General features: G+C 47.5%; 1 protein-coding gene across 1 annotated transcript; it reads right to left on the bottom strand.

The window, feature by feature from the left end:
* Positions 1 to 253,569: 253,569 nt before the first annotated feature.
* On the bottom strand, positions 253,570 to 256,253 carry LOC147985108 (uncharacterized). The gene is made up of 2 exons (XM_087541412.1): positions 256,024 to 256,253; positions 253,570 to 254,221 (listed from the first exon to the last, which is right to left on the bottom strand). The coding sequence occupies exons 1-2, from the start codon at positions 256,251 to 256,253 to the stop codon at positions 253,570 to 253,572; spliced, it is 882 nt and encodes a 293-aa protein (XP_087397538.1).
* Positions 256,254 to 288,358: the final 32,105 nt, after the last annotated feature.

The raw sequence follows: 288,358 nt of genomic DNA, 5'->3' as shown, positions 1-288,358 counted from the left end.
TACCTTGTTGAAGACAACACAATGGATGATTTTTGCTTATCATAGGAAATGGTTGGACCCATGGTAGGACCACTTTTGGAGATGATCTTGGACAGCAACTGCTGAGAAGGGCAGCCCATGGGAAATTGGCACAAGGTGGTGCAAGCTGGGAACAAAATGCAAATGCTGGGAATGATTCTGGTAACTGGGGGAAAACTCAATAGTCGAGAGTGCTTCCAACGTTCCAATGGTTGTAGAATCATCGAAGAAACTGAGAGCACAAGGATCCCCAAGGAACAACTTCAAGAATAAGTCATGCGAAATCCTCATTGAGGTGACCAAACGGCTTAATCAAGATACTACAACAATAGTGCTTCCAGCTAGGTGTGTCCACTTCACTGGAACCTATATCATAGTTCTCGGGAGAAGTTCCAACCATCATATCTGCCTAAGATTCAAATCTGGTTGGTAACAGGATAATTCAGACAACATGTCTGGAAAATAAAATTTCCAACACAAACCGATGAGATGACGTTGCGAGATTCTCGGGATATGAACTACGATAGCATGCTCCAAAACATGAGCTGGTTCGGCTAAACACATGTGAACAAGCATGACCACATAGTAGTCTTACAATGAAAAACTACCGAGTCCTAGTTGGGAACCATCATCAAGGATATCGAAGCCCTTACATAAGTCTTGCTCTTAAAAGGGAACTTCTTCTCCTTGAACAATTCAATCAGTGGCTTGGTGTGCTAGGAACACAAATGGAATGGAGGTAATTAATCTACCAAACCACAGAATACTTCGCACATGCATGACTAACTTGGGATGATTCAAGAGGAAGCAAAAACAAGCTTTCTCGAATTCACGGCGGCAACTTTCATCAAATGCACATGAATTAGAGGAAGTCACTTCTTTCATCCAAACGTAAGCTTCATGAACGAAACACGAAGGCATTTCTTACAAAGTTTTCAACACTAGGTTGATGTTCAACATGAATCATGGGGGAGACAAAATGCTGCTGATGGGATTAATAGCAATTCATTGGAATTTTCCATGTCACTGGAATTCTACCATTATGTGACCAATGTGATAGTATTGGTCAGACCAAAGGATGTAATGGTGTATGCTCGAGGAACAACCAGGAGTAAGACAACATTATGAATATCGTTGGTTCTGAGTTGATTTGACAATAGCCCACACTCAAATCAGAGGATTGTAAGACAATAGCGTCAACAATTGATCACGTGGATCAATCAATGAAGATATCATATTTCTTCAACACACACACACACAAAGATATCCTTTTAGAATGAACTAAGTAAGGCAAAGCTTTATCTTGCAACTCTCCAAGTTGTTGTTTAGCTTAACCAACTAGTGTCGGCATTCTGGGAACGGGGGTCCCCAGACTTGCCTGCCCGCGGCCTGCGGCGTGGCTCAAAAGGGGGCCCAGCACGGCCCATCTTCACCAACACAAACTCAAGACCCTCGCGAGGGGCCAAGCCTCGCGGGGCGGATGACACGGAGCTTCCTCAAGCATGGCCTCGTCAGGCTGGCTGACGAGGAGGCGGAGAGACCAAGGCGGGGTACCTCACGAGGTGCCCGTGACGCAAGCCATGACGACCGAGGGCGCCAGGCGGGTGCCAGCCCGCGCAGTGTCCTCCTTTCCTCTTTGGTGCAAGGGGGGCAAGCGCAGCCGCGGAGTACCGAGGCATCAGGCAAAGGTTGCCATTTCGGTGCAACGAGACCAAGACCAAGAGGAATACGAGACGGAGGTCACCGTGGAGCCCAAGACGGCGTCATCACCAGAGCTTTGCGCAGGCGAAGACTACTTTTGTCAGGATAGCTAGTACTAGTTGTCCCCTTTCAAATTAGCCCGCCATTGTTGGCTCCCTTCCTGCTCGATATTTGGGAAGATGACCAGGGCCTCTAAAAATAGGACCAGCCACCCACATCAAAAGGGAGAAGACCACACGAACACAAGGAGAGAGAGAGAGAGAAGGGTGACTGAGCTCCTCCTAGCAGTCCATCACCCCAGCCAAGAACAGACCCTCGCGAGGCTGTTCTCCCTTGTATTGTTCATCATCATTGGCCCAAGGGGCAATCCACCACACCACACACTGGAGTAGGGTATTACACCACAACGGTGGCCCGAACCAGTATAAACCCTGTGTCTCTTGTGTTGTTCTTTCCTTAGTTTAGATCCTAGCAAGGCGGAGGGGTGCAGGTAGGTAGGAGACGAAAGCTCCGCGCGCACCCCAGTGTTCGAACCTCAAGGGTCTGCCGGAACCCGAAATCTGACATTTGGCGCGCCAGGTAGGGGTGCGCCGGGATTCGTCTTCCACCGCCCCGTTCTCGTCCGACCATCACGCCCATGACTGACGCTCGTCGGGCCCGCGCCGAGCGCCGGGCCGTGCTCGTTTCCCGCGTCGCCCAAACGGCCCCTGTCGGCGGGCGTCCTCACCGTTCCCCGTCGCCTGCCGTCAACGCCGCCACCGGCCCGGCGAGGGACGAGCGGCAAGCATCGTCCCAGCGTCTGTCCATGCGGCAAGGCGGCCGCACCGCAACTCGCTCGCTCACCCCAGCTGGTTCTTTGCCCCGCGCGCTCCGCGCGCCCATGGAGCCTCGCAACCTCTCCCCCGCCCATCGCGCTGCACCAACACCCCCGGTCGTCGTGACCCTCTTGGGCGGCTCGCAGGCGCCGCCTACACGTCACCACGTCAAGCCGTTCATCCGCCGGGTCAGCGCCACTTCCACGCGGCAGGGGGCTCCCCAGGACCGGGCGGCGCCCGAGACCGGCCTGACCTTTAGCTCGGAGGACCACCCCTCCAACTCGGCCTGGTCGGGTGCGCTCCCCATGCTGTGCACCCCCACCATTTGCCAGGTGGCCGTCACCAGGACCCTCATTGACGGCGGCACGGGCCTCAACATGCTCTCAATCGAGGCCTTCAACCTCCTCTGCATACCCCTGGAACGGCTGCAACCCAGCCGTCCCTTCTCAAGCGTTGGGGCGAGTCGTCCAGCTCCTTGGGACAGATCCGGCTCCCAGTAACCTTTGGCACCTACGACAACTTTCGCACGGAGCTGGTCGACTTCGACATCGCCCCCATCGGCCTCCCCTACAACGCCATCCTCGGCTACCCAGCGTTGGCCCAATTCATGGCCGCGACGCACCCGGCGTACAACCTCATGAAGATGCCCGGGAGCAGCGGTGTCCTCACTGTGCACGGGGACACCGGAGACGCGCTGCGGGCGCTCAAGCTTGCCTTTAAGATGGCGGCGTCGGCACAGCCCGTCGACTTGGAGACCCCCGGGCCCAAGGGGGCTGCACCCGCCAAGAAGAAACAGTTGTTAACCCAAGACAAGGCAGAAACCAAGCAGATACCCGTCGATGAGGACGGGTCCACCAACGCCACCTTCACCATAGGCGCCCACCTCGAACCTGAGTAGGAGAAGGCCCTGGTCGGGTTCCTGCACGCAAACAAGAAGGTATTTGCTTGGGAGCCTGACCAGTTGGCAGGGATCCCTAGGGGTGTAATCGAACATCACCTCAACGTATGCCCCAATGTGCGCCCTGTGAAGCAGAAGGCCAGGCGGCAGTCCACAGAAAAGCAGGCCTTCATCGTCCAAGAGACCCGCAAATTAGAAGCCGCTGGGGTCATTCGCGAGGTCCGATACCCGGATTGGTTGGCCAACCCTGTCGTTGTGCCAAAGAAGGGAGGGAAAGAGCGCATGTGTGTGGACTTCACCAACCTCAACAAAGCATGCCCGCAAGATCCGTTCCCGCTCCCCCGCATCGACCAGATCGTCGAGTCCACTGCGGAATGCGACCTGTTATGCTTCTTGGATGCATTCTCTGGGTATCACCAGATCAAGATGGCGGTAGAATACGTCGAGAAGACAGCCTTCCTAACCCCGTGTGGAGTGTACTGCTACATATGCATGCCATTTGGGCTGCGTAACGCAGGGGCGACCTTCCAGCGGCTGATGCACATCACCTTGGGCCCGCAGCTCGGGAAGAATGTTGAGGCTTACGTCGACGACATTGTGGTAACGTCTCGAGAGGCCAGGACCTTGATACAAGACTTGGAGGAAACCTTCGCGAGGCTCAACGCAGTGAACCTACGGCTCAACCCAGAGAAGTGTGTGTTCGGAGTCCCCTCGGGCAAGCTCTTGGGTTTCCTCGTGTCCCACCGAGGCATCGAGGCTATCCCGGAGAAGGTCAAGGCGGTGGAAGACATGAGCCCGCCTAAGACCCTCAGAGAAATGTAGAAGCTCACGGGGCGCGTGACCGCGCTAGGGTGCTTCATCTCCAAGTTGGGGGAACGAGCACTGCCTTTCTTCCAGCTAATGAAGAAAAAGGGGCCCTTCGAGTGGACTGAAGAGGCCGACAAGGCGTTCCAGGATCTCAAGAGATACCTGACCAGCCCACCGGTCATGGTGGCTCCGCGCCCTCAAGAGCCCCTGGTGCTTTACCTTGCCGCCACTCCCTACTCCGCTAGCGCAGCCTTGGTGGCAGTCAGAGAGGAGCGCCGAATCAAAACCGCGGTAGCAGCCCGGGACAAGGCAGAACTGGGACAAGGAAGGCCTTCAGAAACTGCCACTGTGGCTGAGGAGGATCAGCCGCCGCAGAGGGGCGCACCGGAGGCGGAAGGGGCCCTTCTCCCAGATGGCCAGTCTCAGGAGGCCTCATTGCCTCAAGAGGCGCCATGGTCTCCGAAGGGAGCCACCAGCATTGACGCACCCCGCCTCGTTGAGCACCCAGTGTACTTCGTCAGCACGGTGTTGCGGGATGCAAGGGCGCGGTACCCCATGCCTCAGAAACTCCTCCTCGCGCTACTGGTGGCCTCGCGCAAGCTGCGGCACTATTTTCAGGGTCACCCCATCAAGGTCGTCTCATCATACCCCATGGAGAGAGTGCTGAGGAGCCCTAATTCAGCTGGAAGGGTCGCTGAGTGGAACATAGAACTGCAAGCGTTTCAGCTCGAATTCAACACGACCAGAGTCATCAAAGGGGCAGCTTTGGCGGATTTTGTGGCAGAATGGACGGAGGCGCTAGGCCTCAAGGCCGGCGAGGATCGGTCCCTGTCCCCGGGGAGTGAAGCGCCAGAAGGCTGGGTCATGTACTTCGATGGGGCGTTCTCCAGGCATGGCGCTGGGGCTGGGGCGGTGCTTATATCGCCCACTCAGGACAAGCTCTACTACGCCGTGCAGCTCTGCTTCCAGCAAGGTGAAAAGGTCTGCAACAACATAGCGGAGTATGAAAGTTTAATAGCGGGCTTGAAGGCCGCGGCTGCCCTGGGGGTGAAATGCCTCACCATCAAGGGCGACTTGAAGCTCCTTGTCAATTTCTCCAACAAGGTGTACGAGCCGAAGGATGAGCACATGGAAGCCTACCTAGCGGAGGTCCGCAGGATGGAGAAGCAGTTCTGGGGGTCGGAGTTGCAGCATGTGCCCCGTGGCACCAACCAGGAGGCCGACGACATCACCAAACGGGCGTCCAGGCGGTTATCTCGGGAGCCTGGCGTTTTCGAGGAGCGGCTCTTCAAGCCCTCAGCCCTGCCATCATTATCAAACACAGCTTAGCCCCGGGAGGAGCTCCCCCATCCACCTGCCTTAGGGGCTTCGGCCTGTGGCCCGGCCTCAGGAGCACGCCTGCTCCTGACAATGGAACCTCAGGAGGGATGTTGGATCACGGAGCTCCGGAGTTACCTAACGCAAGGGGCCCTGCCGGAGAAGGAGGAGGAGGCGGAGCGAGTGGCACGCCAGGCCACGGCATACTGCATCAAGGATGGAGAGCTCTACCGGAAGAGGCCAAACGATGTGTCCCTGCGCTGCATCTCCAGGGAGCAAGGGAAGGAACTGCTGAAAGATATACACGGCGGAGACTGCGGACATCATTCATCATCACGGACCCTCGTCGGCAAGGCGTTCCGCAGTGGGTTTTATTGGCCCACCGCGCTCAATGACGCCGTCGAACTAGTGAAAGCTTGTGAGGCCTGCCAGTTCCACGCCAAGCAGATCCATCAGCCAGCAGGAGGCCTACAGACTATACCCCTCTCATGGCCATTCGCAGTCTGGGGGCTGGACATTTTGGGCCCGTTTCCTCGGGCGCCCGGGGGCTACCGCTACCTCTACGTCGCCGTGGACAAGTTCACCAAGTGGGCTGAAGTAGAGGCTGTCCGCACCATTCCCGCGGGTTCCGCGGTCAAGTTCATCAAGGGCATCGTGAGTCGGTTCGGGGTGCCGAATCGCATCATCACGGACAACGGTTCGCAGTTCACCAGTAACCTCTTCAAAACATACTGTGCTAACCTTGGAACGCAGATATGCTACGCTTCGGTGGCGCACCCCAGAAGCAACGGCCAGGCCGAGCGAGCCAACGCGGAGGTCCTGAGGGGCCTCAAGACCAGGATGTTCAAGAAGAAGCTGGAGGCCTGCGGCAGAGGTTGGTACGGCGAGGTTCAGTCCGTGTTGTGGTCCATCCGCACAACCGCGACCAAGCCGACTGGAGAGACCCCGTTCTTCCTGGTCTACGAAGCCGAAGCGGTCCTCCCTCACGAGGTTAGATGTCGCTCCGCGCGGGTCCTGGCGTTCGCCGAGGCACAGCAGGACGCCATGCGAGGGATGGACCTCGTGCTGGGGGAGGAACGTCGCCGAGAAGCCGCGCTACGAGCGGCAAGGTACCAACAAGAACTTCGGTGATATCACTGCCGCAACATCCACCCCAGAACTCTCGAGGTAGGAGACCTCGTGCTCAGGCGGGTTCTCTCCAGGGAGGGGCTGCACAAGCTCTCTCCCATTTGGGAGGGCCCGTTCAAAGTTGTTCATGTTTCCAGGCCCGGCTCCGCACGCTTGGAGACTCAGGAGGGGGTGCCAGTCCAGAACGCATGGAGCATCCAGCACCTCCGGAGGTTCTACCCCTAAAAAGGCTCGGAGCCTGTGAAGAAGGCGAATGCCTGTGAAGTCATCGCGTTTTGGAAAAGGCCCGGAGCCTGTGAAGAAGGCGAATGCCTGTGAATTCATCGCGTTTTGGAAAAGGCCCAGAGCCTGTGAAGAAGGCGAATGCCTGTGAAGCTATCGCGTTTTGGAAAAGGCCCGGAGCCTGTGAAGAAGGCGAATGCCTGTGAAGCTATCGCGTTTTGGAAAAGGCCCGGAGCCTGTGAAGCTATCGTGTTTGGAAAAGGCCCGAAGCCTGTGAAGAAGGCGAATGCCTGTGAAGCTCGCCGCCCGTGACACTCTCACGTAATAATGAGTTGGGGCTGTACACGCCCCGGAGTCTCAGGAGCGCCGGCCTCAGGCCCTGGGGCTCCCTCCCACGCCCAGTGGCAGCACTTAGCTCCACGCTGGTGAGAAGACGTCGAAGACTAGATTAGGTGCCGGACGCGGCTTTTCATTTGCTTTCCGCAGTTGGCTCGTTCCTTCTCATTCGAAGTTTTATTGAAGTTGCTGCCATCTTTGGCTTGTGGTTCTCCGACTTTTCGCTCTCCTACCTCGATTTCTCTTATGCAAGGCCTCGCGAGGGGGGCAGCCGAGCGCCCTCGCGAGTGTTCTTACCCTGGTCATTCAAAGGGTTCGTGACCTGGGCCCATCACAGGAGCACCCTTCCAGTCCGTGCCCCACGGGCACCACAACACAAACAAAGGGCCTGGGTCGGTCGCCCCCCACGGCCGGGGCCAGGAATTATCCACGTGCGGGCACGTAGCCGGAAGGTACAATAACGAAAGCAAAGCGATGATTAACAGCAATAACCCAAACACGCCCCCTCGGGGCACCACGCTACTGTCTTTGTTATGCAGGAAAAAGGAAAAGAAAGGACAAATCTGGTGCGGCTCGCCTCACACCGGCGCACAGGGAAGGTCCGAGCTGCCTCCGGAGCTCAGGCGGACTCCCTCTCGCGCTTCACTAGGGCGCGAAGGCGGGCGGGCACGTTGCTGCCTCCCAAGCAGATACGACGGCGTGGAGGCTGACCGCGGCCACCACTAGAAGAGTCGTCGCCTGAAGAAGAACCGGAGAAGCTTGAGGAACCCCAAGCACCGCCAGCCGTGCAAGCGCTGCCCTCTCCATCATCGCCGGAGCTGGGTTCCCGGCCGCGGTCGTCACCCTCGGGGCAACACCCTGCGCGGCGACCATCTTCCCCAAACACCCTCACGTAGAGGGTGGCATCGCCGTCGAACTTGAAGTGTAGGGTGCACCGACGGCTCAGGCCACGCGCGCGAGCAAACGTCTGCCAACCGCGGGCCAGGGACAGGCTCCCGGCCACGGAGACCTCCAGTGAGACCCATGAGGCCCGGCTGCAGCAGCCGTCGGCCTGGAGGCAGAGGCCGCACGGGGAGCCGGCCGGGAGCTCGCCAAGGAGGAAGCGAGGAAGTGGAAGCCGGGTGCTAGTCGGCTGTGCCGACCACACGACGAACTCCGGCAGCACTTCAGCAGCGCGAGAGCGCGGCCTAGGGGGACGCGCAGCCAGAGCGCGCCCCCCGGCCGCAGCAACCCGCCCGTCGCTGTACTGAAGATCGCCTTCGCGGCCGCGGGGAGCCACCGCGGTGGCCACGGGATGTTTGCGAGGGCGCCCTCGGCCGCGCTTGGGCGGGGAAGAGGCGGGCTCAACCTGGTGAGCCTTCCCCTTCTCTGCGGCCGAGAACCTCCTTGAGGGCGCCATGAAGAAAAAGGAGAAGCAAGGAGGGATGGACTGGAAGGGCGCGCGCTGTTCTGTACTTATGGCCGGCGATGGCCAACCAACGGCCCCCACGATCGCAGGTAATCATGACCCGCTTTGCATGCAGGGACTTGTCCAATCCGTGCAGTTACCGAGGCGCCATGGGGAAGTGGAGGCGCCCATGTCCGATCAACCGCCACGTGGTGCCCAAGGCCGCAGGTTGTTAGGGCCCGCGGCGCTTCGCTCTTGCCCTTCTGCCTCCCTGCACGGCCAAGTCCGGGCGCGCCTTGGGCCCGGGGGCTACTGTCGGCGTTCTGGGAATGGGGGTCCCCAGACTTGCCTGCCTGCGGCCTGCGGCGTGGCTCAAAAGGGGGCCCAGCACGGCCCATCTTCACCAACACAAACCCAAGACCCTCGCGAGGGTCCAAGCCTCGCGGGGCGGACGACACGGAGCTTCCTCAGGGACGGCCTCGTCAGGCTGGCTCACGAGGAGGCGGAGATACCAAGGCGGGGTACCTCACGAGGTGCCCGTGACGCAAGCCATGACGACCGAGGGCGCCAGGCGGGTGCCAGCCCGCGCAGTGTCCTCCTTTCCTCTTTGGTGCAAGGGGGGAAAGCGCAGCCACGGAGTACCGAGGCATCAGGCAAAGATTGCCATTTCGGTGCAACGAGACCAAGACCAGGAGGACTACGAGACGGAGGTCACCGTGGAGCCCAAGACGGCGTCATCACCAGAGCTTTGCGCAGGCGAAGACTACTTTTGTCAGGATAGCTAGTACTAGTTGTCCCCTTTCAAATTAGCCCGCCATTGTTGGCTCCCTTCCCGCTCGATATTTGGGAAGAGGACCAGGGCCTCTATAAATAGGACCAGCCACCCACATCAAAAGGGAGAAGACCACACGAACACAAGGAGAGAGAGAGAGAGAGAAGGGCGACTGAGCTCCTCCCAGCAGTCCATCGTCCCAGCCAAGAACAGAACCTCGCGAGGCTGTTCTCCCTTGTATTGTTCATCATCATCGGCCCAAGGGGCAATCCACCACACCACACACTGGAGTAGGGTATTACACCACAACGGTGGCCCGAACCAGTATAAACCCTGTGTCTCTTGTGTTTTTCTTTCCTTAGTTTAGATCCTAGCAAGGCGGAGGGGTGCAGGTAGGTAGGAGACGAAAGCTCCGCGCTCACCCCAGTGTTCGAACCTCAAGGGTCTGCCGGAACCCGAAATCCGACAACTAGCTCAGGGATATCCAACATAGATTCTTGGAGGATGGATGGTTTAGCGAAAAACCAACATGATCACGAACTCAACATAGCGGTCAAGGAACAACCTGGTAATACTTTCGAGAAGATATTCAAAAAATCACGAACCACCGATATGTTATTAAGCTCGGGAGCAATCTTGCTTTTGAAACAAGATGATATGATCAAAAGAGCGAGAGATTGACACAATCCTAACTCATTGATCGAAGGGTGCACCAGGAAATATGGATTAGGTAGCACGATCATCCTTAGGATGATGGCTCAATAACCAACATGCTCGGAATGATAATATTTTCCATTAACTACCAAGCAAGACAGTTGCTAGGAGTACTGATTTCACACACCATGATTCCCTTGTCGGCATTCCGGTTGCGACAACACGACACCGAGGAAATGAATATTGATGGCAAGAAGTATCACTACGTCAAGAATTCATAAAAGAAGGTGCAATTCTCATGACATTCCTGACATAAAGTGGGTAATACTTCAGGGTAGAACAGACCAAAAGCTTGATTGCATTTGATCCGCGGAATACAACTGCTTTGACCCAACCCTAGAAATGGATGAGGTGCTGGAGTTTGTTTCTCCTAGTCATTCCGGAATAGAATGGCTTCACGGACCACAAGAATAGTAGGCATCGATGAGCACAAATGCACGACATACTCTTGACTATCAACTGATACACGAGAGTCAGAATACAGCCGAAGAGGGACAACTCAAAGGAACATAGCACTTTCTGAGTTGAGGATGCATAGATTAGTATGTTGAACAAAGCTCAACATATTTTTTCCAGATAATCCTTGCTGAAAGGTAGGACTGGTAGATTCACAATGCAGAATGGAGAACTCCTCAAGAGCACTCTTGTTATGATCTTTTGGTTCAAAGAACTTCTGCCATAAGCAGTTCATGGTATTTGGAAGAAGGAAATACCACAGACCTCGAGGACTATCACAAGGTTACTAATAACCTAAAGGAACGAGCAAACACTACCAACATGAAATAAGTAGGGTGAATCTCGGGTTCAAAACCAAGGAATAGAATGCCTATTAACTAAATGGCATCACGGGATGCTTTCGAGAATGACGGCCAGAATCATCACACCGGGAACACAAAACATGGCTAGTTTACTAGGTGACTCCCTAAAACACCTAGGGTCATAAAAATAGCCCCAACATATATACCGAGGCAATAGAGTACCTCAACGTACCGGATAGTGTGCTTATTCTGACCAAAAAGGACATCGGGAACGGAAAGAACGGATTTGCAAATGTATCAGACTATTTAGTAACCTGGGATGACTCGGACAGCATAATGGCTGTAAATGCTCAAAAAGAATTGAGACATCCTGCAAAATGGTGGCATAACCACTCAACAACATCATATCAAGGTTTTGAGGCCAGCTATAAACACATGGAAGTAGTAGAGACTGAACTGAGGCTTGAATCCATCAATCCTATAAGTCTCTATCATAGTAACTCGTTATCCTGATAGATAGATGAGAAGGCCTAGTTCTTAATCCCCGTAGAAGAGAAGAGGATGACTCAGATCAGAAGGGCATAAGGTAAAGGAGTAAAAAGAGCATTACGTTCCCTTCCACAATCAACTCCCTTACATAACTAAAGCATTTCTAGACACAACTTCGACCGGTTTGGCTTGGTAATCCTACAGGCAGTTAGGCTCTGATACCAACGCTGTCAGGACCCCGATTCTAAGTCACACCGATCTAGCCTGTAGCACCTCATATCACTTTGTGGCCTCACGCACGGTATCCCCACGGGTGTCGCCTTTCCATGGCCCGGGACCGTTTGCGCCTTTTGGCTCACGTATATGAAAGTGTCGCTAGCATCCATATGACAGAGAACCCGGGCCGACATGACTAGTCGTGAACCCAAAGTGGCACTAACTTATAGGGACAAGCATACATGAATCAACATCAAGCATGTCGGTCAGCAGCGTGCAAATCCGGGCTGTAGCACTGGGCTAACAGGACTCCGGTGAACCGGGCTGTAGCAGGCTAGGCAGGACTCTGGATGTCACCATGTGGCATTTGCTCGAAGGGACAGACATAGGAACGAGGTGAATCACATGCCGGCCAGTCAGGTGTTCCGGAGCAGTAGTGCTGGGCTAGCAGGACTTCGGTGAACCGGGCTGTAGCGGACAACTATGGCTCATGGAATCACAAGACTACATTTCCCCAAAAGAGAGGCTACCAAGGGTAAACAACTAGGTTGTCGGATCCCACACATACCAAGCATTTCAGTAACATACACACAATATGCTCGATATGTGCAAATACAACATGACATCACAACAAAACTCTACGACTCAAAGTATTTATTCATTAGGCTCCGAGGAGCGAGATTTTACAAACATGGGTCTCATGACCCAACATTCAGAGCATAAAAGTCAAAGAACATGCGGAAGCTTAACATGTCTGAGTACAGACATCTACAAATGAAAAAGGCTGAGAAGCCTGACTATCTACAAGACCCTGCCGAGGGCATAAGATCATAGCTGAGGTATCAAGCTAAACGTCGACGTCCACACGGAACTACTAGCGAGACTGACGTCTCTCTGCAAAACATAAAATAGGCAAACGTGAGTACAAATGTACCCAGCAAGACTTACATCAGAACTAACTACATATGCATCGGTATCAACAAAGGGGGGTGGTGGAGTTTAACTGCAGCAAGCCAGCCTTGACTCGGTGGCTATCTTAAACTATGACTGTAAGTAACTCTTTTGAGGTGGCGCACACGAGTCCAAAAATTCACCATATCAATACACCACTATGGATTCGCTCCCGTCTACCTACGAGAATGCCATCCATAGCACTCATGCTTATCTTGCGCATTTTAGAGTATCCACTTTCACTTGTCTATGAACTGTATAGGCAACCAAGTAGTCCTTTACCGCGGGCACGGCTATTCGAATAGACGATGTTAATGCTGCAGGGGAGTACTTCTTCATACACGCTCTCACCACTTACCGTTGTTTACACGACATGTACTCGGTAACCTTCAAGCGGAAGCCCAACGAGGGTGTCGGCCATGGCCTACCTAAACACTCAAGTCTCTAGTCCAGGTTTATCGCCTATCCAGGTTCCATCCGCAAGGAGTCCGGCCGAGGTTTCCACATACGGCCCCGAACGATGTGTACAGGGTTCCCGAGACACCAAACGGGCGACTCGGTACACCGTGCCACAGTGTATCTACCGCATCATAGCCCACCCCTAGGGTCAGCGCTACGCACGGCCGCCAACACATATCCTATAAACACCAGAAACTAATTGCAACTGCTGGACAGAGGACTAGGGTGGTTAAGAAGCCGAGAGGGTCCATTGGTTTTGGGCCCAATGCATGGTAGTAGCTGGTTCTTAAGTCACACATACAGATCTCGGTGCTTAAGGACGGTTCCAATGAAACAACCCACCATGTACTCCTACATGGCCTCTCATCGATACCTTTACCAAATCATGTTCAACACACTTAGCTCACACATAGTAGGACATGTTCACAACTTTCCAATTCATCCCTGATGAATCAGACCTGACACAACTCTAAGCAATAGCAGGCATGACAAACAAGCATGAATGAGTACGCACATCAGGGCTCAAACAACTCCTACTCATGCTAGTGGGTTTCATCTGTTTACTGTGGCAATGACAGGTCATGTAGAGGAAAGGGGTTCAACTACCGCAGCATGTAACAGTTGAATCGTTGTTGTCCTAATGCAGTAAGAGAGAGCAGGAGCGAGAGAGTGGGATTGTATCGGAATGAACAAGGGGGTTTTGCTTGCCTGGCACTTCTGAAGATAGTATAGCTCTTCATCGGTGTCATCGATCACATCGTCGAAACCACGTCTACTAAGAGGGGTCAAACACCGGCAAACGAGAGGGAAAACAATCAATGCAATGCAACAATATGATGCATGATCATGACATGGCAATATGTTGTGGTTTGAGCTAATGCAACTAGAAACCAGATTAAATGAAGTTGGTTTGAACCAAGGGTTCAAATTCAAACTCCATATGTGCTTATTTAATTGCCAAATATGCAAATTGCCATATACAACAACCTTAGGTTTTTCAAACATGCAAGCAAATGGTACAGATGGATGGATTGGATTTTTATGATCATTTTTCATATATATAAATTATTTCATTTGGAGTTACGGTTTATTTTCTAAGATTTTTAGAAGTTTTAAACATTTTCTGAATATAAATAAATCATTTAGATTTATTCAAAATCCAGAAAAACATTACTGCGTCAGCATGACGTTCGTGTGACGTTATCAGGTCAATAGGGGCTGACCAGGGTGAAACCTGACCCGTGGGTCCCGCTGTCAGTCTCACAGTGCTGGCTCGAGTCACAGACAGGTAGGACCGATCAAAAACAACGTCAGCAAAGTCAATGCTGACAAGTGGGTCCCACTGGGTTATGAACTAATCTAAATAGAAAATTAAACTAAACTAAACAGGCACGGGGCCCACATGGCAGTGGCACTAAGGGTGTTTAGCCGGGTCATTAGTGCTAACTAATCTGGTACCACATCAGCAGTTGACGCCGGCGACCAAAGGCACGGCGGTGGCACGCCGGAGTTGCTCGGGACAACGCTACAGGCGGTGATTTGTGGCGCGGTTTGGAGCTACGGTGAGCTAGCGTTCGCGCGCATCTAGTGGAGCAATAAATTTCACTGGGGGCGACCAAAATCGATGGCGGCGAGCTCAAAGGCGGCGGCCGAAGTTCGGACATCGGTGGAAACGGGGCTACGGAGCCGGTGAGTGCATCGTGCTCCTAGGGGTGCGCTGAGCGCGCTGATGAGCTCGGACGTGGGTGGCAGTAGCTATGGCCACGGTGATGCCATGGACAGCGGCAGCGAGCTTCGGCCGAGGTGGAAAACATGGCTAGAGGACGAACGCGTCGACGGGGAGAGGGGCGTAGGAGCTCATAGCGGTTCCGCAGGGTTGGTCAGTGGCTCGGGGAGGGGCCGGAGCAAGTGGGGCGGTGATGGAGATCTCCGGCGTTGGGAGGTTGAAGAAAACGGCGTGGAGGCGCTCGGGGGCGTCCGACGTTGCACAGCTCGACAAGGAGGAAGAGGGGTACTAGGAGGAGCTCTTGGGCATCTCAGGGCATTGGCGGGATGGCGGTGTCCGTGGTGGTGGCGAGCGGTGACGACGGAGGCGTTCGGGCGGGAAGAACAAAGGAGGGGGAGAGCGTTCGGGGGAGAGAGAGGGAGAGCCAGATGGCTCTGGAGATCTCGTGGCGTCGTCCGGACGCGTCGAGGAGGAGCCAGGCAGGCAGGGAGAGAGGAGGTGGCTGGGCGCATGCTGGTGCGCGGTGGTCACACACCTCGCATCCTTCTGGCGTGAGGTGGGAGACGGTGGCGGCTCTGGTGGGATGGGCCAGGTAAGTGGGCCACCAGGTGGGCTGTGCAGGTAACCTCAGGTGGGTTCTCTCTCTCTCTCTCTCTCTTTCTAATTCTTTTCTGTTTTTCTATTTCTTCTGTAGTGTCAGGGCTTTATTAAAAATACTTAGGCACACTCAAAAATCATGAAACTTGCTCAAGCCCACTATTTGGAATATATCCAACAGTAAAAATTTAAGTTTATGATTATTTGGACATTTAAAATATTTTATAGCATTTAAATGTCCAAATGCAAATAGAGCATGATTTAATTCAGTTCCCAAAGTTGTCCTAGAAAAATGTGAACCATTTTGACAGAGGTTCTAGACCAAGGCAAAGATGATGAACATTTTAGAAGGGCATTTCAGGTTCATTGAAAAAGTATTTAGTAAACCTAGTTGGTTTAAATGGTGCTGGGAGTTTCTGTCATCCCCATTTCAACTTTTTGAGAAAATTTAACATGATGACATGATGATCATGCAAGGACAAGCAAAGGCTAAGCTAGGGCTGTGACAATGAGTGACTCATAAAGAGTACTTATTACAATAATATGGCTGAAGGCCATCTACCAAAAGATAATTGCAGAAGCTTCGAAGATAAGTGAGTCCATCCAACTCCACGGCAAAACTGAGTGCATGACAATGACCTATCGCACCTTACTCTTCGTCTGAAAATTCTGCAACGTGATATGTTGCAGCCGTGTAGGTCAGCACATGGAATATGCTGGCAAGATAACACCATAGAGCAATGAACAAATAACAGCTCTCACTACATGCATATTTGGCTGGTGGAGGCTCTACGGTTATCATTTGCATAAAGCTAGTTTTTCCCTACAACAAAAGAATGAATTTTATTTTAACTACAAATTTGTTTACATTATTGAGAGGGTTCCTCCAACTCAATCCCAAAGCAATAATTATAACCCAATAGTTTCATTAAGTAAAGTGATGAGATCCAATCAATAATTCAAGTACCGGATACTCAAGATGTCTATAACCAAGGACAGGGCTAACCATGATTAGTTTATGCACTCTACAGAGGTTTGCACACTTTTCCCCAGAAGACTCGGCCACATCCATGATCGGAAGATCGGGACATAGTCTTTCTGAAGCATTAACTCTTTACTCTGGGTAGACAGTACCACCTACTTCCCCTACATCTGCTAGCTTACCACTAAAAGAGGTCACACAACATACTCAACTATGCCAGAGCCCATAATGGCTTGTGTCTGCACACGGAAGTTTCTAGCATGAATAATCTTATGATCCCTTTGAGCCTGGGAGGCAAACCATAGGATGATCACACGGGTACTCTGAGATATCCTAGGACAGCACTGGATTGCTCCAGGTGCCCACAACCAATCCAGCCATATGTGTATTAAAGTAGCCACCTTAAGTTTAGCTTTGTTAATTAATAACTCTCACATCTTTCATGAATCTCACAAACCAATCCACCTCTACGGGCATAGAAAAGTAATGCAAACATAACGTAGTAATTCCCAAGGTTTAAACGTAAGACAATAGGTTCCAATCTCATCAACTACTTGCCAATACCCACATGTTATCACATCCTACTCATGCAATGTTTGAGGGTTGAAACTAATGCATAATAAAGGGATATGATCAAAGTGTTACTTGCCTTGCCGACGATCGGAAAACCCTAGAGATTCGTAGTAGCAAGCCTCGCACTCCGGAAACTCTATCGGGAACAAACATTAGCATACATAAGCACTCAAGCATCAGATGCAAAGGTAAAACCCAAAAGAAAAGATCCAAACTGAAATTTCAAGAGAAGAGCTTCAATTTGCAAAAAGAATCAGTCGAATCGGAGTTACGAAACTCAAACTACAATCAAAAGAAGTTCAAATTCAAATCTTCTTGAAACCAAATTTTAAATTTTCAAAATCATGTTCAAGTTGATTATCTGGACAGAGCGGAACAATACCAAGATTTTGGCATTGGTTTCACTAGATTTGGATAAACGAGCAAAAAGAAGTGAGGGTTTGAAGTTCAGGGACTAATTTGCGAAGAAAGAAATTATGGATAGGTCCCTGGTCGAAAATAAAACTAAAAAGAAAAATCTATAGGACGAACGTCCTCTAACAGAAACTAACGAACGAATTCGTTCGTTAACAGATCAAAACCGGTGAACGTTCGCTAATTAACAAAACCTAAAAACGATCTAAAAAGAAAAACCGAACTTAAATGAAAAAACCAGGCGGTTTATTTTCGGTTTATACCGAGTCGGGTGGGGGAAAACCGACGGCGGCGGTGGTGTTCTCAGGGAGCGGGCAAGGTGACGCGGCAGCGGGCGGCATCGGCGGGAGGCGGTGGGGAGCGGCGTGGAGCAGTGGCGGCGACCACTGCAGGCGACAGCGTCGGCGACGGCGGAGCTGGGCGGCTGTGGGCGGCAGGGTGGCTGCGGTGGGGAGGAGAGGCCGGGCCTCGACCCTATTTAAAGGGGGCTGGGGTTGTGCTTGAGGGAGGGGCAAGCGGCGGGGGAGGAGGAGTCCGATCGGGACTCGGCGGCGGCGGCGTCGGGCGCGAGCCGGACTCGGGGAGGATAACGGTGAGCTGGGCGACAGCCTAGCGCTAGCTGGGCCGGCCAAATTAGGATTTTTTTAAAATAATTTCACCCGAAAAAATCCAAAAAATAAAATAAATAAAAATCCAAAAAATAATTTTCACGGTCCTCACCTAATATTTAGGACAACATGAACATTTTTTCTGGGCTAAAATGCAAATTTTAAAAATTTAATTATTCCCTAACTTAACTGAATAAAATCTCAAATAAAAATCGAATAAAACACATATTTTTATCTAAAATTAAATTCCCATTATTTCCTTTATTTTGAAGAAGTCATATTATCTTCTTTCATTATTTTATTTATTTTGAAATAATTGGAAAAATAATTCCAAATAAAATAATCACTTTGATCCAAATTACCAATTTTGAAAAATTCAAAAATGGATTTTTATGAAAACCTCCAACTCTCTCACATGGTCCTTGAGTTGGTTAAGGTCTCTTGGATCAAAATGTCCAACTAAAACAAATTAAGAATGCAAAGAGCATGGATGCATATGATGACCTAATGATTAACATCCAAATTGAAAATTGGGATGTTACAATATCGTTTCGTCCCCAAAGGTGAAATGTTCCCTACTGAAACCATTAGGCTTGTTGTGAGAAGCTCTGGTTTGTGAGAAGCATATCCCCAAACCTCCCCTAATGGGACAAAAAAATTACCACGACATGTTGATGCCGCTCCATGATAGCATGCCAAGTTTCATGAATTTCAGACGAGCTTTGGATTTACTAGAATTTAAAAACCAGGTATCTCAATGTTTGCGGCCGAGTGACGGTGGCAGGGTGTTTTACATTTATTCTCATTTCTTGCATGGGACCTAAGCATGCAACCAAGGACACAAATTTGAATTTTCAACTAATTTATAGGCATTAGAGCATGTGCCGATGTGACCCCATTATGTAATTCAAAACAAGACGAAAAATCAAGTAGATCCCACACAGTTTATTATCACCAACCATGTGAGATGCAGCATAAAATATCCTGGAGCACCGTCGAAGTATAGTACGCATACGGGTTACGCGAGAAGGTGAGACGGCTACAGTCTACAGTCCACTCTGAATAAGGGACCGTGTTTGATGACACTTTGCGCGCCGGTTTTTTCGCTAAAGAGCTTCCAAATTTTCGGCTTTAGTGGAAATATCTACCTCCCCCCTTACCAAAAGCCACATTTTCCCTATTTCCTCCATCCTTTCCAAGTTGAAACCTTCACTCCTTTATTGCAGCCCTGCCTCCTCGCCGGCAACCCTCCTTCAGCAATGTTGCCTGCCGGGGTTTGTCTCTCGTCACACTATCTCACACAAGGTGGCGGTGGCCTCTCTCTCTCTCAGCATTAGTCATTGATCCGGCCGCATCCCGTCCGCCGGCGGAAAGGGAGGATGTGCATCATTTCTCCATTCAATGGCGTTGAGGTAGCACATCCCGATTTGTGTTACCCGCCATTCTCTCTGACCAAGCTCCAGCGATGTTGGGCCTTCGCCACTTGCTCGTTGCCGCAGTATGGGCAAATCCCGCCCGCCGGCGCCCTCCTAGATACATCCCAACGTCCCTCAGGTACAGCTTCCTCCGGCCTAGCTTCACTGCCCATCTTCCCATGTTGTTGCATGTGGATCTTCTTTAGTTGTTTGCTTAAAACGTATCTCGGTCGGCATACTTTCTATCTTGCAATCTTATCCTCAAACTGTATTTGATAAATATAACATGGATAGATAGCAGCATGGTGGTTTACCCAGCAGGGCCCCCAGCAAGGCCCTTGCCGAAGATGCCAGCAGGGCCACTGCCAGGCCTACACCAGCCAAGACTCCGCCGCCGTTCGCATGCAGCTTCCAGCCCAACCAGCTAGGCAGGCACCTATGTGGCAACATGCAGCTTCTAGGCCAGATCAGCAAGCACCTGCCTGGCGGCATGCAGATCTTCGTGAAGGGCCTACCACTGCGCCACCTCAGCTGCTTGCCTGCCTACATGGCGCTGCATGCATCGCTAGCCTGGGCACGTGTCGAAGCGAGGCGGAGCGGCGACGGATGGGACGGGCCTTGTTCCCGTCCTCGATAAAGCTAATGGACACATATGTAGCGCATTTAATGCACTTTGTCCCGTAATGCCATGCGATAAGCTCGCGCCCTATAGGCCTTTCCACCTCCTGTGTGCCACTGTGGCAACCCCTTTTTCCTATAAAAGGAGGCGCGAGGCGACCAGGAGAGGGGTCGGCTTTTTGGAACGGCACAACCACCGTAGCTAGTTCAAAAAGCTCAAAAACACTCAACACATCCACCAAAGCAGGACTAGGGTTTTACGCATCCTCGCGGCCCGAACCTGGGTAAACGATCCGTGTGCTAGCTCCTAAACCTGCTCTTCTCACGACCCCGCGCCCGCCGACCGAAGAAGGGATCCTAGTGATCCCATAGGTGTCGTTTCCATCGACATCTTTGGCGCGCCAGGTAGGGGGTGCAATTGTGAGAATCTGGTTTAGCGGCCGGCTTAGCAGTTTCTCGTGGCCACGGCTTCTAGAGAAGTAGACGGCCAAGAGAACGACGCTGCCTGCAAGCGCAAAGGACGCCGGTGTGGCGACAGGAAAGCTAAGTCATACGAAACCTTAAGAAATTTCCTTTTTATATATGAGGTTATTGTCCTCGAAGGTCCGGCCCTATGTATGAAAGCCTGCACGCAAAGGGGCCCTTCCGCAATTGGCAACGCCCTTGTTCTGTTTCGACCCCACTCAACAGCTGAAGTGGCGGCGTCGATAGTGGCAGGGTAGCCTTCCGCAATTGGCAACGCTCTCGATTCTGACTCGAGTCAAGCTCGACAGTTCGAGCGGCCGCGTTGAGAGCGGTAAGGTGATTCACTCGGCAACAAGAACACCCGGCAGGCCATTGGGGAACCGTCCTCAAGGTGCCACCCTGGGTTTACGCATAGGCAAGCCTACCCGTTGAACGTAGGGTGAACATACAAAGGGAAGATCGAATAGGAAGATTACATGCAGCATAGCAAAAGTGTTGTAGAGTTATATTACATCAATTCTTGTTGTGGTTCTAACTAAAGATAAAAATTGTCTTGGTCATGAACCTGCAGCAGCAGTGGGAGACGGGGTGCCTAATCTCGACGCTGGCCCTCTATCCTCTCGATTGCACCGATGCGGCTGATGATGGGCTTGATACACTCCTTGAGCACCGCGAGGTCCACACCCGCCGGCAAGCTATCCAGCGCGGCGTCGAAGTCGAGGTTGGGGTTCCAGTACGCCATCTTGGTGAGAACCTTGGTCATGCACCCTGGCAAAGCCTCCGGGACTCATTGGCCAGGGAGGCCGCCCGGTTGGAGTGGAGCTGCTCTAGGGCCTTGAGGACACCCTCGAAGAAGATGGTCAGCTTGGAGTTGGGACTCGCGTTGCGCTCTGGGTTATACCTCACATTTGGCATCCCCATGGTATCCAGCTGCGTGGGGATCCTGCCAACGACGCCTTCGAGGCGCCCGATCCAGCGGTTCTCGCCTTCCACAAAATCCTTGTGGTTGGCAGCTTCATTCTTCCGCACCTGCTTCTCGGTCTCCAGGTCCTTGGCCAGGGCCTCCTCCCGGGCCTTGCCCTCCGACAACATCCCCTCGAGTCTCTCCAGCTTCAGCTTGAGGTATTTGATGGAGTTGTTGGCTTCGGAGAGCTGCCGGTGTAGGATCGAAAGTATGTCTAGAGGGGGGGTGATTAGACTACTTGACCAAATAAAAACTTAATCTTTTCCCAATTTTAGTTCTTGGCAGATTTTAGCTATTGTAGGACAAGTCAAGCAATCATCACACAATTCAAGCAAGCATGCAAAGAGTATATTGGCAGCGGAAAGTAAAGCATGCAACTTGCAAGAATGTAAAGGGAAGGGTTTGGAGAAATCAAACGCAATTGGAGACACGGATGTTTTTCCCGTGGTTCGGATAGGTGGTGCTATCCTACATCCACGTTGATGGAGACTTCAACCCACAAAGGGTAACGGTTGCGCGAGTCCACAAAGGGCTCCACCCACAAAGGATGACGGTTGCGCGAGTCCACAAAGGGCTCCACCCACAAAGGGTCCACTAAGAAGCAACCACCCACAAAGGGTCCACGAAGAAGCAACCTTGTCTATCCCACCATGGCCATCGCCCACACAGGACTTGCCTCACTAGCGGTAGATCTTCATGAAGTAGGCGATCTCCTTGCCCTTACAAACTCCTTGGTTCAACTCCACAATCTTGTCGGAGGCTCCCAAGTGACACCTAGCCAATCTAGGAGACACCACTCTCCAAGAAGTAACAAATGGTGTGTAGGTAATGAACTCCTTGCTCTTGTGCTTCAAATGATAGTCTCCCCAACACTCAACTCTCTCTCATAGTATTTGGATTTTTTGGAAAGAAGATTTGAGTGGAAAGCAACTTGGGAAGGCTAGAGATCAAGATTTGTATGGTAGGAATGGAATATCTTGGTCTCAACACATGAGTAGGTGGTTCTCTCTCAGAACATATGAGTAGGAATTGTGTATGTGTTCTGATAGCTCTCTCCACGAATGAAGAGGAGGTGGAGGGGTATATATAGCCTCCACACAAAATCCAACCGTTACACACAGTTTTCCAATCTCGGTGGGACCGAATCAACAAACTTGGTCAGACCGAAAATGTAAACCTAGTGACCGTTAGAGATTTTCGATGGGACTGACATGCAACTCGGTGGGACCGATATGGTTAGGGTTTGGGCATAACGTAATCTCGGTGAGACCGATTTCACAAACTCGGTGAGACCGAATTTGGTAATTAGCTAACCAGAGAGTTGGTCAGGCAAACTCGGTGGGACCGATTTGCTCTTTCGGTGAGACCGAAAAGTTACAAAAAGGAAACACTGAATTTACATTGCAATCTCGGTGGGACCGATTCGCTCTTTCGGTGAGACCGAAAAGTTACGAAAGGGAAATAGAGAGTTTGCAATCCCATCTCGGTGAGACCGAGATCCCTATCGGTAGAACCGAATTGCTAGGGTTTGGCAGTGGCTTAAGACAAGTGAAACTCGGTGGCGCCGGATAGGAAGAATCGGTAGGACCGAGTTTGGCTTAGGGTTTAGGTCATATGTGGATATGGAAAAGTAGTTGAGGGTTTTGGAGCATATCACTAAGCACATGAAGCAAGAGGCTCATTAAGCAACACCTCATCCCTCCTTGATAGTATTGGCTTTTCCTAAAGACTCAATGTGATCTTGGATCACTAAAATATGAAAAGAAGAGTCTTGAGCTTTTGAGCTTGAGCCAATCATTTGTCCTTAGCATTTTGAGGGTTCCTCTTTCACATCCATGCCATGCCAATCATTGAGCTTTCCTGAAATAGTCATCTTGGAATAGCATTAGCTCAGTGATCTATATGTTGTTATGAATTACCAAAACCTCCTAGGGATAGTTGCACTTTCAATCTCCCCCTTTTTGGTAATTGATGACAACATATAGATCAAAGCTTCGACAAATGATAATAAACATGAAATATATCGTCGCTTTGAGAAGTATGTGATAAGAGCTCCCCCTAAATTTGTGCATATTTAAAATTTGCTTTGGACTGCAAATGCACAAAGAGTTAGAGTCATGGGTTACTCTTCCTTGTCACATACAACTTGGTGGAGCGCTTAAAATGATAAGAATGAAATACATGCACTCATCACCAAGAATAGTGAATGATCACATAAGATAGATAAGATAATAGCATTAAGCAAACATTAAGTGTAGCTTATGATCAAACACATGATCATCAATGTCTCACAGATAATGACGTAGTATCTCAAGCACTCAAAAGCAAACAAAGTTCGAAAAACCACCAAATAAAGCAAGAGAGAAAAAAGCAACACTCTCTCTCTCGAAGCCTATCATCTATACATTTTTCTCCCCCTTTGGCAACAAGTTACCAAAAAGTTCCTAGAAAATGCATAGTGCTAGATCGACACTCAGGCTTGATCTTCTGGTGGTGGTGGAGTCCGGATCACTCCAAGGACGAAGGCTTCTGTAGACGCTGAAGTAGACGCTAGAGTTGGAGCTGAAGTAGATGCTGGAGCTGGTGGAACTGAGGCTGTAGCTGGTGCTGAAGTGGTGGCTCTGGTGTCAGCAACTGGCACGACAGACGACCTCGGACCTCGTGGCACTCTGGCAAAGGCATGAGTGGTAGTCCTGCCTATCCTCTCCTGCATGTCATCCTGGAGCTGCTCCACTGCAGTCTGAATCTCTGTCACCTTGACATCCAAGTCATAGAACTTTTGTTCCATGATTCTCTCTAGTCTTGCCTGGTTTTGAGTTAGGGTGGCTAGTCCTTTCTCAATCCGCAGGGTGGATGCAATCAGGTAACCAAGCTGCTCTTGTTTGGTCTTCAAGAAATACTCACATGCCTCCTCTTGAGTTGGCATCTTGGCAGCTTTCTCCTTCCTTGCCTTCTCCTTCTTTGCTTGTGCTTGGGCAGATGATGGTTCATTTTCAGTCATCACAACTTGATTGTCCTCAAAATCTGGACGGATGGGCAAGTGTTCCTTCTCCAACAAGTATATGCCCATGCCCATCTTGGAGTTAATGAGCTCCTGAATTTGTGGGGCATACCCACAGCTCCTCTTCTGGTCTGCTGCAGTCCTCTTGATAGTCTCTACTATGAGGCTCATGACTTTGAATTTCTGAGGTACATCAAATACATGAAGCAAATTGATTGCATGGCCTCTGATCATCTTGTGATCTCCAGACTTGGGCAAGAGAGTGTGCCTCAATATCCAATTTATAGTAGGCAGCCCTGACAGAAGATAATGCACAGACCCAAACTTGTAAGTATCAAGAGCTTCATTGGGAATTTCCTTGTACATATTGGACATTGAGTTATGATCCATCTTCTTCTTGGCATAGATATCCAAGTCATCCTCATGCTCCTCTGGGGCATTGATGAGCTGTGCCCACTCAGCAATAGTAGATTGGTACCTCGTACCCTCTGACATCCATGTGATCTTTCCATCTGGGTAAAAGTGTGCTGTGGAGTAGAACTGCATGATTAGCTCCTCGTTCCACTTTGTGAGCTTCTGCCCAACAAAGTCTGCAACTCCACACGCACTAAAGCTGTCATACACTCCAGGGTAGTGTTCCTCATTTTCCTTCATGTAGGTCCAGTCGACCCATCTCATGTCACAAACTATTGGCTTCTTGTCAAGCAAAACTGTCTCATAGAAGTCCTGCTGTTCCTTGGTGTGAAATCTGTAATCCACAGCAGTCCTTCTCCTTGAAGCATACGGATCTGCTTCTCTCCATTTCCTCAGCCCTGAGTCTCTCCTGAGCTTCATGTCTTCAGCCACAGGATGAGCATCGTTGTGGTCTGGGATCTTGGGCTTGAGCTTTCTCAGAACATTCTCTTCCTCTTCTTCTGCAGCTTCAGGCACTGGGGCCTTGTTCTTTTCAGCAGCTGGGATGCTTCTTGTATTTCTCTTTGGTTTTGGCTTTGAAGCTGGCCTGGCCTTGGAAGCATCTGCCCCTGATCTTATGGCATCACCCATCAGGTTGGGTGCCTTAGGTGCTGGTGCAACTACCTCTTCTTCTTCCTCTTCTTCCATGATGGAAGCCTTTCCAAGCACTCTGGCTACGGTCTTCTTGACCCTTTCCTTCCTCTTCTTGCCTTTAGCAGCAACTAGCTCTATGGGTGCAGGCTTTTCAGTTGAAGCTCTAGCCTTTGACATAGGCTGCCTGCCTGCTGGCCTTTTGATCTTCAGTCCTGGCTTTGTGCCTTGAGCTGGCTCAACTCTCTTTGATGTGGCCTCTTCCTCTGCCACATAATCTTCATCTTCAGAATCTGAAGTTCTCTTTTTCCTCTGTCTAGTGGCAGCTTTTGGCAGATTGCTTGGGGTACTTCTGCTGCCATCATCTGAAGAGCTGGAGGGACTAGTGCCCTCACTCATCACCACTTGCTGTTCTGACACATTCTGGCTGTCACTCTGATCTGACATGTTGAACAAGCTGACTGCTGACCCTGTGAATAGTTTATAGATGAGGTAGAGTGGATGAGCATCACAAAATGCAGAGATCTTTGCAAAAAGAATGATCCAAAAGCTTAGTTTTAGTTTCCCACTGAAATCATCTCGGATCTACCGATTTTCAAACTCGGTGATACCGAAGCAGTTTTGGAACCTAAACTAGTGAACTCGGTTGGACCGAGTCACAGTTCGGTGGCACCGAGACTGCTAGGGTTTCACAGAGTTCCAAAATCGGTCACACTAATAAGTAATTCTCGGTCAGACCAAGTCTCACTTGTGCAATGGCATAAGCCAAATCGGTGGGACCGAGTTTTTCAACTCGGTGGGTCCGAGATGGTTTCAGCGGAAACCTAACCCTAAAATTTTTGAATCAAACCTAATCTACGAACGCATTGACTGGACAGGAGTGTTTCAATCGTGGCAAGAATCATGATGATCACAATGTGCTAAGAATCGGATTGGAGAATAGCACAAAGATCGAGTCCATACCCTAGTTCGGCGGAGACTCGCTACGGCGGCAACGGTGGGGTAGAATTCCCGTTGACGGCGACGGAGACCAGCGACTGGAGGCGGCTGGCGGAGAGGAGACGATCCGGAGACCACGTTGGCAGAGCAGGCTATCGCGCGGGCGAAGGGGTTCGGAGAAATTTCCAAAATTTTGCCCGTGACTATATATAGCCCGACCCTGTCGGTGTGACCGAGTGGAACAACTCGGTGGCACCAAGATTCATAACTGCAAGCAGTTACTGAAACTCGGTGTGACCGAAATGTTCAAATCGGTTGCACCGAGATCGAAAACCTAGATCAACTTAATGATCTCGGTAGGACCGAAAGTGGGGTATCGGTCAGACCGAGAATCATAAAGAGGTTTTGGAAGTTTAAGTCTATGACGAATCGGGGACTCCGAGCGCTCCTCACACAGAGTGGTTCGAATCTGACTTGATCAAATTTTGTGATGCAGCATGAATAGAGTTTGAGACGAGAAAAGCATAGATAGCTAGAGGAGGTTCTTAGGCATTCTTGTCCATCCACTTGGCAAAAGGAAATAAAACCAAACAATCAAAACAACAAGTGGATGTCCTCGAATGAGTAAAATATGCAACCAACATGCTCACATAATAAGATGGCAAATGAAGTATGTGACAAGGCATGCACAACCAATTCTAGCATCTACCAAGCAATTTGCGATGACTAGGTCATCTATATATGAGTATATTGACTTAGGAGTCAAGTGAGAACACTTGATCATAGGTCATACTCATCGTTTAAGCTCAAGTGGGGTTACCACTTTTACATAAAGCATTGTTGTGTTCACATCTTTAGAGTTGCTTTAGCTCAAGTCTTAGAGTAAAGCTCCCCTAGATGTGATATCCCCCCTTAGAGGGATGAACTAACCTCGGGTTTTGTCGATGATGACTTCATGTAGATGTTGAATATGTGGATGCTCAATGTTGATGTAGATCACTTGGAGCTATCCATTTGAGTGAATTGCACATTCAATACCTACATGGGTTAGTCCCACAACGAACAAACAAGGATATCCATAGACAAAGAGTGATGCACACACAAGATGATGTCCATGAAAACTTTTAGGTTACCTTGTCCCTTGTCTTACCAACAAGAGGGTTTGTGACTCCTTGAACTAGTGCAAGATGTGGAAGTTGATTGCACTTGTTCTTGCCAAAATGATAAGAGTGAAGTATGTTGGCGGAGTCACCCTCAAGAACTCTCTAGTTCTTCTTCTTTTGGATCCACACCATCTTGATGGGAATCCTTGGAGTTGTAGTCGTACTTGATGAAGTGGAACTTGAAGTAGTCTTGGGAATCCACTTGACTAAAGTCTTAGGAGCTTCTTCAAATGCATCAATTTCCTCTTGAAGCTTGTCCTTGCCTTTTTGCTTGTAGTCTTGTGGTGGAAGATCATCTTGAGCTTGTGTCCCCTTGAAGGAAGTATCATACTTCTCTTGTTGAGGAACAAACTTTGTCTTGGGGTATTGATCTTCTTCCCACTCAACTCCATTGGCATTGAACTTTCGTTCAAAACCAACACCTTGATTCTTCCGGTGCATTCCTTGCTTGCGCACAATTTCCTCGAATTGCTTACTCCCGACAAGGCTTTTGTACACTCCTTTCTCTATAATTCCCTCCAATAAGCTATTTTCCTGCTCAAGTGTAACTTGGCTAAGAGAATCATTAGTGGAATCAAGAGAACTACTAGAAGCAACAATATTGGATTTAGCATGATCATTGTTACTACTAGAGGAAGAATCTTTCTTGTTCTTGTTATTAGACTTGACTTGAGGCATGTAAGTGGATAAGAGTAAACGCTTGGCAATGTGAGAAGAACTTTTCTTGCGGAGATCATCATTGATTGCTTTTAAGAACTCATGCTCTTGCTCAAGATTGAGCTTTTCAAAGCGTAATTTCTCATGAGCTCTTAAAAGTTCTCGATGATCTACGAAGATAGTTTCATGAGCTAACTTAAGAGTGTTTAGTTCTTTAGTTAGAGCCTCAATCTTCTCCTTATCATTGTCATTCGTTTTATCTTGATTAGCATGATTAATTGACGTTTCATCATAGTACTCATCACTAGAGTTGTCAACAAGCAAATCATCACCTAACAAGTCATCTTCATCACTATTGAAATCAACATACTCGGGGTGTGTTACCTTAGGACCTTTGGCCATGAAGCATCTTCCAATTCCTTCATTTGGTGAGTCAAATATGTCGTAGGAGTTGGTTGACACAAGTGCTAGACTGGCAACACCTTCATCTTGAGTATCTTCGGAGTCGGAGTGATAACTTCTCTCGGAGTGGCTGTCGGAGTCGGAGCCGGATACCCATTCACCAACATGAGCTTGATGTCTTCGTCTTGTGTAGCTCCTTGATGATTTTTCCTTCCTTTCCGAATCCTTGCTTCTCCGTGAGTATCTTCGTTCATAGCGATCATCTCTACTCCTTCTCTCTCTTGGTGGTGATTCTTTGCTTCTTCTTTTTGGAGAATCTTCTCTTCTCTTGTAGGGAGCCGTACACTCATTGGAATAGTGTCCGGGTCTTCCACAACTATAGCAGTTTCGCTCTCGACTAGAAGATCTTTTGTCATTGTAGGACCTTGACTTGAAGCTTCTATCTTTGCTTCTACTCTTGTAGAACTTGTTGAAGTTCTTCACCATTAAGCTCAATTCTTCATTGAAGTCTTGTTTCTCACTTGATGATGTAGGGGCTTCACACGAGGCTTTGTAGGCACCACTTGATTTGTTGTGAAGTTCCTCTTTATCCTTAAGTGACATCTCATGAGCAACAATTCTTCCAATCACCTCTGTTGGCTTGAGATCTTTGTAATTGGGAATCATTTGGATCAATGTGCACACGGTATCATATATTCCATCCAAGGCTCTTAGAATCTTCTTGATGATGAATCTATCGGTCATCTCTTCACTTCCTAAGCCGGCAATCTCATTCGTGATGAGAGCAAGCCTAGAGTACATTTCAGCGACACCTTCACCATCCTTCATTTTGAACTTGTCAAGTTGACTTTGAAGCACATCCAACTTGGATTCCTTGACAGAGTCGGTACCTTCGTGCATATCAATCAAAGTGTCCCAAATTTCCTTTGCATTCTCAAGACGGCTGATTTTGTTGAATTCTTCGGGGCACAATCCGTTGAAGAGAATATCACAAGCTTGAGCATTGTATTGCAACATCTTCAACTCATCTGCGGTAGCTTCACGGTTTGGTTCTTTCCCATCAAAGAAGTCACCTTGCAAACCAACACACACAATAGCCCAAACGGCGGGGTTATGTCCAAGAATATGCATTTTCATTTTATGCTTCCAACTAGCAAAATTAGTACCATCAAAGTAAGGACCTCTATGGTGATAATTTCCCTCGCTAGATGCCATACTCTCCTAGGTTGTGAAACCAAGGCTATGACCACCAAAAGCTATGGAGATCAAAGCAAATGGAGACCAAAGCTCTGATACCACTTGTAGGATCGAAAGTATGTCTAGAGGGGGGGGGGTGATTAGACTACTTGACCAAATAAAAACTTAATCTTTTCCCAATTTTAGTTCTTGGCAGATTTTAGCTATTGTAGGACAAGTCAAGCAATCATCACACAATTCAAGCAAGCATGCAAAGAGTATATTGGCAGCGGAAAGTAAAGCATGCAACTTGCAAGAATGTAAAGGCAAGGGTTTGGAGAAATCAAACGCAATTGGAGACACGGATGTTTTTCCTGTGGTTCGGATAGGTGGTGCTATCCTACATCAACGTTGATGGAGACTTCAACCCACAAAGGGTAATGGTTGCGCGAGTCCACAAAGGGCTCCACCCACAAAGGATGACGGTTGCGCGAGTCCACAAAGGGCTCCACCCACAAAGGGTCCACGAAGAAGCAACCACCCACAAAGGGTCCACGAAGAAGCAACCTTGTCTATCCCACCATGGCCATCGCCCACACAGGACTTGCCTCACTAGCGGTAGATCTTCATGAAGTAGGCGATCTCCTTGCCCTTACAAACTCCTTGGTTCAACTCCACAATCTTGTCGGAGGCTCCCAAGTGACACCTAGCCAATCTAGGAGACACCACTCTCCAAGAAGTAACAAATGGTGTGTAGGTAATGAACTCCTTGCTCTTGTGCTTCAAATGATAGTCTCCCCAACACTCAACTCTCTCTCTCATAGGATTTGGATTTTGTGGAAAGAAGATTTGAGTGGAAAGCAACTTGGGAAGGCTAGAGATCAAGATTCGTATGGTAGGAATGGAATATCTTGGTCTCAACACATGAGTAGGTGGTTCTCTCTCAGAACATGTGAGTAGGAATTGTGTATGTGTTCTGATAGCTCTCTCCACGAAAGAAGAGGAGGTGGAGGGGTATATATAGCCTTCACACAAAATCCAACCGTTACACATAGTTTTCCAATCTCGGTGGGACCGAATCAACAAACTCGGTCAGACCGAAAATGTAAACCTAGTGACCGTTAGAGATTTTCGGTGGAACTGACATGCAACTCGGTGGGACCGATATGGTTAGGGTTTGGGCATAACGTAATCTCGGTGAGACCGATTTCACAAACTCGGTGAGACCGAATTTGGTAATGAGCTAACCAGAGAGTTGGTTAGGCAAACTCGGTGGGACCGATTTGCTCTTTCGGTGAGACCGAAAAGTTACAAAAAGGAAACACTGAATTTACATTGCAATCTCGGTGGGACCGATTCGCTCTTTTGGTGAGACCAAAAAGTTATGAAAGGGAAACACAGAGTTTGCAATCCCATCTCGGTGAGACCGAGATCCCTATCGGTAGAACCGAATTGCTAGGGTTTGGCAGTGGCTTAAGACAAGTGAAACTCGATGGCGCCAGATAGGAAGAATCGGTAGGACCGAGTTTGGCTTAGGGTTTAGGTCATATGTGGATATGGAAAGTAGTTGAGGGTTTTGGAGCATATCACTAAGCACATGAAGCAAGAGGCTCATTAAGCAACACCTCATCCCTCCTTGATAGTATTGGCTTTTCCTAAAGACTCAATGTGATCTTGGATCACTAAAATATGAAAAGAAGAGTCTTGAGCTTTTGAGCTTGAGCCAATCGTTTGTCCTTAGCATTTTGAGGGTTCCTCTTTCACATCCATGCCATGCCAATCATTGAGCTTTCCTGAAATAGTCATCTTGGAATAGCATTAGCTCAATGAGCTATATGTTGTTATGAATTTCCAAAACCACCTAGGGATAGTTGCACTTTCACCCGGCCTTGTTGAGGACTGCGCCCTGCGCCTCAACCAGGGCACCGTTAAGCGTGTCCTTCTTCTTGGGGAGCTTCAGAACCTGATCCTTGAGCCCGTTCCTCTCCACCTCTAGCTCCTTCACCTTGTCGGCGTGAACCAGAGCCTGGGCATCGAGTGCCTCCTTGTGCCTCTGCTCCAGCTCTTGGGTCCGCTGCATGACAAGCTTTTCCACCTCCTCGTCCTTGCCGCCGAGTGTTGCGGCTAGCTTCTCCTCATGCGCGGCAAGGTCCTCCTCCTGGGACTTCAGCGCGGCCTGATGTTGGGCTCGATCGGCCTCGGCTGCGGCGGCCAGGTTCTTCGCGGTCTCCTAGGCCTTCTCGATGTCGGTCCACCCCTGGGCGTCTTTCAACTCCTCACAGGCTTGGTGGTACAAAGTCTATGCGTCGGCGACGCGTCCCTCGAGGTCTGCCTCCTCCTTGTTCACCGCTGCCATCCTGGACTTGGCCTTGTCCAGGCGGGCACGGTGGAGCGCCTGGAGCTTCTGAAAGCTGGCGCCCATGGCCTGGAGAAGCCGCTCCTCCTGAGAACCGTCACCACCGGTGCTTGGATCATCAACGACCTCGAGCCCGGCGGCGGCAAGAACCTCCTCGTCGAACACCTCTCCCTCGATGGGCGCCCTGGAGCTCGACGCCCCTGGAAGGTGGACGAAAAGGTCGTTGCTCACCCTCATGTACCTGCTGGAGCCAAATGCATCGGAGGAGGAGGGCTGGTCATCAGCCACCTCCTCCTCGGTAGCGGGCTTGCCGGCCTCCCCGGCAGGCCCCTTACCGGCCTCCTCGGCAGTAGCCTTTCCGGGCTCCCTGGCAGGCCCCTTGGTGGCGTCCTCAGCCGCGCCCTTGGTGGCCTCCTTGGCAGCGATCTTCTCAGCCTCCGCCTCGGCGGCCTTGGCGACGTCCTCGATGACGGTGTCTATGCCCTCCTAGTCCGCCGATGGAGGATCTGGACATCAAGAAGGGGATGAAGCAAAGCCAAGATAAAGATTTAGAAAGAATAACAAAAGGGCAGGGATGAGAGGCAAATAATGTACCCGTGCCAGGCTGGGTAGAAGTAGCCCCTTCCTCGCCAACATTTGGCGCCATGGTGGAGCCGTCGGCACCCAAGTTCTCATCCTCCTCCTCCATGTGCGTGGGCTCGGTGCTTGGCGCCCTTGCCTGGGACGCCCCTTAGGGCAGCGTGGTTGACGGAGGCGGCGTGTTGGGGGTGGCCCTCAGTGGCTCCCCCTGCTACTGCCCTCCTCCTGCGATCACGGCAAGGTCAGCACCAAGGATCGTACTCCCGACACATGTTGATGAGGGGCGGGTGATGAGCTTACGCTGGGGGTTGTGCCGGGGGCTGATGTCCAGGCTGCTCACCACCACCAGTGGCGCCTTTGAGGTGCCCGTCGGGGCCTAGCCGCCCGCCAAAGACCTGGCCCTCTTCACCCTCTGGGCCAGTGTCTCCGTATCCCTGCCAAGATGAAGCCAAGTCAGGAAAAGAGATACGGCCCGGAGGGACAGAGATGACAAGAGTTGAAGCACTTACTCATCCTCCGTTTCTTATTCCGCCGCCTTCCTCTTCCTCCTCGGGCTAAGACACCCAAGGTCGAAGAGGACCTCCGTGTCGTCACCTGCCGAGGAGGGGAAGCAAGTGGAGTTGGGGAACGTTTAGACAAAGAAGAAGCAGATGCTTTCTTCTTCGCCACCGTGGCCTTCACCAACTTCTTCGCCGCTGCGGCCCTCGTTTGGCGCGCGGACGTCTCCTGGGCTTGTCGGGGTGGCATGTCCCTACCGGGCCAAACCAGGTCACTGGAGCTGGCCCGTCGCAGGACTCGCCCTTTCCCCGTGGCTGGGGGCTCGACAGCTTCAGCCTCCTCCTCGGACGGCTCGTCGTCGTCATCTCCAATAAGAGGAGCCCCGATGCTGGCGCTGCTGGCCTCCCTAGCAGACTCCGCCCACTGCGCGAGCTCCTTCTCTTCTGCAGTCACCGCGGCTTTGTCCTCCATGCCGCCGGCGCTGCCGGCCTCCCTGGCGAGCTCCATCTCCACTGCCCTGGCGGAGATGTAGTCTAGCTCCGCCTGGGTGGTGTCCTGGACGAGCCGCGGCTCCTCGCGGATGTACTTCTCCTCCAAGGTGTCAAAAAACTCTTGTACTTGATACTCCGGTGGCCCGGCCCAATTTGGGACGAGGCCGTGCGCGTTGAACTCTGGCATCATGGCGATGATATCGCTTCAGCGCGAGTTATTGCTCAGCGGGACCACCCCCGTCGGCAACCCAAACAAGGGCCCCTTGACGACTGATGACCCACAAGTATAGGGGATCTATCGTAGTCCTTTCGATAAGTAAGAGTGTCGAACCCAACAAGGAGCAGAAAGAAATGATAAGCGGTTTTCAGCAAGGTATTCTCTGCAAGTACTGAAATAAGTGGTAACAGATAGTTTTGTAATAAGGTAAATTGTAACGAGCAACAAGTGAAAAAAGTAAATAAAGTGCAGCAAGGTGGCCCATTCCTTTTTGTAGCAAAGGACAAGCCGGAACAAACTCTTATAATAGGAAAACCGCTCCCGAGGACACATGGAAATATCGTCAAGCTAGTTTTCATCACGTTCATATGATTCACGTTCGATACTTTGATAATTTGATATGTGGGTGGACCGGTGCTTGGGTGCTGTTCTTACTTGAACAAGCATCCCACTTATGATTAACCTCTATTGCAAGCATCCGCAACTACAACAAAAGTATTAAGGTAAACCTAACCATAACATGAAACATATGGATCCAAATCAGCCCCTTACGAAGCAACGCATTAACTAGGGTTTAAGCTTCTGTCACTCTAGCAACCCATCATCAACTTATTACTTCCCAATGCCTTCCTCTAGGCCCAAATAATGGTGAAGTGTTATCTAGTCGACGTTCACATAACACCACTAGAGGCTAGACAACATACATCTTATCAAAATATCAAACGAATACCAAATTCACATGACTACTCATAGCAAGACTTCTCCCTTGTCCTCAGGAACAAACGTAGTTACTCACAAAGCATATTCATGTTCATAATCAGAGGGGTAATAATATGCATAAAGGATCTGAACATATGATCTTCCACCAAATAAACCAACTAGCATCAACTACAAGGGGTAATCAACACTACTAGCAACCTACTAGCACCAATCCCGGACTTTGAGACAAGAATTGGATACAAGAGATGAACTAGGGTTTGGAGATGAGATGGTGCTGGTGAAGATGTTGATGGATATTGCCCTCTCCCGATGAGAGGAGCGTTGGTGATGACGACGGTGATGATTTCCCCCTCCCGGAAGTTTCCCCCGCAGAATAGCTCTGCCGGAGCTCTAGATTGGTTCCGCCTCGTGGCGGCGGAGTCTCGTCCCGAAAGGTTGCTTCCTATTTTTTTCTCATCGAAAGGATTCATATAGGAGAAGATGGACGTCGGAGACCCACCAGGGGGGCCACGAGGTAGGGGGTGCGCCCTAGTAGGGGGGCACGCCCCCCACCCTCATGAGCAGGGTGTGGGTCCCCTGGACTTCATCTTTGGAGAGGATTTTTCTTTATTTATTTTAAGATGTTCTGTGGACTTTCAGGACTTTTGGAGTTGCACGGAATAGGTCTCTAATATTTGCTCCTTTTCCAGCCCAGAATTCCAGCTGTCGGCATTCTCCCTCCTTATGTAAACCTTGTAGAATAAGAGAGAATAGCCATAAGTATTGTTACATAAAGTGAAATAACAGCCCATAATGCAATAAATATCGATATAAAAGCATGATGCAAAATGGACGTATCAACTCCCCCAAGCTTAGACCTCACTTGTCCTCAAGCGAAAAGCCAATAACAATAAATATGTCCTCATGTTTAGAGGTAGAGGCGTCGATAAAAATAAAATACGAACATGAAGGCATCATGATTGTTCTCAGAACAGCAACATATATAGATTTTGTCATATGATTACTTATGTTCAAGTGATGATCTATTCACAATGCAAGAGTATAAATCATAAACCTTATTGGGCTCCAACAAACTATAATCTCAGTCATTGAAGCAATTGCAATTTATCATAACATCGGAAAGAGTCTATGTCAGAGCTTAAAAGCAAGTCCAGATACTCAACTATCATTTAGTCCTTCATAATTGCTAACACTCACGCAATACTTGTGGTTACGGAGTTTTAATCGGACACAGAGAAAGATAGGGGCTTATAGTTTTGCCCCACAACCTTTTACCTCAAGGGTAATGTCAACAATAATGGTTCATGCTCCCCTACATCCAATTAGATATATATATATATATATATATATATATATCATGTTCTTTCCAACATGCTGAGCTTGCCAAAGGATAAAATGAAAAAGAAAAGGTGAAGATCACCATGACTCGTGCATAAGGTAGAAGATAATAATAAAAGATAGGCCCTTCACAGAGGGAAGCAGAGGTTGCCATGCGCTTTTATGGTTGGATGCACAAAATCTCAATGCGAAAGAACGTCACTTTATATTTCCCCTTGTGATATGAACCTTTATTATGCAGTCCGTCGCTTTTATTACTTCCACATCACAAGATCGTATAAAGCTTATTTCTCCCACACCAATCAATCATACACATTTAGAGCAATTTTTATTGTTTTGCACCGATGACAACTTACTTGAAGGATCTTACTCAATCCATAGGTAGATATGGTGGACTCTCATGGCAGAACTGGTTTAAGGATATTTGGAAGCACAAGTAGTATCTCTACTTAGTGCTGAGAATTTGGCTAGCATGAGGGGGAAAGGCAAGCTCAACAAGTTAGAGGATCCATGAAAACATACTTTATCTCAGATATAAGAAATACATAACTCATTATGTTGTCTTCCTTGTCCAACGTCAACTCTTTAGCATGTCATATTTTAATGAGTGCTCCCAATCATAAAAGATGTCAATGATAATATATCTATATGTGAAACCTCTCTTTCCTTATTACTTCCTATTAATTACAAAAATGACCAAAGCTATGTCTGCCAACTCCCAACAACTTTTAATCATCATACTCTTTCTATGTGAAGTCGTTACTCTCAATAAGATCAATATGAACTTTTTGTTTCTTTTTATTCTTTTTCTCTTTTCTTTTATTCACCCAAGATCATGGCAAAATAACCAGGCCCTTAACTCAACACTAATCTTTATTATATATAGCTCACGGACTCGATTACAAAGAGAAATCATAAAGCAAAACTCAAAACTAGATCATGCCATAAACTTTATTCTACTAGATCAAGATACTACTAATAGGATCGAACTAAGAAAAACGGTAAAGATAGGAGATGTGATTGTGATACGATACCGGGGCACCTCCCCCAAGCTTGGAAGTTGCCAACGGGAGTGCCCATACCCAGATACTCAATTCTTCTTTGTTGGACGAGACGGTGGAGGTGTTGTTGATGATGCGGGCTTGTCATCCATCTTCCAAGGCATAGGTTCACCATCATAGAAAGATGATCGAGTCGCCGGAATCCTCATATCTGCAGCCAAACTCATTCTTTTGAATCTATATTCATACTCACAGTTTTGGTTTTGAAGGTCATAGACTTGGGCTTGGAGGTGCTCGATCTTCTCATGTAGCTTGAAGATGGCCTCCTCGCTATTCTTGGCATCCGGCTTGTAGTTGTTGGTGAACTCCGCGAGCATCATGTGGCTAGCGTTGATTCCATGCTCCACCATCCTTTGGCACTTGAAAAATTTTCGCTCCACTGCTTCGAGCCTCGTCTCCATGCTTCCGGTCCCCTTTGGTCCCTCTTCATCGCGGATGTGCAGCAAGCCATCACGCATCTCAATGGTTTGAGGGTGTCACAACACCTCCGCGAGGTAAGGGTTGATGACCTTCTCGAATAACTTGTCCTTGGAGGTGCTTGGGGCCGTCATGATAACCTAGATCTATCAGAAAAACAGCTTGAAACAAGAACAGGAGATTTTTGCGTGATACGGGAGTCAAAACCTTTGGGAGAATATATAATGAATTTTTACCGACAAAAATACGTAACATACAAGAAAATGAAGTCCGGAAGGCACATGAGGTGCTCACAAGGTAGGGGGGGCGCGCCCAGAGGGGTAGGGCGCGCCCACCACCCTCATGGGGCCCTCGTGTCCTTCCCGGACTGCTACTTATTTTTCTATTTTTCTAAATATTCCAAAACGGAGAAATATTGCCTTTCGGAGTCTGAAACGTTCCGGAAAGTGTCCCTTATGTATTCCTGCGGGGTTACGGTTTCAATAATATTGGTTTCAACATTTATGGGATTACCTGAGATGTAATGTTTGATTCTTTGACCATTTACCACCTTCGGATTTGTGCCTTCGAAGTTGTTGATCTTTATGGCACCGGAACGATAGACCTCTTCGATAACATAGGGGCCTTCCCATTTAGAGAGAAATTTTCCTGCAAAAAATCTTAAACAAGAATTGTATAGCAATACATAATCACCTACATTAAACTCACGCTTTTGTATCCTTTTGTCATGCCATCTTTTAACTTTTTCTTTAAACAACTTGGCATTTTCATAAGCTTGGGTTCTCCATTCATCAAGTGAGCTAATATCAAATAACCTCTTCTCACCGGCAAGTTTGAAATCATAGTTGAGCTCCTTAATAGCCCAATATGCCTTATGTTCTAGTTCAAGATGTAAGTGACATGCCTTTCCATATACCATTTTATATGGAGACATACCCATAGGATTTTTGTATGCAGTTCTATATGCCCATAATGCATCATCAAGTTTCTTGGACCAATTCTTTCTAGACCTATTAACAGTCTTTTGCAAAATTAATTTGAGCTCTCTATTGCTCAACTCTACTTGACCACTAGACTGTGGGTGATAAGGAGATGCAATTCTATGATTAACATCATATTTAGCAAGCATTTTACAGAAAGCACCATGAATAAAGTGTGAACCACCATCAGTCATTAAATATCTAGGGACACCAAACCTCGGAAAAATAACTTCCTTAAGCATTTTGATAGAAGTGTTATGATCAGCACTACTAGTTGGAATAGCTTCTACCCACTTAGTAACGTAATCAACAACAACTAAAATATGTGTATATCCATTAGAGGCAGGAAAAGGTCCCATATAATCAAAGCCCCAGACATCAAACGGTTCAATAACAAGAGAATAATTCATAGGCATTTCTTGACGTCTACTAATATTACCAATTCTTTGACATTCATCACAAGACAAGACAAACTTACGGGCATCCTTGAAGAGAGTAGGCCAATAAAAACAAGATTGCAATACCTTATGTGCAGTTCTATCTCCAGCGTGGTGTCCTCCATAAGACTCGGAGTGACACTTGCATAGGATCTGTTCTTGTTCATGCTCAGGTACACAATGTCTAATAATACCATCTACTCCTTCTTTATAAAGATGTGGGTCATCCCAAAAGTAATGTCTCAAATCATAGAAGAACTTTTTCTTTTGTTGGTATGTGAAGCTAGGTGGTATAAATTTAGCAACAATATAATTATCATAATCAGCATACCATGGAGTACTACGAGAAGTACTTATAGCATTTAAATTTTCATCAGGAAAGTTATCATTAATAGGTAGTGGGTCATCAAGAATATTTTCTAACCTAGACAGGTTGTCTACAACGGGGTTCTCAGCTCCCTTTCTATCAACAATATGCAAATCAAATTCTTGTAGCAAGAGAACCCATCTAATAAGTCTAGGTTTAGCATCTTTATTTTCCATAAGATATTTAATAGCAGCATGATCAGTTTGAATAGTTACTTTAGAATCAACAATATAAGATCTGAACTTATCACAAGCAAATACAACTGCTAAAAGCTCTTTTTAAGTAGTAGCATAATTTCTTTGAGCATTGTCTAGAGTCTTACTAGCATAATGAATAACATTTAATTTCTTATCAACTCTTTGCCCTAGAACAGCACCTACACCATAATCACTAGCATCACACATAATTTCAAATGGTAAATTCCAATCAGGTGGCTAAACAACAGGTGCAGAGACTAATGCTTTCTTAAGTATTTCAAATGCTTCTACACAATCATCATCAAAGACAAATGGTATATCTTTTTGCAATAAATTAGTCAGAGGCCGAGAAATTTTTGACAAGTCGTTAATGAACCTCCTATAAAATCCGGCGTGACCAAGGAAACTTCTTATACCTTTGATGTCCTTGGGACATGGCATCTTTTCAATAGCATCAACCTTGGCTTTATCAACTTCAATACCTCTTTCAGAAACTTTGTGCCCCAAGACAATACCTTCATTAACCATAAAGTGGCACTTTTCCCAATTCAAGACAAGATTAGTTTCTTCACATCTCTACAAAAATCGATCAAGATTGCTCAAGCAATCATCAAAAGAGGAACCATAGATGGAAAAGTCATCCATGAAAACCTCACAAATCTTTTCACAAAAGTCAGAGAATATAGCCATCATGCATCTTTGAAAGGTAGCAGGTGCATTACATAAACCAAAAGGCATACGTCTATAAGCAAAAGTACCAAAAGGGCATGTAAAAGTAGTCTTTGATTGATCTCTAGCCGACACAGGTATTTGAGAGAAACCAGAATAACCATCTAGAAAGCAATAGTGTGTATGTATGCATAATCTTTCTAGCATTTGATCAATAAAAGGTAAGCGGTAATGATCTTTCTTAGTAGCTTTATTTAATTTGCGGAAATCAATTACCATCCTATAACCTGTGATAATTCTTTGTGGAATCAATTCATCTTTATCATTAGGAACAACATTAATACCTCCCTTCTTAGGGACACAATGGACAGGACTTACCCACTCACTATGAGCAACGGGATAAATTATACCTGCTTCCAGAAGCTTGAGTATTTCTTTTCTTACCACTTCTTTCATTTTAGGATTCAGACGTCGTTGAGGATCACGAACTGGTTTGGCATCTGCTTCCAAATTTATTTTATGTTGACATAGAGTGGGACTAATGCCCTTAAGATCATCAAGAGTATATCCAATAGCAGCACGATGCTTCTTCAGAGTTTTCAATAATCTTTCTTCTTCATGCTCTGAAAGGTTAGCACTAATAATAACAGGATATATCTTCTTTTCATCAAGATAAGCATATTTAAGATTATCAGGCAACGGTTTAAGCTCAAACACGGGATCACCCTTGGGTGGAGGAGGATCTCCTAAAATTTCAACAGGCAAGTTGTGTTGCAGAATAGGTTCCTGTTTAAAGAATACTTCATCTATTTCCCTTCTTTCATTCATGAACATATCATTTTCATGGTCTAGCAAATAGTGTTCTAAAGGATCACTAGGAGGTACAACAATAGAAGCAAGACCAATAATTTCATCCTTACTAGGTAATTCTTCCTCACGATGTTGTTTACTAAATTTAGAGAAATTAAACTCATGAACCATATCATCCAAACCAACAGTAACAATATTCTTAGTGCAGTCTATGGTAGCATTAACAGTATTTAAGAAGGGTCTACCAAATATAATGGGACAAAAGCTATCTTGTGGAGAAGTAAGAACAAGAAAATCAGCAGGATATTTAGTTTTCCCACACAAGACTTCAACATCTCTAACAATTCCTATTGGTGCAATAGTATCTCTATTAGCAAGTTTAATAGTAACATCAATATCTTCTAACTCAACAGGTGCAATTTCATTCGTATAAGTCATGAGGTATAACACTAGCACTAGCACCCATATCACATAAGCCATGATAACAATGATCTCCTATTTTAACAGAAATAATAGGCACGCCTACCACAGGTCTATGTTTATCTTTATCACATGGTTTAGTAATTCTATCAGTTTCACCTTCGAACTGAATAACATGCCCATCAATATTATCAGAGAAGAGATCTTTAACAATAGCAATATTAGGTTCTACTTTAACTTGCTCAGGAGGTGTATAAGTTCTAATATTGCTTTTACGAACAACAGTTGAAGCTTTAGCATGATCCTTTACTCTAACAGGGAAAGGTGGTTTCTCAACATAAGCAGTAGGAACAATAGGATCATTATAAGTGACAGTTTTTTCTTCAACTTTAATAGGTGCAGCTACTTTTACTTCTATGGGAGGATGATATTTAAACCACTTCTCCTTAGGGAGATCAACATAAGTAGCAAAAGATTCACAGAAAGAAGCTACTATCTCAGAGTCAAGTCCATATTTAGTGCTAAACTTACGGAAAATATCGGTATCCATAAAAGATTTAACACAATCAAACTTAGGTGTCATACCTGACTCCTTACCTTCGTCGAGGTCCCAATCTTCAGAGTTGCATTTAATTCTATCCAATAAATTCCATCTGAATTCAATAGTCTTCATCATAAAAGAGCCAGCACAAGAAGTATCGAGCATGTTGCGATTGTTTTCAGAAAGCCGAGCATAAAAACTTTGCATAATTATTTCTCTCTGGAGCTCATTATTGGGGCATGAATATAGCATTGACTTAAGCCTCCCCCAAGCTTGAGCGATGCTTTCTCCTTCGCGAGGCTAGAAATTATATATATAATTTCGATCACAATGAATAAGATGCATAGGGTAATACTTTTGATGAAATTCCAGCTTCAATCTTTTATAGTCCCACGATCTCATATCATCACATAGCCTATACCATATCAATGCGTCTCCCTTCAAAGATAAAGGGAAGACCTTCTTCTTAGCAACATCATCGGATATACCTGCAAGCTTAAATAATCCACAAACTTCACCCACATATATTGAGTGCTCATCAGGATGTTTTGTTCCATCTCCTGTAAAAGGATTAGCTAGCAGTTCTTCCATCATAGCCACAGGAAATTCAAAAGGAGTTTCATTAATAGGTTCAGTAGGTTGAGGAGAAACTCTTTGCTCTACTGGACAGGGTGAAGATACCCCGAACAAGCCCCTCATAGAATTACTTTCCATAGTAACAAGTGACAGTAAATTTCAGCACACTATATAAACTTTTCCTTACCAAATTCCACTTACCAAAGGCGCTACACTCCCTGGCAACGGCGCCAGAAAAGAGTCTTGATGACCCACAAGTATAGGGGATCTATTGTAGTCCTTTAAATAAGTAAGAGTGTTGAACCCAACGAGGAGAAGAAAGAAATGATAAGCGGTTTTCAGCAAGGTATTCTCTGCAAATACTGAAATAACACTACTAGGAAAAGGGCTATAGATGAAATGGATACTAATGGCGCACCATGTATGTGGTGCGCCACTGCTATATAGCAATGGCGCACCAGATATGGGTGCACCATTAGTGGCCATATTACTAATGGTGCACCTGGTGTGTGGTGCGCCATTACTAGTTTTGTCCTGGCCCCACACCCCTCCCCAGACTTAGCAGTGGCGCACCAGGGGAAAGTGCGCCATTACTAGTTTTAACTAGTAATGGCGCACCAGTAAGAGATGCGCCATTGCTATCTATATGTATGGCGCACCCCCTACCAGTGCGCCATTGCAATCACCCCTTATCCCCTCCCTCTAGTCACATTCTCTCCCCTCCCCTTCCTCCTGACACACCCACCCACCTCCCTCGACATCAATCTAGATCGGGAAGCCCCGGCCGCCCGCCTCTTCCTCCCCCTCCCTCACACCAGATCCAGGGCAAAGGCAAAGCGAAGAGGGTGACTCCTTCAGTCGCGGCCTCTCCTTCCTCGAAGCCCACGGCCGAGAGCAGATGGATGAGAGGAGAGAAAAGAAAGCTCTCATGCTCACGCGACGATGACGACGACGACCTCCGCCGCGGAGACGATGAGCCCCTCCTCATCCTCACCGTCGTCCTCGCAGCGTGCCTCGGCCCCGCGGCGGCGGACCAGCCTGGGTAAGTGCCCCTCGTTCCCGCTCGTTTTCCCTCCCCGATCCGACCGATCGGTGTATCTGACCCCCTCTCTCGCCTCGCCTTGTGGGTACAGATCCGCTGAGGGATACACCATCGCCGGCCGCATCAAGATCGACGGTCAGTGCCCTCTCCCCCGTGGTTCGAACTAGATGCATCTGGTAACTTTTGTGTGCGTGGGTAGGCGGGCGGGATCCAGCTTCGTGCTCTACTCGAACCTGACCAATTTGGTGGAATTATCTCCGGGGCGCGTGATCCAAGTAGGGCCAAGTGTGTCGATGCTACTGATCTCCCTGCTGTACCACTATGCATCACCGTTGCTTAGGCAGCATGCTTACAGGCACATCATAGCAACTAATTTTATCCAGCTTCATCTTTGAAATCTGAGCCGTGTTGGAGCTGTGTTGTGGCTACTGTTTGTACATATGCTGCATCCTTTTGTTCTGAGTATCTGAATCAATCAACAGATGTAGGAACATGTTTATTTGTTCATATGCCATGCTTTTGGGTTAATTTGTCTGTCAAATTGATCCATTGGCCCGCTTGGTTCAGTTTCTCTGATGCCACAAGTGGCGTCATTTTTATTCTGTATGGACTGCCATTATAATGTACATACATGCCACTGAACATTCAGTCTTTACTTGTGTGTAAGACCGGACTTTCTTCCATTGTCAACGCAACTCGACGCAAGACCAGTGCCTTGGTCGCTTGCTCCGGTGTGGTGCAGCCGAGCTGGGCCAACGACTATGCCGTGTACGAGGGCAAACTCCCCTCCGACAAGATGGCTCCTAGCTCGGGTAAGCAGCATCACCCCCATGGTCGTTTTAGTTTTCAGAGAGCCCTTTTTTGTGTGTCAGCTGATGATGCCTTCATTCTCTTGTCCATTGAGGATCCTCAACAGGCAAGAACAAGTTCCACCGCCGGTTTGAAACTCGTCCCAACTGGGCAAAGGGATTCTCTCACTACCTTCTAATTAAGTGAGTAGTCAACATCTTCAGGGCCCTTTACTCTGCTTTCTTTCTACTTCAAGCAAGGAGATGATTTATATGCATCTAAACAAGTAGTTGTCGCTGCACTGCTATAACAATCAATGTACATGCATAGCTCTAAGCTCTATCCTAGTGCGCTACACTGCCTCTGTTTGTCAACATGCTGAATATATCAACCCAGAAAATTTTAGAACTTCTCTGTAAAAAATGATTGCTAGCTCTGTATCTCAGCCCCTTCTCATTTGTTTGTTTGATTTGGATGGAGTAGGAGTCATCCATGGACGACATCGACGATGAGGTCTTGGTCTTGTATGATGCATGTGTGGACAGTGTTGGTCTATTCATATGCTAGGGTGTGGCCTGATGAGGTCTTGGTCTCGGTCTTGTATGATGCGTGTGTGGACAGTGTTGGTCACTTACTAGCTATGGTTCTTTTGTTGCTGGACAGTGTTATTTCAATTTGTACCCCATCTAAGCCGCTCACTATTTTCGTTACCTAATTGCTACTGGATGCAGAAAAATGTGTAAGCTTTATATGCCAAAAGGTTATGCATTTACTCATGAAGCATTTCTTGCAAATGGAAGATTTTGGTGTCCATGATTAGTGATGATCCTCAAGTAGGATCAATCTTTAGTTTTGATGGGTCACAGATTTACTTTTGTTAAGTTGTGATGATATAGTGCTTAATCTGAGCATGTTCCACGTAATGCAATGGACTGTTCCAAGGGCTGGGCGCTGCTGCAAGGCCCATCTTTATCTTTGCTCTTGCGCATGATGGATGGTCAAGGACTAGTTAAGTAGGTCATTTTGCGACCAAATGAATGGTCTTCCAGTTTGGTATCTCTAAATGATGATTACATATTAGCGTGTTCTTAAGTTTGGGATATACATTTATGTGTAATAGTGAATTATGTCTTGGAAGGCATGTTACTTATTTCCTGTTGATTCATTGGACATCGCATGACAATCTCTAAGAAGGTTGTCCATTTACTGATCAATCATTTCTTGCACGATTTTGTTGTCAATGATTAGTGTTGAACCTCATATGTCCTCTGCAATTCATTTCCATTATAATCTTACTCATACAATATTCACACCATGTAATTCTGGAAATATATGCTCATATCTAGTTCTGCATAAAAAAGACAGTATTGACATGTTATAAATAGTTTGTTTGTGTTTGTGTTTATTTTATTACATTTTGCAGGGATAAAGTGAAGAAAAAGAAGAAAAGATTACTAGAAGATTAGTTTTAGGATTTTCTTTTGTTTCCTTGCAATTTTCCTTTTATTGGAAACTTATAAAGACATTGTAATATTCTTACTATAATAAAAATTATGATTCTATTTCATTTTTTGTTTTTAAATTATTTTTCCTTATAGGTTGTTTTCTGTAAATTTAGATTTTTTTTGTTTTCCAAATACATTACTAGTGGCGCATTTAAGCCCATATTAGTGGCGCACCTTCCTTTATTACTAGTGGCGCACCTATAAGGTTATTAGTGGCGCACCTGGAGGGAATACCAGTGGAGCACCGAATGGTATACTAATGGCACACCACATGGTGCGCCATTAGTACACCAGATACTAATGGCGCACCAGTGGTGCGCCATTAATAAAAATTACTAGTGGCGTGATACTAATGGCGCACCGGTGATGCGCCATTAGTAGGCAAAACCGGTGCGCCATTAGTAGGCCTTTTCCTAGTAGTGTAAGTGGCAACAGATAGTTTTGTAATAAGGTAAATTGTAATGAGCAACAAGTGACAAAAGTAAATAAAGTGCAGCAAGGTGGCCCAATCCTTTTTGTAGCAAAGGACAAGCCGGAGCAAACTCTTATAATAGGAAAAGCGCTCCCGAGGACACATGGGAATATCGTCAAGCTAGTTTTCATCACGTTCATATGATTCGCCTTCGATACTTTGATAATTTGATATGTGGGTGGACCGGTGCTTGTGTGCTGTTCTCACTTGAACAAGCATCCCACTTATGATTAAACTCTATTGCAAGCATCCGCAACTACAACAAAAGTATTAAGGTAAACCTAACCATATCATGAAACATATGGATCCAAATCAGCCCCTTACGAAGCAACGCATAAACTAGGGTTTAAGCTTCTGTCACTCTAGCAACCCATAATCTACTTATTACTTCCCAATGCCTTCCTCTAGGCCCAAATAATGGTGAAGTGTTATGTAGTCGACGTTCACATAACACCACTAGAGGCTAGACAACATACATCTTATCAAAATATCAAACGAATACCAAATTCACATGACTACTCATAGCAAGACTTCTCCCTTGTCCTCAGGAACAAACGTAATTACTCACAAAGCATATTCATGTTCATAATCAGAGGGGTAATAATATGCATAAAGGATCTGAACATATGATCTACCACCAAATAAACCAACTAGCATCAACTACAAGGGGTAATCAACACTACTAGCAACCTACTAGCACCAATCCCGGACTTTGAGACAAGAATTGGATACAAGAGATGAACTAGGGTTTGGAGATGAGATGGTGCTGGTGAAGATGTTGATGGAGATTGCCCTATACCGATGAGAGGAGCGTTGATGATGACGATGGTGATGATTTCCCCCTCATGGAGGGAAGTTTCCCCGGCAGAACAGCTCTGCCGGAGCTCTAGATTGGTTCCGCCTTGGTTCCGCCTCGTGGCGGCGGAGTCTCGTCCCGAAAGGTTGCTTCCTATTTTTTTCTCATCGAAAGCCTTCATATAGGAGAAGATGGATGTCGGAGACCCACTAGGGGACCCACGAGGTAGGGGGGCGCGCCCTGGTAGGGGGGGCGCGCCCCCCACCCTCGTGAGCAGGGTGTGGGCCCCCTGGACTTCATCTTTGGCGAGGATTTATTTATTTTAAGATGTTCTTTGGACATTCAGGACTTTTGGAGTTGCAAAGAATAGGTCTCTAATATTTGCTCCTTTTCCAGCCCAGAATTCCAGCTGCCGGCATTCTCCCTCTTTATGGAAACCTTGTAAAATAAGAGAGAATAGCCATAAGTATTGTTACATAAAGTGAAATAACAGCCCATAATGCAATAAATATCGATATAAAAGCATGATGCAAAATGGACGTATCAACGACCTTGCCGGCCTTCGCAGCCTTGCTGGACCTCTCGGCCTAGCCGTCGTGGTCCACATCGAGCTGGAAGAGCCGCTGGCAAAAGTGAGCATGCGCCAAAACGGTGAAGTTGTGGTCGAGGCCGGGGCGGAGTCGCATGATGTCCGCCACGTTCGTGAAGAGCTAGGCCGGCATCCCCTTGTTATGCAGCGGAGCGATTCGGTGGCAGATGAATTCTTCCCCGATCATCTCAAGGGTGAGCCCGGCCTCGGTGAGGCGAAGAATCCTGGTGGTGGCGACCATGAGCTTCGCATCGTCGGCATCGACACTGCTCCAATCGTTTCCGCAAACCGGTGGCGCCTGGCGAACCCGACAGAACTCTTGTTGATCCTCCTCTTCAATCCAGCACCACCGGCCCCGCCACTCCTCCCACCTCTCCTTCTGAGCGCCCTCTAGGTATGTCCCCTTGGACCTCGGTATCCAGGTGACACAATCGGAGATGGCGCCTCCCTGCTGGATCCGAGGGAAGAAGTAGTGGCAGAAGAGCGCCGTGCTAGGATGCACTCCGGCGAAGCCCTCGCAGAGATGGGCGAAGAGAGCCATGCACGCCACGACATTTGGGGTAAAATCCAGGAGGTGGAAGCCGAAGGTATGCATGATGTCATTGAAGAAATCGGAGAAGGGGGGCAGAGGCCGCAGGAGAAGTTATCGACGAGGAACAGATACCGATTCGGGGCAGCTTTGCCGCAGTTGGCGGGGATGACGCATGTGGAAGGATGCCCTGTCGTCTCTCCCCCCATATTAACCCCCCACAGTGGCCTGAAGTTGTCCCGAAGGTGTGCCACGCCGACCATCGAGGGAAAGTAGGTGAGCTCCGTCCGCCGCGCTGCCAACTCATTCTCCGGCGGCTCCGCCCCTCCGGCGTTCTTGGCTGCTCCCTTGCCCTTGCCTGTCTTGGGTGCCATGGCGGCTGCGAGCGGTGGAAGGGAAAGGGCAGCGAAAGTGCAGCGGCGGCGAGCAGGGGCTTGAGGAAGAAGGATGGAATGGCAGCTCTGAGATTGGAGAAGACACAGGGGGTAAATGAGCAGCGTGCCCGTGGCCGTTTCCTTTTTACGGGGAAGGCACGGGCCGCCTCTTTCCAGATGTGACGCATGCGTGCGAGAATCACCCCACTTATGACCCCCACGTCACGCACGACCCTCCACGTCGCGCGTTCAACGCGGGTCGTGAGGAAGCGCAGCAGACGAGAAGTTACTACGGTAAAATCCGCCCCACCTGCCTGAGCACCGCTCTGGGCCTAGCCCAACAACGCGTCGCGCTTATGTGTGGCCCAGGCCCAGGGGCTCCTGTCGGTGTACAAAAGTAGAGGCTCTCCTTTTGACCCCTTTACTTGTGCACGGGCAGTCAGAGCCACGCGTTGCAGCCACACTTAGTAGGGCAGAGGAGGGAAGCCGGAGAGAAGCCGAAGCACTAGACAACCAAGGCAACCCCAAGACCAGAAGCGTAGGAGAGCAAGAGGGCGAGGTGGACTCCCTCGGCAAGATCCTTGCCGAGGCAGCCTCCGCAGCCCCGGTAAGGGCCTTGCCGAGGCAAGTTTCCCAACACCAGCAGAGCAAGCCACCCTTGAGCCCACAGGCTCCAACCCAAACAACTACATTGGAGCCAAGGCTCGGGAGGCGCCTCTGTGGTGACATGCAAATCTTCGTCAAGATCATAAACATATGAGTTCAGATGAGGACCAGAAGACGGCGACCCTCGGCAGGATCCTAGCTGAGGAAATCCACAAGACCCCCGGCAAGCGTCTTGCCAGGGGCGACTACGACACCACGGCAAGACTCTTGTTGGGCCCCCGGCAAGGCCCTTGCCGAAGACGCTAGCAGGGCCACTGCCAGGCCCGCACCAGCCAAGACTCTGCCGCCCTTCGCATGCAGCTGCCAGCCCAACCAGCTGGGCAGGCACCTGCGTGGCAACATGCAGCTTCCAGGCCAAATCAGCAAGCACCTGCGTGGTGGCATGCAGATCTTCGTGAAGGCCCTACCACCGTGCCACCTCAGCTACTTGCCTGCCTACATGGCGCTGCATGCATCGCTAGCCTGGGCGCGTGTCGAAGCAAGGCGGAGCAGTGACGGACAGGACGGGCCTCGTTCCCATCCCCGATAAAGCTAATGGACACCTACGTAGTGCATTTAATGCACTTTGTCCCGTAATGCCGTGCGATAAGCTCGCGCACTATAGGACTTTCCACCTCCTTTGTGCCACTGTGGCAACCCCTTTTTTCCTATAAAAGGGGGCCCGAGGCGACCAGGAGGGGGGTCGGCTTTTTGGAACGGCACAGCCACCGTAGCTAGTTCAAAAAGCTCAAGAACACTCAATACATCCACCAAAGCAGGACTAGGGTTTTACGCATCCTCGCGGCCCGAACCTGGGTAAACGATCTGTGTGCTAGCTCCTAAACCTGCTCTTCTCACGACCCTGCGCCTGCCGACCGTAGAAGGGATCCCAGTGATCCCATATGTGTCGTTCCCACCGACATTTCTTTGGCATAAAAGCTGCCTGGGTGGCCCGTCGAGCCCGGCAGTTACGAGCGAGGCAGCTCGCTGCTCCACCTACCTCACCTAGCCTGTCGGAGGCAGTTGTCGCACTAAGCCAGCATGTGGTTTCGCAGCTGGCCGCTCCAATACAGCTTGAGGAAGAGTGCCGACTTGCTCCACGCCGGCTTGTCGGGGAGCACGGTGGCACGGGCATCATCGCTGCCCTCAACGCCGCCGCGTCGTACAACGCCTCCAGTGTTTGTGACTGCGCCATCCGCCGTCAACGCGCGCGTAGCCGTGACATGCAGGCAGAGAAAGAAGCCGCCGTGGATGTCGATGAGGCGATGCGGCTACGCGGATGTCGGCGAGGTAACAGCCATCACGTCCCCGCCCGCCGCCATCATCGAGCAGAAGTAGAACACGGAAGGCCGCCGCCGATTGTATCCCATGAAGGACACCGCCGAGGCGACACCGGCGAATACAACCGGTGTCTTGCACGATTCTTCTTCTATCGGATGCTGGAGAAGGACAAAGAGATCGGACGATGACCATTTAGATTAGGTATACTAATTCTTCCAGGCTGGTTGTAATGGGAGTATCATAAGTAGTATCATGCATGCGAACTAGTATGCAAATTTGATGAGGTGGCATAGAATTAAATGATGAAAGAGAGGGTTGAGTATCATATTATGATACCGTATGGAATTAAGTTACTCCCACTATGGTTAGTCTTAGGCCTTGTTCGATTCAACCTCCACCCAAGGGGTTTGGAGAGGAATGGAGGGGAATTTGGCTTGTACATGATTTAATCCCGCACAATCCCTGTTAATCTATGTATATTGTGTGCATGTTATTTGACCCCTCATTTTGCTGCGCTACGACTAGTGTGAGTGTCTACATGCAGTACACCATCCTCTAATTTGGTGGATGCCAAGATGGCCCGAGAAGGAGCTATAAGTGTTTTTCAAGTTGAAAAATGTTACCGATGAGGAGCCATAATTAAGCTTGAGGTGTCTCTTATTATCTTCCAAATGGGAAATAAGCTTTTTTTAGTGTGAATGGGCAATAAGCTGGAGAGTGTCACTAATGGGCTGTCTCTAGTGTTAAGGCCCTTCAGTACAAAACACGCGCAACCGACTGGGCCGATACAAAATCCTATCCATCTTAAAGCCCATTTGTTTTTGTATTTTTGTGAGGAGAAGCCCATATTTCTTGAAGAGGAGGCGATCCCAGAAAAACCCTCCTTCCTCCTCGCTTCCACTTGTACTGCAGCTCGCTGGACTCTCCCACTTCCATCTCCCCCCAATTCCCCCTGCTCCCCATCTTCCTCACTCGTCAAGAAAACCCCTGCTCACCTTCTTCCTCACTCGTATAGAAAATGCCTGCTCCTCTTCTTCCACTCCTATAGAAAACCCCAGCCCTCCTTCTTCCCCACTCGCACTACCACTAGGCTCATCTCTGGCTACTCTTCTCAAACTCGTGAGTTCGGTGCGACGCCCGCAAGGAAAATGGAGTCGGCTGGCCCTGACGCCAAGAAGATGAGGCTCCCGCCAGCGGCAACGCCGATTGTGGATCCCACCAACAGCGACGCCGACTGTGGATCCCGCACCCGGCGACGCGGGGAAAAGCAGCAAGCCGCCCTCCCCCCCACCCGGATCTGAGGAACTAGTAGAATCTCTGATGGACCGCATCAGCGATCTCCCGGACGACATCCTTGAGGAGATCATCATGCTTCTCCCCACCAAGGATTGTTGCCGCACACAAGTGCTCTCAACTCAGTGGCGCCCTCTATGGTGCACCGCACCCCTCAATCTTGACTATCGTCAGATATTTGTCCTTCCTGAATTTGATCTCCTCAGAGCCATCATCTCCTCTCACCAGCAGGGCCCTGTTCAATGCCTCTGCATCCCGACACGCTACCTGCTGGCCATATCCGGCATGGTGGGCGCTTGGCTGACATCCCGTGAATTCAAAAAACTCCAGCAGTTTGAGTTATACCATTACCACGAAACCGAACACCAAGAATTTGTGCCCACACCACCATTGTCCATCTCATGCTTTTCCTCCTCTCTCCATACCGCCACCTTTGTCCAGTGCCATCTAGCAGACGATCTGGTACAAATGCTTTGACTCCCACTTCTAAAAAAACTTTTGCTTGTGTTGGTTTATCTGTCGGAGGCTCACTCCACAGCATCATCCACTGCAGTTGCCCTGCCCTGGAGCGCTTTCTGATTGTTTTGGGAGTAGAAATCCCTATCAGTTGTCTCCAAATAAAGTCGCCTCACCTTAAAAGCATTGGAATTTGTTTCGAAGGGCAACGACTCATCATCGAAGACGCCCCTTCACTTCAAAGGTTACTCCTTCATTATTGTTATAAACCTTGGCAAATAACTGTTGACTCTATGCAGAAACTGGAGACCTTGGGTGTAATTCATGATACTGTCGGATGTGGGGTTCCGGCAAACCCTTAAGGTTCGAACACTGGGGTGCGCGTGAAGTCTTTCCTTCCTACCAATCTATGCCCTAGCTCACTAAGATCTCGTGGACGAACTCGACGAACTCGCAACACATAAAGACACGAGGTTTATACTGGTTCGGGCCACCGTTGTGGTGTAATACCCTACTCCAGTGTGGTGGTGGTGGGTTGCCTCTAGGGCTGATGATGAACAATACAAGGGAAGAACAGCCTCCTGAGGTTGAGGTGTTCTTGTGTGTAGGCTCTCGATCGGGTTAGATCAAGCTAAGGTGAGATGGGATCTCTCCCTACTATGGTGGCTAGCTCTACTTATATAGGCCCTGGTCCTCTTCCCAAATATCGAGCAGGAAGGGAGCCAACAATGGCAGGCCAATTTGAAGGGGGACAACTAGTACGAGCTATCCTGACAAAAGTAGTCTTCGCCTGCCAAAAGCTCTGGTGGTGACACCGTCTTGGGCTCCACGATGACGTCCGTCTTGCTGTCCTCCTGGTCTTGGTCTCGTTGCACCAATATAGCAACCTTTGCCTGATGCCTCGGTACTCTTCGCCTGTGCTGGCCTCCTTAGCACCAAAGAGGAAACAAGGACGTTGCGCGCGCTGGCGCCCGCTTGGCGCCCGCCTGGTGTCGTGCGTCATGGCTCACATCACGAGGGTCTCGTGAGGTTTTCCCTGCCTTGATATCTTTGCTCCTTGTGAGCCTGCCTGGCTAGGCCACTCCCGAGGAGGCCTTGCGTCGTTCGCCTCGCGAGGCTTGGACCCTCGCGAGGGTCTTGGGTGCTTTGTTGGTGATGATGGGCCGTACGGCCCGCTGGCTCAGCCACGCCGCGGGCCGCAGGCAGGCAAGTCTGGGGACCCCCGTTCTTAGAACGCCGATAGTAGCCCCCGGGCCCAAGGTGCGCTCGGGCTTGGCTTCGCAACAAAGCCAAGGGCCAAGTACGGAGCGCCGCGGGCCCCAAAAGCCTGCAGCCTCGATTGACGTGTGGCGGTTGATTGGACGTGGGCGTCTCCACTTCCCCATGATGTCTCGGCAACTGCTTCACCTGACAAAAGGCTGGCGGAGGTAGCACTTTCCTTCGTTGCTTCTTCCTTGCCTCACTCCAGATCCCCTTTCTCGCTCTTTGCCGCCGCTACCTCTAGATCTGCCCCAGCCTTGCTCTGCATCTGCCGCTTATGGCGCCGCGCAAGGTCAAGACTTCCTCGGCACCGGCTTGGTACGAGCCCGCTCTTGAGGCACCCACCATCACGGAGAAGAGCCTCGCCTCCATGCCTGCTGACGGCGGGAGAGAGCAACGAGTGGGGGAATACGGAGCTCCGGCTTGCGTCCGACGAGCGGGAGCCTGAGGGGAGCACCTTATTCCCCTTTTTCTCGAGCAGCGTCGCCATTGGGTTGGTTCCTCCCTTCTCTGATTTCTTTTATGAAGTCCTCGACCACTACGGGCTGCAGGCGTTGCACCTCCATCCCAACTCTGTCCTCCTCCAGTCCATCTTTGCCTACTACTGTGAGGCGTACCTGGGCGTGATGCCGTCAACGGCGCTCCTGCACCATTTCTTCTTCCTCCGCGTGAGTGGTGAGCATGCCTCCGGATGTGCTAATTTCATTTCCTGCGGCAAGGACAACTCGATCTCGAGCACCGGGAAGAGAGCCGGCAACATTCGATCCAAGTGAGTCATGATGGACAACAGGCACGCCCATCCGTGCCTGGTGTTGCCGATGGAGGCGCCCTGGCTGGGCAAGGGGTGGCCCAAGGCGGAGCTTGTCGACGAGCGGGCATCCTTAGTGTTGGGGCAGATGATGACCGACCTGAAGCCAGGCAACGCAATGGTGGCCAAGCTAACGGGGGCGATGCTTCTGAGGGAGTTCTTGACGCTGCGGGTTGCTCCACTCTAGGCTCGCGCGCGCCCCCTCTGGGAGCTCAAAGAAGAGGAAAACAAGACCCGCCTGAGGCCAAGGGACCTGCCTGGCGATGAACTGGATGCTGTCCTGCTCCTCATAGTCGGGGACAACCAGGAGTACCTGCCTAGCGCCTTGGTTCCCCTGTTCCAACGCAGGGACCAGGAGGAATTCGTCGCCTCCGGGCCGACTTTTAATGCGCACGGGCTGGTGCCACCGGCGCCTCTGGAAGCTCCTATGGCGCAGCAACCGTTGGAGGTGTCTTCTGGTGAGTCCCGCGGAGAGGGGGAAGAGTAGGTGGACTCGGAGAAGACCCCGGAAGAGGTGGGGGAGACTTCCCCTCTGAGCAAGGCCGAGATTCTCCGTGCCCTTCCTGATGATGCCGAAGCCGACGCCTACCAAGGGGAGAGGGAGCAACCCCTCATTCTGACGAAGGGTAGGTCGTCGCTGGTGGTTCATGGTGCCGCCTCCACCCCAACACCTCCTGAGGTTGGATCCGGTTCTACCTCTGCACCGCCTGTCGCCGCCGGAGCCCAAACGCCTGCCCCTCAGGTCCCGATGCTGTCAGGCCTCAAGCTTCACAAAGCGAAAGGTGGAGTACTTCGCGGTGGACCGGTAGGTGTTTCGAGCTTCGCTTTATCCCTGCCGGTACTTGTTATCTCCTGACGCTCGCCCTTGGTTGATCAGGCCGGCATCTTTGGCGAAGAAGAGGAAGCAGGATACGGCGGCCGTGCCTCCCTCCGCAGAGAAAGGAGGCAGCAGCGCCCGCATCTCCCCAGCCCGGTCGTCCTCGCGGGGCCAAGAGGAACAACGCCGCGTGGAATCAGCCCCCATGGCCCCGCTGGCTCCGGAGGTGCCGGTACTTGGCGCGGCTGACGAGGTCCCAGCTGCTCCGGAACCCGCGGTCTCCCAAGCCCTGGTGACGGTTTCGCTTCCTCCCACCGCAGCACCTCCACTCCCTGGTTCTTCTGCTCATGCTGCTGTCTTGGAGCGTGCCCTTTCGGAGATGACCCTACTGCAGGCGGATCTCCGAAGCGCGGACCCGTGCCTGGTGGCCGGGCATCTAGAGTTGGCCTCTGGTTGGCTTCACTCCGACCTGGCGGTTCGCACGGCGCTGGGTCAGGCTGCTGCGGCTTCCGCGGAGGAGAAGCGAGGAGCTGCCAGTGCTGCAGCCGATCGTGAGGTGGCGCTGAAAGATGCCAAGGCCGCCCGTGATCGCTGCCAAGTGTTGGTGGGCGAATTGCAGAGCCCGCGCGACAACTACGCCGAAGAGGTAGGCTGCCGCCAAGCAAAGGAAGCCGTCAAGAACCGTGATGCTGAGCTGGCCGAGCTGGGAAGAAGCAGGCCGCCGAGCGCACCCGGTTGGAAGAGTTGGAGCGGAAGATGGGGACGAGGGAGGCCGATCTTGATGCTAACGCGCGAGTCCTGGCCAAAGACCACGTGGCCTTCGCTGATCTCGAGAAGAGGTCTCGCAGGGCACTGAAGGTACTCTACGAGCACGGCCTGGAGAAGCCGTAGGACACCGACGAGGACGGCCCCGCCCAGCTGCTTCCTCTCGTGGTGAAGGCGCTTGAGGAGGTCGTTGATGGCCTTGGTCCCATGGCGAAGGCAGAAGCTCGCGTCCTGTCTTCAGCCGCACTGACTCGCGTCTTCAGCCATCTGCACCTCTGTGACCTCAGCGCTCGCCTTGACGAGCCGCTGGAGCCTGTGGCTGAACATCAATGCGAAGCCGCCGCCGCGACTGTACAAGGTCAAGTGGAGGCCTTGCTGGGGAGGTTCCGTGGCTTTGTCTCCGATCCTCTGTCTGGCGACGCCGCGGGTCCTGCGACTGGTGGTGAAGGTGAGAACATCGTTTCCCACGAGGGAGATCCTTCCGCGGGCGATGGCGATATCCAGGGGTGACCTGCGGCTACTCTTCCCGTTTCATTCCTGCGACATGTATCAGGCCTCGTGGAGGCGTTTAGACTTTTCATTTGGTATTGTGAGAACAACATGCTTGTAATATTTGCTTCGAGATTTGGTGATTTCCTTCCTATTTGCTTTGCGTTCTGCATCGGCAGAGCCCGGCCCCGCGCATACCTCAACCGCCATTGGGCCGACTGGAGACCAGGACGAACCAAGGAGTGAGGGGCTACGTGACCAGTTAGGCTCTTGAGTCACGATGCTCAAGAGTCCCCCTTGACGCGCAAACAGCATATAGGGAGAGTTCGTGAGGATAGTTCAATGTTCTACGTCGGCAGAGCCTGGCCACGCGCATACCACAACCGCCATTGGGCCGATCGGAGACTAGGACGGACCAAGGAGTGAGGGGCTACGTGACTAGTTAGGCTCTTGAGTTGCGATGCTCAGGAGTCCCCCTTGACGTGCAAACAATTTCCATACCTGCCCTCGCTGAGGCCTCGGGAGAGGCGCGTGACGCCCAGGTCCGGGGGACCTGGTTGGGTGGCTTGCGCTTGGGCATGACCCGAGCGCAGCCCCCTTGCCCAGCCCCCTCGTGCGGCTCTCCCGAGGGGAGGCGTTGTGGCGAGGCTGGGCGCTGAGCTCTGGGCTCCCTGAGGTTGGTATGACCGTGGGGCCGCCGTCAGTTGTTTATCACCAGCGCGCAGCATAGTGCTTCCGCTTGTGCACGGGCATAGCCGCTCCTCGACAGTGTCATCAGCCAGCACGGAGCATGGTGCTTCCACTTGGGCGTGGGATGGGGGCCCCCCTCCGGGAGGAGCCCCCGGGGCGTGTACAACCCCGCCCTGACAGGAGGCTTGCACGACAGGGTTGCGAGGTGTATTTGGGCACTCATGAGCCAGCGTGGGACTCACAAGGCCCTACCTCAAGGCGGGTTGCGCCTGGTCTTCAGTCTTGGTGAATGTATGTCCCTACAAGGCGGTTAGATGCAAGCACTCAACGTCCTCAGGTCCCGGCCCTCGAGCGAGCTCAGCAGCCGCTGGTATGCCAGGTCGCGATGCCGTGGTCAAGGCTAGGGGGTGAGGGCTGGAGAGCCAGTAAGATCTCCTGAGTCGCGATGCTCAGGAGCCCCCCTTTTAACGTGCAAGCGAAGTGCATAGGATGAACAGACCCGTGGTGGGCAGCAATCGAGCACGCGATAGCAGTTGGCAGGTTGAGCATCGAGAGCAGGTCAACTTGGATAAATGCAGGAAGATACATGCCATCGGGTCTGGCCCGAGCGGCTTGGGGATGATGCAGCCCGAGGGGCGCCCCCAACAAGGTAAGCTGAAGACATAAACAAAAGGGATACATGCCGCAGGGACGGACCCACGTGGCCTCGGAATAATGCAGCCCGAGGGGCGCTCCCAGCTAAATGAGCTTGGAAGATGTCACCTGGTTCTGTAGATGAAGTAGAGTTGGTGCAGCTGAAGGCGTGCGTTGAAGAAACGACTCCTCATGAGCCGCCAGAACCCTGAGCATCTGGAGTCTCTGGGGGCTCGGGAGGTTCCCTGAAGACCGTCTCCATCTCCTCCAGAACGGCGTGGTACTTGGCTTCCTGAGCTGCCAAGACACGTCACATGTTGTGCTGATAGGCCGACGCCACGCTCGGCAAGCCAAAAGGCATACAAACGTAGCTGTGCGGCGGCCCCTCGTAGCTGCCCACACGCGAAGGCTAGAAATGCTCCTGAGATGCGGCCCTGCTGAGACCTGGGACGTCGATGCAGACACATAGCCCAGCATCCTCGCCAGGATGTGGAGCTGCGCCCCGTGGACGGCTGTCGTCGCACATGGCTCTTGCTTCTTGCAATTCCTGGGTGGTCTTGGTGATGAAATCCTGAGTGGTGGGCACTCCTTGCCCTGTGCTCTCCTGATGGTCACGTGCCGTGAAGAACGCTTCCAAGTGGTGCCCAAGCGCCTCCCTCCTGAGGTTGGCAAGGTCCGAGGCCCTCCAGAAGAGAGCCCCCGAGCCCTGCCTAAGGAGGGCGCCGGGCGCGCCTTCCTATGCGACGGAGGGAGGTGCCCCTGGAGCGGGCGCTGGGCCTGACATGGCTCCTACCGCGACGCCATCCTCCTGAGGTCCTGCACGATGCACCTGCTTCTTCTTGGGGATGGCCTCCAGAGGGCCTTCATTTCTGCTGTCGGGGTCGTCGATTGCTGCGGCTTGAAAGGCGCGCTCGGGGGAGCACACCGCATCCCTCTCTTCACATGGGACCGTGATGATTCCTCCTCTTCCTGGCATCTTGAGAACGTTGTAGCCGTGATGAGTGACTGCCATGATCTTGGCCAGGGCTGGATACCCAATGATGGCATTGTACGGCAGGCGGATGTGCGCGACGTCGAAGTCGATGAGCTTGGTGCGGTAGTTCTTGCACTCCCCGAAGGTGACAGGCACGCGGACCTGCCCTATCGGCGTGGTGGAGCCGTCGGTCACTCCTGAGAAAGGCTTGGTGGGCTGGAGCTACTCATATGGCACCTGGAGGTTGTCGAACGTGTCGACGGACAGGACGTTGAGCCCTGCGCCGCCGTGGATGAGGGTCTTGGTGACCTGCACATTGCTGATGACTGGGGAACACAGCATAGGGAGGGTGCCAGCGGTGGCTGCGCACTTGAACGTATCCGCCGAGTTAAAAGCGATGGCGCATTGGGACCACCTGAGCGAGCGTGTGGCCTCGAGTTTGGGGAGTGCCGCGTTCACCTCGCGAGCGAACTGGTTGAAGATGCGCTGAGAGGCTAGGGCCTGGGCGCCGCCCAAGATGCAGGAGATCGCACGCGGCTCCTAGAAGCCCCCAGCCCCCTCATCCTGGTGGTGGTCGTCGTTCCTTCTTGGTGGCGGCAGCGGGGGAAGACCGGCATTACCCTGGGTGCGATCCTCACGCGGCAGGTCCCTCCAGGCGCCCTCGCGAGGTTGGTCCTACCAGCGGTCCTCGCGAGGTCGGTCGCGCCACTCCTGGTGCAGGCCACGGTCGTGCCAGCGTCCGCCTCCACGTCCTCCTCCGCGGCCGTAGCCCCGGTCGTTGCGCTTGGGGCGTCGACCGTAGCGTCCTTCTCGTATAGCTCTGAGCTCTTGACAGCACTGATGTTGTGGGTGTTCAAGTTGTGGATGGAGCAGAACGGTCGACCGTTCTTGGATGACTCGGGCTGATCTCTGCCCCGCTTGATGTCGGGCTCCACTGCGAGCACAGCTACCTCCTTGCGCTTCATGTCCTTGGCCTTGGCCTTCTTCTCCTCCGCGCCCATGGCTGGCAACTCAAGGAGAGAGAGGCGCCCCTCCTCAGCTCTTGCGCACTTGGTCGCCAGGTTGAACAGCTCTTGAGATGTGCAGAGCTCCTTGTGGATGGCGAGCTCTTCCTTCATCTTGACGTCGCGGACGCCTTCGGAAAACTCGGAGATGATGGCCTCGTCCGTCACCTTGGGGATCTTGAGGCGGGTGTTGTTGAAGCGCTGGATGTACTTCTGGAGGGTCTCTCCTGGTTGCTGCCTGATGCGGCATAGATCACCCGCGGCCAGAGGGTGGTTGCGAGTGCCCTGGAAGTTGGTGACGAAGTGGTCGCGCATCTCGTCCTAGGAGGAGATCGAGCCATGCTGCAGATTCAGGAGCCAATAGCAAGCTCCATCCTTGAGAGCCATGGGAAACCACTTGGCCATGACCTTTTCGTCGCCATTGGACGCTTCGATGCTCAGCTCATAGAGCTGCAGGAACTCCGCGGGGTCGGCGGTACCGTCATAGCGAGGAGGCAGATCCGGCTTGAACTTGCCTGGCCAGGCGATGCTACGCAACTCGGGGTGAAGGTGTGGCAGCCAGCCATGGTAGCCAGGCCCCGCTTCGGAGGTGGAGCTTGGTCTTGACGAGGTCCGCGCTGCGCCGCTGCGGGTGGTGCGCGGTCTTGACGAGGTGGCGCGGGGAGCGCAGGGGCAGCTTCTCGCGGCCGCGGAATTTCTTGGGAGCTTCTCTCTTCACGCGCGGGCGCCGGGCGCGGCGGATCACGTCGCGGAGCCGCGCGCCTTGGTGGCAAGGCGACGTCTTGGGGCTGAGGTGGTGGAGGCGCGCCATGAGCCCCGTTGCCCCGACTGGTTGAGGGAGAGGCAGAGAGTGGGACGGCGCCGGAGAGCCCCCCGCGGCGCGGACAAGCTCGGCGACGCGTTCGAGCCACTCCTCGTAGAGGTCGTCGATGGGGCGGTAGCGTAGGAGCTCGTTCGCTGCATGGAGCGCGGCCCGTGCCTCCATGGGAGCGCGGTGCGCATGAGACGAAGAACCGGCAGCGGTCAGCAATGGAGTGGCGATGCGGCCGTCCTGCCGCACCGAAGGATGCAGCGAGGACGCCTGCTGCTCGTTCCCCGCCAGGCCGGTGGCAGCGTTGGCGCCGGGGGACGGAGAACGGCGATGTGGCCCGCCGACAGGAGCCGTCTGAGCAACGCGGACGATGAGGAGACGATGGAGCGATGGAGCGATGAACTGATGGAAGGGAAGCTACGGCGCACCCCTACCTGGTCGTCGATGTGGGGTTCCGGCAAACCCTTAAGGTTCGAACACTGGGGTGCGCGCGAAGCATTTCCTTCCTACCAATCTATGCCCTAGCTCACTAAGATCTCGCGGACGAACTTGACGAACTCGCAACACAAAAAGACACGAGGTTTATACTGGTTCAGGTCACCGTTGTGGTGTAATACCCTACTCCAGTGTGGTGGTGGTGGATTGCCTCTAGGGCTGATGATGAACAATACAAGGGAAGAACAGCCTCTTGAGGTTGAGGTGTTCTTGTGTGTAGGCTCTCGATCGGGTTGGATCAAGCTAAGGTGAGATGGGATCTCTCCCTACTATGGTGGCTAGCTCTACTTATATAGGCCCTGGTCCTCTTCCCAAATATCGAGCGGGAAGGGAGCCAACAATGGCGGGCCAATTTGAAGGGGGACAGCTAGTACGAGCTATCCTGACAAAAGTGGTCTTCGCCTCCGAAAAGCTCTGGTGGTGACGCCGTCTTGGGCTCCACTATGACCTCCGTCTTGCCGTCCTCCTGGTCTTGGTCTCATTGCACAAATATAGCAACCTTTGCCTGATGCCTCGGTACTCTTCGCCTGCGCTTGCCTCCTTAGCACCAAAGAGGAAACAAGGATGCTGCGCGCGCTAGCGCCCGCCTGGTGTCGTGCGTCATGGCTCGCGTGACGAGGGTCTCGTGAGGTTTGCCTTGCCTTGATATCTCCGCTCCTCGTGAGCCTTCCTGGCTAGGCCACACCCGAGGAGGCCTTGCGTCATCCGCCTCGCGAGGCTGGGACCCTTGCGAGGATCTTGGGTGCTTTGTTAGTGATGATGGGCCGTACGGCCTGCTGGCTCAGCCATGCCGCGGGCCGCAGGCAGGCAAGTGTGGGGACCCCCGTTCCCAGAACGCCGACAGATACGTTTAATGATCACAAGAAGTTGGTGTTTCGCTCCTCACTTTTTCTAGTACTGTATAATTTCATCTACACATTTGTAATCATAATCTGCATTTTTCATTTTAGCACATAAGTTTCATATCATCTTGGAGTACACTTTGGGTACTAATATTATTTTCTATGCTCAATGAAGAGTTCGTCCATGGATAGCCTATCAATGCTGCTAGATTCTGTCAAGATCTTATATATCGGCATGTTTAGTTATGATCTGAACATAATTATTGGCTTGATGCGATGCTTTCGATCTCTGGAGAATATATATATATATATATATATATATATAAAGGTGATGATTTCATGCACATTGAAAGACCGTATATATTGTACTAGAATTAACCGTTCAACTGTTTCTCTTTTGACATACTCTTTTTTCATACCTTAACTGTTTTCAAATCTTCATGTCTACTTAGGCACTTCAAACACATGGAGAAAAATGTATAACCAATCGGTGGCGTAATAAGCACCAGGATTTTCTCAGTTCTCATGACATTCGTTTGAGGACGATAACGATGGAAGGATATGCATCCAACTAGGCAAACAAAAGCTTTGTCACATTCTTCATGTTGAATGCAAGGTTACTATTGTCCATGAGGCTTAAGTTCTACAGCAAGAGATTTCTCACGGACGGACATGTCGAACAGCAAAAAAAGAAGTTTCAGGTGGACAAATGGGCTTGTAAACGTGCTTGGCTTCTATTTACAACAAATTGTAGTCATCCTGAAATAATGTTTTTTTGCATAGGATGTTGATTTTATGGATCAGACCGATCCATTTGTTTGTGACTGCGAAAAAGTGTGGTTGGGTTAGATGTTAATGCCATGTTCCATCTGGGTTTTGTCTAAATTTTCATGAACAATTAATCCTTGGGCCTTTTGTACCATTTGTAAGCTTGAGTTGCATGTTGTTGCCATCGTACTCCCCTCCATCTGCCACTACACTGCCGCATCTTCCACGGCTCCTGTTCATACCCGTACGAGGCCTCTCCATAATTCTCCACCTTGGTTCGCTCGTTGTGCCCATCGCCGTCTAGTGTTGTCAACATGGTCAACAACCGAGAGGAATCAGGAGATGACTGTACATGGAGAGGCTGACAGTAGGGACCCACCAGGGTCATTGCATTACGCATGCATGTGCCTTGTTATTACAAGCTAAAAAATACTTCCTCCTAATTGTTTGACAACTAGGTCCCACGCCATTGTCAATGTAGTCAATAAACTAGAAAATTACACAATGAGCAGATAACACCAGGGACCCAGCAGCTCGCCCAGTTGTTTTTTAGTTTCCAAGAAGGAGCTCAACTGTGTGTTGTGTGGGGGCTGTGGCCCATCTAGCACACACTTATGCTTTTATTTAAGCACATGATGAGCCCAGTTGATATATTTTTTCTTTCTGAAAATGGCTAGCCCAGTTCCTTTTTTGGAGAATACCAAAACCGAGGCCTACTTGCGTTTCTCAGCCCTACTGGGCTACAAATCTTCCAACACGAGGAGGGATATAAGTAGTAAGAAATGGGCTTCCCCATAAAATGGGCTATAAGTTGTAAGAAATGGGTTGTAAATTTTTAAACCAAAGCCAGCCGGCAATTACATTAAAATATCATTTTTTATGGATTTCTCTTCTCTTATAAAAAGTTGAGTTGGTGTCGATGGTGTTCTTGCCCTCCTGTAATATAGGTCGTCCGATCTATATCTAGTGGATAGGAAGGAAACTATGAAAATTTACCCGCACACCTCTCCACATTTGCAGATACGGCCTTCCCTCATTCATCCTTTTCTCCCACAAGATAAACTACTCATACAAATGCATCTTCATGTTCCATGGAACGCACGGGCATCTTGCTAGTTAAGATTTTAAATTTCATTCCTTTTTTTGTGGAGATTTTTTTAATTTTATTTTGATATAATTTTAAAAAAATTATTTTTAACGTGACTTGAAATTTCGTGATTAAAAGAGTTTGGACCCACTGAAATATGCAAAATTTCGTTGAAGTTTTTAGCAGTGCCCAGAATATATGGTATGTAATGCTAATAAAAAGAATATGTGCTTCAAAATATCCTTAAGAATTAGTCAAATGGGTTGTAAATTATTGAAAATGGCTAATAGGCTATATGTTGTTTTCCACATATTTGGAGGCTGACTTCTCGGCCTACTAGGTTGACGATGATGCTGTCCTAAAAAAATTGACGCGTACGCAAGGCTTTGTCAACTTAGTCAACACAAAGCAGTGACTGTTGGATGTCCATCCAACGGCCACCGTGCTTCTTCAATCTCTGATCATCCCGCTCCAGCCGCCCAAACCAGCGCTAGTGGGACTGCCTGCTCCCTCCTCCTGTGGCCAGCTATGCTGCCGCCAGGCCATCCCTCTACCCCCCACACATCCTGTTATTTTCCGGCGACATCAGCCTCACCCCGCAGCTGACCAGTCAGCGGTCGTACTCCCATCAGTTTGGGCATCCACTGTTGTGGTTTCGCCGGCTTCAGGTCGTTCCCTTCCTAGGCCTCGCCCTCGTCCACCGCGTTTGTGCTCTCGGCGCGGCGAGGTCAACATGGTCAACAAACAAGAGCCATCAGAAGAGGCTCACAGTAGGGACCCACACAAGCAAGTGCCTCTTTATTATGTGCAAAATAATGATTCCTCCACCTGATAGTTGAGCCCACCGAAAGGGCCTCTGTATTTCGCGAAACAAACGTTCCGCCTGCTGACAGCTCGGACCCACTAGCTATATCTTCGCATGCAAGGAAGTGCCACCTTATTACACACACAAAAATCAATACTCCCCCTGCTAGCTAGGACCCACCATAGTGGGAGGCTGACTTGTGGGCCTGCTAAGTTGACACGGATGGAGGACTTTGTCAACTTAGTCAATATGAATGATTCTAGCTCCAGTGACCGTACGATGTCCATCCAACGGCCATAGTGCTTCTTCAACCTCTAGTCTTCTTGCTCTAGCCGCCAAACCAGCGCCGGTCGTGCCGCCTGCTCCTGCCTCCCGTGGCCGGCTGTGTTGCCGCAGAGGCCTCACCGCCCCCTACTACTCCCACCACTGCCCAGGCCATCCGTCTACTCACCCACACCCCCTGTTATTCTGCGGCGACGACACCCTCACACCGCTGCCGAACTGGTCAACCCCCATACTCCTCTCCGTGTGGGCATCCATTGCCGCGTCTTCCCCGGCTCCGTGTTATCCCCTTCCTAGGCCTTGTCGTTGTCCACCGCCGCGGTGCTCTCGGCACGGTGTGGTAAATGTGGTCAAGGAACAGACTTCCATCGGAAGAGTACTGTACGTGGAGAGGCCAACAGATGGGTCAACGGCTGCAGCAAGGAAGTGCAACCTTATTACACGTAAAATAATGATTCCTCCACCTGACAGCAGGGACCCACCGGACTGGCCACCGTATTTCGCAAAAATATGATTCTCCCCCTGACAGCTGGGACCCACTAGTTATATCTTCGCACGCAAGGAAGTGCCTCCTTATCCTCCCTGACAGTTGGAACCCACCTAGTCGAAGCGTACGTAGCGTTGTGGTGACAAGGCATGCAGCGCCATGCTGGCTAGCTGGCTGCTGTGCTGGTGTGGTGACAGGGTCTTCACGAAGATCTGCATGCCACCACGCAGGTGCTCGACTAGTTGGCCCAGAAGCTGCATGCTGCCACACAGGCGCTCGCCTAGTTTGCGGGCCAATTGCCGTGTCGGAACGGCCGTGGGGTAGCGAAACGTTGGTGGGTGCGGGCCTAGCTGTGGACACGCAGATGCCCCCGGTAAGGGTCTTGCCAGGGTCTCGCAGGCTTCCCCGGCAAGGATCCTGCCGAGGGTCTTCGGCCATCCCCGGCAAGGATCTTTGCCGGGGGTCTTCGTCTTCTGGTTTTTATCTAGGCTCGCGGCCCTTTGGTCTCCACAAAGAACAGCATGCCACCACATGGGTGCCCCGAGTCTTGGTCTCGATGTTTTCAATGGTGTCAGAGCCCTCAGGCTCAAGGGTGGTGGCCTCGCTTGTGTGGGGCGAATTGCCCCTGCAAGGCTCTTGCCGAGGCTATGTAGGCTGCCCCAGCAAGGGTGTTTCCGGGGGATGCCCATCTTGCCCCTTCACTCTTCATGCCTCTGGCTAGAGTGCTGCCTTGGCAGTCTCGTACCGCTGCTTCCTTTGCCCTGCCGAGCATGGCTGCTGGTGTGGCTACGACTACCCGTGCACAAGTAAAGGGGTACAGAAAGGCCCCTACTTTTGTACACCGATAGCCATTCAAACTGGTATTGATGTAGTCGAGCGGCATAGTTCCGACTTGCACATAATGAACAACACATTGTGAATGACTGAAATAAACAAGGCATAAATGACCAGTATAACAAGCAAATATAGCCATTGAAAACTGGACAGAGTCTCACTGCAACCAACCCAACAAGCAAATACAGATAAACAGGGCATATGCTTGAAAACTAGACAAATACTCACTGCAACCAACCTAACAAGCAGATAAAGATAAACAAGGGATCTGCTTGATAACTCGACAACTGCTAAAAAAGCAACCTAACAACCAAATATAGATAAAAAGGCATCTTCTTGATAACTGGACAAATGCTAAAAAAGCAACCTAACAACCAAGTATAGATAAACAAGGCATCTGTTTGATAACTGGATAAATGCTAAAAAAAAGCAACCTAACAACCAAGTACAGATAAACAAGGCATCTGCTTGATAACTGGACAAATGCTCACTGCAACCAAACTAAGAACCAAATACATATAAACAAGGCATCTGCTCGATAACTGTAAAATGCTCACTCCAACCAACCTAACAACCAAATACAGATAAACAAGGCATCCACTCACTATAAACAACCAAATATAGCCATTCGTGAAACTAAAGTGGACAATTCATACTTAAACATCACATAGCCATATTTAACAATACATTTTTGCATAACTGAAATAATTAAACACGTCACAGTTAAAGCACCGCATGGCAAATGCTACTACAACAAAGGGTATGGGTTGGCAAGCTAGAAAAGGTAAGATTTGTTGATAGAATGTTGCCTCACATTTCTTGGATGGGATCCTTCCAGTTGGAAGAGCATAGACCCATGGTGCACTCTCTGATGTCACAGATGGGTTGTTTCACCTTGGAAGAACCTTCATGGGTGCCCTCCTCATGGTCATGGTCGTGGTCGATGAGATCTGACTTGGCAATTCAGGATCCCAAGCCGCCGCGCGCCGTAGAATGTGTCCTTCTGAAATGACAAAATGGGCTCGATGGCGTATAAAGCTCGCAAATCCTTGACCGCTTGGTGGAGGAGATCAGCGGCAGGGCCGTCGAAGAGATCGACGGTGGTTGAACCAGAGGGGTTGGGGGTGGACTACTTAACCTCTGACATGGCCCGCATGAAGCCATCGTTGTGGACAAGCTTGATGTCGTATCCAGCTTTCCCAAGATACAGTAATACACTAGCCCGCTGACATGAAGCCCTCGGCATCGCAACATAGTCAATGTCTTTGCCGGCTTCCACAGCGACGTGTTGCTCCGGGATCGACAGGTCGGGGCGAACGGCGACCACATCACCAACGTCCGTCGGAGAGGCCATGATAAACCTCTTCTTGGTTGAGCGCTCGTCGGGCTCCCCGGGATACATGGTCGAGCTTAGGCTGCGACATTCTGGAGCAGGGGATGTGGATCTGGCGAGGAGGGACACCGCAGGCCTCACCTAAAACTCAAGCGACATTCTGGTGCCACGTGTTATTTATCACACAAGTGTTAACATAAGGAAATGAATGTGTAAGTTACTTATCATCGCACACGAGTACTCGCAGATGCATCATGTGCGATACTCCTAGCCGCCGCAAGCAACTAGTTTGCATTTTTCAAAGTTTTTTCTACACACAGAATGGCACACGAACTAACTGTATTAACTCATCGCAAACAGTTCATCCGAGTCGGCTGTTTGCCACGTATCACACACATCTTGTTAAGTTGAGCCTTTTCTGTTGTGTTCGTTAATCAAAAATTGTTCGTCCGAGTGAACCATATGCCCTATACACACCTTGATCTGGCTAACCGTTTCTGTTGCACTCCCTAATAGAAAACAATTTATCAGAGCAAACTGTATGCCATATATCGCACACAAATTGATCTGGCTGCCCGTTTATGTTGTTCTGCCTCATCGCAAATAGTTCAAACGGGTTAATCGTGTGCCCTGAATTGCACACGCAACTAAAATCTGAACCGTGTTTGATGGCTCCGCCATCGCATATGTTTTTCACCTTTTTGACGGGTTTTTTACATCCTCGTTTGTGATTAATGCATCGCACAAAGTTTCGTCAAAGGGTCTCTGATCGTAGTGTTGCGTTAGCAGCATACTGTAGTAGTGACATGTTAGTGGATATACCAAGTGGATGCGTGTCCCTTCGGTGAGACGCGGGTGGGGCCGACTGTCTGTTGGTGCAACGCGAACACGACGGGCTACAAGTTTACGAATTTGAATTGGCATTTTAAAAACTTATTACGCGATAGAGACTTGTGGCTATTGGGTTATTGTCATGATAGTGCATTCAGAAGCTCGTGATAAATCAATTACCATCTTTTTCCAAACGACCAAGCATTTCACAAAAATACAATACACATAAATGGAGTGATTGTCAAGGTTGCAAACCGCCATGGCGCCACAAGTTCACTACAGCAACCGAGTAGGTCACTGCATCGCTGGTGGAGAAGGAGGGCAGCTCACCTCGTCTATGATGCTTGCCCAGCGCCGCCGCTGCAGCTGGTTTCGCGATTTGGCTTGTCCTACCGCCCATTTGAACATTTGCACCGACTGCTCATCCCATTCCGTAGGCATGCGTGTTCTCTCCTCCGCAGTCGACTCCATGAATATGATCTCTGCCATTAGCCCCATCTCGAAATCAACATGACGCTACCAGATGCTGACATCCCTTAACATCTTTCCCCTGAGATCGACTTGCGCCTCCGCCTTGTGCTTCGGCAGACGCAGCTCCTTCGAACTTGTCTCCTATCAATGCAACACTTCCTCGATCTGATTTGCCCTTGCTACCCACCACCTACAATGCAGCCTTGGCATGTTCTCCGGCGCCACCGATGTGTGATTCCAGAGCAATGGATCCCCTCTGAAACACATGTGGGTTTCACTCGAAAGTGGCAGTGCTGCGAGCTGATATGTCGCCAACGTATCTAAAATTTATGAAGTATTCATGCTGTTATTTTGTCATTCTTGGGTGTTTTACAATCATTTATAGCAACTTTATATCTTTTTTGGGACTACCCTATTGACCCTGTGCCCAGTGCCAGTTGCTGTTTTTGCTTGTTTTTTACATCATAGGAAATCAATATCACACGGAGTCCAAACACCGTGAAACTTTACGGATATATTTTTTGGACCAGAAGGAACCCATTGGACCAGAGCTGCACCTAGGGGTGCCCCAAGGGGGGCACAACCCACCAGGGCGTGCCAGGCCCCCCTGGCGCGCCTAGGTGGGTTGAGCCCACTTCGGTGGCCTCCCGCACCCCCTCTTTGCACTATAAATTCCCAAATATTACGAAACCCTTCAGGGTTAACCTAGATTAGAAGTTCCACCGCTGCAGGGCTCCATAGCCACCGAAAACCAATCTAGACCCATTCCGGCACCCTGTCGGAGGGGGAAATCATCTCCGGTGGCCATCTTGATCATCCCGGCGACCACCACGATGAGGAGGGAGTAGTCCACCCTCGGGGCTGAGGGTTTGTACCAGTAGCTATGTGTTTAATCTCTCTCTCTCTCATGATCTATATCATGGGCTTTGTTACTATAGTCGAATCATATGATGTTTCTCCCCTCTATACTCTCGTTGTGATGAATTGAATCTTTACCCTTTGATTTTTTGTCTTGTCGGATTGAATATTCAGAGATGAGAACATATGATATATGTCTTGCGGTATGAATACTTGAGGTGACAATTGGGGTATCTTATTGGTTCACTTGATATATGTTATGGCATTCAACTCGCGGATTCTGCGGTGATATTGGGGTAATCTATGCATAGGGGTTGATGCATGTTTTTCTCCGAAGGAAACTTCGGGGTCTCTTTATAGTTCTTTGTGTGGATTGAGTATTATGAATATGAATATGCTTTGGTGTTATTCTAGTACGAACTCTAGGATAGATCGAATGGAAACAATAGCTTTGTGTTATTTTAGTACGAACTCTTGAATAGATCGATCGGAAAGAATAGCTTTGAGGTGGCTTCACACCCTACAAACAATTTCTACCTTTTGTTCTCCGCTAATAGGAACTTGGGAGTGATTCTTTGCTGTGCATTGAGGGATAATCATATGATCCAACTATGTTAGCATTGTTGAGACATTGCACTAGCGAAAGTACGGACCCTAGGTCTTGTTTTTAAGCATTGAAATACCGTTTTTGTGCCCGTTTACTATTTGCTACCTTGCCGTTTTTAATTATTCAGATTATAAAAATATATTTCTACTATCCATATTACACTTTATCACCATCTCTTCGCCGAACTAGTGAACTAATACAATTTGCCATTTTATTGGGTGTGTTGGGGAAACAAGAGATTGCTTGTATTTGGTTGCAAGGTCATTTGAGAGAGACCATCTTCATCCTACACCTCTCACGGATTGATAAACCTTAGGTTATCCACTTGAGGGAAAATTGATATTGTCCTACAAAACTCTATGCTTGGAGGCCCAACAGGTGTCTACAAGAATAAAGTTGCGTAGTAGACATCAAGCTCTTTTCTGGTGCCTTTGCCAGGGAGGTGAGTGCTTGAAGGTATATCTTTAGATCTTGTACTTAAATCTTTTAGTTTCTTGTTTTATCGCTAGTTTGGTTTATAAAAGAAAACTACAAAAAAATGGAATTCAGGTTGCATCATATTATTCATCTTTATAATGTCTTTCGTGAAAATGACGGACAGGAAAATTGTGCTCAATTGATAGAAGAAGAATTCAATAGAATATTTGGTATAAATGATGAGTATGATTGCAATGTTGTTAGTATGAATTCATTGAATATCCATTATGCTAATGATATGCAAAACCGTAAGCTTGGGGATGCTATGTTTGATGAACATGATATTTTTAGTCCCCCAAGATTTGATGTGCCAATTTGTTATAATGATTGCATGCCTCCTATTTATGATGATTCTAATGATGAAAGTGGATTTGGAGATGTTGTGACTTTTTTTAGTTTTGAATCCACCATTTCGGATGAGGCTTTAATTGACTATGACAACAAAGTTGCTATCTATGATGATTATGGTGATGACATGTATGCTATAAATAATAATGATAACCATGGAACTTGTCATCATGATTTTAATATTCACTCCCATGATAGTTATTTTGTTGAGTTTGCTCCCACTACTATTGATGAGAATAAATTTGCTTATGTGGAGAGTAACAAAATTTCTATGCTTATACATCATGAAAAGAATGTTTTATGTGATAGCCATATTGTTTAATTCATGCATGATGCTACATAAAATTATTATGAGAGAGGAACATTTGCTTGTAGGTATTGCAATAATATCGAGTTTCCTCTCTATGTGTTGAAAATATTGAAGTTATGCTTGTTTTGCCTTCCTATGCTAGTTGATTCTTGTTCCCATAAGTTGTTTGATCACAAAATCCATATGCATAGGAAGTGGGTTAGACTTAAATGTGCTAGTAATATGCTTCATGATGCTCTCGTTATGTTCCAATTCTTATCTTTTATGCGCGCATCATCGAAATCATCATGCCTAGCTCAAAAGGGATAAAAGAAAAGCGATTGTTGGGAGACAACCCAACACTTTTACCTACTGTTTTTGTGTGATAACATAATTATGCTACTGTAGTAATCATCTTTTATTGATTTTGTTTCAATAAAGTGCCAAGTAAAGCCTTTCAAATCTTGTTGGGTGATAGTTACTTTGATCTTGCTGAAAAACATAAACTTTTGCGCTCACGAAAATAATTATAGTTTTTAATAGAGTAAATTTCATTTGATTCTTTTTGCAGAAGATTAATATACAAATTACTCACGTGGTCCTAAATGTTAAGAATTTTTGGAGTAGCATAAGTATGGTTTGAGTGCAGATTACTACAGACTGTTCTGTTTTAGACAGATTCTGTTTTCAATGCATAGTTTGCTTGTTTTCTAGTTTCTGTGGCTTATATTGCAAAATATAAATTATAGAAATGTTATTCTACAGTAGGCATTGCGTAGAACAATTATGAATCTTGTCATTCACAGTACCAAAAGTGAAATGGTTTGCTCTTTATCATACTAACCTATCTCACAAAGTTCCATTAAGTTTTGTGTGATTGAAGTTTTCAAGTTTTGGGTGACATATCAATATGAGGAGAATAAGGAGTGACAAGACCCTAAGCTTGGGGATGCCCAAGGAACCCCAAGGTAATATTCCAGGAAGATCCAAGCAACTAAGCTTGGGGATGCCCCGGAAGGCATCCCCTCTTTTGTCTCCAACATGATCAGTAACCTCACTTGGAGTTATGTTTTCATTCGTCACATGATATGAGTTTTACTTGGCGCATCAATTTATCTTGTTAGGATTTTCTTGATGTTATTTAGAATAATGTTCTTCATCTTTTATTTCAATAAAAGTGGCAATGATAGCCTTTGCCATGCTTATTCGCAAGTATACTTGTTGCTGTTTGAAAACAGAAAGTTTACCATTGTTGCAAAAATTCCCTAGAAAAGTCAGAATGTGATAAATTTTGAAACTTTTTTGAAAAATGAGCTCTGATAAATTTTATACAATGTGGTAAATTTTCATAATGTTTGGAGTTGAATAAGTATTGATACTTTTGCATTCTTTACAGACTGTATTGTTTTGGCAGATTGCTGTTATGTTTGCATTGTTTGCATATGTTTGCTTGTTTAATGACTCTATTTGTGGATAGGAGTATTAAATATGCAGAGGCATTTAGTATGCAATGTTGAATAATAATTTTAGTGGTTTGCTATAGTAGAGAATGATGAGGGTTTTGCATTTGTTTATACTAACTTATCTCACGAGTTCTTGTTGAGTTTTGTGTGGATGAAGTTTTTGAGATTTAGGAAAACCACTGTCGGTGTACAAAAGTAGGGGCCTTCTGTACCCCTTTACTTTTGCACACGCAGTTATAGCCACACCTGCAACCACGCTTGGCAGGGCAGAGGAAGCGAAGATACCAGACTACCCGAGCGGCACTGACACCATCGAGACTGCCACCTTTGAGCCTAAGAATTATGACGCCATCAACAACGTCAAGACCAAGGCTCGGGAGCGCCTGCATGGTGGCATGCAGATCTTTGTGATAAAGAGAGGCCTGCAAGACTGGGTAAGAACCAGAAGACGAAGTCCCCCGACAAGAACCCTGCCGGGGACGACCATAGAAACCCGACAAGACCCTTGTCGGGGATATCAGCAGGGCCACGACCAGGCCCACACTTACAAGGTTTCACTGCCCCATGGTCGTTCCGACACAGCAGCGAGCGTGCCAACTAGGCACACACCTACGTGGCAGCATGCAGCTTCTAGGCCAACCAAGCAAGCACCTGCGTGGTGGCATGTAGATCTTCGAGAAGACCTTGCCACCGCAGCAGCCAGCCAGCGTGGCGCTGCATGCCTCGTCAGCTTGGGTGCATGTCGAAGCGAGACGAGGTGACGACAGACGAGACGAGCTTCCTTGTCGTCCCCGATAAAGCAAGGGGGCACGTCAGCAGTGCATTAAATGTGTTTTGCCCCATGATGTCAGGGATAGACTTGTACACTGTAGATACTTTCCACCTCATGTGTGCCACTGTGGTAGCCCCTTTGATATATAAAAGGAGGCCTGAGGCATACTGAGGAAAGGATTCAGACTTTTTGGGCTAGGATGCACCACAACTAGTTCAAGAGCTCATGAACACCAAATATACACCAAAGCAGGATTAGGGTATTATGCATCGCTTGCAGCTCGAACCTGGATAAAAATTCCCCCGTGTTGATCTTCTAAACCCGCTCTTTTCACAGCCCCGCGCCCCATCAACTGTAGTAGGGATTCCCTGTGATCCCATAGGTGTCGTTCCAGAACCCGACATCTTTGGCGCACCAGGTAGGGGGGCGCAAGCGGTGAAAATCTGGTTTTGAAGTCAACTCATCGAGTCCTTCATCGTGATGGATTGAGAGACGAAGGTTACTCAATCAGCCACGCTCTGGCGCCGTCAGCCAGGCGAGGCGATATTGTCCGCATCCGCAACCGCTATCCGCATGGCAACGGAAAAGCTAAGTTACGCAGAACCTTGAGCAATTCCTTCTTAATATAAAGTTATTCTCCTTGTTCTGTTTCGAGTTCGCTCAACAGTTCAAGCGGGTGCACTGAGAACGGCAGGGTGGCTTGCCCGACAGCAAGCGCCCTCGGCTGGCTACTAAGGATCCATCCTTCAAAGCACCATAGCATGGGTTTACGTGCCGTCAACCCTATCCAACTAGGCGTAGGGTGTGTACATACAAGAAAAGATCAAACAGAAGATAGCATGCTTCATTTCAAAGTACTGCAGGGTTATGGTACATCAATAGTTGCTGCGGTTCTAACTTAAGATAAAATTATCTTGGTCATGAACTCGCAGCGGTGATGAGAAACGGGGTGCCTAGTCCCGGCGCCGGCCTTCCACCCTCCTGACTCTGTCAATGCAGTTGATGATGGGCTCGATACGCTCTTCGAGCGCCATGAGGTTCGTGCCCTCCGGCAAGCTCTCCAGTGCGTCGGCGAAGTCGATGATGGGGTTCCAGAACTCCACCTTGGTGAGCACCTTGGTCAGGGTGCCCCGGTAGAGCCTCCGGGACTCATTCGCCAGATAAACTGCTCGATTGGTGCGGAGCTGCTCCAGGGCACCAGGGCGCCCTTGAAGAACAGGGTCAGCCTGGCATTGGGGCTCATGTTTGGCTCCTGCGAGTACCTGAGACCCGACATGCCCATGACGGCCAGCTTCGCGAAGATCCTCCCGGCGACGTCGACGTGGCGGCTGATCCATAGGTTTATGCCCTTTGCGTAATCCTTGTGCTCGGCGGCGTCATCGCTCTACAGCCACTTCTCGTCCTCCAAGGCCTTGTTCAGGGTCCGCTCACGAGCCCCGGCCTCTGAAAGCTTCCCCTCCAAACCAGAGAGCGGTTGGCCGTGTCCCTCTCCTCCGTCAGCCCCAAGATCTTCTTCTTCAGCTCCTCCCACTCCAGCTCCTTCGCCTTGCCGGCGTGGTCCAGAGCGAGAGCACAGAGTGTGTTCTTGTGCTTCTGCTCGAGCTCCTGGGTCCACTGCGCAATAATCTTCCCAACCTCCTCATCCTTGCCGCGGAGCGTGGCGGCAAGCGCCTGCTCACGCGCAACGAGGTCTTCCTCCTGGTTGTTCAACAGAGCTTGTTGATGTTGCCGGGCGGCTTCATCCTTGGCGGCCTGCTCCCTCGCCACCTCTTGGACCTTCTCGATGTTGGCCTCCTTCAGTATGAGCTCTCGCTTGTGCTCGTCTATCTCATCATGGGCAGTACTCAGCTCTTCCCGGGGCTCGGCGAACCAGACCTGCGTCTGGGCGACGCGCTCCCCAAAATCTGCATCCGCCTTGTCCACCGCCGCTGTCCTGGACTTCACCTTGTCCTGGCAGGCACGATGGAGCACTTGGAGCTTCTGGAAGTTGGTGCTCATGGCCCGAAGAAGCTGCTCCTCCTGGGAATCGCCATCGTCGGCGCTCGCTTCGTCGACAACCTGGAGCCCGGCGGTGGCGAGCACCTCATCGTCGAACACCTCCCCTTCGGCTAGTGCCCTGGTGCTTGCCATCCCTGGGAGGTGGACAAACAGGTGATCGCCCACCCTTAGGTACTTGCCTGGGGTAGGGGCTGTAGGGGAGGAAGATTGTTCGTTGGCCACCTCCTCCTCGGCGGGCCCCTCAGTGGTCTCCTGATACGTCCCTTATGCATCATGCTTTTATATCAATATTTATTGCATTATGGGCTGTTGTTACACATTATGTCACAATACTTATGCCTATTCTATCTTATTTACGAGGTTTACATGAAGAGGGAGAATGCCGACAGCTGGAATTCTGGGCTAGAAAAGGAGCAAATATTAGAGACCTATTCTGCACAACTCCAAAATTCCTGAAACTTCATGGGAGCAAGTTTCAGAATATATAAAAAATATTGGGTGAAAGAAATACAAGAGGGGGCCCACCCACCGTCCACGGGGGTGGGGGGCGTGCCCTACCCCCTTGGGCATGCCCCCCTGCCTCGTGGGTCCCCTGGCAGCCCTCTGATGGCCATCTTCTACTTATGAGGTCTTTCGTCCAAGAAAAAATCATAAGCAAGCTCACGGGATGAAACTCTGCTGCCACGAGGCCGAACCTTGGCGGAACCAATCTAGGGCTCCGGCGCAGCTGTTCTGCTAGGGAAACTTCCCTTCGGGAGGGGAAAATCATCACCATCATCATCACCAACGATCCTCTCATCGGGAGGGGGTCAATCTCCATCAAGATCTTCACCAGCACCATCTCATCTCAAACCATTGTTCATCTCTTGTATCCAATATTTGTCCCAAAGCCTCAGATTGGTACCTATGGGTTGCTAGTAGTGTTGATTACTCCTTGTAGTTGATGCTAGTTGGTTTACTTGGTGGAAGATCATATTTTAAGATCCATTATGCATATTAATACTCCTCTGATTATGAACATGAATATGATTTGTGAGTAGTTACTTTTTTTCCCAAGGACATGGGAGAAGTCTTGCTATAAGTAGTCATGTGAATTTGGTATTCGTTCGATATTTTGATGAGATGTATGTTGTCTTTCCTCTAGTGGTTTCATGTGAACGTCGACTACATGACACTTCACCATTGTTTGGGCCTAGAGGGAGGCATTGGGAAGTAATAAGTAGATGATGGGTTGCTAGAGGGACAGAAGCTTAAACCCTAGTTTATGCGTTGCTTCGTAAGGGGCTGATTTGGATCCATATGTTTCATGTTATGGTTAGGTTTACCTTAATACTTCTGTTGTAGTTGCGGATGCTTGCAATAAGGGTTAATCATAAGTGGGATGCTTGTCCAAAGAAGGACAATCCCAAAGCACCGGTCCACCCACATATCAAATTATCAAAGTACCGAACACGAATCATATGAACGTGATGAAAACTAGCTTGACGATAATTCCCATGTGTCCTCGGGAGCGCTTTCCTTTATATAAGAGTTTGTCCGAGCTTGTCCATTGCTACAAAAAGGATTGGGCCATCTTGCTGCACCTTATTTACTTTTATTACTTGTTATCCGTTAAAAATTACCTTATCACAAAACTATCTGTTACCGATAATTTCAGTGCTTGCAGAGAATACCTTACTGAAAACTGCTTATCATTTCCTTCTGCTCCTCGTTGGGTTCGACACTCTTACTAATAGAAAGGACTACGATAGATCCCCTATACTTGTGGGTCATCACCTCCCGGCAGGCCCCTTGCCGGCCTCCTTGGCAGTGGCCTTGCCAGCCTCCCCGGCAGGCCCCTTGCCGGCCTCCTCGGTGGCAGACTTGGCGGCTTCCTCAGCCGCGATCTTGGCGGACTCAGCTTCGGCATCCTTAGCGACCTCCCCAATGACAGTGTCAATGTACTCATGGTCCATTGAGGGAGGGTCTGGAAACCAGAATGGAAGGACGAAACGAGGCCAAGGTCAAGGTTCAGAACAAAGAAAAAAAACATAGGGATGGGAGGCAGGCCACTTACCCGTGCCAAGCTGCGGAGATGTGTTTCCCTCCCCGCCCGCAACCATTGGCAGGATGGAACCACTGGTGCCCGTGCCTGTATCCTCCTCCTCCACGCATGTGGGGTCAGCGGTGTTCGCCCTTGCCGGGGACGTCCGTCCGGGCGGCGTGGTCGATTGGGGCGGCATGTCGGGGCGGTCCTCAGCAGTTCCCCCTACTGCTGCTCTCCTCCTGCAAAACCCGGCAAGGTCAGGACCAAAAATCGCAGCCCCGGCACCCGCCGACGAGGAGTGAGTAATGAACTTATACTGGGGGTTGAAGTGGGGGCTGCATTGAGGGCTGGGGTCCGGGCTGATCTCCACCACCATCGGCATGTGCGGAGTGCTCACCGAAGGCTTGTCGCCCGTCGAAGCCTTGGCCCTCTTTGCCACCCTCTGGGCCAGCGTCTCCATGTCCCTGCAAAGATGAGATCATGTCAGGAAACATAGCACGAGTTCAAGGTCAATGATAATGAAGGGCGAGGTGCTTACTCCTCCTCTTCCTCTAGCCTCCGCTTCCTCTTCGGGCTGAAGGACCCGAGGTCAAAATCAGCCTCTAGGTCATTGTCTGAAGGGGAAGGAGAAGGGGATGGGGTCCTGCACCGCTTGGACGAGGAAGAGGCGGCGTCCGCTGCCTTCTTCCCTACCACGGCCCTCGTTTGGCGCCCGGGCTACTCCTAGGCCTGTTGTCGCTGTGTTGTCCAGCCAGGCCGGACCGGCACGCCGGAGCTAGCCCACCACAGGACACATTTTCTCCCTGAGGCCGGGGGCTCATCCACCTCGGTCTCCTCTTTGGCCGACTCCTCGGTCGCATCTTCAACAAGGGCCCCAGCGCCGGCGCTGCTGGCCTGCCCGGCAGGCTCCGCCCATTTGGCGAGCTCTTTCTCCTCTGCGGCCGTGTCGGCCTCGTCCTCCATGGTGCCAACGCTGCTGGCCTCCTTGGCGAGTGCCGCCTCCTCTGCCCTGGCAGCGATATACACCAGCTCCGCCTTGGTGGTGTCGCGGATGAGTAGCGGCTCGTCACGGACATACCTCTCCGACAGGTTGTCGAAGAAGGCATGCACCCGCTCCGCTTCTGGCTCAGCCCAACTTGGGTCCAGGCCGTGTGCGTTGAAGTCTGGCATCATAGCGACGATGGCGGTCTGGCAAGAGTTGTTTCTCAATGGGACCACTCCCACTGGAAACTCAAACAAAGACCCACCGGCCTTCACGGCCTTGCCGGCCTTCTCGGCCTTGCCGGTCCTCTCGTCTCCGCCGGCCTCGTCGACCTTGAGATGAAAAAGCCTCTGGCAGAGGTGGGCGTGATGCAGCACCATGAAATTGTGCTTCAGGCCAGGGTGGTGCCTCATGACATCGGCCGCATTCCTGAAGTCCCAGGCCGGCCTCCCCTTGTTGTGCAGTGGGGAAATCCGGTGGTAGATGAAGTCAGCCCCAACCATCTCGAGGGTGAGCCTGGCCGAGGTGAGGCGATGAATCCTGGTGGTGGCCACCGTGAGCTTTTCTTCGTTGGCCTCGACATCGCCCCAGTCTTTTCTGCGAACCGGTGGCATCTGACTGACCAGGCAGAACTCCTGCGGATCTGCCTCCTCAATCCAGCACCAGCGGCCCACCACTCTTCCCACTGCTCCTTCTAGGCACCCTCCGGTTACGTGCCCCTGCCTTGGGTCCTCGGGATCCAGGTGATGCAGCCAGAGATGGCACCCCTGGCTAGATGTGAGGGTAGAAGTAGTGGCGGAAGAGCGTCGTGTCGGGGAGCACTCCGGCGAAGCCCTCGTAGATATGGGCGAAGAAGGCCATGCACGCCACGGCATTCGGCGTGAAGTCCAGAAGGTGAAAGCCGTAGGTATGCATGATGTCGTTGAAGGAATCAGACAAATGGGGGCAGACCCCGCAGGAGAAGTAATCGATGAAGAAGGGGTACCAATTCGGGCCTTCCTTGGCGAAGGCGGCAGGGATGAGCGCGTCTCCCTTCCCCATAGGGGCCTGAACATGTCCCTGAGGATGAGCACGTCGACCGTCGAGGTGAGGAAGGCTTGCTGCATCCAAAACTCCTGTTCTGGGCCTGCAGTTAAAACCCTGCCACGCGTGCCCATGCACTGTTCTGGGCCTGGCCCAACAACGCTCTGCGGTTATGTTTGGCCCAGGCCCAGGGGCTCCTGTCGGTGTACAAAGTAGCGGCCTTCTGTACCCCTTTACTTGTGCACGGGCAGTAGTATAGCCGCACCTGCGACCAACGCTGAAGCCAGAGACGCGAAGAGCAAATGGACAAGATGGGTTTCCCTTGGCAAGAGCCTTGCCGTGGACGACCTACGCTGCCCCCGCAAGAGCCTTGCCGGGGCAACTCGCCCAACAACATCGAGACCGCCACCTTTGAGACCGAGAATTATGACGCCATCAACAACATCAAGACCAAGGCTTGGGAGCGCCTGCGTGGTGGCATGCAGATCTTTGTGATAAATAGAGGCCTGCAAGACTGGGTTAGAACCAGTAGGCAAAATCCCCCGGCAAGATCCTTCCAGAGGACGACCACAGAAACCTGGCAAGACCCTTGCCGGGGATACCTGCAGGGCCACGATCATGCCTACACTTACAAGGTTTCACTTCCCCATGGTCGTTCCAACGCAGCAGCCAGCCTGCCAACTAGGCACACACCTATGTGCAACATGCATCTTCTAGGCCAACCAGGCAAGCACCTGCGTGGTGGCATGTAGATCTTCGAGAAGACCCTGCCACCGTACCAGTGCAACAGCCAGCCAGCCAACGTGGCGCTGCATGCCTCTTGAGCTTGGGCGCGCGTCGAAGCGAGACGAGGCGGCGCCAAACGAGACAAGCTTCCTTGCCGTCCCCGATAAAGAAAGGGGGCATGTCGGCAGCACATTAAATGTGTTTTGTCCCATGATGTCAGGGATATACTTGTATACTATAGATACTTTCCACCTCCTGTGTGCCGCTGTGGCACCCCCTTTGACATATATAAGGAGGCCCGAGGCATAGTGAGGAAAGGATTCAGACTTTTTGGGCTAGGATGCACCACAGCTAGTTCAAGAACTCAAGAAAACCAAATATACACCAAAGCAGGATTAGGGTGTTACGCATTGCTTGCAGCCCGAACCTGGATAAAAATTCCCCCGCGTTGATCTTCTAAACCCGCCCTTTGGACAGCCCTGCGCCCCATCAACCATGGTAGGGATTCCCTGTGATCCCATAGGTGTCGTTCCAGAACCCCGACAACCGTGATATGAGAGGAATTAAGGAGACACAAAAGCTCAAGCTTGGGGATGCCCAAGGCATCCCAAGATAATATTTTAAGAAGTCTCAAGCATCTAAGCTTGGGGATGCCCTGGTAGGCATCCTACCTTTTTTCTTCAACAATTATCGGTTAGTATCGGTTGAGCCTTAGTTTTTGCTTCTTCACATGATGTGTGCTATCCTTGGATTGTCATTTTATTTTGTTTTGCTTGCTGTTTTAATAAACTACTTAGATCTGAAAGTTTTTAAATAAAATAGAGTCTTCAAATAGTTTCCAAGGAGGCTAAGTGAGCAGCATTCAGATTACGTCAATGAAGCCCCTTTCTATGTCATTAGTCTTGTGCTTCACTTATATCCTATGAGTAAATTTTTGAATGAATTGAATATCCTGAAGTTGAAATCGTATCATGGCTAGTGGTAGCTTCACATTGGGTTTAGAAAGTGAAACTTTTGCGGCTTGACAATCACAATATTGGTCATACAAGCAATTCACGAATAATTAGTATAAGGAAGAGAACTTTCACAGCAAATACCCTGTCATGGAAATCTTTTGTGATTGTGAGACCCCATCAAAATATTATATGCAAAGATTCTTGACGTTGGACAAGGAAGACAATGTAATGGTTTATGTCTGTTCATATTCACATAGAAGTTATACTGTCATAGATCCTTCAACATGTGTTGCTTGCCCCCCATCTTTGCTAGCCAAAAATTCCGCACCAAGTAGAGATACTACTTGTGCATCCAAAACCCCTTAAATCCTAATCTTATTTTCAAGAGTCCACCATACCTACCTAAGGATTGAACAAGATCCTTCAAGTACGTTGTCATTGGTGCAATAAGGCAATAAAAATTGCTTCTAAAAGTGTAAGATCATTTAGTGTAAGAGAAAATTGAGCATTGTACGAACTTGTGATGGTAAACCAATAAAATGGACAAACTGCATAATAAAGGTTTCTATCACAAGGGGCAATATAACGTGAAGTTCTTTTGCACAAAAGGATTGAGCATACAAACAAATAAGCGCATGGCAACCTCTGCTTCCCTCTACGAAGGGCCTATCTTTTACTTTTCAGTATTCACTTTTATGCAAAGAGTCATAGTATTCCTCTCTATTCCTTTTTATTTTCTCTTTTGGTAAGCATCATGTGGTGAGGAAAGATCTAGGCACATATGTCTAGTTGAATAAGGGTAGCATGATATATTATTGTTGACATCACCCTTGAGGTGAGTACATTGGGAGGCAAAACAATAAGCCCTATCTTTCTATGTGTCCGGTTGAAACGTTTTGCTCATGTGTATGCAGTGAGTGTTAGCAATCATAGAAGACTATATGATGGTTGAGTATGTGGAGGTCTTACTTAAACTCTGTTGAATAAGTTGAATTGCAATTGCTTGGTGACTAAGAACATAGGTTGTTGGGTTTCAAGAGAATTCATTGTTTGAACCTTAACATGTGAATAGGTTGCCACGATAACATGAGAAGTTTCATAAGAAAAAGAATTGTTGTTATGATGCTAGGAAAAATGATTGAAATTATCATTTATTAAACTTGTGCACTTTGCTAGCATTCACACTTCACAAATTATTTCTTTTATCATTTACCTACTCGAGGACGAGTAGGAATTAAGCTTGGGGATGCTGATACGTCTCCAATGTATCTATAATTTATGAAGTATTCATGCTGTTATTTTATCATTCTTGGTTGTTTTACAACCATTTTATAGAAACTTTATATCATTTTTTGGGACTAACCTATTGACCCAGTTGTCGGTGTCAAAACCGGCAGAACTCGGGTAGGGGGTCCTGAATTGTGCGTCTAGGATCGATGGTAACAGGAGACGGGGTAAAACATGTTTACCCAAGTTCGGTCCCTCTCTATGGAGGTAATACCCTACTTCCGGCTTGATAGATCTTGATGAATATGAGTATTACAAGAGTTGATCTACCATGAGATCGTATTGGCTAAACCCTAGAAGTCTAGCCTGGCTATGATTATTCAGGGAGTATCTACAGACCTAGCCCTCCGGTTTATATAGGCACAGGAGGGATCTAGGGTTACACAAGGTCGGTTACACAGAAAGGAATCTTCATAGTCGGTCGCCAAGCTTGCCCTCCACGCCAAGGAGAGTCCCGTCCAGACACGGGTAGAGTCTTCGGTCTTTGTATCTTCACGGCCCAACAGTCTAGCCCATATCCAATAGCTCGGATGCCCGAGGACCACTTATTCCAGGACTCCCTCAGTAGCCCCTAGATCAGTCTTCAATGATGCTGTGTCCGGCGTGTAGATTGTCTTCGGCATTGCAAGACGAGTTCCACTTTCCGAATACTCCAAGATAGTCTCCGGATAAGAAGGTATCCGAATCTGCAACATAAGTACCATGCACGACTATAGAGAATATTGTATTTCACGAGTCCCATCCGCTGAAAACTTTGTAACAAGATGACATCACGTCTGTCCGGTTGTTATTTCGAACCATTTTCTGTTCCACGTTTCGAGGCGTGGCCCTTATTGGCACGTTCTGTCGGAGCAGAGATCGTGTCCCCTTATTGCGGGATCGTCATTAATACAAGTGTGGGTAACAAAACCGTTCCACTGGAAAGATTCCTTGGGAATAGGCAGGTTTTTAGGCTTAGGAGGAGGCGTTCAATACCCGCGGCCTTTATAAAGGAACCAAGGGCCGTCTTTTTACACCAAGCCTGTCCTTAACCTCCCCTACTTCGAGTTTCTAGCACCCAAAGTCCGACTTTGTTGCTTCAGGTTTCCCATCATGTCCGGACCTAGCCCGCAAGGTCGTGGGTGGCTTCCTCTGTCACAGAGGAGGATATTGCAAAGCTTTGGGCGGCCCGATACCTGACCACAGAGATCCACCATAGGCTCCCTGCTCAAGGACAGGTTATTCTGACCCCCAGATCTGGCGAGAGGGTTGTATTTATCTCTGACTTCCTCCGAGGGCTAGGGTTCGCTCTCCACCCTTTTGTCCGGGGGCTAATGTTTTATTACGGACTAGATTTTCATGATCTAGCTACGGATTCCTTCCTTCATGTCTCGGTGTTTACTGTCACGTGCTAGGCCTTCTTCCGAATCCCCCCACACTTCGGCTTATGGCTCCAGACCTTTGGTGTGAAGCCAAAGGTAGTCGAAGGGGAACAAGTGGAGTGAGGCGGTGCAGTAGTAAGCCAACTTACCAACACTCCCTGGCCAAAAGGCTCCTTCGGTGAAGCTTCCAATCAATGGCAGCGAGAGTGGCTTTACGTTACGAAACCCCATAGCACCAAGTGGGCGGCTACACCTGTGTTCCGTTCCGGCCCTCCGTTACAGCTTGCATCATGGGTCAATAAGGGGCTAGACTGGGGATCAGTTGACGAAGTGCGGAATCTACATAGCCGCGTCCGAACCCTCCTCGAGAGGGGCATCGATCTTGTCAACGTGATTCAAGTAATGCTGATCTGCCGAATCCTGCCATGCCAGCGTAGGCCTCTCCGCATGTGGGAGTTTAATCCCGAAGGGCCACGAACCCTCCAACACTTCTTTGGTGCTACACATAAAGGGATGTGGAAGATGTTTTTAGGGAAATGGAAACATTGGTCGGACACCTCAGAAGACGTCGGCCTTGACTGCAACCGTCCGGACACGCCGGTAAGCACTTGTCTTTCGAATACTTTGTAGTTAAGTATATCGTGATATGTTATCGAGCACATTATATTCTTTCAGGGCTAGATAAAGAAAGAGGAACTAATAAGGTGTTCGGCCCCCCTTCCCGAAGCCTCAGCGGATCCCGTATTAACAAGGATGCTGGCCCTGGCACCCTACCAGATGTCTGGGAAGGAGGACAAGCCGGGGAGCCGGAGGACCAAAGAGGGCCTCCATCCCGAAGTTATTTTAGACACTGTGTCCAGGGAGATGAAAATCTCATTGCCTGAAGAAAAAAGTAAAGGGGAAGCCAACATTCATTCCCCCTATGGTAAGAAAAGGGCTGTCTCCAAAGATTGGGAAGAAAAGGCTCCCAAGCAAGGCAAGATGCCCCTGTCGGGCGGCTCGGGTTTGAAGGATGACATTATCGCGCGATCCTCCATTGAGGCCAAGCCTGAATCATAAGCATACAAGGGAGTTTTAAACATACCCCGTTCCTCAACCATCATCTTCCTCGGGAGACCTTCTCCCAGAGGTGATGAAAAGCGAGACGCCTCCACTAGTCTCCTCACCCAATAAGGTGGATGACCTCGAGGTGTCGTCCCAGAGGATCTCTCCTGATCTGCAAGTGATGCGAGCGGTGATGAAAACACGAACCGAAGATGACACTTCGGTAGCCCAGGGTCCGGGGGCCAACAATCAAGGGCCAGGACTGTCCGGCTTTCAGCCGGAGACAACTCTAGGGGCGAATGAACAAATCCCTTTGAAGGGAGGCCATGCTGCTACGGCTGCTTCCGGAGACCCAGAAACACCGGATATATTGACGGACATGCTGCGACAGGCGTCCGTCTCCGAAGACCATCGTACCTTGATGGGCGCAGTGGTTAAAAAGGTCCTATTCGTGAAAAGACGATTGAATGAAGCCTTCACGAGCCTGCTAAGATGTTTCGAGGTTTGTGCTGTAATGCTTTCAATTGTGTTTTATTCACAAAATATTCCTATGTATAGATAGTAGCCCCTGAGACTCTGATAGGCTCCCCAAGGGAGGCAATCAGAGGATCAAAAATATTTATCTAGGAAATAATATGGCTACATTGAACATGGGCCATTACTTCCCTGCACGATCCGCAGAGGTTGCGAATCTGCAGCGGAAGATTGAAGAGGCGGATGATGACATCACGCTGATCAACAAGCGTCTTGACGAGGCGCGAGGTATGTTTTTGGCTCAGCCAGTATATTTACGCATGATAACATGAGCATGAAGCTGGAATTGTACACTGAGACATGCTTAACTACAGATGGTGTTGCTGCGGTGGAACCCCTTCGGGCTGAGCTTGTCCTTGCCAAGGAACAAACCTGGACGAGTAATCTGGATGCCCATAAGGTGGCTGAAGAATTAAAAACCGAACAGGTTGTTCGGCGCCAATGTGAAGAAAGAAGTACTACCATGGCGCGCAAACTGGAGGAGACCACCCTCCAGTGCGAATTCCTTGAGAAGGATTACAAGACCAGAATGGCCGATCATGACAAGGCCTTACAAGAAGCGAAAGAAGCACGGTCTAAGTCTAGAGCGGCTCGGGATGAGATCCGGCAAGCTAGGGAGATAGCGGTTGGTAAGCCTTTATTATTACAAACGAAGTTCGGCGATCTGAAGTATTCCCCGCTTAACAAAACATGGAGTTCTCCGGACCCTTTTTTAGACCTGCCGAAGAGCGCCTCCAATGCGTCGCAATTTTATCAAGTGCGGGAAGTGTGTGCCACGGAGAAGCTTTTTTGGTCACAGTTCAGCGCGCCAAAGCGTCAGTTGTTATTAAATGAACAGATGGCCCAGTGGGCCGAGCTCCACAGGATATCTGGTTCTGCCATGAGGGACGTCATAGTTCAGCTGTAGCCTACGGAGCCCATTCCGAATAATTACTTCGGTTTGGTTTAGAGGCTTGTGGATGCGGTCCCGTGTATCGACACCGTTAAGCATTCAACGTGCATCGAGGGTCCACGGATGGCCTTTGCCCGTGTCAAAACATACTGGGCCAAGATGAAGGCCACTGACGTTGCCGGGAGGAGTCCCCCCAAGGGTATGGATCATCACGCACCCGAACATTATTTCGAGGACGTCTTAGAGGGTGCCCGCTTGATAGAGGGTCAATGCTCCAAAGATACGATGTTTGAATGAAATGTAATGAATTGTAAAACACAGTATGATGATAATATTATGATTTTTTCTTAAGAGTTTTTGATTCCTCCCGTGCGGCCGTTGTTTGCATAATCTGAAAGTTTTCCAGTCGTCGGCTTCAGCCCCCACAGAGAAAATACGGGGGTGTTCGGAAAGCATATGATCACTCTGAACCCAACGTCTTGGTCCATGAATGGAGGTGTCAATGCGGTGAACGAGGCAACCGGACTATAGGGCATTAACAGTTTCACTTAGCCATTGGAGTTTTATGGTGGGTTTACGATATAAACCCTGGTATGTAAGCTTTTATCCCAATGTGGTGCGTTCACATGTATGACCTAAAGAAAGGTCCTTCGTATAATACGGAGGGAATCACGAAAGATTCCAATAAGTCATCGAGTGGTTGACCAGCTCTCGCCACATCACGACAGTCATTTTTCGGCTTTCTCTACTGAAGTGCTCGCCTGGGCAAACCAAAGCACAATCGCATTAGTTCTCCCTTTACTACCTTAGCCCATAGTGCGGAACATAAGGTAGCAAGCACAGGAGCCGGGCAACCCAACTATTGACCCAAGACATGATTCAGAGTTGATGCATATAAGGCCAAACTTGCGACGCTGAAGTAGGCTATAAAGCTGTTCGGACTTATTGGCAATTTTAGTTTGTTCCCATATCGAGCCCCTGGCGGGGTGTGTGAAAATCACCAGGAGCAAAATATAGTTTTTTTAGAGAAAAGTGAATACGGGATATAAATTATATTCATTGGAACTTGAGTGACATGCCAATCATTGTTTTGTATATAATAACGCCGTGACCCTGGTTATTTGACATGCCAAGGGTCGATGGCTGAGGTAGAAGGCACTTTACAGGCTCGTAAAATAGAGAGTACGGTCTAAGAAAGTTGTTTTGGACCTCCTGTTGCCTATGAATGGACAAACCGGAACTCCGATGGAGTCGGCGAGATGACCAGCCAACGAGTCACCTATGATAAAAGGACAATGAAAAAAGAAAATGTCGTCAGAAAAGAATTTAAAAGAAGGGAGTGATAGAAGTACTTGTAGGCTCGCCCGTATTATGTGTCCGCTGGTCCCAATGGTATTTTAAGTGCATAGTTATGTATGCGCAGTATAGATTTCGCAGGTGTGTGAGGTGGACGGCGGAGGCCGAACTACTAGTCCAGATCCATAATTAGCCGGTCGTGCTGAATGGAGACCGACGGCTTAATGGTCGTCAAGGTATGCGGTTTAATAAGGCCAACTTGTACTCCGGCTGGAGGGAACGTAGTATGATCCTTAGTCCGGAGGGAGTATGTCTCGTGCTCCTCTGTAGGGACGTGTTTTATGTATACCACGTTCACCGTTTTTACCTTGGGGGGAAATTGCTTCCGACCACCAGTATTTGTTTGGTGAATCTCTTCGTCATCGCTATCATTGGGTGGTCTTTTCCCCTTATGTTCGGTGTTTAGCCTACCGACCTGTTTGAAGACCCAACAACTTCTGTTGGTGTGAGTGGTTGGCTTATCGGGATTGCCATGAATCTGGCAGGGTCGGTCCAATATCTTGTCTAAGGTGGACGGCTCATATCTATTAGCCTTGAATGGATTTTTCCGTTGACCGGGTTTGGGGCCGCTGAATCCGGCGTTGACCGCTGTGTCACGCGTTCTCTCATTATCATTGTGACGTTTGTGTTTGCTGCGTCGTGGTTTGCCATTGCCGTGTCGGACTTCGGAAGTACCCGGGTCGCTGGCACTGTTGCTTCTACGAGCAAGCCAGCTGTCTTCTCCCGCGCAAAAGCGGGTCAACAGAGTGGTAAGGGCTGACATGGATTTTGGTGTTTCTTGACCGATGTGGTGGGCGAGCCACTCGTCCGGGACGCTATGTTTGAAGGCCGCTAGGGCTTCCGTGTTTGGACAGTCAACGATTTGGTTCTTTATAACTAAGAACCTAGTCCAGAGCTTCCTGGCTGACTCTCCGGGCTGTTGAACTATATGGCTTTAGTCATCGGCGTCTAGTGGCCAGACATATGTGCCTTAGAAGTTGTCGCGGAAGGCGTCCTCCAAATCCTCCCAGCTGCCAATAGAGTCTTCGGGCAGACTGTTCAACCAGTGCCAAGTTGGACCTTTGAGTTTTAACGGGAGGTATTTGATGGCATGAAGGTCATCTCCGCGGCCATGTGCATATGGAGAAGGAAATCCTCGATCCACGCCACGGGATCAGTTGTTCCATCATATGATTCAATATTCACGGGTTTAAACCCTTCTGGGAATTCGTGCTCAATTACTTTGTCTATGAAGCAAAGAGGGTGTGCGGCGCCTCTATGTTGGGCCACATTGCGACGTAGCTCTGATGGAGTCTGTCTGCAGTTTTCGGCCCGGGTGTGACTAGGCTTGTCACGTCAGAGTAGATAGCCATTGTCATGTGTCGGGGCATGTCCTCGTGATCCGTAGATCGATCTGGTATGTCCTGCTCTATTGTCCAGGTCATGCCGAAGGTCATATGTGTGACTACGAGCTGTGTTGTCTCTGCCTTGACGGTGAGGAGGGGTGGGCTGGTGTTCGACTTGAGTTGCCTCTTTGTTCCGACCACGTAGTGGTCGGTTAGCCGCGTTGTGCGGCGATGGTATGGGCTTTGGTGCCTCGTCATCGAACTGAGGTAGCAGTTTGCGCTTCAGGTAACTTTTGACTGGGCGCTTGAGGTCGTTTTCTTCGGCTGCTAGGATGTCAGTCCATCTATCGTTGAGCAGATCTTGGTCATCTTGAAGCTGATGCTGCTTCTTTTTCAGGCTCCTTTGAGTGGCTATTAGCCGACGCTTAAAGCGCTCCTACTCCTGAGGTTCCCTAGGCACGATAAAATCATCGCTGCTGAGACTCACCTCATCCTCGGAGAGTGGAATGTAATTACTATCCTCCGAGTTGTCGTTTATGGCCTGTTCGTCAGGGCTAACTTGCTTGTTTTCCCGATCGTCCTGTTTGGCAGTTCGTTCATCGAGATCTTCTCTATTTTTGGCACTGTCAGGAGTGGTGTCCTCTCCTATGTCTGTATCGCCTTTTATTCCATGACGCGACTTAGAGCAGCACCACTGACGCCGGTGTTTTGGTTGTATCACAGGAGGTTTGTCCTCAACTGGATCTTCTTTCTCGTTGTCGTTAGTTCTCTTAGGTGTATCCACCATGTATACGTCGTAGGAAGAGGTGGTTGTCCCGCGTTCGGTAAACGGCAAGCCTTGGCCCGGTTTCTTATTGGCATCATCGTCCGTACCGTTGATGTCTTCGGAGCCGTAGTCGAGCGAGTCGGTTAAGTCTTTGACAGTGTGTATGAAGTGGGCGGTGGGTGGGAAGCAAAATTCTTCGTTATCAATCTCCTGCTCGAACTAGATAGATTTCGTCTATGAGCCCCCCGCTAATGATAGTGCTCTTAACGAGTTTAGCATGTCACCCAAAGGCGAACGCTGTAAGATGTCCACGGCGCTGAATTCGGTGATCGATGATCGATCGTGCTCGATATGCGCGGACGCGCATAGTTCGGAACATGTAGCCGGAGACAGGTCCGTAGTTTCGGTGACGTTGATGTCTCTTGAAGTTAAGTCTGTGTATGGCTCCAACGCCGCTGAGGCTGCGGATTATGCGGCGGGGTTGAGCTTCCCGTCTTCAGATGGAGTGATCTGCTTCGGATCTATGGCTGGAGCAGCTACAGGTACTAACTCCTGCGTGTGGACCGATGACAGATTTAGGTCATGTTCATCGTGGTGGCAGAGAGCGGCTACCGTGGTCTCGAATCCGTCGAAGATCAAGTCTCCACGGATATCTGCGAGGTAGTTCAAGTTTCCAAATCTGACCTGGTGGCCAGGGGCGTAGCTTTCGATCTGCTCCTCTCGGCGTTCTGGGAATGTGGGTCCCCAGATTTGTCTGCCTGCGGCCCACGGCATGGCTTTGCTAGCATGCCTGTACGGCCCATCTTTATCAAGAAGGCATTCAAGACCCTTGCGAGGGGCGAAGCCTCATGAGGCGGACGACGGAAGACCTCCTCAGGAGCGGCCTCGCCAGGCTGGCTCACGAGGGGCGGAGAGTTCAAGGCCAGGCAAACCTCGCGAGGTTCTCGTGACGTGAGCCATGACGATCGAGACCAGGCGGGCGCCAGCGCGCGCAGCTTCCTTGTTTCCTCTTTATTGCTAAGGGGGAAAGCGCAGGCGCGGAGTACCAAGGCATCAAGCAAAGGTTTCCATATTGGTGCAACGAGACCAAGACCAGCAGGATGGCAAGACGGAGGTCACCATGGAGCCCAAGGTGGCGTCACCACCACAGCCTTTTGCTGGCGAAGACCACTTTTGTCAGGATAAGCTATACTAGTTGTCCCCTTTCAAATTGGTCGTTGTTGGATCCCTTCCCGCTCAATATTTGGGGAGAGGACCATGGCCTCTATAAATAGTACTAGCCACCACGATAGCTAGGGGGCCGGGGGGGAAACGAAGCCTCAAAGTGAGATAGAGAGAGACCACGACACAAGCAAGTTCGCCAAGCACAAGAACACCTCAACCTCAGGAGGCAATTCTTCCCCCTGTACTGTTCATCCTCGGCCCGAGAGGCAATCCACCACCACCACACTGGAGTAGGGTATTACACCACAACGGTGGCCCGAACCAGTATAAATCTTGTGTCCTTTGTGTTGCAAGTTCGTCGAGTTAGTTCGTAAGATCTTAGCTGAGCTAGGACGTGCATCGGTAGGGGGGAAATCTTCGTGCGCACCCCAGTGTTTGAACCTTAAGGGTTTTACCGGAACCCGTGATCCGACATTTGGCACGCCAGGTAGGGGGTGCACCAGAGTCTTTCTTCTGCTGATTCGTGCTCCACCATCTCCACGCCCGCTCCCCCATGGCCGGCGCCCCTCCAGCTAGATCTACCGGTGCCCGCAGCGGCACTCGGGGGCTCTAAGCCCTTGGCCCCGCCTTGCGGCGGGTGCAGTGGCCACCCAAGTTCAAGCCGGAGATGCCGCTGTGCTACGACGGCGCGGCGGACCCATCGGCTTTCCTGCTGTAGTACGAGGAGGCCATCCTGGAAGCCGGCCGCGACGAGAAGGTAATGGCGAACTGGTTTCCCATGGCCCTTAAGGATGGCGCCCGCTCATGGCTCCTGAACCTGCCTCCTGGCTCAATTTCCTCCTGGGACGGGATGCGCAACCGCTTCATCGCCAAGTTCAAGGGCACTTGCGACCGCCCCCCTGTCGCGGGTGACCTGCGCCACATCAAGAAACAACCAGGAGAGACCCTGCAGAAGTACATCCAGCGCTTCAATAGCGTGTGAATCAAGATCCCCAAGGTGACCGACGAGGCCATCATCTCAGCGTTCTCCGACGGTGTCCGCGATGTCAAGATGAAGGAGGAGCTCGCCATCCATGAGGAGTTGTGCACAACCTTGGAACTGTTCAACATCGCAACCAAGTGTGCAAGAGCTAAGGAGGGGCGCCTCTCCCTCCTCGAGCTCCCGACTGCAGACCCGGAGGGGAATAAAGCAAAGGCCAAGGACGTGAAGCGCAAGGGAGCGGCCGTGCTCGCGGCAGAACCAAACACCAAGCGCGGCAGAGACCAGCCCGACTCATCCAAGAGCAGCCGACCGTTCTGCGCCTTCCATAACCTGCATACCCACAGCACCCGTGACTGTCTAGAGCTCAAAGCCATTCGAGAAGGATGCTTCGGTCGACGCCCCGAGCACAGCGACCGGGGCTACGGCCGAGGAGGAGGACGTGGTGGCGGATGCTGGGTCGACAGTGGCCCGCGCCAGGAGTGGCACGACCGGCCTCGTGAGGACCACTGGCAGGATCAGCCTCGCGAGGGTGCCTGGAGGGACCAGCCTCATGAGGATCATCCTCAAGGCAACGGTGGCCTTCTTCCACTACCGCCACCACCCAGAAGGAATGACGACCACCATCAAGATGAGGGGATGGGGGCTTCCAGGAGCCATGCACTATCGCCTACATCTTGGGCAGAGCTCAAGCCCCAGCCTCGCAGAGTATCTTCAAACAGTTTGCTCGTGAAGTGAATGCAGTCCTCCCGAAGCTCGAGGCCACACGCCAGCTCAGGTGGTCCAGGTGCCCAATCACGTTGAGCTCGGCAGATCAGCTCAAGTGCGCAGCTACCGCAGGCGTCCTCCCAATGCTTTGTTCACCAGTCATCAGCAACGTGCAAGTTACCAAGACCCTCATCAACGGCGGCGCAGGGCTCAATGTCCTGTCCGTCGACACGTTCTATAACCTCCAATTGCCATATGACCAGCTTCAGCATGCCAACCCTTTCTCAGGAGTGATCGACGACTCTACTACCTCGATCGGGCAGGTCCGCCTCCCCGTTACCTTCGGAGAACGCAACAACTACCGCACCGAACTCATCGACTTCAACGTCGCCTACATCCGCCTGCCATACAACGCCATCCTCGGGTATCCAGCCCTAGCCAAGTTCATGGCGGTGACCCATCACAGCTAAAGTGTCCTCAAGATGCCGGGAAGCGGCGGAATCATCATAGTCTCGTGCGAGGAAAGAGACGTGGTGTGCTCCCTCGAGCGTGCCTTCCAAGTTGCAGCAATCGACGACCCCGACAGCCAGGGCGAGCACCCTCATGAGGCCACACCCAAGAAGAAGAAGCAGTTGCGCCACGCAGGGCCTCAAGCAAGCGGGGCCTCGTCAGGATCGGCGCCTGCGCCTAGGGCACCTCCCTCCATCGGATAGGAAAGCGCGCCCAACGCCCCTCTCGGGCAGGGCTCGGAGGCTCTCTTCTGAAGGGCCTCAGTCTTTGCCAACATCAAGAGGGAGTCGCTAGGGCACCACTTGGAGGTGTGCTTCGCGTCACGTTTCCCTCAGGAGAATGCAGGGCAAGGAGTGCCCACCGATCAGGAGTTCATCAACAAGACCACTCAGGAACTGCAAGACGCAAGGGCCATGTGCGGCGGCCGCCGCTCACCAGGCGCAGCTCCCCATCCAGGCGAGGATGTCGGGCTACGTGTCTGCATCGACGTCCCAGGCTTCAACCGGGACGCCTCTCAGGAGCTTTTCAGGCCTTCGCGCGTGGGACGTTGTGAGGGCCCACCTCATAGCTATGTTCGCATGCCTTTTGGCCTGCCGAGCATGGCGACCGCCTATTAGCGCAACCCGCGGAGCATCCTGGCGGCTCAGGAGGCCAGGCACCATGCTGTGCTGACGGAGATGAAGACGGTCCTCAATGAACCCCCTGGACCCCTAGAGCCTCCCGACGCTCATGGCCCCGGTGGCTCATGCGGAGTAGCCCCTTCGCCTCATACCTTCAGCTGCCCCAACTCTCCTTCATCAATAGAACTAGGTGACATTTTCCAAGTTCATTTAGCTGGGAGCGCCCCCAGGGCTGCATCATTCCCAGGTCACGTGGGTCCATCCCTGTGGCATGTGTCCCTTTTTATGTCTTTAGCTTACCTCGTTGGGGGCGCCCCTAGGGCTGCAACATCCCCAAGCCGCTCGGGCCTGACCCAGTGGCATGCATCTTCCCTGCATTTACCTGAGCTAGGTTGCCTTTCATGCTTAATCTACCTATGACTATCACATGCTTGATTGTCGCCCACCATGGGAGCCGCGAGCCGGCCGTCTTTCTTCAGGACCCTTTGCGTGAGTAATTTAAGCACGATCTCTGTGCTCGGGCCCGTCCCTGCAGCATCGACAAATCCAGCGGCTGAGCTCTGTCTGGCGGGCCGTCCCTGTTCATGTCACCTCCTGGGGCTGTTGGTGCTTATCTTTCTCTCGTGGTAACCTCAGGAGATATATTCGGCGCAGGTTGTCTAACCACCTCACAGGACAAACACAACGAACAAGAACCAAGACCAGGCGCAACCCGCTTTGAGGTAGGGCCTCATGAGTCCCGCGCTAGCTCACGAGTGCCGAGATACACCTCGTCTAGCTCTGCCGACGTAGAACATTAACCTATCCTCGCGTATCCTTCCTATAAGTTGTTTGCGTGTCAAGGGGGACTCCTGAGCATCGCGACTCAGGAGCCTAACTGGTCACGTAGCCCCTCACTCCTTGGTCCGTCCTGGTTTCCGGTCAGCCCAACGGTGGTTGAGGTATGCGCGGGGCCGAGCTCTGCCGACACAAAACACAAAGCAGATAGGAAGAAAATTGCAACATCTCAAAGCAAATATTACAAGACATATTGTTCTCACAATATCAAACGCGAGTTTAACGCCTCCACGAGGCATGGTGGATGTTGCAGGAATAAAATGGAGAAGTAGCCGCAGGTCACCCCTGGAGACCTTCGGCACCTGCAAGAGGTGCCCCCTCCTGGGTAGCATCACCTTCACCTGCATCACCAGTCGAGGGCGCGGGGGCAAAGGCGTCGAACTTCTTCAGCAGGGTCTCCACCTGACCCTTCACGGCTGCGGCAGCAGCCGCGCAGTGTTCATCAGCTACAGGCTCCAGCAGCTCGTCAAGACAAGCACTGGGGTCACGAAGGTGCAGGTGGCTGAAGACCCGATCAGCGCGGCTGAGGAAAGGATGCGAGCCTCTGCCTCCACCATGGGACAGATGCCCTCCACGACTTCCTCGAGCGCCTTCACCAAGAAGGGAAGTAGCTGAGCAGGGCCATCCTCGTCGGTGGTCAGCGGCCTCTCCAAGCCCTTCTCGTACAGTGACTTCAATGCCACGCGGGACCTCTCCTCAAGGAGTGACAAGGCCGCACGGTCTTCAGCCAGGACCTTTGCCTTGGCGTCAAGATCGGCCTCCTTCACCCTCGCCTTCCCCTCCAACTCCTCCAGCCGGCTGCGCTCCGCGGCCTGCACCTTCAGCAGCTCTCCCAGCTGGGCGTCACGGCCCTTGACGGTGTCCTCCTGAGCCCTCATCTTCTCCTCCTTCGCCTGGCGGCCACATGCTTCTTCCGCATGCTGGTCACGCAGACTCTTCTGCTCGTTTTCCAGCGCCCGGTAGCGGTCGTGGGTGGCTTCGGCGTCCTTCATCGCCGCCTCGCAATTGGCCACAACCTGGGTGACGGCCCGCTTCTCCTTCTCGGAGGTCGTCGCGGCCTGGCTTAGCGCCGCTCAGACTGCTGCATCAGACTGAAGCCAGCCAGAGGCCAGCTCCAGGCGCCCGGCCACCAGGCGCAGGTCCGTGTCCTGCAGATCTTCCCGCAGCTGAGCCATCTCTGAAAGGGCGCGCTCCAAGACAGCAGAGGAGGCAGAAGAACCTGGGAATAATGGCGCAGAAGGAGGAAGAGGCATTGTTACCATGGCCTGAGAGGCAGGAGGCTCCTGAGCCATTAGGACCTCATCAGTCGGGCCGGACACCGGCACTTCCTGAGCTAGCGGCGTTCCGGGGGCTGACTCCTCCCGAGGATGCTCCACCGAGCCTCGTGAGGCTGACCGGGCTGGAGAAGCACGAGCACCATCCCCACCTTTGCTCATGGAGAGGGGCGCGGTCGTAGGAGGCGACACGGACTCAAGCGACAGCACCTCGCTCTCCCTTCTCCTCTTCGCGGCAGATGATAGCCTGGTTACACAACAAGGAAAGAGAGTTGGAAACGAGCATCAACAGTAGGAACAAGGCGACGCGGGAAACTTACTAGTCCACAGCAACGTAGTCCACCTTCCGCTTGGTGAGCTTGAAGCCTGAGAGTGTCGCGACTCGAGGCGCGGGTGCACCAGCCCCAGAAGCTGAATCAGTAGCAGCGGTTGAGCCGGAAGCAGCTCCAGCCGGCACTGGAGCAGCAGCAGAATCTCGGGAGATCAGCGCCGACCTACTCCTCGTCGGGATCACGGCCTGTTCCTCCTTCTCCTGGGAAGCGTCGGCCTCATCATCATCAGGAAAGGCATGGAGGATGTCAGCCTTACTCAGGGGGGAGGTCTCCCCCGTCCCTTCAGGGGTCACCTCCGAGTCTTCCTCCTCCTCTTCTTCCTCCCTGCGGGACTCACTAGAAGACAACTCCACCAGCATCGGCGCCGTAGGGGCCCCGGTGAGCACCGGCGGCACCAGTCCACGCCCGTCAAAGGTCGGCTTGGAGGCCATGATCAGCGCCCCGTCCTTGTGGCGGAACAAGGGAGTAAAGACATTTGGCGGATACTCCTGATCGTCCCCAACCAGGAGGCGGAGAGCTGCGGTCAGCTCCTCGTCGGACAAGGCCTCCAAGCTCAAGCGAACCTTGTCCTCTTCATCCCAAAGTTCCCACAAGGGGTGCGTGCGGGCCTGAAGCGGGGGCACGCGCAGCGCCAGGAATTCCCTCAGGAGCATGGCCCCCGTAATCTTCGCCGCCTTCACGTTGCCAGGCTTCAGGTCGGACTTCATCTGCTCCAGCACCAATGTCGCTCGCTCGTCGGTGAGCTTCACGCAGGACCACCCCTTGTCGGACTGGGGCCTTTCCATCGGCAACGCCAAGCGTGGGTGGACACACTTGGCGCCCATCATGACCCATTTGGCCCTGAGGTTGTCGGCTTCCTTCCCGGTGTTTGAGATCGAGTTGGCCTTGTCGGCCGCGATGAAATTGGCGCACCCGAAGATATGGCCCTCGCTGGCGCGGAGGAAGAAGATGTGGCGCGACAGAGCCACGGACGGCATCACGCCCAGATATGCCTCACAATAGTAAGCGAAGATGGACAAGAGAAGGATGGAGTTGTGATGGAGATGCAGCGCTTGCAGCCCGTAGTGGCCGAGGACCTCATAGAAGAAATTAGAGAAGAGGAACCAACCCGGCGGCGATACTGCTCGTGAAGAAGGGGAAGAACGTGCTCCTCTCGGGCTCCGGCATGTCGAAGGCAACCCGGAGCTCAGTCTTCCCCCTTTCATTGCTCTCCCCCGCCGTCAGCAAGCGCATGGTGGCGAGGCTCTTCTCCGAGACATTGGGCGAGTCAAGAGCAGGTTCATACCAAGCTGGCGACGAGGCGGGCTTAACCCTACGGGGCGCCATTGGTCGCTGATGCAGGGAAGGATGGGAGAAGATATGGAGATTTCGGAAGCGGGGATCAAGAAAGGGGATCTGAGCAAAGCGAAAGGAAACAGTGAAGGCGAGCGCTGTCTACACCAGCCTTTTGATAGTCGGGCAATTGCCAAGGCAGCATGGGGAAGCGGAGACACCCACGTCCAATCAACCTCCATGCGTCGACCAAGGCCGCAGGCTATTGGGGCCCGCGGAGCTCCACACTTGACCTTTGGCTTCGCCTCGAAGCCAAGCCCGAGCGCGCCTTGGGCCCGGGGGCTACTGTCGGCGTTCTGGGAATGAGGGTCCCCAAACTTGCCTGCCTGCGGCCCACGGCTTGGCTTTGCTAGCAGGCCTTTACGGCCCATCTTCATCAACAAGGCATTCAAGACCCTCGCGAGGGGCCAAGCCTCGCGAGGCGGACGACGCAAGACCTCCTTAGGAGCGGCCTCGCCAGGCTGGCTCACGAAGGGCAGAGAGTTCAAGGCCAGGCAAACCTTGTGAGGTTCTCGTGACGTGAGCCATGATGATCGAGACCAGGCGTGCGCCAGCGCGCGCAGCGTCCTTGTTTCCTCTTTGGTGCTAAGGGGGCAAGCGCAGCCGCGGAGTACCGATGCATCAAGCAAAGGTTTCCATATTGGTGCAACAAGACAAAGACCAGCAGGACGGCAAGACGGAGGTCACCATGGAGCCCAAGGCAGCGTCACCACCAGAGCCTTTTACAGGCGAAGACCACTTTTGTCAGGATAAGCTATACTAGCTGTCCCCTTTCAAATTGGTCGTTGTTGTCTCCCTTCCCGCTCAATATTTGGGGAGAGGACCAGGGCCTCTATGAATAGGACTAGCCACCACCATAGCTAGGGGACCAGGGGGAAACGAAGCCTCAAAGTGAGATAGAGAGAGACCAGGACACACACAAGTTTACCAAGCACAAGAACACCTCAACCTCAGGAGGCTTTTCTTCCCCCTGTACTGTTCATCCTCAGCCCGAGAGGCAATCCACCACCACCACACTGGAGTAGGGTATTACACCACAACGGTGGCCCGAACTAGTATAAATCTTGTGTACTTTGTGTTGCGAGTTCATCGAGTTAGTTCGTAAGATCTTAGCTGAGCTAGGACGTGGATCGGTAGGGGGCAAATCTTCGCGTGCACCCAAGTGTTCGAACCTTAAGGGTTTTGCCAGAACCCGTGATCCAATAGCTCCTGATGGCCAAGCAAGTTGGCCCGTGGTGGAAAGCCGCCGAACACGAAGATCTATCCGGGGAGGAAGACTTCTCCTTGGATAACATCATTGTAGATAATTGAAGGAGCCATCAAACCTTTTGAGGACGCCACAGTGGAACTCTCAATGAAAGCACCAATATCATTGTCAAAACCGATGGATCTCGGGTAGGGGGTCTCGAACTATGCGTGTTGGATCAATGGTAACAGGAGACGGGGGACACAATGTTTACCCAGGTTCGGGCCCTCTCTATGGAGGTAATACCCTACTTCCTGCTTGATTGATCTTGATGAATATGAGTATTACAAGAGTTGATCTACCACGAGATCGTATTGGCAAGACCCTAAAAGTATAGCCTGGCTATGATTATTCAGGGAGTATCTATAGACCTAGCCCTCCGGTTTATATAGACACGGGAGGGATCTAGGGTAACACAAGGTCGGTTACAAAGAAAGGAATCTTCATATTCGGTCACCAAGCTTTCCCTCCATGCCAAGGAGAGTCCCATCCGGACATGGGTAGAGTCTTCGGTCTTTGTATCTTCACGGCCTAACAGTCTGGCCCATATCAAATAGGTTGGATGCCCGAGGACCCCTTAGTGCAGGACTCCCTCACCAGTGCCTAGTGCCAGTTGTTGTTTTTTCCTTGTTTTTTACATCACAGGAAATCAATATCAAATGGAGTCCAAACACCGCCAAACTTTACGGAGATTTTTTTTGGACTAGAAGGAACTAAGGATGGCAATGGGTTGGGTTTGCATCGGGCTGAATAATATAAAATCCATATCCATATCCTTGAAGACGGTCTTTGCCCGCCCATGAAAAAATCTACGGGTGAAAAATTGTGTCCATGTCCAAACCCGATGGATATCCATACCACTGGATATCCATTGGGTCCTCGCAAGATATACAAATAAGACATAAGACAATGTTAACATATGATCTTCCATTCTTCACCTCTTGGAAAGCTAGACTTCACTTATTTAAACATCAACTTATGGTAAATCAATGTCCAGTAACAACCTAATATCATTTAGTATTTTTTTTCAAAAAGATGAGAATGACGAGTCATTTAATGAGGACATAAAAATAAGGGAAGGGGCGATGGAGTACGTTAGTGGGGATTGAATGTCAACTATGAAAGTTACGGTGGGGATTGTACAATTTCCTTTTGCATGATTTACATAACAAAGTTTAAATTTGTAGTGGGACATGTGATTATGGGGTAGGGATAGAAGCTTTTTCCCACTGATGCATACTATCAGGTCGGGTTTGGGTATATCCATGGGTAGAAGATTATATCCATGCCCTACCCACGAGCAATCGGGTCGGGTTTGGGCGCCGCCCATGGGCACAAAAGCATATCCAAACCCTATCCATTCGGGTCGCATATCCATGGGTATCCATGTCGATGGGTAAAATTGACATCCTTAGAAGGAACCCATTGGGCCAGAGATGCACCTAGGGGGTGCCCTAAGGGGGGCACAACCCACCAGGACGTGCCAGGCCCCCCTAGCATGCCCTGGTGGGTTGTTCCCACCTCGGCGACCTCCCGCACCTCCTCTTTACACTATAAATTCCCAAATATTCTGAAACCCTTCGGGGTTAACCTAGATCAAAAGTTTCGCCACCGTAGGGCTCCGTTGCCACCGAAAACCAATCTAGATCCGTTTCGGCACCCTGTCGGAGGGGGGAATCATCTCCGGTGGCCATCTTCATCATCCCAACGACCACCACGATGAGGAGGGAGTAGTCCACCCTCAGGGCTGAGGGTTTGTACCAATAGCTATGTGTTTAATCTCTCTCTCTCTCGTGATCTATATCATGGGCTTTGTTAATATAGTCGGGTCATATGATGTTTCTCCCCTCTATACTCTCGTTGTGATGAATTGAATCTTTACCCTTTGAACTTTTTTCTTGTCGGATTGAATATTCAGAGATGAGAACACATGATATATGTCTTGTGGTATGAATACTTGAGGTGACAATTGGGGTATCTTATTGATTCACTTGATATATGTTATGGCATTCAACTTGCGGATTCCCACGGTAATATTGGGGTAATCTATGCATAGGGGTTGATGCGCGTTTTTCTCCAACAGAAACTTTGCGGTATCTTCATAGTTCTTTGTGTGGATTGAGTATTATGAATATGAATATGCTTTGGTGTTATTCTAGTACGAACTCTATGATAGATCGAACGGAAACAATAGCTTTGTGTTATTTTAGTATGAACTCTTGAATAGATCGACCAGAAAGAATAGCTTTGAGGTGGCTTCGCACCCTACAAACAATTCCTACCTTTTGTTCTCCTCTAATAGGAACTCGGGAGTGATTCTTTCATGTACTTTGAGGGATAATCATATGGTCCAACTATGTTAGCATTGTTGAGAGATTGCACTAGCGAAAGTACGGACCCTAGGCCTTGTTTTGAAGCATTGAAATACCATTTTTGTGCCTGTTTACTATTTGCTACCTTGCTGTTTTGAATAATTAAGATTATAAAAATATATTCCTACCATCCATATTACACTTATATCACCATCTCTTCGCTGAACTAGTGCACCTATACAATTTGCCATTGTATTGGGTGTGTTGGAGACACAAGAGATTGCTTGTATTTGGTTGCAGAGTCATTTGAGAGAGACCATCTTCATTCTACACCTCTCACGGATTGATAAACCTTAGGTCATCCACTTGAGGGAAAATGGCTACTGTCCTACAAAACTCTGCGCTTGGAGGCCCAACACGTTTCTACAAGAATAAAGTTGTGTAGTAGAGATCACGAGCCGTGGTGAGAGGGAAGCCCGCGGGATGTTGGAATCTAAGGTATTATCCATGGCGGTATCCGATGGTCGAGGCGGGGAGGTGAGTGTAGGCGCTGGGAGAGCCCTACGAGGCTAAGATAAAGACACTACTCCACTCTGTCCATTTTAAATACAAAGGCCACCAACAGTAACTGAGGCAAAATTGATCATGTTGCCTCGTAGTACTCTAGTACGTCCATCCTGGTTTATTGGTCCTCTTTGTATTTTGTGTCAATTTTGGACCGAAGATTTAACTAACAAAACATCAATGGATGTCACCAACAATTATATTGTTGGATTCATCTTTGAACATCGTTCCAACGATATTATTTTTTATGGCATGCATTAACATTTGGTTAGTTAAATCTCCCTTAAATCTATGGTCAAAAATTGGTAGAAAATATGATGGGGGCCAATAAATCAGGACGGAGGTAGTAGTAGCAACCCATGATTTAACTAGTCACATGCATGGAGTGGAGTAGTAATGTCATTCTCAACTACTTCCTCCCTCACGTCCACTCAATTTTCATGCATTGTATTAATTGACCATCCATTATGTGAACGACTCTACGCGTGTCAAATTATCATGTGGGGTGTCTCTTGGTACAAAAATGCATTCCACTCAGTACCCATTTGTGTTTGTGTGTGTGTGTGCGTGCGAGGGAATGAGTGCATGCATGAACATCTTCTCTTCGTGCGCGCACTCTACCAATGTGTTGGGGGTAGAGAGAGAGTGTGTGTGGTATACATAGACCTAGAGAGAGATGGTGTGTGTCTGAAAGAGTACCCGCGCATGTGTGTGAGAGAGGACAAGTGCATGTTGTGTCTACATTCGTCTGGAACTAGCAGCACATCGTTGTGATCAATCCACACAAGAAGATCGCAACAACACCTCCACATGTGCCACGTGGCCTCATGGATGCCCCCACATCATTTTAATCATAATATATTAACTAGAAAAAGAGATACACTATGTAGTGTGCCATTGGATTTCTAATTTACGTGGTTGGAACATATTCGAAGTACCAGTGCCACATCATCTAAAGCCTTGGTACACGCACATTTCTTATACAAATGTGCTCCACCATGCACCCGCGTGTTTGCATGCGGGAACGAGTGCGTGTGTGCACCTCTTCTTTTTCGTACACCTAGTCCGTGTGTCTGAGAGAGAAAGATGGTGTATGCAAAGAAATCACAGGAGATTCGTGAATTTATGTGGGGGGATATATAGGCAATATGTGTCAATGCACAACCTCAAGGTTAAAATCGGAGTTCATTCTCCCCTCATGCACACGCATGGGTACGCTCATGATGGAGCGCATTTCCACACTAAGAGGCATGCAACATGATAATTTGACACATCTAGTTGTCCACTTGATGTAGGGTGTGCTACCACATGTGAGCCATACAAAGTGCAACCTGAACGCAGTGGCACAGTTATTGATCGAGTTTCATTTTAGTGGTACGCTAGATGAGAATTTGGCTCCGCGCGAATTCAATTTTGAAACGATCGCTACAGAGAGAAAAACATTTACTCCACTTCAGGACTTGCATGCTTGGGTTGCTCTCTTCTTCTCACTTTCTCACCCTCTCCGGCGTTGTCCACTCTCTCTATCTCTCTCCCCCCTCTCTCTTCTCACCAGTTGTCACAGACCCAGCCAGATCCCTTCCGTTGGGTAGGAGAGGAGGTGCAACATTGATGCGGTCACCGTTGGCAAGGGACGAGGCCGACGCACGCCGTCTTCTCCCACCTAGCGCCGACATGGGGAGGTCCTTCCGCACCCTTGCTCACCGTCGTCGTGCTAGCAGATCACACCGCCTGCCTCGCCACATCCCGCCAACTGGAGGTATAACTTCTTTTAGACCTTGCCTTTTTCTAATGGCCCAACTCCCCACGTCGTTGTGTCCTTTTTTATCAAGTTAGGATTGCTCCCCACATCGCTGCATCCTGCATGTGGATATTCTTCTACTCCATGTAGCTATCTCCGTCGGCTTGTCGAATACTCGAACAACACCTAAATTTTTACTATTAGAGGAATAAAGCAACTGCAGAGAGTGGCTAACGAACCCATCTCTTTGTTGAAAAGGTAAATAAAGTGGGGTTGGGGCAAAGTACTAGTAAGATGTTGGCCTGATTGGTCCATTGGTCGAAAAAGGAAAGAAAGTGAGGGGGTGTTGGATCGACAATGCAACTGAGAATGAGCACGTCTAGATTTCCTGTCGTCACATAGGAAAAGGTCACTAACGAGAACAAAAGTTGCACAAATACAGACATTCTTGCATGTTTTGCCGCTCTTAGCAACCACCTCTGCCTCACCACTTTATGCCTCGGTGGAGGTTAAACGTGCTTGTGCCTCCCCTGTCCCTATGCCCTTACGACTGATGTTAATCTAATATCATTGGTAAAATGAAACAATGCCACTATTAATGTGATTTCACTATTAAGTAATGCTATTTTCAATCTATTTCCATTGATAAACTGAAGTAATGTCACCACAGTTTTATGAAATGCTTTTTCTTGCTTTATTTCCCATGAAGAGTGTTTTGGGCCATTACACTTAAATCTGACACCGGTAACATAGCTGCATCTCAGTGGAACTGCGCAAAATTTAATTGCACACAATGGTTGACACGACTATGTGGTTCTCCTTTCCGTATCACCCTTTGTTAGAACGATCGTTCCTATTAACCGTGCACGTAGCTACTGATGATGTGCTACTATCATCACAGAGTAATAATGCAAGTGTTACGCATATTTATGTAAGCCCTCGTTAATCTAGTGCCAGTGTTGATTTGATGCGATATCACTTCTTTGTTAATGGCACTTTTTCATACTGTCAATGTAAAGCCATTGATAACATATGAGATGTTGCTATTAATCATATGCCACTGCAAAAAAATGAGGCTCCTTAAATAACCCTATTACATATTTGTGCAAACAGGGTTGTCTATCTCCTTGTGCAAACAGAAGCAAAAACCTCAATTTTAGTGGAACTTGTTGTCAACTGACCTCACGGTGGTCCAGGTATTCATACATTTGTAATTAGGAAAAATGACCAACGCAAGATGAAATAAGCTTATTCATACATTGACTTGTTGATTGTAGTGTGGAACAAGCATGTCATGTGTGGAGGAGCAAACAAGCACTGCAACCGCGCCATCAACGCAAGATAAAAGAGACCGAGTCATCGATGGCCTGGCTAACGAGTAGGGGTCATGCAAACATAGGTACATTATTTTAGTAGAACTGCACAAAAAAGATGTTGTGGTGAGTCAGACAAATTTTCTACAGCCACACGGAAGGAATCACACTCATTGATTGGATAGAATTTTCTCCATGGCATCATAGGAGATCCCAAGGTGGAAATCAACTAACACTTATAAAATTATGCATAATCTTCCTCACGCATGTCAGTATCCCCTTTGTCCAAATGATCGTGCCTTGTCATGCTGAGCTATTGATATGTGCTACTATTTTGCAACACTGTTTAGTACAGATATTGCTTTCCAATGTTATGACATTTAGGACAATGAAGATGATTTCAGTGGAACTTCACAAAATGGTCTGATGTTGAGTGATCTCTATTGCCTCCTCTTTTCGCTGTAATGTGTCAGCCTCAATTACAAGATGAGCTAGCAAGCTAGCTGTGGAGGTGCCAACATGCTCAAAGTGCACGCAACGTTGAGCAGAAAGGAGCATGCCTAGAAAATTAATGCGTGCGTTGGGAGGCCTTTTCCTCAGAGAAGCGCCAATCATTTTTTCTTTATTTCTACCCCCTTCTCACAAACTTGTGTTGGTTATAGTCTGGTGAATCATTGAGATGCATAAATATGCTAAACTTATGTGCTTGTGAATGTTAGCTAGTATGAATATCATATCTTGTGAAGCTTAGTTTAATGTGAATGTTGACTAGCGTGTGAACCTTTACAATCTATATTGTGGGCCTATTATTTGACACCTCATTCTGTCGTGATACGACCAGTGTGAGTGTCTGCATGCAGTACCACGCACACACATTTTTCTCTCGCTATGTCTCCTTGCCTAGCAAACACACTCCCCATAGTCCTATCTTTGTATCCCGCACACGATGTCTCTATATTGCTTAAACATTGACGCACATGATTTATCTGTCTCGCACCATTAGCCTCTCTCGCACGCTCACTATGCACACACATTCTCTCCATAGGTTTGATTTCTCTCAATATTTGACACACACACAACCCCCCACCCCCACCATCACCACCACACTATCCATCCCCATCCAAGGTTATATAGTGACCACTGTCGCTTGTGCTTATTTTCACACCCACATGCACTGTGACGCCCCGAGATCGATGTGCCAGGTTTCTTCCAGTTATTCGCTGTCGTTACCATGTCATTTGCTTGCATGTTGCATCTTATCATGTCATCGTGTTTTAAAACTTGCATTAGTCCGGGTTCCCCCAGTTCCGCCCGTTGTCCGTTCTGAGCCCAGACACACTTGCACGAGCCCGCGGCATGTCCAAAATAGTATTTTATAAGTGGCTGGAAAATGTTCTCGGAATGGGATGAGAGTTGGTGTGCTGTCTTATTTTTGAGTAGGTAGGCCGCCTGCCAAGTTTCATCGCGTTCGGAGTCCGTTTGACGCCCCAACGGATAACTATAGCGGCAATATAGCCGGTCTAACGTCAGACGTTTTCGGTCTCCGGAAACGGTCGCCGGGCCTCCCTCTCTTCTCTTCTCTCAGCTCGAGACCGTCTACACATCCCACTAACTACCGCCGGGTCCAACCTAACCTCTCTCGTCATCCCGCGGTCCTCCTCGCACGCGCGCCCGAAAAGTTGTCCTGGATCCGACCCGAGCAGTCGTCACCATTGGGTCCGGATCATCCCCAAACGTCTACAAAACATCTCCGTTTTGTTAATTGGACTTCCTAACATATTTTTTCGTGACCGTCCGATTCCGATCGAAGGAACCAAATGCCCCTATCCAAAATCCACTTACTATATATAGACCCCTAACCTAATCTGGACAAAACCCTAAAATCTAGGGACTAGTCCCTTCACCCGCCACCGCAATCCCCATCGAATCCACATCGGGATCCATCCCTCATCCTTCCCTGTCCAATGAAGCCGCTGCTAGCCTCATCCTCCATGGGGATCCACCCCGAATCTCGTCCAACAAACCACCGCAGGAGCTCCCTCCTCCCGATCTGCCTCAAAGCCTTCTCCCGCCGTCGACCGCGAGCCAGGAGCCCGAGCTCCTCTTCCCGAGCCGCAGCCACCCCGCAGCGTCCAACCTCGCCGGCCTCCAGGACCTCTGCTCCTCCTCTGTTTTCTTCTTCCCCTCTCCCGATTTCTTCCTCTCTCACGCACCTCCCTCTCTCTCAGGTACGCCATGAGCAGCGCCATGGATGGGCTCCTCCAGCCGACGCCAAGTCCCCGCCGTGGCCGCCGTTTGTTCTCGTCGCTGCCTTGTGGATCCCCGCCGGATCAGTCTCCTCCGCGAGCCCTTCTTACCGGAGCCCCTCGACCTCGACCACCTGCCGCCATGGACTAGCGCCATCGCCGGAGATGCCCCGTCCGCCGCCCGAACCTGCCAAAAACGAGCTCCAGCAGGGCCGCCCTTTCCTTCCCTGCGCTCTCCTCGCGTCCTTCTTCTCCTTTCTCTCCTCCCCACTCACCCGAGCCTCTCTCTCTCTCTCTTCCCGCAGGAGCATGCCGCTGTCGCCGGGATCTTCTCGTCATCGCTGTTGGTCGGATCCAGCCGCCCTGCTTCCCGTCGAGCCTCACCGCTTCGCTGGTCCCGTCGAACACCATCGCCCGAGCCTCCTGGCGCCCGCCTGCCATGGCCGCCTCGTCCCTGCTCAAGAGGAGGACGAGCAGCGCCTGTGTCGTTGCCTGCGTCGCCCAGATCCTCTGCCCTCCGTCCTTCGCCGCCGCGCCGGAGTTTGCGCCGCCGCTGCTCTGCTCGAACCAGGAAGAGGGCGAACGCCTTGCCTAAGCGCCCGCATTGACTCTCGCGGACCCACTGCGTCGACCTGCCTCCTTCCACCGTCCCAGCTCCGCGAGGCCCGCTCCTGCGTCCTGCACCCGAGGCCCAGCCACTGTTTTGGCCCAGCCATATAAGGCACCATGTGAGCACACCCCTGGCGCCGCACCCTTTTTTTTCCTGTTGTTGGGCCAGCAGATCCAGCCCAGTATTTTTTTAGGCTCTTCGAATTTAGCTAATTTCCAGAAAACTGTTGTTTTACAGAAAACCCCTTGTAGATCATGCATATAATAACTTAATAACCGTGCATCAGTTTAAAACAAACTTAATATGAAAGTTGCTTAGAATTTTGTCTAGTTTAATAATATGCAACTTTCATCTATGTTTAAAATGTTTAAAATGCTTTTTGTTTAAATTTGCTCCTATGCCATGCTAAAATGCTTTAATTCATAACTAAATAACCGTAGCTCTAAAATATGGGGTAGAAAAATGCGTAGTTTTACATGATGGCTTTACTTTGCATGTTTAATAACTCTAAAATATGGTTTAGAGCAGAATAGTCCCAAACCGTAAAATATGCACATGAGGTTTTTCCGGAATTGTTGTTTGTTATTTCCGGCCTCATTTAAACTTGCCTTGATAGATAGTTTCTTTATGCTTCATCTCTTGCCATGATAACAACATTTAATCTTGTTGGGTACATAAATGAGAGAGAACTAAATAAGTCATGTGGTGTTTTCTTCAATATGCGAGCACTCCGTTGCATATTGAGCTCCACTTAATTTGTAGGATTGTTTGTGCATTTTGCCATGCCATGCCTCTTTAAACGGACATGCATCATACTTGGTTGTGCATCATGCCATGTTCATGTGTTGGTTGTTTACTATGTTGTGTGCTTCTTTCTGGTGTTGCTTCTTTGGGTTGGTTCTGATAACGTCGCGTTTGTGAGGACCCGTTCGACTACATCCGTTTGTCTTCTTCATGGACTTGTTCTTCTTCCTTGCGGGATCTCAGGCAAGATGACCATACCCTCGAAATCACTTCTATCTTTGCTTGCTAGTTGCTCGCTCTTTTGCTATGCCTATGCTGCGATACCTACCACTTGCTTATCATGCCTCCCATATTGTTGAGCCAAGCCTCTAAACCACCTTGTCCTAGAAAACCGTTGTGTGGCTATGTTACCACTTTGCTCAGCCCCTCTTATAGCGCTGTTAGTTGCAGGTGAAGATTGGAGTTGTTCCTTGTTGGAACATGGATATTTTGTTGGGATATCACAATATCTCTTATTTAATTAATGCATATATATACTTGGTAAAGGGTGGAAGGCTCAGCCTTATGCCTGGTGTTTTGTTCCACTCTTGCTGCCCTAGTTTCTGTCATATCAGTGTTATGTTCCCGGATTTTGCATTCCTTACGCGGTTGGGTTATAATGGGAACCCCTTGACAGTTCGCCTTGAATAAAACTCCTCCAGCAAGGCCCAACATTGGTTTTACCATTCGCCACCTAGCCTTTTCTTTCCCTTGGGTTCTGCAGACTCAAGGGGCATCTTTATTTAAACCCTCGGGCCAGTGTTCCTCTAAGTGTTGGTCCAACTGAGCGATGTCCGGAGCTACCAGGGGCAACTCTGGGCTAGCCCACCCGACGTCTGGCTCATCCGGTGTGCCCTGAGAACGAGATATGTGCAGCTCCTATCGGGATTTGTCGGCACATCTGGGTGGCTTTGCTGGTCTTGTTTTACCATTGTCGAAATGTCTTGTAACCGTGATTCCGAGTCTGATCGGGTCTTCCCGCTAGAAGGAATATCCTTCGTTGACCGTGAGAGCTTGTGATGGGCTAAGTTGGGACACCCCTGTAGGGATTTGAACTTTCGAAAGCCGTGCCCGCGGTTATGGGCAGATGGGAATTTGTTAATGTCCGGTTGTAGAAAACTTGAACTTGACCCTAATTAAAATACATCAACCACGTGTGTTACCGTGATGGTCTCTTCTCGGCAGGGTCCGGGAAGTGAACACGGTGTTGGAGTAATGCTTGACGTAGGTTGTTCTAGGATCACTTCTTGATCATAGTTTTATCGACCGTGCCTTGCCTTCTCTTCTCGCTCTCATTTGCGTTTGTTAGCCACCAAACATGCTAGTCGCTTGCTGCAGCTCCACCTCATACCTTTTACCTTACCCATAAGCTTAAATAGTCTTGATCGCGAGGGTGTGAGATTGCTGAGTCCCCGTGACTCACGGATACTTCCAAAACCAGCTTGCAGGTGCCGTTGAAACATGCAGATGACGCAACCAAGCTCAAGGAGGAGCTTGATGAAGACCTTGTCCTTTGTGTTGTTTCATTCCAGTTGAGCAGTAGTGGAGCCCTGTTGGGCTCGATTGGGGATCTGTGTAGCATTTGGGGTAGTCTTCTTTTATTTTGGTTCCGTAGTCGGACCTTGTTTGTACCTGGATGATGTAATGCTTTATTCATGTATTGTGTGAAGTGGCGATTGTAAGCCAACTATACATCTTTTCCCTTATGTATTACATGGGTTGTGTGAAGATTACCTCACTTGCGATATTGATTTCAATGCGGTTATGCCTCTAAGTCGTGCTTCGACATGTGGGAGATATAGCCGCATCGAGGGCGTTACAAGTTGGTAATCAGAGCCTTCCCCGACCTTAGGAGCCCCCTACTTGATCGAATAGCTGGCGTTGTTGAGTCTAGAAAAATGTTTTGAGTCTTTTAGGAATTATATATATCGGAGAGTTAGGACTTCTTTTTACTCCTCAGTCCCTTCGTCGCTCTAGTGAGGCATCCTGACGTAGAGTTTTAACTCTTCTCTTCTCAAATTTCACTAAAAAAATTTAGGATCACGCGGGTATCTTGGAATCGTTCCGATCAATTTGTGATGAGAACATTGTTCTTGGTGCCTCCTGAAATTTAGGGGTTGTGGCAGTGTCCCGGGGAGTTGAGCTCCGAGGTGTTGTCGTCACAATTTTATCGTTGCAGTTTTGGAATACCTGAGTTTAGTTTCGCCGACATCGAAAATCTCTTTTATACAATTGTTGGTGAGATAACCTCGACGCCACCTAGTACTGGGGCGGGAGTTCGGGAGTATCGCCATAACTCGTATAACAGATGCTTTTCGAAGGTTGAGGTAAACGATTTTCGAAGGTTTCTTGGTTATGTGTTGAAGGATGGATACAACTGGATGTAGGATTTGCTAGTTTTGGGTGAGATATTATGCTTCCCCTGTATCCCCAACACCTGATTGCATAACCGGAAAATTTTGGGAGTTTATAAGTAGGAATTCAAGTAGCTCTTAGGATATCTTTTCGACAGATGTATGATATGAAATTGGGGTTCGACATCTAGTGGTCCGCCTATTCACTGTTGGTTTTACAGTGGTCTCGTTGTGTCTTAAAGAGTCCTTGGCTATGCCGACTCGGGGACGCTTCGTATGTCATGTGCACTGCCTTGTACATGATGGTGTTGTACGATCAAGCCCGTGTAGGCCCCACCACAAAAACTTCGGACGAAATCTCTATCATATGTTTGTTCCGGCTTATTATGCAAGCCAATCCTTTGTTTTGTTTTGAGTTGTGGTATTCGAGTTGCTTCGAAGTAAAATGTTGATTCCATCCCTTGTCTAAGTGGTGTTCTCATATTCCTATGTGAATACTAATCCTTCTTGATCATCGAGATTGTCTTACCAATCCTTTTCAACCGGTGTGCTTCTCTTCAAGCGGATCCGTCCATTTTCAACATCCGCAAGATTCAATCTAAGCTCTCAACGTTGTTTGTTTCATCCATCCCAAGTTGCCTTTGTTTTCCCACCCTCCCACCCTTGTTTCTTCAAGGAATCGGATTTCTTAATCAAGTATCCATTTTATTCTTGTGAAGTCTCTTCATTCTTTTCTTTCAATGTTCGTATCAGGTGATTCTCATGAAGATTCTAATGAAGCTTCAAGTTCGTCACTCTTCACTCATTTTTCTTCTTCGGTGGATTCAATTCAAGCTTTCGGTGTTTAATCACATTCTTTTCCTTGTTTCAAATTTTTTCTCGTGCCGGTGCACCTCTTAATCATCCACTTCTCGCTATTCAATTGTTCCGGAGTGCTCAAGATATCTTGAAGATTCGTGTTTCCACTCTGCATTCGTTCAAGCTCTTTCGAGGTGGTTACCAAATTCAAACCATTTAATTCAACCGGTGCTTTCTCTCTTAAATTGTTCTACGGTGTTTCTTTTGAGTGGGCCCTAACCCACAGGTATTTTCCCAGGATCTTACCTAACTCTTCTTATTTTACGGGAGCTATTTTCAAATTCATCTCAAAGTTTGACGTAAGAATGATTTATCATCAGTCAAATTTATTTCTCCAAGATCTGTCAAATTCTTTTCATCGTTGGCTCAACCTTTCCAATTTTTTCATTCCGGAGTGCCTCAACAATTCATGGTGGTGTTTCTCATCATCATTCTCTGCGTTTGAAGACCGAAGAAGAGTTTTACCTCCATATCTTATCCGCTCTGTCACAGATTCGTGATTCTAGCTTGTTGCCATCCTCTCATAATTATTTTTGATTGTGGGAATTCTTTTCACCTATCCGGAGCAATTTAGGAGTCTTTTCAGTTTGATTATCCGGAGCCCATCATCTCAGAGTTATTCATTCTCAGCTTTCAGCTCTCATCCTCCTAATTTTACCGGTGCATCGATCAAATATCCTCTAATCAGTGCATGATCTCTTCGTTCTCTCATATATAAATTCTCTCAAGCATCTTCATTCATTTGCTAATTCTTCCCGGTGTTCCTTTATCTTCCCTTCGGTCATTTTAATTCTTATGGTGGTTCGTTCAAGATTTCTCTTACCTTGTTATCATATCAATTCATTCGTTGTTCCAAATCCCACCGGCGGTTCCATCAAGACCTTATCAAGTTATCGATATCTCTCTTAATCTTTTCTACGAGAATAAGTAGTATGCCAAATCCGCTGCTTGTCATCAATTTAAATTGGTGAAGGATACGCATAACGTAATTCTTATTATTGTTTCATCCAAGTGGTTAAATCTCTATTCCGGAGGCTCATCAAATTCCTGATTTTCAATTGTTCATCTTCTCTTTTTCCCGGAGTTCCAACCTTTTTCAACTATTTCATCACAGAGATCCATCTAAGTCATTACAAGGATTCACCTTGTGCTTTCAACTTCTCTTTCTTTCGTTTGATCATTCTTTCATTACCGGAGTTCTTCATGGAGGTTCTACATGATGGTTCATCAAGGGTTTAATTCCTTCTCAAAGTGTTCATCAAGATTCTTTTCAAAGGAGCTCAAGTATTCTTCATCTTGCAATCCGGAGTGCAATTTTTTTCTACCGTATCATTTTAGGTGGTGCTATGTCATTCTTCATAATTTGAGTTCATGTTTCATGATTCACATGTTGTCAAGAATGAGATATCTTAAATCCATCAATCTCGTCATTGGAGTTATCTTGGGTTATATTTCACCTAAAGCCTTCCCTAAGGATTGTTGCTATTTATGGTTCTTATAAATGATCCAAGTTCTTCATCTACTCTCCCGGTGAAATAAGTTTCTTGTCTCCTTGTGGATATCAGTCCAATCTATCGTTTCCGCCAGTGGCAGAATTTCAACTCAGCTTTGAGATGCTCTCCATAAGCCCACTACAAGCTTACTCTTTTCGTTGTTGGTTTTCCAACAATTCCGTTCGACACTTCTCCTAAATATGCTTTTCAAGCTCAATTGTGGCACAACTTGGTATTTTCTTCTCCATTCTTTTATCTCAATTATCTAACTTCTATTCTTTCGTTCCGGAGGCATTGTGTTGTTGTTCTTTTCAACCCATCATCTTGTTTTGTCAAGATCATGTTCTTTCCTTTGCTTATCCATTTAACCAGAGTGTTGTGCCCTCTGCTCTAGTTCTTTTCATTTTATTAAGTTTCATATCACTTTTCAAACGGAGTGCTGTCTGAATCTGTTCTCCATTGTTCCTCTTTTCTAGCGGTGTGTTTTCAATTTCGTTCATCTCCGTTGCATTCTTTTCTTCAATTTGTTTAACCTCTCAAGGTTCTTTGGTCTCACTCGTTTGTCAAAGAAGCAACTTAGTTTTACCTCTTCTCTTTCTTTTTCGTTGTCCCTTCGGTGCCATTCTAGATCTCGGGACGAGATCCTCTCGTAGTGGTGGAGTGTTGTGACGCCCCGAGACCGATATGCCAGGTTTCTTACAGTTATTCGCTGTCGTTGCCATGTCATTTGCTTGCGTGTTGCATCTTATCATGTCATCGTGTTTTAAAACTTCCATTGGTCCGGGTTCCCCCAGTTCCGCCCGTTGTCCGTTCTGAGCCCAGACACACTTGCACGCGCCCTTGGCATGTCCGAATTAGTATTCTATAAGTGTCCGGAAAATGTTCTTGGAATGGGATGAGAGTTGGCGTGCGGTCTTATTTTTGAGTAGGTAGGCCGCCTGCCAAGTTTCATCGCGTTCGGAGTCCGTTTGACGCCCCAACGGATAACTATAGCGGCAATATAGCCGGTCTAACGTCGGACGTTTTCGGTCTCCGGAAACAGTCGCCGGGTCCAACCTAACCTCTCACGTCAGCCCGCAGTCCTCCTCGCGCGCGCGCCCGAAAAGTTGTCCCAGATCCGACCCGAGCAGTCGTCACCATTGCGCCCGGATCATCCCCAAACGTCTACAAAACGTCTCCGTTTTGTTAATTGGACTTCCTAACATATTTTTTCGCGACCGTCCGATTCCGATCGAAGGAACCAAATGCCCCTATCCAAAATCCACTTACTATATATAGACCCCTAACCTAATCTGGACAAAAACCTAAAATCTAGGGACTTGTCCCTTCACCCGCCGCCGCAATCCCCATCGAATCCACATCGGGATCCATCCCTCATCCTTCCCTGTCCAATGAAGCCGCTGCTAGCCTCATCCTCCATGGGGATCCACCCCGAATCTCTTCCAACAAACCACCGCAGGAGCTCCCTCCTCCTGATCTGCCTCCATGCCTTCTCCCGCCGTCGACCGCGAGCCAGGAGCCCGAGCTCCTCTTCCCGAGCCGCAGCCACCCCGCAGCGTCCAACCTCGCCGGCCTCCAGGACCTCTGCTCCTCCTCTGTTTTCTTCTTCCCCCTCTCCCGATTTCTTCCTCTCTCACGCACCTCCCTCTCTCTCAGGTACGCCATGAGCGGCCCCATGGATGGGCTCCTCCAGCCGACGCCAAGTCCCCGCCGTGGCCGCCGTTTGTTCTCGTCGATGCCTTGCGGATCCCCGCCGAATCAGCCTCCTCTGCGAGCCCTTCTTGCCGGAGCTCCTCGACCTCGACCACCTGCCGCCATGGACTAGCGCCACCGCCAGAGATGCCCCGTCCGCCGCCCGAACCTGCCAAAAATGAGCTCCAGCAGGGCCGCCCTTTCCTCCCCGTGCTCTCCTCGCGTCCTTCTTCTCCTTTCTCTCCTCCCCACTCACCCGAGCCTCTCTCTCTCTCTGCCCGCAGGAGCATGCCGCTGCCGCCGGGATCTTTTCGTCGTCGCTGTTGGTCGGATCCAGCCGCCCCTGCTTCCCGTTGAGCCTCACCGCTTCGCCGGTCCCATCGAACGCCATCGCCTGAGCCTCCTGGCGCCCGCCTGCCATGGCCGCCTCGTCCCTGCTCCAGAGGAGGACGAGCAGCGCCTGTGCCGTTGCCTGCGTCGCCCAGATCCTCCGTCCTCCGTCCTTCACCGCCACGCCGGAGTTTGCGCCGCCGCTGCTCTGCTTCTTTCGAACCAGGAAGAGGACGAACGCCTTGCCTGAGCGCCCGCGTTGACTCTCGCGGACCCGCTGCGTCGTCATGCCTCCTTCCACCGTCCCAGCTCCCCCAGGCCCGCTCCTGTGTCCAGCGCCCGAGGCCCAGCCACTGTTTTGGCCCGGCCATATAAGGCCCAATGTGAGCACACCCCTGGCGCCCCACCCTTTTTTTCCTGTTGTTGGACCAGCAGATCCGGCCCAGTATTTTTTTAGGCTCTGCGAATTTAGCTAATTTCCAGAAAACTGTTGTTTTACAGAAATCCCCTTGTAGATCATGCATATAATAACTTAATAACCGTGCATCGGTTTAAAACAAACTTAATATCAAAGTTGCTTAGAATTTTGTCTAGTTTAATAATATGCAACTTTCATCTATGTTTAAAATGTCTAAAATGCTGTTTGTTTGAATTTGCTCCTATGCCATGCTAAAATGCTTTAATTCATAACTAAATAACCGTAGCTCCAAACTTAACAAACTTTATATGTAAATAGGGTAGAAAAATGCCTAGTTTAACATGATGGCTTTACTTCGCATGTTTAATAACTCTAAAATATGGTTTAGAGCAGAACAGTACCAAACCGTAAAATATGCACATGAGGTTTTTCCGGAATTGTTGTTTGTTATTTCCGGCCTCATTTAAACTTGCCTAGATAGATAGTTTCTTTATGCTTCATCTCTTGCCATGCTAAAAACATTTAATCTTGTTGGGTACATAAACGAGAGAGAACTAAATAAGTCATGTAGTGTTTTCTTCAATATGCAACTCCATTGCATATTGAGCTCCACTTAATTTGTAGGATTGTTTGTGCATTTTGACATGCCATGCCTCTTTAAACCGGACATGCATCATACTTGGTTGTGCATCATGCCATGTTCATGTGTTGGTTGTTTACTATGTTGTGTGCTTCTTTTCGGTGTTGCTTCTTTGGGTTGGTTCCGATAATGTCGCGTTTGTGAGGACCCGTTCGACTACGTCCGTTTGTCTTCTTCATGGACTTGTTCTTCTTCCTTGCGGGATCTCAGGCAAGATGACCATACCCTCGAAATCACTTCTATCTTTGCTTGCTAGTTGCTCGCTCTTTTGCTATGCCTATGCTGCGATACCTACCACTTGCTTATCATGCCTCCCATATTGTTGAGCCAAGCCTCTAACCCACCTTGTCCTAGCAAACCGTTGTTTGGCTATGTTACCGCTTTGCTCAGCCCCTCTTATAGCGTTGTTAGTTGTAGGTGAAGATTAGAGTTGTTCCTTGTTGGAACATGGATATTTTGTTGGGATATCACAATATCTCTTATTTAATTAATGCATCTATATACTTGGTAAAGGGTGGAAGGCTCGGCCTTATGCCTGGTGTTTTGTTCCACTCTTGCCACCCTAGTTTCTGTCATATCGGTGTTATGTTCCCGGATTTTGCGTTCCTTACGCGGTTGGGTTATAATGGGAACCCCTTGAGAGTTCGCCTTGAATAAAACTCCTCCAACAAGGCCCAACATTGGTTTTACCATTCGCCACCTAGCCTTTTCTTTCCCTTGGGTTCTGCAGACTCAAGGGTCATCTTTATTTAAACCCCCGGGCCAGTGCTCCTCTGAGTGTTGGTCCAACTGAGCGATGTCGGGAGCTACCAGGGGCAACTCTGGGCTAGCCCACCCGACGTCTGGCTCATCTGGTGTGCCCTGAGGACGAGATATGTGCAGCTCCTATCGGGATTTGTCGGCACATCTGGGTGGCTTTGTTGGTCTTGTTTTACCATTGTCGAACTGTCTTGTAACCGTGATTCCGAGTCTGATCGGGTCTTCCCGCTAGAAGGAATATCCTTCGTTGACCATGAGAGCTTGTGATGGGCTAAGTTGGGACACCCCTGCAGGAATTTGAACTTTCGAAAGCCGTGCCCGCGGTTATGGGCAGATGGGAATTTGTTAATGTCCGATTGTAGAAAACCTGAACTTGACCCTAATTAAAATACATGAACCGCGTGTGTTACCGTGATGGTCTCTTTTCGGCAGGGTCCGGGAAGTGAACACGGTGTTGGAGTAATGCTTGACGTAGGTTGTTCTAGGATCACTTCTTGATCATAGTTTTATCGACCGTGCCTTGCCTTCTCTTCTCGCTCTCATTTGCGTATGTTAGCCACCAAACATGCTAGTCGCTTGCCGCAGCTCTGCCTCATACCTTTTACCTTACCCATAAGCTTAAATAGTCTTGATCGCGAGGGTGTGAGATTGCTGAGTCCCCGTGACTCACAGATACTTCCAAAACCAGCTTGCAGGTGCCGTTGAACCGTGCAGATGACGCAACCAAGCTCAAGGAGGAGCTCAATGAAGACCTTGTCCTTTGTGTTGTTTCGTTCCAGTTGATCAGTAGTGGAGCCCAGTTGGGGTCGATCGGCGATCTGTGTAGCATTTGGGGTAGTCTTCTTTTATTTTGGTTCTGTAGTCGGACCTTGTTTGTACCTGGATGATGTAATGCTTTATTCATGTATTGTGTGAAGTGGCGATTGTAAGGCAACTATGTATCTTTTCCCTTATGTATTACATGGGTTGTGTGAAGATTACCTCACTTGCGACATTGCTTTCAATGCGGTTATGCCTCTAAGTCGTGCTTCAACACGTGGGAGATATAGCCGCATCGAGGGTGTTACATGCACAGCACCTTGATCTTCAAGGAGGGCGTCGGGAAGAATAAATACAGCGACCAGACCGCACTAGACACCGCGGGGCCATTTGGAAGCATGATAACGTGGTGACGGCTGAGTAACTCCTTCCCCACCCCCCCTCTCTCCCTCTCCCTCCCGCCCGCACAAAATTATCAATCCCTCAGCCCACAAGATGCCCCTCTATTCCATGTTCTTTTGAGCTCTCTCGTCAAACCTTTTGTCTCTTCTCCTTCCACATGTACAAAATCTTGATGCACACACATCTCACTCCTTATATATTGTCTCTATCTTGCTCACACACCTAACTTCTTCCTATGTATACATCCCTCTCCCCCCTCTCTCTCCCTCTCTCTCTCTCGGTTTCTCTCCTACTCTCTTGCCCACATATATACAATCTTTCCCGTCCTCTGACTCTTTCTTCCACTTGGTATATATCTTGTCTATTGAGGACATGCATCTCTCTCCTGCCATTGCTCCATCTCCACAAACTCTCTATGTTTCATTCACACATTGGGATGTGTTCTAAAAATTGCTAAGACCGATCATTTAGAGTTATTGTTGGTTTTGTTGCATCCATCAAATTAATAACAATGAAATGCATTTAGATCTTCATTTGAGTTGGATTATGTGAGTTTAAGCATATTGTGAAGTACTATAGACCTGGTATTCATCTTGGAATTCAACAACGATTCTAAATAATGAATTGTACAAACCATTATAGTTGAAGTCAATAGTTTAATGTATTTATTTCACAATTACAACAAATAATTAATGCCACGGCAAACTAAGAAAACAGATGTGTACTCCCTCCGTTTTTATTTAAGTCTGCATACTAGCATTGATCAAAGTCAAGTTTTGTGAACTCTGACAAAGGTTATAAACAAAAATATTAACATACACAATAACAAATCAATACCATTAGATTCATTATTAAATGCACGTTCACATCATATAGATTTGTTATGGTAAATGCTTATATTTTTTCTATAAACTTGGTCAAACTTTGTGAAGTATGACTTCAATCAAACCTAATGTGCAGAGTAAATAAAATCGGGGTGAGTACTAGTAGTACTCCTAGCTGCTCAGCCCAATCACCCAACACGCCAGACGGGGAGTAGGGATTAGTACGGTGTTACAAATTTTCTGGTCGGTGGAAAAATCTCCCGCTTCCATCGAGATCTCCAGCGACTCAGATTCGACCAATGCAAAATTACCATCATACCCTTGGTCGAACAGACCGACGGATGTTGGTTGGTCGGGGGCTGTTTTGGTAAATTCACGTTCACCCCACCTATCCAACCCCACCCGTCACCGAGAGTACTCCTCATTGCTCCGCATTGTATATCCCCAGAGCAAAATAGACTTCTCCACGGCACTGCAGCACCTTCGTGCCCCTCCCCTTCTTCATCGGCGCACTCGTCCACCGTAGCGCATCTGTCTCATCGACGATGTCGTACGCCGCCGTTGTCGTACACGGAGCCGCTTCCCTAGCGCCATCTTCCATGGTCTCGGATCTGCTTTCCGGAAGCCAACGCCAAGCGCACCAACACCACCGTCATCGACAATGAACTGACTCCCGTTGCCCACCATAATGCATAGACGCCGCCGCGACCTTTGTACTCCTCCTCGATTGGTAATGTGTATATTGATTCTCTAAGCAGTACATGTACAGTTCCGATTATGTTCATACCTACTCTTCAAATTTCCTGGCTGCTATTGTTCCGGTAAAAGTAATTGGTTATAGCTTGCATTTTCCAACAGAATATCATCTTGTAATTGTATGTTGCTCCTATATTGCGCTGTTTTTGGGTAGGTTCTTCATCTTTAACCAGTAGTGTCGCAACTGATGGAATGTTTTTTTAGAATAGCAGGGAGGTGACCCCCTGTTCTATTCACTCAAAATGAAACCACAATGTAGTTCTAGCATAGTTGAAGAGCCACATAGTAGGATATTAAAAATAACTCGTGCTATCATGGCAGATGAGTGCTTTAATGTTGCCCACATGATGTGAGTATTACTATATTTTTCTTGCCATGTTGAGATTTTAAAACTATGAATGCGATCATGCAGAGGAGCAATGAAGACCAAATACGGGATGTTGGGGACATCTTCAAGGAACGTCACAAGTTAAAGAGGAGCTGCACCAAACCTGTAAAACGAGCTTTGGTAAGTGACAACCTTTCAATTACATTGACATTGAGAACCTAACTAGAGTGGTGGATGTTTTGTGTGTCCTTGATGGTTTCGTTAATGAAATCGGAGGGAGCCCCCTCTTTTGAATTTTTCTTACTTTGCCATGGTATGTGTCTAGCAGTAGTAGAGAACACGGGACCAGACCAGGCCCTGGGCAAGCCCCGAGCCGAAAACAACGTCAAACCATGTTGTCTTCTTGGTTAGGGTTCTTGCCATGCAATCCAGCAGTGTGACAGATAATTAAACAATAATAGGTGAGACAAACAATTTCATGTACACTTGATTAGGCTCTGAATCATTTGTAGGATCTCAATTTAGTCAGTGGAGCCACCATGTCGTAGGATGAATGTTTTGTAATTTAGTGTTGAAGCTAGTCAGTCAAACACGCCTACAGACGGCCTAGAGATCATCTGGTTGTTGGTTGTTTTACTGCAACGACCCTTGACTTAGTGCACACCTCTGCTGGTTTTTCTATTTCTCTTAGCCTTGTATTATTTGATGTATATGTCGTAGTTTCTGTAAGTTGGCTTTGTTTGATATGTAATAAGCACAGTCTTACTGGTCCTAATGCTTTCCTTTTTAGCTTGATGTAGGAAGTGGGTGTTCTCAGCTTGCAGTCTATTTTTATATTTCTTCTTTTTGAATTCACTTCTCCTAGTCATGTTTATTGGGCTTCTACTTAATGGATCTGGGGAGCTCTGACTATTGATCAAAGAAGTAACTTCTACATGTCAGGAAGCAGTTCCTGCGAGGAGGGAAGTATGGTCAACCTCGAGATGATGTTTCCAAAATGAGGCTGGATTACACACAAGGTGACATTTCCCTAATGATGTCGGATTAGACACAAGGTGCAAATTCCCAGATGATGTTGGATTACTCACAAGCTAGGTGGAGTCGTCAAGTGTTCGTGTCCTCGTTGCTCTAGTAAATGCTGAAAGAAAGCGTGCATGTCACATCCCTAGTTCTGGTATGCTCTGAGCTAGCTAGTCACGTGTTGCATCATGTTTAAATTCTTTTAAACTTGAAATGGGGATTGTTCAAACCCTTGCACTAAATCAATCCATCTAGGCTTGATTAAAATCTTTTTCAATAAACCCAAAATGTCCCAAAGAAAGGTTCATGATTTCTGGTTAAGGTGAAAACCTCTCCCAAAAATGATGAATATATTTCTAGGTCATCTTTGGATTTTTGAATTAACACAAAAGTATTTGAATTGGAGCCGTTTAAATGCTATATATATTTTCAATGGTCCAAATATTCTGAAGTAATTTGTGGAGCCCTGAAATAATTCAGTTAACCTCCAAAATAATTTTCAGAATTATCTAAAATGGTTTAGTTCCTAAACTAAATCAGAACAAAGAAAACAAAATTGAAAAAGAAAAAAAGGAAAAGGGAAAAGGCTTACCCGGCCTTACCTGCAGCTCAACTAGGCAAAGCTGGCCCGGCCCACTGTCCGTGCCAGTCACCACCAACCTATCGCCAGAAGGACGAGAGGCGCGTGGCCGCCGCGCGCCGGCACGCGCCCGAGCCACCTCATGCTTCCCGCCGCCTCCCCGACGTCGCTCTGGACGCCTGGACGTCGACATGCACCCCCCGACCCCACTCACTCTTCCCCGAGGCCCTCCTCCCCTCTGCTCTCTCTCTCGCCCGAACCCGAGTGCCACCGTCACCGCCACTCGTTGCTGCCGCGCCCACCGCCGATGCCTTGCCTCACCGATCAGTCCAGCACCTCTGCCACGACGCCCTCTTCCTCCTCTTTGAGCTACGCCTCACCAGGACCTCTGCATCGCCGTCCCGCCATCGTCTTCCTCCTCGAATTGCCAGAGGTTGTCTCCACCGTTCCGCCTGCACCGGACCTCCCCGAGCTCGCCGAGGCCACCGTAGCAACCGGCGTGAGCTCCTCTCTCTTCCCCCTAACCCCGTTGCTCCCCTCGCCCTCTAGCTGCGATTCCTACCATGGCCAAATCTTGCCACTGCTCGGGCTCGTTGCCGGAGTTGTTCCGGCGACCATTTGGTCATGCCAGCGTGTCCAAAGGGCTTGTGGGCATGCGTAAGTATAGTAGACATCGAGAACCGGTCATTTTGCACACCGTAGCGACGAATCTGTCGTCACCCGAACTCCAGCCGTCGCCTGCCGTTGTTGCAGTCGCCGTTTCCGGCCCCCTCTCGCCCAGCCACCTGCTCCGTTGGACGCGGCGCACTTCCAGCTGTGTGTAGAGCCAAACCGCGAGTCAAACTATCGCCAGACGGCGAAACCCGAGCCTCTCCGCCGCGTCTGTCATCGCCGGTGTCAAGCCGCCGGCGTGTTGACCCTCTTGACCAGAGGTTTGACTCCTTGGGTCAATCACAGGTGGGCCCATGGCCCTGCTAATTAGGTTTAATTCCTAATTGAAGATTAGTTAAGCCACTGACTCACTGACATGCGGGCCTCGGCCTCACTGATAGTATAATTAGGTTTAACCTAATGCTAATTAACCCTATTAATTTGCTGAGTCACCGACCATTGGGACCCACATGTCAGGTTTGACTGGTGCGGTCAGTTGACCTGCTGACGTCACTCAGACATCACGCTGACGCAGTCATACATTTTCTGGATTAAAATAAACCAGAAAATTCTAGAAAATAGTATAAACTTCTAAAAATCATAGAAAATAAACCGTAACTCCAAATGAAAAGGTTTATATATGAAAAATGATCAAAAAAATCCAATCTATCCATCTGTACCATTTTCATGTATGTTAGAAAAACTTATAGCTACTGTTTAGGACAAATCAAATGTATGGCATTTAAATAACCATATGTGGAGTTTGAATTTGAACCTAGTGTTCAAACCAACTCCATTTAACTTGTTGCTAGTTGCATTAGCTCAATCAACGACATATTGCCATGTCATGATCATGCATCATATTGTTGCATCGCATTGATTGTGTTCTTCCTTGTTTGCCGGTAATTGTCCCCTCTCGGTAGACGCTGCTCTGATGATGTGATCGTTGACACTGATGAAGACTCAATGTTATCTTCAGAAGTGCCAGGCAAGCAAAACCCCCTTGTTCATTCCGATACAATCCCACTCTCTCGCTCTTGCTCTCTTTTACTGCATTAGGACAACAACGTTTCAACTTTACATGCTGCGGTAGCTGAACCCCTTTCCTCTGCATGACCTGTCATTGCCACAGTAAATAGATGAAACCCACTAGCATGAGTAGGAGTTGTTTGAGCCCTGATGTGCCTACTCATTCATGCTTGTTTGTCATGCCTGCTACTGCTTAGAGTTGAGTCAGGTCTGATTCATCGGGAATGAACTGGAACGTGGTGAACATGTCCTACCGTTGAGAGCTAAGTGTGTGAACACGATTTGGTAAAGGTAGCGGTGAGAGGCCATGTAGGAGTACATGGTGGGTTGTCTCATTGCAGCCATCCTCAGGAACTGAGTTCTGTGTTTGTGATCCATGAATAGTTACTACCACACATTGGGCTCCGGGTGCTCCAAGCTCTCTCGACTTATTAACCAACCCGATCTCTGTCCAAGAGTTGCAACTAGTTTCTGGTGTTTGTAGGTAGTGTTAGTAGTCTACCAAGTGGCACCCGGTACAGGTGGGCTTGGGACAGACTAGGCACAGTGGCCCGGTGTACCAAGTGGCACCCGGATGGTGGGCTTGGGAACCCTGTACACATCGTTTGGGGTCGTGAGCGACACCCCGGCCGGATCTCCTTGCGGATGGAACCCGAATAGGCGATAAACCTGGACTAGAGACTTGTTGGTTAGTCTGGTCGTGGCCGACTCCCTCACCAGGCTTCCACTTGAAGGTTGCCGAGATACACGACGTGTACATGGTGGTAAGTGGCGAGAGCGTGTGTGAAGAAGTACACCCCTGCAGGGTTATCATTATCTATTCGAACAGCCGGATTCCTCGGATATGGAAGCTTGGACCCCTTGCATAGTTCATAGACAAGTGAAAGCGGATACTCTAAAATGCGCAAGATAAGTGTGAGTGCTATGGATGGCATTCTCGCAGGGAGACGGGAGCGGATCCATAGTGGAGTATTGATATGGTGAATATGTGGACTCGTGTGCGCCACCTCAAAAGAGTTACTTGCAGTCGTAGTTCAAGTTAGCCACTGAGTCAAAGTTGGCTTGCTGCAGTTAAACTCCACCACCCCCTTTGTTGATACTGATGCATATGTAGTTAGTTCTGATGTAAGTCTTGCTGGGTACATTTGTACTCACGTTTTCTTAATTTATGTTTTGCAGAGAGACTTCAGTCTCGCTAGTAGTTCCACGTGGACTTCGACGTTTAGCTTGTTACCTCAGCTACGATCATGTACCCTTGGGAGGGTCTTGTAGATAGTCAGGCTCCTCAGCCTTCTTGATTTTTAGTTGTCTGTACTCAGACAAGTTAAGCTTCCGCATGTGCTTTGACTTGTATGCTCTGTATGTTGGGTCATGAGACCCATGTTTGTAATATCTCGCTCCTCGGAGCCTAATGAATAAATACTTGAGTCGTAGAGTTATGTTGTGATGCCATGTTGTATTTACACATATCAAGCATATTGTGTGTATGATTGAAATGCTTGGTATGTGTGGGATCCGACAACCTAGTTGTTTATCCTTGGTAGCCTCTCTTATGGGGAAATGTAGTCTTGTGCTTCCATGAGCCATAGTAGTCCGCTACAGCCCGGTTCACCGGAGTCCTGCTAGCCCAGCACTACTACTTCGGAGCACTTGACTGGTCGGCGTGTGATTCACTTCGTTCCTGTGTCTGTCCCTTCGGGAAATGTCATGCGGTGACATCCGGAGTCCTGCCTAGCCTGCTACAGCCCGGGTTCCTGGAGTCCTGTTAGCCCAGTGCTACAGCCCGGATTCGCACGCTGCTGACTAACATGCTCGATGTTGATTCATGTATGCATGTCCCCGTAAGTTAGTGCCACTTTGGGTTCACGACAAGTCATGTCAGCCCGGGTTCTCTGTCATATGGATGCTAGCGACACTATCATATACGTGAGCCAAAAGGCGCAAACGGTCCCGGGCCATGGTAAGGCGACACCCGTGGGAATACCGTGCATGAGGCCGCAAAGTGATATGAGGTGTTACCGGCTAAATCGATGTGACTTGGAATCGGGGTCCTGACAGTGCAGCAGCCCTTGAGAATGTAGTTGAGTTCCTAAAGAAGTGAAAAGAGCAATCAGATGCTTTCTTCACCCAAGCCAAAGAAGAGATAGAAGAAGCCAGAAAGAAGATAGCAGAGGCAGAGCAGGCTAGGCATCTCCTGCTATCTAAAACTGTTGTCAATACAAATTTTCATTCATAATAGCTAGGTTCAAATGTTTATCCAGTCAACATTCCTGTTGTGATGTCCGTGCATCTACTGAGATGTATGTAATCCTGTGATGCCTAGACGTGGCACAAAATAATTTTTTTTTGGGTCATGTAATAACAGCCATTACTTTTCGAACAATAACAGACGAACCATTGGACATGGTATAGTTCACACGCAAGCCCAACATTCCAAGTTCAACTTCCACATCAAACTCATGTTCACAGATATCTACACCTTCATAGATAATGTCCACAACCATGTTTCACTTGAAAGCCAAAAAAATGCGAGGAGAGTTATAAATAAAGGAAAATGTCTAGTTCCTACTACCAGCCCGAGCACAACAAGTCAAGACCATACGTAATTAATTATATTTTGGAAATTTTTTGACTGAACATGAATAACATCTAGAAGCAGGTGTAATTTCTAATGTCGGCCGCAGCTAGGGTCCATGATGTTTTGAGCAAAACTAGGCAACACACCGGGTATCTATGCCGGTGACGCGGTGGCTGTACCATTCGTGGGTTCTGAGCGGCGGCGGCTCCCATGGTCTACTATTCCTCGGTGTCGGTGGTGGCCGCGGACGTGTTGGCCACCTCCGCTAGCATAATGATGTTCCGCCAATGTTTGCGTCAGATGGCGCGACCAACCATGGTGCACTGGATGTCGTGGTCCCTCGTGTGCCGGCGTGCAGCAACTGGCCACTCCTCTGTGAGCAGGCTTGGAGCATCTAGTTGATGCACCAGGGGCCAGCTTGGAGCGGCGGCTTGCTCCTCTGCTTGCCTGCCTACAACCTCGCCCATGGTACTGATGGCCTGGGGCGGGGAGGGAGTGTTAGGGAACGTAGTAATTTCAAAAAAATTCCTACGCACACGCAAGATCATGGTGATGCACATCAACGAGAGGGGAGAGTGTTGTCCACGTACCCTCATATACCAAAAACAGAAGCGTTAGAAGAACGCGGTTGATGTAGTCGTAGGTCTTCACTATCCAACCGATCAAGTACCGAACGTACGGCACCTCCGAGTTTAGCACATGTTCAGCCCGATGACGTCCCTCGAACTCCGAGCCAGCCGAGTGTTGAGGGAGAGTTTCATCAGCATGACGGCGTGGTGACGATGTTGATGTTCTACCGACGCAGGGCTTCGCCTAAGCACCGCTACAGTATTATCGAGGTGGACTATAGTGGAGGGGGGCACCACACACGGCTAAGAGATCAATGATCTAATGTTGTGTCTCTAGGGTGCCCCCCTGCCCCTGTATATAAAGGAGCAAGGGGGATGTGGCTGGCCAGGGCATAGGCGCGCTACGAGGAGTCCTACTCCCACCGGGAGTAGGACTCCCCCCTTTCCTAGTTGGATTAAGACTTGGGAGGGGGGAAGAAGGAAATAGGGGGGCCGACCCCCTTGCCCTAAACCAATTCGGTTTGGGCCTTGGGGGAGGGCGCGCCCCACACTTCCTTAGCTTCCCTCCTTTTCCACTAAGGCCCATGTAGGCCCATTAAGCCCCTGGGGGGTTCCGGTAACCTCCCGGTACTCCGGTAAAATCTCGATTTCACCCGGAACACTTCCGATATCCAAACATAGGCTTCCGATATATCAATCTTCATGTCTCGACCATTTCGAGATTCCTCGTCATGTCCATGATCACATCCGGGAATCCGAACAACCTTCGGTACATCAAAACATAAAACTCATAATATAACTGTCATTGTAGCGTTAAGCATGCGGACCCTACGGGTTGGAGAACTATGTAGACATGACCGAGACACATCTCCGGTCAATAACCAATAGCGGAACCTGGATGCTCATATTGGTTCCTACATATTCTACGAAGATCTTTATAGGTCAGACCGCATAACAACATACGTTGTTCCCTTTGTCATCGGTATATTACTTGCCCGAGATTCGATCGTCGGTATCTCAATACCTAGTTCAATCTCGTTACCGGAAAGTCTCTTTACTCGTTCTGTAATACATCATCCCACTACTAACTCATTAGTGGCAATGCTTGCAAGGCTTAAGTGATGTGCATTACCGAGAGGGCCCAGAGATACCTCTCCGACAATCGTAGTGACAAATCCTAATCTCGAAATACGCCAACCCAACAAGTACCTTCGGAGACACCTATAGAGCACCTTTATAATCACCTAGTTACGTTGTGACGTTTGGTAGCACACAAAGTGTTCCTTCGATAAACGGGAGTTGCATAATCTCATAGTCATAGGAACATGTATAAGTCATGAAGAAAGCTATAGCAACAAACTAAATGATCAGGTGCTATGCTAACGGAATGGGTCAAGTCAATCACATCATTCTCCCAATGATGTGATCCCGTTAATCAAATGACAACTCATGTCTATGGTTAGGAAACTTAACCATCTTTGATTAATGAGCTAGTCAAGTAGAGGCATACTAGTGACATTCTGTTTGTCTATGTATTCACACATGTATTATGTTTCCGGTTAATACAATTCTAGCATGAATAACAAACATTTATCATGATATACAGAAATAAATAATAACTTTATTATTGCCTCTAGGGCATATTTCCTTCAGTCTCCCACTTGCACTAGAGTCAATAATCTAGATTACACAGTAATGATTCTAACACCCATGGAGCCTTGGTGCTGATCATGTTTTGCTCGTGGAAGAGGCTTAGTCAGCGGGTCTGCAACATTCAGATCCGTATGTATCTTGCAAATTTCTATGTCTCCCACCTGGGCTAGATCCCGGATGGAATTGAAGCGTCTCTTGATGTGCTTGGTTCTCTTGTGAAATCTGGATTCCTTTGCCAAGGCAATTGCACCAGTATTGTCACAAAAGATTTTCATTGGACCCGATGCACTAGGTATGACACCTAGATCGGATATGAACTCCTTCATCTAGACTCCTTCATTTGCTGCTTCCGAAGCAGCTATGTACTCCGCTTCACATGTAGATCCCGCGACGATGTTTTGTTTAGAACTGCACCAACTGACAGCTCCACCGTTCAATGTAAACACGTATCCGGTTTGCGATTTAGAATCGTCCGGATCAGTGTCAAAGCTTGCATCAACGTAACCGTTTACGATGAGCTCTTTGTCACTTCCATAAACGAGAAACATATCCTTAGTCCTTTTCAGGTATTTCAGGATGTTCTTGACCACTGTCCAGTGATCCACTCCTGGATTACTTTGGTACCTCCCTGCTAGACTTATAGCAAGGCACACATCAGGTCTGGTACACAGCATTGCATACATGATAGATCCTATGGCTGAAGCATAGGGAACATCTTTAATTTTCTCTCTATCTTCTGCAGTGGTCGGGCATTGAGTCTTACTCAACTTCACACCTTGTAACATAGGCAAGAATCCTTTCTTTGCTTGATCCATTTTGAACCTCTTCAAAACTTTGTCAAGGTATGTGCTTTGTGAAAGTCCAATTAAGCGTCTTTGATCCATCTCTATAGATCTTGATGCCCAATATATAAGCAGCTTCACCGAGGTCTTTCATTGAAAAACTCTTATTCAAGTATCCCTTTATGCTATTCAGAAATTCTATATCATTTCCAATCAACAATATGTCATCCACATATAATATTAGAAATGCTACAGAGCTCCCACTCACTTTCTTGTAAATACAGGCTTCTCCAAAAGTCTGTATAAAACCAAATGCTTTGATCACACTATCAAAGCGTTTATTCCAACTCCGAGAGGCTTGCACCAGTCCATAAATGGATCGCTGGAGCTTGCACACTTTGTTAGCTCCCTTTGGATCGACAAAACCTTCCGGTTGCATCATATACAACTCTTCTTCCAGAAATCCATTCAAGAATGCAGTTTTGACATCCATCTGCCATATTTCATAATCATAAAATGCGGCAATTGCTAACATGATTCGGACATACTTAAGCATCGCTATGGGTGAGAAGGTCTCATCGTAGTCAATCCCTTGAACTTGTCGAAAACCTTTCGCAACAAGTCGAGCTTTGTAGACAGTAACATTACCGTCAGCGTCAGTCTTCTTCTTGAAGATCCATTTATTCTCAATTGCTTGCCGATCAACAGGCAAGTCAACCAAAGTCCACACTTTGTTCTCATACATGGATCCCATCTCAGATTTCATGGCCTCAAGCCATTTAGCTGAATCTGGGCTCACCATCGCTTCTTCATAGTTCGTAGGTTCATCATGATCTAGTAGCATGACTTCCAGAATAGGATTACCGTACCACTCTGGCTGACCTACGAGGTTCAGTAGCAACTTGATCTAAAGTTTCATGATCATTATCATTAACTTCCTCACTAATTGGTGTAGGTGTCACACAAACCATTTTCTGTGATGAACTACTTTCCAACAAGGGAGCAGGTATAGTTATCTCATCAAGTTCTATTTTCCTCCCACTCACTTCTTTCGAGAGAAACTCCTTCTCTAGAAAAACTCCAAATTTAGCAACAAAAGTCTTGCCGTCGGATCTGTGATAGAAGGTGTACCCAACAGTTTCCTTTGTGTATCCTATGAAGACACATTTCTCCGATTTGGGTTCGAGCTTATCAGGTTGAAGCTTTTTCACCTAAGCATCGCAGCCCAAACTTTTAGAAACGAAAACTTTGGTTTCTTGCCAAACCATAGTTCATAAGGCGTCGTCTCAACGGATTTCGATGGTGCCCTATTTAACGTGAATGCGACCGTCTCTAAAGCATAACCCCAAAACGATAGCGGTAAATCTGTAAGAGACATCATAGATCGCACCATATCTAGTAAAATACGATTACGACATTTGGACACACCATTACGTTGTGGTGTTCTGGGTGGCGTGAGTTGCGAAACTATTCCGCATTGTTTCAAATGTAGACCAAACTCGTAACTCAAATATTCTCCTCCACGATCAGATCATAGAAACTTTATTTTCTTGTTATGATGATTTTCAACTTCACTCTGAAATTCATTGAACTTTTGAAATGTTTTAGACTTATGCTTCATTAAGTAGATATACCCATATCTGCTTAAATCATCTGTGAAGGTGAGAAAATAACGATATCCGCCACGAGCCTCAACATTCATCGGACCACATACATCTGTATGTATGATTTCCAACAAATCTGTTGCTCTCTGCATAGTTCCGGAGAACGGTGTTTTAGTCATCTTGCCCATGAGGCACAGTTTGCAAGTACCAAGTGATTCATAATCAAGTGGTTCCAAAAGTCCACCAGTATGGAGTTTCTTCATGCTCTTTACACCGATATGACCTAAACGGCAGTACCACAAATAAGTTGCACTATCATTATCAACTCTGCATCTTTTGGCTTCAACATTATGAATATGTGTGTCACTACTATCGAGATTCAATAAGAATAGACCACTCTTCACGGGTGCATGACCATAAAAGATATTACTCATATAAATAGAACAACCATTATTCTCTGATTTAAATGAATAACCGTTTCGCATCAAACAAGATCCAGATATAATGTTCATGCTCAACACTGGCACCAAATAACAATTATTTAGGTCTAATACTAATCCCGAAGGTAGATGTAGAGGTAGCGTGCCGACCGCGATCACATCGACTTTGGAACCATTTCCCAGGCACATCGTCACCTCGTCCTTAGCGAATCTCCGCTTAATCCGTAGCCCCTGTTTCGAGTTGCAAATATTAGCAACAGAACCAGTATCAAATACCCAGGTGCTACTGCGAGCATTAGTAAGGTACACATCAATAACATGTATATCACATATACCTTTGTTCACCTTGTCATCCTTCTTATCCGCCAAATACTTGGGGCAGTTCCGCTTCCAGTGACCAGTCTGCTTGCAGTAGAAGCACTCAGTTTCAGGCTTAGGTCCAGACTTTGGTTTCTTCTCTTCAGAAGCAACTTGCTTGTTGTTCTTCTCAAAGTTCCCCTTCTTCTTCCCTTTGCCCTTTTTTCTTGAAACTAGTGGTCTTGTTGACCATCAACACTTCATGCTCCTTCTTGATTTCTACCTCCGCAGCCTTTAGCATTGCGAAGAGCTCGGGAATTGTTTTATTCATCCCTTGCATATTATAGTTCATCACGAAGCTCTTGTAGCTTGGTGGCAGTGATTGAAGAACTCTGTCAATGACACTATCAACCGGAAGATTAACTCCCAATTGAGTCAAGTGATTATGGTACCGAGACATTCTGAGTATATGTTCACTGACAGAACTATTCTCCTCCATCTTGCAGCTATAGAACTTATTGGAGACTTCATATCTCTCAATCCGGGAATTTTCTTGAAATATTAACTTCAACTCCTGGAACATCTCATATGCTCCATGACGTTCAAAACGTCGTTGAAGTCCCGGTTCTAAGCCATAAAGCATGGCACACTGAACTATCGAGTAGTCATCAGCTTTGCTCTGCCAGACATTCTTAGCATCGTCAGCTGCATCAGCAGTAGGCCTGGCACTCAGCGGTGCTTCCAGGACGTAATTCTTCAGTGCAGCAATGAGGATAATCCTCAAGTTACGGACCGAGTCCGTGTAATTGCTACCATCATCTTTCAACTTTGCTTTCTCAAGGAACGCATTAAAATTCAACGGAACAACAACAGGGGCCATCTATCTACAATCAACATAGACAAGAAAGATACTATCAGGTACTAAGTTCATGATAAATTTAAGTTCAATTAATCATATTACTTAAGAACTCCCACTTAGATAGACATCCCTCTAATCCTCTAAGTGATCACCTGATCCAAATCAACTAAACCATGTCCGATCATCATGTGAGATGGAGTAGTTTCAATGGTGAACATCACTATGTTGATCATATCTACTATATGATTCACGCTTGACCTTTCAGTCTCCGTGTTCCGAGGCCATATCTATTATATGCTAGTCTCGTCAAGTTTAACCTGAGTATTCCGCGTGTGCAACTGTTTTGCACCCGTTGTATTTGAACGTAGAGCCTATCACACCCGATCATCACGTGGTGTCTCAGCACGAAGAACTTTCGCAACGGTGCATACTCAGGGAGAACACTTATACTTTGATAATTTAGTGAGGGATCATCTTATAATGCTACCGTCAATCAAAGCAAGATAAGATGCATAAAAGATAAACATCACATGCAATCAATATAAGTGATATGATATGGCCATCATCATCTTGTGCTTGTGATCTCCATCTCCGAAGCACTATCATGATCACCATCGTCACTGGCATGACAACTTGATCTCCATCGTAGCATCGTTGTCGTCTCACCAATCTTATGCTTCCACGACTATCGCTACCGCTTAGTGATAAAGTAAAGCATTACCGGGCGATTGCGTTGCATACAATAAAGCAACAACCATATGGCTCCTGCCAGTTGCCGATAACTTCGGTTACAAAACATGATCATCCCATACAATAAAATTTAGCATCATGTCTTGACCATATCATATCACAACATGCCCTGCAAAAACAAGTTAGACGTCCTCTACTTTGTTGTTGCAAGTTTTACGTGGCTGCTACGGGCTTAGCAAGAACCGTTCTTACCTATGCATCAAAACCACAATGATAGTTTGTCAAGTTGATGCTGGTTTAACCTTCGCAAGGACCGGTCGTAGCCACACTCGGTTCAACTAAAGTTGGAGAAACTGACACCCGCCAGCCACCTGTGTGCAAAGCACGTCGGTAGAACCAGTCTCGCGTAAGCGTACGCGTAATGTCGGTCCGGGCCGCTTCATCCAACAATACCGCCGAACCAAAGTATGACATGCTGGTAAGCAGTATGACTTATATTGCCCACAACTCACTTGTGTTCTACTCGTGCATATGATATCTACACATAAAACCAGGCTTGGATGCCACTGTTAGGGAACGTAGTAATTTCAAAAAAATTCCTACGCACACGCAAGATCATGGTGATGCATAGCAACGAGAGGGGAGAGTGTAGTCCACGTACCCTCATAGACCAAAAACGGAAGCGTTAGCACAACGCGGTTGATGTAGTCGTACGTCTTCACGATCGGACCGATCAAGTACCGAACGTACGGCACCTCTGAGTTCAGCACACGTTCAGCCCGATGACGTCCCTCGAATTCTGATTCAGCCGAGTGTTGAGGGAGAGTTTCGTCAGCACGACGGCGCGGTGACGATGTTGATGTTCTACTGATGCAGGGCTTCGCCTAAGAACCGCTACAGTATTATCGAGGTGGACTATAGTGGAGGGGGGCACCGCACACGGCTAAGAGATCAATGATCTAATGTTGTGTCTCTAGGGTACCCTTTCCCCTGTATATAAAGGAGCAAGGGGGGGTGCGGCCGGCCAGGGCAAAGGCGCGCCAGGAGGAGTCCTACTCCCATCGGGAGTAGGACTCCCCCCCTTTCCTAGTTGGATTAGGACTTGAGAGGTGGGGAGAAGGAAAGAGGGGGGCCGGCCCCCTTGCCCTAAACCAATTCGGTTTGGGCCTTGGGCGGGGAGGGCGCCCCACACTTCCTTAGCTTCCCTCCTTTTCCACTAAGGCCCATGTAGGCCCATTAAGCCCCCGGGGGGTTCCGGTAACCTCCCGGTACTCCGGTAAAATCCCGATTTCACCCGGAACACTTCCGATATCCAAACATAGGCTTCCAATATATCAATCTTCATGTATCGACCATTTCAAGACTCCTCGTCATGTCAGTGATCACATCCGGGAATTCGAACAACCTTCGGTACATCAAAACATAAAACTCATAATATAACTGTCATCGTAGCGTTAAGCGTGCGGACCCTACGGGTTCGAGAACTATGTAGACATGACCGAGACACGTCTCCGGTCAATAACCAATAGCGGAACTTGGATGCTCATATTGGTTCCTACATATTCTACAAAGAACTTTATCGGTCAGACCGCATAACAACAACGTTGTTCCCTTTGTCATCGGTATGTTACTTGCCTGAGATTCGATCGTCGGTATCTCAATACCTAGTTCAATCTCGTTACCGGCAAGTCTCTTTACTCGTTCTGTAATACATCATCCCGCAACTAACTCATTAGTTGCAATGCTTGCAAGGCTTAAGTGATGTGCATTACCGAGAGGGCCCAGAGATACCTCTCCGACAATCGGAGTGACAAATCCTAATCTCGAAATATGCCAACCCAACAAGTACCTTCGGAGACACCTATAGAGCACCTTTATAATCACCCAGTTACGTTGTGACGTTTGGTAGCACACAAAGTGTTCCTTCGGTAAACGGGAGTTGCATAATCTCATAGTCATAGGAACATGTATAAGTCATGAAGAAAGCAATAGCAACAAACTAAACGATCAAGTGCTATGCTAACGGAATGGGTCAAGTCAATCACATCATTCTCCCAATGATGTGATCTCGTTAATCAAATGACAACTCATGTCTATGGTTAGGAAACTTAACCATCTTTGATTAATGAGCTAGTCAAGTAGAGGCATACTAGTGACATTCTGTTTGTCTATGTATTCACACATGTATTATGTTTCCGGTTTATACAATTCTAGCATGAATAATAAACATTTATCATGATATAAGGAAATAAATAATAACTTTATTATTGCCTCTAGGGCATATTTCCTTCAGGGAGGTGGGGCAACAAGTTACCTAGCTCATCGGGGTACTCAGCCGGATTTTATGCCGGAGAACTCGTATTCCTGCTCACCGGATGCTATGGACAGTGTGGAGAAAATGGTCCAGGGAGCATATGGGGAGCGGCGGTGTGGTGCAGTTCTTGCCAGGCGTCTAGCCTCGTTTAAATAGCGGGCGGATGAGTGGAGCCAACCGATGTTGTGTTCTGAGATGCTAGCCGGCTCGCTGAACGTGGATTCAATGGAGGTAGGTGGGCCAGTCTGAAGCCGGTTGAATGCGGCGAGGAGGCGTGTTCATCCTGCCGTGCAGCGAGTGGGGCCCTCTTTGCTGGTGCGCCAGTTAAATGCTTGCCCTAGTGAGATGCCGTGTCCGTGTGAGAGTAATCACCCCCTCTGGTCCTTTTTTGTTTGGGTATAAGAAAATCTCATTTTCCATTCACATTTTACAAGTAAAATTCATGGACAAACATTGACCAAAATATGAAGGGGACTAGTAAACCAGGACAGAGGTAGTAGTGGTGAATTCCATTTTCGCTCCATACCAATCGTTCTAAAAACTAGTATAATGCACCATTAAAAATTGGATCTCTTACCCCGCTAAAAAATGATATTTTAAACATGGCACCTCGATCAGTGGCAACTGGTGAGACACTGCCTCCATGTCGTTCACCTATGGTCCCTGGCCATCAACTCCTACGAATCAAATTATCACGCGAGCTGGCTATTCCTACAAAGATGTGGTCCACCACATACCCGGTACCCACGCATGGAGCAATCATGAACCTCTGGGTTTATTTGTTTACCGTGCCTTACGTAACTCTCATGTGTGCGAGACATCGAGAGACCGACTGTGTGCGTGTGCATCTTGTCTTCGTATATGTACTCAAGCGTTTGTATGGTGTCAAAAAATTAATATAATAATAACTAGCAATGTGCCAATGCGTTGCAACGCATCCAGAGTAGAGTAATACATATTCACCAATTTGATGGAAAACAGTGTAGATTTGATATACATATATCAGTAAAATATCTTATGTTTCACTCAAAATACATTCCTCTAGTTGTTTTGATGAGATAAGGGAGTAATGTGGTTGGTTTCAAGATTCGAGAACTGGGATATTGTTGCAAAAAGCATGTGTGTGTTTGTGTGCACGGGAGAGCGAGAGAGGAGTTGGGCGGAGTGCCTGTGTGAAAAATGCATGAAGAGTGTGTGTGTGCGAGAGGTATTACCATAAAATGAGGTGATATTGTGCGTGTGCACGGTCGAGAGGGCATGTCTCAAGAAGGTGCGAAAAATCTACATAGATACAAGGAGCGAAAGTGTGCGGTGGATGGATAAACCTATCTAGAGGTTGGTCGATCAATGTTTGTGAGAGAGATACGAGTCAGGGTGCGAAAGCGAGAGTTTTGTGTGTGTGGGAGAGAGGATAGTCGGTAGGGGTTCCAGAGCGGGAGTTGTGTGTGTGTGTGAGTGAGTCAGAGAGGGGGGGAGAGTTTGTCTGATCGGTAATAAACAAATGAATAATCTCAGTTTTGGAACGGAGATGCACAAGTATAGCGGGTTGCTATACAAACAGTTTTTAACCCCTTTCGGCGACGGAATTTGGAACCCTCGCCTAGTGAGTGACTGCGATAGGGGGGTCCTTCTCACACGACCCAGAAACCTTCGGGGATATGCCCTCCTGGCACACACACTCGGCAAAATGAGGTCGTGTGCGACCAGAGAGCGATCAAATACAGTTATACATACAATAGTGCTAAAAAATTCAATTATATAGGCAAAATCGTTTCCGGTCATAAGTTCACCCCACAGAGTCAGTCCCCGCTAAATGTTTCCGTCCGTATATACATCCCACACAATCGCTCTAAGAAAAACTTATATGTTCACAGGTACATCACACAGAATTTTCCCCATTAAATTGTTTGTGATAGCATTTCCATTGCTCATGGTATTAACAATTTTATCGTTTGCGTTATTGAATGCATCACACACGGTGCGTAGAAGAAACTGTGTGGCAAAGGTTATCCATCACACACAATTTTTATGTGGTAAACGTTTGCGCCAGGTGGCCTAACACAAACAGTTTTCAAGAGGATGTTGTGTGTGATTGTTCATTAATCCAACACAGTTTATTCCTAGAAACTGTGTGCGTTGCCTGAGGTCATCGCCCACGGTGTTTTCTCAATAATATATTTCATTGACATTTCATATTAAGCACATAATATATTTCATTTTCATATTAAGGAAGCATGATTTCATAATTGAAGTACATCAGAGTACAACATCATATAGCTTCAACACTCAGCTACTCCATTACACAACTACACCAGCACCAAGTTTCATATGCAACATCTATAACCTTTCGAAATTAGCATCATAGACAGTACATAGAAAGATGCATCTCATCTGGAAAACTGCTAAAGCGTAAGGCGAATATTGAACCTTCATTGATGTTGAAGGTCTTTGCAAATTTAGGCCGGTGCCTGTGGATGATTGACCATCCATCCTTCATCCTCTTCAGGAACACTTCAATATTGAACCATGGGTGTTGTATGAATACCTTCCTCATCTCTTGACCATACAGGTGGTTTGAGAGGTAATTATCAGTGAACTGCTTTGAAAAGGCCTGAAAACAAGGATGTGCATAAATATCTTCTCTATATTGGAAATGGGGCAAAGGAACAAAAAAGGCAAGGTATAATAGTTAGTACCATCCTATGGTGATCTAATTTCTTCTTCATTGTGCAGACAAAGATCTTATTGTTTTTTGTTGCTACTTTCTTTATCCTAACAATCTTTCTAGGTTTCTTGACTTGACTGATATTCATGGACAACTCATTTCCCCATATGCAAAAAGGGTCGAACAGTGGTTCGAAACCTCTGACAGCAAGACCTACATGTGCAAGACCAAATTGTTAAAAACCTAAATATTAGAATGGTTCCTGCAGTTGCACAATAATGTCCTATTAGAAAAAGGACCATGCATGTGCAAACCTCGATTGTAAACCTCAGTGCTTCCCATTGTTTCCCTACAACACATATAAGGTAGTTAGTGATCAGGTTAAGTGAGGGTTCACATGCTATTAGTAAAATATGTTGATGAAAAATAAGCACATTATAGATTCATGAGATTAATTCAAGCCACATGGAAAACTCAATTATCCAAACCAAACATGATTAAGAACAAGGAAATATAGCAATTGTATGTGTTTATCATGTATTAAGTGCAGGCAAATTCGATTTATTCCTCACATGCACAACAATATAAAATTCTACCCATGACAATTGGACATATCATTGCAGAATTTTGAACCAAGCAGTTAACTAAACACCACAACAAATGAACCAAACATTAACTGAGCACCACATTGCATAGTATAACATACTCCGAATAGAAGATCAGACAGTTAACCAAACCAAGCATGCTTAATAACTTTGAAATATAGCAATTGTATTTGTTTCTCATGTATTTAGTACAGCCAAATTCGATTTGTTTCTCACATCTATTTATATATAAAAAGTGCTTGACGGGGTCACCAGAATAAAGATAATTAACTTAGTAAATCTTACAATAATTAGAAATATCTGACCTTTAATTCCATGTGAGGACAAAGTACAACCGTTAGATCTTCGTAAAACGGGCGAGACCATACCATGCCATGACGGCTTCATGTTGAATTTCACGATACCATGATCCCACCTAGAAACCCAATAGGTTGGATCAGAAAAACGCATACAACATTCAGTGAAAAAAAACATATACAGGTTTGGCCATCACAGGCGTACATGTTGGACCATGCCATGAGCGATTCGGCCACCCTATAGAAAATAAAAGGTCCAGGTTGGAACATGCCATGAGCGATCAGTCCATCCTAGGGGAAACGAATGTCCAATATCTCCTAACAAATCAAAACTATCATATCTCTCCAAACGAAATATCTATCCAGAACCCTAAAAAAATAAAATTTGTCCAAACAGCATCCAAAAAGCCTCTTTTTCCATCGTGCAAACGTGATAAACTTAGCCATCCGTATAATACCTTCCCCATGACCTTGAAGGTTCGTTGTCCTCTAGATTTTAGGGTACAACTTCTACATCATCTTCCTTCGGCGACCAACACTTCGAGGTCAACTTCCTCCACGTAGTGGCACTTTGGAATTGTCTTTCTTCAGCGGGCACATGCCATCTCCTTCGAGCAATCAGACCACATCAAGCCAGCTCCGTCTAGCAATCAGATGTAACGCCCCAGACACACCCGCTGGTGGTCGTTACTCCTGGCGGGATCTAGACTGGCCCCATAGATCAATACTAGTCTTTTCTACACACATTGTCCTCACTTGTGCGCACCCAGGAGCAACTTCTCGGTCGGTCACCCGTCCTAAAACTACTCCAAGCTGAGCATGCTTAACTTTGGAGTGTTGTCCGAACGGGCTCCCGGAAAATAAGGAATTCCTTATTGATATGAGTAGTCTATCATCCCTATTAAGTCAAGCTATCACATCAGACCAAATCAAGTATGTACCATCTGCATGAAATTATAGACCAGGCCTATTAATGGATCAGTAATGGATCAATTATACTCTAGGCAGTGCTAATCTAAAAAGATTTGACATGTTCCCTCAGAAGGTTGATTATGTAGAATTCTATAGGTGTGGGTTCCTATCTTGATGGTTCCAGATTCATACCTTTTGCTCGTCTACGGAAGGCTAATGCCATGGATGTTGCTTCCAGTGTTTTCACATTAAGATAATATACTTTAGAGTCTAGAATCATACTACAACTATAATAGGAACAAATGGGATAGCTTGCTGCGATATAGAGAAGCATATTATAGATTAGACCTATTAGTTGATCAATAATACTTAGATTATACTATAGGCAGTGCTAATATAAAAGATTTGACATGTTAGCTCACAAGTTTCATTATCTAGAAACAGAAAAAACAATGAAGTGTATTATACATACATTAAGAAATGCAATTATATAAGTGTGGGTTCCTATCTTAATGGTCCATGTTCATACTTTTACTCATCAGAGAAGGCTAATACCATGGATGTTGCTTCCGGTGTATTCACATTAAGATACTATACTCTAGAATACTAGAATCATACTACAGCTATAACAGAAACAAATGGGATCGCTTGATGCGATATAGAGAAACATACATATTTGATCAACCTCAAATGCTATAGTGGGTTCCTATTGTAATGCCAACAGCTCCATTTGAAACAAAAATTAAGACCAATTGTCAATCAAATTGTATTGATTTATGTACTATGATTTCCTATATCTATTCCAGTTAAAGAAGTCCTCAATTTTCTTGGTTGTGACATAATCACTAGAGGCAATTGTACCAAAAATATTTTGTATCTATAAAGCTTGCATCTCTCTATATTACTTACTTTACTAATCAACATTTTGTTCTTATATTTTTAGGGCCTCAAAGATAATGGCACCTACACCATTGAATGCATTGACTACCCAAAACGAGAATACTTAGAAGTTAGAAGAAAGAGCAATATTATGTCCAAGAAATGAAACAGTTCGCTGTATAAATGAGTATATAATGGATCAGCTAAAGGTGAAGAGAAAACTTACGTAAGCTGCGACACAATATGCAAAGCAACTACCTTTAATGTAGAAACGGAATTGTTACATCCAAGGGAATTCCTGAACAGCTTACCATTTCCTAGAATCCCAAATCCCGAGCTGAAATTGAAAGTTGGCATACCTGTGATGCTACTACGTAATGTCAACCAAAGTGATGGGTTATGCAATGGTACAAGGATGACGGTTATTCAACTATGAAGAAGATTCATCGAAAGACATATAATAACTGGAAAACATGTGGGAGAAAAGGTATATATTCCAAGAATAGTCATGTCACCAACAGAACCAGCATGGCCATTAGTTCTAAAAAGGAGACAATATCCCATGTCAGTTTGCTTTGCTATGACTATCAACAAAAGCCATGGCCAATCTCTAAATAAAGTAGGACTAGATCTACCAAAACAAGTTTTCACGCATGGACATTTATATGTAGCCTTCTCAAGAGTAACAAAAAGGGTGGGACTGCGGGTAATGGTAAATGATGAAAATAGCAATGAGGATGATGTGGTCAAGAACATATAGTCTATATAGAAATATTCTAAAGGTGTGAACAAGTAACAAAATTTCAACATGATGTTTCTTTCACTAGATGAGGCCACTGGACTATTACGTAAGAATTACATAAACTTACTACACAGCAAAATCTCTTAGACATAAAGTCTTACTTAACGATGCTAACATGATATGGCAGGTCGAATATGGTGTACTACCCTGCCAGAGTAATGCAAACATGCATCAACAGGTGGAAATAGTTCATTACCAAACGTCAAAAATCTATATTATGTGATACTTGATTGAGACATGGGGAGGTTGAGAAACCAATAGTGAGAGCATCTGGTCATTGTTATATTTCATATTCAGCTATTATCTATTAATTTTTGTTGGTGAAATATTGCAAAAATGCATCAACAATTGAAAATATTTAATTACTACCAAACATCAACAAACTATATCATGTGATGTTTTATTCTTCAAGCTTACTATTGCATGCAAACCAATGGTGAGAGCATCGGGAAATAATTATAATTCACATGTACAATGCTATCAGACCTATTTTCTTATTCAATTACTATATATTCATTATTCTCTAGGAAATATTTAAACATCAATTATTTCGCCAACTGTACTAATTATTTCTGAAGTTGTTGAATATTAATAGGGGTTGGGGGCTAACACTGCCAATGTCGGTCCCAAGCCTGAAAAAAAAGGTGGAGGGGACATAAACATATTAACACTGAACCTTAAGGTGTACTCCATCCGTCCCATAATATACTATTATCAAGCAAATCAAAAACAAGAGCAGACAATATATATATATACATAAACACTATTCTAATCACGGGATCAAAATAATATTCTGATCACAACATGAACTTCCCGAGTAACGCGTCTGACCTTCCCCGAGTACTAGGTTGAACTTCAGCTAAAAGGTGTCCAAATGGGGCTTGCGATATAACGTTGGATAGCTATGGACATCAGTATCATGACCCAAGTTAATTTTTTGGCAAAATGTAAGCGGGTTAAGAGCAGTTTTGAAAACCGTTTTTTCTTCATACAAAAAACGTGAATCGTATTTTCTATCGCGTTTTTAAACCGTTTATCGGAATGAGACAAATAATATGGCGTTGGAAAGCTGCTGCAAAACCGCTCCTTCCATATGTTGAAAGTTTTCTCTAATTCCCTACGGTTAAAGAGTAATTTGGAAAATTATAAAATTTCGCAAACCGAACACCCGAGTTCGTATTTTTGACGTCATTTCTAAACAGCTAATCCAATTAAGGAAAATAATATGGCGTTGGAAAGCATATGAAAATGCGCTACTTTTTTATGTTAAAAGTGTTTTCTAATTTTGAATGGTTTAAAAGTAATTTAGAAAACGGTACAAGTTCAACCGAGTTCGTATTTTCGAGCTTATGTTTTAACTGTACGTCAAAATGCAGCAAATGATATGGAGTTGGAAAGCTTGAAGAAATGCGAAACTTTTTTGTATATATTGTTTCTCCTAATTCATTACGGTTTTATGTCAGTTTTGAAAATGGTTAAAAGCATATTTTTGCCGTAATTTCTACACACTTCATCGGAATGGGGCAAATAATATACCGCTGAAAAGCTACGGAAAATGCGAAACTTTTTCATGTTGATGGTTTTCTCTGAATCCTGGCCGTTTTCAAGTAATTTCGAAAATGGCGAGATCATTCGTTCTGCCTTTATCGCGAAACAGATTCTTCGAAAATGCACCACGTGAAGAACCTGAACTTCTCGGCATGTCTACTTGAACTTCACTCTGTTTTTCACGTGTTTTTTTTCTCGTAGCTCTCCATCCACTGCTCGTAACTCTCCATCCAGTCATCGGAATTGAGCAAGTGATATACCAGCGGAAAGTTGCTGTAAACACGCAACTTTCCCGTGTTGATCATTTTTTCATACTCGCGACGATTTTAAAAGTTTTTCATCTAATATTCATTCAGTGTAGTAGGTGGACTTCCTGCTGTTTTTACGTTGAACTTCTGTGACGTATTTTTCATTTGTAATTTTCTCATCCATTTGTCAAGTGTTACACAAATGGTATTTCTTTTGTATAAACCTCTCTCACAATATTTTTTAAAATTTCTCTGACGGAGGACTTGAACTTATATCAACAAACTTTTAGTTTTATTCTTTTTCTATAATCATCGAACTTCTCCATCTTTTTAACATGGACTTCCTGGTTTTATTTCTTAATCTTTTTTATGAAATTTTGAAGCACTCTATTTTTAAAAGTTGAACTTCTTATTTTTTATTTTTGAACTTCTTGTTTCCATTCTTTAATAACGAGGAAAATTTGAGTTTTCTATAATCATAGAACTTCTTCATCTTTTTATTATGGACTTCCTGGTATTATTTCTTAATATTTTTTATGGAATTTTGAAGAACTGTATTTTTAAAAGTTGAACTTCTTTATTTTTTATTTTTTAACTTCTCGTTTCCATTCTTTAATAACGAGGGAAATCTGAGTTTTCTATAATCATCGAACTTCTCCATCTTTGTAATATGGACATCGTGGTTGACCTGCTTTGACCTGCTTTGGTTTTTAATTTTGAACTTCTTATAGAATTTTGTCGCAACATTTTATGCATTTTGTTGAAATGTCCTAGGCATTCTCTTTTTTTCATTTGATGATTTTTCTTCTGTACGTGGTACACGTGAACTTCGGAATATCCGAAACAAGAACTTCACGTGCTAATAATTTCAAGAGTTTTCTGTTTTCATTTTTTCACGTACTTTTTTCACATGTGTTTTGGAAGAACTACCCTGCTTGTAAGAATTTTTTCGCTTTTGCTTTTGATTTGAACTTCTACGCTTTATGTGTATTGTGTTTATTTAGCCAAAAGCTACCTTTTTGTGTGCAATTATTTAACAAAACGTGAGCTTCTACCCAAATTATAAGTACATTTTTCTCCCAAGCGGATTAGAAGCGCTCAGCGTAGAGGGGTTCACATATGGAAGAGTTGCGGAAACAAACAGAACACATTGGACTTGAACACAGAATGAAGAAGATCAACACCACCGTACTAATTCCTGTAGAAAATTGTAGTCTACATTTTTTTGATGTATTGGATACTTCCAATACATGACCTTTCCACACAATAATATATGAACTTCTCGGAACATAAATTTCATTGAGCACTTTTCTACACACACAGAACATACATGAAGGAGGTCGAAGATGTGCACGTGGGATGCATCAACATGTGGGAAAGTTTAGTAGTACTAACTAGCACACGGAAATAACACCCATTGGAAAGAGTTTTCGTAATAAATATTGAACTACTCTATATTTTGAAATTGAACTTCTTGGTTTATTATTTAGTACGAGGAAAATCAAAGTTTTTTTATTTATATCAAACTTCTCTTTTTTTGTAATTTGTACTTCTTGATTGTTTCTTTTCGTAACGGAAATATCCTAGGTTTGTAATAAATATTGGACCGCTTGTTATTTTAGCTTGAACTTCTATAGTTTTTTTAATTCTAGAAATGATGAAAGCTCGTTTTTTATGATTTTTGAACTTCTCTATTTTTAAAATTCAAACTTCTTGTTTATTTTTTTTAGAAACTATGGAATATCCACAAATTCAAATTTCTTGTTTTTTTATTTTTGAACTTCTAGTTTTTTATTTTTATAAATTGTTGAACTTACAAAACAAAATTATGGTTTTCCACTTTCTACGAACTTCCAACTTATTAAAAAAATACAATTAGGTGTAGGGGTATGTGGACTCAGTGGTTTACATGAACTTTTCTTCCATGAAATGAATGAAAATTTTAATTTGTGTTCGTATCCGAATTGTTGATGCTTTAAAAACTTAGAAAAGCATCAATTTTTTTAATGTTTTTAGTCGCTTTTGAACTTAGGGTTCTTTTTTTGTTGGACTTCCAGACTGCAAATAGAATGTACACTAAGTCTACATATATATACACGTACAAATTAACTTCATTTCTTTTACTGAAGAAGAATATAAGTAGACGGGCGGGATATGGTTCATTATTAAAAAGTGGCTTACGTCGCTCCACAAACTCTCGCACATAAGATTGACCATACAACACTGCTAGTCTGCTACTATGTTCAGGTATGTGAGATAGAAACTACAAATAGATGAGATAGAACTACAAGCAGATTAGCCCTAGAATTTCAGGAGAGACATAGAGAGTACATCCACGTGTAGATTTCTGCTTGCCACACGGCCCCAATGGCACAAACTACTGTTGTTGCGTTCACCAACAAACCTCTGAAAATCTACTGCCTACTATATGCAGCAGCACTCGTTTCAGATTTCAGTTTTGACCATGCATTATAGCCACCGACGGTTGTGCTGTAGCTGCTTTTTTATTTGAACTTCCATGAGAATTTTACTCGACCTGAATGGACTATTGGAACATGCATTTATCTTCCTCGATGAGTATGGCAGAATCCAACCTCCGTTCGTCCTTTAAACTGGGGATCCATGGCTGCCAACCGACGGAGCAAGAACAGAGACCACCCTCTCCTCCAATTTGGAGCTCCATGGCCGCCATTCGACAAGCGCACTACCGTCGTTGCCTCCTCACAGCCTCACCTGGGAGAGCGCAGGCGCCAACATCGCCCACAACCTGCCTCGTGTTCGGTCAACAAGTTGTAGTTCAGTTAGGTCCGTTGCTCCTCTTACATGCAGAACCTGGGAAGATCATGGTCTTCTCTCATTCTTTTCTAAACAATATATACACTGTAGGTATGCGAGAAAAAATATATATTGTATTGCTTGGAAAAAAATATGCGAAATTGGCAGGCATCAATTTGACCAGGATTACAAGCTATTACATGTGCATTTTTAAGATGCGATAGTCATACTTTCTACTGGAATTTGACTTATAATTCTAAAGATTTCCTGAGCAACAGAAAGCAGCTGCAACTTAAAATTTTTATGTCAATTGGAACGAACACATCTGTTTCTAGAATGTTGACCTGTTTCTGTATGCAAAATGAACTATGGTGCTTTATAAAGCTGACAAGGAATGTTTGCTTAATGGCTTCTATTTTCTTTCATTTGAACCATAATGAAGATGATACGATCAAATTATTTGAGGTGACTCATCCTGGTTTATTTTCTCATTGTCATATGAAGTGCCAAATATCAATTTTCTACATTTGCTGCCAAAATTTTACAAAATAGCTTCAGTTATTTATTGGTGTGCATCTTCTTATATATAGGATGACTGTCTCTTCCCTGGTTATTCTTTTATGTTTTCAAATGAGAAACATATCTAATTAATAACCTTTCAGGGGGAGAGCTGTTATAATCCTCACATTCCACGAGTTCCAAACCTATTGAATAAGCATGGTTTGGTCTAAGAAAGTGAGGTTGCTCGTGTAATTTTCATAGGTCATCAAATCCCTTTGATAGGGGTTAAAGGAGATGCTGGCTTCAACTATGCTTCAAGAGATTTAGCAGCCCTTTGGTTGGTTACTGAAAAATAATAATTGAAATTTTTTCTATACCTCACTCTTTCTTGGTGTTCCTTTTTCTGTAGAATCAAAGTGGTATATTTCATAGTTGATGCATTTCTGCCGTTGTAGGTGTGCTTTTCTCGTACAGCGAGGAGAGTTCTATTTTTCAAAAAACATACAGTAAGGATCGTTCAGCAGAAACTTTCACGAAGTAATAGTGATGTATTACCTATGCCCGTGACATTGTTCTAGCTTTTAGGAAGTGGTATCGAGGAACGTGTTGCTTGATGAAGGATCAGGGTAGATAGTTTAAGTGGAACATGCAAAAGTATGGAAATTCATGGGCAGTCTGTTGCTTCTTTTAGGGGAGGTGATGGTGGTTTCCTTTATTGGTATCGAATAATAGTTACAATGTTTATGAGGTTACATTGAGAAAAGCTCAGGGTTTATTGGCCCAATTACAATGGTTTTTACTCTAAAAACAAAAGCTAGCTAGCTCTTGTGTCGTCTCATTTGCTTCCTTCCATGGTGCTTGCATTTGATCTTCCAATTTGATTTACAACTTAAGCATTAGTTTGTGAAGCGGACGGATTGATGAAGCGCATAGTGGTCGAGGGGGAGACATGATGCAAGAGAGTAACTTTAGCGCTTGTTGCGACGCCCAGTCATTACTTGCCCTTTCTCTTCGGCGAAGCACATACCTGTACGTACAAAGGAGAGATGGGGTGAGTTTGAAGTTCATAATCCAATCTAAGCATCACATAAGTGAGTTATAACTTTGAAATTGTTAATTCTTTTTCTATAGGAATAACCCATTAGTATTTGATTGAATACTTTGAACCAGTTACTATTTTTAAAATAGGGTGTCGTGAGTCTTCTTCATTCATGTTTTCTCCTGTTGCATCGCACGGGCATTTGTTTATTATTGTTTTGCTATGGTTCAATCCAAATATGCTTTCACTATGTTGATCATGTCGTTTAGAAACTGTACCATAGAGGCATTGTGTGGGTTTTGATTTGGTTCTTATGAAGCAACCCGTTTTTTGGCATCAAACCTTTTATGTATGTAAAAACGTTTTGCACGGAGTCCCCCGCATGGGCCGGCCCAAGCATGGGGACCTACTATACTGTGTTGTGCGCGCTCTAGAAGACACAGTGCGTCTGTTTAGGCTGGCCCATGTGCGAGTGCCTGTTTTTTTAGTTCAGTTTTTTATTTTTATGTTCCATTTTTTTCTACTCTAAATAACTTGGAACTTTAAACAACTTTAGAAAATTTTAAAAATATGAATTTTGAAATACAATGTTCGAGAAAAGAAAAAATGCTCAGGATATTTCTAAAAATGTTCGCAATTGGAAAAAAATGTTCGTAAAATGAAAATATCTACGATTTTGAAGAAAAAAGTATGTGTATTATAAATTATAAATGAAATTGAAAAAAAATGTTTGCCAATTCAAAAAAAATCATGCATATTAAAAAATGTCCTTAAATTTTATAAATTGTTTGTGAATTACAAAAGAGTTTATTGATTCATAAAACGTTTGCTGATTCAGGAAATTTTCATGCATTTCAAAATTTTTTCTGAATTTAAAAATTCCACCAATTTTGAAAAGAATGTTTGTCTTTTCTAGATTTTTTCGCCGATTCAAAAGAAAATGCTTAAAAACCATTTGCAATATAACAAATGTTCACAATTTTGTAAAAATGTTTGTAAATAGTAAAAAATGTTCACGATTGATCAAAGGTATGTAGTTAAATAGTAATGCTTCTGTGTCTTTGTGACTATCTCGTGTGAATTTTGAAGAATTAACTCCCGGGGTGGATTGAAATATTATAGTATGTTTTTTATAAACACTCTTGCAATTCAGAATAATTCTATGAATTATCAATGTTTTTTGCAACCACGATATTTTTTTTGAAAATGTGAACATTGCCTCAATTTGTGAATAAATTTTTTAAAAAGAAACATTTTTTGCATTTGTGAACAAATTTTCAAAATCACGCGATGAGGTGTGAACAAAATGTGGTCATCACCATTGAAGATTATCATTTTTTTCCGTTGCAACGCACGGGCCCTTTTGCTAGTATATTACTATGCTCTCTTCTGTTGCTGCAAGACGCTACAAGATGCTAGTCTTCGATAGGCTGGGCCTTCCCTTCTATTCTGGCAATTCTAGAGTATAGTCCATAGATATAGCCCCTTCCCATTGATACCAATGCATACTTAGCATAATCTACTATAAGTCTTGCGAGTACTTTGGATGAGTACTCATGACTACTTTGCTACCTTTTTCTTCTCTACCCGATTACCGCGATCAGATGATGGAGCCCAGGAGTGAGCTGATCCCGCCGCTGACTACTATTACCACGACGGAGCCTACTACTACATGGAGACCGACGACCAGGAGTAGATAGGAGGCTCCTAGGCAGGAGGCATGTGCCTTTTCGATCTAGATGTCGTTGTTCTGTTCAACGTTCTTAAGGCAAACTTGTTTACTTATGTCTGTACTGAGATGTTGTTGCTTCTCCTGACTTATGTATTCGAGCCTTCATGGCCTTGGCTTGTAATATAAAGCTTTATGTTTGAATTTGTGCCTAGAGTTGTGTTGTGATATCTTCCCGTGAGTCTTTGATCTTGATCATGCGCATTTGCGTGCATGATTAAGTCGGGGGCGTCACGCCTCTCCTCTTCAAGGAAATCCCAATGCAGCTCACAAGTAGCAGGAAGAATTTCTGGCGCCATTGCCGGGAGATATCACCAAAAACTATCAAGTACCATCGTATAAAATTTCATCTCCTTGTATTTACTTTCATTTGCCATTTGCCTCTCGTTTTCATCTCCCCCACTTCTCAAACATTTTCACCAAAACACAAAAATATTTTTGTTTGCCTTTTTTGTTTGCTTGCTTGAAGTTGCTATCATGTTTGAATTTGTTATCAAAAAAGGTGATGAGGGTAAAACCCCTAAGGTTGAAATTCCCTCAAATTTGGATGCTAAACTTTCCTAATGGGGAGTAGGAACATCATAGGAAAAAGCATTATTCAGGAATTCTTTAATTGTACGAGAACTTTGGTTTGTGATGACATTCCTATTCTTAAAAGAACCAAAAGTTATGTCGGAGGTATTTCCGCACTTGTTCCTAAGCTTGAGAGAAGATTTATTCGCACTCATACCACTTTGCAAAGATTATTCTATGAGTTGCTTGTTATAAACAACTCTAAGGCTAAAATGGTAGCTACTCTTGTCCTCATGAATGAATTTGATTACATAGTACAAGAGGCTAAAGAGATCTTTGAATTTTACAATATGAGCCATGAACATCCTATGATAGATGAGATTTTATACAATGAAGATTATTTATTGAGGTATTTGTTTCATGATAATCACACTTTTGATGAAAATCCCAAAAAGGAAGTACGGCCTTTAAACATAATCCAACAAGTTTTTAATGGTATTAATAAACAATATTCTTCGATTGTAAAAGGGAACCCAGAAGGATTTCAGGATAACCAACTTAATAATTCTAAGATTTTGGTTGATGATGTGTTCCATATTGTTTCCAAAAAACCTCCTGATAAACACACATCAAACGATGAGAAAACTAAGGATGACAACACTTGAAACTATGCATTATGCCTGGCTAGGGGCTTAAAACAGCGCTTGTTGGGAGGCAACTCAATAGTTATCTTTATTCTTCTTATTTCTTTTTCAGTTTTTTGGTGTGCACACAATTATGCTACTATTATGGTTGTTTTGCTACTTGTGAGCTGCATTGCGATTTCCTCGAAGAGGAGAGGATGATGCAGTACAATGGAGATAAGTATTTCCCTCCGTTAAGAACCAAGGTTATCAATCCAGTAGGAGAACCACGCAACACCTTGTTAGGAGTACCTACACATAAGATAACAAATCCTTGCACCGAACACGAACAAGGGGTTGTCAATCCCTCGGTGGTTACTTGCAAGATTAAATTGTATGGTGACAGATAGATAGATCAAACAAAAATACAAAATAAAATAAATAAGAAAAATTGGAAGCCGTTATTTTGGTTTTAATATATGATAAAAAGTAGACCCGGGGGCCATAGTTTTCACTAGAGGCTTTTCTCTTTAAAATAGCATACGGTGGGTAAACAAATTACTGTTGGGGAATTGATAGAAAAGCAAATAATTATGAAGATATCCAAGGCAATGATAATGTACATAGTTATCACGTCCAATACAAGTAGACCAACGTGATTCTGCATCTACTACTATTACTCCACACATCGAACGCTATCCAGCATGCATCTAGAGTATTAAGTTCATAAAGAATGAAGTAACGCCTTAAGCAAAATGACATGATGTAGACAAAGTAAACTCATGAATGAATAAACACCATCTTATTATCCTTTATAGCAACGATACAATATGTGTCATGTCCCTTTCTGTCACTGGTATTGAGCACCGCAAGATTGAACCCATTACAAAGCACCTCTTCCATTGCAAGATAAATCAATCTAGTTGGCCAAAACAAATCAATAGATCAGAGAGAAATACGAAGCTATCACAATCATGCATAAGAGACTCCAGAGAAACCTCAAATAATATTCATGGATAGATCTGATCATAAACTGGCAATTCATCAGATCCCAACAAACACACCGCAAAAGGTCATTACATCAAATAGATCTCCAAGAACATCAAGGAGAGCATTGTATTGAAGATCAAAGGGAGAGAAGAAGCCATCTAGATACTAGCTACAGACCCGTAGGTCTGTGGTAAACTACTCACGCATCATCAGAATGACAACAAGGTTGATGTAGAGCCCCTCGTGATTGATTCCCCCTCTGGTAATGTACCAGAGAAGGCCACCAGATGGGATCTCATGGGAACAGAAACTTGCAGCGACATAAAAAGTATTTTCGGTGGCTCTTTGATGTCGGGGGAATATTTTATAGAGATGGAATTAGGTTTGTAGGTGCCACGAGGGGCCGACAAGCCTGGGGAGCTCCTCCTGAGCTTGTCGCTCCCTCATGGGTCGTATGGCCTTCTCTGAGGCCTTCTAGGCTCTCTCCTGGTCTAGAAAAATCAATCCAAAGTTTTTTCTCCGTTTGGACTCTGTTTGATATTGATGTCCTAAAAAGCCAAAAATAGGCAAAAAAATCAACTTGCACTGGGCACTGAGTTAATAGGCTAGTCCCAAAAATGATGTACAATTGTATATAATTACATATAAAACATCAAAGATTGATCTATAATGGCATGTAATAATCAAAAATTATAGATACATTGGAAATTTATCATATTTTTGTGTTTAAATTAGTGTTTGTGCCAAGTAAAGCCTTTTGGGTGATTTAGTTGATAGTTGATTTTATTCTGTGATAAAATAGAAACTTTTGCACCCCGTAGCTGAATTGTTTAAATCACAAGAACGTGATAAAATTATGAATTTGTTAAATATGATTGATATACAAAATTCCCATGTTTTCCTAATTTTTTAGAATTTTTTGAGTTATAGAAGTATTGCTCTTAGCCAGATCATTACAGACTGTTCTGTTTTTGATAGATTCTCCGTGGCATTTTTGCTTGTTTTAATGAATCTATGGATTGTATTGGGGTGTATAAGTTGTGGTGAAGTTAGAATACTATAGGTATTATGCAATAATAAAATATGAATGGGCTTACAGCAGTGCCTAAAGTTTATGACTTTCTTGTTATACTAATGGATCTCACGAGTTTTCTCTTGAGTTTTGTGTGCTTAAGTTTTCAAATTTTGAGTGAGATCACGATGGATGAAGGAATAAGGAGTGGGAAGACCCTAAGGTTGGGGATTACCAAGGCACCCCCAGGTAATGATCAAGGATACCCAAGACTCTAAGCTTGGGAATGCCCCGGATGGCATCCACTCTTTCTTCTACCAACCATCGATAAATTACTTGGAGCTATATTTTTATTCATCACATGATATGAGTTTTGCTTGGAACATCATGTATTATATGAGTCTTTTCTTTGGTTGCTTTTTATTTTGCCACAATCATCTTTGCTAGATAGACCTTTTTGAGAGGGACCCACATTATTCGTGATTTGATAGAAAACTCTATGTACTTCACTTATATCTTTTAGAGCACGAACATTGCTTATATTTTAAAAAATAATTGCACTCTCATGATTCACTTATATCATTTTGAGAGTTTGATAAATAGTAATTGCAATACACACGGGTTATGAAATTTGTCCTAATATGATAGGTATTCAAGGGGGATATAATAAAACTTTCATGTAGATCACTGAATAAGATAAGTTTGATTCCTTGCAATAGTTTCGTGATATAAAATGGTAATATTTGGGGATTACTAGTGAATGATTGTGGTTTAGTAAGAATATTGGTGTTAAGGTTTGTGATTTCAGAACCATGCACTTATAGTCTCTCTTTATGCTAAGAAGTTGGAGCATGATTTATTATAGAGTGTCTTCCTTTGCATGGAGGTCAGGGCCAAGTGATGGTTAACTCCTACTGACCTCCCCTCTAGGGGCATGCATAGTAGTACTTTGCTTCAAGGGCTAATAAACTTTCGCAATAAGTATGTGAGTTCTTTATGACTAATGTGAGTCCATGGATTATACGCACTCTCACCTTTCCGCTATTTGTTAGCCTCTCTGGTACCGTGCATTGCCCTTTCTCACCTCGAGATGTAGTGCAAACTTCGCTGGTGCATCCAAAGCCCGTGATATGATATGCTCTATCACACATAAGCCTCCTTATATCTTCCTCAAAACCGCCACTACACCTACCTATTATGGCATTTTCATAGCAATTCCGAGATATATTGCCATGCAACTTCCACCATTCTGCTATTATGACACATATCATCATTGTCATAATGCTTTGCATGATCATATAGCTGACATAGTATTTGTGGCTCATCCATCGTTCATAATTTTTTATACATGTTACGCTAGATCATTGACATCATGGTACACCGCCAGAGGCATTCATATAGAGTCATAGTTGTTATAGTATCGAGTTGTAATTTTGAGTTGGAAGTAAATAGAAGACATACATCAAGTGTTCTCAAATCCTTAAAGACTCAATCCGTTAAGATAACTTCAAAGGCGAAACTCAATCCATTACAAGAGAGTAGAGGGGGAGAAACATCATGAGATCCAACTATAATAGCAAAGCTCGTGATACATCAAGACCGCGTAGAATCAAGAAAATGAGAGAGAGAGATCAAACATATAGCTACTGGTACATACCCTCAGCTCCGAGGGTGAACAACTCCCTCCTTGTCATGGAGAGCGCCGGGATGATGAAGATGGCCGCCGGTGAGGGATTCCCCCCCTTCGGTAGGGTGCCGGAACAGGTCTAGATTGGTTTTCGGTGGCTACGGAGGCTTGAGGCGGCGAAACTCCCGATCTAGGTTATTTTCTGGAAGTTTGGGGATATATAAGAGGCGTTGGCGTCGGGAACAAGTCAGGGGGTCCACGAGGCGGCCACGAGGCAGGGGGCGCGCCCAGGGGGGTAGGGCGCGCCCCAACCCTCGTGGTGGCCTCGGGACTCTTCTGGTCCATCTCCGATGCTCCGTGAGCTTCTTATGGTCCATCTCCGATGCTCCGTGAGCTTCTTATGGTCCATCTCCGATGCTCCGTGAGCTTCTTCTGGTCCAAAAATGATCTCCGTAAATTTTCATGTCAATTGGACTCCGTTTGATATTCCTTTTCTGCGATACTCAAAAACAAGGAAAAAACAGAAACTGGCACTGGGCTCTAGGTTAATAGGTTAGTCCCAAAAATAATATAAAATAGCATATAAATGCATATAAAACATCCTAGATGGATAATATAATAGCATGGAACGATAAAAAATTATAGATACATTGGATACGTATCAAGCATCCCCAAGCTTAATTCCTGCTCGTCCTCGAGTAGGTAAATGATAAAAACAGAATTTTTGATGTGGAATGCTACCTAACATATTCATCAATGTAATCTTCTCTATTATGGCAAGAATATTCAGATCCACAAGATTCAAGACAAAAGTTTAATATTGTCATAAAAACAATAATACTTCAAGCATACTAACCAAGCAATTATGTCCTCTCAAAATAACATAGCCAAAGAAAGCTCATCCCTACAAAATCATATAGTTTGGCCATGCTTCATTTTCGTCACACAAAATGCTCCCATCATGCACAACCCCGATGACAAGCCAAGCAATTGTTTCATACTTTAGTATTCTCAAACTTTTTCAACTTTCACGCAATACATGACGTGAGCCATGTACATAGCACTATAGATGAAATAGAATATGATGATGGAGGTTGTGTTGAGAAGACAAAAAAGGAGAAAGTCTCACATCGACGCGGCTAATCAATGGGCTATGGAGATGCCCATGAATTGATTTCAATGCGAGGAGTAGGGATTGCCATGCAACGGATGCACCAGAGCTATAAATGTATGAAAGCTCAACAAAAGAAACTAAGTGGGTGTGCATCCAACTTGCTTGCTCACAAAGACATAGGAAATTTTGAGGAAGCCCATTGTTGGAATATACAAGCCAAGTTCTATAATTAAAATTCCCACTAGTATATGAAAGTGACAAAATAAGATACTCTCTATCATGGAGATCATGGTGCTACTTTGAAGCACAAGTGTGGAACAAGGATAGTAACATTGTCCCTTCTCTATTTTTCTCTCATTTTTTGGGCCTTCTCTTTTTTTGGCCTTTTTTCTTTTCTTCCTCACACGGGACAATGATCTAATAATGATGATCATCACACCTCTATTTATTTACAACTCAAAAATTACAACTCGATACTAGAACAAAATAGGACTCTATATGAATGCCTCCGGCGGTGAACCGGGATGTGCAATGATTCAAGAGTGACATGTATAAAAATTATGAGCGGTGGATTTGCCACAAATATGATGTCAACTACATGATCATGCAAGGCAATATGGAAATGATAAAGCGTGTCATAATAAACGGAACGGTGGAATGTTGCATGGCAATATATCTCGGAATGGCTATGGAAATGCCATAATAGGTAGGTATGGTGGCTGTTTTGAGGAAGATATAAGGAGGCTTATGTAGCGTATCATATCACGGGGTTTGGATGTACCGGTGAAGTTTGCACCAACTCTCGAGGTGAGAAAGGGCAATGCATGGTACCGAAGAGGCTAGCAATGATGGAAGGGTGAGAGTGTGTATAATCCATGGACCCAACATTAGTCATAAATAACTCACATACTTATTGCAAAAATCTACAAGTCATAAAAACCAAGCACTACGCGCATGCTCCTAGGGGGATAGATTGGTATGAAAAGACCATCGCTCGTCCCCGACCGCCACTCATAAGGAGGACAATCAAAGAAACGCCTCATGCTTCAAATTTGTGACACAACGGTTACCATACGTGCATGCTACGGGACTTGCAAACATCAACACAAGCATTTCTCAAATTCACAAGTACTCAACTAGCATGACTCTAATATCACCATCTTCATATCTCAAAACAATCATCAAGTATCAAACTTCTCATAGTATTCAATGCACTCTATATGAAAGTTTTTATTATACCCATCTTGGATGCCTATCATATTAGGACTAATTTCATAACCAAAGCAAATTACCATGCTGTTCTAAAATACTATCGAAATAATATAAGTGAATCATGAGAGATCAATAATTTCTATAAAATAAAACTATTGTCGTGCTCTAAAAGATATAAGTGAAGCACTAGAGCAAACGACAAACTACTTCAAAAGATATAACTGAAGATCAATGAGTAGTTGAATAATTATGTAACTATGTGAAGACTCTCTAACATTTAATAATTTCAGTTCTTGGGATATTATTCAAACAAAAAGGAAAACAAAATAAAATAAAATGACTCTCCAAGCAAAACACATATCATGTGGTGAATAAAAATATAGCTCCAAGTAAAGTCACCGATGAACGAAGACGAAAGAGGGGATGCCTTCCGGGGCATCCCCAAGTTTAGGCTCTTGGTAGTCCTTGAATATTACCTTGGTGTGCCTTGGGCATCCCCAAGCTTAGGCTCTTGCCACTCCTTATTCCGTAGTCCATCAAATCTTTACCCAAAACTTGAAAACTTCACAACACAAAACTTAACAGAAAACTCGTAAGCTCCGTTAGTATAAGAAAATAAATCACCACTTAGGTACTATTGTGAACTCATTCTAAATTCATATTTGTCTAATATCTATGGTATTCCAACTTCTATATGGTTCATACCCTCCGATACTACTCACAGATTCATCAAAATAAGTAAACAACACAATGAAAACAGAATCTGTCAAAAACAGAACAGTTTGTAGTAATCTGGAGATTTCGAATACTTCTGTAACTCCAAAAATTCTGAAATATTAGGACGACCATGATAAAAAAGTATATTGCTCTACTGCAGTTGGAATTGGTATTTTATCTCTCTCTAGTAAAAAATGATAATTATTTTCCTGAGCGCATACTTTCTGTTTTTATCAGCAAGATCAAACCACAATCACCCAAGAAGATCCTAAAGGCTTTACTTGGCACTTTCTTGAAACAAAAGCTATAAAACATGATTAATACAGTAGGTTAATCATGTGAACACACAAAAACAGTAGGGGTAAATATTGGGTTGTCTCCCAACAAGCGCTTTTCTTTATTGCCTTTTTAGCCAGGCATGATAATTTCAATGATGCTCACATAAAAGATAAGAATTGAAACATAAAGAGAGCATCATGAAGAATATGACTAGCACATTTAAGTCTAACCCACTTCCTATGCATAGGGATTTTGTGAGCAAACAATTTATGGGAACAAGAATCAACCAGCATAGGAAAGCAAAACAAGCATAACTTCAAAACTTGAAGCACATAGAGAGGAAACTTGGTATTATTGCAATTCCTACAAGCATATATTCCCCCCTCATAATAATTTTCAGTAGCATCATGAATGAATTCAACAATATAACCATCACATAGAGCATTCCTTTCATGATCTACAAGCATATAATTTTGATTACTCTCCACATAAGCAAATTTCTTCTCATGAATAGTAGTGGGAGCAAACTCAACAAAATAACTATCATGTGAGGCATAATCCAATTGAAACTTCAAGATGACAAGTTTCATGGTTATCATTGTTCTTTGTAGCATGCATGTCATCACAATAATCATCATAGATAACAACTTTGTTCTCATAATCAATTGGAACCTCTTCCGAAATAGTGGATTCATCACTAAATAAAGTCATGACCTCTCCAAATCCACTTTCATAATTATCACAATAAGATTCAACACCCTCCAAAATAGTGGGATCATTACTTCCTAAAGTTGACAGTCTTCCAAACCCACTTTCATCAATATAATCATCATAAATAGGAGGCATGCTCTCATCATAATAAATTTGTTCATCAAAACATGGGGGACAAAAAATATCATCTTCATCAACCATAGGATCCCCAAGCTTGTGGCTTTGCATATCATTAGCATCATGGACATTCAAAGAATTCATACTAAAAACATTGCAATCATGCTCATCACCCAAAGATTTAGTGCCAAACATTTTAATGCATTCTTCTTCTAACACTTTGGCACAATTATCGGAATCCTTATTTTCACGAAAGATATTAAAAAGATGAAGCATATGAGGGAACCTCAATTCCATTTTTTTGTAGTTTTGTTTTATAGACTAAACTAGTGATAAAACAAGAAACTAAAAGATTAGATTGCAAGATCTAAAGATATACCTTCAAGCGCTAACCTCCTCGGCAACGGCGCCAGAAAAGAGCTTGATGTCTACAACACAACCTTCTTCTTGTAGACGTTGTTGGGCCTCCAATTGCAAAGGTTTGTAGGACAGTAGCAAATTTCCATCAAGTGGATGACCTAAGGTTTATCAATCTGTGGGAGGCATAGGATGAAGATGGTCTCTCTCAAACAACCCTGCAACCAAATAGCAAAGAGTCTCTTGTGTCCCCAACACACCCAATACAATGGTAAATTGTATAGGTGCACTAGTTCGACGAAGAGATGGTGATACACGTGCAATCTGGATGGTAGATATAGGTTTTTGTGATCCGAAACTATAAAACAGCAAGGTAACTGATGATAAAAGTGAGCGAAAACGGTATTGCAATGCGTTGAAACAAGGCCTAGGGTTCATACTTTCACTAGTGCAAGTTCTCTCAACAAAGATAACATAATTGTGTCATATAACTATCCCTCAACATGCAACAAAGAGTCACTACAAAGTCAATAATAGCAGAGAACAAACGAAGAGATTGTTGTAGGGTACGAAACCACATCAAAGTTATCCTTTCTGATCGATCTATTCAAGAGTCCGTAGTAAAATAACACGAAGCTATTCTTTCCGTTCGATCTATCCTAGAGTTCGTACTAGAATAACACCTTAAGACACAAATCAACCAAAACCCTAATGTCACGTAGATACTCCAATGTCACCTCAAGTATCCATGGGTATGATTATATGATATGCATCACACAATCTCAGATTCATCTATTCAACCAACACAGAGAACTTCAAAGAGTGCCCCAAAGTTTCCACCAAAGAGTCAAGACGAAAACATGTGCCAACCCTTATGCATAAGTTCACAAGGTCATGGAACTCGCAAGTTGATCACCAAAACATACATCAAGTGGGTCATGTGAATATCCCATTGTCACCACAGATAAGCACATGCAAGACATACATCAAGTGTTCTCAAATCCGTAAAGACTCAATCCGATAAGATAACTTTAAAGGGAAAACTCAATCCATTACAAGATAGTAGAGGGGGAGAAACACCATAAGATCCAACTATACTAGCAAAGTTCGTGATACATCAAGATCGTGCCGAATCAAGAACACGAGAGAGAGAGAGAGAGATCAAACACATAGCTACCGGTACATACCCTCAGCCTCGAGGGTGAACTACTCCCTCCTCATCATGGAGAGTGCCGGGATGATTAAGATGGACTTCAGCAAGGGATTCCCCCCTCCGACAGGGTGCCGGAACGGGTCTAGATTGGTTTTTGGTGGCTACGGAGGCTTGCGGCGGCACTCCTGATCTAGGTTATTTTCTGGAAGTTTGGGGATATATAAGAGGCGGTGGCGTCGGGAACAAGTCAGGGGGTGCACGAGCAGGGGGGCGTGCCTAGGGGGTAGGGCGCGCCCCCACCCTCGTGGTGGCCTCGGGACTCTTCTGGTCCATCTCCGATGCTCAGTGGGCTTCTTTTGGTCCAAAATGATCTTCATAAATTTTCATGTCAATTGGACTCCGTTTGATATTCCTTTTCTGCAATACTCAAAAACAAGGAAAAAACAGAAACTGGCACTGGGCTCTAGGTTAATAGGTCAGTCCCAAAAATAATATAAAATAGCATATAAATGCATATAAAACATCCTAGATGGATAATATAATAGCATGGAACAATAAAAAATTATAGATACGTTGGAGACGTATCAGTGGGTCCCGACTGTCAGGGACGATAAGGAGGCACTTCCTTGCGTTCGAAGATATTGCTAGTGGGTCCCAGCTGTCAGGGGGAGAATCAATTTTTTTCCCGTAATATGGATGCACTTCCTTGCGTGCAAAGATGTAGCTGGTGGGTCCCAGCAGTCAGGGGGGAAACATTTTTTTCGGGAAATATGGTGGCCCGTCCGGTGGGTCCCTGCTGTCAGGTGGAGGAATCATTATTTTGCGTGTAATAAGGAGACACTTCCTTGCTACGGCCGTGGACCCAACTGTCAGCCTCTCCACGTAGAGTACTCTTCCGATGGAAGTCGTTCCTTGACCACATTGACCACGCCGCGCCGAGAGCACCAATACGGTGGACGACGGCGAGGCCCAGGAAGGGGACGACGCGGAGCCGGGGAAGACGCGACAATGGATGCTCGCGCAGAGAGGAGTACGAGGGTTGACTGGTTCAGCTGCGATGTGAGGCTGTCGTCGCTGCAGAATAACATGCATTGTGGTGAGTAGAGGGATGGCATGGCCAGAGGTTGGAGTAGGGTGGGGCGGTCAAGCCTGCACGGCAGCAGAGCCGGCCACGGGAGGCAGGTGCAGGCAGCACGACTGACACTGGTTTGAGCTGCTGGATCAAGAAGACCAGAGGTTGAAGAAGCACTACGGCCGTTGGATGGACATCGTATGGTCACTGGAGCTAGAATCGTTCATATTGACTAAGTTGTCAAAGCCCCCCGTCCGCTTCAACTTAGTAGGCCCACAAGTCAGCCTCCCACTATGGTGGGTCTAGTTACTAGTTAGAGTATTCATTTTTTGTGCGTAATAAGGAGGCACTTCCTTGCGTGCGAAGATATAGCTGGTGGGTCCGAGCTGTAAGTGGGGGAACATTTTTTCTGCGAAATACAGAGGCCCTTCCGGTGGGTTCCAGCTGTCAGGTGGAGGAATCATTATTTTGCGCATAATAAGTAGGCATTTCCTTTTGTGCGGCCATGGACCCATCTATCGACGTCTCCACGTACAGTCCACTTCCAATGGATGTCGTTCGTTGGCCACGTTGACCACGCTGCGCCGAGAGCACCAGGGCAGTGGACCACAACGAGGCCGAGGAAGGGGAGGACACGGAGCCGGGAAAGACTCGGCAGTGGTTGCCCATGCGGTGAGGAGTATGAGGGTTTACTTGTTCGGCTGCCATCGCCGGAAAATAACAGGCGGTGCGGGTGAGTAGAGGAATGGCCTGGCCAGCGATGGAGTAGGGTGGGGGCGGTGCGGCCTATGCGGCAGCACAGCCGGCCACGGGAGGCGGGAGCAGGCAGTCCCATCGGTGCTGGTTTGGGCGTTTGTAGCAAGAAGATCAGATATTGAAGAAGCAACACGACCGTTGGATTAACATCCCACGGTCACTGCTGCTAGAATCGCTTGTGGACTAAGTTGACAAAGCCTTTCGTACATGTCAACCTAGTAGACCCACAAGTCAGCCTCCAAATCTGTCCCAAACAGCATACAACCCGAAATTCCTAGCAAGATTCAAATTAATTTAAAAACTGAACATACCTTAATTTGAATCCAATGAAATTTTACCCGCACAAAAACAATGAAATTTAAAATATCAAAATCCAAAAGAACAAAGTATTTTGGAACTAATTGCCTCTTTGCTGTATTTTTTATTTTACAGCTCATTTATTATTACTTATAGCCCATTTCTTATTACTTATAGCCCATTTTCTGGGCAAGCCCGAATGCATCCCTCCTTGCCTTGAAAGATTTCCGGCCGAACAGGGCATAAAAAAGCAAGTAGGCCTACCTTGGTTATTCTGCAAAAAACAAAATAGCCGGGCTAGCCATTTTTAGATAGGAAAAAAAACCGGGCTGGTCATGTGGTAAACATATGAAATAAAAGCCTAGGCTAGACGGGTCACAGCTCCCGCACAACCCACTTGATACCCTTCTCCGCCTCGAAGAAAAACTGCGCGCTACTGGGTCCCTACTGTCATCCTCACCATGTACAGTCATCTCCGTATTCCTCTCGGTTGTTGACCATGTTGACAACACCGGAGGGCGGCGCTGCGGCGAGCGAACCAAGGCGGAGGATGATGGTGAGGCCTCGGATGGGAACGAATAGGAGCCGGGCAAGATGCGGAGAGTTTTAGGGTGCGATGTGGCCACGATGCGTGCGCGGCAGCACAACCAGCTATGGGAGGTGGGAGCATGCGGTCCCGCTGGCGCTGGTTTGGCTTTGGCGGCTGGAGAAAGAAGAGACTGAAGAAACACGACATATGTTGAATGTTAATCCAACGGTCAAGGTTGGCACAATCGTTTGTTGACTAAGCCGACACCAAGTAGCGTACTTTTTTATATATAGGAAGAAAAGAAAAATTGGGCTCGTTCGCCTAAGAACATTCCTGAAACTACGACCATTCAATCTTGCGTTGCAACTAAAACTGCAAGGAAAATCTTTGTCTACCATCCTCCTCCCAGGGAACGTTCGCCACATAAGTGACTAGCACCCTTGGTTTTCAACTGAGAGGTCTTGGGTTCGAGTCCTAGGAACTCTCAAATTTGTCCTCCTTCCTTTCTCCAAAAAAGAAAGAAAATCAAAGACTTGAGAAGGCGTACATGACAAGCTAGTGTACCAGTAAAGAGACGTTGCTAAGTCTTAGAAAAAAGAGAGATGTGCTCCCGTAGCTGGTTCGAATCCAAACCTAGACTATGATTATACATGGTGCTATGCTACTCTACAAATAATGTAACTAACATATCCAACGTTCGCTTCTCCTCTTCTCTACTTACTCTTCCTAGCATCAGAAGCTCTGGCCGCAACAACCATATCCGCTGGCTGCTCGTCCACCTGCTCTTCAGCAGGCAACAATTAGATATGCGCCAAGTCGCCACCCGTACCATCGCCTGTGGGTCTCATCACACCCCCGCCGGCACACGCACCGCAGCCGTTTGCTCATCGCAACTTGCTGCCGTTGGTGTGGTGCCACTGCTGCAAATCACGCAGAGTCATCTGTCGCGTCTCAACCACAATCCTCAACCCTGGCCGAGTCTTCTACAAATGCCTGAATCATGGGGTAATAATATGTTTAAGTGTTGTTCTGTTGCTTTCAGTTGCTGATTTTTTAATAGTTTGGTTGATGATCTTCCAATTTGATTCATGCAGAAAAGGGAAGATTCATGTGATTTGTATTTCTAGGAAGTTGCTGATGTGGGGGAATGCAACTACGCTGATTATTTGGTTAGCTGAGGAATCCCAATACCAATAGTTTGGGGGTGTTGGACAAGTAACTGAAGGAACGAGAGAAGAGGAAGATGAAGAACAGAAGGTTAAAGATGCAGTTCCTCTGATCATGGCCAAGCAATAGCTGCTGAACGGCCTTGACAACAATGAGGAGATGAAAGAGCCTGTGAAGATAATGGGCAAACTTGATGTGCTCTGTAGGATGACTGTCTCTTTATTTGCAGTGTATGTAGCACTCGTGATGTATTTAGTGGCTATGACATGAGTTCTTTGCGGAAACTAGTAATGAATGAAACCTGTTTAGCAGGCTGGGCATAGTGTTGTGAACATCTAATAATTTCTATTAATGGAAATCGGGGGGGTGTATCCCCTTTTGCTCATAAATAAATAAATAGCAGAGGCCCTTTTGATAATAAATAAATAAATAAATAAATTAGCAGAGGCCCTATCGGGTCAGCTTTGTTCCCATTCGAAGACGTCGAGCATATTGCAGTCCAACAGCAAACTATGTCATCAAATACAAGTTTCACAACCAAATATGAGTACAACTAAACAACAATGTCATCATGTTTTAGTCGTCATACAATCACCAAACACAAATCAACATACATAATAAGTGATGTTCTCACAACAAAATACTAAACAACAAGTTCATCAGGTTTCAGTTGTCATAGCAAACACAATTTCACATAGTAGATAAAAAACCGTCTTCTGACAGGCAAATACGACAAATGCAATCTAATCATCATACGCAGCAACAGCGTCAACATATTCGCCATGTGTATCATTCTGAATCGTAATTCCCCCAGTGTCATCTTCTTCTTCATCCTCAATGTCCCCGAACATTGGCCTCTTATTGATCAACTCTCGTATGTCCACAACCCGACAGGCAATCTTTTCGCCAGCGTCATTGACGTGATGGTTCTCAAAGATATTAGGAACATCTATGGAATCTTCTACATCTGGAGCAATGTAAACATAATCTTGTTGTGCAACTTCATTAAATGAATTCCTCTTCTCAAACCTTTGCAATACTCTCCAATCATCACTACGTGTAAATATGTCTTCCAAGAAAAATATCTGTGTTGCTTGATTTGCCAAAATAAAAGGTGCATAGGTCTGGTATGTCGCCTTGACATTGATGGATTTGAAATAACCATCAGTTCTAGGTTTGGGGATCCTGGAAAACAGGTTATACCAACGACAACACAATAGAACCACACACCGATGAACCTCGAAACTGGAGATATACTGCAACTGAACAATGTCTGCTATGTTAGCATACATTTTTAGGTGTCACTTCGCCGTACTTATCTGTGCTCATGATGGCACTGTTTCGTGTCTTCCCGCCTTCGTCACATGCAAGGGTGTTGTAGCGCACATCTCCAACAATGCAAGATTCATAATGTCTTACCCGAGTATGAGGACCCATTGCTAGTGCGTAAAGGGCATCATCAACTGCCTGCCCATCCTTCCACATCTTATTAACCTATGGTTAGAAAATAGACAAGATGATCATCTTATGTACTCGATATATTAAAAAAACTGACAGTGCAATTCAAAAGCTTACATGGCTCTTGAACCATTTCGCAAATCCTGCCATAACCAGTTTGTTAATGTTTCTTGGATTTTGTGGCAGTAACTCCTTTTTGTAGATGCTGCACAACATAGTGATCGCGTCAAACATCTAAATATATAAGAATGTGCTGCAAGTTTAGTAGGTTACGATGTATAAGCTGCAGTACTTAGCACTTACTCGATATAAGGTAGAATCTCAGGACAGTTATTCAACACATACCAAACCATTTTGTCCAAATCTTTAGGTGTTTCATCTTGTCAAGTCTTCCCTGTAACTCGAGCAGAACAATCGAAAACAATGAGCCCGGGATTGTCTTCAACCACCTCTTTGCTAAGCTAATTAGCTGTTTCAATGTATTTTGAGCAGAATGTCAATGCTTCTGTAGCAATGTAGGCCTCTACAATGGAACCCTTGGGTCTAGCTCTGTTCCTAACATAGCCCTTGAAAGTGCCTAGCCACCTTTCAATAGGGTACATCCAACCATACTATATTGGACCTCTAAGTAGTGCCTCATCAGGTAGACGAATAGCCAAATGCACCATCACATCAAAGAAGGCTGGAGGACATATCTTCTCAAGGTCGCATAGGATAGTTGGTATCTTGTCTCTAAGACGCTCCAAAGCATCTATCCTGATATTTCTACTGCAGAGTTCCCTAAAGAATTGTCCCAACTCTGCAATTGCTCTGTATAAGTCAGGGCGGCGCAATCCTCTAAGGATAACAGGTAAAACCCTTTCAAGTAGGACTTGGCAATCATGAGTTTTCAACCCTTGTACCCTGTTTGCATCTACAATGACTCTCCTGAATCAACCAGCATAGGAAAGCAAAACAAGCATAACTTCAAAACTTGAAGCACATAGAGAGGAAACTTGGTATTATTGCAATTCCTACAAGCATATATTCCCCCCTCATAATAATTTTCAGTAGCATCATGAATGAATTCAACAATATAACCATCACATAGAGCATTATTTTCATGATCTACAAGCATATAATTTTGATTACTCTCCACATAAGCAAATTTCTTCTCATGAATAGTAGTGGGAGCAAACTCAACAAAATAACTATCATGTGAGGCATAATCCAATTGAAACTTCAAGATGACAAGTTTCATGGTTATCATTGTTCTTTGTAGCATGCATGTCATCACAATAATCATCATAGATAACAAATTGTTCTCATAATCAATTGGAACCTCTTTCGAAATAGTGGATTCATCACTAATAAAGTCATGACCTCTCCAAATCCACTTTCATAATTATCACAATAAGATTCAACACCCTCCAAAATAGTGGGATCATTACTTCCTAAAGTTGACACTCTTCCAAACCCACTTTCATCAATATAATCATCATAAATAGGAGGCATGCTCTCATCATAATAAATTTGTTCATCAAAACTTGGGGGACAAAAAATATCATCTTCATCAAACATAGGGTCCCCAAGCTTGTGGCTTTGCATATCATTAGCATCATGGACATTCAAAGAATTCATACTAAAAACATTGTAGTCATGCTCATTACCCAAAGATTTAGTGCCAAACATTTTAATGCATTCTTCTTCTAACACTTTGGCACAATTATCGGAATCCTTATTTTCACGAAAGATATTAAAAAGATGAAGCATATGAGGGAACCTCAATTCCATTTTTTTGTAGTTTTGTTTTATAGACTAAACTAGTGATAAAACAAGAAACTAAAAGATTAGATTGCAAGATCTAAAGATATACCTTCAAGCGCTAACCTCCTCGGCAACGGCGCCAGAAAAGAGCTTGATGTCTACAACACAACCTTCTTCTTGTAGACGTTGTTGGGCCTCCAATTGCAAAGGTTTGTAGGACAGTAGCAAATTTCCATCAAGTGGATGACCTAAGGTTTATCAATCTGTGGGAGGCATAGGATGAAAATGGTCTCTCTCAAACAACCCTGCAACCAAATAGCAAAGAGTCTCTTGTGTCCCCAACACACCCAATACAATGGTAAATTGTATAGGTGCACTAGTTCGACGAAGAGATGGTGATACACGTGCAATCTGGATGGTAGATATAGGTTTTTGTGATCCGAAACTATAAAACAGCAAGGTAATTGATGATAAAAGTGAGCGAAAACGGTATTGCAATGCGTTGAAACAAGGCCTAGGGTTCATACTTTCACTAGTGCAAGTTCTCTCAACAAAGATAACATAATTGTGTCATATAACTATCCCTCAACATGCAACAAAGAGTCACTCCAAAGTCAATAATAGCAGAGAACAAACGAAGAGATTGTTGTAGGGTACGAAACCACATCAAAGTTATCTTTTCTGATCGATCTATTCAAGAGTCCGTAGTAAAATAACACGAAGCTATTCTTTCCGTTCGATCTATCCTAGAGTTCGTACTAGAATAACACCTTAAGACACAAATCAACCAAAACCCTAATGTCACGTAGATACTCCAATGTCACCTCAAGTATCCATGGGTATGATTATATGATATGCATCACACAATCTCAGATTCATCTATTCAACCAACACAGAGAACTTCAAAGAGTGCCCCAAAGTTTCCACCAAAGAGTCAAGATGAAAACGTGTGCCAACCCCTATGCATAAGTTCACAAGGTCATGGAACTCGTAAGTTGATCACCAAAACATGCATCAAGTGGATCACGTGAATATCTTATTGTCACCACGGATAACACATGCAAGACATACATCAAGTGTTCTCAAATCCTTAAAGACTCAATGCGATAAGATAACTTTAAAGGGAAAACTCAATCCATTACAAGATAGTAGAGGGGGAGAAACATCATAAGATCCAACTATAATAGCAAAGTTTGCGATACATCAAGATCGTGCCGAATCAAGAACACGAGAGAGAGAGAGAGAGAGATCAAACACATAGCTACTGGTACATACCCTCAGCCTCGAGGGTCAACTACTCCCTCCTCATCATGGAGATTGCCGGGATGATGAAGATGGACATCAGCGAGGGATTCCCCCCTCCGACAGGGTGCCGAAACGGGTCTAGATTGGTTTTTGGTGGCTACGGAGGCTTGCGGCGGCAGAACTCCCGATCTAGGTTATTTTCTGGAAGTTTGGGGATATATAAGTCGCGGTGGCGTCGGGAACAAGTCAGGGGGTCCATGAGGCAGGGGGGCGTGCCTAGGGGGTAGGGCGCGCCCCCACCCTCGTGGTGGCCTCGGGACTCTTCTGGTCCATCTCCGATGCTCAGTGGGCTTCTTTTGGTCCAAAATGATCTTCATAAATTTTCATGTCAATTGGACTCCGTTTGATATTCCTTTTCTGCAATACTCAAAAACAAGGAAAAAACAGAAACTGGCACTGGGCTCTAGGTTAATAGGTCAGTCCCAAAAATAATATAAAATAGCATATAAATGCATAAAAAACATCCTAGATGGATAATATAATAGCATGGAACAATAAAAAATTATAGATACGTTGGAGACGTATCAGTGGGTACCGACTGTCAGGGAGGATAAGGAGGCACTTCCTTGCGTTCGAAGATATTGCTAGTGGGTCCCAGCTGTCAGGGGGAGAATCAATTTTTTTCCCGTAATATGGATGCACTTCCTTGCGTGCGAAGATGTAGCTGGTGGGTCCCAGCAGTCAGGGGGGAAACATTTTTTTCACGAAATATGGTGGCCCGTCCGGTGGGTCCCTGCTGTCAGGTGGAGGAATCATTATTTTGCGCGTCATAAGGAGACACTTCCTTGCTACGGCCGTGGACCCAACTATCAGCCTCTCCACGTAGAGTACTCTTCCAATGGAAGTCATTCCTTGACCACATTGACCACGCCGTGCCGAGAGCACCAATACGGTGGACGACGGCGAGGCCCATGAAGAGGACGACGCGAAGCCGGGGAAGACGCGACAATGGATGCCCGCGCAGAGAGGAGTACGAGGGTTGACTGGTTCGGCTGTGATGTGAGGCTGTCGTCGCTGCAGAATAACATGCATTGTGGTGAGTAGAGGGATGGCATGGCCAGAGGTTGGAGTAGGGTGGGGCGGTCAGGCCTGCGCGGCAGCAGAGCCGGCCACGGGAGGCAGGTGCAGGCAGCACGACTGACACTAGTTTGAGCTGCTGGATCAAGAAGACCAGAGGTTGAAGAAGCACTACGGCCGTTGGATGGACATCGTTTGGTCACTGGAGCTAGAATCGTTCATATTGACTAAGTTGACAAAGCCCCCCATCCGCTTCAACTTAGTAGGCCCACAAGTCATCCTCCCACTATGGTGGGTCCAGTTACTAGTTAGAGTATTCATTTTTGTGCGTAATAAGGAGGCACTTCCTTGCGTGCGAAGATATAGCTGGTGGGTCCGAGCTGTCAGTGGGGGAACATTTTTTTGCGAAATACAGAGGCCCTTCCGGTGGGTTCCAGCTGTCAGGTGGAGGAATCATTATTTTGCGCATAATAAGTAGGCATTTCCTTTTGTGCGGCCATGGACCCATCTATCGACGTCTCCACGTACAGTCCACTTCCGAAGGATGTCGTTCATTGGCCACGTTGACCACGCTGCGCCGAGAGCACCAGGGCAGTGGACCACAACGAGGCCCAGGAAGGGAAGGACACGGAGCCGGGAAAGACTCGGCAGTGGTTGCCCACGCGGTGAGGAGTATGAGGGTTTACTTGTTCGGCTGCCGTCGCCGGAAAATAACAGGCGGTGCGGGTGAGTAGAGGAATGGCCTGGCCAGCGATGGAGTAGGGTGGGGGCGGTGTGGCCTGTGCGGCAGCACAGCCGGCCACGGGAGGCGGGAGCAGGCAGTCCCACTGGTGCTAGTTTGGGCGTTTGTAGCAAGAAGATCAGATATTGAAGAAGCAACACGACCGTTGGATTATTATCCCACGGTCACTGTTGCTAGAATCGCTTGTGAACTAAGTTGACAAAGCCTTTCGTACATGTCAACCTAGTAGACCCACAAGTCAGCCTCCAAATCTATCCCAAACAGCATACAACCCGAAATTCTTAGCAAGATTCAAATTAATTTAAAAACTAAACATACCTTAATTTGAATCCAATGAAATTTTACCCGCACAAAAACAATGAAATTTAAAATATCAAAATCCAAAAGAACAAAGTATTTAGGAACTAATTGCCTCTTTGCTGTATTTTTTATTTTACAGCTCATTTATTATTACTTATAGCCCATTTCTTATTACTTATAGCCCATTTTCTGGGCAAGCCCGAATGCATCCCTCCTTGTCTTGAAAGATTTCCGGCCCAACAGGGCATAAAAAAGCAAGTAGGCCTACGTTGGTTATTCTGCAAAAAACAAAATAGCCGGGCTAGCCATTTTCAGAAAGGAAAAAAAACCGGGCTGGTCATGTGGTAAACATATGAAATAATAGCCTAGGATAGACGGGTCACAGCTCCCGCACGACCCGGTTGATACCCTTCTCCGCCTCGAAGAAAAATTGCGCGCTACTGGGTCCCTACTGTCATCCTCACCATGTATAGTCATCTCCGTATTCCTCTTGGTTGTTGACCATGTTGACAACACCGGAGGGCGGCGCTGCGGCGAGCGAACCAAGGCGGAGGATGATGGTGAGGCCTCGGATGGGAACGAACAGGAGCCGGGCAAGATGCGGAGAGTTTTAGGGTGCGATGTGGCCACGATGCGTGCGCGGCAGCACAACCAGCTATGGGAGGTGGGAGCATGCGGTCCCGTTGGCACTGGTTTGGCTTTGCCGGCTGGAGAAAGAAGAGACTGAAGAAACACGACATATGTTGAATGTTAATCCAATGGTCAAGGTTGGCACAATCGTTTGTTGACTAAGCCGACACCAAGTAGCGTACTTTTTTATATATAGGAAGAAAAGAAAAATTGGGCTCGTTCGCCTAAGAACATTCCTGAAACTGCGACCATTCAATCTTGCGTTGCAACTAAAACTGCGAGGAAAATCTTTGTCTGCCATCCTCCTCCCAGGGAACGTTCGCCACATAAGTGACTAGCACCCTTGGTTTTCAACTGAGAGGTCTTGGGTTCGAGTCCCAAGAACTCTCAATTTTGTCCTCCTTCCTTCCTCTAAAAATGAAAGAAAATCAAAGTCTTGAGAAGGCGTACATAACAAGCTAGTGTACCAGTAAAGAGACATTGCTAAGTTTTAGAAAAAAGAGAGATGTGCTCCCGTAGCTGGTTCGAATTCAAACCTAGACTATGATTATACATGGTGCTATGCTACTCTGCAAGTAATGTAACTAACATATCCAACGTTCGCTTCTCCTCTTCTCTACTTACTCTTCCTAGCATCATAAGCTCTGGCCGCAACAACCATATCCGCTGGCTGCTCGTCCACCTGCTCTTCAGCAGGCAACAATTATATATGCGCCAAGTCGCCACCCGTACCATCGCCTGTGGGTCACATCACACCCCCGCCGGCACATGCACCGTAGCCGTTTGCTCATTGCAACTTGCTGCCGTTGGTGTGGTTCCACTGCTGCAAATCACGCAGAGTCATCTGTCGCGTCTCAACCACAATCCTCAACCCTGGCCGAGTCTTCTACAAATGCCCGAATCATGGGGTAATAATATGTTTAAGTGTTGTTCTGTTGCTTTCAGTTGCTGATTTTTTAATAGTTTGGTTGATGATCTTCCAATTTGATTCATGCAGAAAAGGGAAGATTCATGTGATTTCTATTTCTAGGAAGTTGCTGATGTGGGGGAATGCAACTACGCTGATTATTTGGTTAGCTGAGGAATCCCAATACCAGTAGGTTGGGGGTGTTGGACAAGTAACTGAAGGAATGAGAGAAGAGGAAGATGAAGAACAGAAGGTTAAAGATGCAGTTCCTCTGATCATGGCCAAGCAATAGCTGCTGAACGGCCTTGACAACAATGAGGAGATGAAAGAGCATGTGAAGATAATGGGCAAAATTGATGTGCTCTGTAGGATGACTGTCTCTTTATTTGCAGTGTATGTAGCACTCGTAATGTATTCAGTGGCTATGACATGAGCTCTTTGCGGAAACTAGTAATGAATGAAACCTGTTTAGCAGGCTGGGCATAGTGTTGTGAACATCTAATAATTTCTATTAATGGAAATCGGGGGGGGGGGGGTATCCCCTTTTGCTCATAAATAAATAAATAGCAGAGGCCCTTTTGATAATAAATAAATAAATAAATTAGCAGAGGCCCTATCGGGTCAGCTTTGTTCCCATTTGAAGACGTCGAGCAAATTGCAGTCCAACAGCAAACTATGTCATCAAATACAAGTTTCACAACCAAATATGAGTACAACTAAACAACAATGTCATCATGTTTTAGTCGTCATACAATTACCAAACACAAATCAACATACATAATAAGTGATGTTCTCACAACAAAATACTAAACAACAAGTTCATCAGGTTTCAGTTGTCATAGCAAACACAATTTCACATAGTAGATAAAAAACCGTCTTCTGACAGGCAAATACGACAAATGCAATCTAATCATCATCCGCAGCAACAGCGTCAACATATTCGCCATGTGTATCATTCTGAATTGTAATTCCCCCATTGTCATCTTCTTCTTCATCCTCAATGTCCCCGAACATTGGCCTCTTATTGATCAACTCTCGTATGTCCACAACCCGCAGGCAATCTTTTCGCCAGCGTCATTGACGTGATGGTTCTCAAAGATATTAGGAACATCTATGGAATCTTCTACATCTGGAGCAATGTAAACATAATCTTGTTGTGCAACTTCATTAAATGAATTCCTCTTCTCAAACCTTTGCAATACTCTCCAATCATCGCTACGTGTAAATATGTCTTCCAAGAAAAATATCTGTGTTGCTTGATTTGCCAAAATAAAAGGCACATAGGTCTGGTATGTCGCCTTGACATTGATGGATTTGAAATAACCATCAGTTCTGGGTTTTGCGATCCTGGAAAACAGGTTATACCAACGACAACACAATAGAACCACACACCGATGAACCTCAAAACTGGAGATATACTGCAACTGAACAATGTCTGCTATGTTAGCATACATTTTAGGTGTCACTTCGCCGTACTTATCTGTGCTCATGATGGCACTGTTTCGTGTCTTCCTGCCTTCGTCACATGCAAGGGTGTTGTAGCGCACATCTCCAACAACGCAAGATTCATAATGTCTTACCCGAGTATGAGGACCCATTGCTAGTGCGTAAAGGGCATCATCAAATGCCTGCCCATCCTTCCACATCTTATTAACCTATGGTTAGAAAATAGACAAGATGATCATCTTATGTACTCGATATATTAAAAAACTGAAAGTGCAATTCAAAAGCTTACATGGCTCTTGAACCATTTCGCAAATCCTGCCATAACCAGTTTGTTAATGTTTCTTGGATATTGTGGCAGTAACTCCTTTTTGTAGATGTTGCACAACATAGTGATCGCGTCAAACATCTAAATATATAAGAATGTGCTGCAAGTTTAGTAGGTTACGATGTATAAGCTGCAGTACTTAGCACTTACTCGATATAAGGTAGAATCTCAGGACAGTTATTCAACACATACCAAACCATTTTGTCCAAATCTTTAGGTGTTTCATCTTGTCAACTCTTCCCTGTAACTCGAGCAGAACAATCGAAAACAATGAGCCCGGGATTGTCTTCAACCACCTCTTTGCTAAGCTAATTAACTGTTTCAATGTATTTTGAGCAGAATGTCAATGCTTCTGTAGCAATGTAGGCCTCTGCAATGGAACCCTTAGGTCTAGCTCTGTTCCTAACATAGCCCTTGAAAGTGCCTAGCCACCTTTCAATAGGGTACATCCAACCATACTATATTGGACCTCTAAGTAGTGCCTCATCAGGTAGATGAACAGCCAAATGCACCATCACATCAAAGAAGGCTGGAGGACATATCATCTCAAGGTCGCATAGGATAGTTGGTATCTTGTCTCTAAGACGCTCCAAAGCATCTATCCTGATATTTCTACTGCAGAGTTCCCTAAAGAATTGTCCCAACTCTGCAATTGCTCTGTATAAGTCAGGGCGGCCCAATCCTCTAAGGATAACAGGTAAAACCCTTTGAAGTAGGACTTGGCAGTCATGAGTTTTCAACCCTTGTACCTTGTTTGCATCTACAATGACTCTCCTGAATCAACCAACATAGGAAAGCAAAACAAGCATAAATTCAAAACTTGAAGCACATAGAGAGGAAACTTGGTATTATTGCAATTGCTACAAGCATATATTCCCCCCCTCATAATAATTTTCAGTAGCATCATGAATGAATTCAACAATATAACCATCACATAGAGCATTCTTTTCATGATCTACAAGCATATAATTTTGATTACTCTCCACATAAGCAAATTTCTTCTCATGAATAGTAGTGGGAGCAAACTCAACAAAATAACTATCATGTGAGGCATAATCCAATTGAAACTTCAAGATGACAAGTTTCATGGTTATCATTGTTCTTTGTAGCATGCATGTCATCACAATAATCATCATAGATAACAACTTTGTTCTCATAATCAATTGGAACCTCTTCCGAAATAGTGGATTCATCACTAAATAAAGTCATGACCTCTCCAAATCCACTTTCCTAATTATCACAATAAGATTCAACACCCTCCAAAATAGTGGGATCATTACTTCCTAAAGTTGACACTCTTCCAAACCCACTTTCATCAATATAATCATCATAAATAGGAGGCATGCTCTCATCATAATAAATTTGTTCATCAAAACTTGGGGGACAAAAAATATCATCTTCATCAAACATAGGATCCCCAAGCTTGTGGTTTTGCATATCATTAGCATCATGGACATTCAAAGAATTCATACTAAAAACATTGCAATCATGCTCATCACCCAAAGATTTAGTGCCAAACATTTTAATGCATTCTTCTTCTAACACTTTGGCACAATTATCGGAATCCATATTTTCACGAAAGATATTGAAAAGATGAAGCATATGAGGGAACCTCAATTCCATTTTTTTGTAGTTTTGTTTTATAGACTAAACTAATGATAAAACAAGAAACTAAAAGATTAGATTGCAAGATCTAAAGATATACCTTCAAGCACTAACCTCCTCGGTAACGGCGCCAGAAAAGAGCTTGATGTCTACAACACAACCTTCTTCTTGTAGACGTTGTTGGGCCTCCAATTGCAACGGTTTGTAGGACAGTAGCAAATTTCCATCAAGTGGATGACCTAAGGTTTATCAATCCATGGGAGGCATAGGATGAAGATGGTCTCTCTCAAACAACCCTGCAACCAAATAGCAAAGAGTCTCTTGTGTTCCCAACACACCCAATACAATGGTAAATTGTATAGGTGCACTAGTTCGGCGAAGAGATGGTGATACACGTGCAATCTGGATGGTAGATATAGGTTTTTGTGATCCGAAACTATAAAACAGCAAGGTAACTGATGATAAAAGTGAGCGAAAACGGTATTGCAATGCGTTGAAACAAGGCCTAGGGTTCATACTTTCACTAGTGCAAGTTCTCTCAACAATAATAACATAATTGGGTCATATAACTATCCCGCAACATGCAACAAAGAGTCACTCCAAAGTCAATAATAGCGGAGAACAAACGAAGAGATTGTTGTAGGTACGAAACCACGTCAAAGTTATCCTTTCTGATCGATATATTCAAGAGTCCGTAGTAAAATAACACGAAGCTATTCTTTCCGTTCGATCTATCCTAGAGTTCGTACTAGAATAACACCTTAAGACACAAATCAACCAAAACCCTAATCTCACGTAGATACTCCAATGTCACCTCAAGTATCCATGGGTATGATTATATGATATGCACCACACAATCTCAGATTCATCTATTCAACCAACACAGAGAACTTCAAAGAGTGCCCCAAAGTTTCCACCAAAGAGTCAAGACGAAACCGAACGTGTTCTTCGTTTAGATCCAGATAAAGAATGTTCGTTCGTTAATCTGTTCGTTGTTTTCTTTTTCTCGGATTAAATCCGCGAATTTTCTGATCGCGATTCCTGATCCATTTTCGTTCTAGTCTAACTTTTCGCTCGTTTATCAGAATCAGGCCATTCAAGCGCCTGGAGTTTCTTCTCGAAACCATTTTTCCGTTTAACCAATTCAAACAAGTTTTTGCCACTGTAAAAATTGCCCTAGATCCAGAATAGTAAACGAAGCTTGTTTCTTTTGCCGTTTGTCTTTCATTGCTTCGTTCGATTTGATTCTTTTTGTCAACCGGAGTTTTTAAGTTGAACTTTCTGGTTAGATCTCTTATTCGAGTTTTACCTGTGCATTAGTTGAGTACTTATTGTATGCTTGTTTGTGATAGAGTACCCGGAGTGCGCCGCTTGCTACTTCGAATCGCTAGGTTTTGCGGATCATCAGCAAGGCAAGTAACACTTTGATCATACCTCCTACTACCTAGTTTTTATTGCATTAGATCAACCCTCACACATTGCATGATTAGGATCTAATTAAATTGTGGGTTTGGGAAGTAGATGAGGTAGTACCTATTACCTGTTATTATCAAACCTTTGGGAGTTACTTCTACGTTGCTTATTATGCTATGCTATGCTAGTAGACGTGGATTGGGTGAGTGTATCCATGACAGATGTGAGATTGTTAATTTAATGGTTTATCTAAGGTGGCAACTTAAATACACATCTAGGTGGATTGAGTCACCTGGGTATTCCAGTGATTGCCTGTTTTTCTTTTGGACCGCCACCCAGGCTCAAAGGGATCATGAGATTATTCATGCTAGAAACTTCCATGTGCAGCCACAAGCTACTATGGGCTCTAGCATAGTTGAGTAAGTCGTGCAAACTCTTACAATGGTAGACTAGCAGATGTGGGGGAAAGTAGGTGTAATGGTCTACCCGATCGTAAGGTGCTAGCGCTTCTGAAAGACTATGTCTCGGTCATCCGTTTCTCAAACACCCTGTAGTGCGAGAATTCCAACGGAGGAGATCGAGTCTTGTGGGGAAAAGTGCACAAACCTCTGCAGAGTGTATAAACTAATCATGGTTAGCCGTGTCCCCGGTTATGGACAGCTTGAGTATCTAGTATCTGGATTATCATGTGACTCTCATCATGTTACTTTTAAAATTAATTTGTTGGGTTTTGTTTAATGATGATGCTTAATCGGGATTGAGAATGCTGTCAACCATTCTCAATGGTTAACAACAACCATGATAGTTAAATAAAATTTATTCCTTTGAAGTAGGGAAAAATTGGGTTTACGCAAAAACTGTAACCATAGAGCTTTCCACCAGCCAAATATGCATGTAGTATAGACTTATTCTTCCATTACTCTCTATGTGTTACATTGCCAACATATTCCATGTGCTGACCCGTTTCGGGCTGCAACGTTAATGTTGTAGACTTTTCAGACGACGATTAAGGTGCTTTTAGGTCGTGGTTCTATACTTAGTGATGCCATTAGAGTTGATGGACTCACTTATCTTCGAAGCCTTCTGCTGTTATCGTTATTACATGGCCTTAAGCCATATTTATTGTAATAAGTTCTGTTTTGAGACTCTCGATGTAATAAGTGTGTGATTGCTACTCTGTTATAAATCCTTCAAGTACTGTTTGGTGTCAGCATTACTGATCCATGGATGACACCTGAGCATAGAGATTGGACCATTTGATGTCTGGTCGCTACAAGATGGTATGAGAGCACACGCTGACTGTAGGACATGACCACTAAGCAAAAGACCTAGATCACTACTCACTCTTCCCATTCTGATTTCTCATCTTTTCTACTCTTTTAGGATGGCGGATGCAAGGAACAAGTTCACGCAACCGGATGGAGATACACCCTTTGGACGTCACTTGAAGGAAGTCACTAGATATCTGAACATAGGAGTACCAAGCTTCACCGGAACCTACAACGCCACTCTACCTGAAGAAGAGCGCTGGATGTTTCAAGTTCAAGTACCAGGAAGGACGTTCATGCCAGTCACTGAAACCATAGAGTTTTCCTTTGATGCACCAACCTGGAGTCTAGGAAAGAGCATGGCAGCTCACATCGCCATGGGACGCATTGGGGAAGTTTACCGCAATGATCTCAAGGATACTATCTACCAGATTTGTGGGCGCCGAGATGAGCACTGGGAGATGATTAGCACCAGGAAGGATAGATCAGTAGCAGCTTTTATCCAGGAGTTAAACCAGCACATTCGACGTCAGGAGAACCAGATGTGCGCCGACATGATAGATCTGAAGAAGGCGAGGACAAGAATCAAGGAACTAGAGGAAGAACTCAAGGCTACACGTGAAGATTATGAAGAGGAAATCGAAGTATTAGTGGAGAAGAATGACGATCTGATCAAGAAGATTGGAATATTCATGGGAGGCCCTACACCAGTAGAAGAAGACAAAGAACCCCAGGAAATTCGCCCGGAAGACTACATCATCATCGACGACACCGACTCGGATCCAGACGATAGCGATGATGACTATGTTGATGAAGCTGGAGCAGATATCATGGAGTCTGCAACCGAAGAATATTTCTAGTAGACCACCCATCACTAGTAGTAGTCCACCATGTAAATATAGTAGCCCGAGCACTTTTGTGATAGTTAGATTGATTGTATGCCCTTGTTTGATTGATTGAATGAAGTGAATTGTTTGCTTTTGCCTCATGTGCATATGGGTAGTATTTTCTCTTTAGACCCCCTCTATTCTTAAATCTCATATTTTCTAAACCCTCAGATGCCTCTGAGACGTGACCCCGGACATACCTTCCCACCGGAATTCACCCAGTTGATCCAGCAGCAGAACACATTGATGCAGTTGCTAGTCCAGAACCAGAATCAGGGGAACAACAACAACAACCCACCACCACCACCTATTGATCACTTAGCCCATTTTCTTAGGCTGAATCCGCCGGTGTTCTCTAGTAGCACCGAGCCGATAGTAGCAGATGATTGGCTCTGTAAGACAGCAAGGGAGTTGACCACGGTAGGATGCACAGATGCGAAAAAGGTGAAGTTTGCCGCACATCAGCTGGAAGCACCCGCAGCATCATGGTGGGAGAATTTCACAGCCACTTTCCCTGTCGACACTGTCACGTGGGATCAGTTTCAGCAGGCTTTTCGTACTGCCCATGTTTCAGGAGGAGCTATGCCCATGAAGAAGCGAGAGTTTCGCAACTTGCGCCAAGGAGGATGGACAGTTGGCCAATATGTGGAGGGCTTTAGTAAGTTAGCACGTTATGCTCCAGATGATGTCGCTACGGATGCAGCTAAGCAGGAGAAGTTTCTGGAAGGACTGAATGATGAGTTGAGCATGCAGTTGATGGTAGCAACCTTCAACAACTACCAGGAGTTGGTAGACCATGCTCTCATGATTGAAGGGAAGCAGCAGCAGATTGAGAATCACAAGAGGAAGTATGGACAAGGGAAGTACAATTCAGGAGCTCAGCAGAAGCCCCGTTTTACCCCTAGACCGGGAGGACATTTTCAGCATACCCATGGAGGAGGTAGCTCACACAATCACAATGGCACCAAGAATGGTAATGGGAATGGAGGAAGCAATGGCCAGAACCGCACCAACCCATCGACCCCAGCCAAGAGAGACTTGAGCCAAGTCACTTGCTTTAAGTGTCAGAAGACCGGACATTATGCCAATGAATGTCCTGAATCCCAGAATGGAAATGGCAATGGAAGATTTGGGAAGAAGCCGAACCCTTTCAAGAGGGGACAGGTGAACCACGTTAATGTGGAGGAGGTTGAAGAGCAGCCGGATGCTGTAATCGGTAAGTTTTTGGTTAAGTCATTTATTGCACTCGTTCTTTTTGATACTGGTGCATCGCATTCATACATATCAAGGGGATTTGTGGATAAGTATAACCTGCCCACCAAAGTCCTTAGAACACCTATGTTAGTAAGCTCACCAGGAGCGGAGTATATGGCTAGCCAAGGATGTTTTCAAGTGCCATTGAGTATAGGTAGGCATGTGTTTCCCTCGGATTTGATCATTTTGGAATCACAAGGATTGGATGTAATTCTGGGTATGGATTGGCTGTAGATGTATGGAGGAAACATCGATTGCGCCAGTAAGTCAATTTTGCTTACCACCCCAGAAGGGAGAAGGATCAAGTATGTATCCCGGCATGTGCCGAAAAGGACTCAAGTAAGTTGTCTAACAGGAGTTGTGCAGGAGGAAGTACCAGTAGTGAAGGATTTCCCTGATGTATTTCCAGAAGAGTTGCCAGGCATGCCACCGGATAGAGATATTGAGTTTTTGATTGAGCTTTTGCCAGGCACAGGGCCAATATCTAAGAGACCATATAGGATGCCCGCAAAGGATTTGGTGGAGATTAAGAAGCAGATTAAGGAGTTACTGGATAAAGGATATATTCGCCCAAGTTCTTCACCTTGGGAATCGCCAGTACTTATAGTGGAGAAGAAGGATGGATCGTTAAGGATGGTTGTTGATTATCGAGGGTTGAATGAAGTAACCATCAAGAACAAGTACCCACTACCGATGATCAATGATCTGTTTGATCGATTGCAAGGAGGTAAGGTATTTTCCAAGATCGATCTGCGATCAGGATACCATCAGTTGAAGATTCGAGAACAGGATATACCTAAGACGGATTTTACCACTAGGTACGGGTTGTACGAGTATACCGTTATGTCATTTGGTCTGACTAACGCACCTGCATATTTTATGAACATGATGAACAAAGTATTCATGGAGTTTTTGGATAAGTTCGTCATGGTGTTCATTGACGATATCCTGGTATACTCGAAGAATGAAGAGGAGCATAAGGAGCATTTGCGTTTGGTACATGGTAAGCTCAGAGAACATCAGTTATATGCCACGTTTAGCAAATGTGAGTTTTGGTTGAAGGAAGTTGGATTTCTCGGACACGTTATATCAGGAGAAGGTATAGCAGTAGATCCCACCAAGGTTGATACTGTGACAAATTGGGAAGCGCCAACAACAGTTGGAGAGATCCGGAGTTTCCTTGGACTGGCAGGATACTACCGGAGGTTTACTGAGAATTTCTCAAAGATTGCGAATCCTATGACGGAGTTGTTGAAAAAGGATACCAAGTTCGTATGGACTGAGGAATGTGAGGCTAGTTTCCAGGAATTGAAGAAACGTTTGGTTACATCACCTGTGTTGATTTTGCCAGATCAGACCAAGGATTATGAGGTGTATTGCGACGCTTCACGTCAAGGACTTGGAGCAGTGCTTATGCAGGAAGGAAGAGTTGTTTCTTTTGCCTCACGACAACTTAAGCTGCATGAGTTAAATTATGCCACACATGATTTGGAGTTAGCAGCCGTAGTGCATGCGTTGAAAACTTGGAGACACTTTCTCATTGGAAACCATTGTGAAGTGTAGACGGATCATAAGAGTTTGAAGTAAATTTTCACACAGAAGGAGTTGAATCTCAGGCAAAGGAGATGGTTGGAGCTCATCAAGGATTATGATATGAAACTGCATTATCACCCCGGAAAGGCTAACGTAGTAGCTCATGCATTGAGCCATAAAAGCCATGTAAACGCCTTAATGACGGGAGATTTACCAAGGGAGTTAGCCGAAAATCTTCGAGAGCTATGTTTGGAAATAGTTCCAAGAGGCTATGTAGTAGCATTGGAGATTCAGTCTACTTTGATGGATAAGATCAGAGAAGCCCAAAAGACTGACAAGGAGATTGCCTCTATAAAGGAGAAAATGAGCAAAGGAAAAGCTAAGGGATTTCGTGAAGATGAGCACGATACCTTATGGTTTGAAGACCGTGTTTATGTGCCTAATGATTCAGAAATCAGGAAGCTAATTCTGCAAGAGGCCCATGATTCACCATATTCGATTCACCCAGGAAATAGCAAGATGTATTTGGATTTGAAGGATACTTTCTGGTGGACCGGAATGAAGAAGAATATTGCAGAATATGTAGCAGTTTTTGATGTATGTCAGAGAGTAGAGGCAGAGCATCAGAAGCCAGCAGGATTGCTACAGCCATTGCCAATACCCGAATGGAAGTGGGACAAGTTAGGCATGGATTTTATTACAGGTTTACCTAGAACTCGTTCAGGCTATGACTCAATATGGGTTGTAGTCGATCGTTTGACAAAGGTAGCTCATTTCATCCCAGTGAAGACTACCTATACCAGTGCTAAGTTAGCAAAGATATACATGACCAAAATCATATGTCTGCACGGAGTTCCAAGGAGCACTGTATCAGATAGAGGAACCCAATTTACCTCAAAGTTCTGTAATCGGTTGCGAGAAACTTTGGGTACCAGACTGGAGTTTAGTACAACTTTCCATCCACAGATAGATGGACAGACCGAGAGAGTCAACCAGATTTTGGAGGATATGCTGAGAGCTTGTGCGCTAGATTATGGATCTAGTTGGGACGAGAATTTGCCATATGCAGAGTTCTCTTACAACAACAGCTATCAATCTAGTTTGAAGACGTCCCCTTTCGAAGCCTTGTATGGAAGGAGGTGCAGGCCCCCATTTGTCGTGGGATGAAGTTGGAGACCGCCAGTTGTTTGGTCCAGATCTGATTAAGGAGTCTGAACAGAAAGTGAAATTGATTCGCGATAGGCTCAAGGTAGCTCAATCCAGGCAGAAGAGCTATGCAGAATCTAAACGCAAGGAGACAGTTTACGAAGTCGGAGACCCAGTTTATCTTTGAGTATCTCCACTTCGAGGAGTTAAGCGCTTTGGAGTTAAGGGAAAGTTAGCGCCACGTTTTGTAGGACCATACAAAGTTTTGGAGCGTATGGGAGAAGTAGCCTATAAGTTGGAATTGCCTGAAGGATTGTCAGGAGTTCACGACGTGTTCCATGTTCCCAGTTGAAGAAGTGCCACGCAGAGATGGCTGATATACCGCTGAGAGATACAGTGCCACTGGAAGCGATTCAGTTGGACAGTGATTTGACCTATGAGGAGAAACCAGTTAAGATTCTAGAGTATGCCAGTCGAGTCACCCGCAGCAAGGTTATTAAGTTTTGCAGAGTTCAGTGGAGCCACCACACAAAGGATGAAGCCACCTGGGAGCGAGAGGAAGAATTGTTGAAGGAGCACCCTCACCTATTTTCCAGCCAACCCGAATCTCGAGGGCGAGATTCATCTTAAGGGGGGTAGGTTTGTAACATCCCAAATTTTCAATTTGGAATGTTATACATTAGATCATCATTGCAAATCATATTTTATTCCATTTTGGTTGATCCTAGAAATTCTACGCAAGTCAAGGACCCTCGGAGAGAGTTGGGGATTTCGCTATTTTCATATTTGAGTTTTCTCAAATTTTGAAAATAGGATCATTTGATTTTATTTATTTTATCTTCCGTTATTTCTATCATAAAAATATGAGAGAGGGAATAAAATGACTTTCCCAAAATAAAGAAATACTGAGGATTTAATAAAAAATCAAATAAGATTTTATTTTGGTTTTATTTGCTATTTTATTTGAATTTAGGAAAAATGCGCGTTTTTCAAAATTGCATTTAGGCCCCAAATAAATGTTCATCTTGTGTGGCTTGATTTTAGAAGCCGGGGAAAATTTATTTCGGGACTTTTGGAGTCCGTTTAGTTTTCCTTTTGTTTTTTCTTTCTAAGCGTAACTATTTAAAAAAGTCCGAACCGACTCTGGGACGTAACCGGCCAGGACTCCGCCTGGCCGGGCCTTTAAATAGCCGCTGCCCGAGGCCTGACAGCCCAAGCCGCGCCCCCGCCCCAAACCCTAACCCTAGCCTCGCCGCACCGCCGCCGCCGCCACCGCGCCACCCGCACCGCCACCTGCCCGCTGCCGGATCTGAATCCGCCGCCGCCGGAGGTATACCTCGCCGCCGGGTTTTTTTAGAAACTGATCGGTTTTCCGTCGGTTCCGTTCATTTTTTTAGTTCATTTCTTTTTTTATAGGTCGATTTTTCCGGTTTATTTATTTAGCGAGCGTTCGCCCGTTCGTTCGTTTTAACAAACGTGTTCTTCGTTTAGATCCAGATAACGAACGTTCATTCATTAATTTGTTCGTCGTTTTCTTTTTCTCGGATTAAATCCGCGATTTTTTTGATCGCGATTCCTGATCCATTTTTTGTTCTAGTCTAATTTTTCGCTCGTTTATCGGAATCAGGCGATTCAAGCGCCTAGAGTTTCGTCTTGAAACCCTTTTTCCGTTTAACCAACTCAAACAAGTTTTTGCCACTATAAAAATTGCACTAGATCCAGAATAGTAAACGAAGCTTGTTTCTTTTGCCGTTTGTCTTTCGTTGCTTCGTTCGATTTGATTCTTTTTGTCAACCAGAGTTCTTAAGTTAAACTTTCTGGTTAGATCTCTTATTCGTGTTTTACCTATGCATTAGTTGAGTACTTATTGTATGCTTGTTTGTTTGCGATAGAGTACCCGGAGTGCGCCGCTTGCTACTTCGAATCGCTAGGTTTTGCGGATCATCAGCAAGGCAACTAACACTTTGATCATACCTCCTACTACCCAGTTTTTATTGCATTAGATCAACCCTCACACATTGCATGATTAGGATCTAATTAAATTGTGTGTTTGGGAAGTAGATGAGGTAGTACATATTACCTGTTATTATCAAACCTTTGGGAGTTACTTCTACGTTGCTTATTATGCTATGCTAGTAGACGTGGATTGGGTGAGTGTATCCATGACAGATGTGAGATTGTTAATTTAATGGTTTATCTAAGGTGGCAACTTAAATACACATCTGCGTGGATTGAGGCACCTGGGTATTCCAATGATTGCCTATTTTTCTTTTGGACCGCCACCCAGGCTCAAAGGGATCATGAGATTATTCATGCTAGAAACTTCCATGTGCAGCCACAAGCTACTATGGGCTCTAGCATAGTTGAGTAAGTCATGCGAACTCTTACAGTGGTAGACTAGCAGATGTAGGGGAAAGTAGGTGTAACGGTCTACCCGATCATAAGGTGCTAGCGCTTCTAAAAGACTATGTCTCGGTCATCCGTTTCTCAAACACCCTGTAGTGCGAGAATTCCAACGGAGGAGATCGAGTCTTGTGGGGAAAAGTGCGCAAACCTCTGCATAGTGTATAAACTAATCATGGTTAGCCGTGTCCCCGGTTATGGACAGCTTGAGTATCTAGTATCTGGATTATCATGTGAATCTCTTCATGTTACTTTAAAAATTAATTGGTTGGGTTTTGTTTAATGATGATGCTTAATCGGGATTGAGAATGCTGTCAACCATTCTCAATGTTTAACAACTACCATGATAGTTAAATAAAATTTATTCCTTTGAAGTAGGGAAAAATTGGGTTTACGCAAAAACTGTAACCATAGAGCTTTCCACCAGCCAAATATGCATGTAGTATAGACTTATTCTTCCATTACTCTCTATGTGTTACATTGCCAGCATATTCCATGTGCTGACCCATTTCGGGCTGCAACGTTAATGTTGCAGACTTTTCAGACGACGATTAAGGTGCTTTTAGGTCGTGGTTCTAGACTCAGTGATGCCATTGGAGTTGATGGACTCACTTATTTTCCAAGCCTTCCGCTGTTATCGTTATTAGATGGCCTTAAGCCATATTTATTGTAATAAGTTCTCTTTTGAGACTCTCGATGTAATAAGTGTGTGATTGCTACTCTATTATAAATCCTTCAAGTACTGTGTGGTGTCAGCATTACTGATCCAGGGATGACACCTGAGCACAGATATTGGACCGTTTGAGGTCTGGTCGCTACATGCACCATCATCTCTCACTTACAAATTAGATCTGATACCCAGGTGTGTCAAATCAATCCTAGATTTTAAGATATCTTTCGTATTGCCTTCAATGTTAATAATTGTGGCAATAATGCTGTCACATATATTTTTATCGATGTGCATCACATCAAGATTATGCTGCAGATCCAAAGCATTCCAATACTCCAAGTCCCACAAAGTGGACCTGCAGGTAAACAATAATCTCGCTTCTGCCCTGCCACACTTCCTTTTCCCGCTACCATTATCAGGATGCTTTCCTGGTGTAATATGCCTGACGTTCTCTAATTCTACTTGCAACTCATCGGCAGTGAGCCTCTTTGGTGCATCATGGTTTTCATGCTTTGCATTAAACACACATCTTCGGTATTTTGTAGGACACGACTTGTCCTTGGCAAGGAAACAACGTTGTCTAATGTAATAGATCTTGCTAAGTATTGCCTATGACAACGGATTCCTGTCACAACAAACACATGCATTGTAACCATGTGTCATTCACCCTGACATGGTGCCCAAAGCCGTATAATCATGGACGCACCAAATTATAACAGCACGCAGAAAGAAATCAGCTGGTGGGCTGCTATATAGGTCTCGAGTGAGAACACACCTCCATAGCTGTTGAAGTTCCTCCACAAGAGGCTCCATGAATAAATCAAAATCCATTCCAGGACTTTTTGGACCTGGGATGAGCAAGGCCATCATGTACTTTGATTCTTTGGTGCAGACATTTGGCGACATGTTGTAAGGGATAACAAGCACTGGCCACATGCTATATGTGGCGCTCTGGTGGCCAAATGGGTTAAATCCATCTGAAGCTAAGCCAAGTCTAATGTTTCTCGGGTCAGCAGCAAACTTTTTGTGTTTCTGTGAAGCTTTTCCAGTCACTTCTATGAGATGGATGGATCATTACATTATGATCTCTATACTCCTGGTTCCTAGAATGCCATAGTACATTGATGGCAGCTAGAACTACGTTGGTATTTCCCCGGAGAGGGAGGGATGATGTAGCACAACGACGGTAGAGTATTTCCCTCATTTATGAAACCAAGGTATCGAACTAGTAGGAGAACCAAGCAACAGAACGTAAATAGCACCTGCACACAAATAACAACACCTCGCAACCCAACGTGTTAAAGGGGTTGTCAATCCCTTTCGGGTAACGGTGCCAGAAATTGGTGCGTGACGGTAAAAAGGTTGTAATAGATTGGATAAATAGATCGCAAATAAAATAAAGTGCAGCAAAGTATTTTTGGTTTAATAGATCTGAAAATAAAAGCAAGGAAAAAGTAGATCGCAAAGGCAAATATATGAGAAATAAGACCCGTGGGCCGTAGGTTTCACTAGTGGCTTCTCTAGAGAAAAATAGCAAACGGTGGGTAAACAAATTATTGTTGGGCAATTGATAGAACATCAAATAATTATGACAATATCCAGGCAATGATCATTACATAGGCATCACGTCCAAGATTAGTAGACCGACTCCTGCCTGCATCTAGTACTATTACTCTACACATTGACCGCTATCCAGCATGCATCTAGTGTATTAAGTTCATGGAAAACGGAGTAATGCAATACGAACGATGACATGATGTAGACAAGATCCGTTTATTTATATGGCGGTAGATAAAGATCTCATTGTTTTATCCTTAGTAGCAATGATACATACGTGTCAGTTCCCTTTCTGTCACTGGGATCAAGGACCGTAAGATCGAACCCACTACCTGGCACCTCTTCCCATTGCAAGATAAATAGATCGAGTTGGCCAGACAAAACCCAAATATCGGAGAAGAAATACGAGGCTATAAGAGATCATGCATAAAATAGATCAAAGAAACTCAAATACTTTCATGGATATAAAAACATAGATCTGATCATAAATTCAAAGTTCATCGATTCCAACAAACACACCGCAAAAGAGTTACATCATATGGATCTCCAAGAGACCATTGTATTGAGGATCAAGAGAGAGAGAGATGAAGCCATCTAGCTACTAACTACGGACCCGAAGGTCTACAAGGAACTACTCACGCATCATCGGAGAGGCACCAATAGAAGTAGTGAACCCCTCCATGATGGTGTTTAGATTGGATCTGGTGTTTCTGGACACTGCGGCGGCTGGATGAATATTTCGCCAACTCCCTAGGGTTTTGGGAATATTTGGGTATTTATAGAGAAAAGAGGCGGTTTGGGCGCGCCCTGGTGGGTTGTGCCCCCCTCGGGGCACCCCCCAGGTGCAACCGGGGCCCATCTGCTTCCTTTTGGCCCATAAAAAATCATCATAAAGTTTCGTGCCATTTGGACTCCATTTGATATTGATTTCCTACGATGTAAAAAACATGGAAAAAACAGGAACTAACACTGGCACTATGTCAATAGGTTAGTACCAAAAAATGATATAAAATGATTATAAAACATCCAAGATTGATAATAAAATAGCATGGAACAATCAAAAATTATAGATACGTTGGAGACGTATCAGCATCCCCAAGCTTAACTCCTACTCGTCCTCGAGTAGGTAAGTGATAAAAACAGAATTTTTGATGTGGAGTGCTGTTCATCAAGTCATATCATATTCTTTTCTTTATAGCATGGACATTTGGACTTCAATCACACAAAACTCAACAAAGCCTTCGTGAGATCCATTAGTATAAGAATAATAAACCACTACTATAATGGCTGTATCAAACCAATTCATATTTTTTTTGTATTATATCTATTGTATTCCAACTTTTCTATGGCAAAAACTCATCAAAGAAAACCATAGAGCCATCAAAATAAGCACACAACACAAAGAAAACAGAATCTGGCACAACCAAACAGTCTATAGCAATCTGTCTATTTCGAATACTTCTGTCACTCAAAAAACTCTAAAAATTAGGACGACCTGAGAAAATTGTATATTGATATACTCCAAGTGGAATGGGTATTTTATCGCTCTCTAGTAAAAAAATGAAAATTAATTTCGTGAGGGCAAACTTTCTGTTTTTTCAGCAAGATCAAACAACTATTGCCCAAGAAGATCCTAAAGGCTTTACTTGGCACAAACACTAATTAAAACATAAAAAAACACAATCATAACAATAGCATAATTGTGCTTACACTCAAGGACAAAAATCAAAAAGAAAAAATAAAGTTATTCATTGGGTTGCCTCCCAACAAGCGCTATAGCTTTACGCCCTTAGCTAGGCATATAGCAAGGATCTAAGTTTTGTCATCTTTGGTTCGAGATCCATAAGATGCTCTCATGATTGATTCATAGGGTGGCTTAATTCTCGTTCTTGGAAAGTGTTCCATACCTTTCCTCAACGGAAATTGGAACTTAATATTGCCTTCTTTCATATCAATCATGGCACCGATAGTGCGTAAAAACGGTCTACCAAGAATAATTGGACAAAATGGATTGCAATCAATATCAAGAACAATAAAATCTATGCACACATAATTCCTATTTGCAAGAATAAGAACATCATTAATCCTTCCCATAGGCTTTTTAATAGTGGAATCCGCCAAGTGCAAATTCAAGGAACATTCTTCAAGATTGGTAAGACCAAGCACATCACATAAAGATTTCGGAATTGTGGAAACACTAGCACCCAAGTCACACAAAGCAAAACACTCATAAGTTTTAATCTTGACTTTGATATTAGGTCCCCATTCATCATACAATTTTCTAGGAATTGAAACTTCTAATTCCCATTTTTCTTCAAGAGCTTTCATTATAGCATCAACAATATGTTTAGTAAAAGCTTTATTTGTTCATAAGCATGGGGTGAATTTATCATGGATTGCAACAAAGAAATATAATCAATCAGAGAGAAACTATCATAATTAAAGTCTTTGTAATCCAACATAGTGGGTGCATCACTAGCTAAAGTTTTGACGTCTCCAAACCCACTTTCATCAATTTTCTCAACAAGATTTTCACCCTCCGAAATATTGGGAGACCTTCTACCTAAAGTTGACTCTTCTCCAGTCCCTTTTCATCATTCTTAACTTTACTAAACAAGGAATCAATAGAAGAAACAACAATCATATTAAGATCTGCATCATCTTTGGAAGAATAATCACTAGAAAAAGCTTTTCCCAAAAATTCTCTTTTAGATCTAAGCATAGCAGTTCTTTTCTTACTTTCATCCATAGAAACATAAAGAGCTTTAATTGATTCATCTACTTTAGGTACAAAAAATTTCATCTTGAGATGTTCCACATCATGGGCAATTCTATGAACACTTTTACACAAATCATCAATCTTATTCAACTTTTCTTCTATGGAAGTGTTGAAAACTTTTTGTGTGTTGATAAATTCTTTAATATTATTCTCAATATCAGAGGTGTTCCTATTATTATTATAAGATTGATTTCCATAGGAATTACCATAATTATTAGAGGAATTACTAGGAAAAGGACTAGGATTAAAATTACCTCTATAAGCATTGTTGTTGAAATTATTTCTAGAGATAAAATTCACATCAACAGCATCACTATTTTTCTCAATCAAAGTAGACAAAATCATATCATTAAGGTCAATAGGAGCACTTCTACTACCAACCAATTTCACAAGAGCATCAACTTTATTACTCAAAGAAGAAATTTCTTCCATTGAATTACCTTTTTTACTAGTAGGAGCTCTTTCGGTATGCCATTGCGAATAGTTTGCCATGATATTATCAAGCAATTTGGTGGCTTCACCCAAAGTAATTTCCATAAAAGTACCACCCGTGGCGGAATCTCATAGATTACGAGAAACAAAATTCAATCCCGCATAAAAAATTTGTATGATCATCCAAAGATTCAACCCATGAGTTCGGTAATTCCTTAGTATCAATTTCATCCAGTCCCAAGATTGCGCAACATGCTCATGTTCAAGTTGCTTGAAATTCATGATCTGGGTTCTTAGGGAAATAATATTTGCGGGAGGAAAATACTTAGTGATAAAAGCCTCTTTGCACTCATTCCAAGAATCGATACTATTGCGAGGCAAAGAAGAGAACCATTTTTTTGCGGAATCACGCAAAGAAAACGGAAATAATTTCATCTTGACCACATCATTGTCCACATCTTTTTTATTTTGCATATCGCATAATTCCATGAAGGTAATAAGATGGGACGTGGCATCCGAGTACAGGAAAATTGGTCTTTCATAACAAGATTCAACAAAGAGGTATCAATATCACAAGTCTCCGCATTAGTGGCAGGAGGAGCAAGCAGAGTGCCAATAAAATCATTGTTGTTGGTATTTGAGTAATCACATAACTTGGTGTTCTCTTGAGTCATGATGACCACACAACAAGATTGCACTCAAAAACAGATCCAACAAGAAAACGATGAACGGAAAAAGAGAGGCGAATAAAACGATAAATTTTTGTGAAGTGGGGGAGAGGAAAATGAGAGGCAAATGGAGAATAATTTAAATTGCAAGGATATGAGATTTGTGATTAGGAACTTGGTTATGATGAAGATTCTTCCCGACAACGGCGCCAGAAATTCTCCTTGATGGTAGCTAGAACTATGTTGGTATTTCCCCGGAGAGGGAGGGATGGTGTAGCACATCGATGATAGAGTATTTCCCTTAGTTATGAAACCAAGGTAACGAACTAGTAGGAGAACCAAGCAACACAACGTAAACAACACCTGCACACAAATAACAACACCTCGCAACCCGACGTGTTAAAGGGGTTGTCAATGCCTTTCGGGTAACGGCGCCAGAAATTGTTGCGTGAAGGTTAAAAGGTTGTAATAGATTGGATAAATAGGTCGCAAATAAAATAAAGTGCAGCAAAGTATTTTTGTATTTTTGGTTTAATAGATCTGAAAATAAAAGCAAGGAAAAAGTAGATTGCAAAGGCAAATATATGAGAAATAAGACCCAGGGGCCGTAGGTTTCACTAGTGGCTTCTCTCGAGAAAAATAGCAAACGATGGGTAAACAAACTACTGTTGGGCAATTGATAGAACATCAAATAATTATGAAGATATCCAGGCAATGATCATTACATAGGCATCATGTCCAAGATTAGTAGACAGACTCCTGCCTGCGTCTACTACTATTACTCCACACATCGACCGCTATCCAGCATGCATCTAGTGTATTAGGTTCATGGAAAAATGGAGTATGCAATAAGAATGATGACGTGATGTAGACAGGATCCTTTTATCTATATGGCGGTAGGTATTGATCTCGTCTTTTTATCCTTAGTAGCAACGATACATATGTGTCGGTTCCCTTTCTGTCACTAGGATCAAGCACCGTAAGATAGAACCCACTACCGGGCACCTCTTCCCATTGCAAGATAAATAGATCGAGTTGGTCAGACAAAACCCAAATATCGGAGAAGAAATACGAGGCTATAAGAGATCATGCATAAAAAAGATCAAAGAAACTCAAATACTTTCATGGATATAAAAACATAGATCTGATCATAAACTCGAAGTTCATCGATCCCAACAAACACACGGCAAAAGAGTTACATCATATGGATCTCCAAGAGACCATTGTATTGAGGATCAAGAGAGAGAGATAAAGCCATCTAGCTACTAACTGCGGACCCGATGGTCTACAAGGAACTACTCACGCATCACCGAAGAGGCACCAATGGAAGTGGTGAACCCCTCCGTGATGGTGTTTAGATTGGATCTGGTGTTTTCTGGATTCTGCGGCGGCTGGATGAATATTTCGTCGACTCCCCTAGGCCTTTGGGAATATTTGGGTTTTTATAGAGCAAAGAGGCGGTCCGGGCGCGGCCTGGTGGGTTGTGCCCCCCTCGGGGCACCCCCAGGTGCAACCAGGGCCCATCTGCTTCCTTTTGGCCCATAAAAAATCATAATAAAGTTTCGTGCCATTTGGACTCCATTTGATATTGATTTCCTGCGATGTAAAAAACATGGAAAAAACAGGAACCGGCACTGCCACTATGTCAAGAAGTTAGTACCAAAAAATGATATAAAATTACTATAAAATGATTATAAAACATCCAAGATTGATAATAAAACAGCAGGGAACAATAAAAAATTATAGATACATTGGAGACGTATCAGCATCCCCAAGCTTAACTCCTACTAGTCCTCGAGTAGGTAAGTGATAAAAAACAGAATTTTTGATGTGGAGTGATGTTCATCAAGTCATATCATATTCTTTTCTTTATAGCATGGTCATTTGGACTTTTATGTGATTCAAAGCAATAGTCTAGTTTCGACATAATAATTTAGATACTCAAGCATATCAACAAGCAACCATGTCTTTCGAAATATCGATGCTAAAGTAAGTTATCCCTAGCCCATCATGCTCAAACATTGATCCATTCATGAAACACACTCGAATATTAACTACACCCAATACTTGAGCACGATCATATTGCCTCCTAGTTGGTTCCTTTTATAAGAGAAGATGGAGACTCAAATTTCAAAAAAATGGCATAATGTAAAAGATAGACCCTTCACAGAGGGAAGTAGGGATTTGTAGAGGTGCCAGAGCTCAAAGCGAAAAATTTGAGATAAAAACATTTTGGGAGGTGTATCCATCCCACCAACGAAAACGACTTAGAGTTCCGAACATTTTCCGTGCTAGATATGCCATAGGCGGTTCCCAAACAGAAAATAAAGTTTATTCCTTTTTCCACCATATCTTTCACTTTCCATGGCTAACCGTATCCACGGGTGCCCTCCATACCAACACTTTCCAAGGAATTTATTATTTTACAACATAAAGTAAATTCATTTTTGTTTTTGCATTTCGGGATTGGGCATCGCTAACACCTTCGCCTTACTCTTGTGCAATGGCTAGTGAATAAACACTCATCTTGAGAATAACACATCTAGCATGGAAAATATTAGCCACCCCTCACCGCTCCGCAAGCGAAACAAACACACAAAAGAGAAGTTTATTTTGAAAATTAGAGATGGCACATGCAAATTTGCTTAGAACGACAAAATAATACCGCATATAGGTAGATATAGTGGACTCAAGTGGCAAAACTGGTTTAAAGGATTTTGGAGGCACAAGTAGAGGTCATACTTAGTGCAAAATGAAGGTTAGCAAAAGATTGGGAAGTGACCAACAAACGAATAATCTCATAAGCAAGCATTAAGCATAATTAACACCGAATAATGCACCACAAGTAGGATATAATTTTCATTGCATGACTATTGACTTTCCTACTTGCATAGGGAATCACAAACCTTAACACCAATATTCCAAGTAGAGCACAATTACCCATCAACATAACTCACATATCACATCATCATACCTCAAAACTATTACTATGAATCAAGTTTATTTTGTCCAATGATCTTCATGACATTTTCTTTTACTTTATCCTTCTTGGATATCTATCACTTTGGGACTAATTTTCATGAGTTGCTTTTCATAAACTCAAACAAATATAAGTGAAGATCATGAGCATAACAAATTTTCTTTCTCTCAAAATAATTTAAGTGAAGCAAGAGAGGATTTCTTAAAAAATAACAAAGCACACTGAGGGAGTCCTGGACTAGGGGGTGTTCGGATAGCCGGACTATACCTTCAGCCGGACTCCAGGACTATGAAGATACAAGATTGAAGACTTCGTCCCGTGTCCGGATGGGACTTTCCTTGGCCTGGAAGGCAAGCTTGGCGATGCGGATATTCAAGATCTCCTACCATTGTAACCGACTCTGTGTAACCCTAACCCTATCCGGTGTTTATATAAACCGGAGGGTTCTAGTCCGTAGGACAAGTTCATCATACAACAATCATACCATAGGCTAGCTTCTAGGGTTTAGCCTCCTTGATCTCGTGGTAGATCTACTCTTGTACTACATATATCATCAATATTAATCAAGCACGAGTAGGGTTTTACCTCCATCGGGAGGGCCCGAACCTGGGTAAAAACATCGTGTCCCTTGTCTCCTGTTACCATCCGCCTAGACGCACAGTTCGGGACCCCCTACCCGAGATCCGCCGGTTTTGACACCGACATTGGTGCTTTCATTGAGAGTTCCTCTGTGTCGTCGCAATCAGGAAGGATGCCTCTTCCCGTCTTTAAAGACGGCACCGTTGCTAAGGGAGCTTTGGCTGTCGGCCAAACTCTCCGGCTCGGCGGTTTTCTTATGACCTCCCGTTCGGCTATTGTGCCGACGATGACCTCGCGGGTCATCAAAAGCAATCTTCACGTCAGCTCGGAACTCGCCGAGCAGTTAGATCCAATGGAGCTCTCTTCCGTAAACGAGCTCTTGGATCGCATCGCCGCCCTGGGGTCACTACGGATTACAACCAGGTTGGGCTTAAACCCGATCTAAGAGAAATTAACTCTCCCCAGGCCACCCACCACGTCGCCGTGGTAGAGGTGCAGTGCGGCAACCCTTCATATATTCTAAGGACTAGTTACGTCCGAATTCCTGACCCCTCCAAGCCGGATACCTGCGGAGGGGAGGATGTAACTCGAGACCTAAGCTTAAAATCAGGCAACGGGCTAGACTCATTTGACAACATCCAACAATCCAGACCTCAGAGTTCGAAAGCTCTTCGGCCTCTGAATCTTAGATTGGGCGAGGTTTCAGAATCAACGCCACCCGCCCACCCGAACATAAGCGATCTTTCCCAAATCAGGCAAAAGCCCGAGCAAACATTACATCATTACTGGGCCAGATTCCTCCTGGTTATGAACAGGATAAAGGATTGCCGTGAGGGAGACGCAATATCAATCTTCTGCAGTAATTGCACGGACGAGGGAATCCTTAACGCCATAAGTCATCGTGATATTACACGCTTCGCTGACTTGGCGTCCATAGTACAAAAGTACTATGCGATGGAAAGTGCCTGGAAAACCGAAATAAAATTTTGGGATAATCCGGCCTTGAATAGCAATCCCGTCCGAACTAAGAGGGTGCATCATCATAAGACACCCAGGTTAAACACCAAAAAACCAAAACCCTCTACAGAGCATGGAACCATACTGGAAAGATGGCTTGATGGACCCTGTAAAATTCACAGTACAGAGGATGCCACACCAACTCACAGCCTTAGAGCATGTTGGATACTCTGGCAGGTGGCCAAAATTGGGGAGGACCTCTTAATTTCGGAGGCCACAGAAAACCACCCCGGAGACACCAGTACCCTTCTCACAGTCTTCGAGACCTTCGCATCAAATAATACGCGAAAAAGAACACTCTACAGCCTTGCCGAAGTCTATCAAGTAGCAACAATAAACCCATGGAGTGACACGGCTATTACCTTCAATGCAAGTGATGAACCTAAATTCCGAACAGCCCGAGCACCAGCCGCATTGGTCCTCAGTACGATAGTGGACGGCTTTCGCCTCACCAAGGTACTCATGGATGGAGGCAGCGGATTGAACCTCATTTATGAGGAAACTCTTCAAAAAATGGGACTAGACTGGAGCCGCGTTGAGCGAAGCAGCACAACCTTTAGAGGAATAATCCCTAGTTGGGAAGCGCGCTTCACAGGTAAAATCACACTAGATGTGGTGTTCGGCACGCCGGATAATTACAGATCTGAAGAGGTCACATTTCAGGTGGCCCCGTTCAGCAGCGGATATCACGCCCTACTAGGGTGGGAAGCATTTACAATTTTCCAAGCAATACCCCATTACGGGTACATGAAGCTCAAGATGCCCGGGCCGAACGGTATTATCACTCTCGCTAGTGATCCGGACATAGCACTCCGCACCGAAAACAAGACAGCCGCATTAGCCCTGGAGGCACTATCCAAAGCCTTAGCAGCTGAGGAACTGACTGCGCTGCGCTCCACAGTTAACAGGGATGATGTGATACTCGAAAAGAGATCCAAGTCCACATCCTTTAAGCCAGCAGACGAAATAGTCAAGTTCCAGGTCCATCCAACGGACCCCAATAAAACAGCATCCATCGGGGCACGATTAAACCCTGATATGGACGCCGCACTGCGAGAATTTCTACATGAAAATTGGGACATCTTCGCCTGGCACCCTTCAGACATGCCAGGAATCCCACGCAGGCTGGCCGAACACAGCTTAAATATCCTAAAAGGATTCAAACCTGTCAAACAAGCCCTTCGGCGTTTTTCCGAACCCAAGAGACATGCTATGGGAGAGGAGCTGGCCAAGCTATTGGAGGCCGGATTCATTAGAGACATAAAACACCCGGACTGGCTAGCAAACTTGGTGATGGTACCAAAGAAGGACAAATCCTGGCGCCTGTGTGTCGATTTGAAAGACCTTAACAAGGCTTGCCCAAAGGATCCCTTCCCCCTCCCCCGTATCGATCAAATTATCGATGCCACCGCAGGACACGATTCGTTGTGTTTCCTCGATGCATACTCCGGTTACCATCAAATTAAGATGGTAGAATCAGACCAAGCCGCAACAGCATTCATCACACCATACGGCCCATTCTGCTTCAACACAATGCCCTTCGGACTGAAAAACACCGGCGCAACATATCATCGCATGATTCAGACATGCCTGGCAAACCAGATCGGCAAGACAGTGGAGGCGTACGTGGATGATGTGGTCGTGAAAACAAGACATGTCGAATCTCTAGTAGACGAATTGAGGCTAACATTCGACAACGTCCGAAAATATGACATCAAGCTCAACCCGGAAAAATGCGTCTTCGGCGTTCCAGCCGGAAAGCTTTTGGGCTTCATTATATCCGGTAGAGGAATTGAAGCAAATCCGGCCAAGATCCGAGCTTTGTCGCAACTGGATATCCCAAAGGACCTCAAACAAATACAAAAATTAACCGGATGCGTGGCGGCTCTAAGCCGCTTTATCTCTCGCTTGGGAGAAAAGGCACTGCCCTTTATCGCCTCCTTCGGCGCACCGATAACTTCGAGTGGACGGATGCTTCCACGGCCGGACTTGATGAAATAAAAGCCATATTGGCAACAAACCCAGTCCTGGCCGCGCCAAACACCGGCGAACCAATGCTATTGTACATTGCAGCAACCCATCAAGTTGTCAGTGCAGTACTCGTCGTCGAGCGGGAAACGGACAGACACAAACTCCCCCTTCAAAGGCCGGTCTACTACGTGTCCACTGTCCTCCCTCCATGCAAATCACGGTACCCGCATTATCAAAAGATTGCATACGCGGTATTCATGGCATCCCGGAAGCTACGACATTACTTTCAAGAGTGTTCCATAACAGTAGCCTCGGAAGTACCACTCAACGATATTATCAACAACCGCGACGCAACGGGCCGGATCGCAAAATGGGCCATCGAGCTCCTCCCATTCGATATAACCTATAAGCCACGGCGAGCTATTAAATTGCAAGTTTTGGCCGACTTCGTCGCAGAATGGACGGAGGCCGAGCTCCCTAAAGAGTACGGCACATATTCAAACGGGATCATGCATTTCGACGGCTCCAAAATGTTGGCCGGACTAGGGGCTGGCGTCGTCTTGACGTCCCCCACAAGAGACACAGTTCAATATGTGCTCCAGATCATGTACACGGACTCCAACAATGCAGCCGAATATGAGGCCCTCCTACATGGTCTCCGCATGGCAGTATCCATGGGCATTCAACGCCTAGAGGTACGCGGGGACTCAAACCTCACGATATCCCAAATAAACGGAGACTTTGACGCCAAGGATCCAAAAATGGAAGCTTACCGCAACGCCGTCCTAAAAATGTCAGCTCAGTTCAAAGGGTTGGAGTTTCATCATATAGCCCGAGAAAACAATCAGGCAGCGGACGTCCTGGCACGCATTGGAGCAAAACGCGATGCAGTCCCCCCCAACATCTTTTTAGAAAGACTGTTCAAGCCATCCATAGCATGGGAGGGGGAACCCGCAGATAACAGCCCGGACCTAACCGCACCACTCAACGCCGAACAATCTGACATAATTGGAGACCCTGCCACCGAAATTACACCTTCAGCCCACGTAATAATGGCGGTCATCGCCCCGTGGACAGAACCGTTCCTAGCCTACCTTACTAGGTAGGAACTCCCAGAGGACCAAAACGAGGCACGCTGCATAGTGCGGCGATCTAAAGCCTATAAAGTCCACGAGGGAGAGCTTTATAAGACAAGCACTACCGGAGTCCTTCAAAGGTGCATCTCCGAAGAGGAAGGGCGGAACTTGCTGGCTGAAATTCATGCCGAACTCGGTGGCCACCATGCTGCAGCTCGGTCCCTTGTAAGCAAGGCTTTCCGTATGGGCTTTTACCGGCCGACGGCCCGAGCAGACGCTCAGGACTTGGTCCAACGATGCGTCGGCTGCCAGCTTTTTGCAAACCAAAGCCATATGCCACCCACCGCCCTCCGAACTATCCCCATCACTTGGCCCTTCGCGGTCTGGGAGCTTGACATGGTTGGACCCCTTAAAGGCGGAACCCACAAGAAAAAATACTTACTGGTCATGGTGGATAAGTTCACCAAATGGATAGAAGCTAAGCCTGTTAATACGGCCGAATCCGGACCTGTGATAGACTTCATATCCGGGGTTGTACACCGTTACGGCGTCCCCCACAGCATCATCACTGATAATGGCACAAACTTCACCTCCGACGAGGTAAAACTTTGGTGCAAAAACATGGGCATCAAGCTCGACTATGCTTCCGTCTATCACCCACAAACTAACGGCCAGGTCGAATGTGCAAATGGTCTTATCATGAGCGGCATTAAACCCAGACTAGTGCGGTCCCTCAAGGAATCTAACACGCATTGGGTAGAGGAGCTCGACTCCGTACTCTGGGGACTGCGGACCACGCCGAATCGCACCACCGGATACACACCATTGTTTATGGTGTACGGCGCAGAGGCAGTTCTGCCCTGCGACATAATTCATGACTCACCTCGAGTGCGCATGTACGAAGAAAGAGAAGCCGAGCTCGATCGGCAGGACAACTTGGACGCCTTGGAGGAGGAGCGTGACGTGGCAAAAGCCCGTTCCGCATTTTATCAACAACAGGCTCGAAGATATCAAAGCAGAGAAGTATGGGCCAAAAATTACAATGTTGGCGAACTAGTTCTAAGCCTGCCGGATAAGAAAAAGGACAAACTCAAGCCCAAGTGGGAAGGTCCATTCATAATCGACCAAGTCCTGATTGGTGGAGCGTACCGCCTATGAGATGCGCCGGATGACCGACTCGAGCCGAACCCATGGAACGCCGCCCGTCTCCGAAGATTCTATGCCTAGCGCCGGACTCTGTGTTTGTCTCCTTCCTCTGTCCATTTTTTACATTTTCAGTCTTACATTTCTCTCCTTCCCCTCTTTTCTCTTATAGCCCTTAAAGGCTCATTAAGTGATGCGCTACCCGCGCTCATTAAACCTGGGGGCTTCTTTAACAGAAGCTTATTTATATGGGCTTCACGCCCAACACATGCGTCAAACTTCCGCATGTACCTTTTCTTCACCATTATATGCATCGATATGACTTAAGTTTTGGCCAAGCTGGGTTGCCTGGCTCCTATGCTTACCCCTACGTTCCCGATTTTTCGGCTAGGCGGTAAAGGGAGCACCTCTGCGATTGTTACTGCCGGATTAGCCGGATGTGTACCTCAGACTGGATGAAGCCGAAAGCTAGCGTTCTTAAGGGAATATTCGGTCGGTGAACTAAAAGACGACCTTTTTTACTTATTTATATACATGCCCCTAGATGATTTTCCTGCATCTGCAGTCCGGACATGCACTTTAGGGCATGCCTCCCAAAGAAAGGAACCCCTAACGGAACTATTCTCTCTGGAAGATGTTTCTTACTAACCATGTAATATAACGTAACTAGTTGGGCACTTGTCTGATAAAGCACTAATGACCCCTACGCCTGGTCTCCATGCATACCCCAGTTCGTACATAACCGGTAGGGTATTCGGACACACTCTGGACCGTCAGGTCCCGAGGTAGAAGCGAAAAGGTAGGCAATGACAAACGATCTACAATCCGGCTAGAAGGCATTACACATGTCAATTAACAATTACATAGTCACTCTGACTGATTGTATTCCTCTTCTATACCATCTAACAGGCTGTCTAATTTACAGTCCTGTTGGGAATACTTTGCGGCCAATTCTACTTGGCCGTATACTAAGCTTACAGGGATCTCCTTCCCATCAGGACCCACAGGTCCGACTTCGGCCATGTGGTTTGGGTCAGACCTCGTAAACCAGGTCTTCACCATGGCCCAGGCCTCCCTAGCACCTTGCCGGCAGGCCGATATCTTCCACAACTGAAAGCGCCGCCGAGCTCCCTTAGGCTTCTCCGCAAGCTCTCCAAGGCCCTCGGGCATGGAGTTGGACGGCCATAAGGCTTGGGCAACGCCTCGCATTGCCTGCCGAACTCGCTTGTGCAGTTGCAATAGCTCGGGAAGAAGGTCACCCGTAGAACCGGGCATCTCCTCTGCAGGACGACCTGTTAGCATACCTACAGACATTACTCTGTTAGTCGACTTCCTCGCCGAACTCTTTTTTTCAAAAGATTCGCTTAAGCACTTACTAAATATGCCGCGTCGAAGCCGCTGATTCTCCTTAGTGGAGTCTGACAGCTGGCCACGAACATCTCTAAGTTCAACGTCCAGCTTGGTGTTGGCATCCTGAAGATCATTCTTCTCTCGCCTCACCTTTGTCAGCGTACTCTCACCGGCCTTTAGCCGGCGTAAGAGTTGTTGTCTCTCCGGATCGAGTCCGGCGCCATCTACAATATGATTTGTCAGATTTGCACCCACGCCGCAAAATACTAATCTTTCGAAGTGTATCTTACCAGAGGGGGTCTCTTTGGGCTCCTGCCGCGGCTAGTGCAGCCTCCAGTTGGGCTTTGCACTCTTCCAGCTCCTGGGACAGTACGGTATTCTTCTCTGTAAGAACCTGCATAACAAATGATCCTTAAATCAGTTACTCTAACTGTTTCAAGTCTGGGGGGCTACTGGTATATATATATATATATATTTGACCAAAATTTTCTTACCCGTATGTCTTTTACATACTGCTCCGTGGCTCTGGCTAAACCATTTTGAGCGGCACGGAGGTACGCATCTCCCGAATTGAAGGCATCTAACGCCTCTTGGGAGAAACAAGCGTCGCGAAGAACTTTCCGGCGACGCCTGTGGTTCATGGCACTCTCCACCTCAGAATTCGTGGCAGAAAGCCTGTCCGCATCCTTTGTCGGAGGAGCGTCCGATGCGCGCCTTGTGCTCGCCTCCGCTTCCGGGCCAGACGTTGGAGCCTGGCTGCTGGAGGCGCGATTGGCAACCTCTCCGGATATAGTCCGGCGAGGTTTCTTCGTCCTGAAGATAGCACGAACGTTAATATGCCCCGAAGAAATAACACCAGGGAAATAGATGGTGCGCTATACCTTTGCACCGGCATCTCAGTCCGGACCACATTCCTTTTTACCCCACGGGGCCCGCGGCCCCTCGTTGCTAGCCGCTGCAGGTTCAGCCTCCCGCCTCGGAAATCTCCCCTGCAAAATGCGGTTGTCGTCAGAAAAACTGAAATACGTGAGAACTGAATCCTTATCAAGGGGATGAGGCTCCGGTCTCTGTCACCTGGGAGGCCGGGATTAACCCTGGGTAATCAGCCGTAATGGCCACCAAGGTATTGTCCTTGCTTAGCTGATGGAACACCCCGTCAATAAGCTCCACCGATATGTCCGGATCCTCTTCGGAGTCCGGATCGAGGGACCATTCTGGATCCTCGGGCTGTGGAGGACGGCTTTTTATATCCTTTACCTCCTGACGCAGTTCCTGCGTTGAAGTCGTTAGACTATATACTTAATCATGGGAATATAAAACGAACGGGCAAGCACAATTGTCCACTTACCCAACTTGGAGGGTTGTACATAGTAAATCCGCCCTGCGGGTTGACGCGGCGGAATTCCTCCTCTTCTCCCTTGTACAAAGAGGATAAGATCTTTACTAGAGCGGCAGTTGAGGCTGGCCCCTTACGACCGTAACGGGTGGCGTCACCCTCCCCGTTAAAATCCCACATGGGGTGGCCTCTATATTGAAGCGGCTGCAACCCCCGCATGATGCATGCGGCCATGAATCCAATCATGGTTAGTCCGGAATGAGCCAATAGTCTTATCCGGCCCATCAGGTAAAGGACGTCTGTGTCGCTTTCTCTCTGAGAGCTCCGCGGATGCCAGCTCAAGCGTTTCTTTAATGGAGCATTGCTGAACTCAGGGAGACCGACCCGGATAGGGTCCGGTAGCGGGACATCATCTATATAAAACCATTCCGAAGGCTAGTCCTCGGATGCCTTCTTTGGGGTCCCGGATAGGTATCCGGTCCCGGCGATGCGCCACACTTTGGCTCCGCCCACTTGATATATAGACCCCTCTTGAGAACGGGGCACCAGGCAGAATATCCTCTTCCACAGTGCGAAATGAGCCTCAACACCCAAAAATAGCTCGCAAAGGGCGATGAAGCCCGCGATATGCAATATAAAGGCGGGCGTGAGATTGTGCAGCTGGAGGCCGTAGAACTCCAGAAGCCCACGGAGAAACGGATGAACTAGAAATCCCAGTCCCCTTACTAGATAAGGGACGAGGCACACCCGCTCTCCCTTAGAGGGATTGGGGGTGCTCTCCGCTTGTTTTCCGCCATTATAGGTGGCGAGTCCGGCTCGGACCGGGACCATATAAGCCCGAGGGAGAAATCCCTTGGCCTGAAGCGACACTAACTCACTGTGCGGGATGGAGCAACTCTCCCAGTCTCCGGGTTTAGGACTGGAAGGGCGAGGGGAGGAGTTGCGACGGCTGGCCATGTTGGAATGGACCTTTGCTGGAGGCGCTCTGATGATTACTCACGGAGAGGAGAAGGTGTGGTTTGGATCTGAATCCACATCCCGTTAAATAGGCGGCTCGTTTATGCGGCTAGGGGTGTGGATGTAAAAATGCCCCGGCTTTTCGCATTCATTTGACACGTGGAAGACGGCCATTATTGGGCGTGGAAGCCAAGGAGCACTACATTACAAAAATCGGACATTATTCCTACAGGAACACAGAATTTGGAGAAGAACCCGCCTTGCAATGCCGAAGACAATCTGCGCGCCGGATTCGTCGTCATGGAAGCCTGGTTCGGGGGCTACTGAGGGAGTCCTGGATTAGGGGGTGTTCGGATAGCCGGACTATACCTTCAGCTGGACTCCAGGACTATGAAGATACAAGATTGAAGACTTTGTCCCGTGTCCGGATGGGACTTTCCTTGGCGTGGAAGGCAAGCTTGGCGATGCGGATATTCAAGATCTCCTACCATTGTAACCGACTCTGTGTAACCCTAACCCTATCCGGTGTCTATATGAACCGGAGGGTTCTAGTCCGTAGGACAAGTTCATCATACAACAATCATACCATAGGCTAGCTTCTAGGGTTTAGCCTCCTTGATCTCGTGGTAGATATACTCTTGTACTACATATATCATCAATATTAATCAAGCACGAGTAGGGTTTTACCTCCATCGAGAGGGCCCGAACCTGGGTAAAAACATCGTGTCCCTTGTCTCCTGTTACCATCCGCCTAGACGCACAGTTCGGGACCCCCTACCCGAGATCCGCCGGTTTTGACACCGACACACACCGTGCTCAAAATGATATAAGTGAAGCACTAGAGCACGTCCTAGCTAATAAAAGATTTAAGTGAAGCATAGAGAGGAATTCTAACAAGTCATGACATAATTTTGGCTCTCTCAAATAGGTGTGTCCAGAAAGGATTGATAACTTAAAACACAAAATAAAACAATCAAAGACACATATCATACAAGACGCTCCAAGCAAAACACATATCATGTGATGAATAAAAATATAGTCTCGAGTTAAATACCGACAGTTGTTGGAAGAAAGCGGGGATGCCACTCGGGGGCATCCCCAAGATTAGTTGGTTGTTCATTCTTGGATAATAGCTTGGGATGCCGGGGCGTCCCCAAGCATAGGCTCTTACATCCTTCCTTCATCCATCGTAAGATAACCCAAAACTTGAAAACTTCAATCACACAAAACTCAACAAAGCCTTCGTGAGAACCGTTAGTGTAAGAATAATAAACCACTACTATAAGTGTTGTATCAAACCAATTCATATTTTGTTTTTGTATTATATCTACTGTATTCCAACTTTTCTGTGGCAAAAACTCATCAAAGAAAACCATAGAGCCATCAAAATAAGCACACAACACAAAGAAAATAGAATCTGTCAAAACAGAATAGTCTGTTGCAATCTGACTATTTCGAATACTTCTGTAACTCAAAAACTCTAAAAATTAGGACGACCTGAGAAATTTGTATATTGATCTACTGCAAATGGAGTGGGTATTTTATCGCTCTCTGGTAAAAAATGAAAATTAATTTCATGAGCGCAAACTTTCTGTTTTTTCAGCAAGATCAAACAACTATTGCCCAAGAAGATCCTAAAGGCTTTACTTGGCACAAACACTAAATTAAACATAAAAACACAATCATAACAGTAGCATAATTGTGCTAACACTCAAGAATAGAAAGCAAAAAAGCAAAAATAAAGTTATTCATTGGGTTGCCTCCCAACAAGAGCTATAGTTTTACGCCCTTAGCGAGGCATATAGCAAGGATCTAAGTTTTGTCATATTTGGTTCAAGATCCATAAGATGATCTCATGATTGATTCATAGGGTGGCTTAATTCTAGTTCTAGGAAAGTGTTCCATACCTTTCCTCAAACGAAATTGGAACCTAATATTGCCTTCTTTCATATCAATCATGACACCGATAGTGCGTAAAAACGGTCTACCAAGAATAATTGGACAAGACGGATTGCAATCAATATCAAGAACAATAAAATCTATGGCGACATAATTCCTATTTGCAAGAATAATAACATCATTAATCCTTCCTATAGGCTTTTTAATAGTGGAATCCGCCAAGTGCAAACTCAAGGAACATTCTTCAAGATTGGTAAGACCAAGCACATCACATAAAGATTTCGGAATTGTGGAAACACTAGCATCCAAGTCACACAAAGCAAAACACTCATAATTTTTAATCTTGACTTTTATAGTAGGTTCCCATTCATCATACAATTTTCTAGGAATTGAAACTTCTAGTTCCAATTTTTCTTCAAGAGCTTTCATTATAGCATCAACAATATGTTTAGTAAAAGCTTTATTTTGTTCATAAGCATGGGCTGAATTTATCATTGATTGCAACAAAGAAATAAAATCAATCAAAGAGCAACTATCATAATTAAAGTCTTTGTAATCCAAAATAGTGGGTGCATCACTAGCTAAAGTTTTGACCTCTCCAATCCCACTTTCATCAATTTTCTCAACAAGATTTTCACCCTTCGAAATATTGGGACGCCTTCTACCTAAAGTTGACTCCTCTCCAGTCCCTTTTTCATCATTCTTAACTTTACTAAACAAGGAATCAATGGAAGAAACACCAATCATTTTAAGATCTTCACCATCTTTGCAAGAATAATCACTAGAAAAAGCTTTTTCCAAAAATTCTCTTTTAGCTCTAAGCATAGCAGTTCTTTTCATAGTTTCCTCCATAGAAACATAAAGAGCTTTATTTGATTCATCTACTTTAGGCACAAAAATTTTCATCTTGATATTTTCCACATCATGAGAAATTCTATCGACACTTCTAGACAAATCATCAATCTTATTTAACTTTTCTTCTATGGAAGTGTTGAAAACTTTTGTGTGTTGATAAATTCTTAATATTATTCTCAAGATTAGAGGTGTTCCTATCATTATAAGATTGATTTACATAGGAATTACCATAATTATTAGAGGAATTACTAGGAAAAGGCCTATGATTAAAATTACCTCTATAAGCATTGTTGTTGAAATTATTTCTAGAGATAAAATTCACATCAATAGCATCACTATTTTGCTCAATCAAAGTAGACAAAGGCATATCATTAAATCAATAGGAGCACTTCTACTAGCAACCAATTTCACAAGAGCATCAACTTTATTACTAAAAGAAGAAATTTCTTCAACCGAATTACCTTTTTTACTAGTAGGAGCTCTTTCGGTATGCCATTGCGAATAATTTGCCATGATATTATCAAGCAATTTGGTGGCTTCGGCCAAAGTAATTTCCATAAAATTAGCACTCACGGCGGAATCTAAAAGATTACGAGAAACAAAATTCAATCCCGCATAAAAATTTTGTATGATCATCCAAAGATTTAACCCGTGAGTTGGGCAATTCCTTAGCATCATTTTCATCCTTTCCCAAGATTGCGCAACATGATTATGTTCAAGTTGCTTGAAATTCATGATCTGGGTTCTAAGGGAAATAATTTTTGTAGAATGACGCAAGGAAAACGGAAATAATTTCATCTTGACCACATCATTGTCCACATCTTTTTTCTTTTGTTTATCACATAATTCGATGAATGTATTAAGATGGGACGTGGCATCCTTAATAGGAGTACCGGAAAATTGGTCTTTCATAACAACATTTAGCAAAGCGGTATTAATATCACAAGTCTCCGCACTAGTGGCGGGAGGAGCAAGCGGAGTGCTAATAAAATCATTGTTGTTGGTATTTGAGAAATCACATAACTTGGTGTTCTCTTGAGTCATGATGACCACACAACAAGATTGCACTCAAAAACAGATCCGACAAGAAAACGACGAACGGAAAAAGAGAGGCGGATAAAACAACAAATTTTTGTGAAGTGGGGGAGAGGAAAATGAGAGGCAAATGGCGAATAATGTAAATTGCAAGGAGATGAGATTTGTGATTAGGAACCTGGTTATGATGAAGATCCTCCTCGGCAACGACGCCAGAAATTCTCCTTGATGGCAGCTAGAACTACGTCGATATTTCCCCGGAGAGGGAGGGATGATGTATCACAGCGACGGTAGAGTATTTCCCTCAGTTATGAAACCAAGGTATCGAACCAGTAGGAGAACCAAGCAACACAACGTAAACAACACCTGCACACAAATAACAACACCTCGCAACCCGACGTGTTAAAGGGGTTGTCAATCCCTTTCGGGTAACATCGCCAGAAATTGGTTCGTGACGGTAAAAAGGTTGTAATAGATTGGATAAATAGATCGCAAATAAAATAAAGTGCAGCAACGTATTTTTGTATTTTGGGTTTAATAGATCTGAAAATAAAAGCAAGGAAAAAGTAGATCGCAAAGGCAGAGAAATAAGCCCCGTGGGCCGTAGGTTTCACTAGTGGCTTCTCTCGAGAAAAATAGCAAACAGTGGATAAACAAATTACTGTTGGGCAATTGATAGAACATCAAATAATTATGACGGTATCCAGGCAATGATCATTATATAGGCATCACGTCCAAGATTAGTAGATCGACTCCTTCCTGCACCTACTACTATTACTCCACACATCGACCGCTATCCAGCATGCATCTAGTGTATTAAGTTTATGGAAAAACAGAGCAATGCAATAAGAACAATGACATGATGTAGACAACATCCGTGGCAACGGAAAAGTAACGGATCAATGATGGATAATTATGTTGGATGGCATTCATCATGCAACAGTTATAACATAGGGTCACACAGAACTAGCTCCAATTCATCAATATAATGTAGGCATGTATTCCGGATATAGTCATACGTGCTTATGGAAAAGAACTTGCATGACATCTTTTGTCCTACCCTCCCGTGGCAGTGGGGTCCTAGTGGAAACTAAGGGATATTAAGGCCTCCTTTCAATACAGAACCAGACCAAAGAATTAGCACTTAATGAATACATGAACTCCTTAAACTACGGTCATCACCGGGAAGTGTCCCGACTATTGTCACTCTGGGGTTTCCGGATCATAACACATAGTAGGTGACTATAACTTGCAAGATAGGATCAAGAACACAAATCTATTCATGAAAACATAATAGGTTCAGATCGGAAATCATGGCACTCGGGCCCCAGTGACAAGCATTAGGCATAGCAAAGTCATAGCAACATCAATCTTAGAACATAGTGGATACTAGGGATCAAACCCTAACAAAACTTACTCGATTACATGGTAAATCTCATCCAACTCATCACTGTCTAGCAAGCCTATGATGGAATTACTCACGCACAACGGTGAGCATCATGAAATTGGTGATGGAGGATGGTTGATGATGACGATGGTGACGATTTCTCCTCTCCGGATCCCAAAACGGACTCCAGATCTGCCCTCCCGACGAAGAACAGGGCTTGGCAAAGGTTCCGTATCATAAAACACGATGAATTCTTCTCCCTGATTTTTTTATCCCCGAACATGAATATATGGAGTTGGAGTTGAGGTCGATGGAGGTCCAGGGGGCCCACAAGGACAGAGCGCACGCCCGAGGGGGGTGGCCGCGCCCTCCACCCTTGTGGTCAGGGTGTGGGCCCCCTTCAGTTGATTCTTTCGCCAATATTTTTTATTTATTCCAAAACCGATCTCCGCAAATTTTCAGGTCATTCCGAGAACTTTTATTTCTGCACATAAATAACACCATGGCAATTCTATTGAAAACAACGTCAGTCCGGGTTAGTTCCATTCAAATCATGCAAATTAGAGTCCAAAACAAGGGCAAAAGAGTTTGGAAAAGTAGATACAATGGAGATGTATCAACCACCACCTCATGCTCCTCTTCCACCTGAGCATCAGGCAGATCAAGATGGTGATCTGCTGCTTCCACATAGTCAGTAACATTGACGTTCACAGCTTCACAATGATGAACCCACCTAGTATATGTGATCGACATCCCATACAAGTGTAGATGATTTTGCACAGTTGACTGGGGTCTTGTAACTGAATTCATACAACTCCTACATGGGCAGAGCACATCTGATTTTGGACCACCATACTCAGCTCTAATAAAGTTCATGAAGTTTTCAACCCCCTCGACATATGCAGCGGAGAATCTTCGAGCAGAAGTTATCCAAGTCCTGTCCATCTGTTAGACATACAAATTAGTTCTTCTACTAGATATTACATGAAAATATATATGCTTTTTTATGAAGTCCAGAAAAAAATACCCAGGCCCATGTCTAAAGCTATGGCAAGATATTTGGACAAGCAGATCTAAGTAATGATATATATGTAAATTTAATTCAGCAAACATATTTGAGTGCTAAATTATGGCAGGCTGTTTCAGCAGTCAATGGGTGTCGGTGCAACAATCCCTGGGTCCGTTGTCCAGACTACGCATAGGCATGGGAACAGGATTGAGGCACCAACCCAAGTAAGAATACAAGAGACCAAGAGCTTCGAAGGATCAACATGCAGATCAAGAGGACCAAGATCAAGCCAGAGAAGCGAGATGCCACCAAGAGAAAAGCCTCCCTTTCTGAGCAGACGAGCTCGGCAGGGGCTTGGCCACCCCCAGAAGAAGGCGCCCAAGATGTCCCGACATGGCTTGCCGAGACTCACGAGGGCAAAACCACCTCACCCAACTACTCCACCATGACCCACGCCGTCAATCAATGCGGTGTCAAGCCGCAAAGTGAATAAGTGCCAACCATTTGCCACATGGCGGCCTCTTTCTACAAGAAATGCCTACAGATGACACCCGTCCCATGACATGTCAAGCGAGCAGGTGTGAAGCTGGAAAAATAGCTCGGCAAGGCTTGCCGGGCAACCAACGACGTGACGTTGAGCGGTGCATTTAATGCACCCTATCAGCCTGCAGAGTTAGGTATGATAGCACTGTTTGCTATCTTATCAGTGCATAATGACTACTTTGCCATTGTGCTGACCCCTTAATCTATAAAAGGAGGCCCATGGCAACCATAGAAAGGGTTAGAAGGATGGAAAACACACTCACCCATACGCGCGTAGCCATTGCCTCCCCTGCCGGGAAAGTGTACTATGCTCCACCACCATTTTTCCACCATCAATCCACCAAAGCAGGAGTAGGGTTTTACGCCTCACGGCGGCCTGAACCTAGGTAAAATTGCCTGTGTGATCGTTGTCGTGTTGCGCCACGCTCGTCTGCTCTTTGTGCAACGTGACGTCCCCCTGCCGAACCAGCAAGGGGCCCTCTGGTCCCATAGGTGGACGTGGTTTCCCATGACATCTTTGGCGCGCCAGGTAGGGGAAGCGCTTGCGCGAACCTGAAGGCGTGTGCAGCGCGTCATCTTCATCACCATCTTCACCTTCGACGGCGCCATCGACCATGGCGCCCAAGAAGAAATCCGGTGCTTCGGCTCATCCATCCACCTCGAAGGCTCCGCTGCCCGTGGCCTCTAATGCTGCGGGGGATGCGAAGGCACGTGAGGACGTGGACGCTGCTGGGGACGTGATCGGAGCAAGTGGCACCGTTACCACGTCCCCCATGGCCGACACAGGAGCGGGAGACATCGGAGGAGAACATCATCATCAGCGCCCCGACGGCCACGCACCACAAGGTACGGGTGAGGGGGTTACTCTGTCCGCGCACCATCCTCTCACCGACGGGCACATCCGCAGCAACGATGCTTGGTCCGGGTCAAATCACCGCCCTTTGGCCGCCCCACCATGGGAGCGACCGCAGCGCGTGTGCCTCCCCTGGGATGCGACGACCAAGCCGGTGCGCCCGACGGAGCCACTGGCCCTCGAGTGCCTTCACCGCACCACCCTGCCATCCAGGTAACCACCCCGCAATAGCAGGGGCACGGTGCTGCCGCCGCTGGCACCATCAGGAGCTGAGCAACGATGCGACCTACTTCGTCATCACCCATGCCAAGTACAGCCATAGAGGCCATGGTGCGGGCTCAGCTGCTGCTGAGGTTTCCACCAGCGGTCGAGCAGATGGATGAATGGCGTGCCACCATCCAAAGTCTACTCAGTTTCGCCGAGGCCGGGGGCTCGCAGCGAGCCGGCCCACCATGGCCTCCCCAAGCGATGACAGTGGCTTGTTCTGCTGGCAGTACAAAAGGGGCCACCCCCATGGTGCAGACCCCACCACGGCAACCAGCGTGAGCATAGCAGAATCAATAGCTTGACAACGTCTCGTTGGCCTCTTCTGACCCTCGAGCACGCCCAGGCCGATGGCGAGCCCTGGAGGATAGGCGGGTGGGAGACGTACGCTTCATCGTCGAGCGACGCCGCGACACCCACTGCCAGACTAATGGGCGCGATTGCCCCAATGTCGATGAGCTTGCGCTCGATATTGGCGGGTGCCTACCTTTTGAGGTTGGGTGACCTGCCTTTACTCGTGAGCTGCGGCAAGTCCGTGGGTCATCTGTTCACATGTTCAAGCCAGAGATACCCAAGAAGTACGATGGGAGGCTCAACCGAGCAGAGTTTCTGAGCATCTACACCATCACTGTTCATGCTGCCGAGGGGAGAGATGAGAAGGTGTTTGCCAACTACTTCCCTTTGGCTCGCAAGTCCAATGTGAGGTCTTGTCCGATGCACCTGCCGGAGAACTCCATTTCATCGGGGGCTGACCTATGCCACGAGTTCATTGGCGCCTTCACCAGCAGCCATCAAGAGCCAGGCCGACCCAGCGACTTGCGGCTTCTCCAAGAGAAGGAAGGAGAAACCCTCCATATGTATTTACAGAGATTTAGCAAGGTCCATAGAAACATCCCAAACATCCATCCGGCAGCTGTGATAGCTGCCTTCTAGTTCAATGTGCGCGACCACCGGATCCGTTCCAAGATGAACATGCGGTTGCCCAAGACTGTGAAGGAGTTGTACACCTTGGTGGATAAGTGTGCTCAGATGGAGGAGGGAAGGAAGTTCCCCGGATAGGAAGATTGCACCAATGTTGATTCAGAGGATGATAACGAATCAACCAGTCAGAAGAAGAGCAAGAAGCGCAGTAAGAATTGGAAGGATAAGGCAGTGATGACTATTGAAGGATCGGGTGCACTTAGTTTCAGCAAGAAGGCTAAGGCTGAGGTCTCCGACAAGGAAGCTGCTGTGTGCGCTCACTGCGGGAGGCCGCGGCTCCCGAGAAGGCCGGGAAAGGTGATGGGCCATATTGCAAGATTCGTCGGACAAAAGGCCACGACCTTCAAGAGTGTTATCAGGTTGAGCAGCTTGTTAAGAGACAAATAGAAGAGTATGAGAAGCGCGACAAGGAAAAGGGTCAGAATGTCACTAGCGGTAAGGGCCGAGGCGGTGAAGTAAATCGCCCTGGCAAACCCTTCCGGAACCAAGGAAAGCCCACCAGAGGTCGAGAGAGGAAGCATGTGATGATAAGAGTGTTGGAGGGGATGAAGAGGAAACTGGTGAGCAGGAGTTTCAGAAGTCCACTGATGCCCTGTGCATTGATGGGGGTGCATCTTTGCACACCTCCCACCGCCAGCTCAAGCGGTGGGCACGAGAAGTCAATGCCGTGGAACCAGCGCCAGAGGCCCGAAAACTACTCAAATCGTCACACACGCCCATCATCTTTGACGAAGAGGATCATCCTAACCGTACCACTGCGGTAGGATGTTTTCCATTGTTGGTTTCTCCAACAATTTGCAACCTCAAGGTCAGAAAAATGTTGGTGGACAGCGGGGACGGGTTGAATCTTATTTCCCTGACAGTTATCAGCAAACTTCAGATAGCAGAGGAATATTTGAAGGTTACCGATACGTTTCAAGAAGTTAATCCCAGCAGGAGCCATCCTAAGGGAATGATCACGCTACCAGTAAAGTTTGGGGGAGAGCTGAACTACCGGACTGAGAAGATTGTGTTTGATGTGGTTGACCTCCCCCTGCCGTACAATGGGATCCTTGGACGCCCAGCCCTGGCTAAATTTATGGAGGCATCCCACTATGCCTACAACACCTTGAAGATGCCTGGGCCAATGGGAGTCATTACCATCCCATCAGACGAGAAGGATGCAATCATTTGCATGGACAAGATGTACAGAGACACAGTCGCGATAGAGGCGGCGATAGTAGTAGTTCCTGCCAAGGAGGACAGAGGAAAGAAGAAGGGTAGCAAGGACGCTGGCAAGGAATCCAGGAAGTGTACCTCTTCGGAGTGCGCTGCACCTGTTGATGACTTGCCAGAGAGCTCCAATAGCAAGATATCCAAGGTCGGTGCACCCCAAGTGAAGAAGGTCTCGACAGGGCTGGCTGGCGTTGATGGTACTTTCACTATCAGTGCCACCCTTGATGACAAATAGGAAAGCGCACTCGTTGCCTTCCTGTGGGCGAATATCGATGTGTTTGCCTGGCAACCATCTGGTATCCCCGGTGTTTCCAGGGAGGTAATCGAGCACCACCTTGCTGTCTGCCAACACGCCAGACCTGTCAAGCAGAAAGTCCGGAAGCAGGCCTTGGAGACGCAGCAGTTCATTGCGGAAGAGATCAAGGAACTTTAAGCAGTTGGTTTGGTCAGAGGAGTGCTACACCCCACGTGGTTGGCAAATCCAGTGTTAGTCTGGAAGGCTAATGATGTTTACCACACAACCTTATTCTTGTAGACGTTGTTGGGCCTCCAAGTGCAGAGGTTTGTAGGACAGTAGCAAATTTGCCTCAAGTGGGCGACCTAAGGTTTATCAATCCGTAGGAGGCGTAGGAAGATGGTCTCTCTCAAGCAACCATGCAACCAAATAACAAAGAGTATCTTGTGTCCCCAACACACCCAATACAATGGTAAATTGTATAGGTGCACTAGTTCGGCGAAGAGATGGTGATACAAGTGGTATATGGATAGTAGATAAAGGTTTTTGTAATCTGACAATATAAAAACAGCAAGGTAACTAATGATAAAAGTGAGCGTAAACGGTATTGCAATGCGTTGAAACAAGGACTAGGGTTCAGACTTTCATTAGTGCAAGTCCTCTCAACAACAATAACATAATTGGATCACATAACTATCCCTCAACATGCAACAAAGAGTCACTCCAAAGACACTAATAGCGGAGAACTAACGAAGAGATTAAGGTAGGGTACGAAACCACCTCAAAGTTATTCTTTCCAATCAATCCATTGGGCTATTCCTATAAGTGTCACAAACAGCCCTAGAGTTCGTACTAGAATAACACCTTAAGACACAAATCAACCAAAACCCTAATGTCACTTAGATACTCCAATGTCACCTCAAGTATCCGTGGGTATGATTATACGATATGCGTCACACAATCTTAGATTCATCTATTCAACCAACACATAGAACCTCAAAGAGTGCCCCAAATTTTCTACCGGAGAGTCAAGACGAAGACGTGTGCCAACCCCTATGCATACATTCCCAAGGTCATGGAACCCGCAAGTTGATCACCAAAACATACATCAAGTGGATCATAGAATACCCCATTGTCACCACAGGTATCCCACGCAAGACATACATCAAGTGTTCTCAAATCCTTAAAGACTCAATCCGATAAGATAAGTTCAAAGGGAAAACTCAATCCATTACAAGAGAGTAGAGGGGGAGAAACATCATAAGATCCAACTATAATAGCAAAGCTCGCGATACATCAAGATCGTGCCACCTCAAGAACACGAGAGAGAGAGAGAGAGAGAGAGATCAAACACATAGCTACTGTTACATACCCTCAGCCCCGAGGGAGAACTACTCCCTCCTCGTCATGGAGAGCACCGGGATGACGAAGATGGCCACCGGAGAGGGATTCCCCCTCCGGTAGGGTGCCGGAACGGGTCTAGATTGGTTTTCGGTGGCTACGGAGGTTTCTGGCGGCAGAACTCCCGATCTATTGTGCTGCCTGAAGTTTTTAGGGTATATGGGTATATATGGGAGGAAGAAGTACGTCGGTGGACCTTCGGGCTGTCCACGAGGCAGGGGGGCGTGCCCATGGGGTTGGGCGCGCCCCCCACCCTTGTGGGCAGCCCGGGACTCTCCTGGTCCATCTCCGATACTCCATGGGCTTGCTCTGGTCCAAAAATAAGTTCCATGAAGTTTCAGGTCAATTGGACTTCATTTGATTTTTCTTTTCTGCGCTACTCTAAAACAAGGAAAAAACAAAAACTGGCATTGGGCTCTAGGTTAATATGTTAGTCCCAAAAATAATATAAAAGTGTTTAATAAAGCCCGTAAACATCCAAAATAGATAATATAATAGCATGGAACAATAAAAAATTATAGATACATTGGAGACGTATCAGCATCCCCAAGCTTAATTCATGCTCGTCCTTGAGTAGGTAAATGATAAAAACAGAATTTTTGACATGGAATGCTACCTAACATATTTATCCATGTAGTTCTATTTATTGTGGCAAGAATATTCAGATCCATAAGATTCAAGACAAAAGTTTAATATTGACATAAAAATAATAATACTTCAAACATACTAACAAAGTAATCACGTCTTCTAAAAATAACATGGCCAAAGAAAGCTATCCCGACAAAATCATATAGTCTGGCTATGCTCCATCTTCACCACACAAAATATTTAAATCATGCACAACCCCGATGACAAGCCAAGCAATTGTTTCATACTGTTGATGTTCGCAAACTTTTTCAATCTTCACGCAATACATGAGCGTGAGCCATGGCCATAGCACTATAGGTGGAATAGAATGGTGGTTGTGGAGAAGACAAAATGGAGAAGATAGTCTCACATCAACTAGGCGTATCAATGGGCTATGGAGATGCCCATTAATAGATATCAATGTGAGTGAGTAGGGATTGCGATGCAACGGATGCACTAGAGCTATAAATGCATGAAAGCTCAACAAAAGAAACTAAGTGGGTGTGCATCCAACTTGCTTGCTCATGAAGACCTAGGGCACTTGAGGAGGCCCATTGTTGGAATATACAAGCAAAGTTCTATAATGAAAATTTCCCACTAGTATATGAAAGTGACAAAACAAGAGACTCTATCATGAAGATCATGGTGCTACTTTGAAGCACAAGTGTGGTAAAAGGATAGTAGCATTGACCCCTTTTTTTATTTGGCCTTTCTTTTTTTGCCCTTTTTTGGCCTTTCTCTTTTTTGGGCCAATGCTCTATTAATGATGATCATCACACTTCTATTTATTTACAACTCAATGATTACAACTCAATACTAGAACAAGATATGACTCTATATGAATGCCTCCGGCGGTGTACCGGGATGTGCAATGACTCATGAGTGACATGTATGAAGGAATTATGAACAATGGCTTTGCCACAAATACGAGGTCAACTACATGATCATGCAAAGCAATATGACAATGATGGAGCGTGTCATAGTAAATGCAACGGTGGAAAGTTGCATGGCAATATATCTCGGAATGGCTATGGAAATGCCATAATAGGTAGGTATGGTGGCTGTTTTGAGGAAGATATATGGTGGGTTTATGGTACCGGCAAAATTTGCGCGGTACTAGAGAGGCTAGCAATGGTGGAAGGGTGAGAGTGCGTATAATCCATGGACTCAACATTAGTCATAAAGAACTCACATACTTATTGCAAAAATCTATTAGTTATCGAAACAAAGTACTACGTGCATGCTCCTAGGGGGATAGATTGGTAGGAAAAGACCATCGCTCGTCCCCGACTGCCACTCATAAGGAAGACAATCAATAAATAAATCATGCTCCGACTTCATCACATAACGGTTCACATAAATCAATAAATAAATCATGCTCCGACTTCATCACATAAATCATGCTACGGGAATCACAAACTTCAACACAAGTATCTCTCAAATTCACAACTACTCAACTAGCATGATTCTAATATTACCATCCTCATATCTCAAAACAATAATCAAGTATCAAACTTCTCATAGTATTCAATGCACTTTATATGAAAGTTTTTATTATATCCCTCTTGGATGCCCATCATATTAGGACTCAATTCATAACCAAAGAAAATTACCATGCTGTTCTAAATGCTCTAAAAATAATATAAGTGAAGCACGAGAGTTCACCTATTTCTTCAAAATAAAACCACCACCATGCTCTAAAAAGATATAAGTGAAGCACTAGAGCAAATGACAAACTACTCCGAAAGATATAAGTGAAGATCAATGAGTAGTCGAATAATTATACAACTATGTGAAGACTCTCTAACATTTAATAATTTCAGATCTTGGTACTTTATTCAAACAGCAAGCAAAGCAAAAGAAAATAAAATGACGCTCCAAGCAAAACACATATCATGTGGCGAATAAAAATATAGCTCCAGGTAAAGTTACCGATAGACGAAGACGACAGAGGGGATGCCTTCCAGGGCATCCCCAAGCTTAGGATCTTGGTTGTCCTTGAGTATTACCTTGGGGTGCCTTGGGCATCCCCAAGCTTAGTCTCTTGTCACTCCTTATTCCATAGTCCATCGAATCTTCACCCAAAACTTGAAAACTTCACAACACAAAACTTAACAGAAAACTCGTGAGCTCCGTTAGCGAAAGAAAACAAAACACCACTTCAAGGTACTGTAATTAACACATTATTTATTTATACTGGTGTTAAACCTACTATATTCCAACTTCTCTATGGTTTATAAACTATTTTACTAGCCATAGATTCATCAAAATAAGTGAACAACACACGGAAAACAGAATCTGTCAAAAACACAACAGTCTGTAGTAATCTGTGACTAACACAAACTTATGGAACCCCAAAAATTCTAAAATAAATTACTGGACGTGAGGAATTTATCTATTAATCATCTGCAAAGAGAATTAACCAACTAGCACTTTCCAAATAAAAATGGCAGCAATTCTCGTGAGCGCTAAAGTTTCTGTTTTTTACAGCAAGATCGCAATGACTTTCCCCAAGTCTTCCCAACGGTTCTACTTGGCACAAACACTAACTAAAACATAAAAACTCAATCATAACAGAGGCTAGATAAATTATTTATTACTAAACTGGAGCAAAAATCAAGGAACAAAAATAAAGTTGGGTTGACTCCCAACAAGCGCTATCGTTTGATGCCCCTAGCTAGGCATGATGATTTCAATGATGCTCACATAAAAGATAAGAATTGAAACATAAAGAGAGCATCATGAAGAATATGACTAGCACATTTAAGCCTAACCCACTTCCTATGCATAGCGATTTTGTGAGCAAACAACTTATGGGAACAAGAATCAACTTGCATAGGAAGGTAAAACAAGCATAACTTCAAAACTTTAAGCACATAGGGAGGAAACTTGATATTATTGCAATTCCTACAAGCATATGTTCCTCTCTCATAATAATTTTCAGTAGCATCATGAATGAATTAAACAATATAACCAGCATATAAAGCATTCTTTTCATGATCTACAAGCATAGAAAATTTACTACTCTCCACATAAGCAAAATTCTTTTCATTCGGAATAGTAGTGGGAGCAAACTCAAAAAAATAATTATCATGTGAGGCATAATTCATGGTTATCATTATTCTTAATAGCATACAAGTCATCACAATAATCATCATAGATAGCAACTTTGTTCTCATAATCAATTGGAACCTCTTCCGAAATAGTGGATTCATCACAAAATAAAGTCACGACCTCTCCAAATCCACTTTCATCAATATAATCATCATAAATAGGAGGCATGCTATCATCATAATAAATTTGCTCATAAAAACTTGGGGGACAAAAAATATCATCTTCATCAAACATAGCATCCCCAAGCTTGTGGCTTTGCATACCATTAGCATCATATATATCCAAGGAATTCATAATAACAACATTGCAATCATGCTCATCATACAAAGATTTAGTGCCAAACATTCTAATGCATTCTTCTTATAACACTTTGGCACAATTACCGGAATCATTATTTTCATGAAAGACATTAAAAAATGAAGCATATGAGGTACCCTCAATTCCATTTTTTAGTTTTCTTTTATAAACTAAACTAGTGCTAAAACAAGAAACAAAAGATTCGATTGCAAGATCTAAAGATATACCTTCAACCGCTAACCTCCCCGGCAACGGCGCCAGAAAAGAGCTTGATGTCTACTACACAACCTTCTTCTTGTTGACGTTGTTGGGCCTCCAAGTGCAGAGGTTTGTAGGACATTAGAAAATTTCCCTCAAGTGGATGACCTAAGGTTTATCAATCTGTAGGAGGCGTAGAATGAAGATGGTCTCTCCAAGCAACCCTGCAACCAAATAATAAAGAGTCTCTTGTGTCCCCAACACACCCAATATAATGGTAAATTGTATAGGTGCACTAGTTCGGTGAAGAGATGGTGATACAAGTGGTATATGGATAGTAGATAAAGGTTTTTGTAATCTGAAAATATAAAAACAGCAATGTAACTAATGATAAAGTGAGCGTAAACGGTATTGCAATGCGTTGAAACAAGGCCTAGGGTTCATACTTTCACTAGTGCAATTCCTCCCAACAATAATAACATAATTGGATCACATAACTATCCCTCAACATGCAACAAAGAGTCACTCCAAAGTCACTAATAGCGGAGAACAAACAAAGAGATTAAGGTAGGGTACGAAACCACCTCAAAGTTATTCTTTCCAATCAATCCGTTGGGCTATTCCTATAAGTGTCACAAACAGCCCTAGAGTTCGTACTAGAATAACACCTTAAGACACAAATCAACCAAAACCCTAATGTCACCTAGATACTCCAATGTCACCTCAAGTATCCGTGGGTATGATTATACGATATGCATCACACAATCTCAGATTCATCTATTCAACCAACACATAGAACCTCAAAGAGTGCCCCAAAGTTTCTACTGGAGAGTCAAGACGAAAATGTGTGCCAACCCCTATGCTTAGATTCCCAAGGTCACGGAACCCGCAAGTTGATCACCAAAACATAAATCAAGTGGATCATAGAATACCCCATTGTCACCACAGGTATCCCACGCAAGACATACATCAAGTGTTCTCAAATCCTTAAAGACACAATCCGATAAGATAACTTCGAAGGGAAAACTCAATCCATTACAAGAGAGTAGAGGGGGAGAAACATCATAAGATCCAACTATAATAGCAAAGCTCGCGATACATCAAGATCGTGCCACCTCAAGAACACGAGAGAGAGAGAGAGAGAGAGATCAAACACATAGCTACTGGTACATACCCTCAGCCCCGAGGGAGAACTACTCCCTCCTCATCATGGAGAGCACCGGGATGATGAAGATGGCCACCAGAGAGGGATTCCCCCTCCGGCAGGGTGCCGGAATGGGTCTAGATTGGTTTTCGGTGGCTACGGAGGCTTCTGGCGGGGGAACTCCCGATCTATTGTGCTACCCGAAGTTTTTAGGGTATATGGGTATATTTGGGAGGAAGAAGTATGTCGGTGGACCTCCGGGCTGTCCACGAGGCAGGGGGGCACGCCCCCCGCCCTCGTGGGCAGCCCGAGACTCTCCTGGTCCATCTCCGATACTCCGTGGGCTTCTTCTAGTCCAAAAATAAGTTCCGTGAAGTTTCAGGTCAATTGGACTCCGTTTGATTTTCCTTTTTTGCGATACTCTAAAACAGGGAAAAAACAGAAACTGGCACAGGGCTCTGGGTTAATAGGTTAGTCCCAAAAATAATATAAAAGTGTTTAATAAAGCCCGTAAACATCCAAAACAAATAATATAATAGCATGGTGTTGGGGAACTAAGTAATTTCAAAAAAATTCCTACGCACACGCAAGATCATGGTGATGCATAGCAACGAGAGGAGGAGATTGTGATCTACATACCCTTGTAGATCGACAACGGAAGTGTTGACTTTGGTTGATGTAGTCGTACATCTCCACGGCCCGACCGATCAAGCACCGAAACTACAGCACCTCCGAGTTTTAGCACACGTTCAGCTCGATGATGATCCCCGGACTCTGATCCAGCAAAGTGTCGGGGGAGAGTTCCGTCAGCACGACGGCGTGGTGACGATCTTGATGTACTATCGTCGCAGGGCTTCGCCTAAGCACCGCTACAATGTTATCGAGGATTATGGTGGAAGGGGGCACCGCACATGGCTAAGAACATGATCACGTGGATCAACTTGTGTGTCTAGGGATGCCCCTTGCCTCCGTATATAAAGGATCCAAGGGAGGGTGCAGCCGGCCCTAGTAGGAGGCGCGCAGGAGGAGTCCTACTCCTACCGGGAGTAGGACTCCCCTCCCTTTCCTTGTCCAAGTAGGAGAGGGGGAAGGAGAGAGGGAAAAGGGGGGGGGCGCCGCCACTCCCTCCTTGTCCAATTTGGACTAGGGGGAGAGGGAGCGTGCGGCCTGCCCTGGCAGCCCCTCCTCTTCTCCACTTTAGGCCCATGAGGCCCATTAACCCCCCGGGGGGTTCCGGTAACCCCCCGGTGCTCCAGTTTTATCCGAAACTTCCCCGGAACACTTCCGGTGTCCGAATATAGCCGTCCAATATATCAATCCTTATGTCTCGACCATTTTGAGACTCCTCGTCATGTCCGTGATCACATCCGGGACTCCGAACTAACTTCGGTACATCAAAACTCATAAACTCATAATATAACTATCATTGAAACCTTAAGCGTGCGGACCCTACGGGTTCGAGAACAATGTAGACATGACCGAGACACGTCTTCGGTCAATAACCAATAGCGGGACCTGGATGCCCATATTGTCTCCTACATATTCTACGAAGATCTTTATCGGTTAGACCGCATAACAACATACGTTTGTTCCCTTTGTCATCGGTATGTTACTTGCCCGAGATTCGATCGTCGGTATCCAATACCTAGTTCAATCTCGTTACCGGCAAGTCTCTTTACTCGTTTCGTAATACATCATCTTGCAACTAACTCATTAGTTGTAATGCTTGCAAGGCTTATGTGATGTGCATTACCGAGAGGGCCCAGAGATACCTCTCCGACAATCGGAGTGACAAATCCTAATCTCGAAATACGCCAACCCAACATGTACCTTTGGAGACACCTGTAGAGCACCTTTATAATCACCCAGTTACGTTGTGACGTTTGGTAGCACACAAAGTGTTCCTCCGGCAAACGGGAGTTGCATAATCTCATAGTCATAGGAACATGTATAAGTCATGAAGAAAGCAATAGCAACATACTAAACGATCGGGTGCTAAGCTAACGGAATGGGTCATGTCAATCAGATCATTCATCTGATGATGTGATCCCGTTAATCAAATAACAACTCTTTGTTCATGGTTAGGAAACATAACCATCTTTGATTAACGAGCTAGTCAAGTAGAGGCATACTAGTGACACTCTGTTTGTCTATGTATTCACACATGTATTATGTTTCCTGGTTAATACAATTCTAGCATGAATAATAAACATTTATCATGACATAAGGAAATAAATAATAACTTTATTATTGCCTCTAGGGCATATTTCCTTCAGTCTCCCACTTGCACTAGAGTCAATAATCTAGTTCACATCGCCATGTGATTTAACAGCAATAGTTCACATCACCATGTGATTAACACCCATAGTTCACATTGATATGTGATCAACACCCAAAGGGTTTACTAGAGTCAGTAATCTAGTTTCACATCGCTATGTGATTAACACCCAAAGAGTACTAAGGTGTGATCATGTTTTGCTTGTGAGATAATTTTAGTCAACGGGTCTGTCACATTCAGATCCGTAAGTATTTTGTGAATTTCTATGTCAACAATGCTCTGCACGGAGCTACTCTAGCTTATTGCTCCCACTTTCAATATGTATCTAGATCGAGACTTAGAGTCATCCAGATCTGTGTCAAAACTTGCATCGACGTAACCTTTTACGACGAACCTTTTTGTCACCTCCATAATTGAGAAATATTTCCTTATTCCACTAAGGATAATTTTGACCGCTGTCCAGTGATCTACTCTTAGATCACTATCGTACTCCCTTGCTTAACACAGTGTAGGGTATACAATAGATCTAGTACATAGCATGGCATACTTTATAGAACCTATGGCTGAGGCATAGGGAATGACTTTCATTCTATTTCTATCTTCTGCCGTGGTCGGGCTTTGAGTCTTACTCAATTTCACACCTTGTAACACAGGCAAGAACTCTTTCTTTGACTGTTCCATTTTGAACTACTTCAAAATCTTGTCAAGGTTTGTACTTATTGAAAAAACTTATCAAGCGTCTTGATCTATCTCTATAGATCTTGATGCTCAATATGTAAGCAGCTTCACCGAGGTCTTTCTTTGAAAAACTCCTTTCAAACACTCCTTTATGCTTTGCAGAATAATTCTACATTATCTCTGATCAACAATATGTCATTCACATATACTTATCAGAAATGTTGTAGTGCTCCCACTCACTTTCTAGTAAATACAGGCTTCACCGCAAGTCTGTATAAAACTATATGCTTTGATCAACTTATCAAAGCGTATATTCCAACTCCGAGATGCTTGCACCAGTCCATAAATGGATCACTGGAGCTTGCATATTTTGTTAGCACCTTTAGGATTGACAAAACCTTCTTGTTGCATCACATACAACTCTTCTTTAATAAATCCATTAAGGAATGCAGTTTTGTTTATCCATTTGCCAGATTTCATAAAATGCGGCAATTGCTAACATGATTCGGACAGACTTAAGCATAGATACGAGTGAGAAACTCTCATCATAGTCAATACCTTGAACTTGTCAAAAACTTTTGCGACAATTCTAGCTTTGTAGATAGTAACACTACTATTAGTGTCCGTCTTCCTCTTGAAGATCCATTTATTATCAATGGCTTGCCGATCATCGGGCAAGTCCAGCAAAGTCCACACTTTGTTCTCATACATGGATCCTATCTCAGATTTCATGGCATCAAGCCATTTATCAGAATCTGGGCTCATCATCGCCTCCTCATAGTTCGTAGGTTCGTCATGGTCAAGTAACATGACCTCCAGAATAGGATTACCGTACCACTCTGGTGCGGATCTCACTCTCGTTGACCTACGAGGTTTGGTAGTAACTTGATCCGAAGTTACATGATCATCATCATTATCTTCCTCACTAATTGGTGCAGGAGTCACAGGAACAGATTTCTGTGATGAACTACTTTCCAATTATGGAGCAGGTACACTTACCTCATCAAGTTCTACTTTCCTCCCACTCAGTTCTTTCGAGAGAAACTCCTTCTCCAGAAAGTTTCCGAACTTAGCAACAAAAGTCTTGCCTTCGGATCTGTGATAGAAGGTGTATCCAATAGTCTCCTTTGGATATCCTATGAAGACACATTTCTCCGATTTGGGTTCGAGCTTATCAGGTTGAAGCTTTTTCACATAAGCATCGCAGCAAACTTTCAGAAACGACAACTTTGGTTTCCTGCCAAACCATAGTTCATAAGGCGTCGTCTCAACGGATTTTGATGGTGCCCTATTTAACGTGAATGCGGCCATCTCCAAAGCATAACCCCAAAACGATAGCAGTGAATCAATAAGAGACATCATAGATCGCACCATATCTAGTAAAGTACGATTACGACGTTCGGACATACCATTACGCTGTGGTGTTCCGGGTGGCGTGAGTTGCGAAACTATTCCGCATTGTTTCAAATGTACACCAAACTCGTAACTCAAATATTCTCCTCCACGATCAGATCGTAGAAACTTTATTTTCTTGTTACGATGATTTTCAACTTCACTCTGAAATTCTTTGAACTTTTCAAACATTTCAGACTTATGTTTCATTAAGTAGATATACCCATATCTGCTTAAATCATCTGTGAAGGTCAGAAAATAATGATACCTGCTGCAAGCCTTAATATTCATCGGACCACATACATCAGTATGTATGATTTCCAACAAATCTGTTGCTTGCTTCATTGTTCCGGAGAACGGCGTTTTAGTCATCTTGCCCATAAGGCATGGTTCGCAAGCATCAAGTGATTCCAAAAGCCCATCAGCATGGAGTTTCTTCATGCGCTTTACTCCAATATGACCTAAACGGCAGTGCCACAAATAAGTTGCACTATCATTATTAACTTTGCATCTTTTGGTTTCAATATTATGAATATGTGTATCACTATGATCGAGATCCAATGAACTTGTTTCATTGGGTGTATGACAATCGAAGGTTTTATTCATGTAAACAGAACAACAATTATTCTATGATTTTAATGAATAACCATATTGCAATAAACATGATCAAATCATATTCATGCTCAACGCAAAAACCAAATAACACTTATTTAGGTTCTACACTAATCCCGAAAGTATAGGGGAGTGTGTGATGATGATCATATCAATCTTGGAACTACTTCCAACACACATCGTCACTTCACCCTTAACTAGTCTCTGTTTATTCTGCAACTCCTATTTCGAGTTACTACTCTTAGCAACTGAACAAGTATCAAATACTGAGGGGTTGCTATAAACACCAGTAAAGCACACATCAATAACATGTATATCCAATATACCTTTGTTTACTTTGCCATCCTTCTTATCCGCCAATCACTTGGGGTAGTTCCGCTTCCAGTGACCAGTCCCTTTGTAGTAGAAACACTTAGTCTCAGGCTTAGGACCAGACTTGGGCTTCTTCACTTGAGCAGCAACTTGCTGGTTGTTCTTCTTGAAGTTCCCCTTCTTCCCTCTGCCCTTTTCTTGAAACTAGTGGTCTTTTCTACCATCAAAACTTGATGTTTTTCTCGATTTCTACCTTCGTCAATTTCCGCATTACGAAGAGCTTGGGAATCGTTTCCGTTATCCCTTGCATATCATAGTTCATCACGAAGTTCTACTAACTTGGTGATGGTGACTAGAGAATTCTGTCAATCACTATCTTATCTGGAAGATTAACTCCCACTTGATTCAAGCGATTGTAGTACTCAGACAATCTGAGCACATGCTCACTAGTTGAGCGATTATCCTCCATCTTTTAGCTATAGAACTTGCTGGAGACTTCATATCTCTCAACTCGGGTATTTGCTTGAAATATTAACTTCAACTTCTGGAACATCTCATATGCTCCATGATGTTCAAAACGTCTTTGAAGTCCCGATTCTAAGCCGTTAAGCATGGTGCACTTAAACTATCAAGTAGTCATCATATTGAGCTAGGCAAACATTCATAACGTCTGCATCTGCTCCTGCAATAGGTCTGTCACCTAGCGGTGCATCAAGGACATAATTCTTCTGTGTAGCAATGAGGATAAACCTCCGATCACAGATTCAATCTGCATCATTGCTACTAACATCGTTCAACACAATTTTCTCTAGGAACATATCAAAATAAACATATGAAAGCAAAAACGCGAGCTATTGATCTACAACATAGATATGCTAATACTACCAGGACTAAGTTCATGATAAATTAGGTTCAATTAATCATATTACTTAAAGAACTCCCACTTAGATAGACATCCCTCTAATCCTGTAAGTGATTACGTGATCCAAGTCAACTAAACCATGTCCGTTCATCACGTGAGATGGAGTAGTTTCGTTGGTGAACATCACTATGTTGATCATATCTACTATATGATTCACGCTCGACCTTTCGGTCTCCGTGTTCCGAGGCCATATCTGTATATGCTTGGCTCGTCAAGTATAACCTGAGTATTCCGCGTGTGCAACTATTTTGCACCCGTTGTATTTGAACATAGAGCCTATCACACCCGATCATCACGTGGTGTCTCAGCACGAAGAACTTTCGCAACGGTGCATACTCAGGGAGAACACTTCTTGATAATTAGTCAGAGATCATATTATAATGCTACCGTCAATCAAAGCAAGATAAGATGCATAAAAGATAAACATCACATGCAATCAATATAACTGATATGATGTGGCCATCATCATCTTGTGCTTGTGATCTCCATCTTCAAAGCACCGTCATGATCACCATCGTCACCGGCGCGACACCTTGATCTCCATCGTAGCATCGTTGTCGTCTCGCCAATCTTATGCTTCTACAACTATCGCTACCACTTAGTGATAAAGTAAAGCATTACAGGGCGATTGCATTGCATACAATAAAGCGACAACCATATGGCTCCTGCCAGTTGCCGATAACTCGGTTACAAAACATGATCATCTCATACAATAAAATTTAGCATCATGTCTTGACCATATCACATCACAACATGCCTTGAAAAAACAAGTTAGATGTCCTCTACTTTGTTTGTTGCAAGTTTTACGTGGCTGCTACGGGCTTAAGCAAGAACCAATCTTACCTACGCATCAAAACCACAACGATAGTTTGTCAAGTTGGTGCTGTTTTAACCTTCGCAAGGACCGGGCGTAGCCACACTCGGTTCAACTAAAGTTGGAGAAACTGTCACCCGCAAGCCACCTATGTGCAAAGCACGTCGGGAGAACCGGTCTCGCGTAAGCGTACGCGTAATGTCGGTCCGGGCCGCTTCGTCCAACAATACCGCCGAACCAAAGTATGATATGCTGGTAAGCAGTATGACTTATATCGCCCACAACTCACTTGTGTTCTACTCGTGCATATAACATCAACATATGAAACCTAGGCTCGGATGCCACTGTTGGGGAACGTAGTAATTTCAAAAAAATTCCTACGCACACGCAAGATCATGGTGATGCATAGCAATGAGAGGAGGAGAGTGCGATCTACGTACCCTTGTAGATCGACAATGGAAGCGTTGACTTTGGTTGATGTAGTCGTACGTCTTCATGGCCCGACCGATCAAGCACCGAAACTACGGCACCTCCGAGTTTTAGCACACGTTCAGCTCGATGACGATCCCCGGACTCTGATCCAGCAAAGTGTCGGGGAAGAGTTCCATCAGCACGACGGCGTGGTGACGGTCTTGATGTACTATCGTCGCAGGGCTTCGCCTAAGCACCGCTACAATGTTATCGAGGATTATGGTGGAAGGGGGCACCGCACACGGCTAAGAATATGATCACGTGGATCAACTTGTGTATCTAGGGGTGCCCCTTGCCTCCGTATATAAAGGATCCAAGGGGGGGTGCGGCCGGCCCTAGTAGGAGGCGCGCAGGAGGAGTCCTACTCCTACCGGGAGTAGGACTCCCCTCCCTTTCCTTGTCCAAGTAGGAGAGGGGGAAGGAGAGAAGGAAAAGGGGGGGGGGGCGCCGCCCCTCCCTCCTTGTCCAATTTGGACTAGGGGGAGAGGGGACGCGCGGCCTGCCCTGGCAGCCCCTCCTCTTCTCCACTTTAGGCCCATGAGGCCCATTAACCCCCCGGGGGGTTCCGGTAACCCCCCGGTGCTCCAGTTTTATCCGAAACTTCCCCGGAACACTTCCGGTGTCCGAATATAGCTGTCCAATATATTAATCCTTATGTCTCGACCATTTCGAGACTCCTCGTCATGTCCGTGATCACATCCGGGACTCCGAACTAACTTCGGTACATCAAAACTCATAAACTCATAATATAACTATCATTGAAACCTTAAGCGTGCGGACCCTACGGGTTCGAGAACAATGTAGACATGACCGAGACACATCTCCGGTCAATAACCAATAGCGGGACATGGATGCCCATATTGGCTCCTACATATTCTACGAAGATCTTTATCGCTCAGACCGCATAACAACATACGTTTGTTCCCTTTGTCATCGGTATGTTACTTGCCCGAGATTCGATCGTCGGTATCCAATACCTAGTTCAATCTCGTTACGGGCAAGTCTCTTTACTCGTTCCGTAATACATCATCTCGCAACTAACTCATTAGTTGTAATGCTTGCAAGGCTTATGTGATGTGCATTACCGAGAGGGCCCAGAGATACCTCTCCGACAATCGGAGTGACAAATCCTAATCTCGAAATACGCCAACCCAACATGTACCTTTGGAGACACCTGTAGAGCACCTTTATAATCACCCAGTTACGTTGTGACGTTTGGTAGCACACAAAGTGTTCCTCCGGCAAACGGGAGTTGCATAATCTCATAGTCATAGGAACATGTATAAGTCATGAAGAAAGCAATAGCAACATACTAAACGATCGGGTGCTAAGCTAACGGAATGGGTCATGTCAATCAGATCATTCATCTAATGATGTGATCCCATTAATCAAATAACAACTCTTTGTTCATGGTTAGGAAACATAACCATCTTTGATTAACGAGCTAGTCAAGTAGAGGCATACTAGTGACACTCTGTTTGTCTATGTATTCACACATGTATTATGTTACCTGGTTAATACAATTCTAGCATGAATAATAAACATTTTTCATGATATAAGGAAATAAATAATAACTTTATTATTTCCTCTAGGGCATATTTCCTTCACATGGAACAATCAAAAATTATAGATACGTTGGAGACGTATCAGCTAACGGGAAGTGGAGGCTTTGCATAGATTTCATAGATCTCAACAAAGCTTGCCCGAAGGACCCGTTCCCCTTGCCGTGTATTGATCAGATCGTGGATTCCACCTCAGGAAGTGATTTTGTCTCCTTTCTGGATGCATATTCTGGGTATCACCAAATCTTCATGTCCAAGGAAGACGAAGAGAAGAAATCGTTCATCACTCCATGTGCTACATACTGTTTTATCCGCATGCCATTTGGATTAAAGAGTGTCGGGTCCACTTTTGCAAGGGCAGTCCAGATTGGTTTTGAGCCACAGCTGCACAGAAACATTGAAGCTTATATGGATGATATTGTGGTCAAGACCAAGGATAGAGCCACCCTTATTCAGGACATGGAGGAGACATTTGCTAATCTGCGCAAGATCAACTAGAAGTGTGTGTTTGGCGTTCCCTCCGGCAAGCTACTTGGGTTCTTTGTGTCCCATCGGGGGATCGAAGCCAACCCCGACAAGATTAAACCTATCGAGCAGATCCAAGCGCCAAGGACAGTCAAGGATGTGAGGCGTCTGACAGGGTGCATTGCCGCGCTAAGCAGATTCATCTCCAAGTCTGCCGAGCGCGCCCTGCCGTTCTTCAAAATCTTGAAGAAGGCAGGGCCCATGAAGTGGACCCCGGAAGCAGATGCAACTTTGCAAGAGTTGAAGGCCTGCTTATCCTTTGTGCCCACCTTGGTTGCTCCCAAGCCACGGGAGCCATTGCTGCTATACTTAGCAGCAACCAACCAAGTGGCCAGTGTAGTGTTGGTGGCAAAGTGGGAAGTGGATGAAGCAGAAAGTGAGCAAGGACCGGTAGAGCTAGAGAAGAATCAGGACAGTAATGAGCACGACAACGAGAGCAACCCCAAGGACACGACAAGGAAGAAAGTGGTGCAGTGCCCAGTGTACTTTGTCAGCTCCTTGTTACAGGGGGCTAGATCGAGGCACTCTGGCATGCAAAAGTTGATCTTTGGTCTCATCATGGCCTCAAGGAAACTGCACCACTACTTCCAAGCCCATGAGATCACGGTTGTCACTCGTTTCCCATTGCAAAGGATACTCCGAAACCCAGAGACTACCGGCAGAATAGTGGAGTGGGCTTTGGAGTTATGCAGTTTTGGTTTGAAGTTTGAGAGCACATCAACAATTCAGAGCAGGGCATTGGCAGAGTTTATTGCAGAATGGATGCCAACCCCTGATGAGGAAGTAACGGAGAAAATTATCCCAGGCAAGAAATCACCCGAAGAATGGATTATGCATTTTGATGGTACCTATTCCCTGCAAGTGTTGGGGAACGCGGTATTTCAAAAAATTTCCTACGATCACGCAAGATCTATCTAGGGATGCATAGCAACGAGAGGGGAGAGTGTGTCTATGTACCCTCATAGACCGAAAGCGGAAGCGTTAATTAACGCGGTTGATGTAGTTGAACGTCTTCGTGATCCAATCGATCAAGTGCCGAACACACGGCACCTCCGTGATCTGCACATGTTTGGCTCGGTGATGTCCCTCGAACTATAGATCCACCTAAGGCTGAGGGAGAGTTTCGTCAGCACGACGGCATGTTGACGGTGATGATGAAGTTACCGACGCAGGGCTTCGCCTAAGCACTATGACAATATGACCGAGGTGGAAATCTGTGGAGGGGGCACCACACACGGCTAAGAGATCAACTTGTGTGTCTATGGGCTGCCCCCCTCCCACGTATATAAAGGAGTGGGGGAGGGGAGGGCCAGCCTCCTATGGCGCGCCCCAAGGAGGGGATTCCTACTCCTAGTAGGAGTAGGTTTCCCCCCTTCCCTAGTTGGAGTAGGAGAAGAAGGAAGAGGGAGAGGGAGAGAAGGAAAGGGGGGCCGACACCCTTCCCAATTCGGATTGGGCTTGGGGGGCGCGCGCCTCCCACTTGGCCGCCTCCTCCTTTCCGGTGTCCAAACATAGCCTTCCAATATATCAATCTTTATATCTCGACCATTTCGAGACTCCTCGTCATGTCCGTGATCACATCCGGGACTCCGAACTATCTTCGGTACATCAAATCACATAACTCATAATACATATCATCATCGAACGTTAAGCGTGCAGACCCTACGGGTTCGAGAACTATGTAGACATGACCGAGACTCATCTCCGGTCAATAACCAATAGCATAACCTAGATGCTCATATTGGTTCCTACGTATTCTATGAAGATCTTTATCGGTCAAACTGCATAACAACATACATTTGTTCCCTTTGTCATCGGTATGTTACTTGCCCGAGATTTGATCGTTGGTATCATCAGACCTAGTTCAATCTCGTTACTGGCAAGTATCTTTACTCATTCCGTAATGTAACATCCCGCAACTAACTCATTAGTCACATTGCTTGCAAGGCTTATAGTGATGTGCATTACCGAGAGGGCCCAGAGATACCTCTCCGACAATCAGAGTGACAAATCCTAGTCTCAATCTATGCCAACTCAACGAACACCATGGGAGACACCTATAGAGCATCTTTATAATCACCCAATTACGCTGTGATGTTTGATAGCACACTAAGTGTTCCTCCAGTATTCGGGAGTTGCATAATCTCATAGTCATAGGAACATGTATAAGTTATGGAGAAAGCAATATTAATAAACTAAACGGTCATACTGCTAAGCTAACAGATGGGTCAAGTCAATCACATCATTCTATAATGATGTGATCCCGTTCATCAAATGACAACTCATTTCTATGGTTAGGAAACTTAACCATCTTTGATTAACGAGCTAGTCAATGAAGAGGCATACTAGTGACACTCTATTTGTCTATGTATTCACACATGTACTAAGTTTCTGATTAATACAATTCTAGCAAGAATAATAAACAATTATCATGATATAAGGAAATATAAATAACAACTTTATTATTGCCTCTTAGGCACATTTCCTTCAGTCTCCCACTTGCACTAGAGTCAATAATCTAGATTACATTGTAATGATTCTACCACCCATGGAGTCTTAGTGCTGATCATGTTTTGCTTGTGAGAGAGGCTTAGTCAAAGGGTCTGCAACATTCAGATCCGTATGTATCTTGCAAATCTCTATGTCTCCCTCCTTGACTTGATCGCGAATGGAATTGAAGCATCTCTTGATGTGCTTGGTTCTCTTGTGAAATCTAGATTCCTTTGCCAAGGCAATTGCACCAGTATTGTCACAAAAGATTTTTATTGGACCCGATGCACTAGGTATGACACCTAGATCAGATATGAACTCCTTCATTTGCTGCTTCCGAAGCAGCTATGTATTCCGCTTCACACATAGATCCCGCCACGATGCTTTGCTTAGAACAGCACCAACTGACAGCTCCACCATTCAATTAAAATACGTATCCGGTTTGTGACTTGGAGTCATCGGATCAGTGTCAAAGCTTGCATCGACGTAACCGTTTACGACGAGCTCCTTGTCACCTCCATAAACGAGAAACATATCCTTAGTCCTTTTCAGGTATTTCTGGATATTCTTGACCGCTGTCCAGTGATCCACTCCTGGATTACTTTGGTACCTCCCTGCTAAACTAATAGCAAGGCACACATCAGGTCTGGTACACAACATTGCATAGATGATAGAACCTATTGCTGAAGCATAGGGAATGACTTTCATTTTCTCTCTATCTTTTGCAGTGGTCGGTCATTGAGTCTGACTCAACTTCACACCTTGTAACATAGGCAAGAACCCTTTCTTTGCTTGATCCATTTTGAACTTCTTCAAAACTTTATCAAGGTATGTGCTTTGTGAAAGTCCAATTAAGCGTCTTGATCTATCTCTATAGATCTTGATGCCCAATATATAAGCAGCTTCACCGAGGTCTTTCATTGAAAAATTATTATTCAAGTATCCTTTTATGCTATTCAGAAATTCAGTATCATTTCAATTCAACAATATGTCATTCACATATAATATCAGAAATGCTACAGAGCTCCCACTCACTTTCTTGTAAATACAGGCTTCTCCAATCTGTATAAAACCATATGCTTTGATCACACTATCAAAGCATATATTCCAACTCCGAGATGCTTGCACCAGTCCATAAATGGATCGCTAGAGCTTACACACTTTGTTAGCACCTTTTGGATCGACAAAACCTTCTGGTTGCATCATATACAACTCTTCTTTAAGATATCCATTAAGGAATGCAGTTTTGACATCCATTTGCCAAATTTCATAATTATAAAATGCGGCAATTGCTAACATGATTCAGACGGACTTAAGCATCGTTACGGGTGAGAAGGTCTCATCGTAGTCAATCCTTGAACTTGTCGAAAACCTTTCGCAACAAGTCAAGCTTTGTAGACAGTAACATTACCATCAGCGTCAGTCTTCTTCTTGAAGATCCATTTATTCTCTATGGCTTGCCGATCATCGGGCAAGTCAACCAAAGTCCACACTTTGTTCTCATACATGGACCCCATCTCAAATTTCATGGCCTCAAGCCATTTTGCGGAATCTGGGCTCATCATCGCTTCCTCGTAGTTCATAGGTTCATCGTGGTCAAGTAACATGACCTCCAGAATAGGATTACAGTACCTCTCTGTTGCAGATCTTACTCTAGTTGACCTACGTGGTTCGGTAGTAAATTGATCAGAAGTTTCATGATCATCATCATTAGCTTCCTCACAAATGGTGTAGGACTTACTGGAACTGATTTCTGTGATGAACTACTTTCCAATAAGGGAGCAGGTACAGTTACCTCATCAAGTTCTACTTTTCTCCCACTCACTTCTTTAGAGAGAAACTCCTCTAGAAAGGATCCATTCTTAGCAACGAATATCTTGCCTTCGGATCTGTGATAGAAGGTGTACCCAACAGTCTCCTTTGGGTATCCTATGAAGATACATTTCTCCGATTTGGGTTCGATCTTATCAGGTTGAAGCTTTTTCACATAATCATCGCAGCCCCAAACTTTAAGAAACGACAACTTGGGTTTCTTGCCAAACCACAGTTCATATGGTGTCATCTCAACGGATTTCGATGGTGCCCTATTTAACGTGAATGCAACCGTCTCTAAAGCATAACCCCAAAATGATAGCGGTAAATCAGTAAGAGACATCATAGATCGCACCATATCTAATAAAGTGTGATTATGACGTTCGGACACACCATTACGCTGTGGTGTTACAGGTGGCGTGAGTTGCGAAACTATTCTGTATTGTTTCAAATGAAGACCAAACTCATAACTCAAATATTCACCTCCACGATCAGATCGTAGAAACTTAATTTTCTTGTTACGATGATTTTCCACTTCACTATGGAATTCTTTGAACTTTTCAAAGGTTTCAGACTTATGTTTCATCAAGTAGATATACCCATATCTGCTCAAATCATCTGTGAAGGTGAGAAAATAATGATACCCGCCACGAGCATCATCACTCACCGGACCGCATACATCAATATGTATTATTTCCAATAAGTCTGTTGCTTGTTCCATTGTTCCAGAGAACAGAGTTTTAGTCATCTTGCCCATGAGGCAGTTCGCAAGCATCAAGTGATTCATAATCAAGTTGTCGGCGTTCTGGGAACAGGGGTCCCCAGACTTGCCTGCCTGCGGCCCATGGCGTGGCTCTGCCAGCGGGCCCGTACATCCCATCTACACCAACAAGCATTCAAGACCCTCGTGAGCGGCCAAGCCTCGCGAGGCGGACGGCACAAGACCTCGCGAAGTTCCAATGACGTGAGCCATGATGATCAAGACGAGGCGGGCGCCAGCGCTCATAGTGGCCTTGTTTCCTCTTTGGTGCTAAGGAGGCATGCGCAGACGAATAGTACCGAGGCATCAAGCAAAGCTTTCCATATCGGTGCAACGAGACCAAGACCAGCAGGACGGCAGGATGGAGGTCACCGTGGAGCCCAAGACGGCGTCACCACCAGAGCCTTTGGCAAACAAAGACTGCTTTTGTCAGGATAACTTGTACTAGCTGTCCCCTTTCAAATTGGCCATTGTTGGCTCCCTTCCCGCTCAATATTTGGGGAGAGGACCAGGGCCTTTATAAATAGGATTAGCCACCACCATAGGGAGGCAGCTGATGGAGACCTAGATCCAACCCACCACAGACTCACCTAGCACAAGAACACCTCACCTCAGGAGGCTATTCTTCCCCTTGTACTATTCATCATCAGCCCAAGAGGCAATCCACCACACCACACTGGAGTAGGGTATCACATCGCAACGATGGCCCGAACCAGTATAAATCTTGTGTCTCTTGTGTCCCGAGTTCATCGAGCTAGCCTTTGAGATCGCGAAGTGCTTGGGGGCGTGATCGGTGAGGGAGAGATCTTCGCGCACACCCCAGTGTTCGAACCTTAAGGGTTTTGCCGGAACCCGAAATCTGACATTTGGCGCGCTAGGTAGGGGTGCGCCGGAGCTTTCCTTCCGTAGATCCGCGCTCCACCATATTCACGCCCATTCTCCATGGCTAGCGCCGCCCTTCCGGCTGGATCTGCGGGTGCCCAGAGTGACGCACGGGGGCTCCGAGCCCGTGCTCCCGCCCTGCGGCAGGTGCAGTGGCCACCCAAGTTCAAGCCGGAGATGCTGCCGCGCTATGATGGCGCGGCAGACTCGTCAGCTTTCCTACTGGCATATGAGGAGGCCGTCCTTAAGGCCGGGGCAACGACAAGGTCATGGCCAACTGGCTTCCCATGGCCCTCACTGGTGCACCGCGCGCCTGGCTGCTCAACCTCCCCGGATCCACGGTGGCGTCTTGGGAGGAGTTGTGCAGCCTCTTCGTTGCACGCTACACAGCGCCGGCACACCATGCGGTTGCGGCCCTCCTCGGCGGTTCGCAAGCGCCACCCTCGGATCGTCACGTCAAGCCGTTCTTTCGCTAGATCGGCGCCACTTTCAAGCGCCCGGGGGCTCCGCCGGGCTGGGCCGCGCCTGAGGCCGACCTCACCTTCGACTCAGCGGATCATCCCGCCTCCACCATCGGCTCGAGTGCGCTCCCAATGCTTTGCACACCCACCACCTGCCACGTGTCCATCACCAAGACGCTCGTCGACAGCGGCGCCGGCCTCAACATGCTCTCTGTCGAGGCCTTCAGCCTTCTTCACGTACCGCTCGAGCGGCTCCGCCCTAGAAAGCCTTTCTGAGCGGTTGGTGGAGGCTCTGCCCGCTCCCTGGGGTAGATCCGCTTCCCCGTGACCTTCGGCACACGCGACAACTACCGCACCGAGCTCATCGACTTCGACATCGCCCACATCGGCCTCCCTACAACGTGATCCTCGGGTACCCGGCCCTAGCTTAGTTCATGGTGGCGACCCATCCGGCCTACAACCTCATGAAGATGCCCGGGAGCAAGAGTGTCCTCACAGTAGTTGGGGACACCAAGGAATCCTTGATGACGCTCAAGCTTGCCCTCAAGACCGCCGCAACAGCGCAGCCCGCTGACGCGGACACCTCGAATGCCAAGGGAGCCGCACCAACCAAGAAGAAGCAGTTTTTCACTCAGGACAAGGCAGAAACCAAGAAAGTGCCAGTAGAGGAGGACGGGTCCTCGGGGGCAACCTTCACCATAGGCACCAACCTCGAGCCTAGTCAGGAGGAGGCGCTGGTGAAGTTCTTGCGCGCGAAAAAGGAAGTGTTCGCTTGGGAGACCGATTAGCTGGTAGGGGTCCCAAGAGGGGTGATAGAGCACCACCTGAAGGTGTGCCCCAATGTACGCCCTGTAAAGCAGAAGGCGAGGAGACAGTCCATGGAGAAGCAAGCTTTCATCGTCCAAGAGACCCGCAAGTTGGAGGCTGCGGGTGTCATTCGCGAGGTTCGGTACTTGGAGTGGCTGGCAAACCCCGTCATCGTCCCCAAGAATGGCGGGAAGGAGCAAATGTGCGTCGACTTCACCAACCTCGACAAGGCCTGCCCCCAAGATCCGTTCCCCCTTCCATGTTTCGACCAGATCGTTGACTCCACTGCAGAATGTGACTTGCTGTGCTTCCTGGACGTGTTCTCAGGATATCACTAGATCAGGATGGCGGTAGAAGATGTGGAGAAGACAACCTTCCTGACCCCGTGTGGGGTGTACTGCTACACTTGCATGCCTTTCGGACTGCGCAACGCAGGCGCAACCTTCCAGTGGCTCATGCACATCGCCTTGGGCCGGCAGCTCGGGAGGAACGCTGAAGCCTACGTCGACGACATCATGGTGAAGTCTCGAGAGGCGAGGACCTTGATCCAAGACCCAGAGGAAACCTTTGAAAGCCTCCGCTAGGTGGACTTGTGGCTCAACACGAAGAAGTGTGTGTTTGGTGTCCCTTCCGGCAAGCTTCTGGGCTTCCTTGTGTCCCACAGGGGGATCGAGGCCAACCCAAAGAAGGTCAAGGCCATTGAAGACATGGGTCCACCGCAAACCCTCAAGGAAAAGCAGAAGCTTGATGGATGGGTGACTGCGTTGGGACGCTTTATTTCCAAGCTGGGAGAGCGTGCCCTACCCTTCTTCAAGCTGATCAAGAAGAAGGCCCATTCAAGTGAACCCAGGAGGCCGATCGAGCATTTCAAGACGTCAAGAGATACCTGACCAGCCCCCCTAGTGATGGTGGCGCCGCGACCTCTCGAGCCCCTAGTGCTTTACTTTGCTGCCACTCCCTACTCCGACAGCATGGCTCTAGTGGCGGTTTGGGAAGAACACCAAGCCAAGGGCGCATCACGCCGAGCTACACCCCCAGCAGAGATGACGCAAGACCAGGAGGGCGCCACAAGGGCCACAACAGCAACAGTAGTGGGTCAAGCTCGGAAGGACGACGCTCCCGAACCTGCTAAAGCCCCGACAAGCAATCAAGCGTTGGGGGCTCCACCGCCTCAGGAGGCACCCCAACTCCCGGAAGACGCAAACCTCATCAATGCGCCTACCCTCGTCGAGCACCCGGTATACTTCGTCAGCACTGTGCTGCGAGATGCAAGAGCATGGTACCCCATGCTGCAGAAGCTCTTACTCGTGCTCCTGGTGGCCTCACGAAAGCTGCGGCACTACTTTCAAGGCCACCCCATCAAGGTCGTCTCGGCCTACCCACTGGAGAGGGTGCTCAGGAGCCCCAACTCCGCTGGGAGGGTAGCCGAGTGGAACATCGAGCTGCAGACGTTCCAGTTGGAGTTCAGCACCACCATGGCCATCAAAGGGTCCGCGCTCGCCGATTTTGTGGTAGAATGGACGGACGCCCCGATGCTGGAAATAGGTGAGGACCGGTCCCTCTCGCCGGGAAGTGAGGCGCATGACGGCTGGGTCATGTATTTTGATGGTGTCTTCGCACGCCAGGGCGCGGGGGCTGGAGCAGTGCTCATCTCGCCCACTCAGGACAAGCTCTACTACGCCGTGCAGCTCTGCTTCCAGTAGGGCGTGAAGGTCTCCAACAACATTGCAGAGTACGAAGGCCTCATAGCCGGCCTGAAGGCTGCGGCGGCACTAGGGGTGAAGCGTCTCACCATCAGAGGCGACCCGCAGCTCCTCGTCAACTTCTCCAACAAGGTATACGAGCCGAAGGATGAACACATGGAGGCATATCTCGTGGAGGTAAGCAAGATGGAGAAGCAGTTCCTGGGCTTGGAGTTGCAGCACGTGCCCCGAGGAACCAACAAGGAAGCCGACGACATCGCCAGAAGGGCGTCCAAGCGACAACCCCAAGAGCCTAGCGTCTTCGAGGAGCGGCTGCTCAAGCCGTCGGCGACACCACCGCTTTCAAGGAAAGCGCAGCCTCGGGAGGAGCTCCCGTAGCCACCTGCCGTGGGAGCCCCAGCCTATGGCCCAACTTCAGGAGCGCGTCTACTCTTGGCGCTCGAGCCCCAGGAGGGGTGGTGGACCAAGGAATTCAAGGAATACCTGATGCAAGGGACGTTGACAGAGAAGGAGGAGGACGCGGAGCGTGTGGCCCGGCAAGCCACGACATACTACATCCGGGACGGTGAGTTATATAGGAAGCGGCCAAATGATGTCTCACTATGTTGCATCTCCAGGCAACAGGGGAAGGAGCTGCTAGCCGACATATACGCGGGGACTGTGGGCACCACTCGTCGTCACAAACCCTCATCGGCAAGGCATTCTGCAGCAGATTCTACTGGCCTACGACGCTCAATGACGCATCTGAGCTGGTGAAGTCCTGCGAGGCCTGCCAATTCCACGCCAAGCAAATCCACCAGCCAGCTTAGGGCCTCCAGACCATTCCACTCTCGTGTTTGTTCGCAGTCTGGGGGCTGGATATCCTGGGCCCGTTCCCTCGGGCGCCTGGGGGTTATCGATACCTCTACATCGCCATCGACAAGTTCACTAAGTGGGCGGAGGTGGAAGCCGTCCGCACCATCCCAGCTGGTTCCGCGGTCAAGTTCATCAAGGGTCTCGTGAGCCATTTTGGGGTCCCCAACCACATCATCACAGATAATGGTTCGCAGTTCACCAGTAATCTCTTCAAAACGTACTAGGCTAACCTTGGAACGCAGACCTGCTGCGCTTCAGTGGCGCACCCCCGGAGCAATGGTCAAGCCGAACAAGCCAACGCAGAGGTCCTGAGAGGCCTCAAGACCAGGACCTTCAAGAAGAAGCTTGAAGCCTGCGGTAGGGGCTGGCATGACGAGCTCCAGTCCGTGCTGTGGTCCATCCGCACAACCACCACCAAGCCAACGGGAGAAACCCGATTTTTCCTTGTCTACGGAGCAGAAGCGGTTCTCCCTCACGAGGATATGCATCGCTCCGCATGGGTCCTGGCGTTTGATGAGACACAGCAGGACGCCATGCGGAGGATGGACCTCGTGCTGGGGGAGGAACGCCACCGTGAGGCTGCACTACGGGCGGCAAGATACCAGCAGACGCTGTGGCGGTACCACTGTCGCAGCGTCCGCTCCAGGACGCTCGAGGTGGGTGACCTCGTCCTGAGGCGGGTGCTCTCCAGGGAAGGGCTGCATAAGCTTCACTCATGTGGGAGGGCCTGTTCAAGGTCGTCCATGTCTCCAGGCCTGGCACTGCACGTCTGGAGACACAGGACGGGGTACCCATCCAGAACGCCTGGAACATCTAGCACCTCCGGAAGTTCTAACCCTGAAGAAAGGCCTAGCGCCTGTGAAGAAAGGCCCAGCGCCTGTGAAGAAAGGCCCAACGCTTGTGAAGGTCTCCGCTCGTGACACTCTCACGTAATAATGAGTGGGGTTGTACACGCCCCGGAGTCTCAGGAGTGCCGCCCTTGGGCCTCGGGGACTCCCTCCCACGTCTTAGTGGTAGCACTTAGCTCCGTGCTGGTGAGAAGACATGAAGACTAGACTAGGTGCCGGACGCGGCTTTTCATTTTCTTTCCGAACTTGTCTTGCCCCTATTTTAATTGAAATTTGCCTTCTGGTGTCTCTTGCTGGTCTCGTCCTATTGTTTTCTGCCTCTATTTCTGCCTTCATTTCTGTGGTCGACCTGTACTCTCTCTCGCGTCCCTCGCGAGGGGGCTGAGCAGGTACCCTCGTGAGCTTCCTTCTTCTGTTTTTCGTGAGGTACCCTCGTTCGAGCTCGCAAGCTGGCGCACCTCTCCTAATCTGTGCCCCTCGGGTACCGCAATACGAAGCGCTGGGTCAAGGCCAGCGGTGCTTATGACCAAGGCTCGGGTGAACGATAAGCCTCTTAACGTATTTTTTGCAGTTCCTAAGCGCCTACCAGGCCAAGGAGGCCTCAGAAGGCACCAGGGAGCAAGTGCCCTGTGAGGAGGAGACTACTCCGAGCAAGTCAAGGTAAGTTATATCTACATAAAATGACAATGTTGCGGCACAACATAGAACCAATAAACATAACATAATAATTGAGAAATCACAGTTCGTTGCATGCCCGTCCGGGGCCCACACTGGTTTCTTTCTTGGTGCAGGAAGGAAAGGACGAACAAAATAAAAGCGGCACGGGCCCCTACAGCGATCCACGAGGGCGGGCTCTTGGCACCGTCCCAAGCTCAACCAGACCTCTCCTCGCGCTTCACGGAGGCGAGGCGATGAGACGACCCACTGCCGCCATTGAAGCGGGCACGGCGGCGTGGCGGCTGGTCGTAACCGCCGCTGCTGGAGCTGTCGCCGGAGGAAGAGCCATCATAGCTGGACGAGACGTGGTCGGCCCCAAGGGAGGGTTCGCCCTCATCCTCATCACAACCATCACCAAGGCCGAGCACCTCCTCGCCGTCGTTGAACTTGGGGCAGCACTCGGCACAGCAACCATCTTCCCCAAACACCCTACGTAGAGGGTCGCGTCACCGTCATACTTGAAATCGAGGGTGCACCGCCTGCCCAAAACACGCGCGGGCAAACGAATGCCAGCCGCGGGCTAGGGTTATGTTGCCTGCGACAGAGACCTCAACCGCAACCCAGGAAGCCCTGCTGCAGCAGTCGTCCGCCTATAGCCAGAGCCTGCCTGGACCTGAGGCTGGCAGCTCGTCGGTGAAGAAGCGCGGGAGTTGAAGCCAGTTGCCGGCCGGTTTCTCCGACCAGACGATGAAATCTGGTAGCACCTCTTTCGAGTGGAAGCGCGGCCGGGGAGGCCGCGCGACCACGACATGTCTCCCCTCATCAATAGGACTGCCACGACGGGAGCAACCCCTGCCACGCGAAGCGGCACTGCCACGGCCGCTGGGGCCGCGGCGGGGGTCGCGGTGTGCTTGCGGGGACGGCCGTGACCGCGCTTGGGCACCGGAGAGTCGGGCCCCTCGCGAGGGGCATTCCCCTTCTCCGCGGCGGAGAACCTCTTCGACACCGCCATTGGTGTCGCAGCTGGCGATGGAGCAAAGAGGGAGAAGCGAGCGGAATGGGAAGAGATGGGCGACGGGGGCTCTGCCCCCTCCCCCATTTATAACATAAGAAGGCCAACCAACGCCCCCTCCCCACGATCACAGGTAATGATGGTTTTTCCTTGCATGCAGTAGGGACTCGTCAAATCAGGCAGTTGCCGAGGCGACGTGGGGAAGCGGATACTCCCACGTCCAGTCAATCGCCATGCGTCGACCAAGGCCGCAGGCTATTGGGGCCCGCGGCGCTCCGCACTTGCCCCTTGGCTTCGCCTTGAACCCAAGCCCGAGCATGCCTTGGGCCCGGGGGCTACTGTCGGTGTTTTGGGAATGGGGGTCCCCAGACTTGCCTTCCTCTGTCCCACGACGTGTCTCTGTTGACCATCAACACTTGATGCTCCTTCTTGATTTCTACCTCCGCAGCCTTTCGCATCGCGAAGAGCTCGGGAATTGTCTTATCCATCCCTTGCATATTATAGTACATCATGAAGCTTTTATAGCTTGGTGGCAGTGATTGAAGAACTCTGTCAATGACACTATCAACCAGAAGATTAACTCCCAGCTGAGTCAAGTGATTGTGGTACCCAGACATTCTGAGTATGTGTTCACTGACAGAACTATTCTCCTCCATTTTGCAGTTGTAGAACTTATCGGAGACTTCATATCTCTCATTCCGGGCATTTGCTTGAAATATTAACTTCAACTCCTGGAACATATCATATGCTCCATGATGTTCAAAACATCGTTGAAGTCCCCGTTATAAGCCGTAAAGCATGGCACACTGAACTATTGAGTAATCATCAGCTTTGCTCTGCCAGGTGTTCACAACATCTGGAGTCGCTCCTGAAGTGGGTTTGGCACCTAGTGGTGCTTCCAGGACGTAATTATTCTGTGCAAACAATGAGGATAATCCTCAAGTTACTTACCAGTCCGTGTTGTTGCTACCATAATCTTTCAACTTAGCTTTCTCTAGGAACACATTAAAATTCAACGGAACAACAACACGGGCCATTTATCTACAACAACATAGACATGCAAAATACTATCAGGTACTAAGTTCATGATAAATTAAAGTTCAATTAATCATATCACTTAAGAACTCCCACTTAGATAGACATCCCTCTAATCATCTAAGTGATCACGTGATCCATATCAACTAAACCAAGTCTGATCATCACGTGAGATGCAGTAGTTTTCAATGGTGAACATCACTATGTTGATCATATCTACTATATGATTCACGCTCGACCTTTTGTCTCAGCGTTCCTAGGCCATATCTGCATATGCTAGGCTCGTCAAGTTTAACCCGAGTATTCCGCGTGTGCAAAACTGGCTTGCACCCGTTGTATCTGAACGTATAGCTTATCACACCTGATCACCACGTGGTGTCTTGGCACGACGAACTGTAGCAACAGTGCATACTCAGGGAGTACACTTATACCTTGAAATTTAGTGAGAGATCATCTTATAATGCAACCGCCGTACTATGCAATAAGATGCATAAAGGATAAACATCATATGCAATCAATATAAGTGATATGATACGACCCCCTTCCCAATTCGGATTGGGCTTGGGGGGCACACGCCTCTCACTTGGCCGCCTCCTCCTCTCTCCCACCATGGCCCTTTAAGGCCCATTAACTCCCTGGGGGGTTCCGGTAACCCTCGGGTACTCCGGAAAATGCCCGAACCTATCCGAAACCTTTCCGGTGTCCAAAGATAGCTTTCCAATATATTAATCTTTATGTCTCGACGATTTCGAGACTCCTTGTCATGTCTGTGATCACATCCGGGACTCCAAACTATCTTCGGTACATCAAATCAGACAACTCATAATACATATCATCATCGAACGTTAAGCGTGCGGACACTATGGGTTCGAGAACTTTGTATACATGACCGAGACTCATCTCCGGTCAATAACCAATACCGGAACCTAGATGCTCATATTGGTTCCTACATATTCTACGAAGATCTTTATCAGTCAAACCGCATAACAACATCTGTTTGTTCCCTTTGTCATCGGTATGTTACTTGCCAGAGATTCGATCATTGGTATCATCATACCTAGTTCAATCTTGTTACCGGCAAGTCTCTTTACTCGTTCCGTAATGCAACATCCCGCAACTAACTCATTAGTCACATTGCTTGCAAGGCTTATAGTGATGTGCATTATTGAGAGGGCCCAGAGATACCTCTCCGACAATTAGAGTGACAAATCCTAATCTCGATCTAGCCAACTCGACAGTACAATTGGAGACACCTATAGAGCATCTTTAGAATAACCCAGTTACGTTGTGATGTTTGATAGCACACTAAATGTTCCTCCGGTATTCCGGAGTTGCATAATCTCATAGTCATAGGAACATGTATAAGTTATGGAGAAAGCAGTAGCAATAAACTAAACGATCATAATGCTAAGCTAACGGATGGGTCAAGTCAATCACATTGTTCTCTAATTATGTGATCCCGTTCATCAAATGACAGCTCATGTATATGGTTAGGTAACTTAACCATCTTTGATTAACGAGCTAGTCAATGTAGAGGTATACTAGTGACACTCTGTTTGTCCATGTATTCACACATGTACTAAGTTTCCGGTTAATACAATTCTAGCATGAATAATGTCGGGGGTTGGGTGCGACATATGCCAATGTATGGCTTATCATGGTGGGAGCGAGTAGAACGTCGCCGGATGAGGCGTAGGCACGAACGCCGGCGTACTTTACCCAGGTTTGGGGCTCTCCTAGGAGATAAGACCCCTAGTCCTGCTCTGCAGGGTCTCCGCATGATCACTAAGACACTAGTGAGTACAATGGTGCTCCTCGAGCTATATGCTAGAGGTAGAAGAAGGCAGGCACGCTCTATCCTCCCTCTAGGTGTGAGTCTAGTTCTAACTGGTTCGGAACCCTTTGCATGGGTGCCCTGGTGGGTTTATATAGGCATACCCCCCAGGGGTACAATGGTAATTGGGTCAGGCATAGGGCCCGACTGTCAGTGTCTCTGGTCGTCGGCTTCTCCGCCGGCTGCTGGGCCCGCCGCCTGGTGGGCCCCGCCGACTGGTCCGATACGGAGCCGACATGCCGCTCCCGCCGCTCGCGGGTTTTGCCAGCTGCTGATTACTGTAGCCGTGTGGCTAATGACGCATGCTTGGTCGGGGGAGCGTGGCTATAGTCCTGCCGACTGGTGGGAGATCACTGTAGCCACTCCCTGTCTTATCTGATTAATGGCGCGTGGACCCCGAAGGAGGAGAGGGCCGCCTGCTGGAGGCCGGCCTCCCTCGGGTCCGACTGGTCAGGCCTTCGCCACCCTCCGGGCTCTCGCTGCCTAGTATGCCCCGCCGCCTGCAGGCCGCACCGACAGGTCGTCGTGGGAATAGGACTCCGCCTGCTACTGGTGACGTCAAGGGAGGAGTGGCAACAGTGCCACGCCGGGTGGATATCCTCGCCCGTACGGAGCACTGTGGCCGCGCCCGACCCTGGATATGGGGGGATGGGCTACACTGTAGCCTCGCCCCGTCTCGTCTTCGTAATGGGGGTGCAGACTTTGAGGGCGCCATGGGCCGACTGCTAGGAGCCGGCCTCTTTGGAGGCCGCCTGCTAAGAGTCGGCCCGTCTTGGAACCGCCTTCCTGAGCATGGCCGTATTCTGGCAGTCGGCCGTTCGGCCAGCCGGCCACCAGAAGGCGGTGCTTCATCTTGTCATCTTGAGGGGCGCAGCCGGCCCGATGTCTTGGACGGTTATAGGTCTCTGGTTAGGCTACCCGTGGCCCATTACTCCGACAGTAGTCCCCGAAGCTAGTGAGGTGCCGTGGCTGAAGAGCGAGAAGCCTCAACAGTTTCTTCCTCCGAGTGCCCTGGTCTGAATCCTCGTTCGACTCCTAATGCGCCGAGTGGAGGGAGTCGGCCACCGCCAGTCGAACTCGTCAAAAACTTTGAATGCAACGGCGGGAACCAGGTGGCTTATTAGCGAAGCCTCCAAGCCCGCCGCCTGCTGTAGGCACGCCACTTGGCGTCAACCAACCGGGCCAGCCAGCCAGCCCACGGGCGCGATGGGACACGACTGCAGGCTGGGCCCACCACCATCGAGCCTCGGCATGTGAGCGGATCCGCTGCGGCTGAGGCGGGCGGTTGAGTTTCTCGACGGAGTTACTGCGCACAGTAACCTGCGCGAATAAGGTGGGAACATGGGGTCATGGGCACAGTTAATCCCACGATCCCACACCCGCCCCTCGGCTTCATAGCCCGTAGGCTGTAAGTAGGGGGAGGAGCGGGAGCAGCGGAGCACGCGCGCCTTGCTACCCCTACTCTTGCCTCTTTTCTTCCTCCTCTCGCCGCAGCGCTCTCGAGCTCCGCCGGAGTGCCGTCGCCGCCCGTTTCGTCGTGCCCTTCCGCCATGGGTCCTTCTTGGCCTTGCTTCGATCCCCAGCTCCCTAGCCGTGCAATTTGCCTCGTCGAGCTTTCCATGGCGCGTGAGTGGGGAGGAGGCTGGGATGGGTCGAACGTCAATGACGACCACATCACCTTCCTCTGCGACACGCGTCGTCTCCCCGGCGTTGGCTTCGTGAAGGCGTGCGTGCCTCCCGAGTGGGATATCTCGCCGGCGCCGAGGGAAGGTGAGCGGGTCGTCTTCCGCTCGCACTTCATCCACGGTTTCGTCCTGCCGGCGAGCGGCTTCCTCCAGTCGTTTGTCGACTTCTATCATCTTCAACCTCACCACATCACGCCCAACACCGTGATGCTTCTCTCCGCCTTCGTCATGATGTGCGAAGGCTACCTCGGCATCCTCCCCACCCTCGAGTTGTGGGGAGTGTTCTTCTACACCAAGTTGGGCACCTCCGTCCGGGAGGTGGCTGCTAGTGCGGCGCCTTCGTCGCCGTGCGCCGTCCTTCTCCAAGGAACGTCTTCCCCGCCATCAAGCTGCCACAGTCAGTCAAGATGTGGCAGAAATCTTACTTCTATGTGGAGAATGTCAACCCGGCCGTCGACTTCATCAACCTGCCGGCCTACGAAGCCGGCCCGCCGGCTGAGCCTCGGGCTATCCAGGGCTACAAGCCGAAGTCGGTGTCATCAGACGGCGCCGCCGCCATCAGCCGACTCCGGGCGCTGGTCGAAGCTGAAGGCCTCAGAGCGTCTAACTTGATGGTCGCCTTTGTCATACGTCGGGTTCTCCCGCTCCAAGGCCGGCCTCACTTGATCTGCCGAATGAGCGGGCACCGTGACCCGTGCCGGCTGAGTACCAAGGAGATGCCAGCTGCCGAGGTGGCAAACTTGGTGAATGAGATCTCCGACCTCAAGCTTGACGGGTCCTGGCAATTCGGCAAGCAGCGTACTCCCGCGCGGACCCGCCGCCTGCCGTAAGCTCTTCAATATTTCCCACTTCTGTGTTTTATCTTGATTCCGCCTTGTTGATTCGACCAGCCTGCCTCTTGCTTTTCGAAACAGATCTTTATGTCCGAGGCGACGGCTGCCGTCATGGGGGCGGGCGGCCCCTACCTACCGGACCGATCCGTAAGCGATGTGGACGACCCCGACTTGGGGGCGACCGCCTTGGAAGATGACGCCATAGGTGGCGTCTATGGAGCAGGCGGCTCCGAAGGAGTCGGCGTCAAGTCGTGGTCGGACGACTTCGAGGAGGAGTAGGAGCCGTGCCCATCACGAGGCGCTGGCAAGGCGGACGCGGGCCCCCCCGCCGAGCCGTCTGGCCGAGGCGGTACGCGAAAGCGTAAACAGGGCGCCATCTTGTTCGGCAGCGCGCCGAAGAAGGCCAAGAATCCGATCGCCATGACCAGGCGGAAGGAAGCCGCCGCGAAGGTGGCCAAGTTCCAAAAACTTCTGAAGGCACCTCCCATGGTGTCGGCGTAAGTATCTTTTCCCTGTGCTCTTCTTTATTGTCGATTCCTTCTAAGCTTTCTCTTTGCGTCTTTCTTGATTTAGGACCCCGCTCTCTCTTGAGAAGTCGGCCGCCGCCTCCATCGTTGGGTCGATGGAGACCTCCACCCCCACCCGACGAATCGATCTGGCCGCTGACCTCCGGGAGGAGCGGGAGCGAAACGCACGAGAGGTGCGCGAAGAGCAAGAAGCCGCCCGCCGGGAGAAGGCAAATGCAGACAAGGCGGAGGCTGCCGCGCTGAAGAAGTTGGCAGAGCCTGAGGCCGACGCCGTTGCGAAGAAACGGCTTGAGGAAGCCGCGCGCCGCCAGGAGCCGGTCATCATCGTTCCTTTGAACTCCGTGCCGCCACCGCCAGAATTTGCAGCGCCGACAGGGGATGTCGGCGATGACCACCCGGCCATGGAGAGGGAGGGCGGCGACGTTGCCATGCCGGACGTAATCGTGTCCCTGCCACCACCTTTTGAGGAGGCAGGAGACAAGCAGCCGGCTGGTCCGCCGGCGCCGCCTGTGGGAGGCGAGATGGTGATGGGCCTGACTCCCGAGGTCTCCACACCCTCATGCCGTCGGTTTGCAAAGGCGGCCTCGGCACCACGCTTGCTGGAGACCGGTACCGCGAGCTCTTCGATCCCGGACGCCGAGGAGACAAGCGCCGCGCCCACTGAGTGGGTGCGGGAAGGCGGGACGGGCCCCTTGAATAAGGCAATCCTGGATGTCTAGACCAAGCTCCACGCTGAAGCCGATGCTGTCAAGCACTGCAGCAAGGTGTTCCTGGAGTCGCGAGTAGCCATCCGGGTATGCTTCTTGGTTCTTCAGTTTTGACTCTTGTATCTCTTATACTTCTCTGTGGGGGCGCGCCAGCGCACCCCCTGGGTGTAGTCCCCAAGTTTCAAGCTGGCTGCTGGGCAGGCGGCTAGGAACTTAAACTGGCAAGCTCCGAGTGCTGACATTGTCTGATATCTTCACTGCAGGATTATCATAACCTTCATGCAGCTGCCTTCAACTCCAAGGTCCAGGAGCTACTCAACGGACCGCCGACCCGTCAGAAAGCCGGAGTAGGTCTTTGTTTTCTTTCTTCGCGGGGGCGCGCTGGCACACCCGCAGCCTGTAGTCCCCGAGATTCGGGCCGACTGCTGAGCAGTCCGGTTGGATTTCCTGGGAAACTATATCTCTCATTGTTGATTGTTGATGTCTTTTTCTTCTTGTACTCTTACAGAGGCCAACGCCGCCTTGCAGCGGCAGCTGGGTGAAGCCAACACCGCGCCGCGTGCCAAGGAGGTGGACTGCAGCAAGCAGGCCGAAGAGCATGACCGGCTGGTCATGCAACTGGCGAAGTAGGCGGAGCTCCTCAAGAAGACCCAGAACAAGGCGGAGGACAAAGAGGCCGGTCTCCTTGCTGAGTTCGAGCCCGAACACTCCGCCTGGACCGACAAGGAGGTTTTGCTGACCGTCGGCTTTGGCAAAATTGAGGACATGGTCGACGGTGAGCTTCCCTCTTTTTTCTTTTTCGAGCTGCCGACTGCTGACCAAGCCGGCCTCTTGTCTCTAACTTTGGCTCTTTTGCTTTCTATTTGAGCAGACTTCTTCCCTGGTCATTCTGACGCCGCCAACCAGGCCATCGAGGTTGATCGCAAAGAGCGGAGGGCGAAAGGTGCGCATATTGCTGCCAATGCCCCCGGACCCTCAACGAGCAGCTCCTCAGCATCCAGGCCCATCGTCGCCCGGCTCATCGGATGCTGCGCCATCTTCAGCGTGTCGGCGCCCAGGCGATCGCCGCCCTGTGGCCGGGTATGCTGGCTCCACGCACACCCAGCCAGACCGCTGACTGGCTAGAGGTGGCGGCCGACCGCCTTGAGACGTGGAAGGGTTCCTCGGCCCGGGCTGGGGCACGCCGGGCCTTTGAATTCATCAAGGCGTGGTACCCTGGGCTAGATCTAGCCCAGTTGGCCACGCTTTGACTGGAAGCCCGAGAGGCTCTGGTGGCGGTGGAGCATGAACTTGTCCAGTGAGCCGCGGCAATCGCCGAGTACACCGACACCAGCGCCTTCGTTCCTAAGCTGGCTGAGAACGGCACAGAGGCGCCGCAGGAGTGGTTCGTGCTGAACCCAGAGGATGATGAGGACTCGGCCGAAGTGATCGACTCCTGCGACGAGGGAGAAAGAGGGGAGGAGGAGGAAAGTGAAGAGGAGGCGCCAGAGGTCGGGGCAGATGGCCGGCCTTAGCTCGACCACGACCCCAGCAACGACCCACGCCCGAGCAAGCCAGCTGCTGCAGAAGGCGACCAAGCGGAGACTGACCAGCCGGCCACTCCACCAACCGGCACCGCCGACTCCACCGTTCCGACGAACCCGTCCGCCGCTCCCTAGGCTGCCAAGTTATCTTTGTTTTTACCCGCCTATTAGTCTCAACAAACTTTGTTAATTTCGCACAATTCCACCCGCGGGGTGTATTTCAAACTCCTGTTGAATGTTGGCCAAGGGCCCTTTTGGTATGTAAATATGCTTGCTGGGTTCTGTCTTTCCTTGCTTTTTGCTCCTTGGCTTTTTCCTTTGCTGCCCTCCCTAGGCTGTCGTCTGGCCAGGGAAACAGCCGTTCTGCGGACTGTGGCTGGGCTCAGTACTCAGCTACTTTGGGAGGGTAAGCACTTAGTCGATTAGAGTTTTTTAGCAAATTAAACAGAAGCCAGCCTGCCGGCTGCTCAGCAGCCGGTCGGTGAGGCAGGAAGCCAGCCTGAACTATGTGCATGCTTTGGGTCCTTAGCCATTTTTCATGCAGACACCCTTTCTACCTTGACTCCTGCCCGCCAGACAGTCACTCTGCGAGCTGTAGCTTCTGGCAGGAGGAGGCTTAAGTGCCAACACATTACTTGTCCAGCTGCAGGAAGCATTACATAGTGCAAGGCGGCGAGTCCCCGGGTGGACTAGTCGAACCCGGTGCCAGGCGGACTAATAAAATAACACGATGACAGGCATACTACTCAACATATAGATAAAAGAGGGCAGTCCCCGAGCTCTTCTCGGGGGACCCGGAGTCTTCGTACTTAATACAAAAGTTAACGTGGTTCATACTGCATTAACTGTAAAACCTTCGAAGGAGATTAGCATTCCATGGTCACTCTGTCTCCTTGCTGGAGTCGTCTTTTTTGCGTGCTCGAGGCTTCTGAGCATCGATCAGGTAGTATGAGTCATTGCCCAGCACCTTGCTGATGATGAAGGGACCTTCCCAAGGTGCTGAGAGCTTATGCTGGCTGGCTGTTCGCTGGATCAGCCGGAGCACAAGGTCTCCCTCTTGGAAGGATCTTGCCTTGACCTTCCGGTTGTAGTATCGGCGCAGATGATACGTCAATTTTGCATCATGCTTTTATATCAATATTTATTGCATTATGGGTTGTTATTACACATTATGTCACAATACTTATGCCCATTCTCTCTTATTTTACAAGGTTTGCATAAAGAGGGAGAATGCCGACAGCTGGGATTCTGGGCTGGAAAAGGAGCAAATATTAGAGACCTATTCTGCACAACTCCAAAAGTCATGAAACTTCACGGAAGATGTTTCCCAAATATATAAAAAATACTCAGCGGAAGAAACTCACCAGGGTGCCACACCCTGCCCACGAGGGTGGGGGGCGCGCCCTACCCCCCTGGGCGCGCCCCCTATACCTCGTGGGCCCCTGGTGGCCCTCCGGTGGACATCTTCTGCTATATGGAGTCTTTCGATGGGAAAAAATTCATAAGCCATCTTCTTGGACGGAACTCCGCCGCCACGAGGCGGAACCTTGGCGGAATCAATCTAGGGCTCTGGCGGAGCTGTTCTGCCCGGGAAACTTCCCTCCCGGAGGGGAAAATCATCGCCATCGTCTTCACCAATGCTCCTCTCATCGGGAGAGGGCAATCTCCATCAACATCTTCATCAGCACCATATCATCTCAAAACCCTAGTTCATCTCTTGTATCCAATTCTTGTCTCCAAGTCCGGGATTGGTGCTAGTAGGTTGCTAGTAGTGTTAATTACTCCTTGTAGTTGATGCTAGTTGGTTTAATTGGTGGAAGATCATATGTTCAGATCCTATATGCATATTAATACCCCTCTGATTATGCACATGTTTATGCTTTGTGAGTAGTTACTTTTGTTCCTGAGGACATGGGAGAAGTCTTGCTATTAGTAGTCATGTGAATTTGGTATTCGTTCGATATTTTGATGAGATGTATGTTGTCTCTCCTCTAGTGGTTTTATGTGAACGTCGACTACACATAACTTCACCATTATTTGGGCCTAGAGGAAGGCATTGGGAAGTAATAAGTAGATGATGGGTTGCTAGAGTGACAGAAGCTTAAGCCCTAGTTTATGCGTTGCTTCGTAAGGGGCTGATTTGGATCCATATGTTTCATGCTATGGTTAGGTTTACCTTAATACTTTTTTTGTATTTGCGGATGCTTGCAATAGAGATTAATCATATGTGGGATGCTCGTCCAAGTAAGGGCAGCACCCAAGCACCGGTCCACCCACATACCAAATTATCAAAGTACCGAACGCGAATCATATGAACGTGATGAAAACTAGCTTGACGATATTCCCATGTGTCCTCGGGAGCACTTTACATCTTATAAGAGTTTGTCCAGGCTTGTCCTTTGCTACAAAAAGGATTGGGCCACCTTGCTGCACCTTATTTACTTTTGTTACCTGTTGCTCGTTACAAATTATCCTATCACGAAACTATCTACTACCACTTATTTCAGTACTTGCTGAGAATACCTTGCTGGAAACCGCTTATCATTTCCTTCTACTCCTCGTTGGGTTCGACACTCTTACTTATCCAAAGGAATACGATAGATCCCCTATACTTGTGGGTCATGAGCTGACTCTGCTGGTAGATGGTGGACCGGCTGAGTGCCAACAGCCGGCCCTCTTCCAGCAGATCGACGCCGTCTTCTCATGCTTCTTTCGCCTCCTCCTCGGTGTACATGGTGACTCGAGGGGAGTCGAACTCTATATCTGTCGGGATGACGGCTTTAGCGCCGTAGACGAGGAAGAAAGGCGTGAAGCCGGTTGACTTGTTCAGAGTTGTGCGCAGGTTCTAGAGGATGGCCGAAAGCTCATCGAGCCAATAGCCAGCCGACCGCTCCAGAGGCTCGACCAGTCGGGGCTTGATGCCTGACAAAATGAGGCCGTTTGCTCGCTCCACCTGGCCGTTTGACTGCGGATGGGCAACGGACGCTAGGTCCAGTCGGATGCCCTGCATCGCGCAGAAATGGGCCAAGGCACATTTGGCAAAGTTTGTGCATTGTCGGCGATGATGCTGTGTGGTATGCCATACCGGATGGTCATGTCGGTGATGAAAGTCACAGCAGTCGGACCATTCAACTTCTTGATTGGTTTTGCTTCTATCCACTTGGTGAACTTGTCCACTGCGACAAGCAGATGAGTCACGCTGCCGCGTGCTATCTTGAATGGTCCCACCATGTCCAGGCCCCGGACGGCAAAGGTCCAGGCAATGGGGATGGTCTTGAGTGGAGAAGCCGGCTAATGCGGCTTGGAGCGGAACTTCTGGCACCCTTTGCATTTCTGGACCAATTCTTTGGCGTCTTCTAGAGCAGTCGCTAGAAAAAATCGTGGTGGAAAGCTTTGGCCACAAGTGCTCTTGAAGCTGCGTGGTGACCACACTCGCCTTGATGGACATATTTTAGGATTGCTTGGCCTTGCTCTGGCTCCACGCAGCGCTGATAAACACCAGTGACACTGTGCCTCACAAGTTCTCTGTTGACGATGGTGTAAGCTGCTGCCCGACGTTGTACTTGTCGGGCCGAGATCTCATCAGTCATCAGCTCTTTGTTCACCAGAAAGTTCAGGATGGGCTGCGCCCATGAAGGTGCTGCTATTTCTTTGACTGCCAGGGCTGCAACTTGCATGAGGGCGGTTGGGCCGGGAGGCGGCGGGTTGGAGTCGGCTGCCGCTTGCTGAATTGATGAAGTCCCCGGGCCGACTGCTGTAGTCCCCGGGCCAGGTTCTGAAGTCTCCGGGCCGGGTGCGACTGCTGCAGTCCCCAGGTCACCTGCCGAATTCCTCGTGCCGGCTGCTGGGGTCCTCAAGTCAGATCTGACTGCTTCAGGAGGGGCCGGCACAAAGATGGAATCCGACTCTAGCAATGGCTTGACAGACGGCTTGATGAGGCGTTGCAGGGCGACACCGGCTAGTATTGCTTGCCGGGTGGAGCCGATACGTGCCAAGGCGTCAGCTTGCTCATTATCATTTCTTGGCACATGGAGGAACTCGCACCCCTCAAAGTAACCATTGAGATGCTAGACAAGGAAGTGGTAGCTCGCCATGTTTGCATCCTTGGCGTCCCGGTCGCCTGACGACTGCTGGACCACCAAGTTGGAATCACCATAGCACAGGATCCGGCGAATGCCGAGTTCCTTGGCAAGCCGGAGCCCGTGAATGAGTGCTTCATACTCGGCAACGTTATTGGAGGCGGCAAAGTGGATTTGTAGCACATATCTTAGCTTGTCGCCTTTGGGAGAGGTGAGGACGATGCCGGCTCCCAAACCGGTGCACATCTTGGAACCATCAAAGTGCATCCACCAATGGGTGGAGTCTGGCGTTGGCGGCAGGTACTGGGTCTCGGCCCAGTCGACAAGGAAGTCGGCCAGTGCTTGTGACTTGACAACGGTGCGAGGCTGCTAGTAGATGGTGTAGGGGGGCAAATATATGGCCCATTTGGCCACTTGGCCCGAAGCATCTCGGCTTCCAATGATCTCGGCAATAGGAGCAGTGCAGACAATAGTGATTGGGTGCTCCTGGAAGTATGACTTCAGCTTCTTGGCGGCGAAGTGTATGCCGTAGCACATCTTCTGGTAGTGCGGGTAGTTCTGCTTGGAGGAGGACAATACTTCACTCAGGTAATACACCGGCCTCTGGACCAGTACTGCTTTGCCTTCTTCCTTGCGTTCCACAACTATGACTATGCTGACCACCCGGCTGGTGGCGGCGATGTAGAGGAGCATGGGCTCTTTAGGAGCCAGAGCCGCCAGGACAGGCGGAGTGGTCAACATCTTCTTCATCTGGAGAAAAGCTTCATCCGCCTTGTCATTCCACTTGAAAAAAGTGGTCTTCTTCATGAGTTGGTATAGAGGAAGAGCCTTCTCGCCCAGCCGACTGATGAAACGGCTGATGGATGCCAAACAACCGGTAAATTTTTGCACATCCGGCAGTCTGGTGGGCACCTCCATCCTCTCGATGGCCTTGATCTTCACAGGGTTGCATTCTATGCTGCGCTCTGAGACCAGGAAGCCAAGAAGCTGGCCGGTAGGTACCCCGAAAATGCATTTCTCCGGGTTGAGCTTGATCTGGAATCGGCGCAAGTTTTCAAAGGTCTCCTTGAGGTCTTCTAGCAACGTCCCATGCTTCTCCGTCTTCACCACAACATCGTCCACATAGACGTGGGTGTTTCTGCCGAGTTGCTTGAGGAGACACTTCTACATGCAACGCTGAAACGTGGCGACGACAGTGCTCAAGCCGAACGTCATGGTCAGGTAAGAGAAGGCTCCGAATGGTGTGATGAATGCGGTCTTCAGCCTGTCGGCCGAGTTTAGCTTGATCTGGTGATACCCTGAGTATGCATCCAAAAAGCTCAACAGCTCGCATCCGGCTGTGGAGTCAATCACTTGGTCGATTCTTGCAAAATAAAATGGTCTTTGGGGCAAGTTTTGTTGAGGCTGGTATAATCAATACACATGGGCCACTGCTTATTCTTCTTCAGCACTAGTACTGGGTTGGCTAACCATTCTGGAAAGAACACTTCCATGATGAAGCCAGCTGCTAGAAGTCGGGCTATCTCTTCTCCAACAACTCTCCTCTTCTCTTTCGACAGGCGGCGCAAGGGCTGCCTAACTGGCTTGGCATCAGACTGGACATGTAGCTTGTGCTCAGCAAATTCCGTCGGAACACCCGGCATGTCCTTGGGAGACCATGCAAAGATATCCCGATTCTCATGGAGGAAATCGACGAGCTCGCCTTCGTATTTGCTGTCAAGGTTCGCACCTATGACTGCGTGCCTCTCCGGGTACTCCGGGTCCAAGGGTATCTTCTTCGTCTCCTTCGCCGGCTTGAACGAGGCCTCAACTACTGACTCCTTGGGGTTGGGTGACATTTCTGGCTGCTTGCCGGCCATCGCCACAACCCGGTCAAGGTGCCGCTTCTCAGTCACGATCACAAGGGACTCGGCTAACCGGGTGCTCTCTGCCGCACAGGCGAACGACTTCTTGTAGTCTCCTGCTATGGTCATGATTCCCTTGGAGCTCGGCATCTTCATCTTTAGGTAAGCATAGTGGGGGACCGCCATGAACTTGGCCAGGGCAGGACGGCCAAGCAATTCATGATAGGGGCTCTCAAGGTCCACCACCTCAAACCAGACTGGCTCTCAGCGGAAATGATTTTTGTCCCCGAAGAGGACACCTATCTGAGTCTTGCTGATTGGTGAGCAAGAAAGGCCTGGAACTATGCCATGGCAAACAGTCCGGCTGGGCTGAAGATGTCTCTGCTTGATTCCCAACTTCTCCATGGTATCTTTGTACATGATGTTGATGTTGCTACCACCATCTATCAGAACTCGGGATAAGCGAGCAGCTCACCTCTTCGTGGCAAAGGTGGCATCCAACACTAGAGGATAAGAGCCAGGACTGGGCATCACCTCCAGGTGGTTGGCTCTGCTCCAGCTGATGGGCTTCTCAGACCAATGCATGAACTCGGGGATCTCTAATGCTACTGCATTTACTTCTTGCTGTCGCCGCCGCCTGCTATTCTTATCGTCGGCCACGCTGGTGAACACAACATAGGCTCCATGTTCTTCAGGGGTATTCATCTTGTATGGCACCTACTGGTCGGACCGCCGGCTGCTCAGGAGGAGGCAGTGAGCCAGCAGGTGGAGCAGGCGGGAGTCCATCACCTTTGGCGATCCTGGTGAGCCAGTGACATTTCCGAGTGGTATGGTTGGACGGTTTCACGCCGCTGTGGAATTTGCAGGGCGCATCGAGAGTCTGGTCGTATGAGAAGGCAGGCAACCAGTTGGTCTTGCCACCCTTCTGATGCTTGGGTGGAGGCTGCCCTTTCGGCTACCGATCTTCAACTGTTGCCACCTGCTGGCTGGTGGAAGCCGACAGCGTGGCCTTTCGCTTGTTGTCATTCGGTTGCTAGCGCCGACTGGTATCGCCAGCCAGAGTCCGAGGAGCTTGAGGAGCCACTTTGCCAGATGTGTCGACTTTAATCTCTGCCTTCATGGAGGAGTCGGCCGTAGAGTACTTGTCTGCTATGATTAGCAGTTCATCGAGGGTCACCGGCTCGTCGCAGAGAAGCCGGTGGTTGAGAAGGGTGCCTTCTCGGCACCTGGCAGTGAAGTAATCGATGGCCTGGTCCTCGTGCATGCCCTCGTAGGAGTTGCGCAGCTCGGCCCAGCGCGTGAGGTAGTCACGAGTCGACTTGTTGGGGCCTTGTACACACAAGGAGACTTGGCGAGGCTTGGGCGGCCGCTTGTACGTGCTGGTGAAGTTGCGGGTGAAGGCTTCAGTGAAATCAACCCAACTATTGATGCTGCGGGGCTTCAAGCTGTTCAGCCATGTCCGGGTCGTGCCCTGGAGCATGAGCAGAATGTACTTCACGGCAACACACTTGCTGCCATTGGCAATGCTGACGGTTGTGGAGTACTCGACCAGCCAGTCGGCTTCATGGAGCCGGTGTACTTGGGCATATCTCTCGGTAGCGTGAATCCTTTGGTAAAGGGCTCATCTCGGATGCGGGGGGCCAAAACAAGGCAGACCAGCTCATCTTCGTCTTCTAGCGCCAGGGATCGGTTGAGGCGGTCGATCCGGTGGCGGGCGTCGTTCTCTCCCACTCCTTCATGATGACCGAGGCGGTCGCCGAGTGTGGGTGGTCAACAGGCGGAGGGGAGATACGCCTTTCCCCATGCGGAGGGGAAGGCGGACAGTCCTCTCGCCGCCGCACAGTTCTTTGGCGGCCGTCTTGGTCGCGCTCGATGGTGACGTGAGTCCGGCTGTGGCTGGCAGCCGGCTCCTTGTCTCCTCTATTGCGGACACCACCAGTCGGGGTCCAAGATGTCGCGCCTTGGTCTCGGCGAGGAGGCGGGTCATCGTTTCGCCGGTTGAGCGCCTCAGTGCGACAACCGGCCTCTTGCTGCTCAGCAGCCGCGTCAAGGAGCTGCTGGACGCGCTCCGTCATGTGGCGGCGCTCGTCGCCCTCGAGCTTGTCTAGCTCGTCTACTACCGCCTGGGCAGCTCATATATTCTCTGCAGGTGTGGCGTAGATGGGACGATCTGTCCCGAAGATGCTGGCGATGGTCGCGCCATGCTGTCGGATCGGGCCAATGCGGCTAGGGCCACCAGGAGCCGGCGTGCCGCCAACAACACGGTCCATCTCACGCTGGTAGGCCTCCAAAAGGCGTTTCATGCTGGCCAGCCGGTTGGCGCTCTCGACGAGCTGGGCACGGCGTGCCTCTAGCGCCTCTGCGTCGGTGTCCTCCGGGATGGGCGTGGCCAGGTCTTGCATTGCCGCCTGCAATGGATCCTAGCCACCTCCGCCAGAGTGCTCACCATGGCTAATGACGAGCACCTCTATGACGGTGCTGCCACCGCTATTCGCGTGAGGAAGCGGTTCGTCGTAGACCACCACATTGGTGGGTAACGCGTCAAGCGACGTCTTGTCGGAGTCGACCAACATCGGGTCGGTGGAGCCAACCGACTCCAAGTCAGCAGCAGGCTCGCTGGCAACATGGAGCTGATCGAGGAGGCTCATGAGGTGGCTCTCAGGGCCTTCTGTGCCCGCATCAGACGTGGTCTCATCGAAGAGGCGGATCTCGCCAACAAGGTCGGTGAGGCAGCTCACCGCACAGGCGACCTCCGCGCCGTGCAGCGCATCGGCGCAGACGCCGTTCGGCGTGCCGGGCTGGCTATGCTCGCTAGGAAGGAACAAGGTTCCCGTCCAGAATAGATCTCCGGGAGATGGTGCACCTCGCCCCATGGTGGGCGCCAAATGTCAGGGGTTGGGTGCGACATATGCCAATGGGTGGCTTATCATGGTGGGAGCGAGTAGTACATCGCCGGTGCCTGGAAGCGGGATGAGGCGTAGGCACGAACGCCGGCATACTTTACCCAGGTTCGGGGCTCTCCTAGGAGATAAGACCCCTAGTCCTGCTATGCGGGGTCTCTGCATGATCACGAAGACACTAGTGAGTACAATGGTGCTCCTCGAGCTGTATGCTAGAGGTAGAAGAAGGCAGGCACACTCTCTCCTCCCCCTAGGTGTGAGTCTAGTTCTAACTGCTTCAGAACCCTTTGCATGGGTGCCCTAGGGGGGTTTATATAGGCCTACCCCCCTAGGGGTACAATGGTAATTGGGCCAGGCGTAGGGCCCGGCTGTCAGTGTCTCTGGTCGTTGGCTTCTCTGCCGGCTGCTGGGGCCTGCCGCCTGGTGGGCCCCGCCAACTGGTCCGGTACGGAGCCGACATGCTGCTCCCGCTGCTCGCGGGTTTTGCCACCTGCTGATTACTGTAGCCGTGTGCCTAATGACGCATGCTTGGTCAGGGGAGCGTGGCTACAGTCCTGCTGACTGGTGGGAGATCACTGTAGCCACTCCCCGTCTTATCTGATTAATGGCGCGTGGACCCCGAAGGAGGAGAGGGCCGCCTGCTGGAGGCCGGCCTCCCTCGGGTCTGACTGGTTAGGCCTTCGCCTCCCTCCGGGCTCTCGCTGCCTGGTAGGGCCCGCCGCCTGCAGGCCATACCGACAGCTCGTCGTGGGAACAGGACTCTGCCTGCTACTGGTGACATCAAGGGAGGAGTGGCAACAGTGCCGCGCCGGGCAAAGATCCCCGCCCGTACGGAGCACTATGGCCATGCTCGACCCTGGATATGGGGGGATGGGCTACACTTTAGCCTCGCCCCGTCTCATCTTCTTAATGGGGGTGCAGACTTTGAGGGCGCCATGGGCCGACTGCTAGGAGCCGACCTCTTTGGAGGCCGCCTGGTAGGAGTTGGCCCGTCTTGGAGCCGCCTTCCTGAGCATGTCCGTCTTCTGGCAGTTGGTCGTTCGGCCAGCCGGCCACCAGAAGGCGGCGCTTCATCTTGTCGTCTTGAGGGGCGCAGCCGACGCGATGTCTTGGAAGGTGCTGGGTCTCAGGTTAGGCTACCCCGTGGCTCATTACTCTGACAAATAATAAAAATTTATCATGATATAAGGAAATATAAATAACAACTTTATTATTGCCTCTAGGGCATATTTCCTTCAGCAAGGTGCAGGAGCTGGCGTGCTTCTTGTCGCTCCCTCCAGAGAGCACTTGAAGTACGTCATCCAGATGCATTTTTCCCGGGAAGAGGCAACCAACAATACAACAGAGTATGAAGGGCTCCTTGCCGGGCTTAGGATTGCCGCATAATTGGGTATTAAGAAGCTGATCATTCGAGGAGATTCATAGCTCATGGTGAGACAAGTCAACAAGGATTACCAAAGCCCATTGATGGAGGCATATGTCGAGGAAGTGAGGAGATTGGAGGAACGCTTTGATGGTGCAAACAGAGCACATATCCCATGCGGAAAACAACATAGCAGATCATCTATCAAAGTGTGCTGCGTAGAAGCTTCCTGTGGAGCTAGGGACTTTTGTTCTCCATCTTACTTAGCCCTCCGTATCCCGAGCAACAATGACCCAGAAGAGGAGAGAGTTGGACTCCGGTAAGCCTCTCCCGGTAGAGCCGTCTACTCCTGGCAGAGACCCTGTCAGAAACAATTCCCCGCCACCTGCCAGACCACACCCTCCAGCCGGGCCCATTGTCCACGTGAACGAGGAATGTGCCCCCGTAGTAGAGGAGGTGCCGCTAGTCCTCGTTGCCGAGCCCCAGGCTCCAACTTGGGCAAGGCACATAGTCCACTTCCTCCAAACCAGAGAGCTTCTCAGCAACCAAGATGAAGCTGAAAGAGCAGCCCGGAGGGCCAGTATGTATCAGTTTGTCGATGACATTCTATATAGAAGGAGGCCCAACGATGTGAAATTGAAGTGCATCTACCGGGAAGAAGGAAAGGAACTGATGGCTGAGATACGCAAAGGCATGTGCGGCTCCCACATTGGATCAGGGGCATTAGTTGGGAAAGCATTCTGGCAAGGATTCTATTGGCCCACAGCCCTCCATGATGTGGTCAAGCTAGTCACCAAATATGAAGCCTGCCAGTTCCATTCCAAGAACATCCACCTACCTGCCCAAGCTCTTCAGACAATCCCTCAAACATGGCCATTTTTGGTCTGGGGGCTCAATATCCTTGGCCCCTTCCCTCGAGCAATTGGGGGCTTTGAATTCTTGTTTGTTGCTATCAACAAGTTTACAAGTAGCCGAAGTGACTGCCGTGAGAAAGGTGACTGCTCAGTCAGCTATCAAGTTCTTGAAAGAATTGGCGTGCCATTTTGGAGTCTCGGCAAGGATCATTACCGACAATGGCAACCAGTTCACGAGCCGCGCCTTCATACAATATGTTCATGACCTCGGATGCAAGATCTCATTTGCCTCTGTTGCACATCCCAGAAGCAATGGACAAGCTGAGAGGCGAATGCTGAAGTGCTGCGGGGACTCAAAACAAGAACCCTTGATAGCTGCAGAAGAACGGCAAGCGGTGGATCGATGAGCTGCCGGTAGTTCTCTGGTCCCTCAGAACGACACCCAATCAAGCTACCGGGCAGAATCCTGTCTCCCTGGTCTACGGGTGAAAGTGCAACTAATCCCTGGGTGGTTTTGGTAATTATTAACAACATATAACTCACTGAACTAATATCCATTCAAGATAATCTTTCAGAAAGTTCAATGATTGGCCTGTCATGGACTAGAGATTTGGACCCCTTAAAATGCTAAGGACTCATATTGGCACAAGCTCAAGACTCTACCTTTTTCATTTTAGTGATCCAAGATCACATTGAGTCCATAGGAAAAGCCAATACTATTAAAAGGGGATGAGGTGTTGCTTAATGGCTTGCTTGCTCAAAATACCTAGTGATATGCTCCAAAATCCCTCAACCACTTTCTCATATCCACATATGTCCCAAAACAAAAGTCAAACTCGGCTCCACCGATTTGATCTATCTGGCACCACCGAGTTCACTTGACCTAGCCACTGCCAGAAACCCTAATCAATTCGGTCTCACCGAAGGGATCTCGGTCTCATCGAGATGGGATTGCAAACTCTTTGTTTCCCTTCGTAACGTTTCGATCTAACCGAGATGAGCGATCGGTCCCACCGAGTTCGTAATGCAAACTCTCTGTTTCCTCTTTGAAACATTTAGGTCTCACCGAAATGAGCAATCGGTCCCACTGAGTTTGCCTGACCAACTCTTGGTTTGCCTATTACTGAAATCAGTCTCACCGAGTTCATGTGACTGGTCTCACCGAGATTACGTTATGCCCTAACCCTAACACAATCGGTCCCACCGAGTTGATTATATCGGTCCCACCAAAAAGCATATCGTTCACATTTTGAACTGAATCGGTGTGACCGAGTTTCACTATTCGGTCCCACCAAGTTTGGTAAATTGTGTGTAATGGTTAGATTTTGTGTGGAGGCTATATATACCCCTCCACCCTTCCTCCATTTGTGGAGAGAGCTATCAGAACGTGCCTACACTTCCACCATTCATTTTCTGAGAGAGAACCACCTACTCATGTGTTGAGACCAAGACATTCCAATCTAACCACAATAATCTTGATCTCTAGCCTTCCCCAAGTTGCTTTCCACTCAAATCATCTTTCCACCATATCCAAACTTGTGAGACAGAGTTGAGTGTTGGGGAGACTATCATTTGAAGCACAAGAGCAAGGAGTTCATCATCAACACACAATCTATTACCTTTTGGAGAGTGGTGTCTCCTAGATTGGTTAGGTGTCACTTGGGAGCCCCCCTCAAGATTGTGGAGTTGAACCAAGGAGTTTGTAAGGGCTAGGAGATCGCCTACTTCGTGAAGATCTACCCAAGTGAGGCAAGTCCTTCATGGGCGATGGCCATGGTGGGATAGACAAGGTTGCTTCTTCGTGGAGCCTTCGTGGGTGGAGCCCTCCGCGGACTCGCGCAACCGTTACCCTTCGTGGGTTGAAGTCTCCATCAACGTGGATGTACGATAGCACCACCTATCGGAACCACGCAAAAAATCCCTATGTCTACATTGCGTTTGCTCCCCCTAAACTCCTCCCCTTTACCTTCATATGCAATGATTTACATTCCGCTGTTATACTCTTAGAATTGCATGTGTAGGTTGATTGCTTGACTCGTGACAAATTTCTAAAATCTTCTAAGACTTAAAATTGGGAAAGGCTAGCTTTTTATTTGGTCAAGTAGTCTAATCACCCCCCCCCCCCGCTAGACATACTTTCGATCCTACATGTGGTATCAGAGCTTTGGTCTCCATTTGCCCTGATTCCATAGCTTTGGTGATCATAGCCTTGGTTTCACAACCTAGGAGAGTATGGCGTCTAGCGAGTGAAATTACCACCATAGAGGTCCTTACTTTGATGGTACTAATTTTGCTAGTTGGAAGCATAAGATGAAAATGCATATTCTTGGACATAAACCCGCCATTGCTATTGTGTGTATTGGCTTGCAAGGTGAATTCTTCAATGGGAGAGAACCAAATCATGAAGCTACCGCAGAAGAATTGAAGATGTTGTGATACAATGCTCAAGCTTGCGATATCCTCTTCAAAGGATTGTGCCCCGAAGAATTCAACAAAATCAGCCGTCTTGAGAATGCAAAGGAAATTCGGGATACTTTGATTGATATGCACGAAGGTACCGACTCCGTCAAGGAATCCAAATTGGATGTTCTTCAAAGTCAACTTGACAAGTTCAAAATGAAGGATGGTGAAGGTGTCGCCGAAATGTACTCTAGGCTTGCTCTCATCACAAATGAGATTGCTGGCTCAGGAAGTGAAGAGATGACCAACAGATTCATCATCAAGAAGATCCTAAGAGCCTTGGATGGAAAATAAGACACCGTGTGCACATTGATCCAAATGATTCCCAATTACAAAGATCTCAAGCCAACAGAAGTCATTGGTAGAATTGTTGCTCATGAGATGTCACTCAAGGATAAAGAAGAGCTTGACAACAAGTCTAGTTGTGCTTACAAAGCCTCATGTGATGCTTCTACATCATCAAGTGAGAAACAAATCTTCAATGAGGAATTGAGCATAATGGTGAAGAACTTCAACAAGTTCTACAAGAGTAGAAGCAAAGAAAGAGGTTCCAAGTCAAGGTCCTACAATGACAAAAGATCTTCTAGTCATGAGCATAATTGCTACAATTGTGGAAGACCCGGACACTACTCTAATGAGTGTACGAATCCCTACAAAAGAAGAGAAGACTCGCCTAAACAGACAAGTAGAAGAGAAGAATCACCTCCAAGAGAGAGAATGAGTAGAGATGATCGTTATGAACGAAGAACCTCTCGCAGAAGCAAGGATTCATAAAGGAAGGACAAGTCATCAAGGAGCTACACAAAACGAAGACATCAAGCTCATGTTGGTGAATGGGTATCCGGCTCCGACTCCGACCACCACTCCAAGATAATTTATCACTCCGACTCCGAATATACTCAAGATGAAGATGTTGCCAGTCTAGCACTTGTGTCAACCAACTCCTATGACATATTTGACTCACCAAATGAAGGAATTGGAAGATGCTTCACGGTTAAAGGCCCAAAGGTATCACACCCCGAGTATGTTGATTTCAATAGTGATGAAGATGATTTGCTAGGTGATGATGATTTACTTGTTGACAACTCTAGTGATGAAAACTATGATGAACTTGCTATTAATCATGCTAATCGACATAAAACAAATGATGATGATAAGAAGGTGATTGAGCGTCTAACTAAAGAACTAAACACTCTTAAGTTAGCTCATGAAACTACCTTAGAAGACCATCGAGAACTTTTGAAAACTGATGAGAAGCTACGCTTTGAAAAGCTCAACCTAGAGCAAGAGCATGGGTATTTAAAGGCCATCAATGATGATCTTCGTAAGAAAAGTTCTTCTTACATTGCCAAGCATTTACTCTTGTCTACTTATATGCCACAAGTAAAATCTAGCAACAAGAGTAAGAAATATTCTTCTTCTAGTAGTAATAATAATCATACTAAATGTAATATTGTGGATTCTAGTAGTTCTCTTGATTCCACTAATGATTCTCTTAGCCAAGTTACACTTGAGCAAGGAAATAGCTTATTGAAGGGAATTATATAGAAAGGTGTTTACAAGAGCCTTGCCGGAAGTAAGCAATTTGAGGAAATTGCACGCAAGCAAGGAAGGAACCGGAAGAATCAAGGGGTTGGTTTTGAACGGAAGTTCAATGCCAATGGAGTTGAGTGGGAAGAAGATCAACACCCCAAGATGAAGTTTGTTCCTCAACACGAGAAGTATGATCCTACTTCTTTTAAGGGACACAAGCTCAAGATGATCTTCCACCACAAGACCACAAGAAAAAAAGGCAAGGACAAGCTTCAATAGGAGATTGATGCATTTGAAGAAGCTCCCAAGGCATTGGTCAAGTGGGTTCTCAAGACTACATCAAGTTCTACTTCATCAAGTACAACTACAACTCCAAGGATTCCCATCAAGATGATGTGGATCCTGAAGAAGAAGAACTAGAAAGTTCTTGAGGGTGACTCCGCCAACATATTTCACTCATATCATTTTGGCAAGGACAAGTGCAATCAACTTCCACATCTTGCACTAGTTCAAGGAGTCACAAACCCTCGTATTGGTAAGACAAGGGACAAGGTAACCTAATGCTTTCATGGACATTATCTTGTGTGTACTTCACTCTATGTCTATGGATATCCTTGTTTGTTCCTTGTGGGACTAACCAATGTAGGTATTGAAAGTGCAACTCACTTCAATGGATTGCTCCAAACGATCTACATCAACATTGAGCATCCACATCTTCAACATCTACGTGAAGTCATCATCAACAAAACCCAAGGTTAGTTCATCCCTCTTAGGGGGGACATCACATCTACGGGGAGCTTTACTCTAAGAACTGAGCTAAAGCAACTCTAATGATGTGAACACAACAATGCTTTATGTAAAAGTCGTAACCCCACTTGTGCTTAAACGATGAGTTTGACCTACAATCAAATGTTCTCATTTGACTCCTCAGTCAATATACTCATATATAGATGACCTAGTCATCGCCAATTACTTGATAGATGCTAGAGTGTTTGTGCATGCTTTGCCACATATTTCATTTGCCATCTTATTGTGTGAGCATGTTGATTGAATATTTTTCTTATTCGAGGACATCCATTTGTTGCTTTAATTGTTTGGTATTCTTCTTCTGCCAAATGGATGGACAAGAATGCCTAAGAACTTCCTCTAGCTATCTATGTTGTTCTCGTCTCAAACTCTATTCATGCTACATCACAAAGTTTGGTCAAGTCAGATTCAAACCCTCTGGGTGTGGAGCACTCGGAGTCACTGATTCATCATAGACTTAAACTTCCAAAACCTCTGTGTGTATTTCGGTCTGACCGATTCATCCCTTTCGGCCATACCGAGTTCATTGAGTTGATCTAGCTTTTCAATCTCGGTGCAACCAATTTAAACAATTCGGTCACACCGGGTTGCAGTAATCGCTTGCAATTCTGCATCTCGGTGCCACTGTCGGTGCCAAAACCGGTGGATCTCGGGTAGGGGGTCCTGAGCTGTGCGTCTGAGGTCGATGGTAACAGGAGACAAGGGACACAAAGTTTTACCCAGGTTCGGGCCCTCTTGATGGAGGTGAGACCCGTCCTACTTGATTAATATTGATGAGTATGGGGGTTACAAGAGTTGATCTACCATGAGATCGTAACGGCTAAAACCCTAGAAGTCTAGCCTATATGATTATGATTGTCCCTATGGACTAAACCCTCCGGTTTATATAGACACCGAAGGGGACTAGTGATGTACAATGTCGGTTACAGAGAAAAGGAATCTTCATATCCGAACGCCAAGCTTGCCTTCCACGCCAAGGAGAGTCCCATTCGGACATGGGTGAGAGTCTTCGGTCTTGTATCTTCACAGCCCATCAGTCTGGCCCATGTCAAACAGGCCGGACGCCTGAGGACTCCTTAGTCCAGGACTCCCTCAGTAGCTGCCAAACCAGGCTTCAATGACGAGGTGTCCGGCGTGCAGATTGTCTTCGGCATTGCAAGACGGGTTCCTCCTCTGATGACTTCAAAGAGTTGTATTCGGCCTACCATTTAATGTCGCACCCATCAGCTTCCGTGCATCCATGGCTTCAGCTTCCACGTGTCGAGCGAATACGAGAGGTCAGAGTATTTTTTGCACACAACACCCCGTCCATGTAAGAAAAGCGTCTATTTAAAGAGATTGGATCTCAGATCCATTCCACACCACCCGGAAAATCACCAGAGCTTGCTAGGAGGAACCACTCTGACATGGCTAACGCTCCCAGTTCTTCCTCCCATCCCCATGGCTCCGAAAAAGGCGATTGGGAGAGATGTTCCATATCTCACAGTCAGCTGGTGAAGCTACAAACACAGGGCTTTCTTCCCCCCACGGATCTAGTCCCCGTTCGAGCAGGTTTGACTTCCTTCAATGGCAGGGCTTAGGCGGAGAATTTCCCCAATCCATCCAGGGGGAACGAGTGTGCTTCGTTCCCTACTTGCTAAGACGTGTCGGGTTTCCAATCCAACCGTTCCTTCGAGGACTTCTGGAGTATTATGGCCTCCAATTGCACAATTTCACTCCTGCCTCCATCTTGCACATCGCGGGTTACGTTGCTCTTTGTGAGCTATTCCTGGGCTGTGAGGCCCATTTTGAATTATGGAGGAAATTATTCTGCCTCGTCCCTCGTAACCAAGGGGGGGTAAATATTCGAAGTGGGTGGAGCCGAGGTATGGCGCATTGCCGGGACCGGATACCTGTCCGGCACGCCGAAGAAAGTGTATGAAGAGTGGCCTTCCGAATGGTTCTATATTGAGGACGTCGCTCTTCTTGACCCAGTCCGAATGGGTCTTCCCGAATTTTCAAGCACACTGTTGAAGAAACGCCACAGCTGGCGCCCTGGGAGCCTCAAGGAGGAAGATAACACGGAAGTCTGTCAATTGATGGGCAAGATAAAGACGCTCGCCCAGTCCGGATTATCAATAATCGAGGTAACGGTGACTTCTATAGCGTGCGGGGGGGGGGATCCAACCACTCCAATACAGAGGGCTTCCCATGTGGCACTATAATGGGGAAGATGATGCCTCACACAGCGGTTGGAAGGGTCCGAAAACCCCCGCCGCTTTGGCCAAAATATTGGCCGAACTATGCAAAGGGGAGAAAGAGGAGTTCACTCGTCTCAAACATCGAGATGGATTTTCCATATACAATCTCCTAGCTGGGAGAGTTCTAATCCCACCATTTTACTCAATCCTCTCCTTGAATCACTTTTAATAGATAGTAACCCATCCATTTGCAACAGGAATGGCGGAGGGTTGCCAAGGGGATCCATAGTCCCTTCCCCCAGTCAGAGGATCACAACCGGGACCTTGACCCCGGATTCGAAGAAGATCCGGATATATTTGTGGAGCTTGAGGATGGAGTATTCTACCAGGCGAGCTATGATGGCACAGAAGTGCCCATCATCGACGATTATCCCGGCCTCCTCCCCGCTTCGCATGTAAGTAATTTAAGAGACACCTTCTTCGAAAGAGATTCCTCATTACATCTCACCATCGCACTATTTCGTGCTCTAAAGGGGAGGCGCCCGACGCCTCAACGTGCACCAGAGGCAAGTCCCGAGAGAGCGGCGCCTACGCCGAGCAAGTCTTCAAAGAGGAAGGATAACGACAACACAGTAGAACCTTCAACAATGAGGTATGGCTTTCTTAATCATGCCTCCTGGCGGTCACATCAAACAGTGACCCTATCCGTTGTGTCTTGTCAGGAAAAACGTTCGCCGGACTATGCCCGGGGATCCTGCCGGTCGCGCCTCCACTAGTCGGGTTCCAGACCCTGCTTTAAAGGCAAGGGCAGATACGAGAGTAACGGCGGATTGTCCTTCTGCCGAGGAGTCGAATGATGTATCCGTCACAAACTCTAAAGTGGAGAGCGCTATGAATCATCGGCGCCGGCAGCTGCTCTTTGCGACCCCGGCTTTACAAAAGAGGAATTCAATGCCTTCAGCTCGACTGATGCATACATCCGAGCTGCTCAAGATGGGCTTACCAGAGCCACAGACCAGCATTTGAATGATATGGGGGTAAGTACACATTTGTACAAATCTGATAATTATATACCAGTAGCTCCCGAGACTTGAAGCAGTTGATACAACTGATTTAAGGATCATTGTACGACCAGGTGCTCACAGAGAAGAACAACTTGTTGTCTCAAGAGCTGGAAAAGTATCGGACTCAGCTGGCTGTTGCAGACCGGCTATTGCGGACCGTCGAACCGGAGAAATCCAAGAAGGCATCGCCTGGTAATGTTCCCCTCCATCGAGTAAATATAATCATATACCAGTAATATTAATGCTTTTTGTACTCCTCATAGCAGGATCGTCGGATCGACTGAAGGAGGCCCTGAAAGTCACACAATCAAGAGGCCCTTTAGTGATCAAGAGGCCAAAAGGCAACTAGCCGCGAGCAAGCGTGTGCTAACACGGTTCAGGGATGACAAAAATAAGCTGCAGGATTCCAACACCCTGCTGGGCGAAGAACTAAAAGACGTGCGAGCTCAAATAGCCGACTCCGTGAAGGAGAATAAGAGACTACGAGGCGGCATATTCAGTATGCTTTTCAAACTTGCCTCCCTATAATTCAGCGAGGGCCAGAACTGACAGATTTATGTTTGCAGGTATGCTGATTGGCCGTCCCGAAGAGGAAATGTCCGGATATCAAGGTGACCTGCTACAAGAGCTGTCCCAGATGCACGAGCGAGTTCGCCAAGCAATGCGGAGTGTTGCCAAGGCTTTATGGCCATCCGCCTCCCATCCATGAAGTATGGAGGAGCTCATGGACCTATTCAAAGGGGCACGGCAGCGTATTCGATTATGGAAGATATCAGCCTGCCGAGAAGGTGCGCGAGAGGCCTGGGCCATGGTGAAGACACGGTACACCAAGCTTGATCCGGGTCAGGCCTAAAGGGTCAGATGGAAAAGAAAATCCTGTTAGTTTAGTATATGACCAAGTAAAGGTAGCAGCCAAATATACCCAACAGATTGTAAGCTAGACAGCCTGTTAGAAGGTATAGAGGAAGAAGTTTTTGAGTCCTAGTGACTATGTACTTCCATTGGCATAATTGTCCCTAGTCGGATTGTAAAACGATTGTCATGGAAGACCTTTTCACTTCGACCTCTGGACCCGAAGGTGCAAAGTGTTTCCGAATACCAAAGTGGCGATATAGACCGGGGTATGCGTGGAAACCAGGCGTAGGGGTCATTGTCGGTGTCAAAACCGGCGGATCTCGGTAGGGGTCCTGAACTGTGCGTCTAAGGCGGATGGTAACAGGAGGCGGGGGACACAATTTTTACCCAGGTTCGGGCCCTCTCGATGGAGGTAATACCCTACTTCCTGCTCGATTGATCTTGATAATATTAGTATTACAAGAGTTGATCTACCACGAGATCATAGAGGATAAACCCTAGAAGCTAGCCTATGGTATGATTGTTGTTGTCCTACGGACTAAACCCTCCAGTTTATATAGACACCGGAGGGGGCTAGGGTTACATAGAGTCGGTTACAAGGAAGAAGATCTACATATCCGTATTTCCAAGCTTGCCTTCCACGCCAAGGAGAGTCCCATCCGGACACGGGATGAAGTCTTCAATCTTGTATCTTCATAGTCCAACAGTCGGGCCAAAGGATATAGTCCGGCTGTCCAGAGACCCCCTAATCCAGGACTCCCTCAATAGCCCCTGAACCAGGCTTCAATGACGATGAGTCCGGCGCGCAGATTTGTCTTCGGCATTGCAAGGCGGGTTCTTCCTCCGAATACTCCATAGAAGATTTTGAACACAAGGATAGTGTCCGGCTCTGTAAAACAAGTTCCACATACCACCATAGAGAGTAGTATCTCCACAAATCTAATCTTCTGACACGTTTAGCAACATGACATTATGACATGGCCCGGTCATTATTCGAACAATTTTTCTCAACCAGCACTGCACATATCGCGGGGCGGTTTTCTTGACACGTCTTGTCGAAGCAAAGATCGTGTCCCCCTTATTACGGGATTCTCATCAATATGGACGTGGGTAACCCAATCGTGCCCGTTGGTATGACTCCTCGATTTTAGGCAAGTCCCAAACGGCCACGAGGAGGACGCTTGATATTCACCCTCTTTATAAAGAGGCCAAGGCTTGTCCTTTTTTCCCTCTCGTACTCAATCGAATCCTTCCCCCGCCTCGAGTTCCAACACCCAAGGCTCAGGTCAGGCGCTTCGGACCTTCAACCATGTCCGGATCCAACCTTCAAGGTCGGTGAATGCCTTCCTCTGTCATAGAGGAAGACATCAAGAAGCTAAGAGAGGCCAGGTATTTGACCAGCGAAATCTCGCACAGGCTGCCTGCTCGAGGGCAGGTCATTCCCACTCCCAAACCCGGCGAGAGCATTGTATTCATCTCTCACTTCCTCCGAGGGCTAGGCCTCGCTCTGGATCCCTTTGTTAGGGGGATCATGTTCTATTATGGGCTGGATTTCCATGACCTGGCCCCGGATTCCCTCCTTCACGTCTCGTCATTCATCGTCGTGTGTGAGGCCTTCCTCCGCATTACCCCACACTTCGGCCTGTGGCTCAAGACTTTCAATGCGAAGCCAAATATGATCGAGGGGCGACACGCAAAGTGCGGAGGTGCCGTAATAAGAAAAAGTGTTGATGTTCCATGGCCAGAGGGTTCCTTCCCAAAGGTGTCCAGTTTATGTCAGCGGGAGTGGTTTTATATCTCAGCTCCCTGGGGTATCAAGTGGGTGGCCGCCCCTGCCTTTCGCTCGCCCCCCCCCCCACCACAACTGACGTCATTGATCAATAAGGGGCTGGGCTGGGGGGCAGTAAATGATGTGCCGATATTGCAGAGTCGCATCCGAGATCTCCTTGAGAGAGATGTCAGCCTGGTCATGGTAATGCAAGTCATACTAGTTCGTCGAGACCCGCCTTGCAAACGTCGACCCCTCCGTATGTGGGAATTCAACCTCTATTCAACACTTCCTCGGCATGATGCTCGAAGAGATGTAAAAATTGTTCTTTGGACCACAAATAAAGTGTCCGGACACCATCGAGGATGCGGGTCTGAGCTGTAATCGCCCAGATACCCAAGTAAGTAATCCCGTGGCCGAACATGTTGTCTTTTTATTTATCACAACATCATTCTGAAAAGTCGCTCTTTGACCAGGACTGGGTAACAAAGGCGAAGATGATCAGGTGTTCGGCCCCCCTTCCCGAAGGCTCGGCAGATCCAGTACTAGCCAGAATGCTCGAGCCGGCGCCTTATCAGGCGCCCTCCGGGGAAGATAAAGGGGGGAATAAAGAGGCTAAAAGCAGGCCTCACTCATTATTCATCCAAACCGGGGAATTAGCGCGTTCGCAAAGGAGGATAACCAGCGAGAAGAATCTGAAATTCCCTCTCCCCAAGGAAGGAAGAGGACCACCTCTGAAGACCCGGAAACAAAGGTTTCCAAACGGGGGAAGAAATCTTCGCCAGAGGGTCCTGCCTCGGAGGGTACTCTTGCCGCACAGTGTCCGCAAGGGGATCAGCCCTCTACCGAGCTGTAAGTAAACAAAAAGTACTTAATAGTAAAAATATCCTACATTACTTTAGAAGACAATAACCGAAGCATATATCTTGTAGTTCGAATCGTAGCCCTTCTCGACAGAGTTCGTCTTCGGGGGATCTTTTTTCGGAGATGATGGAGAGCGAAACACCTACCCATGCCACCCCGCCTCATGAGGCGGGCGACCCTGAAGTGTCGTCGTGGAGGGTTTCTCCTGATCTGCCAAGGCCAGAGGGTAATCCTTCGGCCACCCGAAGTCCTCAGTATTCGGCTCCTAAAGAGATCAACATAAAGAGTCCGGAACCATCCGGTGTATGATCGGACGCACTGAAGGATCTTCTGGAGCCAGCGGCCATCTCAGAAGCGCATCGTACACTAATGGGTATGGTGATTGAGAGGATTTCATCTGCCGAAAGCGGGTTGCATGAAGCTTCTATGAGTCTGCTGAAAGGTTTTGAGGTACATGAAATAGTGTATGTTTTTGACAGTACCGCACACGTTAGGTGTGCCCTATGCAGATAGTAGCCCCTGAGACTCTGGTTGCCTTCGAGAACGGCGGCAAATAGAGGTTCATAGTCCCAGATAATAATCAGGCCGCCTTCATGTGCAGGTGGCTGGAGGTCCGGTGGCTAGCCGGACTGGTGAGTTTGCCGAGCTGAAGCGGCAACTTGATGCGGTAGATGCTGACATCATGCTTGTCAACAAGCGGCTCGATGAGGCACAGGGTATGTGATTTCTCCGGTGATAGACACATAGTAAGAGGAGCATGATGCTAGTATCTTTAATATGTTGTGACTGCAGATGGAGCTGCCGCCGTGGAGACCCTTCGGGCGGAAATTGCCCGAGCCAAGGAACAGGCCAGGAATAGTGATGCGGCCGCTCTAAAGGTGGTCGAAGAGCTGAGGGCCGAACAGGCTGCGCATTGCCAAAGCAAGGAAAAAATAGCCAAGATGCATGTTGAGTTGAAAGATGTCACTGACTGTTACCAGCTTCTTGAAAAAGAAAGCCAAGCGAAGGCGACGGACCTGGAGAAGGCCATGATAGCAGCCAAGGAAGCCTGCTCTAAAATAAGAGCAGCGAAGGAGGAGTTGCGTCAAGCTGGAGATATCACGGCTGGGAAGCCCTTTTGGTCGCGGACGAAGTTCAGAGATCCAAAGTATGCCCCTCTTGATCAACTATGGAGTTCTGCAGGCGCATACATGGATTTGGCAGCCAGTGCTGCTGATGCGGCCGAGTACTTTAAGGATCAAAAAGATCGTGAAGTGGAAAGGCTATTTTGGTCACAGTTCCATGTTCCAGTGCGTCCGCTACTATTGAATGAGCGAATGGCCGAGTTGGTCGAGCTCCATAGGTTGTCCGGTCTTGCCATGAGGTCTGTTGTGGATCATCTGTGGCCGGAAGGGCCAAGGCCGAATAGTTATTTTAGTTTAGTGCAACAGTTCCTTGGTGATGTGCCGCACATCAACGCTATGAAGAGGTCGGCGTGCATAGAGGGTGCGCGTATGGCACTTGCCCGTGTCAAAACATACTGGGCAGAGATGGAGGCCACCGCTATTGCAACCCAGAGTTCGGCCGTAGGCCGAGTATCTGCTGAGCACTACTTTGAAGAAGTCCTTGAAGGCGCTCATTCAATAGAGGCTCAGTGCTCGAAGAATATTATGTTCTAGTGACATGTATTCCCATTGTAAAAACAATGTTTTATTGAATTATAAAGGTTGTGCTTATACTTTTGCCTGAAAGTATTATTGTCAGTGTCAAAACCGGGGGATCTCGGGTATGGGGTCCCGAACTGTGCGTCTAAGGCGGATGGTAACAGGAGGCAGGGGACACGATGTTTTACCCAGGTTCGGGCCCTCTTGATGGGGGTAAAACCCTACGTCCTGCTTGATTTATTCTTGATAATATGAGTACTACAAGAGTTAATCTACCACGAGATCGGAGAGGCTAAACCCTAGAAGCTAGCCTATGGTATGATTGTATGTTGTCCTACAGACTAAAACCCTCCGGTTTATATAGACACCGGAGGGGGCTAGTGAGGGAGTCCTGGATTAGGGGGTGTTCGGGTAGCCGGACTATACCTTCAGCCGGACTCCAGGACTATGAAGATACAAGATTGAAGACTTCGTCCCGTGTCCGGATGGGACTTTCCTTGGCGTGGAAGGCAAGCTTGGCAATGCGGATATTCAAGATCTCCTACCATTGTAACCGACTCTGTGTAACCCTAACCCTATCCGGTGTCTATATAAACCGGAGGGTTCTAGTCCGTAGGACGACTTCATTATACAACAATCATACCATAGGCTAGCTTCTAGGGTTTAGCCTCCTTGATCTCGTGGTAGATCTACTCTTGTACTACCCATATCATCAATATTAATCAAGCAGGAGTAGGGTTTTACCTCCATCGAGAGGGCCCGAACCTGGGTAAAAACATCGTGTCCCTTGTCTCCTGTTACCATCCGCCTAGACGCACAGTTCGGGACCCCCTACCCGAGATCCGCCGGTTTTGACACCGACATTGGTGCTTTCATTGAGAGTTCCTCTGTGTCGTCACTTTTAGGCCCGATGGCTCCTTCGATCATCAACGACGATGCGGTCCAGGGTGAGACTTTTCTCCCCGGACAGATCTTCGTCTTCGGCGGCTTCGCACTGCGGGCCAATTCACTTGGCCACCTAGAGCAGATCGAAAGCTACGCCCCTGGCCATCAGGTCGGGTTTGGAAGCTTAAACTACATGGCAGACATCCGCGGGGATTTGATCTTCGACGGATTCGAGCCACAGCCGAGCGCGCCGCACTGTTTTGAGAGGCATGATCTTGCTCTGCCGCCGAACAGTGCCCTGGAGGCCGCACGCGCACCGGTTCCTACCCTTAATCTGGAGCCTACTGCGCCAATTGAGGATGAGCGGTTGGACGTCACCTCAAGGGCTACGATCTCAAAGGCGATCGAGCCGAACGTCAGCCCCACGTTCTGCGTGACCCGTGACTCCGAGGATCCGGATTCCTCTCCAGACTCCGAACCCCCCGCGCCCCTACCGATCGAATCCGATTGGGCGCCGATATTGGAGTTCACCGCAGCGGACATCTTTCAGCACTCGCCCTTCGGCGACATCCTGAACTCACTAAAGTCTCTCTCTTTATCAGGAGAGGCATGGCCGGACTACGGTCAGCAAGGATGGGATTCGGACGACGAAGAAATTCGAAGCCAACCCACCACCCACTTTGTAGCCACTGTCGATGATTTAACCAACATGCTTGACTTCGACTCCGAAGACATCGACGGTATGGATGACGATGCAGGAGACGAACAGGAACCAGCACCTGTAGGGCGCTGGAAGGCCACCTCATCATATGATATATACATGGTGGATACTCCAAAAGATGGAGATGGCGATGGAACAGCGGAGGATGACACCTCCAAGAAACAGCCAAAGCGCTGGCGTCAGCGGCGCCGCTCTAAATCCCGCCAAAGCAAAAACGGTGATTCCGGCACGGGAGATAATACTACCCCGAATAGCGCCGAAGAACACCCCCTACAGCAAGATTCGGCACAGGAAGATGGAGAAGCCAGCCCTCATGAGAGAGCGGCAGACCGAGAGGTTGAGGATGATAACTATATGCCTCCCTCTGAAGATGAGGCAAGCCTCGACGACGACGAATTCGTCGTACCATCAGACCCCGCCGAACAAGAGCGTTTCAAAAGCAGGCTTTTAGCCACGGCAAGCAACCTCAAGAAAAAGCAGCAACAGCTTAGAGCTGATCAAGATTTGCTAGCTGACAGATGGACCGAAGTCCTTACAGCCGAAGAGTATGAACTCGAACGCCCCTCCAAGAGTTACCCAAAGCGCAGGCCGCTACCCCGATCAGAGGAGGAAGAACCTACATCACCAGCGCACGACATGGCCGACCGGCCACCTCGCGACCACGACAGAGAGGCCTCTCGGCCCTCCACCCAAGCCATGCCCCGGCGTCGTTCAACCAAGGCACGGGAAAATGCGCCAGACCTGTGAGACGTATTGGAGGACAAGGCAAGACAAACAAGATCGATCTACGGATCGAGCAGGCGCCCCACGGCACATGACGGTGATCTTCATTCCGGATACAACAAATCCGGCCGGGCCGAACACAACAGACATAGCCCCTTCGAGCTGCGTCGTGATATAGCCCAGTATAGAGGCGCCGCACACCCATTATGCTTCACAGATGAAGTAATGGATCATAAAATCCTAGAGGGTTTCAAACCCGTAAACATCGAATCATATGATGGAACAACAGATCCTGCGGTATGGATTGAGGATTATCTCCTCCATATCCACATGGCCCGCGGCGATGATCTACACGCCATCAAATACCTCCCGCTCAAACTTAAGGGACCGGCCCGGCATTGGCTAAACAGCTTGCCAGCAGACTCAATCGGTTCTTGGGAGGACCTGGAAGCCGCATTCCTCGACAACTTCCAGGGCACTTATGTGCGACCACCGGATGCCGATTACTTAAGCCACATAATTCAGCAGCCAGAGGAATCGGCCAGGCAATTCTGGACACGGTTCCTAACAAAGAAAAACCAGATAGTCGACTGTCCGAACGCAGAGGCCCTAGCAGCCTTCAAGCATAATATCCGCGACGAGTGGCTCGCCCGGCACCTGGGACAGGAAAAGCCGAAGTCCATGGCATCCCTCACGACACTCATGACCCGCTTTTGTGCGGGAGAAGACAGCTGGCTAGCTCGCAGTAACAACTTAGCAAAGAACCCTGGTAATTCGGATACCAAGGACAAAAGTGGCAGTACACGTCGGACTAAGCAAAAGTGCCGCGTTAGCAGCGACAGCACCGAAGACACGGCATTTAATGCTGGATTTAGAGGCTATTAATCCGGTCAGCGGAAAAAGCCATTTAAAAAGAATACTCAGGGCCCGTCCAGTTTGGACCGAATACTCGACCGCTTGTGCCAGATACATGGCACCCCCGAAAGGCCAGCCAATCACACCAACAGGGATTGTTGGGTGTTCAAGCAGGCAGGCAAGCTAAGAGCCGAAAATAAAGACAAGGGGCTGCATAGCGATGACGAGGAGGAGCCCAGGCCGCCGAACAACAGTGGACAGAAGGGTTTTCCCCCACAAGTGCGGACGATGAACACGATATACGCAACCCACATTCCCAAGAGGGAGCGGAAGCATGCGCTACGGGACGTATACGCGATGGAGCCAGTCGCCCCAAAGTTCAACCCATGGTCCTCCTGCCTGATCACTTTTGATCGAAGGGACCACCCCACTAGCATCCGTCACGGCGGCTTCGCCGCATTGGTTCTCGACCCAATTATCGACGGATGTCATCTCACAAGAGTCCTCATGGACGGCGGAAGTAGCCTGAACCTGCTTTACCAGGATACAGTGCGGAAAATGGGCATAGATCCCTCGAGGATTAAGCCCACAAAAACGACCTTTAAAGGCGTTATACCAGGTGTAGAGGCCAACTGTACAGGCTCAGTAACACTTGAAGTGGTCTTCGGGTCCCCGGACAATTTCCGAAGCGAAGAGTTTATCTTCGATATAGTCCCGTTTCGCAGTGGCTATCACGCCCTGCTCGGGCGAACCGCATTTGCAAAGTTCAATGCGGTACCGCACTACGCATATCTCAAGCTCAAGATGCCAGGCCCTCGAGGAGTAATCACGGTCAACGGAAACACCGAACGCTCCCTCCGTACAGAGGAGCACACGGCGGCCCTCGCAGCGGAAGTACAAAGCAGCCTTCTTAGGCAATTCTCCAGCCCGGCCGTTAAAAAGCCAGACACTGCCAAGCGCGCCCGGAGTAACCTACAACAAGACCGCCTGGCACGTTCTGAGCAGGCGTAGCAATGCGGCCCCAACCCCAGCCCTCGCGACATAGCGAAACCAGTGCCTTGCGTAAATAACTACGCTCTTGAAATACCATGGGCGCAGGGGAAGGGGCACAATAACGGCAAACCCAAAATACGGCTTAAAACGTACTAGGGGCTGCCGAATTCTTTTTTTAATTTTCTCTTAATTTCAGGACTCCATACTTCGGACGTCCTGTTCGGCAATTCAACTGCCACACAAACGATGCAAGATCCAGGGAAGCAGACAAGCCATGCCGAATTATGGAACTCCCAGGTGGTCTCTGTTACGAGCAGTATACCTGTTTTGGCATACAATTCCGCGGCCTGCTCCTGGCCAGGACATGTTAAATAGCCCAATATCTTTTGCTTATCGCACTACTTGTATCGTTCTGCTTTGATAGCAGCCTTTCTATTAACAATGCATAGCTTTTTGTCTATTTTTTGCATTATCCTCCTTTCATATATATGTTTATTAAATGACATGTTGCACCCGTACACCATGGTACAGCAAACACGCCAGGGGCTTCAGTACCCCTCAATATGGTGTGAGAAGCCCGTACACTTTCACAAGTGCGGCACCCCGAACTTATAGCACTATATGCATCGGCTCCGAATCATGATTTGGGTCAATAGTTGGGTTTGCTTGGCTCCTATGTTTTGGTGCCTTACGTTCCGCTATATCGGCTAAGGTAGCACTAGGAGAACCACTGCGATTGTGCCCCAGTTGAGCTGGGTTAAGCACCTCAGTGGAGAAAGCTAAAACTGACTGTCATGATGAGGCGAGAGACCGGTCGCTGTTCGAGAGGTTTTTCGAGTCCCTAAAGACTTATGCCGCTTCGAGCGAGGAGCCGGCTTTGTCCGGCCAAGGCGTGGATAGCGCCCCGAACTCGGTCTTCCAAACTAGGGGCTTCGCCGAAATTTAAAATTATAGAGTTCTATGGCTAAGTGAGAGTGTTCAAGCATTATAGTCCGACTGCCTGGTTCGTTGTGCTGAGCGCCTCCCTCGAAGGACCCAACTATGGGAAAAAGAGCTCTCAGGTTTATCCCGAACACCCCAGCACTAGTGGCATGGGGGCAGAAGTCGACGACTGGACATCTCTCAATTCTTTGATAAACGGCCGCACAGAAAGTAATATTTTAAATTCAACAATCCTTGCTTAGCGCATATGAACATGTTTTCAGTGCACAGGATAAACACGAGCGAGTTCATTCAAAAATTACATCCTTGGTACACTCATCCACCACAAGGCGGGCACCCGCAAGAACATCCTTATAGTAGTTCTCGGGCTTGCGATGCTCCTTCCCCGGTGGCGGCCTGTCCCTAACAAGCTTCTCACCGTCCAGCTTACCCCAGTGCACCTTTGCACGGGCAAGGGCCCTACGGGCACCTTCGATGCAGACGGAGCGCTTGATGACCTCGAGCCTTGGACAGTCCTCCACCAGCCGCCGCACCAGCCCGAAGTAGCTCCCAGGCAGGGCCTCTCCGGGCCACAGCCGAACTATGAAGCCCTTCATGGCCTGTTCGACCACCTTGTGGAGCTCGACCAGCTGTTTCAGCTGGTCGCTCAAGGGCACAGGGTGTCCGGCCTCAGCATACTGAGACCATAACACCTTCTCCGTGGAGCTGCCCTGTTCAGCTCGGTAGAATGCGGCAGCGTCGGATACGCTGCGGGGAAGATCTGCGAATGCCCCTGGAGAGCTCCGGATTCGGGTAAGTAAAAAGTAGTTTACTTTTATATTTCTGCTTTGCATAAAGAATGCCTTACCCGCTTCTATCTTTTTCATCTCCTCCAACTCTTGGAGGGCCTTTTGGGCTTCGGCCTTGGCAGACTTGGCAGTCTCAAGGGCCGCCGCGAGCTCGGACGCTTGCGTCTTTGACTCAAGCTCTAGACTGTCATGTTTTTTCATGAGAGCCTGAAGCTCTTGCTGCACCTCGCCGACCCGGGCCTCAAGTTTCTCCCGCTCGGTGCGCTCCACGGCTGCTTTCTTTTTGGCCTCGGACAGCGCCTGCTTGAGGGTCGCCACCTCAGTCATGGCCCCTACAATAAGCAGTACAATCCTGTTATTTTTTGCAATCGCGTCTTTTTATAGACACTTTTTCTGTAAGGTATTTCTTACCTTCTTTCTCCTCGAGCTGCCGCTTGGCAAGGCTGAGCTCTTGCTCGGTCCGCTCGAGTCCCTGTTTCAGGGCACCCACCTCCGCACTCAGTGCGGCAGTGGCTAGCAGCGAAGCCTGCATACGCATATTGACTCTTTGTTGTTAGACTCCTGCGAAATTTAATAGATCCTCTATTCGGCTTTTCTTTCCGAACGCCAAACAGAGCATCAGGGGCTACTGTCCATGCGGTTATATTCTTACATATTTTTTACTTACCTCGAAGCCTGTTAGAAGTCTAGCGCAAGCTTCACTCAGTCCGCTCTTGGCGGACTGAACCTTCTGGATCACCGTACTCATAATAGTACGGTGCTCCTCGTCGATGGAGGCGCCGTCAAGCACCTCCAGCAGATTGTCCGGCACCTCCGGTTGGACGGAAGCCGCCGTCTCAGAAGGATTGCTCCTCTTGGAAGGAGTTCGCCTACCGCGGTCTGGAACTGTTGAAGATTCCGGCGTGGTGTCCGGCACAAAGCCAGACTTGGAGCCCTGGGGGGTCTTGTCCCCTTTACTCCTGGAGTCCGGGAGGTCGCCTTGCGGCTCCTCCAGGACCACCTCCTCCTGCCCCGGAGCTCGTTGCGACGCCACTTCGGCATCATCCGCAGTGCGGGGGGACACAGCGGGCGAAACTGAGTTCACGTCCGATGAAACCAGGGAGCCGCTCGACGACTCGTTGAGTTCGGCCCGGGGCGGGCTGCATAATTATGTTCGACATTAGGGAAGGTTGTGCAACAAAGGAACGTCATGAGTTACTCTGATATCCGAATACTTATGATTTCGCCGGACGCTTGGCCCTATCTGGCCACTCCTCTTCGTCCTCTTCGGCGTCGGGGGAGTAGTTCGGCGGAGGGGTCTTCCTCTTCCTGGACCCTTCGGCCTCCCCCGTTGGGGCGGCCTTCCTTTTCTTTCCTCCCCCCGCTGGAGGGGGAGAGTGTTCTTCTTCCTCCTCCTTGTTCTCACGGGAGGAGAGAGTCTCGGACTCGTCGGATGACGAGTCCGACACCACCACATTACGGGTACTCTTTCAAGTCCCCGTGGCCTTCTTCTTCTTGGCCTTCTTCTCCGGCACCACATAAGGCGCCGGAACCAGCAGCTTCACTAGGAGAGCAGGGGCTGGGTCTTCGGGCAAGGGAGCCGGACAGTTAATCGATCCGGACTGCGCCTGCCAAGCCTGTCAAAGGTGAGGGAGTTTAGATCCCACATAGAGTCAAACTATGAAGAAACATAACATCCTGTAAAAGGGGAAAATATCTTACCTCGCTAGCGTGACGCTGCGAGCTGTATCCGCGGTCCTCGGAAGCGGATGTGGGAGCCTCGGTGCCTTTGGTTAGCACCTTCCAGACGTCTTCATACGTCATGTCGAAGAGCCGGTTAAGGGTTTGGTGCTGCGCTGGGTCGAACTCCCACAGATTAAAGCCCCGTTGTTGACACGGGAGGATCCGGCGGACGAGCATAACCTGGACTACATTGACAAGCTTGATCGGCTTGCTCACCAGGGACTGGATGCATGTCTGCAATCCGGTCACCTCTTTTTCGTCGCCCCATGACAGGCCCGTCTCTTTCCAGGACATAAGCCGCATGGGGGGTCCGGATCGGAACTCGGGGGCTGCGATCCATTTCGGATCGCGCGGCTCGGTGATGTAAAACCACCATGATTGCCACCCCTTCAGGGTCTCCACGAAAGGAGCCCTCGAGCCATAGGACGTTGGCCATCTTGCCCGCCATGGCGCCTCCGCACTCCGCCTGGCTGCCGCGCACCACCTTGGGCTTGACGTTGAAGGTCTTGAGCCAGAGGCCGAAATGGGGGCGGATGCGGAGGAAAGCCTCGCACACGACGATAAACGCCGAGATGTTGAGGACGAAGTTCGGGGCCAGATCATGGAAATCCAGGCCATAGTAGAACATGAGCCCCCGGACAAATGGGTGGAGTGGGAAACCCAGTCCGCGGAGGAAGTGGGGAAGGAATACTACCCTCTCATGGGGCCTTGGGGTGGGGAGAAGCTGCCCTTCCTCGGGAAGCCGGTGCGCGATGTCCTTGGACAAGTATCTGGCCTTCCTTAGCTTTTTGACATGGCCCTCCATGACGGAGGAGACCATCCACTTGCCTCCCACTCTGGACATTGCTGGAGAAGGTTGAGGTAGGAAGCGCGGGCTTGGGCGCTGGAGCTCGAGTGCGTAGGAGATGGATAGGCAAAGGAGGAAGAAGGCGTAGGTAAAAAGGTGGATCCTTATCCCCTTATATGGGCGGATGCGGTTGTGCGTCCCCACCAGCCTAGTAAAACTCGCTTGCCTCCCAAGCGCCGTGATAAATGGCGCAGTTGGGTTACCCACGTCCGTATTGATGAGAATCCCGTAAAAGGGGGCACACGATCTCTGCTTTGACAAGACGTGCCAAGGAAACCGCCTTGCTAAACGTGCTGAGGTGGAAAAGTAAAAAACGATTCGAGTGAAGGACTTGGCCGTAGTATGATGTCACGCTGCGGAATGCGTCAGCAGATTAGATTTGTGTTGATATTATTCTCTCTATGGCAATATGGGGAAACTTATTTTGTAGAGCCGGACACTATCCTTGGTGTTTAAAATCTTCTTGAAGGACTTGGAGGAGGAACCCGCCTTGCAATGCCGAAGACAATCTGCGCGCCGGACTCGTCGTCATTGAAGCCTGGTTCAGGGGCTACTGAGGGAGTCCTGGATTAGGGGGTGTTCGGGTAGCCGGACTATACCTTCAGCCGGACTCCAGGACTATGAAGATACAAGATTGAAGACTTCGTCCCGTGTCCGTATGGGACTTTCCTTGGCGTGGAAGGCAAGCTTGGCGATGCGGATATTCAAGATCTCCTACCATTGTAACCGACTCTGTGTAACCCTAACCCTATCCGTGTCTATATAAACCGGAGGGTTCTAGTCCGTAGGACGACTTCATTATACAACAATCATACCATAGGCTAGCTTCTAGGGTTTATCCTCCTTGATCTCGTGGTAGATCTACTCTTGTACTACCCATATCGTCAATATTAATCAAGCAGGAGTAGGGTTTTACCTCCATCAAGAGGGACCGAACCTGGGTAAAAACATCGTGTCCCTTGTCTCCTGTTACCATCCGCCTAGACGCACAGTTCGGGACCCCCTACCCTAGATCCGCCGGTTTTGACACCGACAGCTAGGGTTACCCAAGGTCGGTTACAAAGTTGGAGATATACATATCCGTATTGCCTAGCTTGCCTTCCACGCCAAGTAGAGTCCCATCCGGACACGGGCGAAGTCTTCAATCTTGTATCTTCATAGTCCAATAGTCCGGCCAAAGGATATAATCCGGCTGTCCGGATACCCCCTAATCCAGGACTCCCTTAGTAGCCCCTGAACCAGGCTTCAATGACGATGAGTCCGGCGCGCAGTGTTGTCTTCGGCATTGCAAGGCGGGTTCCTCCTCCGAATACACCACGGAAGAGTTTGAATACAAGGATAGTGTCCGACCCTGCAAAATAAGCTCCACATACCACCGTAGAGAGAATAATATCACCACAAATCTAATCTGCTGACACGTTTTGGCAGCATGACATCACACCATAGCCCGGTAATTATTTGAACCGTTTTTCTATAACCAGCCCCGCACATAACACGAGGCGGTTTCTTGACACGTCTTGTCAAAGCAGAGATCGTGTTCCCCTTATTACGGGATTCTCTTCAATACGGACGTGGGTAACCCAACCGCGCCATCAATTACGGAGCTTGGGGGATAAGCAAGGTTTACCAGGCTAGTGGGGGCGCATAGTTTAGTTCGCCCTTATAAAGGGATAAGATCTCACCTTTTTCTACCCACGCCTTCTTCCTCCTTGCTCATCCATTCTCGCGCACTCGAGCTCCAGCGCCCAAGTCCGCATCCTTCTCCTCAACTCTCTCCAAACATGTTCGGATCGGGAGGCAAGTGGATGGCCTCCTCCGTCACGGAGAGAAACATCAAAAATCTACGTGGAGCCAGATACTTAGCCGCGGATATCGCGCACCGGCTGCCAGCCGCGGGGCAGATTGTCCCTACCCCGGAACCTCACGAAAGGGTGGTTTTCCTCCCCCATTTCGTCCGCGGATTGGGGTTTCCCCTCCATCCATTCGTCCGCGGCCTCATGTTCTATTACGGGCTGGACTTTCATGATCTGGCCCCGAATTTCATCCTCAACATCTCGGTGTTCATCGTCGTGTGCGAGGCTTTCCTCCGCATCCGGCCTCACTTCGGCCTATGGCTGAAGACCTTCAATATCTAGCCGAAGGTGGTAGGCGGCCATCAAGCGGAATGCGGCGGAGCCATGGTGGGAAAAATGCCCAATGTTACATGGCTTGAGGGCTCCTTCGTGGAGACCGTAAAGGGGTGGCAATCGGGGTGGTTCTAAATCACTGAACCACGCGACACCAACTGGGTGGTGGCCCCCGAGTTTCGATCCGGAGTCCCCACGCGGCTCACTTCCTGGAAGGAGAAGGGCCTGTCTTGGGGCTCTTCGGTGGAGCTGGACGGACTCCAGAAGTGTATCTGGAACATGACAAGCAAGAAACTTAAGCTTGTCAACATAGTCCAGGTCATGCTCTTCCACCGGATCCTCCCGCATCAACAATGGGCTTTCAACTTATGGGAGTTCGACCCGGCCTAGCACCAGACTCTACGTGAGCTCTTCGACATGACGGATAAGGACGTCTGGAAGGTGTTGTTCAAGGGCGCCGAGGTCCCTCCTTCTCTTACCGAGGACCGCGGGCTAAGCACGAAGCGCCCTGCGAATCCCGTAAGTTTTGTACATCTGGTAGGGTATTTATTTCCCATGGCTTAACCATGTGTGGGGTCTGAGCTCCCATGCCTTGACAGGACTGGGTGGAGACATTAGAGAAGATTAACTGTCTGGCCCCTCTGCCCGAAGACCCTACGGACGCTCTCCTGACGGAGATGCGGACTCCGGCTCCTTATGAGGTGCCGGAGAAGACCAAGGAGAAGGCCAAGGGAATCCGAAAGAGTTCCCGGCGCCAGGTGCTATCAGACTCATCGTCTGATAACTCCGAGATGCACTCCTCCCCTGAAAACGAGGAGAAGGAAGATGAAGACTCTCCCCCTACAGCCGGGGGAGACAAGAAAAGGAAGGCCGCCCGAACCGGGGAGGCTGAAGGGTCCAAGAAGGGAAGGACTCTCCTTCAGGACTGTTCCACCACCGCCGCCGACGGCGAAGATGAGTGGCTGCTCAGGGCCAAGCCCCTGGCGAAGTCGTAGTTATTCGTATACCAGAGTAACTCATAGAATGCTTTTAGTGCACTGCCTCTCCTAACGTCGAATATGATTATGCAGTCCGCCCCGAGCCCGTATCGACGTATCTTCGTCGGACGGTTCTTTGGACTCGTCGGATATGGATAGCGATCCGCTTCCATCCGTCTCCTCTCCTCGCCCTAATGCCGAGGTATTGTCTCAAGGGGCACCGAGCCGGGGGGAGGTAGTCCCGGAGGCGCCTCAAGGCAACCTTCCGGACTCCAGGAGCAAAGGGAGCAAGGCTCCCCGGGGCTCCAAGTTCGTCCCTCAGCCGAACACCGCGTCGGAACCTCCAGTGGTTCCGGACTCGGGCAGGCAGCCCCCTTCCAAGAGGGGCAAGCTGTCCGTGCCGGTGACCTCTGTCCAACCAGAGGCACCGGACGACCTGCTGGGAGCGCTTCGCGGCGCTTCCATCGACGGAGAGCACCACACTATTATGAGTGTGGTGATCAAGAAGGTTCAGTCCACAAAGAGCGGACTGACTGAAGCCTGTGCCAGCCTTCTAATAGGCTTTGAGGTAAGTATTTAAAATATAGGAAAAATATTACCACATAGACAGTAGCCCCTGATGCTCTGTTTGGTGTTCACAAAGAAAAGCCGAATAAAGGATCAATAATATCTGCATGAGTCTAATATAAGTATGTCTGTATGTGTATGCAGGCTTCGCTGCTGACCTCTGCCGCACTGACTGCGGAGGTCGCCGTACTGAAGAAGGACCTCGAGCGGTCCGATAAGGAGCTCGGCCTTGCCAAGAGGCAGCTCGAGGAGAACAAAGGTAAGTAATATCTTGTCTATATAAAAAAGAAAATGTGGTTGCGAACTGATAGGATCATCATGAATGTGCTAGGGGCCACGACCGAAGTGGCAACCCTGAAGCAAGCGCTATCCAAGGCCGAAAACAAAGCGTCCAGGGAGTGCACCGAGCGGGAAAAACAAGAGGCACGGGTGGGCGAGGTGCTGCAAGAGTTCCATGCTCTCGTGAAGAAGCAAGAGGCTTTGGAGCTTGACTCAAAGGCGCAAGAGTCCGAGCTTGCCGCGGCCCTCGAGAGCACAAAGCATGCCAAGGCTGAAGCCCAAAAGGCCCTCCAGGAAATTCAGGCGATGAGGAAGATAGTGGTGGGTAAGGCATTCAATATGCAAGGCAAGCATGTGAAAGTAAATTACTTGTTACTTACCCGAGTCCGGAGCTCTCCAGGAGCATTCGCAGATTTTCCACGCAGTGTGTCGGATGCCGCGAAGTATTACCAGGCCGAGGAGGGAAGCTCGACGGAGAATTTGTTCTGGTCTCAGTATACTAGGACCGAACACCCGATGCCTATGAGCGACCAGCTGAAGCAACTGGTCGAGCTGCACAAGGCGGCCGAACAGGCCATGAGGGGCTTTATAGTCCGGATGTGGCATGGCGACTCCCTTCCCAACAGCTACTTCGGCCTAGTGAGGTGGCTTGTGGATGCCTGCCCATGGCTGGAAGTCATCAAGCGGTCCGTCTGTATCGAAGGTGCCCGCCGGCTTTTGCCCGTGCAAAGGTGCACTGGGCCAAGATGGACGCCGAGAAGCTGGTGAAGGAGGGGCCGCCGCAGGGCAAGGAGCATCGCCACCCCAAGATGTATTATGAGGGTGTCCTAAAGGGTGCCCGTCTTGTGGCAGACGAGTGTGCGAAGGATGTAATTTTTGAATGAACTTGCTAGTGTGATCCTGTATTATGAAAACTTGTTCTTGTGCGCTATGCAACGCTTGTTTGAATTTAAAATATTACCTACTGTGCGGCTGTTTATCAAATTTGAGAGATAGCCAGTCGTCGGCTTCTGCCCCCATGCCACGAGTGCTGGGGTGTTCGGGATAAACCTGAGCAATCTTTTTCCCATTGTTGGGTCCTTCGAGGGAGGTGCTCATCACAACGAACAAGGAAACCGGACTATAATGCTTTATCACTCTCACTTAGCCATAGAAGTCTACAATTTTAAATTTTTGCGAAGCCCCTAGTATTCCGAAGGCCAAATTTAGGGTGCTATACACGCCTTAAGCCGGACAAAGCCGAGTCCTTGCTCTAAGCGGCCTAAGTCCTTAGGGACTCGAGACCTCTCGAACAGCGACCAGCTCTCGCCTTATCATGACAGTCAGTTTTAGCTTTCTCTACTGAGGTGCTTAGCCCAGATGAACCGGGGCACAATCGCAGTAGTTCTGCCAGTGCTACCTTAGCCGATATAGAGGAACGTAAGGTACCAAAACATGGGAGCCGGGTAAACCCAACTATTGACCCAAGACAAGATTCGGAGCTGATGCATATAATGCTATAAGTTCGGGGTGCCACAC

The sequence above is a fragment of the Triticum urartu genome, chromosome 2A (assembly GCF_056163025.1).
Source record: "Triticum urartu cultivar PI428250 chromosome 2A, HENAU_Tu73, whole genome shotgun sequence".
Lineage (NCBI taxonomy): Eukaryota > Viridiplantae > Streptophyta > Magnoliopsida > Poales > Poaceae > Triticum > Triticum urartu.
Note: the sequence above shows the minus strand (reverse complement) of the source record. Positions and strands in the feature narration are given on the sequence as shown.

What these genes read in the sequence shown, in the direction of transcription:
- LOC147985108 (XM_087541412.1), bottom strand. Translation starts at nt 256,253, where the DNA reads ATGACCATAGCAGGAGACTACAAGAAGTCGTTCGCCTGTGCGGCAGAG. An exon ending in GACCCGGAGTACCCGGAGAG is followed by an intron (nt 254,222 to 256,023) that starts GCACGCAGTCAT and finishes CCATGTGCCAAG; the next exon opens with AAATGATAATGAGCAAGCTG.